This window comes from Dama dama, chromosome 4 (genome assembly GCF_033118175.1).
Source record: "Dama dama isolate Ldn47 chromosome 4, ASM3311817v1, whole genome shotgun sequence".
Taxonomy (NCBI): domain Eukaryota; kingdom Metazoa; phylum Chordata; class Mammalia; order Artiodactyla; family Cervidae; genus Dama; species Dama dama.
Genome location: NC_083684.1, coordinates 48,784,965 through 49,073,322, shown reverse-complemented (window position 1 = coordinate 49,073,322; position 288,358 = coordinate 48,784,965). Strand labels below are relative to the sequence as shown.

At 50.0% G+C, this 288,358-nt stretch overlaps 2 protein-coding genes across 7 annotated transcripts; both read right to left on the bottom strand.

Annotated features, from left to right (window-relative positions):
* Window positions 1–13,742: 13,742 nt before the first annotated feature.
* Window positions 13,743–30,018, bottom strand: KCTD15 (potassium channel tetramerization domain containing 15). 5 transcript variants are annotated; one of them, XM_061138968.1, is made up of 7 exons: window positions 29,682–30,018; window positions 27,596–27,691; window positions 25,949–26,041; window positions 25,125–25,300; window positions 20,148–20,292; window positions 17,526–17,831; window positions 13,743–16,420 (listed from the first exon to the last, which is right to left on the bottom strand). In XM_061138968.1, the coding sequence occupies exons 3-7, from the start codon at window positions 26,012–26,014 to the stop codon at window positions 16,262–16,264; spliced, it is 852 nt and encodes a 283-aa protein (XP_060994951.1). In that variant the 5' UTR covers window positions 26,015–26,041; window positions 27,596–27,691; window positions 29,682–30,018; the 3' UTR covers window positions 13,743–16,261. The 5 variants fall into 5 exon arrangements, with proteins under 5 accessions (XP_060994951.1, XP_060994948.1, XP_060994949.1 ...); XM_061138965.1 differs by lacking the exon at window positions 29,682–30,018 and adding an exon at window positions 29,365–29,493 and having other exon boundaries at window positions 27,596–27,694; XM_061138966.1 differs by lacking the exon at window positions 29,682–30,018 and adding an exon at window positions 29,365–29,493.
* Window positions 30,019–62,581: 32,563 nt separating this feature from the next.
* On the bottom strand, window positions 62,582–204,488 carry CHST8 (carbohydrate sulfotransferase 8). 2 transcript variants are annotated; one of them, XM_061135187.1, is made up of 4 exons: window positions 204,250–204,488; window positions 135,127–135,341; window positions 64,669–64,706; window positions 62,582–64,093 (listed from the first exon to the last, which is right to left on the bottom strand). In XM_061135187.1, exons 2-4 carry the CDS (start codon window positions 135,254–135,256, stop codon window positions 62,987–62,989), a joined length of 1,275 nt encoding a protein of 424 aa, XP_060991170.1. In that variant the 5' UTR covers window positions 135,257–135,341; window positions 204,250–204,488; the 3' UTR covers window positions 62,582–62,986. The 2 variants fall into 2 exon arrangements, with proteins under 2 accessions (XP_060991170.1, XP_060991178.1); XM_061135195.1 differs by lacking the exon at window positions 204,250–204,488 and adding an exon at window positions 139,052–139,180.
* Between the last annotated feature and the right edge of the window lie 83,870 nt (window positions 204,489–288,358).

Genomic DNA, 288,358 nt, shown 5'->3' with positions numbered 1-288,358 from the left:
GTTTGCTTATAGAATCCTTTCAGTGTGATTCTGGTCTTCTAGCTTCATTCTTCTAGTACTGCTGGTAGTACTGCTCAGTCTCTATTGATGTCATCTGTTGGTGCCATTCCCAAGGCTGCCTGGTATTGCTGCAACATCTTCAGCTGGAGGTTTAGGGATGGGGGACAAAAGCTGCTGGGCCTGGATCTTTTTATGCCTCTAGTTGCTGCTGCCCCTGCAGGTTGACCAATTCACCAACCTCCAGTCTGGTTGTTCAATTATTGCAGGTAGACCAGATCACCTGCCAGTGCCTCCATCACAGAGCAGGCACTGGGGCTCCCTGCTATGTCTGTTTGGGCCTTTTCTTTGTCCTTTGTCCAGAAAGAGCAGACCTTCCTTGTCTTTAAAAAAAAACAACAAACATTTATCAGTGGTTCTGAGTTGTAGGAATCTTTGACACCTACTCCTTGGCCTATGTGAGATAAAAAAGAAAACTGGGGAAATTCACTGTGTTGTTCCTCAAGTCCTGAAGCCCCTAGCTAGTCCACCTTCTGCTTTCTGACTTTAAGAGTCTTTTAACCGTTGTCTGTTAAATAATTTCCAAGATATTTAGTTATCATTAGAGGGCAGTGTTTTAACACCTTTTCTTTAGTCCACTGGTGAGGGAGGTCTTCTGGCCCTAGGTTTGTGGGGATGGTTGAATATAGAACTGCTGAGATGGGCAAATGAGATCCCCCGGTTTTTAATAGTCACATGTAGTCATAGCCTGAGGGAGGACACCACGTGCCATGTAAGGTCACATGGGGCTCGCACTTGGGAACAGAGTGAACAAACAGGGGCTGTAGGAGGCAGGCCACATAGTGTCAAGAAGATGGGGTGCCCCCTGGTTCCCCCAGGAGAATGTGATTAACTTGTTTGAATAAATCCATGGACTGATAGAGTACTGAAACTTGATACTCAGCATACAAAGGGACCTGGGTCCCTTTGATAAAGAGGTTGTTTGGCTAGGGGATCTTATCTGTGGGAGCAGAGTGAGGAGGGAACTTGTAGTTACGCCATTTGAGGGCCTCCTGATCTTACCAGATGTCAAGACAGCACACCGTATTGAGTCTTACTACATCAAAGCAGAAAAAAGTATCATCTTTTGCCAGAACTGGTACTCGAGTATTATTTTAAAAATTCCTAAGAATTGAAGTTTTATCAAATTGTTGTATTCTGATCCAGGTTTGTTTTGATATTAAACCTGCTTTTCTCCAGACCTTCTATTAAAATTGTGGGTATCTTCTTGGGCCATCAGCATGAATCCTGAGCACACCAAATACAGCTTGCAATGATTTGGGAAGTGTTATTTGGAACTTCCCTTCTGGTCCAGTGATCAAGACTCTGTTCTCCCAATGTAGAGGGCCCAGGTTCAATCCCTGGTCAGGGAACTAGAGCCCACATGCTGCAACTAGGAGTTTGCATGCTACGACTAAAGATCCCATGTGCCACAACTAACAGTCCTGTGTGCCAGCACAGCCAAATAAATAAGTGAATAAATATATATATAAAAGTAGCATAAACATATTATAAATAATTTGGGAAATATGGAAAAGGAAAAAACCTCTACAATCATATCGATTATCATTTTAGTGTAATTTCTACAGTCTTTTTTTCCACCCAAAATTTAAAACTGTTAATATAGACTGCATAGAGTTTGTTCATCTGCTTTTTATGCCTGGAATTTTATCAGAGTTCTTCTATCTCTTTTTCTTTCCTTAACAATTCAAGAAAACCTTTATTAGGTGGGGCTGAACAAGGGAGGAAGCTGAGGTCATCCAAGGTACATTTGCATCCTGACAGTTGAGCAGGACGTCTGCAGAGGAGAGTGTTTTGGTTCACGATGAGGGTGTCAGAACCCATGCTGGATGAGGAGAACATCTGTGCAAGGATGTGACCTAGCACAGGTGTCAGAGCTGAAGGGGGATCTTCAGGAAGGCATATGAGGATTTGGGAAGAGGACAGTGACTGGACACTTGAAGCCTCTGGGAGCTGTGTTTTCTCATAGTTGGAAAAGGGAGAATACTAGATTGGAATTATTGGTAAGCACTCATAATTTTCTATATATATAAAAGTATATGAAAGTGAAAGTGTTAGCCACTCAGTAGTGCCCGACTCTTTGCAACCCCATGGCCTGTAGCCTGCCAGGCTTCTCTATTCACGGAATTCTCCAGGCAAGAATACTGGAGTGGGTAGCCATTCCCTTCACCAGTGGATCTTCCTGACCCAGGAATCGAACCCAGGTCTCCTGCATTGCAGGTGGATTCTTTACCGTCTGAGCCACCAGGGAAGCCCATGGAAGTATATAAATATGTAAAAAAGCATGAGATGTACACACACACTTACATTCCCTGGCATTGTCCACTGAGAATGTCTGGGAGAAATGATACCCCAGTAGCAAAGAGTATGCTTAGCCCTATATCTTGGTTTCTAAATACTAGTCTCCATTGTAATGAACTAGAGTTCCTTGCAGGAAGGGCACTCTAGGATCAGAGCAGGAAAAATACAAGATGACCTTGTTATGCCAGGAAGCAAGGAGATATTAAAAATAATGAGGACATGTCAAAAGAATATGAGAGCATAAAGAATTTCCTACTGGACAAATTGGGGGTAATTGAAGCACCAAAGTAAATAAGGTAACAGATTATAAGCCAATGAACAGAATAGAAGTGGATGACTATGAAGTCACTGACATAAGCAGATAAACAAATAGATGGAAAATTCCACAAAGAACCCAGTATTACATAATTTCAGAGTACTATTCATTACAAAGAGGAAAGGAGTAACTTTAAGGAGGAGAAACCTGGTAGACACCACCTTAATCTGATGATCAAAGTGATCATCCTCAGTAATGGGACAAATAGAAATCATGTACAACCTGGTAGACTGCAATGAGCAAAACAAGAATACCCGTCTAGGATAGTCTGGTCAAAAATGCGTAACCTGAATCTTTTCTTTTTAAATTAAGGTAAAATTCAAGTAACATAAACATCACCATTTTAAAGCAAACAATCTGTGAAATTTAGTTCATTCGCAATGTTATGGAACTGCCACCTCCATCTAGTTCAAAAGTATGTTCATTAGTCAAAAAAAAAAAAAAAAAAACAACCCACAAAAAAACACCCTACTCATTAAGCAGTAACTCCCTATTACTACCTACCTCCAGCCCCTGGAAACCACTAACCTGCTTTCTGCCTCTATGGATTTACCTGTTCTGGATATTGCATATAAATGGACTCATATAATATGTGACCTTTTGTGTCTGCCTTCTTTCACCTTAGATAATACTTTTGAAATTCACCCATGTAGTATATATCAACACCTTTTCATGGCTGAATAGTATGCCATTGTATAGATATACCACCCTTTTATAAAAATTAACTTTTATTGAAGTATGGGCTTCCCTGATAGCTAAGTTGATAAAGAATCTGCCTGTAATGCAGGAGACCCTGGTTTGATTCCTGGGTCAGGAAGATCCCCTGGAGATGGGATAGGCTACCCACTCCAGTATTCTTGGGCTTCCCTGTGGTTCAGCTGGTAAGGAATCCACCTGCAACAGAGGAGACCTGAGTTTGATCCCTGGGTTGGGAGGATCTGGAGAAGGGAAAGGCTACCCACTCTAGTATTCTGGTCTGGAGAACTCCATGGCCTTTATAGCCCATGGGATTGCAAAGAGTCAGACACGACTGAGCCACTTTCACTTCACTTTATTAGAGTATAGTTGATTTACAATGTTGTGTTAGTTTCTGCTTTACAGATAAGTAAATCTGTTATACATACACATACCGACTCTTTTAAGAATTCCTTTCGCATATAGATCATTACAGAATATTGAGTAGAATTCCCTGTGCTATACAGTAGGTTGTTATTAGTTATCTATTTTATATATAGTAGTATGTATAGGTCAATCCCAATCTCCCAATTTATCCTTCTCCCTTTTCCCCGTTGGTAACCATAAGGTTTTTTTCTGTTTTGTGAATAGGTTCATTTACACCATTCTTCTTCACTTTCACCTTCTGTTTCACACCACGTTTTTAAGATTCCACATATATATACCAGGGCTTTTCAAGTGATGGTAGTGGTAAAGAACCCACCTGCCAATGAAGGAGGTGTAAAGAGATGTGGGCTCAATCCCTGGGTCAGGAAGATCCCCTGGAGGAGGGCATGGCAACCCACTCCAGTATTCTTGCCTGGAGAATCCCTTAGACAGAGGAGCCTGGCAGGTTACAGTCCATAGGGTCGCAAAGAGTCAGGCATGGGTGAAGCCCCTTAGCACTGCACACATATATACCATCTTTTGTTTGTCTCTTCAACCACTGCTGGACATTTGGGTTGTTTCTACTTGTCAGCTATTGTGAATGGTACTGTGCAAGTATTTATTTGGCCATCTGTTTGTAATTCTTTTGAGGATGTATCTAAGAGTAGAATTGCTGGATCATATATCCTGCTCTTGTCATGAGAATATATCTGTGAGCCAAAATTGAGGGACATTCTGTAAGATAACTGGCTTGTAATCAACAAAACTGTTAAGAATATGAAAGTTAGGAAAAGATAGGGGAAATTTCCCAGATGGAGGAACTAAAAACACATGGCCATGGCTGCTAAATGCAACACATGATCTGGACTGGTTACCTTGCTATTAAGAAAGCTGTCAGAAGAGGTGGTGACCCAGTGGGTCAGAGGAGTAGATGTTGATAACGTATCAGTGTACTTGCCTGATATTTGAGACTGTTTGGTGGCTATATGACAGAATGTCTCTGTTTGTGAAAAACACACATCAGTGTTTGGGGGTGATGGAACATCATGTCAATGAGTTACTATGAAATGGCTCATCAAAAAAAATTAATAATAATTGTTTTACATGGTGCTTGCAACTTCTCTGTGGACTTGGGATTGTTTCAAAGTGAAAAACAATTTAAAATATCTGATACATTTTCCTTCAAGATTGTCCATACTTGTTTCCAATTTTCTCCTGTTCTGTCTAGAATATTCTCCATTTAGATTCTTGCCTCCTCATTCCAGTTGATGGGGTGAGTATTGAAGTCATTGATGAGCTCCATGCTCCTGAATCCAGCAGCAAGCCCCGGGCTGGACCTCATACCTGCCTCATCAGTGGCTTCTGGCAGGTTGATCTCATCTTCCTCATTCAGCCTCCTGGCCTTCCTCCCGCTTTGCCAGCTGCTCCTTCTCAGATCCCTTCTTATCTCTCCTAATGTTTAGACCTTGGGTGCCAAGGCTCAGTCCTGGGGCCTCTTCCCTATCCTTTCTCCCCTCACTCCCTTGGAGACCTCATCCAGTCTTTATCTACTACCTCTCAACTGATGATCCTCCAACTTCTGCCTGCAGCTTGTCCTCCTCCCGAGTTCCCCACTTGTGTACCTGACCATCTGCCTGCTCACCATCTCCACTCATATGTCTAACAGGCATCTCAACTCAGCATGTCCGAACCTGAGTGCCCAACCTTCTGTATTTTACTCTCCCCCCAACAGTCTTCCTCATCTCAGTAAAATGCAACTCCATCCTTGCTTTGCTCAGGGCAAAAACTTGAAATCGCCCTAGACAGTTTAGTGTCTTTTATATCTCATATCCAAACAGACAGCAAATCACCTTGACTCTTTTCTTCAAAGTATATTCCAAAATCTTACCACATCCACTGCTTCTACCCTGCTCCAGGCCACCTTCACCACTCCTCCAGAATGTTACTGTAGCATCTAACCGGTCTCTCTTCCTCTCCCTTTGCCCGCTTCAGTCCATGTCATTCCTCTAATGACCATTCTGCAGTGAATGCTCATCTCAGTCTCTTAAAAGTCCAACTCCTAGTAATGGCCCACAGGCTACCTTAGATTAGGATGCTCTAGAGGCTGATGCTGAGACAAGAGTTTGAGTACAAGAGGTTCATTTGGGAGGTTCCCAGGAACAGAGAGAGAGAGAGAGAAATGGGAAAGTGAGACAGGAAAAGGAAGGATGCCAATACAAGGTGTGTTAATAAATGAGTTATTGCTGTTGGCACCAGAGCTCCATGCTTCTGGGGACCTCTGGGAGGCTGCCTAGGGCATGCCTCACAAGTGTTAAGGCATTTGGGTATTTATTCACCAACTCCACATTGTCTGAGAGCTACTTCCAAGGATAATAATTCCCTGACATGCCTTGCTGTATTCCTGTGGCCAGAAAAGGCCCTCAGACAGAGAGCTGCACGGGCAGTGGGATGCCGGAGGGTCTGCATGCATCAGTGGGCAGTGCTGAGGGGATACAGGTGGGGCACTGGTAGCACTTTTTTCAAAGGCCCTACATGATCTGACTTCTGTCCTATACCAAGTACCCCTGGGACCTCACCTCCTATCACTCCCTTACTTACTCCAGCCACACAAGCTTCCTTTTGGAAGCTCAAACACATCATGCATGATTTTACCTACCACAGGACCTTTGCACTTGCAGCCACCATTCCAACGTGCTCTTCCACCAGATATCTGCATGTCTCCCACCTTACCTTCTTTAGGGGTTTTATCTAAATATTATCAGCCCAGCAAGGCTTCCTGGGAAAAACAGATGGCACCCTCCAGTTAGAACAGGCTGAAGAGAGTTTAATAAAATACTATTACAAAAAGTGGACAGGGTTTGGGGAAACCAGAAATGGTGGTGAGTCACCCTGGGACGAATAAAGGCATCCATAGTTACCATCCCTAGGCTTGAAAGGGCAAGAAAAGGAAGATGTTCTTGGAGCTGGGTGGGCTGCATGAAAAGACTCCTAATAGGGGGGTGAGGCCTTTGGATGAGGGATGTTGACCTCAGTTGTATTCTGCCCTCCAGTCTCCTGAAGGTGTTTCTCATCAGCCATGACCAAAAGAAAGGCAGAGGGTAAGCGAACCATGCTGTTCACAGATGTTAGCCCGCCAGGAGCAGGGCGGGAATAGAGGGACAAATGGTAGATGTCCAGTACATTGGCTGAAATAGCAATACACACATAACTGCCTATCCCTTTCTCTGCTTAATATTTTCCCCTTAACTTAGCACCATCTAACCTATGATATGTTTTGCTTATTTATTTATTTATTTTTATTGTGCATCTCCCTCTACTGGAGCACAAACTCCACAAGGTCAGGGATTTGCCTTCTTCTTTCACTGTTGTATGTCAGCAGCACCTGCACCGGGCTTCCCAAGTGGTGCTGGTGGTAAAGAACCTGCCTGCAATACGGGAGACACAAGAGATGCAGATTTGGCCCCTGGGTTGGGAAGATCCCCTGGAGGAGGGCATCGGCAACCCACTCTAGTATTCTTGCCTGGAGAATTCCATGGACAGAGGAGGCTGGCGGGCTACAGTGCATAGGGTTTCACAGAGTTGGACATGACTAAAGCAACTTAGCACACATATGCACAGCACCTACACTAGTGCTAGGCATATAGTTGAAAGAAAGTGAAAATGTTAGTCGCTCAGTCATGTCTGACTCTTTGTGACCCCATGGACTAAGCCCTGGAGGTTCCTCTGTCCTTGGGATTCTCTAGACAAGAATACTGGAGTGGGCAGTCATTCCCTTCTGCAGGAGGGTCTTCCTGACCCAGGGATCAAACCTGGGTCTCCTGCATTGCAGTCAGATTCTTTGCCATCTGAGCCACCAGGGAAGCCCATAGGCATATAGTTAGTGCTCAATAAAAAGTTTCTGATGGGTTAAGGTTGCTACTTAGCTCTGGCAGACAGAATAATGCCCCCAAATATGTCCACATCCTAAACCTAGGAGTCTGTGAATGTATTAGGTGTTGTGGCAAAGAACAAGTAAGGTTGCAAATAGAATTAAGGTTAATCAGTTGATCTTGAAATAGTGAGATTATCTGGGTGAAAGTGAAAGTCACTCAGTTGTGTCTGGCACTTTGCTACCCCATGGACTATACAGTCCGTGGAATTCTCCAGGCCAGAATACTGGAGTGGGTAGCCATTCCCTTCTCCAGGGGATCTTTCCAACCCAGGGATTGAACCCGGGTCTTGCACATTGCAGGCAGATTCTTTACCAGCTGAGCCATAAAGGAAGCCCATATTATCTGGGTAGGCCCAATGTAATCATGAGTCCATAAGAGTCAGAGTCAGAGATATTTAAAGATATTACACTGCTGGCTTTGAAGATGGAGGGGGCCATGAGCCAAAGAATGTGGGCAGCCTCTAGAAACTGGATAAGTCAAGGAAAACATATTCTCCTCTAGAGCCACCAGTCAGCTCCACGGACACCTTGATTTTAGCCTGGCAAACCCATGTCAAAATTCTGATCTCTAGAACTGCATCACGATAAATTTATGTTTTAAAACACTAAGTTTGTGGTAATATGTCACAGCAGCAATATGAAGCTAACACAGTAGTTGCTGTTTTCAGTGGCAGGAGCGTGGACTCCGGGGCTGCTCCTCTGGTCCTCGTTAGCTGTGGGATCTCACACCTTTCCTTTTCTCTTAAATGAGACTTGATGGGTCCTTCATCCCAGGTGTGGTTGAAGGATTTGGTGAGTTAATGCGTGAAACACTCATGGTTCAGAGCCTGGCCTCCAGAAGCCCCTCCGCTTGAACCCAGGCCCTACAAGGGCCTGGCATCCTGGAGACAATAAGTATTTACAGGATAAATACATTTCATCAAATGATGTTCTATAATAGATGTCATCTTCTCTCTGTTTTTAGGACACAGTCCCCCATTTAAACACGTTTTTTATTGGAGTGTAGTTGCTTTACAAAGTTGTGTTTGTTTCTGCTGTATAGCAAAGTGAATCAGCCACACATACACATATGTCCCCTCCTTTGGGGATTTCGTCCCCATTTACATGACCATAGAGCATTGAGTAGAGTGCTCTGTGCTATACGGTAGGTTCTTATTAGTTATTTATTTTGTACATAGCATCAAGAGTGTATATATGCCAGTCCCAATCTCCCAATTCATCCCACCACCCCTCTTTCCCCCTTGGTATCCATACATTTGTTCTCTATATCTGTGTCTCTATTTCTGCTTTGTAAATAAGATCGTCTATGGCCATACTACCCTGAATGTGCCCTGTCTTGTCTGATCTCTGAACCCCTATTTTCATTTTTACTATTGTAAATAAAATTTGACTATCTTCGTGCACAGCTTTCCCCCCCCGAAATTTTAGCTTTCTACTTCTTCCAAACAAGAGTTCTAGTTGGCTGCAAGGCTGGTGCTCATCACACCAAGCGGGTGACTGCCTTCAGCGCAGAGTGGGCAGGTGGCCACCCCCCTCCCACCCCCCCGGGGACAGTGAGCCCCCACGTGGTCAGCCCAGCTGGAGATGGCAGGTGCGGAGGGGAGAGAAGGCAGACAAGAGGCTGTGTCTGAAGGCACTTTGACAAATTCCATCCCTGGGCTGGGCTTCCACTGGGCTCCTCCACCAGGGCATGGGAAGTATGGGAGGCCAAGGGACTGGAGAGCCCCGAGAGTGAGTGATGGTGCCACAGTCATCTGCGCCAAGGGAGCCTCTCCATGATGCAAGAGAAGAGTCAGGGGCCAATTCAGCAGCTCTAGGCGGTGCCGGCCAGGGTGAGCGCATCCAAGCCACCCTCCCTCCTGGTCCTCGTCCAGGACTGAGCTCTGAAGGCTGCACACCCACGCCTGTGAGGAGGTGGGAGTTTCTCCAGATGTCTGGGGTGGTGAGAGAGCCTGAGCTCTGAGAGCAGGGGACAGAGGGAGGGAGGTGCCAGCCTTCTGCAATGCCAGACCACTTTCCACCTGCCACCTCTGTGCGGCTGACAGTGCCCCCCCACAAAACCCTCAGAACCTGCGTCTGCAACCCAGAGAGGAGGAAAGGGTTGTGAAGTGAAGCCAGCAGGAGAACAAAGGAGGCTTTGCAGCAGAGGGAGGTACCTTCAACTGAGGCCTCCAGGGCCTGGGGAAGTGACTCACAGGGCCCCCGGGAGGGACCCACCCATGGGGGCTCTGTGAGCCTGAGAATGCAGCCCAGCTGCCCTCGGGCTGGGAAAGGGGGTGTCAGTCTTCTACTTTTGTTGGGTGGGGCCTCCCCCAGCGCTCCCCCTACTGCCCTCCCTCAGGATCTGGTATGCATCCAGCCTAGGGGCTTTGGGGGTGGCCCTGTGCTCCTTGGACACTGCCAGGCCTGACTGTCGCCACTGCTTCAGCTTCTGCTACCTTGGCTGCAGGCACGGGCCCCTCTGCCCAAGCTTCACTCCCATTGGCCCAGCAGGGACCTGGGCTCCCCACCTCTCGCCAGGGCCACAGTGCTCCCCTGACGGAGCGAGGCCATCAGTGCCACCGCAATGTTGGTGTCTGACTCTGTCCCAGGCTCTCTGGATCCCTGCGATGAGAACTTGGACAGCCCTGGCAGCGCACTCCGGCTCCTCGGGCAGTTGCACAACCTCCACCGCCGCCCCCCGCCCCCCAATTATGCTCCTTATATTGTGTGGCAACCGGGCGAGAATTCCAGGGCCTTGTGCGTACTCGTACAAATCTGCTTGGTGCTGTTTGGCTGCGGGGAGAGGCGTGTCCCGTGAGCCCCGGGAAATGGGGGTGTGTTCGCATCCAAGGGGGCGTGGCCCGCATCCGGAGTGGGAGCAGCCGCCCCGCCCTGCTGGTGCAGACTGTTCGGCCCAGACCGCAGCTTCCGCGGGAGCCCTGGCCAGAGTCCAGGACACAGAGGAGGAAGCTCTGGTGACATTCTAGACATGGGCTTCGGGCAGCAAGCTTGGCTCCGAGCCGCTCAAGCCCGTGGCAGGTGGCGCATCTCCCACCCCGTCCAGCCAGGGTTGTGGGGACCCGTGTTCTCCTGGGGGCTGGGCGGGCATCCTTCCAGGCGCTTGGCTTGGACGTCCTTGCGCTTCCTGGGCTCCGCCCCTGCTCTTTTAAGAATTTGTCGTGGTTTGTGATGGCTATGTGAGGAGGTCCTGGGAGTCAGGGCTGGGGTGACCCAGCTGTTGTCATCCTAGAGCCATGACTCTGGGTCAAGGAGGATGATTGTCCGGCTTGCTGTCAGGACTGGCTGTTGAGTGTAATGGAAACAAAGACGAAAATCCAAATGCAACTGACCTCCAGCCCTCTCCTTTGTGTTCCTCCTGGGGGGTGTGCTGGCTTCAGTCCCTGGATGTCTCATTAGAATTTCAAGGACGCCTCATTCACTATGGAGGTACCAGTCATTGGGGCTGGAGAGGTGGTTGACTCTACTTGCAAACCAAGGAATTTGGGGGTAATCTATGTTTGATGTTGTGACCAACTTGAAAACTGTCATATGGAAAGTTCTCTTCCAGATAAGCTTACAGAGCCTCTAACAATACTTGTGGATAAATAGACGTCTTCTCTTAGCCTTGTGGGCTGTCTTGTCCTCCAAGCATCTGCAGTGACTGGTACATGCTGACCTTCAGTCAATGGCACTCATCGGGTGACCAGGAAGATAAAGATCTTTGCAGTGAGGACCCATTTGCTGACTGAGGTCCAAAGCTGCTGCAGCCACCTTAGTCCACTGTTCAAGTCAAAGTTACATGATCCCAAAATAGAACAAATACTGTCCCAGGACAACCTTCCACTGGGGGTGGGAGGGAGAGATTGGAAACATAGAGGGCTTCTTCCCTGTGAATAAACAACTACTTATAGGTAGCAGTGCCTGGATACATATCCCAGAAGTGGCTCCCACTCTCCCTGAGACTCTGAGGTTTGAAGAGCTCCCTGTGGATCACTCAGGTGCCTTGTTTTTCCAACTCTGGGGCTTTGGAGCAGAGAGCTGTCATCTGGCGTTCCCAAACAAGTTCAGCCAGGGAGCAGGGGGTATGGTTGGGGGGTTTTCCCAGGGGCTGGGCTTTCCTTTCATTAAAAGCTCTCAGAGCGGTGCCACTGGACTTACAGAGGACGTGTGGCAGGGATGGGGGCAGGGGCTGTGAGGTCCTATTCTGACCCTCGAACCTCACTGGGGTTGGGTTCCCTCTGGGTCAATCTTCGGCTCCTGAGAGAATTTCACTGCTAGCCTGACCCCTGGCAGGAAGCTGCCCCTAGCTGCCACCCATTCCTTTTTCTTTACCTCGATCCACAAAGGGTTACCCCGTGAGCCTCTGTCTCCAGGTGGGGCAAGGTTTCTCTCTATATGGAGTTGCCCACTTTGGGTGGAGAGAGGGTGAACAGAAAGGGGGCCAGCCAGGTCCTTATCACATCTGAGACAAGACCAGCATTATGTGGCTGTCTTAAGTTTGTGGCTGAAAACATCTGCCCACCCACCTTGAAGTCAACCGACGTCAAACTACGGTTTGATGACCATCAGTCTGTGACATCACAGTTCTTACAACATCCCTTGTCAACCCAGATGTCAGGCTCAAACCCAGCACCTGTGCTCTCTGACCAACGGCTGGCCCTCGAGCTTGGTCTAGAACTGCCCAGTGGCTTAAGTCAAGTGCTCTGCCTCAAACTGAAGATTCTCTGGCAGCGCCTGCATCTGTATGTCCCACCTTGTCATCCCCTTAGGGGAAACTCTGATCTTATGGGTCCTACAGTGTCCTCCAGGGCCACTGCAGCTGACCTCTTGTGTCTGGGGAGTCAGGAGGGTAGGTAGGGCCCAGTGGGATGGGGCCATCTTAACAGACAGCATTCTCCAGAGATCACAGGACTGCCTCCTGGATGGGGAGCAGGATAGCCCCCAATCCTGTGCTCTAATTTAGGCTCAGCTAAATTGGTCTTCCCTTGGTCAGGAGCCATTTCTCACATCCTTGCTTCTCTCCCCATTTGTCAGCTGGTTTGGTTTGATTTGGTTTATATATGTGTGTGCATGCCTGCTCGTTGTGTCTGACTCTTTGCGACCCCATGAACTGCAGTCTGCCAGGCTCCTCTGTCCATGGGATTTTCCAGGCAAGAATACTGGAGTGGGTTGCCCTTTCCTCCTCCAGAGGATCTTCCTAACCTAGTGATCTAATCTGAGTCTCCATTGGCAAGTGGATTCTTTACCACTGAGCCACCTGGGAAGCCCCTGGTTTACATATGCTTACTAAGTCACTTCAGTTGTGTCCGACTCTTTGCAACCCTATGGACTATTGCCCGCCAAGCTCCTCTGTGTGTGGGATTTTCCAGGCAAGAACACTGGGGCGGGTTGCCATTTCCTCCCCTCAGGGGATCTTCCCATCGAACCTGTGTCTCCTGCATTGGCAGGTGGATTCTTTACCACTGGCTACCTGGGAAACCCCTGGTTGACATATACTCATGAGCAAAATGAATACAGTGTAAAAGGGCCCAACCCTCCACAGCAACTCTTTACCTAGACCAGGAAGGCTCAGTATGTGGGATTAGGGCTACTCAAGGTCCTTATTCAGTGGTCAAGCCAAGTCCCAAGTTTGGGGGTAGTGGCTCCAGAGTAATCTATGTCAGAGTACCTTTTTGTGGCTGCCTCAGTGGATCAGAAACAAAGCGATAGAGCTGGGTGTATAATTTATAAAATATCCTTTATTTATTCTGTGGAACACAGTCAAGTGGGAGCTCTGAAAAAAAAAAAAACCTTTAAGATAATAGTGTTGTGACCTGGTTTTGAGCCCTATTAATCAGGACAATGGCCAACATCTCCTGCAGTGGCTTTGACAAATTCTCTCCTGCACAAGCAGAGAGGTCTGGTGGGAAACAGGGAAGTGCTGGCACAGTCAGCTGTCCAGTTGCTTATAATCAAGAATAATTTATGAAGAGCAGAAGTAACATTTATACTGCTGGCCTGTGATCAAGAGACTACTTATAATATAGTGTATCCATTCCAGGAAGTATACACATGTTTTTACTTATTGTTCATGGGGACTATCTTAGAATTTTAGCATTACTTTGGGAACACAGTATTTACAAATTTAGAAATTCCCTAGATTATATAAAATCAAACTTCCTGGTTTGACTTAATTAGTAAGGAAATAATTAAGAGTAACATCCAGTAAGGTAGTTACTCTTTTTATTTTTTTATTTTTTATTTTTTTTAAGCACAATGGTTTAATCAAAGATTGTTTGCTTGAAAATGTTAGGGGATCTCCATCAACGGGCAACTATGCTAGCTATCATACCAGAAAAATCCATAAACGCACGCGCCACTGAGCTGTTTTCACCAGACTTCCTTTTTAATAAACACTTTCTCCTCCTCTCAGATGTGAACCTCAGAAGCCAAAATGCCCATGTGCCAACTGTAGGCATGTTGCTGAGCAAAGGCTGGCAAGTCTGTCCAGCAAATTCACTGTATGGTGGGATGGCAACAGCTTTGTGGCCTCTGAGCAGCGGGCTGCACATGCCCTCCAGGCAGGGCGAGGTTGGTGGCCCCTACCAGCAGGGGAAAAGGCCCTTGCTCAGTTAGAAAAGCAGGACTTGGAGGGAAAATACAAACAGGCTCATTAAAAGTGGACGTCTTGTGAAGACGTTCCAACTCCTCCCTGTCCCTCCCCCCCAACCCCGATCTAGGGGGACCTGCAGTACTCCCTGCTGTCGCCAGCTGCATGTCCCCAGGCTGACCTGGGCCAGGGACTGCCACCTTCTCCTTACCGCTCTGTGGTGCTCTAAAGAGGACGTCAACCCTCAACCAAAAAAACCAGAGGGAAAAATCACAAACACTGAAAACCGGGATCAAAAGCTCCTCCGGACATCTTTGGTCTGCCTTCCCCCAGCTTGCACCTGGTTAGGGGCTGTGAATCAGAATTCAGAAACTGTGCTGCCCAGAGGGGACAGGTACAGCCGTGAGGAAACACCCCAAAGCAATAAATAACGCCAGCTCGGGACCCTTGTCCCTGCCCCTCCCCCAACTACTGCCGCCGGTTTTCCCTCCCTGGAACCCAAGGAATCTCATCCCCAAACCTCCCTGCTGGGCACGGAATGCTGGAATCTGGCTGCCCGCTTCGGCACAGGACGGAGCCTCAGTCTTTCGCTTTATAGCATCATTTATGGCATGAACTAGAAACATAATGTGTTTGCACAAACACACGACAATTGTACATTAGCATCTTTACAATATTAAAGGAGTCATATACAAGTCTACGGGCATCGTACAAGGGGCGGGGCCGGCCGGGACGCCCCACCCGCCCAGCAGTTCTCTGCAGTCTCTCTACCCCCTGGGGAAGAGTCATCTGGGGAGGGGAGGGGAGGGGAAGTGTGACAGGACAGGGGGTATCCATCTTTGGGCCTGTCGTCTGGGAGGCAGCAGGTCTGCGAGGACTCTCGCGGGCAGTCCTCATTGGAATCTGGGGCCAAGAACCCAAGGTCTGACTGTCTGGGCCTTACTGGCAGACTAGTGTAACCACAGTTTAATTAAAAATTCAGTATGCAGGTGAGTGTGGGAAAATCAGAGTGGGGGACGGCTTCCTGAGCTGGGGACCCAGAGGATGTTGCTGACAGATGGGCTCCTTCACCGTGGGGCCCATTCCTGAGGTAAGGATGCAGTGTGGCCTCGGTGCTGATCCCGATGGGGAGTGACTTCTCTCGGAGCCCGTGTGGGCGCACACAGATGGGAACCAAAGCCCCCGGGCATGAGCAGGTCAAGTGACACTCAAGTGTAGCCTGTGCCCCAAGTGGCAGCAAAGACAGGGTCTCGAAAGGTCCCAGAGTGGTCCCTCCCCCATGCCCGTACCACCCTCCTCCCAGTGGGCCCACCCCGTGGGGGCCGTGTTTCAGCCCCGATAGCACTGCCTTGGGGGCCCTCCATCCCTAGAGCAGGGACCAGGGGTCTCCAAGCCCCGTTCTGCAGGAACCCGGGCAGAGGGTCCCGCAGCTCTGCCACCGCCCCCCACGTGGCCGTGCCGCCGCGTCCCATTGATCTGAGCACCAGATGAAGAAGCAGGGGTCCTTGTAGGCCTCTGTGACTTGTGCACTGACAGTTACTTCCGTCTTAAATACTGTAGAAAAATAAGCCATCTCTGACGCAAGGAGACCCACTGGAGTCTGCCGCGTGGAGAAAGACGGACCGCTCCTCTGGAGTGGACCGGGGCGGCCTCTGCTGACCCCGCCTCGGCACGTGCAGAGCCTCCAGGGTGCTGTACCAGGCTGGGAGCCGAGGGGCGCAGATGACTGGCGGCGGAGTTCCCACCTCGGCAACTTTGGGTCACATCCACGGTCCTCTGGTGGGCATGCCTCCAGCATCCCACGTTCTGTTGTCATGACGCCCCGGGCCTTGGGGCTCCCCAGGCGGGCTCTGGACCCTCCGGCCCCACCCTCAGTCTCATGCCCACCGCTAAGCAGGCGTAGGCAGAACTCCCCAGCGCTGTTCCCAGGTCCCTGGGGGTGTCCCTAGGGCCAAGGGGCCTCAGGTAGACACTGAGGCAGGGCCTAGTCCAGGGGCTCCTGCTTTATTCGGACAGCAGTGGGGGTGGGCTGTGGTCGCCGCTCCTCACGGCAAAGCACATACTCGCTGAACTGGGAGGAGTCCACGCCCCCCCCGCAGGATGCGGCCACGCTGAAACCCCTCTGGAAGAGCCTCTCCAGGACCTGCCGAGGAAGAAACAGGGGTCAGCAAAGCCCAGTCGCAAGAGTCTGCTGGGCAGGTGGGCACTTGCCAGGGTGAGTTACGTTCTCCTGTTAAGATCTCGCTGACAGGGGTCTGGGCACAACCACCAGCGGGGCAGCCACAGAAGGGCCAGGGCCCCTTAACAGACAAAACCTGGATGGGTGCCATCCCGCTACCCTCGGGGGTCCACAACCTTGACTGGGCCCCTCTCTCCCAGACACATGGTCCTGGGTCCCCCTCCCTCACTGAGGCCCCAGCAACAGAGACCCCGCCCCTGGCCTCGGGGCAGCCACCTGCTTCCCTGAGCTGGGAATCCCAGATGGTTTGAGGCCTGGGGCCTGATCAGCTCAAGGGAGCTCAAGATGGAGAGGAGTTCTCTCCCGTCTCTGCAGGTCTCCGTGTCCACGTGGGTCTATGGCTCTGTGAGAGGGAGGCCCAGTCACTGTGTCTGACACCTGTGTCCTGCAGCTAACTAGCAAGTTCTGAAGGACAGCGTACAGAGTTTTCCCTACCAAGTGCGCTCTGCTCCAACCAAGCCTGAAGCAGGAGTCTGCTCTTGGGTCTGGAAGAACGGGTGGAAAATAGGCCCCAACTCCATCTGGGGCTTCCAGTCTCTTGACCCATGAGGGGAAAACCAGTCTAGAAACGCTCTGGGAAGCTGTGCCATGGGTGCTGGTGGCCCCAGGTCAGCATGATGAGGAAGGGAGGGGGCTCCAAACCGCCCCCACTCTCAGCCTCTGACCTGCTGCTCCTACTGCCTGGGTTTAATTTGAATCCAAAGTCAGACTCTGGGTGTCAAATGAAGCACACTTTGTTGAAAATACTCTAGGCCATTTTTATAGAACATCCTTTTGGAAAAAAAAAAGCACAGATCAATTTTTTTAAGTCCATCCCCCAGGCGCCATCATTTAATTATGAGCGGGACATAAATTATGCATCGACACATTGTTGCCTTTTCTGTAAGATGGCACGGGAGGGCCGCGCCGTCCCAGGGACCTGCCCCCCCCCCCCCAATCTCCCTCTGCCGCCCGCCCCAGGGCTTCGGGGGGGCAGGCGGGGAAGAGGCCGCGGCGGGCCGGCCCTCACCTGCACCGAGTTGAGCCGGCAGTAGCCGTTGAGCGGGAAGCGGATGACGTGCGTGGGGTCCTGGTTCCAACCAGCGTTGACCGAGTTGCACATGACGTCCCCGGTCTCGGGGAAGACCTCCTCGATGAGGGCCTTCTCGCCGCTGAGCGCGATCCGCTCGCCCAGGTCCGGCGTGACGCGCACCACCAGGCAGTCGCAGGCCCGGCTGCGGCGCCGCTGCTCCTGCTCCTGCTGCCAGCGCTCCAGCTCGCGCACCATGGGCTGCAGCTGGTAGTAGCGCGCCTCCTCGTACAGTAGGCTGAAGTCCTGCGGGCATGCGCATACGGTGGGGTGGGTGGGGGTCCGCCCTTCTCGCTCCAGAGCTCCGCCCCCCCGCCCCCGCCCGCTCAAAGTCCAGGGGAATTGTGCCCCCACCCCCACTCCCACCGCAAAGTGATCTGGGATGGCTGTCCCCATTGTACAGATGGGGAAAGTGAGGCTTCGGTGACAGGGTGCCCCGCCCAAAACATCTGGCCTCTATCCAAGGGCAGTGGCTGGTGTGCACCTGACCCAGATCCCAGTAAGCCCTCCCATGGGGCCCAAGCCACCGGAGCTGCTTCATGGGAAGCAGAGAGAAATTTCTAGAAAGACCTGGAGGCCAGACTAGAGGAGCCTGAGGCTGTGAGGATGGTTGGGGACCTGCTGCCTTCTCTGAGAGGACAGGCTGGGGTGGGCACAGCGCAGCCCCATCCTCCCTCCCTGGAGATGCTCACTGTCTGCAGGGAGGTGACATGGACCTGCCTGGGTTGGATTTTCAGCAGCAGCAGCATCTACAAGACCTTTTCTGAGCCTCAGTTTCCTCGTCTATATAAAATGGATGTTATTACGCAGCTCAAAGAGTGGGTGAAGCTTAAAGGACAGCAAGGTTGGTCCCTGCCTTCGCCAGCAGTGTGAGGAGGTGTCTGGGGGGCGCCCACCTCTCACGAGCAGCTCAACCTCAGGCGGGCAGGCTCCCACCGACCTCCCCTCAAGGCCCTGACATTGGTCCCCTGCCCCCATCAAACACATGTCCACCAACACCCACCCCAGCCCTGAGTAGCTGATGACCCATGACCAGACAACTCAGCTCAAGTCCCGCTGGTGAGCCTGAGGACTCCTGGGGGCAGGCAAGGACGTCCAATCCCAAAAGCTGAGCCCACACCGCTGGCCCTAAGTCCTTCCGCCTGCTGACTGACCCTAGCCTTCGGAGTCACCCCAAGCCTGCCATCAGTCAAGAACCTATCCTGCTGAGAACCACAAGAGTTCATCACAGCTTCATGCAGGGCCCCTATTCTCATCCACTAGAGATTTTAAATGATACCTGCAAACCAGCAACCCCCACATCCTTCCTCAAATCCCAGAGTACCTCCCCCAGATGCCCCACCAGTTCTTCCACACAGGTGTGGGGTGCTTCAGCCTGTTCTACCCTGGGCCTCCACACATCCACTCAGGACTCAAGCTGCAGGTCAGGGGAACCCTCAAGAGCCCCCTGACCCCCACCGCCCACACCGTGGCTTTTTCTTCTTTTCCCCAAATGTGGATCTAAATCTACCACTTTGTTCCACTTTCGCTGCCTCCACCTTCCTCCTCCCTCCACATCCTTCACACAACAGATCTGAGGGTCCTGCCCCTACACACCCTCCCTCTGCATTCAGGGTAAAAGGCAGAGAGTGCAAGGACCGGACACAATCTGTAGCCTCTTCCTGCTCTTCCCCTCCCAGTTCATACAGCCCCAGGCTGCCACTATCTAGCTCCTTACCCTTGCTTATCCTCACCCCCAAGGCCCTCACACCCTTCTGCCTTGGTTCCTCCATCATCACCCGGAGAAACACCCTTCCCTCCAAACCCACCCAGGCCAGATTCCCCGTGGTTCCCTCTCACAGTACTTCCTGCTTCCCTGCCCCTGTGGAATTTAAGTGGTTTTCTGTTCAACATCTATCATCCCATAAACTATAACCACTGTGAGGACAGGACCTATGTCTGCCTTGTCCCACTGCATTTTTAGCCTGAGTTCAGTTGCTGGCACCCAGAAACTGAATTAAATGAAGGATAAAACAGCCCTAGGACCATTGGGTCCTCTGGGTGCCGGAAGGAAGGAGGGACATTTGCTGGTTGGAGCTGGGGTAGCCCCAGCCTGGATTTTTCCTGCCTCTGGGATACCTGAGCCACCGAGGAGCCCAACCCTGGAGGCAGGACTCTCAGAACCAGGTCGGCTACTGCAGACAGGATCATTCCAGGACGGGCAGGGGGGGACTTTTGTTTAAAGTTCTGTTTGGTTTGGATCAGGGTGTTCCCTCTGCCAAGTGCCAATAAGGACCAGCTTTGGGAACCTCTAACTCCTGTAACTCCAGTACATGACGGTCCTTCAGCATACAACTGGGGTAAGCGCTTGCTGTCGCTGCTTAATTGTTGTTACACCCTGATAAATAAGCTAAAAATGTGAGAAAACAAAATTAGTTTAGAAAAACTGATTTAGCCCTCGGCTTCATCGTTTAAGTTTTTATGGTTGCCATGACAACCGCGGGTCCGCTTCTTAAGTCACAGCGTCCCCTGTGTAATGCCACCGCACAGGCTGTGCCGGGGAGCCGCCGGCTGCGGACTTACCTTGAAGTCATCAGGAAGCAGCAGTTTGGACGTCCGCAGGAAGCTCAGGACGTAGCGGAAAATCTCCCCATCCCGGTCGATGAAATAGTGTTGCTTCAAACTGTCCAGGACAATCGGCTCGGTGCCATTGAAGAGGCGGCTTATTCTGGGAGAGATGGAAAGTGGGATGCGGGATGGAAGGGCTGGTCTGCTGCCCTGCCCCCTACTCCTTAGAGCCCACCCTGCTGGATGGGTGAGCAGCACTACGTGAGTGATTCTGGGACTACACCAGGCCTGAAAAGGACGTGTGCACACACCAGCGGCAGCCAGGACACCAGTGTGGCAACCAGCACACGCAAATGCCCCACCTACACTCACAAGCCATGGCCAGAGAGAGTCACACCCAGCTCCACACCCCTGCCTGCTGACACAGGTGACAGGCCTGGAAAACTACAAGGACACACAGACGCCTCGTCGCATGCACACGAACCCTTGCCAGACAGACCCGCCCAGAAAACCCCCACCAACCATCAGATACCCCAGCCCGCAGCCACACGCCTGGTGAACACGTGTAAACCAGCCAAGACACTCCTGGGTCACACGCCTCACCCAACCTGCATGAACAAGCATTGGACACAACACACCCAGCAACAGACACAGGGTCACACGGTCTCCTCCCTCGAAGCACATGGACCATAGGCAGAACCAGACACATCCTGGCGAGGGAGATATCGATAACACGGGTCCACCAGAGACAGCTACGGATGCTCAACAAACTTACAAACGAACCACCCACGGCTTCGGCTCAGGGAACCCTAGGGGATAACAGAGGCAGACCACAGGGACAGCACATGTGGGTGCTGTCACAGGGCACAGACACCCACCGTCCAGTGTGTGCACACATACCAGTGTGGATGCACACAGAACACACACACGCACAGAAGTGTGCACACCTGCTACAGCGTGTGCACACCACTGAGGGGGGGACTGGGAGGGAGGCAGCTCCCAGCACCCCAGCCTCTGAAGGGCGGTGGTTCTGACAGAAGCATAGGACCTGAAGGATGCTCTTGGGGAGCCCCATGCCTGGCCCCCTTCACTTCCGAGCGGAGGAACCAGGCCTCCCCACTGCCCAGGGCGGCAGGCTCTGGTTTGGCTCACGTCCCCTGCAGACCCCAGACCCCAGACCCCAGTGGGGAGGGTTAGGATCCCCTGAAGAGGGGTCAAGAGCTTGACTCGGGAATAGGAGGGAGGTCGGCAGGGTCTCCCCAGGGACATGACCTCGGCAGGCAGGCCGCTCACACGTCCCCAGCTGGACTCAGCACAGCCTGGGAGAAGGGTGGCTGGATCCCAGCCCCAGACTTTCCAGCTTAGTCTGTACAAGTCGAGGCTCAACCCCCTCACTCTCTACCTGCAGCGGCAAGGACCTCCAGGAAGGCTCCCGTCTCCCTCGGCAGCCTATCCCACCCTCCACTCCAAGTCACCGCTCTCAGGCTCTGTCCCAGCACCGCCACTGTGCATCAGGGCAACGAGCTGGGTAGACGCTGGGGGTCACAGCACTCACAGTCTCTCTAGGGGCTTCCCACCAACACTGTCTGCTCTGCTGGCCTGGCACATTCAGCGGCCAGGAGGGTGAGCGACTTACCCCTTTTCACTCTGGGGACATGGCCCAGTAGGGCCGTATGCAAGTCAAGGCTGCCTCATAGATGAGTGTGAGCGGGTCAGAACCCATGGGGAGGCGTGGAGCAGCCTGAATCTGTGAAACCAGTGCTGTGGTCACCCAGATACAACTCATCTCAGAGTTCCAAAAGCCATGGAGACCTCTTGACCTGCCCAGGCCTGGTGACAGCAACACTGGGGTACACTACCCTGCTGGCAAGCTCTGTGGGCTCCCTGCCTATTCTAAGCATTAAACACCCCCAGACCTAACCTCAGCAGAGCATGGGCAGCCAGATAGCAGAGTGAAGGCCACCCAGCATGCCTGGAGACAGAGGGGACGGAGTGCAGCTGTCAGGCGCCATGGACAGTCATCAGTAGACTGCAGAGGGCCCCCATGTGGCGCCAGCAGGAAGACGAAAGAGCCACACCTGCAGGTCAGCCTCCCCACGGAACTTTCTCCAGCCTTCCTGGTTGAGCTCAAGCGTTCTGTGCAGCAAGCAACATTTCCAGGCCCTCAGTGTTGCAAACCCCTCAGACCATCCTGGTGATCTAGAGGACTCCCAGTCCACCACATTCCAGGGCTGCCTGGGTTCTAGGTCGTCTTAAGGGTCCGAGGCTAGAAGGCTCTCAGTCTGTCTTATCTTGGGACTGGCTGGTTCTAGGTCTTTCCATGGTTCAGCGTCTCTTCCCAGCCTAAGGCCTCTCACACCCTCAGGGTCTGAAGCTATCAAAGAGGTGTGCGGCTTGAGGGAAGGTTAGGGCAGTCACCTCAAAGGCACCCACTGACACTTGTGAGGTCTTAAAGAGTCTGTTCCTACCCCGGGCCACCCTCCTAGGGAGGCTGTAAGTTTGGGATACTGACTTCAGAAGGTGTATAAGGAATAAGCTGGCCAGTTCTGACCCCAGCTGATAGGGGTCACCTTCTTATTCTTCTTTTGTTTTTTTTTACGTTTTGGCTCTATTTCCTGGATGTTTCGGGGGTTTTATTACTTCCTAGGTTCTTGGATATGGATGCCAGCACGGGGCTGTGATGCAGGAGCTAAGTGATGTCCAGCAAGCATGGAGGCAGACTCAGGAGTCCACTCCCAGTCCCAAGCAGCTAGGCTGGGTGGGTTCCAGGCAAGGACCGATGGCCATCCTGGGCTGACCAGCACCTATGGGAGCTCCCTGCTATGCAGTCGCCCTGACCAACCAAGAACGAGAGCCCAGGCCTAGCTCTGTGGACACAGGGTCCAAAGGGGTGAAGGCACAAGCCCCCTTATCTCACAGCATTGCCCAGGGTGAGACTTGATGTCCAGAATGAGCCCCCTCCCCTGATGACCTTAACACAATCCTCTATTTCCAGGTGACTTACACCTCAGTGACCCTGGGTGAGCCATTGATCATTCTTTCCAGAATTAGTGAAAAACTGTTTTGTTTTGCTTAAATTTTAATATTCACTCAAAGAAGGGAGAGAGAGATCTGAAGGGCTCCAGCCAGCACAGCTGCCCAATGCACATGTCAGGCCTGGCTTGACCCACTGTCCTGACTATCCTACAAGTCATACCACCTCCATGGCCTCTAGGCCAGAGCTTCCGTCTCAGGAGCAGCTCTCCTGCGAGCCTGGCCAGGCAGAACCATCCAGGCAGAGCAGCAGATTTATCCTGAGATCCAGCCCCGGGGGAAGAATGCAGACCACCACCCCCTCTGGGCCCATCCTGGTGGCCTGAGGGTCCCACAGGTCATGGGGCCACTGAGGCAGCCTGGCCAGGGGGCCTGCCCCAAAGCAGGATGCGGGGCGGGGTGGTGGGGTGAGGAGGAGGGCTGGGAGGGGAGGACGACCCCCGCCCGCCAAGCTCCAGGCAGCAGCCGGGAGGCAGAATGAGGAGGCTGGTCCTCCCAGGCCTGGGCCGTGATTACTCCAGAAAGGCAAGTGTCTAATTTCAAGAAACACTCTTCAGAGAGGTGGTGGGCAAGGGTTTTATGCATGTCACTCGCAAATGTCGTCAGCTGATTAAGGGATGGTCTATCTCAAACAACTCGTGGATGCCGCAGAAGGCAAAATTGAAATGAAATAAGCAGAATCCATCTCCCATCCTAGACAGGGCCCTGCCGGTGAGCGCCAGGCCAACACAGCCGACGTGGCCTCCTGGCTGCTGCCCCCATGGTCCCCAGGTTCACAAGTGCCCCAGGCCTAGCCTCTGTCTGTGAAGGGAGAGAGCTCCAACCACACCTGCACCCCACACCCCAAATTCTGAACCAGACGCTGCATCGGCCTCCAGCCGTCCGCCTCCAGGGCGCCCCCCTGGCCTCCAGTGTGCTCTATGCAGCCACCTCCACACGCTGTTAATCCTTCCTCCATAAGCAACCACACCAGCGACAAGGCGGCTAGATCAGAAAGCTTCCCAGAGACATCCCTCGGCGTCTGGGGGATTAATTAACTCCTCTTTTTATTTTAAATGTCTAAAACAGAGGTGATGCCCACAGGCGTGGCCCTCCTGCTGCCATCCCTTGGCAGTACCACCTTGCGGGACCCGGAGCAGACGGTCCCGGGCTCAGCCAGCAGCACACAGCATCACCTCCCGGAGCTGCTCAGAGACCCATCCCACCTCTGGTCAGCCCTGCTGTTACATGCCAACGGGGAAACCTAGGAGAGAAATGCCCAACAGGCAAGAGCAGGGCAGTCAGCAGTGCCCGGAGCTTCCCACAGGCTCAGGAGTTAGGGGCTCCAGGGAGCTGGGCAGAGGGTAAAGCTCCCTGGCCAGAGATTTCGTCTGCTGATGGCGGTATGTGGCTCATGCTTGTCCACAGCTGTGGATATCCCCCGACACCCTGGAATTCTTAGCCAGTCACTGCCACCCACCCCCTCCCAACTCCAAAGGAGCCTGCTGCTAGCCCTAAGGGTCCAGCAGTGGCCACTCAAACAAAGATGACAAATCGCAGCCATGCCCCGCCCCTATCCTTGCACTTACGCACTATCCCAGTCATTAAGACTTGGAAAGAGGATGAACTCCTTCTCCCCCAAATGACCCCAAGAAGTACACAGCATGGCTCACAACCCGTCTCCTGCAAAGGCCAGGCGTGAGTCGCACACAAGAGGAACCTGAAGGAACATGAGGTTTTCCAGCCAGCTGCTGGCCAGCTTCGGGTGGGGCTGGCTCTGAAAAGTGGCCTCTGCCAGTGGGTCAGGAGCTCCACCAGTGCCACCAGCTCAGGGTCACAAGTCCCTGTGCTGAGCAGCCGTGGGCAGGCGGGTCTGAGGGCAGGGGACCCTGGGGAGCCCTGCGTGTCGGCTGGCAGCAGGCTTCACATGCTGCCTACGGCCACTGCACGCCCCGGTGCCGTGGGGGGCTCGGCTCTTACCTGGAGTCTGGGTACTTGGTGAGTGTGGCCAGGCTGCTGGTGTACATGTGGCCGCCCACGTCGATGTGCACAGGCGCATTGGACTTCGTGAGCTGGGCTGGCAGCGGGATCCCCTGGGCGGCCAGGGGAGACACAGGCGACCGGGTAAGAGACAACCGAGACATGCTTCCTCCCTCCTGGAGATGGAAATAAGGCACAAGACAAGGGTTTCTCCACGACAGAGCTAGGCACTCCCTTGATTGCCAATGTGATCACAGATCTAATCAGATCACTTCTGCTTGTGCCTGATCACATATTCGCCTGACAAATTATGGCCACCACTGTAATTAAGTGTATTTGCATCATTTTCTTCAAAGTACCAGAGGGGGAAAAAAAAGAAAGATGCTTATTAGCAATAAGAAATCAAGAAAAAAAAAATTTTTTTTTCAAGGTGTCAGCCTCCAGGGGCATAAAACAAACTGCAAAATTCTAATTAAAGGTCGCAGGCTTATGTGTTAGATGTGAAATATCCCCTGACAAACGAATCACCAATTTGTGAATTGGGATTCAGGGGTTTTTGCAAGTTTGTCTCAGTAACGAGACACCTCTAAATTAGTGACTTCCTCAGCACCTAAGGCGTTGAGTTTTATACATGTAGTAAATTTCACATCAAATTAAGAGCATTTTTGTTTCGAGAAAATACATAATCATACAGCCAGTCAACAGCCATCTCTTGAGCACTACGGTTGTGGCTGCGGGGAAGGGCAGCCAGTGAGCAGGTGCTCAGGAAGAGGGCATAAAGGGGGCGACCAGCCCCTGACCCAGCCCACCCTGCCAGCTCTCACCGCCGTGCCGGTGCTGCCGTGGGCGTGAAGCGAGGACCCGCTCGGCCGCTCCTTGCGGTGAGGCATCTAGGCTTCCATCGCTGCCCAGAACATCTGTGGGGAGCACCGACACGACCAAACACGACTTACTCCTCAGTGGTCCTGGGTGCCGCGTCTCCCAGTCAAAGATGCTTATAATCATCCTCTCTGAACATGCTTCCAAAGACCCCATGCCCTACCACACAGACAGCAACTAGCCTGTCCCCACACCCCAAGGCAAGCCTCTGGGCCATAGGAGATTACTTATACACACATGCACACACACACATTCACTCACACACGTGTTCTCAGGGCAGCTCCATGTCTGCTAATTCAGCTAATGACAGTACTGAAACATGCTCACCATTATTGCCCCCAAAATGTTTCAGAACAAATCCGATTTGCTTGGTATTTTGGTTTCGAGCCACGTTACCAAGCGTGTCTCCTCTTGCTTCAGAGAGCACCCTTGGAACCACAGTTCAGAGAGGCTGGGGAATCCCACCACCTCTTTAAATACCGTCTCTGCAGTGTTAGCATGCAGTCTGAGACTGGCTGGACCCAGAGAAGCCTCTTCCAGCAGAAGCCAGGGAAGAGCAAGAGTCACCGAGGAAGCCACCGCTCCCCGTGTGGCTCCTTAGAGAGGAAAACTTGTCTTTGTTTGCCCAGCCTGCACCTCTGCAGCTTCTCCCCAGGCCCCCAGAAAGGTCTTGTCTGTGCCTAATATATTCCAGATCCCCTCGGGATCAAGCCCCAAGGCATTATAGAGATGGCCAGAAGGAGACAGCAGCTCAGCTAATGAACCCTCCTGCCTCTCCCCATAGTCACTCAGTGACTCTGCTCTGTGCCCCAGCCACCTGAAATGAGATTGTCCCACAGTCTCCAGAAGCTGCCTGAAGACACTCTGCAGACCCTACGCAGGAGGGCTGCAGAAGAGAGGTTTTAAGCAGACCTTCCACTGACCTGGGGCTGGGGAAGGTGGACACAGGGAATATCATCCCCTCCCTCCCCCACTGGCTTCCCCACACCTAAAGCTGTACTATCTCTTGCAGGTTTAACCCCATCCTCCCTCAAGGATTGACTTTGTGCCTTGAAATTCAATACCCAGTTTTCATACATAGACCAAGGTCGAATGAGAATCAAAGCCTGCAAATTTCAGTCAGGTCACTCTCCTAGGATTTGTTCTGCCCTCCTGTCCTGGCAAGTTCTCTGACAGGAAATGGGGGTGGGGGTTGCCATTAGCAGACAGTGGTGTTTAATTTACAGCAGTCCAGGGTCGGCTGCTTTTGGCATTCCTGAGTTCCCTCAAGTTTCAAAAAAGAAAACCAGGTCACTTATCTCAAGTTCTGAGAAACCAAAACACATCTCAGGAATGGGTTCTCTTGCCCTGGGAGGCTCTGCTGGGAGGAGGAGTCAGAAGGAAAGCCTCACTGAGGATAAACTGTGCTGGGAGGAATCCCAATGGAAATGCTATCAAAGTGGCCAGCACAACGTTTGCCCTACTACCAGGACACTGCTCGGAAGTGACATTTAACACCAAGTACCCATCAAAAAGCTGCTCCATCCTGTTCTCACCCGGCCTCTTCTCCATCGAAAGCACAACCTGATGTTCATGGCAAACCAGACACTCACCATTGGAAGCCCCAGGCTGTACGCCTTGACGCGAACCTCCACTGCTCCCTCCGACAAACGCATCTGTGCTGGACAAGGACCCTTTCCCCGACACCACTGCTGAGGTCAGAAGCACAAAGTGGGTGCAGGAAGAGACACAAGTTCATTCCGCCAGCACCCGCATCAAACCCACAACCCAGCCAGCCCCAGCGCGCCACGGCCCTCCCGAGGTCGGCCAAGACCGCCTGTTGCAGGGGCCTCGGCGGTACCGGGCTCCACGGCCCGGCCGGTTTCCAAACTGGAGGGGTATGGACCCGCTTCTCCGAGCAGAGGCGGGAGCCCCGGGTCCCACGCCCGCCCGCTGCCAAGCCCCGCCCGCCAGAGCAGAGGGAAGCGAGCAGAATGCCACGCTCATTTACACACAAAATGATTTTGTGCCCCATTGTGCTCGCAGTTGTTCAGCTCTCTGGGGGTGATTAAACTGGCTGAGCTGCGGCAGCTTGAGACGATTTCACTAAATCGCTTCTTCGTGAAGTCGCTTCTTTGCTAAGCTGTTATTTTAACCATAAAAGGTAAACAGAAGGCGCCTGAAGAACTCCCTTCAGCTCTGCGCCCAGGGCGCCAGCCCCGGGGCCAGAGAGCCGGGGGCCTGCCGAGTTGTCCAGGAGATGGGCCAGAAGGGAGGCAGGCGGGCCACCTGGCGCGCGCCTGCCCCGCCGCGGAGCCCGCCGGCCGGTGTGAACTTCGGGGCGGCCGGAGCCGGCTGGGCCCAGGCCGGCGGCGCCGCGGGGCTGGGGTGGCCGCGGAACCCAAACCGCCTGGCAGGACCGGGAGGGTGTGCAGCAGGGGCGGGGCGGAAGACGAAGTTAAATCAAGAGGCAGACACTTAGAGACCACAGATGGGAAGCTCGCCTAATTAAGGACGTAAAAGCGCTTTTGTTCTCAAAGTTTATTGTTGCCGGGATTTAAAAAAAAAATTAATTGAAACTAATGCTGTTATTCACTCGTGCAGTTAAATTCCTCCATGCACATTTGAGACACGGAGTGAAAACTTGAAGCTTATCTTTTTGCAGTCGGGGCTGGGGGGCAACAGGAGGACGGAAACGCGCTCCAGCTACGAGGGAGGGGGGAGGCATTTGCGAGTGTGAGCGGTGCCCGCGTCCAGGTCAGGGGCTACCGCCGGAGAGCTGGAATCCCGAAGCGGCGATCGCGTCTACGCGCGGCCCGCCTGGGGGCTCCAGACCCCGCGCGCTTGGAACGACCACCAGCGCGTCAGCCCCTCCCGCTCCGTTTCGGACTCGCGGGTGGGCGTCAGAGGACGCACGTCCGTCCCGTTGGAGACTTTTCCTCGCTCTGATTTGGACACCAAGCCGGGCCCAGTCAGCCCGAAGCCCCGGCTGCGTGAGCCGGGATCTGACCCCGGAAACTCGCCAGCCCTGCAGGGCGCTCGGCCCTGCACCGAGGCCCGAGTGCCGGGACCTGAGGAAACCCCCACCCCACGCCACCCAACCCGGCGCCACCCTACCCCGCGCGGCAGGAAGCTCGCTGACCGCCCGCGAGGGGAGGGTCCACCCGGGGCGAGGGCCGGCCCACGTGGGCAATCCCCCCCTCCCGCGCCAGGCCTTTGTGCTGGGTGCCCCCTCGCCGTCAGCCCCCGCCGCCCTGCACCCGGACAAAGCAGCCGCCCCCGCCCAGGTCCGAATCCCGGCCGGGCGACTTTCCGGGTATCACAATCACTTCGGGGACAGGGGTGCGCGTCGCTGAGCGGTGGCCGCCCGCGCGGTGCTTACCTCGGAGCCGGAGCGGCGGATCGGGCTCGGGCGCAGCCCCCGCCCCCCGCAGCCGCCGGTCTTGGGAGCCGGGCTCAGCCTCGCAGCCTGTGCTCGCTGCGCGGGTCGCTCCGGTCTCGTCCTGGAGTTACTTTCTCTCTCGCCCCCAACCCTCCCCCCACCCACCCCTCCCGCCCCGGCCCCCGCTTCGCGCGGCCCCTCGCGGCGCGGCGCGCCGGGGCCTCCCCTCCCCGCCCTCCCCTCGCCTCCTCCCCTTCTCGCGGCCGCCGCCGCCTTCTCTTCGCGCCGCTCTCCGGCTGCCCTCCCGCCGCTCCCACCTCGTTTCCTCCCTCCTCTCTTCTCCAGCGGCCTTCTCCGATTGCTGGCGAGAAAACCAGCCCCCCACCGTAGCCCGTAGCCCGCGCCCCGTCTCGGCCGAGCCCGGACGCAAAGGGCAGCGATCCGGCTCCAAATTAACCCGGCGCGGCGAGCGCGAGCGGGAGCGCGCGGCGACTCCTGGCTCGGGGCTCGGCTGTGCCGCGGGGCAGAGGATTAGAGTCGCAATTAGCTCCGCGCGCCCGCGCCTGCCGCGCTCGGCGACAAAAATGCGCCGTTTCCCTTCCTTCGGCCGGGCGAGCACCACCCGCCTCCCCCGGAGCCCGCGCCTTCCCGCCGGGGCCTCCGCCAGGACCCTCCCGGGAGCGGTGCGCCCAGCCCCCCGCCCCCCGCCGGCCAGCCACGCGGCGCCCAGGCCTCCTCCGGGCTCGGGAGGGGGCGGGGGAGAAGCTGATTTTAATCATTGTCATTTCATCTGATGTAATATTTCCCCGGGCGCTTTCAGCTGGGCATAAATTTTCGGCTCCCAAATAAGTAACACAGGGCACGTTTCTCACATTTCTTGACTCCTCGGTTACAAAGAGGAGAGCAGCCGCCGCCGCGGCGCCCGGGGGTAGGGGCGGGACTTGGGAAGAAAGTAGGCTGCGAGCCGGCCGGGGCAGGAGAGGAGCGGGGGGCCGGGGCCACCCCTCCCCCTCCCCGGCCGTCCTCCCCGGGTCCCGGCCCCGACTGCCCCTCTACCGGGGCGCCGCGCCGCGCGTGACGTCTGCGGACGCGCGGTCTGCCACCGCCGGGGAGGGGAGCACGGGGGCCGCCCGGCCGGCCGCCCGCGGCCAGACGCGCCATTTCCTTTCCGCGCGCGGCGCGATGGAGACGTCTACCGCCAAGACTCCTCGCGGCACCGAGGCCTGCGCTCCGGGCGTCCCCTCGGTCCCCGGGTCGGCTGCCCCTTCCTCCTTCTCTCCTACCTTCTCCTCCTCCCCTTCCTCTTTCTCCTGTTTCCCTTGCGCCCCGTCCGTCCCCCCCGCCCCCCCTTCTCCTCCTGGACCGTTTCCCGGCTCCTAGGAAACGGAGCGCGGAGCCTCCGGCGCAGTGCGCCCCGCCTGCACTGCGCCCCCGTCCGGCTCTCCCGGGACGCCCGGGCCAGAGCCAGGCTCGAGCTGGAGGACCGGTGCGCTCCGGCCGGGAGCGGCGCTGGGGCCCCCACCCCGAGCTCCAGCCGGATCTGGACGCCCTCTAGCGGCCTCACTCACTGGGGGCGCTCGGGGCGTCTCGGAACCCGGGCGGGGAAGGTGGTGGGAGGAGGACCCGGCCGGGGCCTGCTTGCGTTGACCAGGGGACCTCGCGCGTGGAAAGAGCCCCTGTAACTTCTCCACGAGGGAATATACAGAAACTTCCCTCCAAGGGAAGGTTTTATTTATTTATTTTAGAGCTCGAACTACAAGAGAAGGGGGAAATTTTCTCATTAAAGTTACATCCCTGCAGTTAGTTCAATTACTTGATATATGCAGAAGATGTTGTAAATTTATAGATTTAAATAGCTTACAAAGATGCCGCAGGCCCCATCAGTTAATTTCCTTAATTTATGGATTTTTAGCTGCTCCTAGAACAGAAAGGGGCCGTGGAAGTAGGTCAGGGATCTGCGCAGCGGCTGCAGCACGGCCCAGGGGCTGCCCACCCTGCTCCCCACGCCCTGGCGCCCTACAGACTTTTGGCTCCCAGCTCGGGCCTGACAGTACCACTCTCAGCTCTCTACATCCGGGCCAGGCCCTGCAGGTCTGCTTTGCTCCCTGGTGACTGCCCCAGTCTCTCCAGGGCTGCTTGAGGCTAAGGAGCAGCAAAGCTCCCATCTACACCCTTCCCTACCGGCACTGAGGGATGAACCCAAATAAGAAGTGAAGCAAGTATCCAAATACTTGGATTTCCACGGTCCTCACTTCAATGCTGGCTGGGATCACAAATGGAGAAGGGCATGTGTAGATAAAACAAACCTTTTCAGCCTTTGAGTGCTTAGGGGAAGGAGGAGGCATGAGGAAGAATGCTTCAGGCTCCCTTTTCAGGAGCACCTGGGTGCAGGCTCAGTCATGCCCCACTCATCGCGACCCTGTGGACTGTAGCCCGCCAGGCTCCTCTGTCCATGGGACTTTCCAGGCAAGAATACTGGAGTGAGTTGCCATTTCCTTCTCCAAGGGATGTTCCCCGCCCAGGGGTCGAACCCCAGCCTCCTGCATCTCCTGCGTTGCTGGAGGATTCTTTATGGCTGAGCCATCCCAGAAGGCCTGTTGAGGAACACAGACCCACTGAAAAACCTGCTTGTCATGGGGCCGTCCCTGTGGCTCCCATCACCCCTCACCACTCTCCCCTCACCCCCAGGTGCCTGCTAGAGCTTCTTTGTTTTGTGTTCAATATGGATGAATATATACATATAAATTAATACTTAGAAGATGGGTATAAACTAAACTGTTTTAGGAAGCCACATGGCGGTGTGATTAGTATTGGTATTCATGATTTAACATTTCTTTTCCCACTAGATGAAGTTTCTAAGATTTGCAAGGTACATGTCAAGGACGGGTGTATAAATGGATTTTTATTTATTCACAACTCCAAGACTAATTGCTTCTCTTTGCCTCAAGGCCACGAGATTGGTTTTAATATGACACTTCAAAAGTATTCATGGAACTACAGAGATAGTAAGTGTCATTGTTTAAGAGACAAATCTCACTGTGGTACTGGTGACCCTGCAAAGAGGAGGTTCCATTTCATTTTAAATTCCTCGATGTTTTTTTAAGAGTTTCACTTTATACCAACTATATTAAAAATGCACAATTTAATTGAAATAAGAACTGACCATTTTGGAAGACCTTTCTTTCCTTAATATTGCTGGGAACTTTGTTTTCATATTCCTGAATCCTTTTATTAAAGAGCTGAACTTTATACGTGTCATTAAGAAGAGTAAGTTTGGGCCATAATTTATTCTCAAGTGTTTTAAAAGTTCCCGGCTAAATGTCAACCATCTTTTACACTGCGAGACTTGGACATGGGCTGTGATAGGCATTTAATGATCTGTGGTGTATAATGTAATGGTGAGGGGTTTTTTTTTTAATTGAAGATGTATAATTAGAACTGAAAACATACTGAAACATCTTGTGAAATACATCTCGTTTCATTACTATAGTCCAAGAAATTGGATGTGAGTGATTGGATGAAATTGGATGTGAATCTAATCACAATGGAACTTGCTTTATCAGTAGATTTGACTAGCCCTTGAGCCCTTATGGTTTACATATTTTAAAAAGTGGGTTCAAACCTGAGCTTGCTTTAAAGTTGCTATCCATGAGTTCACACGAAGCTGATGCAGGTCGGGCCCTGCATCTAGGTGCTGTGGATAAGACAGTCTCTGGACATTTCAAAGTGGTTTCCAGTGTAAGTTTGTATTTTGTTGCTGCTGTTTGCAGACTATATTTTAAGATGAAGACCTAAATAAGAAAATGAGGTCCCAGAGTCTGCTGAACTCAACCTTTTCAGAAAATCTGTGACCAGATAGCAGATGAACAGGCTGTATGTAACACAGCTGCTGCTGTCTGAGAGGGGCGAGTGTGGGGTGGCGGGTATGGGGAGAAGCTGGGGTGTTGAGGCAAGGCTGTCTGCTTCCCCACCCCAGGCTCCCTGGGGTGAAAGCCAGACCCTGTAGGTCTGTGCCCACCTTCAGGCTAGAATGGAGCCAGCCTGTCCCAGAGATCCCAGTCTGACATCTACTTGACCTCTGCCTCCACACCAGGAATCCCCCAGTCTTCTCTCTAGGACCCCAGTGAATCTGGAGAATAAAGGGGGTAGTGAAATGATGGGGGGGCGGTTAGTGATGCCCCCTGCAAACAGAGCTCCTGACTGTCAGCCTGTTGACCTGGTGCCTGGAGAGTTGCAGTCCAAACATGACTGAGAGATGGGAGGTAATAAAACAGGACCACCCAGCTCTCAGGGAGTTCTGCCCAGCCCCCAACACCATGCTCTGAGGGGCTTCTGCTGCTTATGGAGCGAAAGTAGAGCCTATCTGCAGTGGCTACAGACCAACCCCTCCTTCCTGCCTTCTGCCTGCAGCCTGGGTATGCTGCTCAAAGCCAAGCACCTGCCCTCTCCAGGAGCCAGCATCAGGGTGACAGTGCGACAAGACAAGGAATCCTACAATGGTGGCAGCTTGTGGATGACCTCTGGGGAATCAAAACCCCCCGTTGATCAATATTCGGCATCTGAACCTTCTTCCCAAGAGAAGTTTCACCATGTTTACCAGATTCTCAGAGTCTCTGTGAATTTGTGTGCAAGTAACAAAACCCTCTTGGAAGAAAAGTTATGACAAACCTAGACAGCAAATTAAAAAGCAGAGACATCACTTAGCCGACAAAGGTCCATCTAGTCAAAGCTATGGTTTTTCCAGTAGTCCATGTTCTGGTATGACAGTTGGACCATAAAGAAGGCTGAGTGATGAAAATTGATGCTTTCCAACTGTGGTGCTGGAGAAGACTCTTGAGAGTCCCTTGGACTGCAAGGAGGTCAATCAGTCCTAAAGGAAATCAACCCTGAATATTCATTGGAAGGACTGATGCCGGAGCTGAAGCTCCAGTACTTTGGCCACCTGATGAGAAGAGCCAGCTCACTGGAAAAGACCCTGATGCTGGGAAAGATTGAGGGCAGGAGGAAAAGGGGGTGACAGAGGATGACATAGTTGGATGGCATCACTGACTCAGTGAACATGAGTTTAAGCAAACTCTAGGAGATGGTGAAGGACAGGGAAGCATGGCATGCTGCAGTCCATTAGATCGCAAAGAGTTGGACATGACTTAGTGGCTGAACAACAAAACCCTCACAATGGCTTCGTGATAAGGAAAGTAGATTTTTTTTTGTGTAATGGCCAGTGGAGGCAGAGTGGGCCTGGAGTCCATTCGGAGGCTCAGCAGAGTGTCCAAGGACCCAGGCTCCCTGCTCTGCAGACTCTCCTGTTCTTATGCCATGTCCTCCCTGGTTTCAGAATAATGTAGTTCAATAATGTAGACCCTGAGCACAGTCAGGATCTGCCTGGGGAAAGGAGGCAAGGATGGGTTTTGTGTTGGGGATCCCAAAGGTGAAGAGCTGTTGACCAGAACCCTGAACCCAGAACCCTGTAGTTCAAAGCTTCCTGCACAGAGAACAGGGAAGTGCTTCTGAAACCGTTTGGTGGTGTTTCAGGGGCTCCGAAGAGCTCTAGTACCATAGTCCTTTATGTCACATCCTGGGAACTTACTGAGCTACAGTTTTATAATCAAAGGAAAAGTGGGGAGGGAGAGAAGAATTTCTTTCCCTTTGAGTAGATATCATACCGCCACCATCAGCTCCTCCTCCAGGTTGAGCAGAGGAGTTTTCTTGTCCCTGTATGTACAAGGTAAAAGAAGTGAAGTCACTCAGTCGTGTCCAACTCTTTGCGATCCCTTGAACTGTAGCCTACCAGGCTCCTCTGTCCATGGAATTTTCCAGGCAAGAGTACTGGAGTGGGTTGCCATTTCCTTCTCTAGGGAATCTTCCCAACCCAGGGGTCGAACCTGGGTCTCCCACATTGCAGGCAGACGCTTTACCATCTGAGTCACCAGGGAAGCCTGGTGTACAAGCTAGGTCCACAAATTATCCCTTTTCATGTATGCAGAGAGCATGTCCTAGGGATCATTAACTTATTGAGCTCAGTGGGCAGGATGTGGGTCTCACGCCAACATTGTTGTATTGTTTTGGGGGCACATCTCATGCTTCTGTTGCCCGGTTTTGTTAAGCAAGCCTGGTTGGTTTTGTGGTTAAGTAAACCTGCTCTCCTGAGTAATCATTAACTTACAGGGGTCTCCGATATTTTTTCTGCTTAAAATCCCCTAATAGGATTGACTAATCTATTAATTAATCACCTATTTTGTCCCTTTACCCTGTCCCTATCAATCCAGTGGCCCTCACAGCTCTCTCTGGCACATCCCATTGGCCAATTTGCAAGCGAGTTCCAGGGAAAACATGAACCAATCAGGCTTAGTCCTGGCCTGCGGGGTCCTGGGGGTGCTGCATGGGGAGGAAGGTCGACCCTGAGCACAGTCAGGATCTGCCTGGGGAAAGGAGGCAAGGATGGGTTTTGTGCTGGGGACCCCAAAGGTGAAGAGCTGTTGACCAGAACCCTGAGCTGGAAGGAAGGGACAAGTGTTAGTCTCTCAGTTGTGTCCGACTCTTTATAACCCCATGGACTGTAACCTGCCAGACTCCTTTGTCCATGGAATTCTCCAGGCAAGAATACTGGAGTTGGTAGCCTTTCCCTTGCCTAGGCATCGAACCCAGGTCGCCAGCATTACAGGCAGATTCTTTTACCATCTGAGCCGCCAGGGCAGACCCACCTGGAAGGAAGGCAGAACCCCAAAGGGCTTCTGCAGAGAGGCTGCCACACAGATGATGCTCCAGATCCTTCTAGAGTCCCAGGAGACAGCTGACCTGCCAAAATATGGCTGCCCCCAGGCAACCAAGCCAGGCCACTGGCCCCAGGCCCTCTGCCCTCCTCACCTCTGGCTTCGTCTCAGGTCTCTTTCTCTGGAGCTACATCAGTGAAGTCACGAGGTCCTCCCAGCAACCCCTCAAGGTTTGAAGACGAGGCTATTCCTGTCAACAGCACCTGGTGTTCATCAGGGCCCTTGACATGTGTGGCTGTCCCCGTGACACACACAGAAAAGAATTCCAGAAATACGAGGCTATTGCAGGCACTGGGGGCCGGCGAGGCCCTCTCTAGGGTCCTGCAGGCCTCAGTCAGCATCAGGCTGGCCTGGACGCCTGGGAAACACCAAGTCCTGCCCCTAAAGGACTCTATGTGGTGCCACACGGGCTCCAGGCGACCACCGGAGTGGCCCTGGGTCACAGGACCCCGGGGCCCTGCCCAGAAATTGACACGGGCCTCAGGGAAAAGTAGAGTTGAGACAGGGACACAGCCTTTAATCAGTCAGCAACCTGCCCAGGGCTCCTTCCTCCGGCCAAAGCTCGGTACACTGACCATCTTCCTTGTCCCAGGCAATTCATTCTCCCGGGGCCTATTCTGTAGCAGCAGTCCCAACCTTTTTGACACCAGGAACTGGTTTTGTGGAAGATCATTTTACCCTGGACGGGGAGCAGGGGGATGGTTTCAGGGTGACTCAAGCATGTTCCGTTAATTGTGTACTTTAGTTCTATTATTACTACATCAGCTCCGCCTGGATCATCTAGCATCAGATCCCAAGGTTGGGGACTCCTGCTGCAGGGAGACAGTCTGTATATGGCAGGAACTTGGACTTCTGAGTGCAACTGGGTGACCTTCGGTCTCATCTCACGAAGTCCTGTGGCCGCCCCTGTAACGTGAGAGCAGTAATGATGCTGAGCTGCTGCCCTTGTTGGGAGATTTCAGCATGACAGCTGACATGGAGAACTGGGCTCAGCCCGGTGTAAGCACCCTTGGAAGGATCGTGGTTGCTTGCTCTTCCAACTGACCTTCCAGAACCTCTGGTGGGGCTGTAGTTACACCCCCGGCTCCTATTCCAAGCACTGTTGGCCCAACACCTACCTACAGGAGACACACAATCTGGGGAAGGTGAGGGAGAGGGAGGCCCCTTGACTGCAAGATTTAGGGGTTAAAACCTCGTGATTGTATAATTAAGATAAGCGTGTATGCATTAAAGGGGAGAATGTAAAGGTTGCCTAACATTTCAAGATAATACTTCAGAGAAATTTCATGCTTGCTTTGGGCCATGCCCTCGGGGTGGGGGTAGGAAGTGTCCTTAGGCTCCTCAGAGCTCAGGGTGCTTGGGGGTGGATGGAATCCCAGGTTGGGACCCAGGGGGCAAAGAGGAGCCCCGGAGGGCATCTAGGGTCTGCTGATAAATTCTTCCCATTTTTCAAACTGTGAAACTCTTTAGTGTCTTTTTACAAGTATTTTTAAATTTGAAGAAAGACTACATGATCATTGTAAAACAAAACAAAATAAAAAACCATACACACAGTGAAATGTACAAAGGAGAAACAAAAATTGGTTTCTTCTTCCCAGGGAGCAATGAGTCAGTGATCTGGTGTTTGTTCAGCCAGTGGCCTTCCTCTTCTTGTTCACACAGCGCAGATACACACACGCGCGCACACAGTCAAAGACACATGAGCGCAACTGTAGACACGTATAGTTGCACAGACACGTGCACATGGAGGTGGCAGACACAAAGGGAGATGCAGCGCACACACACGTGCACACACTTGTGCACACACAGTGTTGCGCAAGTGCAGACACATATGGAGTTGCACAGAATCAGAGACACGTGTGCACGTGCTTCTGAGCACCTAGGCACACGTGCACACGGGTACGTGGTGTTTAAGCTGTGGCATCAAGCTCTTCATGCTAGCCTGCAATCTGTCTTCCCCCTACTGTGCATTTCAGAATACAGAAAACCACCTCACAAATATCTACATACCCACCACCCAGACATGACAAATAGTCACAGCTCCAATATTTGCTTTAGATCCCTTTTTAAAAATCAAATGAAAAGATACAGCCCAGTTTAAACCCCTCCCTTCTTCCCCCACCCTGTAATTGCACCCCCAAAGTTGCTACATCCCTGAGCACATTTTTATACTTTTTGCAACACATGAATGTATTCATAAACAATGATGACATTTGTGTGTGTTTTGAACTTTCCCGCGGGTGCCCCCTCTTGCACTGTGTTTTGGCCACTTACCTCTTCTCACATTCCCAGTAGGTGCTCTCCCTTCTCACTCCTTTGATCTGCGGGGGGTTGGGGGGCTCTGCCTCCTGCCCTGGTCCCTCCCTCAGCCAGCACATCTGTGTGTTATGTGCCAGGGGTCCCCAAAGGCCTTTCCTGGTGGAACTGGGTCTTTGATGCTTTTGCTGAAAACTGTGGTTTCTGGCCACTATGGTGTCAGAGGGAAGGAACGGCCCCACCTCCCACCCCATCTCCCACCTCCCACCTCCACCTCCCAGCAGGCTGCTTTTGGAAGAGCTGTATGGGTGGGTGTGGTCCCCTCCTCCCCTGCTCCCTCCCTCCCTCTCCCTTCTTTCTGCCCTCTCCCTCCCCCATCCCTCATTCCCTTCCTTTCTGCCTCCTCTCCACCTTTCCCCCATCCTCCTCCTCCTTCTTTAGTCCCCCGCCCTTCTCCTCCCTCCCTCTCTCTCTCCACCTCTAGGCGATGCAAGCCTCTGGCTGGAAAGCTGGAAGGTCACCCAAGGAAGTGCAAAAAGAAAAGGCATCTTGCTATATCTCAAAATATTATCTCCCGACAAATTGTTACAGCTCTGTTTTTGCATTTAGGTCTCTTATCCTCCTAGAATTAACTTTTGTTTGTGGTTTGAGGTCAAGATCTAAAAAAGAATTTGTTTTTCAAAATGACTAGCCAGTCTTCCTGGTGAATCAAGTAGTAAAAATTTTATGTTAGGATTTTGACTGGGACTTGGGAGAATGAAGGTCTGATTTTTGCTTTCTTACAGAGGAATGTGGGATTACAGGTAAATTATAAAAAGAAGAAAAAAAATTGTTATTTTAGTAATTAGAGTTCCAAATTACGCCCCCCTCCAACACACACACCCACTACCACCGCCGCCATATCCACCCTTACAGTCTCATATTCCTCTTCCTAGAGAACCTCAGTGTGGTACATGATAGACTAAATTATTGATACTAGTTTTTCCCTGCCTTGCAGTGGCTTTCGACATCTATACCCTTACCAGGGCATCATGCTTGGCAGAATGTACTCCTCCAATCCCCCGTCCTGGGCTTCACTGAAGGGAAGTTAGCAGATGCTGCTTAGGGAGCAGAGGCCTGAAGCGTGTGAACTTGCCTCCTGATCGAACTTCTGCTGTTGCAGGAGGAAGAAAATGCCCCAGGCTGCTGCCGACCTTCCAGGCTGAGCCCCAGAATGAAACACGTGGGGTGGGGCTGCACAAGCAACCACCAACCCATGAGCAATAAATGCTTATTGTTGTATGCTGCTGAAATTGTATTTCTTTGTCACACAGCAAAAGCTGACTGATACAAACTATATCTGTGTGTGTGTGTGCACGCACACAATCCTAATCCAATTGGAGTGGGACTATATATATTATATATATATATGTGATACCTTTTATTCTATGATTTAAAATTATGTAATATATATTTATTGTGGATATATATGCAGTATAAATAATATATAAAGTAATATATATTTATGTGTATTTGTCTGTTTATTTATTACACATCTTGGCCCACCCTTAACATTGGCAGGGTTCAGAACGAGAGGATAAGAGGAGATCTACATAGTTTATGTCTCAATACTTGAAAGTGAAGGTCACTCAGTCGTGTCTGACTCTTTGCAATCCCATGGACTATACAGTCTATGGAATTCTCCAGGCCAGAATACTGGAGTGGGTAGCCTTTCCCTTCTCCAGGGGATCTTCCCAACCCAGCGATCAAACCCAGGTCTCCCCCATTGCAGGATTCTTTACCAGCTGAGCCACCAGGGAAGCCCAAGAATACTGGAATGGGTAGCCTATCCCTTCTCCCGAGGATCTTCCTGACCCAGGAATCGAACTGGGGTTTCCTGCATTGCAGGCAGATTCTTTACCAACTGAGCTATAAAGGAAGCTCACAGTTGTTACATCAAAATACATTACATCCTTCAATCTCAACAAATACACCTTTATAGTGATCTAGAAGGTGGGATTCTGTTTGGAATTCTCAGATTTCTTGGCGTGGTATGCTGGAATGTGGGGATGGGGGGTGAAGAGAACTGGTCCAGGCCAACCCTGTCCTCTCACTGCCCCTGTCTCCACCCCCCACAGTGGGGGGCTTCGTGTACACTGTATTCATACCCACCCTGCACATCCAGCTATCCACAAGGCCCACAGATGACTGCCACTTGCTCACCTCTCAGACCTTGGGGTGTACACACTTGTGGGTGCTGTTCACGGTCAGGACAGTGGACCCGAGGAAGAGGCCCTCTCAGGTCCTGGAGTGAGCTGAGGGCTGTTGGGGCAGGAAATTCCAGGGTTCCAGTTGCATCAGTACATACAGACCTTCTTCCCTGTTGACTATCCCATCTTTCTCTTGCACAGTTAATCTCTTCCTTTCAAAGGATGCTTTCCATTGGCCTTCACACACATTCATTATCGCCCATTAAGAAAAAGGAAACAAAACTGAACTGTTCCGGCATCCTCTCCCAGCCTCTTCCCTGCCTTGCTCCGCCTTCCTAGCTGATGGAATGGGAAGAGTGGTCTACACTTCCTGTCCCCTTCTTACCTTCCAGTCCCTCCCCAGTCAATTCCAGTCACCTTCTGGCATTGACTTATTTCTTTTTATTGGAGTATACTTGATGTACCATGTTGTGTTAATTTCAGGAGTACACCAAAGAGAATCAGTTATATGTATACATATATCCACTCTTTTGGGCTTCCCTGGTAGCTCAGCTGGTAAAGAATATACCTACAATGCAAGAGACCCCAGTTTGATTCCGGGGTTGGGAAGATCCCCTGGAGAAAGGATAGGCTACCCACTCCAGTATTCTTGGGCTTTCCTGATGGCTCAGATGGTAAAGAATCTGCCTGCAATGTGGGAGACCAGGGTTCCATCCCTGGGTTTGGAAAATCCCCTGGAGGAGGGCATGACTACCCACTCCAGTATTCTTGCCTAGAGAATCCCCATGAACAGAGGAGCCTGGTGGGTCACAAAGAGTCAGTCATGACTGAGAACCTAACACTTTCACTTTTACTTTTTTTCATTATGTGTATGCTAATCCTAAATCTTCCAATTTATTCTTCTCCTGCTTTCCCTCTTGGTAACCATACATTTGTTTTCTACATCTGTGACTCTATTTCTGTTTTGTAAATAAGTTTATTTGTACTATTTTTTTAAGGTTCCACATATAAGTGATGTCACATGATATTTGTCTTTCTCTGACTTCAATTAGTATGATCATCTCTAGGTTCATCCATGTTGCTGCGAATGGTGTTATTTCGTTCTTTTTTTATTGAGTAGTATTCCACTGTATGTTTGTACCACATCTTCTTTATCCTTTCCTCTGTTGAAGGACATTTAGGTTGCTTCCATGTCTTGGCTATCGTAAACAGTGCTGCAGTGAACTTTGGGCTGTGTGTATCCTTTTGGATTCTGCTTTTCTCTGGATGTAGGCCCAGGAGTGGGATCCTTCGGGCCTTTAATCCTTTAAGGCCACCACAGAGCTCTTTGTTAGGTCTCCAAGGACCCGCATCACCTCCATTTTTCAGTCCTCATGTCACTCTATCTCTCAGCAGCCTTTGGCTTGGCCAGCCACTTCTCTCCTGCTGATCTAGGCTTTCAATAGCTCCCAGCTCTCTTCCTCTGTGAACTCCCTCCCTGCCTCCTCTGAAGTTAGGTGAGGTCCTCAAAATGTGTGCCAAGCCTGAATCTGTCAGGGGAAAATAAGTCAGACCAAATAAGAAACAAGAATACCAAAGAAAACCAAAAAAAGAGTACCAAAGAATACCAAAAAAAAGAAAAAAAAATAAACCAAAGAAGTGGCAAAAGAAAGAGCCACTGGGGCCAGAAGCAGGACAAGAGATGGAATCCTAGGGGACCAGGGTAAATGGGGGGCAGGATCCAGGGCCTGGAGGTGATTCCTGGGTGTGGGAGGAAGGCAGCCACACTGTCTCCCCCTTCCCTCTTCCACCCCAGCTCCAACCCCGGCCTTTTCTTTTCATCCCTCTCCTCCAACACAGAAGCTGTGGCTCTGGTCACAAGATCGTGTTCCTGTGTCCCCTGCGTGTTCCCCATGCTTCACCCTCTTCTTTTGGGTGGACCCTATTACAATAAAATTTAAAGAAAAACAAAAACAGAAAAAAAAAAAAATCCCTCACACCCCTTCATGTGTGTGCCACATGGGCCACACGATGCCCCTTCCCTGCCCGGGCAGTTGTGGAGGCTGGTTTTGAGTTGGAGCTTCTATCAACCCAGTTCCCAAGTGACCTTGGTGAGCAGAGTCCCTGCTGACTCACAGTGGCCCCACAAAGTGAGGGAGAAATCAACGTTAGTCTTTTTTGGCCTTTGATTTTGTTAGGAAATGTTCGTTTCTGCAGCATAACCATCCCTGGACTGGCTGTTGCATTGACATCCGCAGAGCAAATTCTGCATGTGTTTCTTTCCCCTCTTACTCAGCCCACTGCTTTTCAGCTTTGTTTGCTGGCTCATCCACCCTATCTGGCCATTTCCCAGGCCTCCTTCTTCTCTCCTCTTACACTTTCTCCCTCTCTAATCTCACTCACAGCGGTTCTGCCTGACAATGACTCAGGCATTTATACCCCCTTCCACCTACAGGTCCTGTTGCCCACCTGACGCCTCCCCAGGGATGTCTCAGAGGTTCCTCAGGCTCAGCATATCCTGTCTCAGACTCATCTCCTTCGAACCTGGCCTCCTCCCACTGTCCCCATCTCACCCTGCCACTTATATGTGCAAGATAGAACCTGGGAGTCATCCAGGAATTTCCTTCTCCATGACCCTCTTCTCCATTTCTTTCTTTCTTTGGTAACTAGTAGACCAGGTCAGCTTAAAAAAAATAAATTATTTAATGAATTTATTTTTACTTTTGGATGTGTTGGGTTTTCGATGCTGTGCTCAGGCTTTCTCTAGTTGCGGTGACCGGGGGCTACTTTCTAGCTGTGGTGCCCGGACTCCTCATTGCCTCAGCCTCTCTCCTGGAGCATTGGTGCTGGGTGCGAGCTCTGTAGTTGCAGCACATGGGTTTAGTTGCCCCATGGCATGTGGAACCTTCCCAGACCAGGGACCAAACCAGTATCCCCTGCATTGCAAGGCCGATTCTTAACCACTGGCCCACCAGGGAAGCCCTCTTCTCCACTTCTCATCTCCAGTCATCTCCAGGGTCTGTCAAATTACTCTTCATACCCACCCACATTCCTTCCCTTTGCACCCCCCACCACTCTGGTCCAGCCACCTTCTCATCTCATCTGGATCTCTCATCTGGATGCTCGCAGGCCCATCCTTCTGGTCTCACAGCGTCAATCTCACCCTCACAATTTATTTTCCTCATCATAGCCAGAAGGGTCTTTTCAAAAAGATCCTGCAACTAACTTCTGGCTTAAACCTTGCCAAGTTCCCCTCACACCACCTCACTCTGATGATTTCTTACTTCCCTCTTTTACTTAGAGGGACACTGTCCCCACCCAGATAATTCAGGAAAATCTCCCCATCTCAAAATCATTAACCACACCTTCAAAGTCCATTTGGCTTAGTAAAGGGAACATATTCGGGTTCTGGGAATTAGGACAAAGATGTCTTTGTGGGGAATGGTTGTTATTCGGCCAATCACACATGGGTAGACTCATGTTGACCTGCAGATTTTTTAAAATTAATTTTTATTGGAATATAGTTGCTTTACAGTGTTGTTAGTTTCTGCTGTATGGCAAAGTGGGTCAGGTATCCATTTACATATACCCCTCTTGTCGGATTTCCTTCCCACTTAAGTCACTACCAAGCACTGGGTAGAGTTCCCTGTGCTATAGAGCAGGTTCTCATTAGTTACCTACCTTATACATAGTATCAATAATGTATATATGTCAATCCCAATCTCCCAGTTCATCCCACCCCCCCTTCCACCTTGGGATCCTTACATTTGTTCTTTACATCTGTGTCTTTTCCTGCTTTGCAGATAAGATCATCCATACCATTTTTCTAGATTGCACTTACATGCATTAATATACCATATTTATTTTTCTCTTTCTAACTTAACTCACCTGTACAATAGTCTCTAGGTTCATTTAGGTCTCTGCAAATGGCATAATTTTGTACCTTTTTATGGCTGAGAAATATTCCATTGTGGGGCATCCCCAGTGGCTCAGCGGTAAAGAATCTGCCTGCAATGCAGGAGACATGGGAGACGCCGATTTGATCCTTGGGTCAGGAAATCCCCTGGAGGAGGGCCTGGCAACCCGTGCCAGTATGCTTGCTGGAGAATCCCGTGGACGGAGGAACCTGGCAGGCTACAGTCCATGGGGTCGTAAAGAGTCAGACACGACTGACGCAACTGAACAAACACACACACACAATATTCCCTTGTAGATGTGAACCACGTCTTCTTCATCCAGTCCTCTGTTGATGGACATTTGATCTATTGTATTTTCTCCTGATAAAATGAATCACTGCTCCTTTCAGGATGAAAGAGATCCAATGTGGTCAACTTGGATTTCTAGTGTCCTCAAGAAAGGACACGGTGTCTAGGACTTAGCTTTGGGCTCTGTTGCTGGAAGAGTGAACATTAGCAGCAGCAGCAGCTGGAGCAGTCCTTCTGAGTGAGAGCCCATCCTCTTGACCTCTTCAGAGCTCCATCTCTGCCCCTGGTGCCAGCAGGGGAGGGGCCAGGAGCCGGTTGATGTCACTTGGCCAAGTCATTCTGTTGACTTGGTTTTGGTTGTCTAGTGCCTCCTCCTTGAAGGATGCTCTCCAGTGATACAGAAAGTGTCACACTTTCTGCCAGGTCCCATCCACGCGACAGCCCCAGACAGCCTAGCTTCTGTCTAGTCATTCTCCTTCTCGTCCCCCAACCACTTTTTATTTATTTTTTAATATTTGTGGTGAGGTACGCTGTCTATACCAGGGCCCACAGTATGCCAGGAACTGCTTTTCAAATGATTTATAATTTTCCGTATGACATGGCTTTGTGGCAGAACCTGAAGAGTCTGCATCACAATTCTCTCCATGGGGCTTGCCAAAAACCGTACACGGTCTCTTTCCCAGGGCTGACACCTCCAACACCACTTTAACTGTGCTTGCACAGGCTCTTCCATTGCTTTATCAGACTGGCAGATTTAGGGAGATACAGGAAGTGACCTGACCATTGCATCTTAAGATCACGTGTGGACCCTCACCCTTCCATTTGCTGACACCGAGAGGGACCCTCTCGGTGGTACAGCCCGAGTCTGCACTTCTTGTGTCAGAGCCTGGACCTGCTGCAAAGTCCTTTCCAACTCTGGGCTGAATCAAAGCTGGCAGCTTTTCAGGTCTCCCAGTACGTGGTTTGGAGTAGTGCTACATGTGGACAGCGCCTTCAGAACCCAAGGAATCCCACCAAGCATTACGCTTCCTTCTCTGAGGTGGAAGGTGCAAGATGCCACTATTTGTCCTTCACTTAAAAAAAAAATTATTTATTTGGCCGTGCTAGGTCTCAGTTGCGGCACTCGGGATCTTTGATCCTCACTGCAGCATGTGAACTCTTAGTTGTGGCATGAAGTGAGAGTGAAACCAAGTCGCTCAGTCACGTCCCACTCTCTGTGACCCCATGCACTATACAGTCCATGGAATTCTCCAGGCCAGAATACAGGTGTGGATAGCGGTTCCCTTCTCTAGGGGATCTTCCCAACCCAGGGATCCAACCCAGGTCTCCCACATTGCAGGCAGAGTCTTTACCAACTGAGCCACCAGTGAAGCCCAAGAATACTGGAGTGGGTAGACTATCCCTTCTCCAGGGGATCGTCCTGATCCAGGAATCAAACCTCCTGCATTGCAGGCGGATTCTTTACCTGCTGAGCTACCAGGGAAGCCCAGGCAAACTCTTACTTGCAGTATGTGGGATCTAGTTCCTTGACAGGAATCGAACCCAGGCCCCCTGCATTGAGAGCACAGAGTCTTAGCCACTGGACCGCCAGGGAAGTCCTATTTGTCCTTTGCTTTGGTTGCCCCAGCATGTTGCAGATCACTACAGCTCCTGAAAGCTGTACTGGTATGACAGGTCCCTGAAACTTCACTGGGCTTACCCGCTCACCCTTTGGAGTGGGTGGATCCACAACATACTAGCTACTTCTTGTTCATTCATTCTGATGAGCACGAGGTTATTGATACAGCAGATCAATGCAATATTTTGCAAGGTAAGAGACCAATTCAGATCTTTGGGGCCTATAATTGGACAGGGGCCTGAAGAGTGAATATAGTTCTGGGGTGAGACGGTGAAGGTATACTCCTAGCCATTCCAGCTGAACACAAACTATTTTTTAAAGATTTATTTTCGCTGCACTAGGTCTTAGCTGCAGCATGTGGGATCTAGTTCCCTGTCCAGAGATAGAACCCGGGCCTCCTGCATTGGGAGCATGGAGTCTTAGCCTCTGGACCAGTAGAGAAGTCCCTGCAAATTGTTTGTGATCTTCTTTTCTGTTAAGGATGGAACATAATACATTTGCCAGATCAATGGCCCAGTACTACGGACTGAGGCCGTGATAATTTGCACTGGCGAGACTATCACATTTGTCACAGCAGCTGTGATTCTGACTAGAACTTGACTGGATTTGCACTGTATCCTCCGAGATCTGTCTTGTTTTTGCAGGGGTCAAACTGGTCGGTTCAATGGAACTATAATGAGGACCATTACCCTTTGATCCTTGAGCTTTTAAAAGGGAGCTCCAATATCCAGTACCACCCTCCCCCTCCCCCACTTGGGATGAGATATTGTGTGCTTTTCAAAATATTTTTTAAAGTTTTTATTTATTTGTTCTTGGCTGTGCTGGGTCTTTCTTCCTGCCTGCAGGCTACTCTCTAGTTGAGGCGGGGGCGGGGGGGGGTTTCTCCTTGCGGTGGCTTCTCTGGTTTCAGAGCATGGGCTGTGGGGCACACGTCCTTCAGGAGTTGTGTGCAGGGGCTCAGTTGCCCCATGGCATCTGGGATCTTAGTTCCCGGACCAGGAATTGAACCCACGTACCCGGCCTTGTAAGGTAGATTCTTAACCACTGGACCAGCAGAGAAGTCCTAGAGATAGTATGTGTGTGTGTGTTTTTTTTTTTAATTTACTGTCTTGGAAGGGAAAAGAAGACAGTTTCAGAGGCTTCCTCTTTGCCTACCCCACCACAAAAACTCTCACCCTGCAGGCCAAGGAATCAAAATGGGGGTTGTGACAATTACTGCCTCTAATTACACTTTGGGGAGTGGGGAAATGACCACTGCATGAATCTGTGGGCCCACTGGATCCACTGTAAGCCAGTCCTGGCCCAGTATTCCATCCATCACCTGGGCTGTAGGGCCCCACTCTAATGGAGGGCCACCACGATACACCAGAGCTCCGTGTATCTTTATGAAGTCGGACTCTGTCTTATGTCCTAGATTTATTCAGGTGGCCTCTTTCTGCTGGACACATTTGGAGGAGGACTGAGGTATGATCACTAGATACACTTGCTTCGTGTTACCGGCTCATCGCGCGGGCTCAGTGTCTCCTTTAGTCAGTGGGTTCCGGATCTGAAAATTGACCTCCAGAAACTCGATGAGGAATCCTGACATTTTTGTTTCACTGGGAGGATTGCCCTTGGCCTCCTGACTGTCCTTCTTGATTTCTTTGATTGTACAGCTCGAGTAGGACGTTTGTTGGCTGCCCATCTATTTTGCCTCCAGGGAATACCTTGTTCTCGAGGACTTGCTATAGGCCTGGCCCCCTGGGGCCACTCTGACCCGACCACTCATTATAATGATTGCATCTACCTCTCTGCGGATGGGTCGGTATCACCACCAGACCTCGATTGTTTGGGGCTCCCTTGCCCTGACTGCTGTTAGTGATCCTTGTGCCATGAGAGCTGATCCCACCAGCGGCCGGGCCCACAGAGGCAAGCTGTCATCCACCATCTCAGTGATGCTGGGCTCCTCGTAAGCATACATTCCCTCTGCAAGGGGAAGCGGTGTGTCCACCAGACCTTCCAGACAAGTGTACTCCTCCACTGGTTTTCCCCGCCTTAGGGCTTTAGCACATCCACTCCAGCCCACCCATTTCGCAGAGCCCTTTAATTCCCCCTTCTACCACCTAACACAAAAATCCCGGCTTCCTAAACATACAGGCCCTGCCGTTTTCTGTGCTTCTTCTTTCAACTTTTTAAAGAATATTTATTTATTTATTTGGCTGCACTGGGTCTTAGTTGTGGCATGTGCACTCTTAATTGTGGCATGTGGGATCTAAGTTCCCTGACCAGGAACTGAACCCAGGTCCCCTGCATTGGGAGCTCAGAGTCTTAGCCACTGGCCCACCAGGGAAGTACCTTTCTGTGCTTCTAGCAGCATCTCTGTACCACCTCCATGGTCCTTGCTAGGGAATCTCGCATCCCAGGAAAGTGCTGTCACATCAATAAGATTTCCCATCAGTCCAGCCTTCTGTGTCTCTCCCACCATCTGACTTTGGATGATACACCTTCAAAATCCAGTCTCACTGGTGCTCTCCTGGCTCCTGCCAGTGCCCAGGGGCCATAGTTCCTTTCCTTCCTTATCAAGTCCAGCACCGCCTTGGACCAGTCATCATGTGACTTGACCCCCAATTACAGGTCTAGTGACTGGAAGAGGAGATAGAGGCAGATCCTGGAGGGGCTTCATAAAGTCACACAGAGCAGAGACCTCTGCATTTTTCCTCAAGGAATAGGGAAGTATTAACCCTTAATAGGGGCTTCCCAGGTGGTGCTACTGGTAAAGAACCTGCCTGCCAATGCAGGAGACATAAGAGACAAGACTTCAATTCCTGGGTCGGGAAGACCCCCTGGAGGAGGGTTTGGCAACCCACTCCAGTATTCTTGCTTGGAGAATCCCAAGGACAGAGTAGCCCTGTGGGCTACAGTCCATGGGGTTGCAAAGAGTTGGACACGACTCAAGTGATTTAGCAGCAGCAGTGGTAGCCCTTAATAGGAAAGAATGGGTTACTTCTGCAAAGCTCAAAGGGTTCAAGACAATCGAGGGATTTCAGATTTGGGGTGCATCAACTCAGACATCCCATCTGAAATGTCAAGGGGCCATCCTCTCCCCATCAGAGCATGGTCTTGACACAGAGCTAAGTTCAGTTCAGTTCAGTTCAGTCACTCAGTCGTGTCCGACTCTTTGTGACCCCATGAATCGCAGCACGCCAGGCCTCCCTGTCCATCACTAACTCCTGGAGTTTACTCAAACTCATGTCCATCGAGTCGGTGATGCTATCCATCTATCTCATCCTCTGTCATCCCCTTCTCCTCCTGCCTCCAATCCCTCCCAGCATCAGGGTCTTTTCCAATGAGTCAACTCTTTGCATGAAGTGGCCAAAGTATTGGAGTTTCAGCTTCAGCATCCATCCTTCCAATGAACACCCAGGACTGATCTCCTTTAGGATGAACTGGTTGGGTCTCCTTGCAGTCCAAGGGACTCTTAAGAGTCTTCTCCAACACCACAGTTCAAAAGCATCAATTCTTCTGCGCTCAGCTTTCTTCACAGTCCAACTCTCACATCCATACATGACCACTGGAAAAACCATAGCCTTGACTAGATGGACCTTTGTTGGCAAAGAAATGTCTCTGCTTTTTAATATGCTGTCTAGATTGGTCATAACTTTCCTTCCAAGGAGTAAGCATCTTTTAATTTCATGGCTGCAATCACCATCTGCAATGATTTGGGAGCCCCAAAAAATAAAGTCTGGCACTGTTTCCACTGTTTCCCCATCTATTTCCCAGGAAGTGATGGGACCAGATGCCATGAGCTTAGTTGTCTGAATGTTGAGCTTTAAGCCAACTTTTTCACTCTCCTCTTTCACTTTCATCAAGAGGCTCTTTAGTTCCTCTTCACTTTCTGCCATAAGGGTGGTGTCATCTGCATATCTGAGGTTATTGATATTTCTCCTGGCAATCTTGATTCCAGCTTGTGCTTCTCCCAGCCCAGAGTTTCTCATGATGTACTCTGCATATAAGTTAAATAAGCAGGGTGACAATATACAGCCTTGACGTACTCCTTTTCCTATTTGGAACATGTTGTTCCATGTCCAGTTCTAACTGTTGCTTCCTGACCTGAGCTAAGTTAGGTTGAGTTTAATCTTCTTTGGAACTTGGTTGCTCTGAGATCCTCCTCTGTCCGCTCTCCCACCGCAGGACTTGAGACCTCCTTTCACACTTAGCTCTTAATTACTCTCAGCTTTTGGTTATCTTTTTTTTTAAGTGCTAGTCAGGTTGAGCCATAGCCACCTAATTCCACTTATTTTGCTCTTTCTCAGGTATCCACCCAAATAGCTGCCCTCAGCATGGCATTTCACAGGTAAACTATCTCAATTCATCGAAGGTGAACGTTCTAACAATTGCATTGTCACCTTGTTGTAATCCACCTACTACTGTCGCCAGGCAGGAGATGGGTGAATCTGCTTCCAAATCCCACCCCATCACCTGCTTTCTCAGACTCCTCAGCCCTCGCTGCTGTAGGAGGGGTTCCCCAGCAAGTGGAACTTATTAGCACGCAAGAGGTTGATAAAGGAGAGTTCCCAGGATCCAGAAGTTGGGTTCCAATGCTGTGTCAGTTTCCTGTTGCTGTTATAACAAATTGCCGCAGAGAGGCTTAGAACAGCACAAGTTTATTACCCTGCAGTTCCGGAGTTCAGAAGTTGAGAATGGGTCTGCAGGGCTGTGTTCCGTCTGTAGGCTCCAGGAAGGAGGTGTTTCCTTGCCTTTTCCATTGTCTGGAGGCTTTCTGCCTTCCTTGGTTCATGGCGTCTTCCTTCCATCATTCTGACCTCGGCTTCCATTGTTTCCCCTTCCTCCCTGACTCTGACCCTTCTGCTTCCTTTAAATTCTTCTTTAATTAAAAAAAAAAACTATTTCTTTACTTATTTATTTGGCTGCAGTGGGTCTTAGTTGTGGCATGCAGGATCTTTAGTTGTGGCCTCTGAAGTCTTAGTGGCAGCATGTGGAATCTAGTTTCCAGATGAAGGATCGAACCTGGATTTCCTGCATTGGGAACTTGGAATCTTAGCCACTGGGCCACCAGGGAAGCCCCTGCCTCCCTTTGTAAGGGCACTCGTGATTACACTGTGCCCACCAGGATGAGCCAGCATCACCACCCCACCTCTTGATCCTTAATAATAGTGGAGAAAATCCTTTGGCCCTGTAAACTAGCATATTCGCAAGTTCTGGGGGTTAGGATGTGGACATCTTTGCGGGCCGTTGTTCAGACCAGGTAGGTGGAGCTTTGAGGCTGGATGGCCCTTCAGAATTGTTGTATTCGGCCCAGAATTGTGCTGGGCCTTTCTATTTCCGTGTCGATTAGATGCTGGCTGTGCTGTGACCTTAAGCAAGCATCTGTCTTTAGCCTACGTGTGTGCCCGCTAAGTCCCTTGGGTCGTGTCTGACTCTTTTTGACCCCTGGGGCTGTAGCCCGCCAGGCTCCTCTGTCCATGGGGTTCTCCAGGCAAGAGCACTGGAGTGGGTTGCCATTTCCTCCCCAGGGGATCTTCCTGACTCAGGAATCAAACCCATTTCTCTTGTGTCTCCTGCAGTGGCAGGCGGTGGGGGGGGGGGGGGGTCTTCACCACTAGCACCACCTGGGACGCCCCTGTCTTTAGTCTAGACGATCCCACAAGAGCACTGTCTGCCAGCAGCGCTGCTGACGCTGGAGGCTCTGCCCTCCCGAAGGGCATCTGGGTGGCTCACCGTGGCATCCACCACCGTCCCTTGTCCTCCTTCCCTCATTGGCCATGCAATCTTTTACCCCTGGACACTTGCACATGCTCTTTTCCTTTCTCTCCCTCTTGTCCTGATCTGGGTGCAATCACCGCTTCCTCCAGGAAGCCTTCCCTGACTTCCCTACCCAGGTCGTCTGCGCCGCAGGCCTCCGGAGCTCAGGAAGCTGCACCCGCAGTGTTAATACTTCGCTAGCATCAGACTCCCCAGGTACAGCGAGCTCTGTGAGTCAAGGATGCGGTTTGGTTTTGTTCACTACCGTGTCCCCTTCACTGAGCACCGTGTGCCTCCCACAAGTGCTCAGAAGGTATTTGTTGAATGAGGGGGAACTACTGCTTTCTTAATTAAGTGGATACATCAAAGTTGGCAGCAAGAGTGGATAGCACTTGTCTATTTCTCTACTGATGACTATTTAAGGTGTTTCCAGTGTTTTAATAGCTAGTTCACATCATGCTGCGGTGACCATTTCCTGCATATTCTTGTCTTCCTGCCTGGAGCTTCTGCAGGACAGATTTCTAGAGATGGAACTGCAGGGCCCATGAGAGTGTCCCTGGGATGGGGACTGGGTCCAGTCCCTCCCTGGGCAGCGGGCTCCCTGGCAAGTCCCCTGCCTGAGTTTCTACCGTGGGCACAGAAGGAGCAGGGGAAGTGGATGCATGATGGGACAGGGATGCAGGAAACAGCCTCCAGGGGAGCAGAGGTGAGCACGCTAGAGAGTCTTGGTGGCACTCCGGGTCCCAGGCTTGGGCCCTTGCAGCCCGGCTGTGTGTGTGTGTGTGTGTGTGTCTGTGTGTCTGTGTGTCTGTGTGTGTCTGTCTGTCCCCATCATCCTGGACCTCTCATCAGGTCCTCCTTCAACTGAAACTGCTGCCAACACATTTCTTATACTTGTTACCAAAAGGTCCTAGCTGTTGTAAGCTCCAATCACATCACTATTGTCTGAATATGTGACTTTTATATTTTACATGCCTTCCTTGGGAACTGAGGGGTGTGCAAGTGTGTGTGTGTGAGAGAGACAGACAGACAGAGACTCAGAGGGATCTGTGAAAACTTTTATTAAAAAATTTATTTATTTATGTTTATTTTTGGCTGCGCTGGGTCTTGGTTGTTGCACGGGCTTTTCTCTAGTTGTGACAAGCTGGGGGCTATTCTAGCTGTGGTGTGCTGGCTTCTCATTGCGGAGGCTTTCCTTGTTGCAGAGCACGGGTTCCAGGGCACACAGGCTTCAGTAGTTGCAGCGTGAGGGCTCAGTAGTTGCTGCTCCTGGGCTCTAAGGCACCGGCTTAGTTGCTCTGTCACGTGGGGTCTTCCTGGATTAGGGATCGAACCAGTGTCTCCTGCATTGGTAGGCAGATTCTTTACCACTGAGCCACCAGGGAAGCCCTCTGATAAACTTTTCTATATATCCCAGAGGCCTCTGAAAAGATGATGCATTCTCTGGGGGAAGTGGTGCAAAGTGACATTTATGCTATAAGCTTATCAGCATTTCCTGAGGTTTGTGACAGGGGCTGGAGGCAGGCTGTTCCGGGAGAGTCTTTAGTGCACCTGCCCCACTGGCTCAGACAGTAAAGAATCCACCCGCAGTGCGGGAGCCCTGGGTTCAGTCCCTGTGGTGGGAAGATCCCCTTGAGGAGGACATGGCAGCCCACTCCAGTATTCTTGCCTGGAGAATCCCCATGGACAGAGGAGCCTGGCAGGCTACAGTCTATGGGGTGGCAAAGAGTCGGACACGGCTGAGCGACGGTGTGCACACGTGCACACACCCACCCTCCCCATCGTGTTCCTATAAGGGCAGCAGAAGCTCTCTGACCCGACTGAGTGACTGAGGATCGATCCTCGTGGGGGATCCACAGCCCCGGTGTCATCCCACGTGCTGGGCTCTGGTTCTTAGCAGGAGCACACGGGAGCCGCCACCCTGTGTCCCCAGCCTAGCACAGTGCCTGGCACATGTGACGGCTCGGGAAACCTGGAGTGGATGAGTGCCCATGGCCTCTCCTCTTGTGGATCCTTCTTTCACTTTTTTTTTCTTTTTGGCCTCACTGTGAGGCACGTGGGAACCTAGTTCCCTGACCAGGGATTGAACCTGAGCCCCCTGCAGTGGAAGCACAAAGTCTTAACCACTGGGCCACCAGGTAAGTCCTTTTCTTAAAAAAAAAAAAAGAAAAACTTAATTATTATTTTACTTTTTGGCCATGCCCTGCAGAAAGTGGGATCTTAGTTCCCCAATCAGGGATCAAAACTGCAACCCCTGCATTGGAAGGTCAGAATCTTAATCACAGGGCCGCCAGGGAAGTCCCTTATGCATGTTTTTTTTTTTTTTTAAACGCGTCTTTTTTTGACATAGAAAAGCTGTCGCATCTCCAGGTCTCAAAGCCCTTCTGTGGCTTCCCGTTGTTTCTAGCACAAAGTCCAACCTCCTTATCACCACGAAGAGGCACTGCCCTCCCCACCCCGCACACAGGAGGCAAGCGCCCTGCGGGAACTCAAGCCTACTCTGCCTGAGGATGGGGGTGGGGGTGGGGATTCCTTGGAGGGGTGTCCTTGGAGGCAGCCCTATGGGATGACACCCCTCTCAGCCCTTGGGCTCCAGAGGCCGGTCACTCCCCGCCCCAGGTCAGGGCCCTCAGCCCCACCCTGGGCCCTGCGACCTCACAGACCCCATTAGGCTGGCAACCCTGGCTGCAGACCCACGGAGAGCCTGAGCCCTGAAAAGTGATGGCGAACCTGGCCCTTGTGCCATTCATTCTCCTGTGACCCAGACCTCCCCCAGGGTGGGTGCGGGGCTGGGGGCCAAGGGCACCTGCTTGGTGGGAGTTGCGGACGGTGTCTCCAAGTGAAATGCAAAGTGGAGATGAATGACTCTGAGTTGTGGGCACTGGGTGTGTGAGGCCTGGGTTGAGCCGGGCAGGGCCTGGGGGCTTGGACCCCCAGCCATTCCCCCCACCCCTTCAAGGGGCAGGGCTGCGGGTCCTTCACCTTCACCCAGGTGCCCAGGATTTCCCAGAAACAGTTGCCTCGGCTTCATGCCTGAAACCTCAAACACAAATAATTTTCAATTTGCCTGGGAGTTTCAATCGCACAATCCAATGTTAAATAATAGATTAGATGCCTCAGGGAGAGAAACAGGATTTAAGCAGAAGAAATAAATAAAAGGAAAAGTAAAATTCAGCACATGGGCTTGGAGAGTAAGAATCCAGCTTTCCTTCCTGACCTGCCTGCCTTCACTGCCCTGGTCCGTCCTGCCTGGCTGGGTCATCTTTCCCGAGTCGGCCCAAACTGCCCTTCGCCCACCTGGGCCTCCCCACCAGCAGGTCCCAGCCCCACTCCCAGGCTTTGTATCCCAAAGAGAGACCCGACTCGCAGCCCAGGTGACACCACGTAGCCCGCAGTCAGGCTGACCCACACACAGCGGTTCCAGACAGTCAGGCAGACACAGAACGTCCCAGGTGACAGCAGGTGACAGGAATGACATGATGGGGTTGAGTGCAGACACAGGTGTGGGATGAGGGTGTCCTTGGACCAAGAGGAGGCTGAAGACGGTCTGTCTATGAGACATGACTTGCTACAAGCTCTGTGCTCCCCGCCGCCCGCTCCCCTCCGCAGCCAGCTACAGTCGGTCCTTGTCATCACACGAAATCACACCATCTCCAAGGTCACAGATTCCCAGTGCCCACCTTACTTCCTCTACAGACCCTCCCACCTTCCCCCTGCCGTCAGCCCTTCCTGCCCTCACAGTCCTCCTTGTCAAGCCCAGATCCCTTGGGCCACTGGGTCTCTCTTCCTTCCCTTCTTTCCACCCCATGTGCCCAGGAGGAGTCTAGTTCTAACCTTTCTCTGCAGAAGCATGAGAACACGCTGGGGGATACCAGGGCCAGAATGCCAGGGTCTGCGTCTTGGAACATCCTCCCCATAGCTGTGTGAGCTTGGGCAAATTACGTAACCTCTCTGTGTCAGTTTCCTCTTCTGTAAAAACTGGGAGGATAAATGATTATACCCACCTTTCAGGGTTGTGGTGACAATTATATAAGGCAATATATATGAAATGCTTAGAGCCGTCTCCAGTATAGCAGTAAAGCCAGAATTCTTAACTTTGCTTCAGGGGCCAGCGAGGGAACGAAGCGGAATCCTGGTGGTCCAGTGGTTAAGATTCTATGCTTCCACTGCAGGGGACATGGATTCAATCCCTGGTTGAGGAATTAAGATCCCACATGGAAAAAAAGATGAAGGCTCTCGACAAGAAGAGAAGTGCACGGATTCAGGATACACTTAGGGGAACAGAAAGAATGACCTCCAGGGCCCATCGGGGATGGAAGGCTGATGAGAGGGCTGGGGAGGAAAGCTGGGAGAGGTGGGAGGTGCCCTGAGACAGCTGGCAGGGGTGCGGTCTGAGGTCTGAGGTCAGGGCTGGAGGTGCCGGTTTGGGAGTCCACCAGACAGCGGAGTGTGGCTGGCGAGTTGGTCCAGCGAACATGTAGATCGAGGGGTGTCTGTAGAATTCAGAACATGGGATAGTTAGAGACTCAGAAACAAGCCATTTCTGTGGGTGGGGGGACTGGCAGGCAGAACACAGTGGGTTCAAGAGCAAAAGGCTGGAGGGGGCGTGAGGCAGCGGGACAAGTTTTGCAGAGAAGGAGCAGGCAGAAATGGGGCCAGGGCTGGAGGGCTTCTTTGGTTTGGGGGCTAAGGCTTCTTTGGTTTTGAAGACGGGGCCCTGCTGAAGCCTAATGAACCAGCAGAGAGAGCGTGATGCCTTTGAGGAGGAGACAAGGGGCTGGGCTCCAAGAGTGATTGGAGGGTGGACCCTGGCAGGGCAGGGGGAGGGGGGCAACTGGGAGCACTTGGAGCATCAATTTGACAGGAGACGTGAGGTCCTCCCCTTTTCTTTCATTGCAGTGAGAGGCACACTGTCAGTTCTGCACATTTCTGTGTGTGTGTGTGCGCATGCATATGTGTGGGCCCATATAGGCATGTGTATGTGTGTGCGCGCCCACGTGAACATGTGTGTGTGGTGTGGCTGAGGTCGCAGAAGGCTCGGGTCACCCTCATGGACAGTGGAGGACGAATGCTTGCAGGCCGTTGGTGGCCCTGAGAGGTTTGTGATGCCGAATGTACAGAGAGCCCAGTGAGCCCTCTGCTCTTGCTGTTGAGGGGGCAGGCTGCAGGGTTGGCCGCTTTGGGGTTTGCCAGGGGCAGGAGACAGAAGGAACAATGGCCAAGGTGGGTCAGGGTGTGCCCCCAGTCTAAGCTTGCCAAAGAGGGGAGTGAAGCCAGCAGGACTGAAGGCAGCACCCCAGCTGACCCCTGACCCCTCTGTCCGTGTGGACCCGTCTGCTCTCTCCAGCGCTTCCTGAAAGCTTACCGCCCCATAGACCCATGAGGGGCGCTGGGGATGTTTGGGGTCCTCTGGAGCTGGTGGGTTTGAGACTGACCTCCACGGTCTGCCTGGAGAGAGAGTTGGGGAAGCAGGGTCCCCGTGACCCTAAGGCTGGGAGGGGCAGCGGGCAGAAGACCAACACCGTCTCCTCTGCATCTGGGGCATGCGCTGGCCCGCAAGAGCTACACACAACCGGGGCTTTGCTGCCACCTCGTGGACCGGCCGGAGATGCTCAGGCCGCGGCTCAGGAGTGAGGATTTAGCGCCCTCTGGTGGCCAAGTGCTGCCTCTACCTGAGAAGGCGTGCGCCCTGCCGCGCCCAGCCTTCCCCGCCCGCTCCTTGAGCTGCACGGACGCAGAGCGGGGCGGGGCGGTGAGCGTGCACAAAAGCGGGGGCGCCCAGTCCTCTGGGTGGGGTTCCAGCACAGGTGCGGTTGCTGTGCAGCTCTGGGCGGGACTCCCGGCGCCTCAGTCTTTTCATCTATAAGGTAGAGGCGTGGTCAGGGCTGCCAGGAGGGGTGTATCAAGCAGCGCGTGGGAGTGGCCAGCATCGCACCTGCCCATCAAGAGCGCTTGATTGATGCTGGCACATCCTCGGGCCCCACAGTTTGGAATTACTCGCTGTGACCTCTGACCCCGGACCCTTGTTCTGGGCTTCAGGTGCTCTCAGGAGCAGCCCTCCAGCCTACTCTCTCCCTTCCCCACGCCCCTCCTCTTTCGGAGGCCGACCCAGAGGTGAGGGAGGGGACCGAAGCTCCCACGTGGCCCCAGCTCCTGCAGACCCCTGGGCACTGTCTGCTGTCAGATCACAGCAGAGGCTCCTGTGCAAAGGGCCCTTCTGCGCAGCGTGAGAAGTCAGGGAGCAGCGCCGGCCTCACCGTCAGGCCCGACCATCCGGAGGAACCAAAGCTCAGGGCTCACAGGCCCTCTCCCTCGCCTGGGCCCCTGTAGACCCTGGGGGCCGCCCTCTCCAGCAAGAGGAGCCAAGGTTGACACACGCCGCCAGCTTCATCCAGGGTCATTGTACCCACCAGCATGGGGGCCCAGAGATGGGGCAGGATGATTTCAGCCCTGCTCAGCCCCAGACCATCCACCCCAGGCCCTGGAGACCACCCTGGTCCATTCCTGGGGCCCTGTGCTGAGTGCTTACTCGCTCGGTGGTGTCAGACTCTTTGCGACCCCAGGGACTATAGCCCACTAGGCACCTCTGTCCATGGGGATTCTCCAGGCAACAATATTGGAGTAGGTTGCCATGCCCTCCTCCAGGGGACCTTTCCAACCCAGGGATTGAACCCAGGTCTCCTGCATTGCAGGCTGATTCTTTACCGTCTGAGCCACCAGGGGTCCTGGGGCCATGGGTCAACACTAATCATCCTGTCCCAGCTCTGGTCCCCCAGCACTGGGTGAGGTGGGGGACATACCAGGAGGAAATTCCCTTGGTTAGCCATGGGTGCTCCCCAGAGAGGAGAGGGCTGAGAGGATGGTGGGAGAGAGAGGAGACCACTTCCTGCCCTCAGGTCTCTCCTGGGGCTCCCATCCCCCACCGAGGGGACTCAACCTGAGGATGAAATTGACAAGCCCTGCCTGGAAGGGGAGAGGATGCTGGACAACTGTCCCTCCATCCACTGCCTGCCCACCACTATCTGGATGGCCAGGGCCCATGGTGACAGCAGACAGGAGGGTTTTGTCACATCTGAGAGCCAGAAGTGCCACCTGGCTTGACCTGGCATCTCATCTCCCCAGGGACTGTGGGGCTCACAGGCCTCAGGGGGACCCTAGGTTTGGGGGACATCTATTCTCTTTAGCCAGCTTCCCAGGTGGCACTAGTGGTAAAGAACCAGCTTGCCAGTGCAGGAGATAGAAGAGATGTGGGTGCAATCCTTGGGTCAGGAAGATCCCCTGGAGGAGGGCATGACAACCCACTCCAGTATTCTCTCTTGTCTGGAGAATTCCACAGACAGAGGAGACTGGGGGGCTACAGCCATGGGGTCTCGAAGAGTCAGACATGACTGAAGTGACTTAGCATGCATGCATGCTCTTTAATACTCAGAGAGCTGGGCTCACGTCTGGGGAAGTCTTAGCCACTGTCAGGACAAAGGCCTGGCAGGGGCTTCAGTGTGGGCTGCCCCAGAAAGGGCCCATTTGGAGGACCAAGCCCGCAAAGGGTACTGGGGGTTCAGTGGTTATTTTTATAACGTGATGGACCTGCATGACCCCTGGGGGCAGCCTGTGGCCCCCTCTTGGGTCCCTGACCCAAACAGCCCCCTTCAGACTATACCCCACAAAGTGGTGAACAAAGGAGGACTGTCCACAGTACCCCCAACCCCTCAACGCATATACAGGCTCACATGCGTGTACACACACTCTCACCCCAGACACAGATGCCCCTAAGACAGATCCCTGCCACACCACTCACAAATATACACAAACACAGACTCGCATGCTCCCCTCCTCCCCCAGAAACACACACACACACACTTTCCTGTGTCAGCAGTTAAGTCCACTGTCTCCAAGCCCTAGGGCTAGGTGAGGCTGGCTTTGGGGCCTGGAGCTGGGTCCGGGACCACCTCGTGGATCCAGGGTGAGGTCTCGGGGCTGGGCTTCTGGAGCTTGTGCTGGGGGCCATCAAATGGTGATCACAATCATCGCCTGGACTGTGCCCCCTGCCACTGCCGCCAGAAGGAAAGACCCTCTCTGATGGATGGTTTGTGTGTGTGCATGCATGCTCAGTCACTTGGGTCGTGTCCGACTCTTCAGTCATGTCCATGGACTGTAGTCCTCCAGGCTCCTCTGTCCATGGGGATTCTCCAGGCAAGAATACTGGAGTGGGTTTCCATGCCCTCCTCCAGGGGATTTTCTCAACCCAGGGATGGAACCCCAGTCTCCTGCATCTCCTGCATTGGCAGGCAGGTTCTTTACCACTAGTGCATCTGGGAAGCCTGTGTGTGTACATCTGCCCAACCCAGGACTGGTTGTCTCTTGAGATGACACAAGGTATCTTTTCCTACTTTCCAACACATACACATACACACACACACACACACACACACACACACACACACACGCTCACACCATGGAAGGATGGCTCCTGGGGCAATCCTGATTGTCTCCAAGCAGCAGCACTGGGTGAAGCCGCCCTGTAGGCTGCCCCAGCCTGGCTTCTGGGTCTCTCTTTGTTGAGCAGACCAGTGACATTGCCATGTGAGTACGTACTAAGTCTGACTCTGTGCGACCCTATGGACTATAGCCTGTCAGGCTCCTCTGTCCATGGGATTCTCCAGGCAAGAATACTGGAGACACATTTGCCAAATGTGTCCTTGACCAGAGACACTGTTTCTACATGGTGAATTCTGCCTCACTTTGTGGGCAGCACAGCCCAGAAGAGGCGGTTTTTGGGTCATGGTGAGCCAGGCCCTCCCTGCCTCCTCTCACATTGACCTGGCCCTGGCCTGGGTGTGGGTCAGCCTCTCAGCCTCTTCCTGCCTTCCACACCTTCGAGTCCCCGGGACCCTGACCCCGGCCTCCTCCCTGCCCCTGTGAATTCCTTCCGTCCTATGGCCCAGGTCGCTCTCAGCTGCAACCCAAGAGAAGGCCTTGTGCTACTCGGCATTCTTGGATGCCTGTGGCCTGGAGCAGGCAGGGGGCAGCCTCAACCCCCTTGTTCTACTACTTTTAAACTTTCTAGAGCCCCAAAAGAAAGATGGAGTAGCTCATGCCAGTGTGAGCCTGGCTGGGATCCAGTAGCTTGTTTTACCCTGAGGACCAACAGCATCCTGTCAGGGTTTGGGAGCTTCCCCCTTAGTACGTGGGAACAGACAGAGCAATCTCCCGGGAGGGGTCCACAGACAGGCCACAGAAAGACCCAGGAGGGCATGCCGCAGACTGCTGGGGGACAGGCTGACAGAAAGATGAGACCCAAAGTGGCAGACAGACAGACAGGGCCCTAGAAACTGCTAGGTGGTTCAGATGGTAAAGCATCTGTCAGGCAGCACTTCCCATTAAAACAAGACCCCAAAACTGCCACGGTCATGCCCACACTCAGAGCTCCAACAGTTTCTCTGAGACCTTTCAGGAGTCACCCTGGTTTTTGACAATTTCAGAACCATTTCTGCATGTGACAGTGTAAGTTTTTGGAGGAGGTGGTTCCTCTACTGCTTCTCCCCTCCCTCCGCCAGTGCTGGTTCAAATAGAAGCAGGCAACCCTGGCAGCTCTGAGGGGGTTCTGTCAGGCGAATGAGGTCAGGGATCAAGGCCAGTGTTAGGGGGTCTGCAGATGACATCATTGGGCCAAAGCCCTGCTTATCCCAAGGTTCAGAAAGCCAGAGACAGGACTTCCCTGGTGGTCCAGTGGTTAATTATCAGCCGGCCAATGCAGGGAACATGGACTCAATCCACAGTCTAGGAAGATTCCACATGCCTCAGGGCACAACTTCTGAACCTGTGTCCTCTAGAGCCCGAGCTCCACAACAAGAGAAGTCACTGCAATGAGAAACCCTCCTACTGCAACTAGAGAAATCTCGTGTGCAGTAACAACGACGCAGCACAGCCAAAATAAAATAAAATAAAATAGAAAAGAAAGCCAGGGATGACATCATTCTCACCTGGAAATGCCACACCCCCTGAGACCCTTGTGCAGTGTAGCGTTGATCGCAAGGGCAACCCCAAAGGACAGCTGGTCTAGAGAGCTTGTCAGTGCTCTGGCAGTCCCCAGAAAGCCCCCACAAAGTGTACTGATAGAAGGACCTCCACGGGGACAGGTCTGTCTTCTTTCAGGATGAAGCGTGCCGGTACTGAGATCTCAGGACCTCGTTGGTGGCGTCCTGGCCTTGGGAGCCTGGGTGGAGACGCAACTGCGGGCCCTGAGCCGGCACTGCTGGGGCCTCTGCTTCTTCTGCGCATGCCCTGAGCGGGGCCTGCAGGCGCCTGGCTCCCACCGTCCTCCCGAGGGAGAAAGAGCCCCAGAAAGCCCCGGGGAAGGGTCCCTGTGCTCCCGCACCAACACATAAAGTATAGACGCCCCTGCTCTGGAAACCATGTGCTTTATTTCAAACCTCATTCCAAGGGAAACTCCCCCCTGGGTCGTAGAAAAGCTGCAAACCGTGCGGTTTGGTTCAAGGCAATGCTAAGGGAAATCCCTTACCGCTGGGGCCCTCGTCCGCTGGGCCTCAGACTTCCCTGGTCATCCCTGGTCATCCTGACTCTTGGCAGAGCTGGGTGTGGGCAGCCGGGACCCTGGAGTGTCCAGCTCACCGCCCCCACCCCCCAGCATCTTCCTTATTTGAGGAGTATGGAAGGGGGTTATGGGACAAGGGCCAGGGTCTGGTCCAAGGCCTGGGCCTCTGTCCCCCCCCAAAGGGCCTGCGCCACTCTCAGAGCCTCCTCAGAGCCCTGTTGCTCTGGGTACATCCCAGCTCCCAGGTGAGGACCCAAGGGGGAGTGGGATGCCCCTGCGGACCGGTGAGTGGGCGGAGCTGGCCCCGCCCCTCAGTACAGGTCTGCAAAGGGCTTGGAGTAGTTGAACATCAGGTAGTCCATGTAGTAGAAGTCGTAGGTGCGCTGCCGCTGCAGGGTAGAGAGCTGGGCGAAGTACTGGTGGGTGATGCGGGCTGTGGTCCGCGCCTCCTCCGAGTGCCGGTCCTTGAACCTGGGGAAGGTCAGGTTCCGCGGCGCGTGGATGAGGCTCAGGAAGAAGTTGGCATCGTCCTCCATGCTCTCGAACTTGCCCACAAAGTCATAATCGATGAGGCAGGTGCTGCAGAGCCGGCTGACATGGTCCCAGTGGATGTCCATGCCCACCGGCCGGTGCACGTCCAGCAGGTACTGCACGAACTCGGGGAACCGCACGCCGGAGCCCGTCCGCAGGGCCTCCCGAGAGGCGTTGGCCCGGTAGCGGGCCAGGATGGCCTTGCCGAAGACGGGGTGATAGTAGCTGTTGGGGTGCTCGAACTTGTCGCGGAAGGCGGAGACCAGCCTCTCGAAAGGCTCGCGCACGAAGAGCATCTTGGTGTAGGTGCTGAGGCGGTGGAGGATGCCCTGGCGGTCGAAGGTGTCCAGCCGCTTGAGGGCGCTGCCGTAGTGCACCGTGTTGTGTTGGATGTCGGCGGTGGACGAGGCCAGCCCGGCCAGCACCATGAGCACGCGCTTCCAGTTGGAGCAGCCTGCCTTGGGCACCTCGCAGTAAAGCACGCGGTGGCGGTCCTCCACGAAGATGCGGGACACGTGGCGGGGCGTGACCGCCCTGCGGCTGCTGCTGGCGCGGTACTTGGCGCACGCCTCCCGCATCACCCGCTTGCGCTCCCGCTGGGTCTCGCGCAGGCTGGCCCAGCGGCCGTCCAGGGCCCCGGGGGCCGGCCGGACCAACATGCCGGCCGAGCTGTTGGCGGGGAGGGCCGCCGCTGCCGGCATTTTCTTGATGAGCAGCCGTCGGCGGCGCTGCCGGGGTCGCAGACGGGCCCCCACGTTTAGCTGAGCTTGAGGGTCCTGGGGCACCCGCAGGCTCAGGCCCCGCGGGGCGCGGCTGGACAAGTCTCGGGTGACCCTCTCCGTGGCTGCCTTAAAGGGACCATCCCGGGAACTGCCTGGCGGGAGGTCCTGGGGCAAGAAGAGAGGTGGTTAGCAGCGCGGACAGATCAGCTGGGCACTAAGGCTCCCACGGGACCAGGCACTCGCCAAGGCCGGGGTCCCTGCCTCCTCTGTGGGCTGAGGTTTTTCTCAGATGAGGGCGAAGGCGACAGCCTGGCCCTGCAGGATGCGACCCCATTGGTCTGAGCCCGCATACAGCCCCCAGAGCCCCTTCTCCCCTCAAGGGCCGTGGTGTGTGTGTGGGGTCGGGGGTGGGGGGGGTGGGGGGGTGTTATTTTGGCCACTAGATGGCGCAGGTCTCCCAGGAACAACCTCCTGGCGAGGAGGCGAAGGGGGAGCTGGTGGCCTGAAGGAACCAGGCTCAGATTTAACGCTTCTATTAGCACAGGCGGGAGCCGCCATCCACGCGAAAGGGAAATTCATGGGTCCAAGGTCCCCGGCTTTGTTCCCAAGGCTCCTGGGAAAGGCAGGACACATTTTTCTTTCCAAGAATGGATTTAATGTGAGCTCTGAATTTCTTCCCTGGCCTCCCCAACCCTCCCCAAGCTGCCCATGCTGAGATTTATCACACTCTCAGAACTCACGTTGTGCGGCTGCTGTGGTCTGATGCTGAACTTTATTCCTAAAAAGCAAACAGAGAGGATAGTATTGGCAATGGAAGTACCACGTGGACTCCTGTAAGCAGTGGGAACTGCCTATAGGTTCCTGACTGTGGGTGCCTGGGCTGGAGGGCACTTGGTGTGAGCTCTGTGAAAAAACAGTTCAGGGGGCCAGGAGGGGAGGCAAGGCAGGGTGCGAGTGCCCCTCCACTTCCCTGACCCGCGTGGAGAGTGGGGGTGCAGCAAAGACTTGGTCCCCCCAGCTCCCACCTGATGTTAACTTCTGAGCATCCTACATCCTAGTGTGACCTGGAGAGTCCAAAAGGTGCCCCGCCCACATACCTGCTCAATGGAGCAGCTGGGAACCTCACACAGGCTGCCCCCACCTCACACTGTCATTAAGACACACAGAAAGGCCCTTCAGGAAGATCTGTCCATTTTCTCTCTACACCTTAGCTCTATGAATATGGCACACTTGTGTCTGTACTTGGCACACAGGTGTGGGAGTGGAACACACTCATTCCCCTCGGACTGGGGCCTCCCCACTGGCTTTGGAAAGTTTCTTCACCTCAGCATCTGCTTTGCAATTTGGGCCACTAGTTGGTCCTGGAGCTCTAGGGTGAGCTGATCTCATTCTGCCCACCCTGGTTTCCTCCAAAGCGCTGAGGAGAGCCCCACACAGTGACTGATTGCCCGGCAAGCCCTTGCTGGGGACTAGGGGGAGATGGAGAGAGATCAGCGCATCACTGGCCACACCCTGGATCATCCCCTCTGCCCCCACCAAGGAGGTGCTTTGTCTGCACTGGGGCTGGGATCACTCAGGAAAAGTAAGCTCTTGAGAGGCAAATCTTTGGCCAAGAAGAGAGGATTTGGCCCATTTGAAGGGAGGTCCTGGGAGGGTGAGAGGATTTCCTTCAAGGAGGCAGTGCTATTTAGGAGTCTTGGCTTCTTTCCCCATCCCTACCAGGCAACGGAGGCATTGGGCTCTTCCTGCCCTTGTGCCATGTGAGTGGACGTGGCTTCTCTGAGGTTTTGCCACAAGCCACAGTCACAATCAGAGCCAACGATCCTTTAAACACGCAGAGCGCTCTGACTCCCAGCTGGCACAATGGAGCACTGCGTCCACCACACCTGGCTGAGTTCTGGCTGCTGCTGAGGGGGGGAGGGGAGGGGTTGTTCTGGAGACACTTCCCCTGCTGTTTCTGTGTAGTCTGCAGAGGTCCAGTGTCTGGAGTCTAGCTGGCCGGGGGACATCCAGGCTCTCCGTCCCTGACTCAGGGACTCTGCTGATTCCTGGTGAGGTCCAGTTTTACAGGTTCAGCCCCTGCTATGACCCTGGCCTTATACTGCTCAGTCTGAGGATGGGCCCACAATTCTTCATTTATCAGCAAGTGAGGGTGAAAGGATGTGAGGTTACCTCTGGGTTGGGAAACTTAAATTCCCTGAGCCTTCCAGGACCTTTCCCAAGACCCCAAAGAGGTGGAAGTGAAGGCACAGCTTGTCACACTGCATCCTTCTTCTGCCGCAGCACTCTTCTTTGACCTCTTTGTCCAGGGGCTGACCCTTCCCTGGGAGAAGGGCAGAGGGTCTACACCTTTCTGGGCATCCCCCAGCTTATGAGCATTGTGTGTGCGTGTGTGCATGGGTCAGCTCTGAAACAGGCCTTCCCGACTCTTCCATGGAGAGGGGAAAGCTCCATGTAGAACTGACTGCACCCCTCAGGAGGGTGGGGTGTGAGCAGTGGGTGTTTGACCTTTAGGCAGAAGCTTCTAGAATTAAGCCCCTCACCAGGGTCCCCCTGTCAGCCCACAGTCTCCTTCCCTTGGCTAGCCACCTCCCACCCCCGCTGCACTTTCTCATCTCTTCATGCAGCCTGTCCCCAGCATGAGCTCCTTAAGCTCATTTCCAGCTGATACGTGCGGGTTTCCTCCTGCAGCCGATGATCACAGATCCCTCCACCAGAAAGGCCCCTCTGCACACTCAGTTTTGCTCCACACTGCCGGGTTTCCTTAATTATTTTCTTCTGGTGACGGCAGCTGGCTCTGTGAAATCACCTCTCCTCCTCAGAGTCTCGGATATGGGAATTTACTCTGCTTGTCAATCCTGTCAGCTTGTCAAGGTGTGATGGTGCTTATTTATATTCCTTTTCTGGAGCAAATGAGTCATGCCAGATTTGGCCCAGAGTGGGGCTGAGGAACCACTTACAGAAGGCATCTTGCCAGCAGGCAAAGTGAGACAAGGATGTGCTTACAGAGGTCACAGCCTCTACAGCCGTGACCTCCCATTGGCAGCATTCCCTCCGCCTGGAGGGTGGTGGACTGTGAGACCTGACCCATTTTTACCTGTGCAGACTTCACAAGAGGGCCCTGAGCCTAAGGGCTTTCCAAGGCTGGTCAGGCCAGAGCTCTGAGCGCAGGCTGGCGATAAAGTCCTTGCTGACAGAGCCCAGGGCTGGGTGAGCCTCCTGACCTCTTGGGCACTTTTCCCCAACAAAGCCAACCTGGCCGCAATTGCCCCCTTTGAAAAAAAGGATTATCTTGTGGAAAACCCAATAACGGATTTTATATGGAGCTTGAGTTTGCCAAAAGCTGAATGGTCATGACCCTTAAACTTATGGCAGCTTGTTTGCAAAGACTGTGAGCCCATCCAATTTGGCCACTTTGGAATAAAGAAACTTAACAATGGAATGTAACAGAAATGGCCTCACTGGCCAGAGGCTAAGTGTCCCTACTTTCTCCATCAAGGAAGTAGCTTTATATGCACTGCTCAGATAAAGGTTGAAGCAAAGACCACCTGCAGCTCTGAGATGTGACAGCCGGGAGATGTCTTGGGCATCTTGAGGCTTGCGGAGGGGCGGTGCGGTGCTCTGCGCATTCCCCAGAGGACTGTATTTCAGGACCCTGGACAGCTCTGGGGAGCAAGCCAGGGAAATGCCTCTACTACACAACCAGGAAAGTACTGCCACCAGGGGCCCTGGAACCCATGCCATGGGGAATCTAGAGTGGGGTTTGGCCTCGCTCTAAGACCACTTACCCCTGCCAAGCCTCCAAATAGGTGTACAACATAGATAAAAGCCACGGCCCCACCCTCTCTTCCATCCAATGTCACCAGGCTGCCTCTCATCTTCTGACCCCACCCTCACTCTGGGACAGGAACCCCCAGGGCCAGTCATGTATGTGCTCTCCTTTCAGTGTCTGAGTTTCCCATCCTCTTCCTTCAGCATAATATTAACAACCTTTAAGGGAGCCCTATCCCCGCATACAGTACGAAATAAACCACCACTTTCTCTGGACAGAGGACATTCGCAGAGTGGTTGAAACACATGCAGTACGAAAAGAGTGAGCATCCGTGAGAATAGACAAGGTGTGAGTTATTGAGGCTGCCAACTGTGCTCCACACTGTGAGCTCTTCATTGGCTGAAGGTTTTCTTCTGAGCGTCTGGCTGAAAAAGCTTTCTGGTTACCTGCCAAGAGGAGGCAGAGGCTGATGTGACAGTGTGTGAGGCCAGTTTCCTATAATTAGGCCGGGCAGCCTGGACCTGAGGCAGAGCTGGGAAGGGGAGGTTTCGAACATGTGGGGTGTTGGGGGGAGGGTCCCTTGCCCACCACTCTTCTCTGAATCACAAGAGGGAGACCTGCTGGGTTGCATTCAGAAGACTCAATCCTGGATGCCCAGGACCCACTGGGGGTAGGGGTTGGAAACCAGTCTTTCAGTCAGGTTGTGTAGACAGGCGACACTGATGTGGGTCCAAACAGGACCCAGGTACTTAGAAAGGGCTGCCTTATGAGCCCCAGACCCCTTAGCCCCAGGCGGGTCATTTGAGGAGAGTGATTGCTATTCTGGCTGCTCAGATTCTAGACCTGGGCCCTGATGGGCAGTGGGGAGAGGGTCCTGCCACTCTAAAAACACTGCAACCTTGGGGAAGGCATGGCCATCCCAAAGAAGTCAGACCCACAAAGTGGAGGCAGAGATGGGAGAGAACTGGAGAGGCCACAGGGCACAAGTGGAAGTTCAAAGAACCTGCCCTGTCGGGAGTTTCAGACTCGTGGTCCTTGGATTCCCCAGAGGTTTCTGCATTGAGCTGGGGTTCCTTGGCTCCTTTTCCACAGCCTGGCTCTTCTGATGGCTGAGCTTGCATGGTGGACATCCCCATACCCACACGTCCACTTACGCTGCCCATCAGGCCAGAAAACCCTAGGGGTTTCAGGCTGGAGAGAGCCAGAAGGGACATTGAAGGCAAACCCCCCACTGCAGTTTGGTTCCCTCATGTGCGAGACACAGCCTCCAGGCATCGGTCCCACCCCAGGTTCCCTGGCAGTTGCCTCTGGGGGGATGAGTGCTGTCACCTGCTCTGCTGTTTCCACATCCCACATAGAAAGAAGTAGACACCTACGGGTGTGCCAGGAGAAAGGCCTCCCTGCCCTGGGGCAGCTGCATAGCCGGCCAGTGTGCAGGACCTCACACAAGCAGTGATGAGCTACAAGTGTGAAACTGGGATGCTGGGAGGAGAAAAACACAGCCAGAGTGCATGTACTGCCTTCCCACTGGGGTCAGAGAAGAAACCCCGAGGGAGCTGCCAGACTCTACTCCACAGGAAATCTGAAAGGTTTCTGAATCAGGGTCCTCCAGAGAAACAACCAATAGAATATATATAAATTTGTATATCATATAGCAGGGGGATTATTTTCAGGAACTGGCTCTTGCAATTGTGGGGGCTGGGTGAAATCTGCAGGGCAGGCCAACAGGCTAGAGATCCACGGAAGAGCTGATGGTGCAGCTCAGGTCTGAGGGCCGTCTGGAGGCAGAATTCCTGCCTTCTTTCCTCCTAAGGCCTTCAACTGATTAGATGAGGCCCACCCACATGTGGAGGGTAATCTGCTTTACTTGAAGCCTATTTTTTTTTAATTCATGAGAAGGATTGGGGGGTGCGTGCTAGGACTCCGTTGCTGCACTCAGGCTTTCTCTAGTTGTGGTGAGCAGGGGTTACTCTTTGTACGGGCTTCTCATGGCAGTGGCTTCTCGTTGCAGAGCATGGGCTGTAGGTGCATGGGCTTCAGTGTTTGCAGCAAGCAGGCTCAGTAGCTGCTGCACGCGGGTCCTGGAGCACACGGACTTTAGTAACTGCAGTGTGTGGGCTCAGGAGTTACACTGCAGGCACTTAGTCACCCCATGGCATGTGGGATCTTCCCAGGCCAGGGATCAAATCTGTATCCCCTGCATTGGCAAGCAGACTCCTAACCCCTGGACCACTAGGGAAGTCCACTCAAGTCCATTGATCTAAAGGTAATCACATCTAAAAAATTCCCTCCCAGTAATATCTAGACTGGTGTCTGACCAACTATCTGGGCACCATAACCTAGTCAAGTTGACAAATAAACTTGATCCTCACAGGAGGTATATTAATTTCCTAGGGCTGTTCTAACAGAGTATCACAAGGCTAGCTGGTTTAAAAATAACAAAAATTTATTCTCTCACAGTTCTGGAGGCCAGATGTCTGAAATGAAGGTGTCAGCAGGGCCCTGCTTCTTCTGAATGCTCAAGGGGAGCATCCTTCCTTGCCTTGTCTAGTTATCTGGCTGCCCCAGACGTTCCTTGGCTGTGGCAATTTACATCCAATCTCTGCCTCCATCTTTTAAAGTCTTTATTGAATTTGTTACGATATTGCTTCTATGTTGTGGTCTTTTGGCCAGGAGGCATGTTGGATCTTATCTCTCCAACCAGGGATTGAACTCACATCCTCTGCATTGGAAGGCCAAGTCTTGACCACGGTACCACCAGGGATGGTAACTGTCTCCATCTTCACATTATTATTTTATGTACCTGTCTACTTGTCTCTTCTCCCTTGGTCATCCTGAATTTTTTGGTTGTTCAGTCATCATGTCCAACTCTGCGAGGCCTCCCTGTCCCTCACCATCTCCCAGTTTGCCCAAGTTCATGTCCATTGAATCAGTGATGCCATACAACCATCTCATCCTCTGTTGCCCTCTTCTCCTTTTGCCTTCAGTTTTTCCCAGCATCAGGGTCTTTTCCAACAAGTCAGCTGTTCGCATCAGGTGGCCAAAGTACTGGACATTCTGAGTTAGAGCCCACCCTAATGACGTCACCTTGATGACATCAGCAAAGACCCTATATATAATATGGTCACCTTCACAGGTGCTAGAGGTTGAGACTTCAGCCTATTTGGCAGGAAGTGGGGCACAATTCAAATTCATAATGCGGGAGGGGGGAGTGACTTCAGGGGGCTTTAAGAGCACTGGGCCAGAACAGCCTAGAGGAGGTGAGGAAACACTTTCGCTGCAGGATTGGGTGGCCCAATCAGTGACAAAGGATTGTGTTAGTCCTCTGTGTTCTTGGGACAAGGACTGTGTCAACATCTGGCACCAGGCCTGGCACACAGCAGGAGCTCAATAAATGCTTGTGGAAAAGCTGATGTTGCTTGAACTGAGAGCTGGCCCTGGAGTGGGGGATGGGTTTTGGGCTTCTCCAGGGTTCTGGCTGGAGTCCACCAACCCCCAGCTGGGCTTCTCCAGCTCAGCCCGGCAGCCTGGGAAGGGTCTGTGCGTCTGGTGGCAGCTGCCAGCCAAGTGGCTGGATGTAGACACATGCTGTCCTGGCTGAGGATCTGTCCACCCACCCAGGCTATGTGGGGTTTGGGGGTCTGGGTGGTCAGAGCAAGGACACACTCAGCTGGCTGCCTCCCACTGCCACCTGGGGGGCCCCTGGCTGGGCCTGCCTCTGGGCCCCCTTGGTGGCTATTCCTCCTCTGACTCTTCCTACCAGCTCAGGCTCTGCCCTTTTGAGGGGCAAGCCCTCCCAAACCCCCACTGGCCTCTGCCTGCCTACTTGTGAGCTGCTCTGTTCCTCTGGGCCGGTTGTTAATATATGCAGATTTGATGCAAAACGGAAGTTTAAACACTCTCAGCAATTAGAGGGCAGCTTGGACTCAGGGCACAGCATTCAGATGGAAGAAGCCTCACCAGAGGCCTTAAATTCTCACTTGTGTTCACTGGAACATTCAACTCATTAAATTCTCTGCTAGGGCCACAGCGCACAGCCCTGCCTCCTCTGCTGCCCCCAGGGCCCAGGGCATGGTAATGGGGCTCCAGGAGGCAGGAGGCCCCAGACAAAGGTACCGGCTGCTGCTGAAACCCAAAGACAGATGGCTCTGGGGTCAGAGCCTGAACCTTGGGGAAAGGTAGGAGTCAGGCCAAACATGCTCCCAGACAAGACACTGGGTGGCCCCGCAGGAAGCCAATGGGTGGGGGAGCTTCTTCAAGTTGTTCTGAGACAACCAAACTCACAGTGGGGCCCCACAGTGACCCCTGACCCTTGGCCCAGACTTGAGCAAGGGTTTCCTCTCCCTTAACCGAGAGACTGCACCCTGAGTCACAGCTTTTAACAAGGGGTCGGTATATTGGGCTTCCCCTGTGGCTCAGGGGGTAGAGAATCCACCTGTGATGCGGGAGACCTGGGTTCAATCCCTGGGTTGAGAAGTTCCCCTGGAGAAGGGAAAGGCTACCCACTCCAGTATTCTGGCCTGGAGAATTCCATGGACTACAGTCCATGCGGTTGCAAGAGTTGGACATGATTGAGCGACTTTCACGTTCAGTATATTTAAAGGGCTTCCCAGGTGGCTCAGTGGTAAAGAAACCTCCTGCCAAGGCAAGAGATATCGATTTGATCCCTGGAGGAGGAAATGGCAACCCACTCCAGTGTTCTTGCCTGGAAAATCCCATGGACAGAGGAGCCTGGCGGGCTGTACTCCATAGGGTCGCAGAGTCGGACATGACTGAGCATGCACACACGAGTCAGTATATGTAAAAAGAGGAAAAAAAGAAAATGAGAACACTGCTTGTGACCTTAACCTCCCTGAGCTTTAGTGTCCTCATCTGGAAAACGGGATGAAAATACCCATCCTGGGGGTCTGCAAATGTGAAAATGAAGTGATGCACGGTGCTGGGCACAGAGAGAGCTCAGAGGATGGAGGCCCCCAGCTCGTGTTTTCCCATCACCCGGGCACCTTGGCAGCACCTGGGTTTCCCTGAGCCCAGATCCTGCACCAGCGCAGGGGCTCTGGGACCTGCCTGGGGGGAAGGAAGCAGAAATCTTCCCATCCTGGGCAGACGGGCACCTGACGGCTCTGACTGCTCCTTGTCTTGTTTAGTGATTCCATCCCCTCACCTCTGTGATGAGGATCCACGATTCAGCTGAGTCGTTCCCTGCCAGCTCAGCCTTGGCTGTGAATTCCCTTGGAGCTGTCAGTGTGGCACATCGGAGCTGCCTGTCAGTCAACCAGCCAGCCAGTTAGCTGGTCTGCAAAGCCCACAGCTGTGCCGCTGCTCCACTCCCACACATCTGCGCATCACTTGGCTGCGGGAAGGGGTGTCCCTGAGCATCCTCTGTGTGCCTGCCTGTTCTCAGGGGAGGGGTCCTCAGCTCCCTCTTTGAGGCTCTCCTCTGTCAGAGCCTGGGGTGACTCCATCATGTCTGGGGTGTGCGTGTGGCCCCAGCGCACACACCACTGCACCGCTAAGTGTGCACGTTGCATAGAGCAGGACTTGGTAGGTCTTGCGCTGTGTTACACGAATGCACCAGTGGCCCGCGCTGGGTGGGGAGGGTGTGTTAACACCCATGCACAGTTTCTCAGAGCACGTGACACATGCTTTAGAGCAAGTCCTGCTTTTTTCTTCCTTTTACGTATTCAACACCCATGGGTCTGGAAGGATAAGCAAGAGTGAGTGACTGCTGCTGCAGATGAGAAAGAACCCAGTTCATGACACTCGCCAGCAAAGCCACAGCGGCCCCTGGCGGCCCCCGTCTCTGCCTCCCCCGCGGTATGAGACCTGGTGGCAGAACGCAGTCACACAGGCGGCCGCCATCTGTCCATCTGCTCCGCACCGAGCACTCATGTGCCAGGCAGTGTCTTAGGCACCGGTGGCAGTGTCTTGGCTGTGAACGAGATCGTCATGGCTCTGCCCTCATGGAGTCTAGCGAGGAGGTGAGGCACTGGACAGCAGTTTTCCATGTGTGATGGGGCAATTCAGGATGTGGCAGGCAGCACGTGGTGGGGGATGCCAGCAATCCCAGGGCATCAGGTGAGGTCTCCCTCAGGTAGTGACAATTAATTGGCACCTGGGCTTCCTCAATGGCCCAGTGGGTAAAGAATCTGCCTGCAGTGCAGGAGACACAGGGAATGCGGGTTCGATCCCTGGGTCGGGAAGATCCCCCTGAAGTAGGAAATGGCAACCCACTCCAGTATTCTTTCCTGGAGAATTCCATGGACAGAGGAGCCTGGTGGGCTACAGTCTGTGGGGTTGCAAAGAATTGGATGTGACTGAGTCAGTAAGTCCAAACGTGGGTAATGAGGGCATCCCTGGCAGACTTTGGTGACCTTGCACCATGACATCAGGGTTCATGGGAGGGTGTCAAGAAATGGCAGGTCCAAAGCTGCAGAGGCCTTATGGTCCTGGCAAAGCCAAAGGTCCTTCTTTTCTCTGCTAAGGCCTGAGGGGAAGCCTAGAAGGGGTTTAAGCTGAGAGTTATCTTGAATTTAAGGGTCATTCTGAGGTGAAGAGTTGAAGACGGGGCAGAAAGTCTGGTCAGCGAATGTTGCCATTGTCTGGGCGGAGATGTCTGAGGCCTGGACCCAGGTGAGGATGGCAGAATGTGGAGGAAAAGGGCCCTTACCCACTGCTGGTCCAGTGGGTAAGATCTCACCCTCAAATGCAAGGGGTGCAGATTCGATTCCTGGCTGGGGAGCTAAAATCCCATATGCCTCATATCCAAACCCCCCCCCCCAAACCCTAAAAAACATAAAACAGAAGCAGCATTGTAACATTCAATAAAGATGGTCCTTTTAAAAAAATCTTAAAGAAAGTGGAGAAAGATGTGAAGACTATTTCAGGAGGAACAGTCAGCGGTGGGCGTGCTGGTTAAGGTTTAATGGCTGGCTCCCGGGGTGGTGGAGTAGGGGTGGGGAGGAGCCTAATTGGTAGCGTTTGCTGATTTCCATGGTGTAAACACCCCTACCATGGCAGATTCCAAGCTACAGGTGTGAATGTGGAGTTGGGACCTCATGGGCTGGTACCAGCTGGCTCCCTGCATCAGCAGGACCCAGGGACTGACCGGGGGCAGAGTCAGGGATGCTGGCTTCTGACTCAAGCAGTGGGTGGATGCTGATGCCCCTTCCCGCGAAGGGAGCCAGATCCTCGCTGAGTCTGAGATGCCGATGGGTCTCCCAAGGGCAGACGTCCCGATCAGCATGATTGCCAATGCACAGCCATCTGGGGTGCCCTGCTAAGGACCAGCGCAGCCATCCCTGAGCCCCTGGGCAGCCCTTTGTAGGAACCTGACTCCCCCAGGGGGCCTGAGGTGCCTCCCTCACCGAGCGGCCCCTGTAGCAGGTGGGGGGACCACATCAAGGAAGCATCAGCTGGATGGATTTACAGCTGAAGGAGGGGGGAAAAGGGAGGACAGGGTTAGCAGGTGTATGAGTGGGGGCGCACTTGTGGCTCTCGGGGTGTCAGTGTGGGACCAGCACTTTCCGAGGACAGAGAGCAGGGCTGAGGCAGCCAGTTACCCAAAGCCCTGGCAGGGAGCCTGGCCTGAGTCCTGCCTTTGTCCTGAGCCTGCGGGGAGCCGCGGCTTCAGCTCTGAGTGGCCGTGGCCAGGTTAAATGCATGGAGGTAATGTTCTTCCTGTTTGGCTGTCAGGGCCCCTGGTGACTGCTCTCCAGCCAGCTCTGCAGGAAAGGGCCTAATTTGGTTTAAATATTGGTGAGTTTCCATCGGGGGTGACCAGAAAATAAAAATGAGGGAGTCATTCTGGAGCCCGAGGCTACAGTAGCGCCACCAAGGGGCTGCCTGTTTGCGGGAAGAATGCCAACCACACCGACTGGCCCAGGCCTGTGACAGACGCTTCTCCACTGGAGCCAAGTCAGGTCATCGGAGGCCGCCGACGGGGCAGCCTCATTACCGCGGTGGCCCGACCGCAAGATAATGATCGGTCTGGCTCTGGCCGGCTTTCTGGATGTGACGATCCGGCCGCCGCGTCAATTACTGAGCTGGTCTGTGACTGTCAGACCCATCACAGCTGTTGCCTGCGATACCCTGAAAAGCCACAAAGCAAATCCTTCTAGCTGATGCTTCCTTGAAGTGTCTCCAGCCCCCAACTGCTGCAGGGGCTGCTTGGTGAGGGAGGCGCCCCAGGCCTCCTGGGGGAGTCGGGTTCCTACAAAGGGCTGCCCAGGGGCTCCGGGATGGAAGCCCTGGTCCTCAGCAGGGCACCCCAGGTGGCCGTGCATGGCCACTGATCATGCCCAGAGGGGTCCCTGACCTTGATCCCAGCACCACCCAGGCCCATCCTGTCTCCAGGGCCTCCTCCAGCCCAACCGAGACCCTAAAGGGGCAGCCGCATTTCAGAGGTCATCCTCCGTGTCCCCGAGCAGAATGGAATTCCCGGTGACTCACAGATGGCAAAGGCAGGCAGGGGACCCTGGCAGTCAACCCAGGTGTTCTCTGCCATCGGTCTGGAGAGAGGCAGTTCACAGCTAACCCAAACGCCAAGGCAGGTTCTTGGAAGTGGAGTTGGTCCAGTCAAGGATCAGGCCACCAGCAGCTCAGGAAGTCTTTGACCTGAGAATTTGGTCAGCTTTTCTTCCCTGGTGGCTCAGATGGTAAAGAATCCACTTGCAATGCAGGAGACCCAGGTTTGATCCCTGGGTTGGGAAGATCTCCTAGAGAAGGGAATGGATACCCACTCCAGTATCCTTGCCTAGAGAATCCCATGGACAGCAGAGCCTGGTGGGCTACAGCCCATGGGGTTGCAATGAGTCAGATATGACTGAATGACTAACACTTTCACTCTTAGGGATCCCCTGGTGGCTCAGACAGTAAAGTATCTGCCTGTAATGCAGGAGACCCAGGTTCGATCCCTGGGTCGGGAAGATCCCCTGGAGAAGAAAATGGCAACCCACTCCAGTATTCTTGCCTGGAGAATTCCATGGACAGAGGAGACTGGTGGGCTATAGTCCATCGGGTTGCAGAGTCGGACACGACTGAGTGACTATCACTTTTTGAAGAGGTAAGGCATTAATCCTGACCTTGGTAATGCCTGGCTGTGGAGATGCCCCTTCCCTGGACACTTGGCTAAAACCTACTTCCTCTCCCTTCTGGCTGGCCAGCCCTTGGCTCCTCCCAGCTCAGCACCCAGATAAGGTCCAACCAGCAATGGACCACACTGGGCTGAGAACGGGCTGATCACAGCAGCCCTAGGCCATCCTGGGGAGCACAGACATCTGATCCTCCTAGCATTTGGGGGATGTCACCTTAACTCTGAGAGGCACCCTTTGCAGGGAACTCATGTCTGTGTTTGCCTGGGTGGGGCGGGGGCTGCCGGATTCCTGGCAGGCACTGTCTGAGGTCCTTGAACATTCCCTTCAAGGCTCAGTTCTCTTAGCCTTGGCCTGCGAATCAGCAGCAAAGCCCTGGAAATTAGACCTGCCCACTTTGCAAAGGGAACACGGTCCCCATGTAATAGCTGCTCGAAGGGTGGCGAGGGTCACTGTGAACAGAGAGCTGAAGAAGATGTTCTGAGCTGTTTTTCTGCTTCCTTTGAAGTCCAACCAGCAGCTGCTCTCGGGACGATGAGCACAGATCACAAGCACAGACTCAGCCCATCCTGGCTGTGTGCATTTCTTTCCGAATTAAGACTCCTGTCTGGCTTGCCGGGCACGTGTTTTGGGCACCACTTTGCAGTCGAGAATGTGCAATTCCACAAAACAAAAGCAGCCCAACTCAGGCCTCCATCCTTCCACATCTGTGTGCAGCAGCGAAGAGGGCCCACCCGTGTTAGTGTGTTTGCAGCCATCCTCTCTAGAATGAATGATTCGCTGGCTGGGTGAGAACGGCTCAGCCCACTGAGGCTTTTTCTGCAGGATTAAACGTCATTCCTTCTAATGACTTGATTTATGTCTGGAGGTTTACAGCTCCAAACAAAATATTGTGATGATGGCAATAAATCACACCAGGGATGCTTACAACGGTGACGAGCATGTTTTCTGTTTGTTAGGAAGGTGATTACAGAACGAGGGGCTGCTCTGTAACAGCACATGTGGGGCAGGGAGTGCCCGGAACACACAGGGCATCAGGCAGAGGGGCGCCTGGATAGGCGGGTATCAGGCTTTGAATGCCCAAGGCTTGCGTGAGAATCTGTGGCTGGAGTTGGCAGGGATTTTGGAAGAGCTGGAAACTCACAGGGAGGCACCACCATGCTGGGTACTGGGGGAGGCTCATGGTTGGTGGACAGCCTGAGAATATCATCTCCAGCTTTCAGCCACTGTCTGCCCTGCTGCACCCAGACTGAGACCAAGAGCCAGCTGAGGTCGGGGCCCAGGAATCCACCCTCTCCGATTGAGAAGATGAGCCAGCTGAGGTCAGGGCCCAGGAATCCATGTGTGCTTCTGGAGGCTACAGTGTTCCTCTGCGCACCAAACAGCATCCGGAACACACTGGGACCATTTTCCAGTCTACAGCCCTGTCTTGGCTAAAAAGAGGACCTGGTTGGGCCAGGCTAGGATCACTTTGCAGGGCAGGGTTCCTGGGTAGAATGAGGGCTGATTCCACTGCAGACAGGTGCCTGGCTGGCATCCCTCACTCACTATCTGCAGACAGGACCCCCTCCCACCCCCAGCCAACACACACTCTGGAGACCTCACCCTGCAGAAGAGAGCTCAAAGAGACTGAAGTCAACCTCAAGGCTTAGATAGGACCCCAGCCCGGGCTCAGGAAGAATTCCACAGCCCTGCTTCCCCAGCTCCCGTCCTCAGCTGAAGTCTTCTGTCAGAGACGCCATCCCCCATGCCCCTAGTGTCTGGGAATGGGGGCAGGGCAGAGGCTGGAGATGGCACACAGGAAGGGGAACACTCGAGCAGCCACAGAGCAACCTGGACCATTTCTAGCAGCCCAGCTGAAGCTCCCTTCTGGCCAGGAATCAGTGAGAGCACAAGCCTTTACGTTGGTAAAATGGATCCTGTCCCTGGCGTCAAACTGGGGGAAAGGTGATGGGAGGAGGCTGGACTGGGGTCAAGTTTCAGGGAGAGGTCTGCTCATCCCTCAGGCTTCCCTGGTGGTTCAGTGGTAAAGAATCCACCTGCCAATGCAAGAGATGCGGGTTTGATCCCTAGGTCAGGAAGATATCCTGGAAAAGGAAATGGCAACCCACTAACGGTATTCTTGCCTGGGAAATCCCATGGACAGAGAAGCCTGGCGGGCTACAATACATGGGGTTGCAAAAGAATCAGACATGACTTAGCAACTAAATAACAACTGCTCCTCATTGCAAGGGAACATAGCAGCTCTTCTGTCTATGCGCTCTCTTTCTAGGCAAAAAGATTGTTCTCAGAAGAGCCCAATGGCCTACAGTGCCACATCAAAGACTGTGTGCCATTGGAGGTCATGACAAGCGGCAACTCAGGGATGCTGAGCACTGGGGGAAAGTGATGTATGAACGGGTGCTGGCTCCAGCCGCTGCTCATGGCACATTTAACTGGGAGGTGTGGGTGGGGAAATCAGGGCGGGGGGAGGCTCATGTGGTACACACAGGATGTCTTCCACGTCAGACGTGATGCAGTACAGGTGACGGACAGGAGATGGCATGTGAGTGGCGCAAAGGATAGTGGTGGGATGAGCAGAGGATGGCATGTGGGTGGGGGTGGTGGATGGTGGGGAGATGGTTGGTGGATGGGGGACATGGATGGGACGCGGATAGTGGGTGAATGGGTTGAGGTCCAGGGAAGGGATTTTTTTTTTAAGAATTTATTAACTGGAGTATAGTTGATCCCCTGGAGAAGGGAATGGCTACCCACTTCAGTATTCTTGCCTGGAGAATTCCATGGACAGAGGAGCCCTATGGGCTACAATCCAAGGGTCGCAAAGAGTTGGACATGACTGAGTGACTAACACACACACAGCTGATTTACGATGTTGTGCTAGTTTCAGGTGTTTAGCAAAGTGAGTCAGCTATACACTATGTGTACTTGACGTTGAACCTCCAATGCTTTGGCCACCTGATGCGAAGAGACAGTTTATTGGAAAAGACCCTGATGCTGGGAAAAGTTGAAGGCAAAAGGAGAAGGGGCGGCAGAGAATGAGATGGTTGGATGGCCAGGCTGACTCAGTGGACATGAGTCTGAACAAGCTCTGGGAGATAGGGAAGGACAGGGTGTGCTGCAGTCCATGGGTCACAAGGAGTCAGACATGATTTAGCATCTGAACAACAGATACACATATCCACTCGTTTTTAGATTCTTTTCCCATACAGGTTATTACAGGGTGTTGAGCAGAGTTCCCTGTGATGCACAGGAGGTCCTCATTACTTACCTATTGGGTGTATAGCAGGGGGTACATGTCACTCAGGGAAAGGACTTGAGACGGAGGTTGGGCGAGGACTGGACAGGCAGGAAGCTGGAGGGGGGACGGAGGGATGAGGAAGCTACACAGACACAGGCAGGCTCCAGTCCAGCCCCACTGGCCAAAGACGCAGCCTGTGGCTGTGCCCTCCCCGTGGGCAAGATGGACAGCAAGCCCAGCCCCTGACCATTTTTGGCTTTCCTGATGCTCAGGAGGTGGCCAGGGTACGGCGGCAGTGGCAACCCAGGACCCCCTCTGACCCCCTTGGGCCCTGAGTGTACATCCTGGCTGCTTCAAAAGATGGCACGACCCTCTCCACCAAACGCTAAGAGCAATCTCCAGGATGTCGGGAGACAAAGCTTCTGTCCATCTTTGATGAAAACAAAGGCAAAAGAAAAAAAGTATTGTCTGTTTTATAAAGTGTGGCAAATTTTGATAATGAAAGCTTCAGAACATAGAAAACCAAAACCTTTCTAATTCCGGGCAACTAAGGGATAATGGTAACGTATTTCAACTTCAGAAGCAAGAAATAACCTTTTATCACCTAATTTAACAATGTTACTGGGAAAATATGTTAAGAGAATGCGAAAATGCTATTTAAATGATAAAATATGCTGTCTTGGATGGGAAGGATTCTAATTGCCATGCTCAGAGTCCAAACACACTTCCATGCCAGCTCCGACAGACACCGCTAATGACATGGTGTCCCTAACGAGGCACGGCAGAGGGGGTCAGAGTCTCTCCTGGGATCCGCCAAAATCCGACAGCTGTCTGGGCTCCGCGGCGCTCATCAAGAGCCCTGCCTTGTGAAGTATGAACTGGTTCGGTATTAATATTAATCGGCCAACACATTAATATTAATCAGTTAATATATACTTCCCATGACAACAAGAGATAAAGGAATCTTATTATGTGGGGGATCAGGGAACACGGAATTTCTAAGTGGATTTCTTTGGGATGCACGGCATGAAGGAGCCTAAGCCTCTTAGGCATGTCGTCTCCACAGAGAAAGGAACTGGGGCGCGCATGTGGAAATACATGAGCAGGAAGCACCCGGGGTGGGATGAATCCTCTCCAGGGCAGGGAGACGTCTCCTCTAGTTGGCGAGCAGGTTGGTGGGAACATGGTTGGGGGGAGGTGTGGGTGGCTCCCACAATCCCTTCTTCTCCGAGGAAGAACCGTTCTTGGGGGGAGCAGCCTGCATAGCCCACGAGGAGAGAATACAGTGACAGCCCTCGACCCCTAGTCCTCCTGGTCCTGATGAAAGGGGACCGGCGTGCTTTTGGAATTACTTACCTGGGACCCAGCAGGTGCTGAGGACACAAGCGTGTCTCATGCACTTCTGCAGGGGAGGTTGTGCTGTTTTGCTTGAGGGAATGAGTCTCAGGTTACCTGTGTTGCTGGCATCCACGCTGCTGGCCCTGTCTGTGGCAGAGCCAGGGGCCAGGCCAGACCTGTCCGACTCCATGCCTTTGTTCTAACCATGAAGCAACACTGCCTGCCAGTGTCTGGGGACAGTGGGCTGGCCAGGCAGGGGCTCACAGCAGGCCTCACAGAGTCATCACAACTGGCCTCACATGGATAGGATGAGTACTCGGGGTGCCCACTCTGGGGTTCCTGGGAAGACCAAGCTGTTGGGTGGTGGCAGAGCCCTCTCCCACCAAGGACCGCCTTCCTGCACATTCGCCTGCAGACAGCTTCCAGAGGCAAAGGCACATCTGAGCACAATTAACATTTTAAGCACTAATTATTTTCCTTGGGTGTCTAAGTCTGAGGATCCTTCAATCTCAGTTTAATTGGAGAAAAATGGTCATCAGTTATTGAACAGCAGGAGGGTGGCTCCACGCTTCCCCAATACCGAGCCAACCTGAGAATCATGCAAACAGATGAGTCCCTGTGGGCGGGCCACAGGCGAGGGTGCGGTGGGCGGGCCTCGGGCACCCTGCCCTGCCCTCCCAGACATCTGCCAGGAAGGCTTTGGGGCCGAGTCAATCACTCGCCTTTTTGTCTTTTCCATTTTGCTCCACTTTCTGCAACAGCATCTGTTGCAAGAAAACCAACTGCAAGAGGAAATGGGATTCATTATTAAAAGGAGAGCTTATAACGTTCCCTTCACTCCCCCTTGCACTTGATGATAATCTGAGCTCATAATGAAATCCTCAGGCCCTCCCTGGCGAGGCTGGGAGGGCTGGGGGGTCGGCAGAGGATGCCCTGGCCTGCAGCTGAGTGACACAGTGACACTGGCCCGAACAGACACTGGCTGTTCAGTCCAGTGCCCACAGCTGCCTCTCCCCTGCCCTGGGGGTGGGCACCTGGTGTCCAGGGTCTCATGGGAGAACCATGAGGTTTTCGCGCCCAGACTTGTGGAAAACTGAAAGGAACGTTTTATTTTGCTTTGCCTATTTTTTCCCCCTTTGATTCTCTCTGAGCAACCAATTAAAAGACTCATTAGTTCAGGAGCCCTGACAGGGAGCTGAGAAGGTGGCCCCCAGAAGCCTGGCAGCTGGTGAATCGGGAGTGAAAGCACTCTTCTAGCAGAACCTCTGCAGACGGGATGGCCTGGCCCAAGGCTGTGTGGGGGGTGGAGGGGGGCGGGTGTGGGACACAGTGGTGTGCTAAATCTGTGGCTTCTTGGGGGACAGGCCCTCAGGTTCAAGTAGCCCTGGGGGGAAATGCACAAGAGACTCTAAGGAGAAAGGGTCTGGCTCAGTGCATGCCCTTGCTGGGGACCAGAGCCCCGGGTGAGGGCATCTAATTGTGTGTGCAGCTGGGAAAGCTGAGTTCAGCTGTGGCCATCCGTGGTCATGTGACAGGCCCCTGACCAAGAGCACATACTCCTACCCGCCCCCCTATTCCACTGGGTAACCTCCCCTAGTCACGCCCTGTGACCCCACTCAGTAACGACCCCACGCTGACACCTTCCTGCTCAGAATACCCTTCTCCAGCCCCACGTCACTCTCAGCTTCCACATCCCTGGCCTCTCCTCCTTGGAAAGGGATCTGACACAGAGCAGCCTGATGCACTGATGCAGGGTCTGGGTCTTTCCTGGCCTGACCCTGCTGGCCTGCCTCTGGGTGCCATGGCCCCTCAATCACATCAGCTGCCTGGGATCACCCTTGACCCAGGCTCCGGCTTCACCGAGGCCCTTGGGCCTGCAGGACTCAGGCGATACAGCCTGTGGACAGAAAAACGGCAGGAGCCATCCGGAGATCTGAGCGCCTGATATGGCCCCTCCCCATCTGAGGTGGGGGCCTGCCGCATGTGCCCACTCTCTGCAGGGTGCCCCTGCCTCCCTTCCCTGGAGCTCTGATCCTAGAGGGGTGGGTCTCCCATCTCAGCAACTTCCCCACAGCACCCAGAGACCACCCTGGGGGCCACCCAGGGAAGACCTTGCTCTGCTCCCACACTGACCCCACTGTCCTGGTCAGTGAAGATATTTGGCGACTCCAGGTACCCTTGTAGAAGCTCTGGACCCTTACAGAAGCCCACTAGGTTGGTGTCATTTTGACCCAACTGGACTCACGAAGAGACGGAGATGCACACACACGAAGCCACCCAAGGATACACCGCTGGTCAGTGGCTGAGCCAGGATTTGAACCGAGTGGTCCTGGGCCCCCGGGTCAGCTCTCCTCCCCACCACTGCTTTCTCACGGAGTCGTTCCTGCCTGCAGTCAGGGTCCTGCTGAGTGCGGGACACAGGTTGCCTGGCTCCCTCTCCTCAGCACCTGGCCTCTCACCCGCACCCCACAGGGCCTCTCTTGGGGTCGACCCTGGGGCAGAGGAATTTTCCTTGCTAACCCCTCTCCAGCTTCAGCCCTGGCCTCATCCAAAACAGCGTCTGAACATCTCTGATGCCCGCAGGCATCTGTGTGCACCTGTGGGACGTGAGCTTCCCAACCTGACGTCTTTCTTTAGACTCCCCTTGGCTCTCTGCCTGCCGTCCTGGCTGCCTCCACCTGGGCTGTGGTCCCTCTTTTCCTGCGGCACCAGCATCCTGATGAATGAAGGTGGCCTGGCCCCGAAGGTCTGAGCTGTGAGAGTCCCCACCGAGCTGGGGAGCAGCACAGTTCACTGGCCTGCAGACTCAGTTTCACCATCTCTATAATGGGAGATCAGTGGCTTTGTGCGCACAGACAACTGTCTCCCAGAGGAAAGGGTGATGTGAACAATCTGGTGAGGGAGTGTGCAGACCGCTCCCCACCCACCCCCCAGCCGTATTCTGATGGTAGGAGCCCCTGGGTGCCCAGGTCTGGATCACAGCCTCCATCTTCCCCTCCCCAGCGGGGAGCACTGCCCAGGCTGCAAGCAGAAGTGAACCCCCAGGAAGGAAGGCTCTGGTGAAGGGAACCTGGGCTGCTGGAGGGGACAGTGCCATAAGCTGCTCAGAGGTGCTGGCACCGGAATGCATGGGGCACCGTGTGACTCTGGGAGCGAGCCCTCTTGCTGGAAGCTGTGGCTCCATCTTCTGCCTTGGCAGGTTCCAGATCTGCTTCAGTATTTCATCTCCTCTCTCGGAAAATGGCTTGATAACGGTTACTGCAGGGAGGGTGGCAGGAGCTCATCCATTGGAGATGAAAAGCAGAGTGCCCAGGCCTACGAAGTACCTGGGGCAAATTTAGATCCGAATGCTCAGTATCACAGGCTTCCCAGGTGGCGCTAGTGGTAAAGAACCCGTCTGCCAATGCAGGAGACGTAAGAGACGAAGGTTCGATCTCTGGGTTGGGAAGATCCCCTGGAGGAGGGCATGGCAACCCACTCTAGTATTCTTGCCTAGAGAATCCCTTGAACAGGGGAGCCTGGTGGGCTACAGTCCACAGTGTTGCAGAGTTGGACATGACTGAAGTGACTTAGCACGCACACTCAGTATCACACTGAGGGATGGCCCGGCTCTCACAGCCCCTCCAGGTCAAAAGAACTGTTTTGGGTGAGGTGGGAGCAGATCCAGCCTCAGGCCTGAGGGCAGCCTTCCCCTTGGTTCCTGATGAGAGGTGGATGCTGCACAGGGCAGTTCTGTCCCTTACTCATCTCCTCCTGCTGCCCATTCTGAGAGAAATGGGAATCTCCAGCCCCCGGACCACACTCAGAGCTTGTTAGGAGTGTAAAGTGTGCAACCGCACCCAGGGGGTGGCTGCAGGGGGAGTCAAGACCAGCCTTCAAGCTGCTTCTACTGGTCTCCACCAAAAAGCCATGCCCCACATGTGCAGGCGAAGACAAGTTCAAAGCTCAGAAGACATCTTTAGAATTGCTTTTGTCGTGAAACATTTCATTTACTCAAAAGAAAATGTGTAGCATATAATGTACATGGTATAAAGAAAAAGAACACAAACATCCAGGCATTCACCACCCAGCTTAAGAAATACAGCTTTATTAAATAGTATCTCTATCACCCAGATTTCCTTGGCCCCTCTCCAACATCCCCATCCTGCCCGGCCAAGGATGCCCACTACATTGAATTTTGTGTTTATCATTCCCTTGCCTTTTAAAGGTCGTTTTTCTTTTGCACGTGCTTATACTCCTAAGCGACTTGTTTATTTTTGCAAGGTAGCTTGGAACTGGCCACGGTGGGGGCAGTTACTCCATAGACGTTGGACAATGTGACAATGCTACACATCCGGGCCTGGTTGGTTTGTTCCCTGCCCCCAAAGCCCATTTACCAGTGTGTGCCTGGTTGTAGGCCACCTCCAGGAGGGAGACATCACCTTCTGGAAGAGGCTCCTGTCAGCTGAGGTCAAACCTCTGAATTAAGTGTGCAGCTGTGAGCCATTAGCAGTCCACACTCATGGTGGCAGGTGACGAGTGGGGAAAGCAGAGTTGGGCGGGACAGCCACAGCATCAACTGCAAAGAGTTATAGCAAGATCCAGATGAGATGTGACCTCACAAATCTGTCCCCCTCGTTTTTTATTCTGTGGCTCACAGTATTTACAGGCCACTCCCTGGAGTCAAGCACATGCTTACCAGAGCTCTTCCCAACCTGAAATTATTTATGACTTGGCATTCAGGGAGGAAAAGCAATTTTCTCGAAATGTCTGATGTCATGATATATAGTCCATTTGACACGCATGTGGCCCAAGCCCATTGCTCTGCGGGTCTGCCCCTCAATTACTATTACCCTGAATTAGTAAGGAAAATTAATATTGCTTGGCAGGATACTAACTCAAATAGCATCCAAACAAAACGCCTAGAGAATCTTCTAGAAAAATACATACCTTGGAAGAAATTACCAAATGCACCGGTTATTTGGCTAGAGCACCGTTTCCCAGGGCTCTTTGGTTAAGTGATGCTGGAGTGAGGTCTGGGGACACACTCTTTTACTGTAAACACTAAGAACCATGTGCATACATGCCAAGTTGTGTTAATCATGTCTGACTCTTTGCAACCCCATGGACTGTAGTCCTCCAGGTTCCTCTGTCCATGGGATTCTCCAGGCAAGAATACTGGAGTGGGTTGCCATGCCCTCCTCCAGGGGATCTTCCTGACCCAGGGATCGAACCCGTGTCTCTTGTTTCCTGCATTGGCAGGTGGTTTCTTTACCACTAGCACCACCTGCATGAATGGAGAAACAAATTGTGGCATATCCATACAATGGAATTTTACTGTCTGTAAAAAGAGACAAACTACACCATGGATGACGCTCACAGACCTCACGCTGAACAAAGGAAGCCTTTCTGTACGTACTGCAGGATCTCAGATGAAATTCTACAATAGGCAAAACTAATCTCTAGTGTCAGGATAAGATGGGTGGTTACCCGAGGGATGGGGTGGGGGGAGTTGAGTGAGCAGGCATATAAAAGAATGTTCTGGAGGTGAAGGTAATGCTGTATATCTTGATTGGGAAGATGGTATACATTTGTCAGAGCTAACTTACACAGTGTTTTCCTGTGTATAAATTATACTCCAATTAAACTGATAAAAAATTGTGTGAACACGTTTTAGAACTCTAAAGTGCCGTGTTAAAAAACACTATTTCCTCTTACAGATATCATGCTCATATCTCAGAAACCAAATGGCAATTCCTGGAAGGAAAAGGCTTTTATAAAACTGAAAAAGAAGAAGTGAATTCAATGACATTAGCAGGGACTTCCCTGGTAGTCCAGCGGCTAAGACTCCACGCTCCCAAAGCACAGGGCCCAGGTTTGCTCCCGCAGACTGCAACTAAAGATCCCACGTGCTACAACTAAGACCCGGCGCAGCCAAATAAACAAACAAAAGTAAGTATTAAAGTGTTTTTAAAAAAAAAAAAAAAAATCAGCCACAGTCACTTGTCAGTGATCCTTGAGTAAGCAAAACAATTTGGAAAAAACTGCTCTCATAAAGGAAGCCTTTAGGCACATACAGGAGGGAGGAGCCAGGAGAGTGGGGGCCGGAAGTGTAAGGAGGCTGGGATCAGGTAAGATTTGGGGGATGACTGGGTGCAGTGGCCACCAGGGAAGCCCAGTGACACAGCTCACAGCCCAGTTACCCTCCAGAGATTGCTCTCAGCTGGGCTGCAGAAAGTCACCTCACCCAAGGTTGCATCTTCCCTGGAGCTGTCTGCATCCAGTGACTGACTGATGCAGACTGTGAAGGCTGCAGCCCCTTGCATGAATTCCGGGCCATCCCAGCTCCAAAGCTCCATGTGGGGCTGGCTGACTAAATCACAGTCTGACTTCTCCCTCTGCCCACTCTTGCTTCCCTCCCTTCCTCCACAGGTGTTGATCCAAGAGAACACCCTCCCCACATACCTCCTGCACTTCCTCAGAGTCTGCTCTGCAGGAATCTGACCGTTGGTGCCAGAGATCTCAGAAAGTAGATGCTAAGGTGAGGGGCAATGGAGTTGGTTGGCTCTTGCCTCTGTGGCAGGGTATCGACAGACTCTCACCTTCTGCAGTAAGAGGACCAGTCCTAGGACTTCACAGTAGGAGGAGCAGAGCTGCGGAGAAGGTTAATTCTCAGCAATGTCAAGCACCCAATGCAGAAGGAATGGGAATGGGAGAAATGGGGTGGGGATATCTAGATGGATGGATGTAAAGAGGAAAGGGACTATACTCCTGAGAGAGGTGAAGGACCCAGAAATATACATAGAACTTCATTCTGAGGGTGTTAGGCGAGAAAGCAGAACATCAGGGTGAATAAGGAGGAACACTTTATAGGGGAGCACTCTCCTGGGATACAGGACTGAGGAGTATGGCAACAACCCCAGATGCTGCTGCTAACACACTGCTAGGACGGCTCTTAGAAACACAGGGAAGGCTATGGTCCACACAAATGAAGCAGACAAGATAAAACTGCTGTGGCAGACGGTGCAGGAAGAGATCAAGAGGCTCACAAAGGTGATCATGCCGGGGTGATGAATGAAAGGCTGGAGAACTCACCACATGACTGTGCTTTGTAGGAGGACCTGGAGGGTGCTCCCCTGTCTAAAGCAATAAAGAATGCACTGGTGAGAGGGACACCAGTATCAATGAGAAGCTCAGTAGTGTCTCCTATGTAGGACAGGACTGAATAAAGAGCCGTCATTAGAGATCAGGAGTCCCTGTTATCAAGGGGAGATGATAGGCTCGTGAAATAATATTACAAAACCCACATGGCAGTGCTCGGCCATCATAAACAAATTCTAATGAGCAGCAATGTCAGGGCATCAACCAAGAGGAGCTGACCTACAGAAAGCTATGAAGGTTAATAGAACATGGCATCACAAGGGCAAGAAAGATGGGCAGCCATCAAGGGTATTGATGGACAACCAGGAGACTGAAGGTAGCTGTTTCAATAAAATGGCATGATCTCTGGACCAGTTTTCAAATCCAGAACTCAATGACTGAAGAGAGGTTGAGTCCCCAAGAGGAAGAACCTTATATCATCATGGCAAATGTGCATAGCAGTCCTTTCTCAAAGTGACTGGCAACCCTTTATTTGGATAAGTGCATGCTGCAGAGGTTGGGGGAAACAACACCTAAATATGTCTAGATTTTTGTCTGAGTTGACATTTGTATCTAGGGACTTGGCTCTTGGGAACCTGACCTGTCATGTAGCCTTCCTGGTAGAGTGAGAGAATATAGGGACCAGGTAATATATTTGTCGACAAAGGTCCATATATTCAAAGCCATGGTTTTTCCAGTAGTCATGTATGGATGTGAGAGTTGGACCATAAAGAAGGCTGAGCACTAAAGAATTGATGCTTTCAAACCGTGGTGCTGGAGAAGACTCTTGAGAGTCCCTTGGACTGCAAGGAGATCCAACCAGTCAATCTTAAATGAAATCAACCTTGAATATTCATTGGAAAGACTGATGCTAAGGCTGAAGCTCCAATACTTTGGCCACCTGATGTGAAGAGCCGACTCACTGGAAAAGACCCTGATGCTGGCAAAGATTGAGGGCAAGAGGGGAAGGGGATGAAAGAGGATGAGATGGCTGGATGGCATCATTAACTCAATGGACATGAGTTTGAGAAACTCCAGGAGATAGTGAAGGACAGGGAAGCCTGGAGTGCTGCCATTCATGGGATCAAAAAAAAGTCAGACATGACTGAACAACTAAAGAACAACAATAAATGGCCCATATCTGCCTCAAGTCAGGTTCACAGACTCCCCCACTCCAATGGTCATTTTCCCCACCTCTGAATTTACAACGGAAATGAACACATGTGATAGCTGGCAGAGCCCCTCTGTCCTGACCCATGGGATGAGAGCTACCATAATAAGGAATGCCTAGGAAGCCTCTGGAATTTACTGTACCCCCTGAGCCAAGATATTAAGTCAAAGGTAATATTTAATTTTCCATTTTGCCATTCCTGGGGAAATGGCAGAGATTAGTGCTAACTTTAAAGACCTAAAAGATGTAGGAGTAGTGAAACCATCAAATTGCCATGTAATTCACTAGTCTAGTCCCTACAAATGACAAATGGATACTGGAGGATGACAGTAGATTACTGCAGACTCTCAAGCTGTAGCCCCAATTGTAACCACTGTGTCAGGTGTGGTATCTTTGCTAGATTTACGTGGCCTCGGGTACACGGTATATGACCATGGTTTGACAAATAGATTCTTTTCCATCCTTGTCAAAAAAGAGTATCAGAAACAGTTCACATTGACTTGGAATGGACAACAGTAGATGTTTAGTTTGCTCCAAAACTACTTTAACTCTCCTGTCCTCTGTCATAATATAGTCCCAATAAACTTCCTGCACATAAATCTCTGTCTCAGAGTCTGCTTTCCCAAGGAAGCAAGCATGCAAAAGCCTGAAATAGAAATACAGCTTTGCAATCAGAGGCCAAGCCCTGGTTCAGGGCCTGGCAAGACTGAAGCCCTGGCAGAAGCCCTGAGCAGAGCTGATTCAGACAGGATTATGTCCATAGCTGCAAGGACTAGTAACGTGACTAAAGCAAAAGGCCAGATTCTTTCTGAAATCTAAGCTGCACTAAGAAGCATAGCAACTAGCAATTAGGTGATTGAAACCAGGCTGAGACCAGGCACTAAGACATACCTGAAATGGGAACCTGTGGTGGCAACTCAGCTAACTGGAAGAAGGGAGGCTGTTTTCAGGACCACGGACAGCTCCCAATAGCATTCCCCCCCCCCCCCCCCCAACAAGACAAAAAACAACATTCCAGGTTTTGACCCCAGGTTGTGTTCTGATCTCCCATTCCAGGAGCCCTTGGAAATGCACAGTGTGAAGTCTATCATAAGACATCACTGTGGATAACAGGTGAAGTCCTGGCCATTAGCATGATCAAGTGAAACGATGGCAACCGAGTCTCAACATCATGAACTTTTCAGAAAGCTCAGAAGTCAAGATGTACATATGATACCAGTGCTGGGGGCTGATACAAAAATAAAGCATTTATCTCTAGAAGGGTTCAATGTCCAATGGGGAAGACAGGCAGGTGAATATGTAATGGCCTTTAGGGGTCCTTGAACCTCCGGAGATGGTAAGCTGGTAAACAGTATGTGTGTGTGTGTTGTGGGGTGTGTGTGGGGGGGTGGTGGGGGGGGGGTGAGAGAGACAGAGAGAACGGGAGAAGAGAGGAAAGGAGAGGAAGAGGAAGGCCCCCAAATGTTAGGATCCACTCCTCCAGTTGAAACTCCATGTTGTGCTTTAATCTCGAGAGTCTAAAAGTATGTCTTAGGCTGCCGGCTTAGGCCTGTTTCACAGTGACTCTCCTCTCCCGGGAAAGAGTGCTTCCACTAATTTTCTGAACTGACCTCATCCGGCAATGTCTCTGACCCAGACTCACTTTCAAACAGCCACACAGCCCACAGGCCACAGGGAAACCCCAAGTTTTCTTGCCTGATAGGTGCTCAGATGTTGAATTTTAGTGTGGCACTTGGTTTTCATGACAGCTCTGCAAACATACCCGCAGCCTTGGGCGTCACTGGGGCTGTCCCCTTGCCTTCAGGGACTGGGAATTTCTGCTAAGGAACCCCTCAACCCATAGTGAGACTTGTAGGGAAGCTGCGTGAGGTCTGCTTGATGACCTGGTTTGACTTTTCTCTACTTAGGACTAGCTGCATAGGTCCAGCACAGCCTCTTATTTGCATTTAATTCCAGGACAAATTGTAGGCATTTATTACAAACTGATTTAGAAAATATTCTAAAGCACAGATTTCTTTTAAAAATTAGTATGGAAGGATTGATAAGGAGTGTGACAAGGTCCCCATTCTTACTCCTGCTTCTTTCTGAGAGTTAACCTCCTCTAACTAGGCTGCACCTGACCCAAGCCTTGAGTGTGTGGCACCACTTGCCTGGATTTTAGGCTTGTCTGGTTCTCTATGTGTGTGTGTTAGTCACTCAGTCGTGTCTGATACTTTGAGACTCTAGAGAATCTAGTAGCCCTCCAGGCTCCTCTGTCCATGGGATTCCTCAAGCAAGAATACTGGAGTGCATAGCCATTGTTTTCTCCAGGGGATCTTCCCAACCCAGGGATTGAACCTTCGTCTCCTGTACTGCGGGCAGATTCTTTATCATCTGAGCCACCAGGGAATGTTTATCAGCCCAAACCCCATAAGATCCCTTGATCTTCTCTTTCTGAGAGATGCCCAGAGCCTGGATGTCAGAGAAGAGAGCTGTCATTTTCAAACTACTACCTGAGCATTCAGGGAATATTAGAAGAGACAAATGTGTTTTGGTTAAAAAAAAAAAAAAAAAGAAATACATAATGCCTGTGAATTCTTGGGAACAGTGTTTTTGGGGCTGGTGGAATAAGCCTTGAATTCCATTTAACACACAAGCAGACACACAATTTCACGCCCATGCATTCATAAATGTAAGTACTCCTCGAGTTTCATGCTGTGATTTGCAGCAAAAAGTAAATGAATGACTTAATTCCTATTTATTAACTAGCCCTGAGCACACAGGATAAAACAACAGTGTTATCTGGGATGAATAAGTCCAAACACTGTGTGAAGTGTCTGAGGATAATCAGAGCCTCAGGGGAGGAAGACAACTGGTCACCCAGTTCTGAGGAAGGGGAGGAAGGAAGGAGGGAAGGTTTTCTGCTTCTGTGACTTCTGGGGGAATGGGTGAAGTTGGGGTGAGGGCAACCTTTCTCTGCTTGTTATCATTCTGTCTCGTGGGAGTGGGAGAAGCGTCAGCTTGGGCTGGTTAACAGCCATGGCTGAGAGTGGGTTGAGGAACAGATTAGATGTTTGGAATACCTAAAAGGAGAGTCACCTAAAAGGAGACTCCTTCTAAAATCTCTATGAACTTACATTTCACTTTCTCCCTTTCTCTCTGCAGGTAGAAATGGAAAGAGGAAGGTCAAGACATGTCCTGTGACTTTAAGCGATAAATGAATTTCTGAAGGAGGCAGGCCTGGGTAGGGAACTGTGTCTTGAATTTGGACACAGCCCACAGCAGGGAGTTCAGCTGGAAGGGCGGGAAGGCAAGATTCTCACAGCCTTAATTAATCCTGGCAATTTCCTCTCCTCCCACTGTCCCCACCTCTGGCCTGGCAAGCATGTGTGCCCTTGTTAAAGAACTTGAGCCCCATCTTTCCAGATGTCCAAGAGAACTAATATTGACATCAGAATAAAAGCACACGGGTCTGTATTGGCTTTCTGACTCATTGGGTATCCATGACTCCCTGCATCTGACAGAACTGAAGTTTTGCAGTAATATGGGAAAGTGTTTCGTAAATTCCACTCGGCGACAGCCTCCCTGGGTTGTGGCATTTTGCCAAAAACCCAGGGATGGAGACCTCGGAATGGCCACAGAGTCTTTACAAAGGTTGGCACAGGTCCTCCTGCCTCTGCAATCACGCCATCTCCCCAATTAATTTTAATGACTCAGGGAAGGGCAGAGATCAAATGTTGCCCACATTTTCCAAACACACATTTTCAAGGCCATTTGAAGTGGCCAGTCCGTGACCCCCATCCTCTCACACTGGCAGAGGGTGGCCAGGGAGGATGGGAGACAGAGAGTCCCCAGATCAGCCCTGGGATGTTATGAGCAGGCTGAGATTATGATATATTTATCTAGCAGAATGTTCTCTGGCTACATGTCATATCCTCATCAAGAATGGGAAAAGGGTAATTGGATTTAAATGTCAAGATGTTCCCAGTGTAGGGTGGAAGGCACATATCTATTTTCTCAGCTACGCTGGTTTTTTTTGGTCTTATGATAATGAAAACTGCAACCACTTGTTGCTGAGGGTGACAGGAGAAAATTCTCCAGGATTCGGAGCTAAATGCTGAGTCACAGCCCAGGGGCCAGGTGGGTGACTATCATATACAGGAGTCATGCGACAGGTGGTCAGGGAGAGAGGGGAGAACCCAGCACCAGGCACGGGGACAGGGTGGGCAGAGGACAAGCTGGAGAAGGCCCCGGGGGAGCCCCAGGGGAAGCAATGGCTGCAACACCCATTCTGGGAGGAGGGTGTGACAAGCCCAGACACTCCCTGAGGATGACTCCTTCTAGGAGTTCTGTTTTGTGGCCTTTGCCTTGATTTTGTGAAGCTGACAGTAAGGACCTGACAGCAAGGGGAAGTGAACTGTCTCAGCTCTAATCCAGGCCACCCTTATCCCTGGTCACCAGGCAGTTGATTTCTCCTGTAGGGGACAGTTCTGAATATATGTCCCACTGGCTCTGCACTTGGATGGAGAAGGACAGTGACACACCACACATTCTTCCTTTCCTGTATGTTGGGGACAGGGCTGTGGGCTGTATCCTACAAGGCCACAGACCTCCAACTTCTGTGATGGAGGGAGGTGGGGGAGTGGGGTAGTGTGTCCACTGGTGCCAGACCATCTCTTCAGGAACAGGAGGGGAGTCTGGCCAGGACACTTCCCCAGCCCCAAGGACCTCGGACCTCTGCAGTGTCCCAGGCCCCCAAACTGCGCCCCCCCCCCCCCCCGACACTATCTGCCAAGTAGGTGGTTGCCCGGGTTGTCCTGGCAGACACGGACTGTGCATCTAACCTGAGCTGAAGCAGGGCTCCCTAGGTGCCTCACAGGGGTCCTCAGGGATATCGATTCAGTTGTGTCTGATTCTTTGCAACCCTATGGACTATAGCCCACCAGGCTCCTCTGTCCAGGAATCTCCAGGCAAGAATACTGGAGTGGGTTGCCATACCCTCCTCCAGGGGATCTTCCCAACCCAGGGATGGAGCCCCTGTGTCCTGTATTGGCAGGTGGATTCTTTACCTACTGAGTCACCCGGGAAGTGCCCTCCAGAGATGCAGTGCCTGGCTAAAGAAACAGCCAGGTGGGAGGGGAACTGGGTTAGCCCAGGGTGAGGTGGGGAGCCTTTTTATGTGCCAGCAGGAAGTACCACCCACCCCTTCTCTGGGAGGGCCCCTTGCGATCCTGCCTGCATCCAGGGTTGAGCCCCGGGTTAGACTATAACGCCTCCTCCCCTGACAACATCCAGGCTCCTAGTTGACGAAGAGAGGCAGTGTACCCAGGAGTTGGGAGTGGAGTCCTGGAGGGCCCCCAGGGGTGGCAGGCAGGACCCCAGGGCAGTACTGAGTCTGGCTTAATCAGTTCCTGGCCAGTGCTTCACTGCCAGTTCCCCCAGAGGCACCTGGACTTTGAAGTTCTCTCTAATCCACCCTCCAGCCTCCTTTCCTGCCCTTCCGGGCCCAATTCTCAGTTCAGGAAGCATGACTGATAGGAATAGGAATGGGTGCAAGTCATTCAGCCTGAGGGCAGAGTTTGAACTGTTGCTAGGAACTTGGGGGCTTCCCTGCTGGCTCAGGGGTAAAGAATCTGCCTGCCAGTGCAGAGACATGGGTTCGATCCCTGAGTCGAGAAGATCCCCTGGAGAAGGACACGGCAACCCACTGTAGTATTCTTGCTTGAACAGTCCCAAGGACAGAGGAGCCTGGGGTGCTATGATCCATGGGCCCACAAAGAGTCGGACACCACTGAGTGACTAAACAACAACAACAATAGAACTCCGAGGCGCATGGGCTTAGGAAGAGATTCCAGAGACTGCCTCCAGCCAGAAGGCCTCCAGGGCCATCTCCAGGCTGAGAGTCCATGCAGGGGAGCAAGGCTAGAGGCCCTTCCAGGAGAAGGCTGGGGCTTGGGTGTCTGTCTGGTTACCATAAGTTCTTGGCTTGGTTCCTCAACAGGGAGCTGTCCTCCTTGTCAATGGTGGGATGACACCTTTGAAAAATGCCCTTGGTGGCTCAGATGGTGAAGAATCCGCCTGTAATGCAGGAGAGACCCAGGCTTGATCCCTGGGTCAGAAGATCCCCTGGAGAAGGGAATGGCTACCCACTCCAGTATTCTTGCCTGGAGAATCCCACGGACAGAGGAGCCTGGCAGGCTACAGTCCATGGGGTTGCAAAGAGTCGGACACGGCTGAGTGGCTAACACACAAGGACGTGGAGGAGATATTTGATTCCATTCACAGGTGTGAGTGATCCTACTGGTGGAAGGCAGAGTCTGATTTTCTGTGGCCAATGTAGAGAGAACTGTGTGTGTGTGTGTATGTGTGTGTGTGACAGAGAGAGAGTGAGGGAGAAAAGACAGACTAGGGCGGACCCCCCGGCTGTCTGTGGGCTGGGAATCAGGAGACGGGTCAGCGCTCAGCTGGAGGTTGGCACTACCCCCTCTTCCATCCACGTTCTCACGCTGCCAGGGGCGTATTCGGTGTCTTTCCCCATCAATCTGTGCGTTCTCTTTTCCAACCCACTCCCGCTTACTCCGCGTGTGAAGTGTTTGAAGCCTTGTCTGGAGGTGCCCCCCTCACCTCCTGCTGAGAAGCAAGGTGGCTTCTGTGGGAGGATGAGGGGGTGAGGGAGGGAACCTGAAGCTGACCCCGCCTCTCCTCTCTTCCATCTCTCCCCAGCCAGGCTGTGTCCAGGGATTGTCTTTGTTTCTGCCAATAGCTGGGATTTTTCTAACAGAAAGCCAGGTCTGACACTGCTCCCTGCCAGCAAGCACATGCCTTTGAAGGTTGCCTCCTCCCAGCCCGGGGCCACTGGCCTCTCCACCCGAAATTGACTATAGCCTCTAGCTTCTCTTGACTGAGGCACAGAGGACCCTGGGACAGAGACCCTGTTCACCCTCTGCTCAACTTGATGCAGGGAGCGGGGATCTTTGCTTTGGGGACCAACTGGGGGTGGGGGATTGATGGTCGCCACTGGGGCCTCACCCCCAACTGTCTGTGCACAATCTTTACTCCCCCGTCCCCTGGGTAGGAAAGGTACTCAGGGTAAGTCAGAGCGCCCAGAGAGGGGTGCTAGGCCTGATGGGAGGGGCAGCTCCGGGGGCAGGAAGCTGGGTCCCCACTCCCAGTGGGCTCTGGAGCTGCCTCTCCTGCCTGGCACAGGTGCCCTCCCACCTCCTCTCTGCACTGAGCTCCTGTAACGAGTGACACAGGAAGTGCATACCCCTTGGAGGTAGGAGCCTGGGGTCTGGCCTGGCCAGCCACCACCTCCTCCCCTTCTTCCCCACCCGACCCGAAGGCTGCAGCACCCCAAGACATGTCATGGGGGCACACCCCAGCAGACACACCCCAGTGCTGTCTGCTCACAGAGAAAGGAGCCTGAACTTGGAGAACCCACAGACGGTCAACTGAAGTCTCTGCAGCAGGCTTGGATGTGCAGGGGGGCCCTGCTGCTAGATGTCAGGAGTGACACACACAGGAAGCCGCCACTCTGAGGTCACATGTTCTCTGGGAGCTGAAGCTAGAACCAGGGCTGATCTATCAAGCATACGCCATCTCGTGCAGAGAGGGTTGAGGATGGCATACAAGATACGACAGCATAAATTAAAAGAGGGACTGACAAAGGAAAAACAAGTGAGGGGCTATAAATGGATCCTGAAGCAAAGCTGAAAGTTGCATTTCACAATGACATATTCACTTGGGGAAAAGCTGTGATATAATAAAGAATATAACTGGTCTTTGTCCTCAGGTTATTGGCAGAGAGCTTATAAAAACCCTTGGAATTTCCTGAGTGGTAGAGGTCTTTGTTATGCTAACGAGGGGACTTTGCTGGCCCTCCTGAGAGCTTCAGGATGGGAGCTGGTCACCAGAAGAAGGGTCAACCGTCTGCTTAGAGGACAGGAACTTTTCAGCCCCTGATGGAAGAGGGGTGGGGCCCTGGAGACTGAGTTTCACCCTTTGGTCAATGATTAACTCATCCTGCCTCCATTCAGAAACCTCAATAAAAACACTGGACACTGAGGATCAGGGGAGCTCCTGGTTAAACACAGTGACGTGCCGGGAGGGTGAGATGCCGTGACTCCACGGGGAAGGACATGGAAGCTCTGGGTTCGGGGCCTTCCCGTACGTGCTCTACGAGCACCCTTTATAATGAAACTGCAACTGTAAATATCCCACTTCCCTGGGTTCCGTGAGGCGTTCTAACTAGTTATCAAACTTGAGGGGATTGTGGGACCTCTGAATTTGAGCAGGGTGGGTAGCCTGGGGACCCCACTTGTGGCTGGAGTCTGCAAGAAGCTCAGCTGTGTGGAGGACTGTGGCCTCCGCTTGTGAGGTCTGATGCCAGCTCTTGAATGTTACAACCACACTGTAGTACCCACCCCACTCCTAGCTGCAGGAGAAACAGAACATGGGCATGAGCTTCCTAACTACCAATGTGGAATCAGGATTCTTGTCAACCTCATCCTTAGATTAAGGGCAGTCATGAGCTTCAGGGAGCTGTTTTCCAGACCCTCCAAAGAAAGAGACAGCATCACAGGGAACACATCCAGCTCTCGGCTGGGCTCACAGCCCAAAGCTCAGCGTGGTGGCAGACCTGGCCGGGCTCCAGGGTGTGGATGAAAGGCCCCCACACCTGCATCCCAATCTCTGCCACGTGATCAAGGTGCTGAAATGTCTCTCCTGTTTCCCCCGAGGCTATGAAAGGCTTCAGGGGGAAATGGGGTCTGAGGCAGCCAGCAAGGAAAACAGAACAACCTCACACCTCTCCTCTGCCCAGGGTCTTCTTGGGCAAACCAGAGAACTGGGCCACACTCGGCCACACAGGGCCCAGGGCTCCACGGGAAGAACTGAACTTGTCTCCAATCATTGTGTGCAGACATCCAGATACATAAAGACACATCCCATGAGCTGAAGGTCATGAGCCGAGTCCCCCTGAAACTGAGTTCCCCTGCAAGTTTAGGATTAACCTCTCTATCCAAAACTTTATTCTTTTTCCTGTCCTGTGCCTGTTTCCCTCAGGATTAAGGTGCAGCAAAGAAAAGGGGGATCAAAGCTGAGCAAGACCCTGCAGGGCCCTCCTGGGTACAGAGGCTTTTCTGTGTCCCCTGTTTATGGTTCATAGAAAAAGGCTTCAGTCTCCACGGGCTTCCCAAAGAGCAGATTCCAGCAGTTACTATTTAGGGAAATGAGGGAAGGCAGAAACAAAGGAAGAACAGTCAAGAGACAACAGTTCAGCAACAAAACAGTCCTAGTTCTTCCTCAGAGGATATGTGGTTGTTTTGCAGGAACTAAGACCCCCCACCCAGGTGGAGGGTGGTGACAATGTGCTGAGGACAGGTGTGTAGACCCCAGACTGGCTGGAGCCAGAGGTTGATGACTGGGATTCCTGAAACACTACTAACCAATCAGAAGAAAGTCATTCCCCCTGCAGCCCTCATCCCAAATGTTACCTTTAAAAACCTTATGGCCTGGGGCTTCCCTGAAAGTCCAGGGTTAAGACTCGGAGCTCCCAATGCAGGGGGCATGAATTCAATCCCTAGTCGGGGAACTAAGAACCCACATGCCACATGTTGCAGCCCCCCAAATAAATAAACAAATGCATGCTAAGTCACTCCAGTCCTGTCTGACTCTTTGTGACCCCCATGGACTGTAGCCCACCAGTCCCCTCTGTCCATGGGATTTCCCAGGCAAGAAGACCGGATTGGGTTGCCATTTGCTCCTCCAGGGGATCTTCCCAACCTAGGGATCGAACCAGCACCTCTTTAAGTCTCTTGCATTGGCAGGTGGGTTCTTTACCACTAGTACCACCTGGGAAGCCCAAATAAACAAATAAATAAAGTTAAAAAAAAAACCCAAAAAACACCTTATCATGCTCCAGCCAGCCAGGAGGATGGGTTTGAGACAAGCCTATGTCTCACATCTCGGCTGGTGCTCACTCAATTAAGAAACACTCTGTGCTCCAGACTCTGATGGCTTGGTTTGTTTGGCTTCACTGTGTCAGATACACAAACCTGGGTTTGACAGCAAATGCCAGACCCTGGGAGGGGCGGCGGCAACAATGCTTTCGAATGAAGAAGAGGACAGGACAGCATAGCCCCAGGCTGAGCTTCATCCCCATATTATCTCACTTAATTCTCCTAATGACCTTGTGAGGAAGGCTCTATGACTAGTCCTATGCCCAATTTACAAATAGGGAAACTAGTCGAAGCAAATGGCCACCCACTCCAGTATTCTTGCCTGGAGAATCCCATGGATGGAGGAGCCTGGTGGGTTACATTAGTCCATGGGGTCGCCACAAAGAGTCGGACACGACTGAGCAACTTCACTTTTCACTTTCAGTCTCAGAGAAGTGAAGTCTCCCTGCTTCATCCTTGCCCTACCCCAGCTGTTCCTCCGCACAGCGCCAGAGTGATCTTTTACAATGTGAATCAGAACATGTTATTTCCTTGTGAAAGCGTCTCAATCACATCCCACCTGTGGCCAGCCACCCCCGAGCTGGTACCCAAGGACAGCCCTGCCTGGTAACTTGCCCTGTGATCCCGCTCCCTGCATGTGGGAGACCAGCCCCTAATCCACAACACGCAGGAGCCAGCTAATGTGATGCATGCCGGTTCTGAGGGTAAATTATAGAGACACTGAGATGCCCCATCTGGTCTGTCCTGACCTGCTTCCTTGCCCTGAAAGAAGCCAGCTCCCAGGTTGTGAGTCATCCTATGGAGACGCCCATGCAGCAAGGAACTGAGGGAGTTCTTCGGCCTGGGAGGAACAACTCCTCCCCAAAGCCATTTGGTTGAGCTTAGAAACAGATCTGAGTGAGTGAGTGAAGTCGCTCGGTCGTGTCCGACTCTTTGCGACCCCGTGGACTGTGGCCTACCAAGCTCTTTCGTCCATGGAATTTTCCAGGCAAGAGTATTGCCCTCAGTCAAACCTTCCGATGAACCTACCGCCCTGGCTACACCTTGACTGTGGCCCATTTCCCTCTGAGCTCCCACTGGATTTCCCTCCAGGTTCCATCGGTGACTAAGGCCTGTAGCTCTTGGGATGCCCAAAAGGCAGGGCATTCTGGTACAAAACAAGGGTGGACCCATCTCATCTGCGTCTCACCCCTGCTAGACGCCAGCAGAGCAGTTCCCTGCGTTTTGTCAGCACCTGGTCAGATGCTCTTCCTGCCTCTTCCCAGCCCCTCCCACAGGACAAGATCTGGTCCACAGAGGGTGGGTTGAAAGTTGGACTAGAGCAGTCGGCACCATGGATGGAGCTTGCCTCCATCCTGAGGCCCACAGCTCCCTCAAGGGGTAAGCCTGCCTTAGGATGCATTCTTAGCCTGGGAAGCCCCAGCCCCTCTGGGCCCCAGCTCACAGTCTCCCAGGAGCTGGAAGGGGTGGGGCCTACCTCCCTCACTCCCCTGCTCCAGGCTTCCTCATAACTCTCTTCCCTGGGTTGTGAGTCTCTTGAGGAAAGGTCGGTTCAGTTCAGTTCAGTCGCTCAGTCATGTCTGACTCTTTGCGACCCCACGGACTGCAACACATCAGGCTTCCCTGTTTATCACCAACTCCTGGAGCTTGCTCAAACTCATGTCCATCGAGCTGATGATGCCTTCCAACCATCTCATCCTCTGTCGTCCCCTTCTTCTGCCTTCAAACTTCCCAGCATCAGGGTCTTTTCCAAAGAGTCAGTTTTTCACATCAGGTGGCCAAAGTATTGGAGCTTGAGCTTCAGCTTCAGCATCAGTCCTTCCAACGAACATTCAGGACTGATTTCCTTTAGGATGGACTGGTTTGATCTCCTTGCAGTCCAAGGCACTCTCAAGAATCTTTTCCAACACCACAGCTCAAAAGCATCAATTGACGCCTTTGAGGACAGGTGCACACCTTGATACCTGCAGCCAGCCCCAGCAAGGCCAGAGGACAGACCTGGATGAACCAAACCCAAGTATCGGGACATGCTGGAATCTCTCACCTAAGACTGCTGAAGCCCCTGGGACACGGTTACATGAAGCCCAGCCTGAACATGCCCCTTCTTCACCTGGCACCTGGTACTACTTCTCCATCCCCCTTCTTTGGATCTAGCAGCTACCCTGAAGCACATCCATCATTGAGGGCTGTGCTGTGAAGTCCTGGGAAAAGCCAGGGGAAGAAGCAGATGCTACCCGGGAAGCTGAGGGTACCACTACCCCTGCATAGGAGCCATCCCAGAGCAGCAGCTGCATACGACCAGATGGAGGACACAGACACCACCCCTCGCCCAGGCTGGAGTGGGGAGAGGATTCTGAACCAGATGGGACTGCTTATTATCCTGAATTTGTCCAAGAAACCATGGGTTGGGCAGAATATACCTGAAAGAGTAGCTAAGCAATCAGGCACAAAGTGGACAGGAGTGGGTGGTCTAGAAATAAATAACTGAAATCTATTCTGGAAATAAAGTTCTGCCAGAATTTTTGTGGACTGCCACAAAGGTGGGGCTATGAACCTGCCATGTGGCTCAGGATGGCTGGAGGCCCCAGGCGCTGCTCATGGCAGGCCCACACTGGTGCCCACAGTCCTGCCCTTGACCCTCTGGGGACCACCCATCCATGACCCACCACCGGTGGTAGAGCCTGGCTAGGTTCCGGGCTCAGGCAGGCAGTGGGACCAGGGCAGCAGGACCCTGGAAGGGAAGCAAAAGGGAGGCACAGAGGTTTTTGCAAACAGCACACAGAAGCTGGCCTGGAATGCAGCCATCAGTCCGCTACAGCAGGAGACGTCCCCAGGGAGCAGATTCACTTGGCACCTGGTCACAGTAATTACTGCTGAACTTTAAAACCTAACGCAGCAAAACCGCAAATATTTAACATGTGGTGCTCCTCCCGGGGGGCATGCAGGAAACAGGAGCAAATGGCCAGCTTCACAACATGAACTCAGAGTCTGCTCACACAACCGATTAATAAAGAAGCCAGCTGAGACAAGGGACCCCCCAGCAAACAGCAGCCAGCCCCCCACTCCCAGTGCTACCCCTCGGGCTGGGAGCAGGAGCCTGGCTGGTTGCAGACTCTCGGCTCCCCTGAGGGCCACATGTCACACACGTGCACAGACACTCGTGTGCATGGATGCACCTGCCCACAGGCTGCAGCCCCCTCCCCCTGCCCTGTCCTCGGGGGTCCCAGAGCCAGCACTCCTGTGGTGATGCTGAGAGCGGCTGCGAGAGCCTCCTGGGTTAGCACGAGACTGTGGTCCAGGCCTGTCTTTCCATCCTGAGCTCTGCAGATGGAGGACCTCCAGGAGGGGATGCCCACAGTGCCGGGGCTCCCTGCTGGCAGGAACCCAGGTTCAGCCTTGGAGCCAGAACACACATGATTGTGAAGACAGCCGTGTGTCCGGCACCATGACCTGGGCACACCTGGGGAGGCGGACACACAGCTGTTGGCTCCCGTGTGATTCCGGACAAAGCGCAGCATCCCATCAGGCGCATGTACTGGGAGGGGGGCCCTTCGGGTCGGGAGCAGTGGGGGAGTGCGGCCAGGCCCGTGGGGGCTGTGGGGAGGGAACAGCGCTGAGGCTGGGCACACGGGAAGCCCCAACGTCACCTTTTCCTCTGGCTCCCTTGGCTCACAATCCTCAGCCCACGGCTCTCTTGCCCCTTGCCAGGGAAGCCCCTCCTTCATGGCGTGGTGGTTGTGATGAAGATGCAAAACCACAGCCACCTTTGCTAAGTGTGGGGCTGGGCACTTTGTGAGGGGCAAAGAGTTGGTGGGTCTCTCCGCTCCCAGGAAAGGGACCCAGCTCCATCCTATTTGCCACCTAGCAGGGAGGTCCAGGGCCCAAGACCTTGGGCCGCCCCTAGGCTGATGAGTCACATTTAAGTGGCCCAATGCCCAGGGTGGCCAGGCCTGTGTGACCCGGCTCTGTCCCCTGCCCTACCCAGAGCCCCACCTTGCACTTCCAGGGCACAGCATGGCTATCTCAAAAGAGCAGTGGCCCAAAGACCCTCTGCCCAGGTGCATGAAGGTCTCAGGGCAGAGCCAGGTCAATTCCAGTCCCCCGCTGACCACCCTCTTCCTGGTCCAGCGTGCCCACACCCCCATGAGTAAGGACGCTCCTGCCCCATCCTGGCTGCTCCTGGGGCAGGCGAGAGCCCCGAGGGGCCCCATTCCAAGCATCCCAAGTGGCAAATCCAGCTGAGCTCAGGCCCCCACCCAGTCCACCTGACCCGAGCCTCCCCAAAGGGTCGACCATGACCAGACGAGGGGACACAAGGGGACACTGGGCCCCAGGGTGAAGGGTCACTTGTGGCTGGATGCCCCAGCCTGGGTCTCCCTGCCCTCCCTCCCATCTGATCCCATCCCTACTCACGCCTTTCTAAGACCTCCCAGAGTCCCAGGTGAGGACCAGGTGGGAGGTGGGGGGTAGGGGGGAAGAAAGACCCACAGAAGAAACCCGACCTCCCACTTGGGTGGCATTCAGAACAAAGGAGGAAGGGAAGGAGGGAGGAGTCAGCCCCTTCCTATGCCAGGAGAGGGGAGGGTTCAGAGCAGGGCATGCGCTGCCTCCAAGACAGCCCCCGGGGGCCAGCGGGGAGCCCGGGCTGCTGCAGTGACCAAGGAATGTGGCTGCTGGTTTTTAATTTTCACCTTTCACGAATTTCATTACCGAAAATTTCAGGTTTGAAGGGAAGGGTTGGGACTTCAGGCTCAGCTCTCAGAATGAGGGTCTGGAGGAGCCTGACAGCGGCCAGAGGATGCGCTCTGGGACGGGATGGCCCTGCGGTGCCTCTGGGACTATGGGGGGGGGGGGGTCAGCCTGGAGCCAAAGGGAGATACCCTTCCAAGCTTGGGACCCCCCCAGCCCTGATCAAGGCTCTGTGACATGCAGAGCCACAGACCCGGAGACCCAGGTGTGACCCCTCAACCACTCAGCTCCCGACACATCCACACAGTATGATACACTTGCACACACACGCTCATGGCCCTTGTGACTTCCGTCCCCACCCTCAGCATGTCACATGCACAGACGGCTCCCCAGAGCTGGGACACTCACTACCCACCCCCTCTCTCTATCACCTGCTGGGTCCCTCTGCCAGGGAAGTGCCTTGGAGCAGCTCCAGCCTGGCCCCTAGCTGGGATCAGCCCAGCTGTGGCCTCTCTCTCTCTGGGCCCCCTGTAACAGCTCCAGGAGGAGGAGCTGATGGGGATGGCCCAGGTCCCTCTCTGGCCCCCGCCCCAAAGCAGCCTCTGTGTGCAACCTGGTCCTTCCTGCTTTGCCATGCCTGCCTTGGACAACAGGTCCTCAGCAGACCCTCTGCCGCCCTGAGAGCTCCAAGGAGGGGAGGGGGGGAAGGAGACTGGCATGGGGTGGGGGACGGGCAGGCTCAGAAGGGCAGGCTGGGCCATCCCTGGCAGACAGGGCTCACCCAGCTGCACCGCAGGTCTGGGCCTGCTTCTGCACGCAGTGGGGGAGGGGCGTCCTCCAGGCTGCAGACGCACACGTTAAGGTGTCTTCAATTATTCATGGGCACTTGGAAGAGCTGCCTGCCTGCTTCCAGCAAGCTGGCGGCTTCACGCAGAGAGCTGCTTGTGGCCCCTCTGGCGACCCCAGAGGGGCCCTGGGTGACTCCATCCAGGAAAGAAGGATCACTTGGGAGGGCCAAGACCCCACAGCTGTACCTGACTCCGCGGGGCAAGGGGGAGAGGGGCCGGCCCAGCACCTCTACCTTCTTCTGAGAGGCTGCAAGGGGTTAGGAGCCCCACACCAGGGCGCAGATACCACTTGTGGGTCAGGGTTCATCAGGAAGGGGGCAGGCGACAGAGCAGAAGATGGCCAGGGCCTGCCCAGGGAGTCTGGGGTCGGGTTTGGGTTTCATGGGGAGGAGCCTCCGGGCCTGGGTGGCTGGTAACCAGTGGAGCCTGGTCAAGGACACGTGGCTGGAGGCCATGGTCGTGGAAAGCCTGAAACCAGAGCAGCTGCCCTCACCCAGGGCCTGCAGAGTGGCTGCCGTTGAGCCCCCTCAAAGGGCTGGGGCACTGAGGGTATCCTTTAGGCTGTACCCGTTTCTGCCTGGGACATGAGACCTACACCAGGGAGAGCACACACCCTGCTCCTCCCACCCAACCTCCCCGTTCCCATCCCACCGGCACCCGCCGCAACCCCTCCCCACCCTCAGTCCCTGTAGTTGGGACAGACCGACGCACACACGTCAAGCGGGACCTGTGATCCAGCTGCACCAACACGCTTAGTCCATCCTAGCCACAGGCATTGGCCCAGGAAGGTTCAGGTGACGACAAAGCCAGGGTGACGGTGGAGGCCTGGAGATGCCATGGCCACCCCTTGGGGAGAGACTGCCTGGGAGGAAAGCCCTTAAAGGGAAACACAGGTGAAGAAGGGAGAAGCTGGGCACTTATGACTAGGCTAGCACCTGAATACAGCCCTACCTGATGCCGTCCTTTCAACTGAGCAGTTCCCGTCAGCCCAGGCCCCTTCTCCCTACAAAATCCCCTCCGCTCCCTAGCACCTGCTTCCCCCAGCAGCAAAGGGGCAATGGGTAAGCACAGAGTTCCAGCCACCACTTCCCCCTTCCAGGCACCAGCTAAGGGGGCAGTGACCGTGAGACGGCCCAGAGAAGCACGCCCTTCAGGCACCCTCTTCCAGAGGAGGACTCAGGGGACCTCAGGGGGCTGCAGCCTCTGGCGTGTACAGCAGCACCCTGAAGATGTACACAGGGCCTGACACATGCACACACACTCACAGACACCAGTGCGTGCACACACACACTCAGATATGCACGCAGACACACTCACACAGACAGGTACACACATTCTCAAAGATGTTCACAGTCCTACGCACACCCCAAAGGCCAGGCACTTACTCTCCAGGCTGCTCACATGCACAGATCTGTTCACACACACAGGCACAGGTGTGCTCATGAGCCCAGGGCGTGCTCACATTCCCACTAAGCCACACGATCGGTGGGACTGCATGTTGGGAGTGGAAACGTGACCTGGGTGAGTGCCCTCAGCCTGCGGGGGAGGTGGGCAGAGTCTGACACCGCCTCCTGGTCTCCAGCAGGTCTCGGAGCAGAGCCGTGGATCTGGGGAAGGGTGAACACCAGGTGAAAAATGATTAGCTGTCACTCGGCACTTGACTGATGCCGCTTGCTCTTGGCAAAGGGCTGACACGTTATTGATCCACTTAGTGTACTCATACCAGCAGCCCACAGCCCGAGCCAGGGCCAGCCAAAGAACGTGAGGAGCAGGGGAGACAAGGGCTGCGTAGGCGTGAGGGGCGGGGTGCTGGGCCAGTGGTTTACACTGGGTGGGAAATGGTTGTTTCTCTCCAGGAGCCTCATCTCCGCAGTCATGCCTCTTCAGGTTTGCGTCCCAGTCATGAATATCCAGCCCAGATTGGAGAGAGGAAGGGGTGGACCCCCAGAGATCAGAGGGAAACTTCATGACAAGACTACAGGAACCACTGAATTTGAGGAAATATCAGCATTTGCACCTTGTTCCTAAAGAAGTTGGAAAACAAGCTTCCTCTGTTTCCTGAATTTAGTCCACGGAAAGGACTATAGCTTCAGTTGATCAATTAGCCTTTACTGCCCTCCCTCTGACTTCCTTATTATAGTACATTTACTTGTCCATCCCTCCATCAGTCTGTCTGCCCATCCATCCATTTATCCACCCATCAACCTACCAACCCACCCATCCATCCAACAGTTGATATGTCCATCTGTCTATCCAGTTGCTTGTCCACCCACCCACCACCTGTCCAACTATCCTTAAGTGCTTCCTTCTTTCCTTCCTTTCATCTGTCCATTCAACAGACAGCTTATGAAGCACCTAGCTTGTGCTAAGATCAGCTCCCACTGTGGTGATGAGAGGTGAGAAGGTGGCTGGAGGTGGACTGAGGCCTGAGGTGGAGGTGACTGAGTCCATCTGAGGACTGAGAACAGACCTGGGCCCTGTCCTGAGGGTGCCCAGTCTCTGCAGACAGAGGGCAGCGGACAGAGGGGAGACTAGACGGCCGTGAGCTGACTCAGGGCGCCCTCTGCTGGTGGAAAGGCAAATGCACACCTCGAAAGCCAACATGGGCTCTAGGGACCTTGGAACTGGACTTCAGCGTGGGTCACAGGGCTCCCAGAAAGGGTCCCAGGGGCCTGTCAATCTTCTTGTTGGGCCCTATCACCTCCCACAAGGTTTTCACTTGTGTGTATGTGGACTTTGGGTTCCTGTTGCTACCCACCCGCCACATCTGGGACAAATGGCTTTGAGCCTGGGGATGGCCACAGGCACAGGCCGAGGACAGACAGACCGTGTCTGGTCAGACCAGCTTCCGCCACCCTGGCTTGGGCTGGGTCCAAGCACTACTACTGCCTGTGTCCAGGCTGAGCCAGAATACGGCAACAACGGGCAGGGCCATCCGTGTTGGGGGCTCCCCCATCCCTGGCCCAGCTCTCGGGCGAGGCTGACCCCGCAGGGGGAGAGGAACGGAGGGGTGGCCTTTAGGACGGGAAGGTGGGCTCCTGCCCCTGGAAGCTCGTGCACTGCACACCTCTGCCTGCCCAGCTCCCTGCCCGCTGCACCCTCACTGCTTTGGAGTGAAGGAGTCACCCAGCTCTCATCACGACGTGTGCTGTAGTAACCGTGGGAGCCCCAGAAGGCTAAACGGGGGGAAGGGGCGGCCACCCTGCAGCAGGCAAACGCCAGGTGTGGCAGCAGAGCTTCAGCTGTGCACGACTCTGCCTGGTGAAGAGCAGCTGATGGGATGGAGTGTGGTGTGTGCGTGTGTGCGTGTTATGTGATCTGTGATATGGTCTGTGTGTGTGTGTGTATGTGTCATATAGTCTGTGACATGGACTCTGTGTGCGTGCACATGTGGATGTGTGTGGACCACACAGGGCCCATGCAGCTCCTCCGTGGCTCTCCCGAGGTACGGGGAACCTTGGGTCCTTTCCCTCCTCTGCCAGGGTGGTCCTCTGCCAGGAAGGTCTGTCTGGGAGTCTTCACTGCTCAGAGAGGTAACTCCCAGCCTCTGTAGAAGACAGCCACTAAGACAGACAGCAAGGCTGCCCCACGTCCCAAATGCTACCCGTGGATTAATCAGTGCTGAAGCTCCCAAGGCGGGGAAGCTGGAGCCCAAGCGTCTCCGTGTGGCCACCCGCCCTGTCATCCAGTGGCTGACACCCTGAGTGTCCAGGGGCACTGTCACGACGGCCGGCGGCCTCCCTGGCTGGTTTGCAGGAGACGGTCATAAGCCATGTGAAGCCCGGCTTGCTGTGAATGGTTCTGGCCCCACCGCACAAGTTTCTTTATTTCTTGTAACCAAAGTAAATTGCTCCAGGGACTTTCCTGGTGGCCCAGTAGTTAAGAATCTGCCTTGCAATACAGGGGACAAGTGTTCAATCTCTGGATGGGAAACGTAAGATCTCATATACCACAGGAAAACAAAGCCCAAGTGCCACAATTAGACAGTCCGTGCGCTGCAATGAAAGATCCTGCATGAGGCCACGAAGATCCCGCATGCGGAACTAAGACCCAAAACAGTCAAATAGATGATAAATAAATAATGTGAAAATAATAAAGTAAATTGCTCCAGCTGCATTCTGCTGAGGGAAGGCTCAGGCCCAGCCATTTTTGGCCCCCTCTCTTCCTTGGAGGGTCTTGAGAAGCCCCCAGGCTTAGACAGTCTGTGGTATCCAGGAAGGCCCTCTGTCTTTTGGTTCTGCTTGACCACTGCAGGTAGGTGAAGGAACAACCCTCAGACTCTGTCCAGTCTCCCCAGATGTCCCTACAGCCCATCTCCCCAGATGTCCTTACAGATCCTGAATGCTGCAACTAAAGCGTAAATAAAGAAAAAAAATTTAACTAAAAATAAAAGACACCACCCCTCCCATCCCTTTTCCCGAGAACAGTTCCTCCATGAGCTCAGGCTTTCCAAAAGAAACACCAGAAGTCGGAGGGTGTCTCCTGAGATATAGACACACTGCCCCCAAAGGACACACACAGACCTTGGAAGGAAAAATTCAAACCAGGACTAAACACAGATGACTCTCACCAGGGATTATCTAGCAACTCAGCACCGCCTCTTCCTGCCTGCCCTGCACGTCGCCCTCCCTCACAGACACAGCTCCCCACCGCCCCCACCCCACCCCAAGCCTGGGTCTCCCTGCAGGTCTGTCCTTACGCCCTGGGGACCGTCCTCGCTCTGATTCAGCTTCTCCAGTCTTAGGCCCCTGCCTCCCGACCCATGCCCAGTCGACAGAAGGTATTTGCCTTCTATCAAAGAAGTGTAAACGGTTTTAAAAAAACATTTTAGCAGCTTCAGCAACAGTTTGGAAAACATGTATTATTTTGGAGGTGTCAGACGCCCGCCCTGTCTCTGGCTGTAGAGTGTCACACCTGTGACATCACCAGGGGAAGAAAGGGCTGGCAGGCAAGGCGGTTCCAGGCTGTGGGAACCGAGCCTTGTGGTTCAGAGACCCCCTCATGTGGAGCAAGACCTGGAAACCTCCTTCCCTCTCTCGAGTAGCAACAGGGATTCAGGGTTTAAAGGGCAGCTCCACAGGCCCCACTCGCAGCCTCAGTCCTACACCACCCCCAAACCTCAGGTGTCTGTGTTCGGGAAACCACTGACCAAAACCGCCCACCCTGGCCAGGTACCGCAGTAACCATCTGCATGAGTCATTTTACAACAGGAGGTCCTGGTAAGGAACATGGAACTAACAAGCCACCACCAACCAGAAGAATTTGGGAAAGGTCAGGAGACAGGAGACACCAGTGCATATGTCCTACCAACCTCCAAGAATCCTTCTCACTGGCATCCATCTTGGCTGAGCAATGCGTGCGCCACCAGGAAGGACCCTGAGTCAGAATGATTGGCCAGAAAGAACCCGGAAACTAACCCCATCTCCGTAAAATGCGGGACTTTGAGCCACGTGGCAGAGCAGTCCTCCCGGGGCCCCTTACCCTCCTGGTCTCTGCCCTGGGAGCCCCTTCCCAATAAAGTCTCTTGCTTTGTCAACACCTGAGTCTCTTGTCTAACACTTCATTTCTGAATGTTAGACAAGAGCCCACTCTTGGGCCCTGGAAGGGGTCCCCCTTCCTGCAACAGCTGTAGCCCCCCCCTCCCCAAGTCAAACAGGGCCTGAGAGCTGAGTCTACGCTGCTTCTGGGCCTCCCCACCCCCGATCCCTGCAGGCCAGGAGGCTTCTGGGTGGACACAGTGGGTCGAACATACACATTCATCTCATCATCCTCCCAAGATTCTACAGTAATGACAGCCAAGGAATGAAACAGATAGAGGCCCCATGGGAGCAGAGACCTGCAGGGGGGACAGCAGCAGATGACAGATTCCGACACGTATTTGGAACTTGGAGAGTAGGATGGAGGGGTATAACAGATTCTTCAGGGTGACAGAGAGGCATAGCCAAGCTTATGGAAGTGCGTGTGGAGGGTTGATCTGCTTCCCAGAACCTGGAGAGGCTCAGGACTCAGGGCAGCTCAGCTGCCAGGGCTGGTGTGTGGGCTTGAAAGCCCAGCAGCCAGGCAGACTGTCTCCTAAGCACCACCTGCATCCCGACCCTATCGAGCAGGAGATGGAAAATTTCCGCTCTGATGAAACTGCAAAGGGTCTGAGGGCTCCGGATTGGGAGGGGAGCAGGACAGCTCGGAAATAAGAGGACTGATGGGCACATACCAGGGGTCTCCCCCTCAGATTGGAGACTGTAGATCTGTTACTGGTTTAGTTGTGTCCTCCCCAAATTCAGAGGTTGAAGCGCTGACCCTCAGGACTGCAGAATGTGACTGAAGACAGGGTCTTAAAAGAGGCAGTGAAGTTAAAAGGAGGTCATGTGGGTGGGTTCTAATCCAGTGTGGTTGGTGTCCTTCATAAGAATTCAGACATAAAGAAATATCCCTGATCAGGGAACTAGATCCCACACGCTGCAACTAAGAGTTTGCATGCTGCAACTAAGGATTCACACGCCCCCACTAAAAGATTCCCTCTGCCTCAGTGAAGACCCAGCATAGCCAGGTCTTATAAATAAATAAACAATAATGTTTTTTTGAAAGACACACAGAGAAGACAGCTATCTGTAAGCCAAGGAGACAGGCCTCAGAAGAAGGTTGGTAGCAACGCTACCAACACCTTGGTCTTGGACTTCTAGCCACCAGGACTGTGACTGCACACACTTCTGTTGCTCAAGCCCCTTAGTCTGTGGTGGACCTGGCATATAACACACACTTCCTTGGAAGACTCCAGTTAGATGGCCGACTCCTCCCCACATCTCATGTAGTAAAGCTCTGTCCCCAACCTTACATCAAATAATCAGGTGCTTGGCAACTTACTCTCAACTATGAACTGACATCTAAGGGTCATCAAGCATTTGAGAATAGCGTCCAACATGACAGAGACCAAAAGAAGCAAACAGGTAAAGATGACCCCAGAGGAAACAGAAATAATTCACAAACTAGCCAGAAAACTGCAAACACCTTAAACATAAATCAGTAGGGAGCTGGTTAAATAAACCAATGGTACATCTTCACAATGAATATCTTAAGGCCATTAAAAAGCGTGAAAAGAATCTTTACATGTCTATATGGAAAAAGGTCCATCACATAGCATTGCATGCGTGCATGCTAAGTTGATCCAGTCGTATCCAACTCTTTGCATCACTATGTACCTACCAGGATCCTTTGTCCATGGGGATTCTTTAGGCAAGAATACTGGAGTGGGTTGCCATGCCTTCCTCCAGGGCATCTTCCCAAACCAGGGATGGAACCCGAGTCTCTTATGTCTCTGCACTGGCAAGCAGGTTCATTACCACTAGTGACACCTGGGAAGCCCCCATGTAGCATCAGATGAAAGAAAACAGATTACAGTGTGAAGAATGTGATTGTGTTTATGCAAATTACATGTATATAAGCAGAGCCTGGCAGAGGGTGGTAGGCAGGCTTGCAGTGTATATGTGTTGAGAATATCTTCTAAACAGACTCACATATGCGCTGATAAAAAAAAAAAAATATGGCTTTCTTGACCTCCAGGCTTGTCCAGTTATCTTTGGACCCACAGAGGCATTCCTGTTTGATCTAGAGGGCTGGAAACTCATATACCTGCCTAAAGAGGCCAACACGAAGCCAGGCACTGCTTACTGAATAAACGGATGGATGGGAGGATGGGTGGCTGATTGGACATGATCACAGGATCTTGCAGGTAGCTAGATGACAAGCAAGGTCAGCAAATCCAGCAAACAGGTAAGGAACGTCTTGGGCGCTGAGCTATCTGCCTGCTGAAGACCTGCACACCACCAGGACTCCTGTCACCTCCCGCCTGAGCAGACAGCGATGCCCGGAAAAGGGGTTGAAACTGTTGAGTTGCCAAGGCAACCAGAAGCATGCTGGGATGCAGAGCTGACAGTCCCAGCAAGTCTTATCTTCCATTTTCTAAATCACAGCCCTATCGGCACTACCTTAAGGTCCGTCTCTATTAGTTCCCAAGCCAGTCCTCTGGGTCTGCCTTCCCTCCCTGCCCCCAGTTCCAGGAGAAGCTGCAAGACTGAGGCCAAAACCTCTTGAGTTCCCCACCCCTGGGAATGGGAGTCCTAGCTCCCGAAGGGGCTCAGATCATGCAGAAGACAAGTCAGGAGATGGGCCAGCCAGACAGTGGATTGGGAACGGCGGGCCACTCATAGCACACCCATGACTTGGACCAAACAGCAGTCCAGGGAGAGCCGGGAAAGGGAGGGCCAAGGGTGTAGGGTGAGCTAGTGACTTGTTTGAAGGCAGAGCTGGAGTTCTTTACTGGCGGGAGCAGAGGGGCAGCTCAGATGGCAACAGGGCAAACATGAAAACAGCAGAGCAAGCATCCCGGACAAGCCCTCTAGAGGGAAGTGGATAGGTGGGAGAAGGTGGCAGCCAGTGGCTTTGGTGCTGGGGTCAGGGGCCTGTGGAGGGTGGGGCTGACTGGCTCTGCAGGGAGGGTGCAGTGGGAGCCTGTGTTGGAGTGAGTGCTGTGTGTCAGCAGGCAGTGCTCTCCCCCAATGGGCAAGGCTTCTCCGTGAAGCTGCAGCCAAAGTCTCAAGGCTTCAGGCAGCGTGAGCAGGCCCGGTGTCAGGATCTCACACCAGGCAGGATGGGGAAGAAGGGGCTGAAGGACGGGGCATGGGGAGAGCAAAGGGCGGGCCATATTCAGCTGGGTCAGGCCCCAGAGGAGGAGAGTGAGAGGACGAAAGGGCTGTCAGGATTCTGGAAGGACCCAAGCCTGGGCTCTGTCATCTGATGACAAAGAGACATTTGCCTGTGACCCCTGATGAGGACCGGAAGCAGAGAGGTCTGTCCCTCTCTCTAAGGCTCGCTGGGCCACTGGTGTGCATGCTAAGTCACTGCAGTCATGTCTGACTCTCTGTGACCCTATGGACTATAGCCCGCCAGGCTCCTCTCTCCATGGGATTCTCCAGGCAAGAGTACTGGAGTGGGTTGCCATGCCCTTCTCCAGGGGATCTTCCCCAGCCAGGGACTGAACCTATCTCATATCTCCTGCACTGGCAGGCAGCTTCTTTACCACTAGTGCCACCTGGGAAGCCCTCGCTGGGCCATTAAAGTCTCCTAAACCGGCATGTCTCAACCCCTAAGTACATTCAAGCCACCTGGGAAACTTATCAACATGCAGATTCTAATTCAGTAGATCTGGCAGCAGGCCCAAGAGTCTGCATTTTTAGGAAGCTCCCAGCATCTTTAGGAAGCTCCCAAGCTTTGTGGATGTTGCCGGTTCACAGCCACGCTTTCAGTCACATGATTCCAGTTATGAACGCTTGCTGTCAGCCATGCAGAATCCTGGGCACCATCTAGACCTACAGAATCAGAATCTGCATTTCGACAGGTTGTCCAAGTGACCTGCAGTTATGTTAAGGTCTGAGAAACACTATTCTGAATCCAGTGGCTTTCAAAATTGTTTGCATAGTGGAGTTGCCTGGGGAGCTTGGAAAACTGCTGCTGCCCGGGTCCCTTTCCCCCAGGAGATTTGGATTTGATTGGTCTTGGATGGGAAGGCTGGGGGTTGATGGGGGCAGCTTGGACATCTGATTTTTAACACTTCTACAGAGTTTCCCAGGTAGTGCTAGTGGTAAGGAACCTTCCTGCCAATGCAGGAGACATGAGACTCGAATTCAATCCCTGGGTCAGGAAAATTGCCAGAGGAGGGCATGGCAACCCACTCCAGTGTTCTTGCCTGGAGAAGCCCATGGACAGAGGAGCCTGGCGGGCTGCAGTCCATGGAGTTGCAAAGAGTCGGACACGAGTGAGTGAGCACACAGGTGACTCTAACACGCAGCCCAGGCTGAGAACCTTTATTCTAAGTTGCAGCTGCCCCTTCAGGTGCCAGGTATGGAAGCTGGCATGGAGGCTGCTCTCACCCAGCCTTGCACTCCTCAGACAGGCTCTGTCTAGAATCCATGGCTCAAAACACCTGGCAGATTCAAAACCCCAGTCCCAGCCTCTCCAGCAATAACAACTCGAAATGCTCGGGTTTTGCCTGGTAGCTACATGCCTCAAAGAATGGAGACCGTGGGAAGGGAAAGAGGGTGGGGAGGCAACTGCCTCACCAGCACAACTGCCTACACCCTGGTGGCCTTTGAGACGGTGCCTCAAAGGGCTGAGGTGGGAGCCTGCTGCTTCTTTACTTCTGCAATGGTACCTGCCGGGGGCGGGGGGGGGGGGCAATCCCCGATCTTCTGCTTTGAGAGAAGATGCTGGAAGATGTGGCACTTTTCATAAAGCCCTGTGGACTGGGAGAAGCCACAAGTGGCAAGTGGAACCTCATTTCAACCACCCGCTGAACTCCACTGGTTCCTGAAATGGCAGTGAGCATGGCCCAGGCTCCAGACCCCCTGCGTGTATCAGGGATGAAGGGGTCTGTGTCAGGTGATGCTGGGCTACCGGTGGCAGGTAGGGGGAGTGAGTACCAGAAACCCCAGTGCTGGGCACAGGGCCTCCTTGTTGGATCCTGGCTGCAGTCCACAGGGTGAGGGCCACACGGGTTAGCCAGTCTCCCTCTATATAATCCTTTCTTCCTCTTTTTAGAAATATCTGTATGTTTATTTATCTGGCTGCCCTGGGTCTTAGCTGCGGCCTGAGGGATCTCCAGTCTTTGCTGCGGTGTGTGGGACCTTCAGTTGCAGCATGTGGGATCTAGTTCCCCGACCAGGGATCCAACCTGGGCTCTCAGCATTGGGAGCACAGAGCCTGAGCCACTGAACCGCTCAGCAAGTCCCTACATCGCTTCCGAAGGAGTCACAAACGAGGCCTGGAGGCTATGGGTTTTTACAGTACGTGCCTATAAAATGGACGTGAGGATGGACAGATGGTGGAGAGAGATGGATGTACAGACAGGCAGGGTAGAAAGGCAGAGGGTAATGAGCAGGAACCAAGGAAGGTCCCAGCATCCTAGCCGGGTTGGGGGGAATTCTGAGACTAGGGCAAGGAGCCCCTTTTCCAGACCTTGGCTCAGGGCTGCCCCCACTCAGGATGAGGTTATCTCTACTCTTAGGCTCTTATGGGACAGTCTGCTGCTGAAGGGTAAGGCCTAAAATTAAGGCTCAATGCCATGTGCTGCCTGGTGAAACTGGGAGGGCCTCCAGTGACCCAAGGCAAGCCCGCTCCCCACTCTGTTCCTGCAGAGAGGGTCCTCTAGCCAAAAAAAAAAAAAAAACAAAACACCCACCTATCAAGGGGACCAGACAGTTTCTGCTTACCCCTGGTAGCAGGTTTCCGTGCCCTGCCAGCCCGTGGCATTATCCAAACAAGCTGGGGACATCCTCCCGTGAGAACTAGGGGCCACCTCACCCTCTCGATACTACTAGCCTGCCTCCCACGGCCCCTTCTAGTTCTTTCTCCCTGTGACCAGAGGCGTGTGGCACGTGGGGTCCTCCTCCCCCAGGCTGTGACTAGTCCATGGCTGTTGAGCTCATCTGTCTAGTGTTGAGGGTTCACCATCCCCATAACCATAGGCTGGGAATCCCCTTTTACTAAAGAGGTGAACAGGTGCTCGGCTCTAGGAGTGGGGCTACCCTGAGGGGGCCAGGGCAGAGACTCAGAAGATATGCATTATGCTTCCAGGACGGAGCTACACTGAAAAGTAAAGTCCAAAGTTTACTACCATCTCTATTTTGCTTTGTAACAAGATAAAGATCTCAGAACTTCCAAATCCAATTACTGGCCCCCATGCAAGCTTCCACGTCACTGCGGTTCCTAAACCCCTGCAAGATGAGTGTTTATTTTTACTATTATATTTTATTCTTTGGCTGCGCTGGGTCTTTGTTGCTGCGCACAGGCTTTCTCTGGTTGTGGCAAGGGTGGGGGTCTGCTCTCTAGTTGCAATGTTCAGGCTTCTCATCGTGGTGGCTTCTCTTGTGGAGAACAGGCTCTAGATGTTCGGGCTTCAGTAGTTGTGGCTTGTGGGCTAAAGAATGTGGACCCAGTAATTGTGGTACATGGGCATGTGGGATCTTCCTGGACCAGGGACCGAAGCTGGCAGGCGGATTCTTAACCACTGGACCACCAGGGAAGTCCAAGTTTTTATTATCTTTTAAAGTAAATATTTATATTCAACTACATCACACACATGCTCAATTGCTCAGTCATGTCTGACTCTCATGACCCCAGGGACTGTAGCCCCCCAGGCTCTTCTGTCCATTGGATTCTCTAGGCAAGAATACTGGAGTGGGTTGCCATTTCCTACTCCAGGGGATATTCCTGACCCAGGGATCAAACACGCATCTCCCGCATTGCAGGCAGGTTCTTTACCACTGAGCCACCAGGGAAGGATCAACAAATAGATCAGTGGAAAAGAATTAAGACACCAGAAACAAATCCTTACGTTTAAAGCCAATTTATTTTGACCAAAGCAGCAAGGCAATTCAATGGGGGTAGGGAGGGGCAAGATAGCTTTCAATAAGCAGTGCTAGGACAACTGGATATCCACCTGCAAAAGATTGCTGTGTGTTAGTCACTGAGTCTTATCTGCCTCTTTGCGACCCTATGGGCTGTCAGACTCCTCTGTCCATGGGATTTTCCAGGCAAGAATACTGGAATGGGTTGCCAGTTCCTTATCTAGGGGATCTTCCCGACCCAGGGATGGAACCCGCATCTCTTGCATCTCCCACATTGCAGGCAGGTTCTTTACCATCTGAACCATCAGGGGGGTAAAAGACCATAACCTCACATAAAACACAAAAATTAACTCAAGATGTATCATAGACATAGAAGAGCTGAAACCAGGAAACTTTAAAAGGAAAGCCTAGGTGGAAAATCTTTATGATTTTAAGCTAGGCAAAGATTTCTTACATACAACACCAAAAGAATGATCCATAAAAGAAAAAAAAAAAAAAAGAGAGAGAAATGTACTTCTTCAAATTTAAAAACTTTTTGTACTTCAAAAGACACCATTAAGAAAATGAAAACACAAACCACAGATGGGAGAAATTATTTGCAAATCTAATAAGTACTTGTATCTACAAAACAAAATAACAACTCCATAAGACAAATAACTCAATTTAAAAGATGGCAAAAGATCTGAATAGATATTTCACCAAAGAATATATTCAAATGACTGATAAGCACATGAGAATATGCTCAATAGCATTAGTCATTAGAGAAGGCAAATTAAACTTACAATGAGATACCCTCACACTCACTAGAATGCCTATAATGAAAAAGACAGATAATAACAAGTGTTGATGAGAATGTGGAGAAATTAGAAGCCTCATACATTATTGGCAGGAATGTAAACAGTGTAGCCATTTTGGCAACAGTTTCTTTGAAAATTCAACATAAAGCTACTAAACAATCTAGCAATTCTACTCCTGAGTATCTACCCAAGAGAAAGGAAAACATATGTTCACAGGAAGACTTGCATGTGAATGCTGATAGTGACATTATTCGTAACAGATAAAAAGTATAAACATTTCAGGTGTCCATCGACTGGTGAGTGGATAAACCAAGAATCCATGGAACAGAATACTGCTGAACGATAAAGAGGGATAACTATTTGATGCAGGCTATGTGATGACAAGTGATCACAAACATGATGCCAAGTGAAACGAGCCAGATGTAAAAGACTACATATTGTATGATTACATTTATGAGCAAATCTATAAAGACAGAAAGTAGATTAGTAGTTGCCTGAGGCAACGGGGAGTGACTGCAAATGGCCTGAAAGAGCTGGGGAGGGGGCGGCAGCAATGAAAATACCCTAAAATTGGATTGTGGCGATTACAGAGCTCTGTAAATTTATTAAAAAATCACTGAAGTGTGCACTTAAAACAGGTGAATTTTATGGCATGTAAATCATACCTGAATAAAGCTGTTTTGTGCAAAAGGCTCTAGCCTCAGGCCTGGTGGCAGGTGTCCCCTGGTGCTTGCTGCTTCTCGCTAATCCTTCTCACTTTCTGGTCCTGGGATTTCACTTTCCTTCTGGAGTTTTAAGGAAGTTGTAGGTTCTGTTTTACCCAGGGTGGGTGGGTGCATCAGTTCTGACAGCCGCACTACCGATCTTTGCTTTCTTGGGATTCTGGCATTTTCTGCTCCCTGAGGAGGGCTGTGTGTTAATCTCAGGGAAGCAAAAGGAAGAAACAAAAAACTGGCTTGGGGGAGGGATGGTCCAGCCTGGGTGTGAGCTCCATCTGACTCCTGCTGTCAGATCTGGTTCCCTCATCCCCGCTCGAGGACACAGGACAGGTCAGGTGGGGATCACGCCATGACAGTGCCCTTCCTTCCTCTTTCTCTGATGAGCAGGGAGCCCCAGCATGGTCTCAGCCTCAGACCCTAATCTGGGGCCCTAAAGTGGAAGGAAGAGGCAGTTCTAGACATCACAGGACTCCTGGGACCAGTCTGCTTTGGAAAGAGGTGGGTGGACACCAGGAATTCCCCATCACCCTACCTTCTGGGGCTTACCAGGTGGCTCAGTGGAAAAGAATCCCCCTACCAGGAGTTTCAAGAGACTCGAGTTTGATCCCTGGATTGGGCAGATGCCCTGGAGTAGGAAATGGCAACCCACTCCAGTAGTCTTTCCTGGAAAATTCCACGGACAGAGAAGCCTTGTGGGCTACAGTCCATGGGGCTTTCAAAGGGTCGGACATGACTGAGCATGTGCATACCCACTACTTACTGTTGAGTTCCATGAACACAGGGACCTCAAGGTCCTATTCCCTGCAGATTCCCAATGTCTGGCCATGCTGGGACTCAATAAATATTTCTAACATAAATGAACAAAAGTGGAAAAGCACCTCCTGCAGTAAGAAATCACCTCCTTCTGATCGGTGGCCTTCCTGCCCTCACTGACTGTCATCCCATTCCCGGGCAGGTCCAGGCCGCCGGCACACATTTTGCAAGCCCTGTATATTGTACGTGCCTGATGAGCAGACTTGGTTGAGCCCAGAAAATCCTTTAATTACTGCCGCTACTTCTGGCTGGGTTCTGGGAAGGAACTAATTCGAGCAGCAATCACTCAACCTGAAATATTATGAATGTAATTTCATTATTTGGTCTGCTCCGGTCGCAGGCAGGGGGTTACAATAACTGGTTTGCCGAGTTCCTGCTGGAATGGTAATTAATTTCTCACCCACTTCTGTGGTGACAACCTGCAGACAACTCCTGCCCTGGTGCCCCAGTGACTTGCCCCAGCCCGGGCCCTGGTCGTGTGTGTCCCACGCTGCTTGTGGCAGGTGTGACTGTCAGTGTGCACAACGAGCAGTCAGCCCCAAACTTCCGTGGGAAATGTCCCCTTTGTGAGCTGCGAGCCCAAGGCACACACACACATACCTCGAGGTTGTGCAAATATACACTCCTGCACAAGATTGTGAACAGAGTCAGACACACACACCCATGCACAGAGGTCTCCGTCCTTCACCAGCAGGTCTGTGAACAAACCAGAATATGTCTGCAATGCACAGAAAGAAGTGTGCCCCACTCATCAGCATGGCAGTATCTGCAGGCACCGAGGCTGGCCCTCCAACACCGTGCGTCTCAGCTCTGAGTGGCGGTCAGTTGTTGTTCAGTCGCTAAGTCGTGTCCAACTCTTTGTGATCCCATAACTGCAGCACACTAGGCTTCCCTGTCCTTCACTATCTCCCGGAGTTTGCTCAGATTCATGCCCATTGAATCAGTGATGCCATCCAACCATCATCCTCTGCCGCCCCCTTCTCTTCTTGCCCTCAGTCTTTCCCAGCATCAGGGTCTTTTCCAATGAGTCGGGTCTTTGCATCCAAAGTATTGGAGCTTCAGCTTCAGCATCAGTCCTTCCAATGAATACTCAGGGTTGATTTCCTTTAAGATTGACTGGTTTGATCTGTGTCTTTGAGACCCAAACACCCAGGTTCTAGTTTAGGTACTATTAGTTCCTCGTTGTGTGAAAGTGAAGTCGTGTCCGACTCTGAGACCCCGTGGACTGTAGCCCACCAAGCTCCTCTGTCCATGGGATTTTCCTGGAAAGAATACTGGAGTGGGTTGCCATTTCCTTCTCCAGAGGATCTTCCTGACCTGATCAAACCCGGGTCTTCTGCATTGCAGGCAGACACTTTACCGTCTGAGCCACCAGGGAAGTCTCCTTGTTGTGAAAACTTGTGCAACTGACTCTGTCTCTCTGGGCCTCAGTTTCCCTCACTGTTGTGAGGCTTCAGAGTAAGAATATTTATAAAGCAGGTCAGGTGCAGTGCCTGGCACACAGCAGGCACCCAGCACCCATACCAACACACTGCTCACAGCACACTCCCAGGTGCCACCTCCCTGGGTGCTACTGGGACTCTCAGGGGCCACTCACAGCCCCAAGGCCACTGCCCCTGACGTGGAGCCACTCCCTGACCCTTGACTCCCTGACACTTCTGCAGATCAATTGTCTCTGGGCGTCCCACCCCAGGTGCCATGCCTGAATGGTGAAGAGTGATCTGGTGAGGTACCTGCTCCCTAAGCTGGGTAGGGGCCCCTTGGGCTCCGGGGGGCCACCACTGATCAGCAGACGCCTGGAAAAGTTCTGTTTGGGACTGGCTTGAAGGGAATCTTGCCAAGGCTGGAAAGAGTTAATGAGATCCTTGTCCGCCAAGGAGACCTACCACCTCTCTGTCCTGGGGGTGACGGTGGGGGTGGGTAGCACAGGGAAGGTGGGAGGGGGCAGGTCTCAGCCCCGAGGAGGTTGGGGTGGTGGACAGCCCCTATCCTTCCAGCCCATCTGACCAAGAGGAGGTGCCAAGTGTGACCAACTAACTCTGAAAACACTTTCTAAGATTTGAGCAGCCACTTATAAATCAGAAGAAATGACATAACTATATGTTACAGATGTCTTGCTTCCTTGAAAGAATAAAAAGGAAGATCTGGCTACCCTGGGCCCACATCCCACACAGAACTCTTGGCTGGAGCTGAGCAGCAGCCCTGCCTAAGGAGCCAGGAGCCATCTGCCCCCCTTCTCCCCCAACACCACTCCCCGTGGTCTCCCTGGCAGCTCTGTGCGGGTACATTTTCTGATGGGCCTGGTGACCTCACACTATTTTTTACTGACATCCTCATCCCTTCCTCTTCCTTATCTCCCTCTGTCCCAGGCATGCCCAGACCCCGAGGGCAAGGGGTGGAAAGCATTCACAGATACTTTAGCCTTTGGGGAGTTGGGCTAGGGATCCCAGACTCTTCCCGGGCTGCCTTTTCTTCCCAGGACCTATGCACATTGAGACATACAAGCAAAATGCCGTGAGGGGTTCACAGATGACCCCCTGGGTCCAACCCAGGTTGGGAACTGCCTGGGCTGAGAGTCACTGGATGGGGACTGGACCCTTGACCTGTTTTAAAGAAAGAAAAATAGCGCTAAGTTGTGTCTGACTCCTGTGACCCTATGGACTGTAGCCTGCCAGGCTCCTCTGTCCACAGGATTCTCCAGGCAAGAATACTGGAGTGGGTAGCCATTTCCTTCTCCAGGGGATCTTCCTGACCCAGGAATAGAACCCAGGTCTCCAGCATTGCAGGCAGATTCTTAACCAACTGAGCTACGTGGGACCTTCTTTGGGGCACCCAAGCTGGGGTGAGCGGGGAGCTTGGATGGGGCCAGCCTACTCTGTAGGTGGTCAGTCTTCAGGACTTTTGAGGAGGGCTGGGAAACACTGTGGCCAGGCTGTAGGGCTCGGGGAGAGGCAGCCCCCAGTCTCCTGTCTGCACCCCAGACCAGGAGCATGGGAAGATCCCCCAGGGCGCCTCACCTTTCTGTTGGGAGCCAATCAGCTGTGCAGGGGCATCGGAGCAGCAGCTGTTGAGGGCAATGGAACCCATTTAAGTTCGGCTGTGTTCCCCCATATAAATAGAAAATTTGAAATGGGAGAATTGTCCACCAAGTTTTACCATGATCCAAGTTAAAACTGTCGGTTTCCCTGGTGGGTCAGATGGTAAAGAATCCACTTGCAATGTGGGAGACCCAAGTTTGATCCCTGGGTCAGGAAGATCCCCTGGTGAAGGAATGGCAACCCACTCCAGTATTCTTGCCTGGGAAATTCCATGGACAGAGGAACCTGGTGGACTACAGCGTTGGACATGACTGAGTAAATTTTCAAGTTAAAACTGTAGAGCCACAAATCCTGAGGGATAAGCTTTATAATGGAAACATCAGCAGATACATAACAATGAGCTTCTGACTCAGATGAGATCTGCCTGAGTCCCCAGCTTCCTCCAAAGATTTTGGGAAGGACACCCATAGTGACCCTAAAGCCACATGAAATATGTCACCATAAATGGAAAGGCAGTTTATGTATACAGCCACCTGGCAGGCAGTTGGGGTTCAGGAGAGAGCCCCCACAGAGCCTGGGCCGAGGTACTCAGGTCTCAGCCCACACACAGAGCATCCCTGATGGGCCCGCTGCACCATGGACCCACAGAGGCTTCCAGAACCGTCCTCTAGCACTTCCGTTGTCATAACTACCACCGTGACCTTTTCCGGGTTGAAAAAAAACAAAGAAACACAAGAGCCACCCGGTGTCATGGAGAAAGGCGACGATCATAGCAACAGCCCTTGTCCTTGGATCAGGTTCCAGCACAGAACCACCTCTGTGTTGCCCACGTTAGCAACCCAGGGCTTCTGGAAGGTCAGTGGGACCTGGACAAGCATGTGCGAGGACCTGACCGGACCCTTCCCCATGCTGGCAGCAAAAGTCACTGTGTCCTGAGCCCCTCTCCCCACACCCCCTCCCACCGCCCTGAGACTGCAGACCAAGTGGGGCTGAGCAGGGAAACAAGCCAGGCACGAGGCCTCCCCTGGAGCCCTCTGCCTCGGGGACTGAGGTCTTGCCCTGCCCTCCTGCTCTTCCTGGCAGAGCTCTTGGGCTGAGCTGGCAGGGGGTGGGGGTGAAGGTTGACTCTGATGGCAAGTCAGGTGACCCCACTGCCACTGAAGATGCCTGGCTGGTGAATGGGCACAGAGTGGGGGACGTGTGGGGTGCATGCCCCACTGCTGCCTGCCCAGGTGAGCTCACCGTGGCAACCCAGACCAAGTGTACTTCTGGGGCATCTCACACACAGATCTGGAGCCCCCCTCCTCCTCCCTGGGTCCCTCCTATTTATTCTGGGCGGGGCAGATGGGAAAGGGGTCAACCCGCACCTGATCCCCGCTCTGGGCCCACGGAATAGTGACTCACACTGCCAGGGAATAGAGCCTGATTCACCTCCCAGGTGGGAGCCTGGGGGCCGCGGAACAATCAGCTGCTGTGGAGACACAACCTGAAACCCGGGCTTCCGGGGGAGGCTTGAGCCTCGGAACCTCCAGTCCAGCTCAGGTCGCTCAGCCCCGTCCAGCTCCACCTGGACTGGGACACAAAGGGAGACCCAGTTTCCCAGCTGCACTGTAATTTCAGAAGGGGTCTTTGTGTGGGCTCTGTTAACCAAGAAGCCAGAGAAGCCCTGGGGTTTGGGCAGGGAGTCAGGCTGCCAAAGAAATCTGCTGCGTGTCGGCAAGAAATGCCCTTTGAGAAGATGGCAGAAAGACATCAGAAAGTGTAACAACTGCTGACTGTGCCATTAACGAGCGGCAACGGGCGAGGAGTACAAAGTGAGCCTAGGAAGGCCTTTGCAAGCAGGCAAAGCTGAGTTTGAATCTGGGTTCTGCCACTCTAGCTGTGGGACTTTGGGCAACTGACCTTACCTCTCTGAATCTAAGTTCAGGACAATGATGCCTGCATCTCACTGGGTGAAGAGAGATAAAGCAAAGGCACCCGAGACAGTGCCTGGCGCCAATAAACGATAACTATTACTAGGTTTCAGGCACACTGAAGCTTAATTACATTGTCTCATTTAAAAAATTATCATCGTACATGAATGTAGAGCTCTGTGGTTTTCAAAGCCATCTTTGTCCATTACTTCATTAGAGGCTCACAGTGATCCTGTATTCTATTTTTAGCATTTTACTTTAGTTCCTTTAAAACATAAGTCTTGCTCTTATTGGATACGATTGCCCCAATTTTCCGTTCCGCTCTCCTTCTTAATTTCCCCACCCCGAGGAACCTTTAGCATAACAATGCTGGGACCATTTTCTATTAATATCAATTTTCAGATTACAGTGATAAGATGTCTGTTTCCTAATTTAATTAGGTGATTCCTGTATTTAGTTCCTACACACTCATTATTTTTCATTTAGCGTATTCTAAATGCACCAAAGAAAAAGTGAGGCTCTGGCTGGTAGACCTCCAGGGTGTCTTCTGCAGTGGGGAGGGAGGAACCCAGGAAACGGGGCCACATCAGAGAGGCAGATGCCAGGGGGCTGGGGGCTGGGGCGGTGTCTCAGGAGAGGGGATGTGCCGGGGCAGAGAAAGTCCTACTGCAGAGGGGGTCATGGTGGGCACCCCTGAGGGAGGGCTAGGGTCTTTCACAAAGCTCCCCCCAAAAACAGACTTCAAAGAAGTCTCCAAAACCGGCACCCCCAGGGCCCACCAGATCCTCTGGGCTCCTGTGCCAACACTTGAAGGCCATGTGATCTTCTTTTAAAAGAAAAAAATTTATTTATTTGGCTGTGTTGGGTCTTAGTTTCAGCATGAGGGATCTTGGTTGCGTCACGCAAGATCTTTTGTTACACAGCACGGACTCTATAGTTGACTCCTCCGTGCTCTAGAGCACTCGGGCTCAGTAGCTGTGGCTCGGCCTCAGTGGCTCCATGGCATGTGAGATCAGTTCCCTGACCAGGGACTGAACCGTGTCCCCTGCATTGCAAGGCAGAGTCTTAACCACTGGACCACCAGCGAAGTCCCTTGAGGGCTATGTGTTCGGACTTGTCCCCCTCCCTTCTCTGGCTCTCACTGTCTGATTGCTATGGAGGTCCCATGTCTGCCCCTCCATCAGTACTATTCTCTGCACAACTCCAGGGGGCGCCCTTCACACCATAGTTTAAATCAACTCTACCCTGGAATCAGCAGAGTCCAGTGTGAGTGGCGCCCCCAAAGTGTGCAGGCCCTGTCTCAATGCTCCCACTCCATCAAGGCGGGGCTCAGCCATCATGCCGTGGGCTCTGTTCACCCCTGGTCCCCAACCCTCCAACGATCCACACTGACCCCACCAGTTTTCTTCCCTCTGCCAGCACAGTGATAGCTGGGCTGACCTTGCTCATCGCCCGACCTGTGGCACCAGAAGGAACCCCCACTAAAGCCACTCGAGTTGAGCAAAGGGGAACAGGAAGCCCCAGGAAGGAGCTTGGAAGGAGTACTGCTACAAGCATCCTGGCCCACAGTCCTGACTTTGAGAACCCAGTGCATTCTCTGTCACGGGGCAGGCCCTCCAGAGAACTGAAAACTCAGTTACCCAGCATTAATTTTTCTTTTGGTTTTGCGTGTAATGCGTGCTAAGTCACTTCAATTGCATCTGACTCTGTGCAACCTTATGGACTGTAGCCTGCCAGGCTCCTCTGTCCATGGGATTTTCCAGGCAAGATTTCATTTCCTCCTGCAGGAGGTCTTCCCAACCCAGGGATTGAACCCACGTCTCTGACGTCTCCTGCAGTGGCAGGCAGGTTCTTTACCACTAGTGCCACCTGCGAAGCCCTTCTTTTTGTTTTTACCTAGAAATAATTTCTCTTCGCTGTGGTCACAGAAAGGCGAGGCAAGATATGGCGGGTGAGGCAGCCTTCGTGAATCCTGGGCAGCATTTGGTGAAGAGAGTTTGAACATACATGCTTGCAGGTGCGTTGTTTAGAAACACTGGGTTCTGAGAGTCCCAGCCGTGCTGCTTTTGCAATGATATATTGCCAGCTACTTAACAGGATGGATCACTGCAATTACATGTCACTTCTGATATTCACAGTCACAACAAGGAGGTGTCAGCTTTGCAAGGGTTGTAGGAAATATATATGATGTTCCGCAATGCCGTTAGGAAAGGGTTTTAGGAGACAGACTCAAGAGGATTCCAATAAAACCCACCTGCCTGGGCAAAGCAGATGGCACCATGGAAACTGGAGGGGCTGGTTCCCCTGGCCGGGGAAAGAGTGTGGGCACAGGCACCCAGGCTCCAGAGGCTGCCCATCCTCCGGCAGTGGAGAGGGGGCAGGACGGCCACACCACTTCTGGTTATTCCATCACCCTCACATGGGTGAGCTGTTGAGAGCGACTCAGCAGTTACTCCTATGGCCTTTGGCCTGGTGGCGTCTCAGGGTTCAAAGGGTCACAACGGAACAAAGGCAGTCGCTGTAGGAACAGGACAAGCCCTCTGAGATTGTTCTGTAGCCTTCAGAGTTGGCATGGGCAGTAACCATGGAACCAACAGTGAGAGCCACACTTTCCCTGGCCAACAGAGTCCTGCTCCAGGGAACCAAAGGAAAAGTTGTGTCAATTTCTGAGCCAATTCTGGCTCTGTCAGTTTCTATGAGATATAGGGCACCATACTTAGCATCTATCAATCCTAAAGGAAATCAACCCTGAAAACTCATTGGGAGGACTGATGCTGAAGCTGAAGCTCCAATACTTTGGCCACCTGATGTGAAGAGCTGACTCCTTGGAAAAGACCCTGATGCTGGGAAAGACTGGGGGTAGGAGGAGAAGGGGGTGATAGAGGATAAGACGGTTGGATGGCATCACTGACTCAATGGACATGAATTTGAGCAAGCTCAGGGAGATACTGAAGGAGAGAGAAGCCTGGTGTGCTGAAGTTCATGGGGTTGCAAAAAGTTGGACATGAGTGAGCGACTGAACAACAACAATTAACGTGAACTGTGGAGAGACACCCTGGGTGCTGAGTCTCACCGAAGTCCACTTCACTGCTGATGCTGGAGCTCAGCGTCTTGTCACCTCTTGTGCCCTGGAGAAGGCAATCAAGCAAGCCACAGCTCCCCTCCTCCAGGAAGCCCTCCTGACTCCACTGGTCAGGACTCTGCCCTCGGGTGTGTGACAGCGAAGGAGTGAGTGTGTGACCTGTGTGAAAGGAGACGGAGTGGAGGAGTGGGGCAGAGTGGGAGCGTCTCTCGCCTTTTCCTGTGAGTCTGCAACCCTGGGTGGAGGAGACACAGGGCAACTCCACACACTCTGCCTAGCATCTCAGAGGCCATCTGCCCAAAATAGAACACGTGGTCTCTACTCCCTTCCCCCAACCACTCCCTGTCTGGAGTGCCTCCCTTGATGGGTGGCACCCCAACTCCCCTCTACCAATGCCAGAAACCCTGAGCCAGGGTCACCTTGAAACCCTGACACTGCCCTCCTCAGCCTCCCATCCACATGGTTGCCAACTCTGCTCCGACCCTATGATGCCCCTGAACCACCCTCTCCTATCCCTGCTTGCCTGCCCCAGGCCTCACCCTCTCTTCTGTCCCCACTCCACCCCTCCCAGCCACTCTCCGTGCGCCTGAGGTCTCTTCCTCTGCTCCTGTCCACAGCTTCAGGACATGCAGTCACTGGAGGGGGCTCTCTGACGGCTGCTGCACCCTCAGACTCCCCAGGGCTCCCCAACTGAGCCTGCAGCAAAGGCTTGCGCCCCTGTAACACTCCAAGGGCTCACGGGAACCGGGGCCTGCCTGAGTCTTCAGCTGTGAGTCTGGGTCTTTAGGTCTCACGCCAGCCCCTGATGGAGCTCTTCCCGTGCATATTTTCTCATGTGTCCTTGATCCACACTCTGCTCTGGGCCCAGACAGGTCGGACCAAGTGAGCATCACTGGTGTTGAGAAGGCAGGAGGTGCTTCGGGCAACAGTTGGCTCCCTACAGATGAATCCCAGCAGGGCTCGTAACCTCTCTTACCTTAGGAGTCTTGTCTCTCATATGGTGTAATGGTATTTAACTCAAGGGGTTCCAAAGGTATTAAATGGGCACTAAATACATGTCAAATGTGTGTCTTAGTGCTGGGCACACAGTGGGCAACTGGGAGCATTAGCCCCCATCAATGTTGTCTGTGTCCACTCTGTAAGTCTTGGGACCTCATTTATTGTAAGAATTACATGCACTACAAGCTGAAGCTCCAATCCTTTGGCCATCTGATACAAAGAGCCAACTCATTGGAAAAGACTCTGATACTGGGGAAGACTGAAGGCAAAAGGAGAAGCGGGCAGCAGAGGATGAGATGGTTGGATGGTTGGATCACTGACTCAATGGACGTGAATTTGAGCAAACTCCAAAAGATAGTAAAGGATAGGGAAACCTGGTGTGCTGCAGTCCATGGGGTGGCAAAGAGTCGTACAGGACTTAGTGACTGAACACACACACAAACATGTAAAGGGGAACTTCCCTGGTGGTCCAGTGGTTAAGACTCCACACTCCCAGGGGGCATGGGTTCGATCCCTGACCAGGTCAGGGAACTAAGATCCTGCATGCTGGGTGGCACAGCCAAAGAGGAAAAATAAAACCACATAAAGGGCTTTGCACAAGACCTGGCATGTGGTAAACTTTTGTTATTATCTATTATTATCCCATCCCTGGATGCCCTGGAAGTAATACCCTGGGGCTGGTTATGGACTGAGTCATCAGAGACTGTCTGCACTCGGCCCCCTGGGCCATCCCTGTGGCTGCCTTTCTCCCTGAGCATCCCAGCACTGCCCTCAGTCCCCGGCATCCCCACCCACAGTTCCATGGCTTTGGGAAAGCAAACAGCCACTTCACTAAAACATGGGGGTGGCCTGCTTTAATAAAAATCCACTCTACAAAAACCAAGCATTAAAAAAAATAATAATCCACTCTACAAAAACCAAGCATTAAAAAAAATAATAATCCATTCTACAAAAACCAAGCATTAAAAAAAAAAAAAAACTATCTCTAGTGTGCTAGCAATAGAATCTGTATCATAAGGTCACATTTTTGAAAACATATCAACAAATAAGCCAATCCATGCACTGTTCACTTTGGCTTCACGGGTCACTAACAATGTCTCACCTCACCCCATTAAAACAAAATCCATCCCACTTAAAAGAATGAAGAAGAAATGGTACAATTAGAACATCACAGGGGAGGGAGTTGGGGGAGAGATGAAGCTGGAGGCTGGGGTTAGCAGATGTAAGCTTTTACAGGCAGAATGGATAAACAATGAGGTCCTACTGCATAGTACAGAGAACTATATTCAGAATCCTATGACAAACCGTAATGGAAAAGAATATGAAACAAAAGAAGGTATATGTATATATAACTGAATCATTTGCAGTAATTAATATAACATGGCAAATCAACTATACTTCAATTTAAAAAATAAATTAAAAAGAGAACATTGACGTGTGCAGCCTCGATTGGATGGTTTAGACCAGGGGGGCTCCAACCTCTGGGCCACTGATCAGTTTCAGTCTGTGGCCTGTTAGGAACCAGAACGTACGGCAGGAGGTAAGGGGCGGGAGACTGAGCAAAACTGCATCTGTATTTACAGCTGCTTCTCATTGCTGACATTACTGCCTGAGCTCCGCCTCCTGTCAGATCAGCGGGGCCTGAAGCATCGCGAAACCATGCCCCTGCCGCTGTCTGTGGAAACATTGTCTTCTGTGAAACTGGTCACTGATGCCACTGCGTAGGCTAGAGCGCGTGCATGCTGAGTCACTCAGTCGTGTCTGACTCTTTGCGATCCCATGGGCTGTGGCCCGCCAGGCTCCTCTGTCCGTGGAATTTTCCAGGAAAGAATACTGGAGTGGGGCGCCATTTCCTACTCTGGGAAATCTTCCAGATCCAGGAATCGAACCTGCGTCTCTTGAGTCTCTGGCATTAGCAGGTGAATTCTTTACCACTGAGCCACTTAGGAAGCCACAGGGTCAGTGGCTAACCAATAGCTCAAAGCTGGGCAGATGTACTCCTCCCCACAGAAGAACACAGGGCCACATATGAATTCTTGCCAAAAAAGGGAAAACAAACCTACCTCTGATCAACTGCTACATATACTTAATTTACAGGGAGTACAAGTGGCGGAAGGCTGTGTTGCGCTATACCAAACAGGCACAATCAGCAAAAACCCCAACTGTGGGAGACTTACAGGACCTGTGACCTAGTTTCCTCTAATGAATAGCAAGGGGGAAATAAAGGCAAGCAGGACATCTTAGAGACTGAGAGGGGCTTAAACGACTCGCCCACTAGTTGTAACGAGTGAGCCTTATCCAGATCCTGACAAAACAAACGGGAAATAAAGGTATTTATCACATTTGCGGGATGACTAGAAATGTGAACACTGGACATTTGATGAGATTAAACAATTGTTGAATGTTAAAAAAAAGAGTTCTTATCTTTTAAACTAGGAAATACATTGAAATATATATGGCTTTATGGTTATGCAGGGAAGCGGGGTGGGGATAAATTGGGATTGACATATACACACTGCTATACATAAAACAGATAATTAATAAGGACCTACTGTGTAGCACAGGAAACTCTACTCAGTACTCTGTGATAACTTACATGGGAAAAGAATCTAAGAAGGAGTGGATGTAGCTATATGTATAACTCATTCACTTGCTGTCCAGTAGAAACTAACATAACACTGTAAATCAACTATATGCCAATAAAAAAATTTTTTAAAAAGAAATATTTAGGGGACGTCCCTGGTGGTACAATGGATAAGAACCCCCCTGCCAATGGAGGGGACACAGGATCCCTGGTCCAGATGATCCCACATGCCGTGGAGCAACCAAGCCTGACAGTCAAAACTACTGAAGCCCATGGTCCTACAACACGTGCTCTGCAACAAGAGAAGCCACAGCAGGAAGAAGTCCTCACACCACAACTGGAAAAAGCCTGCAAACAGCAACAAAGACCCAGTGCAGCCAAACTAAACCAGGACATCTTTTAAGAAAGAAATATTTATGACTGAACTGATTGGCCCTAGTATATATACTTTGAAACGAGAGAAGTGTATGGGGCTGTGGATGGGGCCCTGTTGAGGCTGTTGGGTGCCCGGGACATGGGGTTCACTGCACTATTCTAATCTACTTCTCTACGTGTCCGAAGCTCTCCATAATACAAAGTTCTGCTTTGTATTAAGACATGTATATAAAGACAGGCCACTCATAACACACATGTGGAGAGTGCCCTCTGCACCTCCAGAGCCAGCATGTTGGGATGTGTTATTCCCAGTTCTGATTGGCTCTCTTCCACTTTGGGAAGGGGCAAGAGTAGTCTGGGTCAAGACGTGAGTTTCCGGTGGCCTAAGGGCCTGGCAATATTGGAGATATAAAAACAGTAGGATAGGCAGATTCTCTGATACCAAAGAACACCTAATCTTAGAACGAAGGTAGGTTAACCAGCAGTGATTTATGTTCCAAAAGGTTTGACCTAAAATATAGCAAACATTTTGGAAAATATCGCTTGGTTTACAAAAGTTGGCAATCCCACAGGATTGCATCTAATGCACAAAGCAGGTGAGATTTGCTGACCGGTCTCTGAGAAGTTCAGGTGCTTTTAAGAGCTGGTAACTGCATGGGAGAAATCTGAAGGACAGGCCAACCCCAATGGACCACAAGCAGCTAATGACTGTCTGCCTTTTCAAGCTTGTTTCTGCATCTTCACCCGACCACCCTCCCCCTCCCACCTTGGCCAACGCCACCAACAGCGGATCCCAGACACTCCATTCCCAGGAAAGTTTCTGCTGCTGGAAAAAACCCCAGAAGAGCCTGTGGGGAATGTCCTCCGTAGATGCCCCCACCGCCTTGCCCAATCTGGATGGCAGGGCAGCCTCCCACATCTACATCTCCCAGGACTGAAATTCTGACTTGTCCAGGACTCTTGGGGCCAAACCACCCATGCAGCTGGATACATAGACTTTGTAAGCACTGGTTTCCAACAGATAAATGTAATCAAGGTTTATGTGCACAGAGAAGACAACAGGATGGGATTGTTTCACTTGAAAGATCAGAAGAAAATTGTAACTAATGTTGTGGAAAATTACTTTGATATTGCTTTCTTGGTACCGAATCACAATTAGGCTGCCGTGAGAAGTACAGGGGAAGAATAAATGAATAGTAACAAATCAACACAAACAGCCTGTGTCAGGAACACTTTGCTCAGGGAGAGTAACGTAAGCATTACTTAAAGTTTTATGACTGTGTTTGAGGTGATTTACGTAGAACGTACAGGTTCTACATCCAGGTGGTCCGGCTCCATTTACAGCCAGAAGAAGGGAGCTCAAAACCCAAGCGTGCTCCTCACCTGGGTCTGCCAGGTCCCCGGCTACAGCGGGAGGCTCGCCTCTGCTTCCTGCCATCCAGTCTGCCAGTCTACCCACCCCAGAAACCCTCACTGTCCGCTGGGTCCCCACTCCACCAGTAATTGAGGTAATCCACACGTGTGTGCACCGCAATAGCTGTGCAAGGCCATGCCAGCTGGCAGGGACAGGAATCCACGACACAAGAGCCAAGGTCTCTGGGTTGTCAGCTGCTGCGGCATGGCAGGGCATGTGTCGCGGTCACCAGGCAGCGACCCCACTCAGGACTATCGCACCGGTCCCCAGAAGACACCACGGATGGGCACGCGGCCCCATCCACACCACAGACACACTCGGGTCTTCTCTCCCAGGCTTGTCCCACAGAAAGCAGACACAGAACACGAGGACCCTCTGCCCACGTGTGCCCCAAGCGCGCACACACACAGCAAGACGTGCAGAGAACGCACAGCGCCGTGATCCCCAAGCCGCGTCCGAGAGGCCTCTGTCGGGAGCTCGCTCCCGCTCAAACAACACACAACTGCGGAGAACAACTCTGAGTGCTCTGGGCGGCGCGGCCCGTGCAGCTAGGCGCCGCTCACACACGCCGGCCACGCTGGGGCCCACGTGAGGCTGCAGAGTCTCCACAGAGGGACCGGCTCAGTCACGGGTCTCTGCTTCCGCAGCTGGGAAGCAGCCAGACTCATCTTCGACAGCCACCTCCGTGGAGGGTCCGGCCCAAGCGTGAGTCAGCACCAGTGACTCACCGCCGGCTCCAGGGGGTCCGCCCGGCACTGGGCTGCCTCTCGCTGACGCTTAGGGATGAGCAGAGCGACTCTCCAGCCTCTCCCGCCAGGGCCTCCAACAGCAGCTGCCAGGCCCAGCTCTGGCCTCCTGCTCCTTCCGCCTTTCCACGTGGCACCTACGGGCCCCCAGCCCGAGCTCAGTGTGGATGCAGGCTGCCCTGAGCATGTGAGCCGAGGCGGGCCCTGGGCCCTCCCCACTCAGGGCCAGGGACCCCCTAACACTGTGTCCCACACTCCTGGGCTGTGGGCTGTAGGCAGAGATGGTGCGGGGGATCCCTCTGCCTAAACCTCCAGCCTCCACGCCCCTTTCCTTCTGTCCATGTCCGGGAGCCCAGGGGTGTCCAGCCATCAAGGACCCTCCCCTAACAAGGCCTCTGGGACCTCTGTTGTAAACACAGGTGCTTGGCCTGGCAACCTCACGTGATGCCAACGATTCCTGGCCTTGGCCCTCCAGGTCGGCCGTGCTCTCTGGGGCGCGGCCACCTCCCAGTCAGAGGGGCCTTGCCTGAGCGTCCCTCTCCACCTTCTGTCCACCCTGAGGCTTCAGGACCATCCTTCCTGCTCTCCCCTCACTGCCATCCCCACCTCTGCGAGTCCAGTGGGCTGGGAGGCAGCAGGTGGGGAGGCCAGCAGGAGGCTCTTCAGCTTTACAAAACCGGGAGGCACCGAGGCACCCTAACTTCCTCGCCCAGGCTGGAGAGGCTGAATCCGAGAGGTCCCCAGCGCTGGGCAGAGAATCAGAGTCCCATTGGGGAGGCCTGTGCTCAGAGAGAAGTCACTTGTCCTCTGATATCCCAGACCATGTGGGAGAGGACCCAAGAGGTGGTGAGACCCTGAAATCGGAGTTTCACCAGAGGCAACGATCAGATGAGAGAGGGGCAGCCTGGCCATCCTTCCCAAGAGGAGTGCACCGGCCAGAGGTCAGAGGTCAGAGGCCAGAACCCTGTGGCTGGTGGCCTAACTGCAGATATAGTGCTCCCACACTGCGGCTGGTGACTGGAACCCCTGCCTTGGCCCTGGGGCAGCACGGAGGCCTGCACCTCGGGCGGGAGAGCCGGGTCAGGCAGGCAGTGGGGCCGAGCGCGAGGGCTCACCTGGCGCCTGGTGGGGGGCGAGCTCCGTGGGGTCCTGCAGGCTGATGAAGAGGAGGAGTCCTGCAGCTCCGAACAGCAGGATGGACGAGAACATGCAAGCCAGTCGCATCGTTCCTGCTCGCGGGGACATCCGGGGCTCGCTCCGGGGTCACCTCTTGGGTGCGGGAGGCGCGTTCTTCCCTCATTGTCCACACCGGGCGTCCATCAGGCCAGGTCTACGGAGCAGTGGGGGAGAAAGACGGCCCATCACTGAGGCCCAGGGTCCTGGCCACTGCTCGTGACCAAGCGGAGTCCCTGGACCACTCCACCCTTACTCACACTTGGGCTTCTCAAGCCCAAGGAGGTAAAGGCTGGTCACCACCTGTGGCCGAGACACCAGCTTCCTGCCAGGGTCTCCTGTATCTGGACCTTTAGAAAAGCCACGGAGAGTGATACTCCCTAGCTCCCGCCCAGGGGGGACCCTGGTGGGGACCCCTATCACCCACAGCCAGAAGACAGCGGCCACCCCCTGCACTGTTCAGGCAGAAATCTTGGTCCCTGTGGCCCACAACTGGCCCAGCAGAAACAGAAGCTCTTGGGTCTGTCTCTGCCTTTGCTCCCGTCTACAGGATGCTGGGGACAAGGGTCTCCAGAGAACCAGCAGCTTTGAGAAGGCCCAGGCCCAGAGATGTCAGGGACTGAGTGACTCACCACTGTTCCAGCCAGACCTGTCCCTGCCCCTGACAGATGGAAGGATGAGCTGGGTAGAATCAAAGCCCTGCTGGATAGTCGCACCAATAGGGGCTGAAGTTCCAGCCAGGTCATGGTCATCCTAGCTCTCAAAGCGATCTGGAGCTGAGATGGCGTGGCCAGACCCAGATCTGACAGATCCCAGGCTCAGAGGCTGTGTCCCGGCAGATGGACATCTGCTGCTCCGGCCACTCCAGACCCAGGCCATGCCCATGTTGCTTGCCCCCACCCTCATTCCCCTTGAAGTAGAAGAAATGCCTGCCAAATATCCCGATACCAACTAGTGACATCAGTTAGATCAGGCTATGGGTCAAGACGGGGGTACCCTGGGACTTCCCTGGTGGTCCAGTGGTTAGGATTTCGATCATCCACAGTAGGGGGCATGGGTTCAGTCCCTGGTCAGGAAAACTAGGATCCCGTATGCCATGTGGCTGAAAGAAAAAGATGACAGCCCCCCAAGGCCATCTGCCTAAAGGAAAGATGTAAGTTCCTGCAGTGTGGGTAGGCTGGGGGTGGGCTGGGGATGTGGCAGGGTGGTTCAAGCAAGCTATCACTTTTTCCCCTTATCTTCACCCGATCCTACCTACCTGGGTCCAGGGACACCATCCTCTTTCCACCTAAGGAGTCCTTTGGGAACATGCCCCTGCCTGGCACAGGGCAGTGCCCGAGGAAGGCTGAGGCCAGGTGGGCAGTCCCCAGTAACCCCTGAGACACAGCAGGGTGCTGATCAGGTCCCAGACCAGATGTGCCACTCAGCACAAGGATGGTCCCTGCTTGGAGTCTCCTTGGCTTGACATTCTGGACAGAGAACCCATCTCTGACCCGGCACCTAGGCTCTGGGGGAGGAAACCCCAGCTTTAGTCCCTCTGTATCCAACCTGAAGGTGGGGCACGAGGCAGGAAGTGATACCCAGAGAAACCCCACCCTCCCTTGCCCAAACACACATGCCCAAGGACTAGACAGTTCTCAGCAAGGCTCTGAGGCTGAGAGTTAAATTGCAGGTTTGGGTTTCTCCCCTCCGCAGTCTCTGTAATTATTTTTTCACTCAGTTAACTTTAATTAACCTGCCCCAGGCCTCCATGCACGGGAACGCGCCTGAATGCCAGGCTCTCTGGGCTGTGTGAGCAGGAGGTTCCCACGACCTCCCAGCTTTCACGTTTCGGAAGCAGTGCTGACCGGGCGCTGTTTGCCTCTGGCATTGGCTCCAGGGTTCCAGCCGGCCCTGACCTCCCTGCAACAGCCCCTCCCGCACCCCCACCAACACCCGCTGCAGAGAAAGGCAGCTGCTTCCTGCCAAACAGGGATACCCTGCCTCCAGCTTGCGGTGGGTGAAAATGGGCAACATGTCCCCAAAGGCTCAGACCCTGAAGCCCCTCAGGGTCTGCAGCCTCCTTCTCCATGGTGGCCCCAGATGGGACCATCCTGGGGACCTGGCTCATCATTCCGAAAAGACACAGGTGCAGGCGTGCAGGCCCCAGGCTCCAGGGAAGGACAAAGCCCACAGCACGCCCGATGGCCTGCGGTCTCCCAGGCCCCTCCCTCAGTGATGACAGGCCCTCTGTGCGGGACCCACAGGTTGATCCTATAAGTAAGGCCATGGTTATAAGGACACCCAGTTCATGCTGGCCAAGGTGTTGACATACTGCCTGCAGACACACCAGCCTTCAGAGTGAGACACGAGGTCAGGAAACCAATCTGATCTAGGGTGAACCCCCAAATTAGGACATTTCTTAAGGTGGGGGAGAAGAAAGAAGAGAGAAGGAAGGGAAGAAATGATTGCAAGTCGATGGCCAGCAGACACAGTGGCCTGGTAAAGCAGCTAATAATGTATTGCCCAATCTTGACCCAAAGACTATTTGATGAGAAAAAGGGACTCAAGGCACATGTGATCATTACTGCATTGTTTGTATGGTGGCTGGCACTGCAGAAGTGACTACAGAAGAGCTGGTCAGTTTCCTCTTCTTTCTAATCTGTCACACGGCCACCATTCAAGCCGGTACAGATTTCCCTCCTCCTCCAGCCACGACCTGTCCTCACTTGTTTCTGAACCAGCCCAAACCAAGCCCACCAACTGGAGCCAGGCTCCCAGCAGCCCATGTGCCTGGAGCCAGGCTGAAGACCACATCCCTGACCCCAAATCTGGGGAGAAGAGAACACAGCCCCAGAACCTGCACTTTCATGGTGGCAGGAGCATCAACCATTCAAGCATCTCAGTTTAGAGACTCTCCCCTTGTTAGCCCCCAAGAGAATATAAGCACTCTCTCTACACCCAGAGCCATGCGTGGCTTCCCCTGCCCAGACTTAGCTTCTAAGCCTCAGACCCCAGCATCCACCCCTGCACTGGGCCTTTCTCCCAGGGTTGGCTCTCACTGGAGACCATCTGATTAGCTAACTCCCTGCTTCGTGCAAACAGGAATCAAAGGTTAGCCTGCCTCCTCTCCCGGTGGAATGGTTTGCAGCCTGACTGAGTCTTCAAGGCCCCAGGAGGGAAAGAACAACATCACAGAATCTGTAGGAAACTCCTCTTTAAAGAGAGCCAGGTGAGATATCACCAGCAGACCATCAGACACTCCATACAGAGGGCACATCTGATCCCCTACAGTCCCCACGACAGTCCTAGTCTTCAAAGTCACCTGTTATTTTCAAGGCCACAGGGAGATGCTGTCCAAAGGTTGTCTCCCTCTCCTGCAAGTTGAGCTGCTGCCTGGGGAGGGGACACCACAGTCAAGGCTGGGGGTGGGCTGCCCAGGACCCCACAAACACATTCACAAGCCCCCACTCTCAGTGGGACGGGTATAGGCTCAGCACGCCCTGCATCACACTCTGATAACAAGTGAAGAACCTTCTCCTACTTCCCTTCTAAGATCAGCAGACAGGAAGAAAATTCAAATGATGGAATGGAAGGGGGAGGGGGGAGGCAAGAAAAATAAACAGCCCATTGAGATTTCAGAAGGTCCTGCCCTCCTCACAGTTCCTAGCGCTCCCGGCGGCTTCTCTCCCTGAGGCCCCGAATGGCGTCACCAATTTTTACAGGAAGAAAGAGAAATCCAATTAATCTTGTAAACACCTCCTGGGACACAGGGCAGGGCCAAGGATTTCTCCTATTTCCTTATTTATCTGATTTAAAATTTTGTCTCTAGAAAATTCACTTCAGGGCACAAGCAAGGACTTGGGAATTCAGCCAAAACGCACGCACCTCCAGTGGCGAAGGGCCGGCAGGCAGACGGACGGACGGCTCCAAGGACACACTTGGCTGCGGATGCTCCAAGGCCCGGATACTCCCCCAAGTCACCCAGAGGACCCCCTCAGGCTGTGGAGACCCACCTCTGTGCCCCACTGGAGGCAGCAGGAGGCGTCCAGCCTCGCGCCAGTGGGTGCACCCACTGGGTGTGCGGGCCCCGGGCCCGGGAAAGTTCTCCGTCCAGTCGTTTCCTCCTCGAACCGGCAGGAGTGAACAATGACGTCCCTCCTGGCTGAGGGCTCCAAGAGAAGCTGCTCATCGGGAGAGAGGCTGCTATGGCAACTTGAGGAGAATGGAGCCAGGCATTGCCGTCACCTTGAATCCGGCACCGAGCATTCCGCTACGGCAGCAGAGGGGGCCACGCTTCCAGCTCTGCCCCCACTGAGGCCGGCGCTGGGGCTGACCCACCGGCTTCCCTCCTCAGCCTCCTGGCCTCGGTAACTCATTTGCTCTTTGCTGAAACAAAGCGCACAGCCTAGTCCCCTGAGAACACCACCTCCATCTGTTTTGTCAGAGTTCTTTCCTGTGTTCGGCTCCTGCTTACTTCTGAGATGGGGTTCTTCTCGAATTCAGCTCATTAAAATCCTGCAGCTAATTAAAACCTCTCTAACGGCAGCGGCGGCAGCAGCCGCAAACTCTGGGACGAGTCCCTCCAGTTTTTATGCACAGGCATAAAGTTGCAATGCTCTGTGAGGATGACGGATGCCTGCAAAGGGCTCAAGACTCTGAGGCGGGGCTGCAGACTCCTGCCTCACCGCTGACACAGCGGAGCGCTGACCTGGGTCCTGAAATGGGCAGGGCCCAGCCTCGGCACACCCGGGCAGGCACGACCGCACCCCATTCCTGGGGGAAGCAATTTACTTGATAACCACTCTCTTGTTACAAGGCAGGGATTCCCTCCAATCTCCCACGCTGTCTGCAGGGAGAGAGAAAGGCGACCCTGAGGCGAAGGCCAAGGTACAAATCAGGTTCAAACAGCCCCAAACCTTGTCTCCACAGCCCCACTAGGAACACCACAGCCCAGTTTCCCATCACTGCTCATACAAAGAGGATGAAGGAAGCCTGAAAACACACAGCCACGGCAGGAGGGTCCCGAGAGCCCGGCCAAGATGTCACGGGCTGCGGTGTTATCTTCGCTATTAGGAATAAGCCACACTACGGGTATGATCTCCGTCCAGAACTTATATTTTTAGGGTACTTTATTACAGTGGAACAGGGTATGGAAAAATAAACCTACAGGTAAAAAAACTAACTCCCTCCTCACCAGCTTGCAAGCAGTATCCTCAATCTTGTGAGCCCGGGGATCTCGGTTGTATACAGCCCTTCCTCCCCTATGTGGACAGCATTCTCATGCCTGTTTTGGACTCTTTGCTCATCTTTGTATTCCCAGCACTTAGCACAGTGCCTGGCACAGGTGATCAATAACCTCTGCCACATGTTGAATGAGTGTGAGTTAATAGAGGTGATTGGACCATCTGGAGAGAGGCACTCCATGAACCTGGAATTTTAAAAAGGTCATTTCTGTTTCACGGAGCTGAGGGTCTGTTTTGATCAGGTCTGAGCTGGAATCAGGTTCGACGAGTAGTCTAATCCTATGACTGAAGAACAGACAAGGAACTGAGCTCTACCAGGGAACCCGATGGAAACTGACAGCTCCCAAACAACCCAGGCACACTCACCACCAGGATGCCACTTTTGGATCTTCATGTTTGTAGGGCAGATTTCAAAACATGGGGCTTGAAGACTAATACATTTGTAGAGGTAAATGATGACTCTATTTCTATATGTTTGAGTATATTAGAACACACAACACAAACAAATATCTGTCATTTAGATACTGTAAAATGGATGATTCTCAAACCTTTAAAATACAGTATGATGCTAGGGACCTCCCAAACAACACTATAGTTTGCATTGGTCAGTCAGTTCAGTCACTCATTTGTATCCAACTCTTTGTGACTCCATGGACTGCAGCATGCCAGGCTTCCCTGTCCGTGACTAGCTCCTGGAGCTTGCTCAGACTCATGCCCACGAGTTGGTGATGTCATCCAGACATTTCATCTTCTGTTGCCCCCTTCTCCTCCTGTCTTCAATCTTTCCAAGCATCAGGGTCTTTCTAAGGAGTCAGTTCTTTGCATCAGATGGCCAAAGTATTGGAGTTTCACCTTCAACATCAGTCCTTCCAATGAATATTCAGGATTGATTTCCTTTATGACTGACTGGTTTGATCTCCTTGCAGTCCAAGGGACTCTCAAGAGTCTTCTCCAACACCATAGTTCAAAAGCATCAATTCTTCAGCACTCAGCTTTCTTTATGGTCCAATTCTCACATCCATACATGACTACTGGAAAAACCATAGCTTTGACTAGACGGACTTTTGTTGGCAAAGTAATATCTCTGCTTTTTAATATGCTGTCTAGGTTGGTCATAGCTTTTCTTCCAAGGAGCAAGCATCTTTTAATTTCATGGCTGCAATCACCATCTGCAGTGATTTTGGAGCCCAAGAAAATAAAGTTTCTCACTGTTTCCATTATTTCCCCATCTATCTGCCATGAAGTGATGGGACCAGAAACCATGATCTTATTTTTCTGAATGTTGAGCTTTAGGCCAGCCTTTTCACTCTCCTCTTTCACTTTCATCAAGAGGCTCTTTAGTTTCTCTTCACTTTCTGCCATAAGGGTGCTGTTATCTGCATATCTGAGGTTATTGATATTTCTTCCAGCAATCTTGATTTCAGTATGTGCATTTTGAATGATGTACTCTGCATATAAGTTAAATAAGCATGGGGACAATATACAGCCTTGATGGACTCCTTTCCCTATTTGGAACCAGTCCATTGTTCCATGTCCAGTTCTAACTGTTGCTTCCTGACCTGCATACAGATTTCTCAGGAGGCAGGTAAGGTGGTCTGGTATTCCCATCTCTTTCAGATTTTTCCACAGTCAAAGGCTTTGGCATAGTCAGTAAAGCAGAAGTAGACGTTTTTCTGTAATTCTCTTGCTTTTTCTATGATCCAACACATGTTGGCAATTTGATCTCTGGTTCCTCTGTCTTTTCCAAAACCAGCTTGAACATCTGGAAGTTCTTGGTTCACGTACTATTGAAACCTAGCTTGGAGAATTTTGAGCATTACTTTACTAGCATGTGAAATGAGTGCAATTGTGCAGTAGTTTGAGCATTCTTTGGCATTGCCTTTCTTTGGGATTGGAACGAAAACTGACCTTTTCCAGTCCTGTGGCCACTACTGAGGTTTCCAAATTTGCTGGCATATTGAGTGCAGCACTTTCACAGCATCATCTTTTAGGACTTGAAATAGCTCAGCTGGAATTCCATCATCTCCACTAGCTTTGTTCATAGTAATGCTTCCTAAGGCCCACTTGACTTTGCATTCCAGGATGTCTGGCTTAGGTGAGTGATCACACCATCGTGGTTATCTGGGTCATGAAGATCTTTTTTGTATAGTTTTTCTGTGCATCCTTTTTTTTTTTTTTTTTTTTTTTACATGAGAACCCCATGAACAGTAGTTTGCATGGGTTGATCAAAAACCAGTGAAAGCAATTCATGGCAAAACATGAATGAACCTTGAAGACATTATGCTATGTGAAAGGAGCCAGTCATAGTAGGCTCACATGTATGATTCCATGTAGACAAACTCAGAGACAGGAAGTAGAATAGCAGTTACCAGGGACTGCAGGGGAGGTGGGAATGGGGAATTATTACTTAATGGGGACAGATTTTCAGTTGAGGAAGATGAAAAAAGTTCTGGAGGAGTGTAGTAGTGATGACGGCACAACAATGTGAACGTACTTAATGCCTTTGGACTTAAAAATGGCTAACGTGGTTTACATTATGTATATAAATAACAACAACAATATTAATTTTACTTCAATCAAAAATCAATGAAAGCAAACTGAGCAGAAATCACTATCTTATCGTTTCACTCATCCCACAGGTGCAGGCCCAGGAGCTAAGAAGGACCAGAACTGTCAAGTTCATGCCTGTGTGAAACATGACCAGAATATAGAGGAAATGGGTTTACAAACCCAGGCAGCCCCCTCCCCCACAAGTGGCCAGATGTCATGGGATGCAAGCAAGGTTCAGAGCAGGGAGCCCAGGTTCTGGGCCTGGCTGTCCCTCCAATTTAACTGTTGACCCTCAGGACTTGATTTGCCTAATCTTGGAATCAAGCTGCATCCAAAATATGCACTGTAGATGAGTTTCCAAGTTCCTTGCAGCTCTAGGGTGTGACTAACACATCTTGGAGCACAGAAAGACATCTTGTGAATTTTATGTGCATGAGCCACTTCCAGCCAGAGCGGGTGGCATCTGGCGAGGTGTCCCTCACCCATACCTGCTGACTGTCCCTTGCCACAAATCTGGGTCAATGCTGAGTCTCTATGGACCAAAGCTGCCAAACTGTTTCCCTTCAAGATAATCTTATCCTTATTGTAAAGGACAAAGGACCCTCATGCAAGTGTCAAACTGGAAAATATGTTCTCAGGTTCTTTCTGTCCACAGTCATGCTTCCCTGAGGCTTGCCTGGTTGAGGCAAGTCTCTCCTGGGTCCACTCTACTTAGGTGACCACTGCTCTACATCAAGTCCAGCTGGGACAGTGCCTCATTTAATGATAAAAATCATTTTAAGGCAGAAGTCTAAAAGTCTAAACAGGGCTAATGATTTAAGTCCCACCATATTCATGGTCACCGTTGTCATTTAAAAATCTTTAATTTTTAAAGAATGTAAAAGGGCAACATGAGGCATCCTTGTGGTGATAGAAACGCCCTCTATTTTGACTGTATCTATGTCAACATTCTTACTGGGATTCTACGCTGTAGTTTTACAAGACATTATTATTGGGGGAAAAAGGATAAAGGGTACACAGTATTTTCTCTGTATTACTTCTTACAACCATATGTTAATCTATAATTATTTCAAAATATGAGGTGTAATTTAAAAAATCAAGGACTTGAAAGTTACTGGCCTTTCAGCTCATGCATAATGGAAGCCAAATTCTAATGTTGTGCATGTAAATAATAGATAACATTTTCATGGATCAGCGCCATCCTCTGTTGTACAAGAAACACTTTAAAGGTAAGGGAATATGCCTTTAACAGGAAAATTTGATGTGTTAGCAACTACTGGTTGATCTTTGTGCATTTTTCAATTGCAAATTGCACTTTAAAATGCAAACAATTATTAATATTGATTTGGACTAAAACAATATTGAATTTCAATATATTTCCAGCTCTTTTATGAATTACCCTGTGGATATGTGGTGATTATGATAAAAGAGTATTTGCATGCTCAATTTCTTTTCAGTGAGGAACCTTGAAGAGGGCTGATGTGATCCATGGATAATGAACTTCACAGGGACAAGGCTGGCTCCAGAGTCCTCTGCCAGGTCCTCAAACTTAGCAGCTTGAAGGAACTTTCAGGGCCACTTCCCCCTCTGGACTTTATCCAAAACAGTATTACAGAGCACAGACTATGAACAACTGCTTTGCAAGGCCTGGAATGGGACTTGGCATCTTTTTTTTTTTTTTTTTTTTTAGTTTTAAAAAATTTATTTATGTTTAATTGAAGGATAATTGCTTTACAGTATTGTGTTGGTTTCTGCCAAACATCAACATGAATCAGCCATAGGTATACCTATGTCCCCTCCTTCTTGAATCTCCCTACCCATCCACTCCTCTAGGTTGTTACAGAGCCCTGGTTTGAGTTCCCTGAGTCATAGAGCAAATTTCCATTGCTATCTATTTTATCCCAGCGGGGCCTGTCCTCAGCCTGTTGGGGCTTCCCTGGTAGCTCAGATGGTGAAGAATCTGCCTGCTAACGCAGGAGGCCCAGGTTCAATTCCTGGGTCGGGAAGATCCCTTGGAGAACGGATAGGCTATCCACTCCAGTATTCTTGGGCTTCCCTGGTAACTCAGATGGTAAAGAATCTGCCTGTGATGCAGGAGACCTGGGTTTGATCCCTGGGTCAGGAAGGTCCCCTGGAGGAGGGCATGACAACCCACTCTAGTATTCTTGCCTGGAGAACCCCCATGGACAGAGGTGCTTGGTGGGCTACAGTCCATGGGGTTGCAAAGAGTCAGACACGACTGAGAGATTAAGCACATCTATTTTACATACAGTAACATGTTTCCCTGTTACCCTCTTCATACAGCCCACCCTCTCCTTGCCACCCCACCTCCCGTGTCCGTAAGTCTGTTTTCTATGTCTGTGTCTCCATTGCTGCACTGCAAACAAGTTCATCAGTACTGTCTTTCTAGATTCCATATACGCTTTAGTATAAGATATTCATTCTTCTCTTTCTGGGTGTCACAGCTTTTAAGAGAAAAGGAAAAGGCATTTGTCATGCTCTGTTAATGTTCCAGGCATTATGCTGGGTACTACATAAACATCCCATTTAGCTTTCGCACAATAACCTCTCGAAGTGGAAATCTTTATCCCTGTTTGTCACAGGATTGGTTTTCTGTAAGGAGAGGCTGAGATAGAGTTTGGGGTGCAAGATGTTATCAAGGATCAATATCTATGAAGAGAAAGGGGAGGAAGGGGAAGTGGAGTAGAAGGAGAAGTCGGTCAGGGACGCAGGTCCGACAAAGCCTGGGTGGGAGCTCAGGAGTGGCTGTCGCCTGTCAGAGTGCCCAGCAGCTGGCAGAAATGGCTGTGCCTGTATGCTTCCACCTGATTCGGTAGCTGGATACAGGGTGCCCGGGGAAGGGCATGACGTGGGATGAGGCAGTTTCCTGCAGATCCTTAGGGAGCTTACAGCTGACCCCTCTGTCCCGTGGGTGGCCAGAAAGTCCTTCCTGGAAGGGGCTCGAGGAGGCATATCTCCAAGTCCTCTGCTCTGTTTTACAAATGATAAAATTAAGACCCAGAGAGACTAAACACTGTCAAGGTTACTCAGTAAATAAACCACCCTGGATCTCTTTGACTCGTTTCTTCCAAACAAAAGTGTAGATCAGACTGTCCTAACCTTCAGTTATGAGACATGAGGGTTTGAAAGTCTCCTGAGGAACATGCAGAAAGTTTGACTGCGTAAGCAGATACCTTCGTTTCACCTCTACTAACATCACTGCAACACACACACACGTGCCTGTGTGCACACACACGCTTACTTTTTGGCAATTATCTCATTGCTAATGGGAGGCGGGGACGGGGATTATTTGGGTTAAAAGTTCCCCTGACAGTACAGCCTGGAGAGCGTCTCCCCTCCCAGCAGAGCTGTCGGATCTTGCCAAGAGCAGCAGACGATGTATGAAGCTACGCGGCCTCCTTTTACTTTCAGAAAGCACTGAGCTGTTCACATTTTCCAGCTGCTCTGACATCCAACAGCCACAGCAGGGAAAATTACAGGGAGGAAAAAATTGCATATTTACTTCTCAGAATTGAGAGTTGGGGTATAATAGGGACAGAAAGGAGTGTATGAGTAAACCCAGAATGCCCTGGCCCCTGGCAGGGTGCAGCCGCTGCCAAGTTGCAAATGGCAATCCACAAACTCCAGAGGAGGAGAGAATGGCAAGGAGGGCTGGCTTCCTTCCAGGGAATCCCTCTCCCTGTGCTGCCCCCAGAGGACTTGCCTTTGTGTTCCCAGCTGCCAAAAGTGCCTGGCACAGAGGACGTATTTGGGCAACGTGTGGCGAGTGATGAAAGGTTAGGAAGAGGTGGGAGGAAGAGAAGGAATGCTTGTACACTAGGGCCAGCTGAGTCCTTTTGAAGTTGAGGTCATGTGGAGCCTGGCAGGTGTGCCCTGGGTGTCCTGTGGGACCAGGCTGGCTTTTCTGAGCTGGCTCCAGAGCTGACCACCACATTCTTGATTTTTATTAATCTAGTATGACTGTCCCCGGATTTCTCAGAACAGGCTGGCTCCTTCCAACCTGAGGGCTCAAAGACTAAGAATATGGCAGAACAATCAAGTCTATTGGCTCTGTCCTGATTGTTGTGTGGAGAAACGGGTCTCTCTCTCAGGTTCTCAGGAAGGGGCCAAGACTGTGAGTGACCTGGAAGTTCTAATGAGTGGCTATGCATGAGGTAGGGGCCTGCCTTTCTTCATGAGTTTCTTTCTGCCTCACTTCTCCCTCCACTTGACTTCCCGTATTTCAAGTCTCCTCCCCCTCATCCAGCAGCATCGCAGACTGATGGAAAACCATAAAATTAGGACCAACCTCCACTCCTTTCCTTTCCCCCCTACATCCAACTGTAGACTTGGTCCCCTGCACCTGTCCTATGTTTTCCAGCCACTTGGGGTGGCTGATTCAGCACTGGGGTCATGGACAGCTCCCTATCTCCACCCGAGTCCCTGTATTGCATTTGCTGTTCTTCCCTGTTTAAAAACCATCTGAGCGTCCCCAGTTCCCCCGTGGTCCAAGTATAAATGTCTCAGCATGTCCCACAAGGCCTGTGAGTACCGAGTCTCATATCTTACCATTTCCTGACAGCCCCCAGGCCAGGCAAGGCATCTGCCTTGTATGTTTTAAAGAGGCCCCGGGCTTTCCTCCAACACAAGTTAACAGTGTGAAGTTAGTGTAGAGAAAAGATCACTGGACTCCTAAGTGTCTGCTACTTAACATTAAATTTTCTCCCTGGGAGACTTTGGGCATCATCATTTTACATTTCTGAGCTTCAGTTTTCTCAACCAGGAAGTCAGTCTCTGGGAGACTGACAGCATAAGCCTCTTTGTGAAGATTCCTGCTGTGACAGATGCTGTTCTGGGGTGGAGGAAAGAGGCCCAGGGCACGTGGAGTGGGCTGCTGGGTCCCTGTCCTTTCCCTGTGGGGCAGATGGTCCCCCATGGTTGACCCTGCCCCTCTCTCCAAATGGTTCTGCTGATTTTTTTGCTTACCTTGGACAACCTACAAGGCAAGGGTGGGGGGTGGGGATGGGTCTGGCTTTTCCCTCCCTAAGCCTGTAACCTCTTTTCTGAAGTCTTGAGTCATGGACGTCCTCATCTTTCAGTCTCAAGGACACAGGCAGGAAAGGGTTAAACCTTTACAACTCTGGACATGACATGCTTGCCAGGCTGGAATGGTGGGTAACACCCAGTGAACTGGGAATATCTGAAAGCACAATGGTATCTGCACAGGCCCCATGTTTTGCCCTGTACCAGTCTGCACGTGAAAAGGCATTTGAGCCCTGACTCTGTACAGGTCGCTAAAAACAGGAAGACACAGGTGCAAATACATATTTTTATGATATGAAACTCAGACTGGCCAATCGATGGTCTTCAGTGAAGCTTTGCTTAAAGCAGCCCATTTCCTAAAATAGGCTTTCCTGATGGCTCAGATAGTAAAGAGTCTGCCTGTAATGCAGGAGAACCAGGTTCTATCCCTGGGTTGGGAAGATCCCCTGAAGGGAGGTATGGCAACTCACTCCAGCATTCTTGCCTAGAGAGTCCCATGGACAGAGAAGCCTGGTCAGCTACAGTCCATAGGGTCAAATAATCATATGAAATTTCCATATGAAAATTCTTTTTTAAATGACCATTGGCAGTGGATCAAGTCTTCAGATTTTCCTGTTTGTAAACTTGGGATTTTTAACTTGAAATTTCCTGATTCTTCAATTGGCAAGCAATGTACAATTTAAAAATAGACTTGAGCCAATAAAAAACCCATATTCAAGTTGGATTTGGCCTGGGCTCCACTACTGCTGCCCATGCCTTGAAAAGCAAAGCCTGGATTAAAGAAAAGCACCTGATCACTGGGATAAAAATGATGCCTAACAGTTCAAGGAATTTTGTGCAAGATCAGCTAAGGGGAGAAAAAGCTTATGAGTCAGTCACATTGGAGCGAAGCTGCAGCAGCCCCACTGGTCAGGAGTGGCTTCCTACAGCTCTGTAACTGGATGGCACTCAGGCAGAAACAGGGGCTTCCAGCTCAGGGCATCTATCTCTGCCTGGAGGACAGTCACTGTGCTGGCACAGGGGAGTCATGACCCAGGATCCCCGCCGAGTAGCGGCACACACAGACTCACATTCGAATGTGTCTGTTCTGTATTGAACGGTGTCCCTCCCCCCCAATTCACAGGTTGAAGTCCTAATCCCCAGTACCTCAAAATATGACCTTATTTGAAAAGAAGGTCATTGCAAAGGTAATGAATTAGAAAGAGGTCACACTGGAGGAGGGGGCACCTCTAATCTAACAGGACTGATGTTCCTTAAAAAGGGGAAATATGGACACAGACATGCACATGAAGAGATACACTGAGAGGATAAAGGCAGAGATTCACAAGCCAAGGGGATGCAAAAGACTGCAGGCAATCCCCCAGAGGCCTGGAACAGACTCCTCCTCACCATCCTCAAAGGGAACCACTTTGATCTCAGATGTCTGGACTCCAGAACTGAGAGAGCATGTTGGGTTGTTTAAGCACCCCCAGCCCATGGTATTCTGTTATGGCAACCTCAGCAAAGGAATATGCCCCTGTGGCAGAAAGCTCAGCCCTCACCTACAGGGCAGCATCCTCGGTGGGAGAGGGAGGAGCTGGGGTGTTGCCAGGAGACCGGCTCTTGCCTGGTTCAGCAGTTGCCATCAATTGTGTGCAGTGTCAGGCTCAGCATTTGCCATGATCCCTGTGACAACCAGCACATGTTTGGAGGTGAATAATAGAAAACCCCAGCTTGGTGGCAATCTCAAAGTTTCACGGTGTCACCAGGACTCGGGTCCTTCCTGGGGCTCTACTCCTCTACAAGCGCTGTAAGCGTCCCTGAGACACAGGTTTTATCCTCGGATGTCTCCTTCACGGTTGTATGATGGCTGAACCACGGTCCAGCTTGCAGCCATCCTCACTACAACAGGACAGAGAGAGTCCCACCCCCAGCTGAACCCTGAGCTGATGACACCTCTGGGGCCGGGGGAATGCCCTCTGCAGGTGGATGCAGGCCTGGGCTTCCTGGAACCAGTGGAGGTGGAACTGCCCTCCCAGGAGGTGAGGGTGGGTTGAGTCCCTCCCAAACTCAAAGACTAGGGAACAAGAGGTGGGGGGAGGGGTGACCTGGAACTGGCCACTGAGTTCACTGCACAGGTATCTCCTCTGCTCCATACAAAAGCTGTGTGAACAACTATACCCCCATTTTAATGACGAGGAAACAGAGAGGCTGAGTAACTTACCCAAGGCCACACTGCTAGGAACTGGTGGTCAGATTTGAATTCAGGGCTAAGTTCAAAGGACATGCTCTCCACCATTCCTCCTGCTGACCCTGGAATCAACCCTGCCTGTGACCAAGGAAGGCACATTCCAGACACACACCAGCACAGAGCTGTATCAGTTGGGGGCGGGGGCAGAGGAAGGGGGGTGATCGGGGCTGCTCTGCTGCTCTCAGGAGCCCTCCGTAAGCCACACCCTGCCTGCAACACTGGCCCACTGGCTCCGAAGCAGACATCTGACACACAGTGAGAGCTTGAGGGACCACAAGAGTGAGGAAGAGGGCCCTCGCTCATGCACGGATGCTTCTGTGACTACATGTGTGCCCACACATGTGTGAACAGGCAGATCTGTCTCTGTGACTCTGGCCTATGGATGGAATGGGTGAAGGCTCATGTACGTGTGCCTGGATGAATGTGTGCCTGAGTAGACACATGCGTGGATGTGTGTGCATGTGTGTGCCAATGTGTGTGGGATCCAGAACCTCTCACCTCCCTGCCCTCTGGTCACCAGCTGGGAGCAGTCCAGCTGCAGCCTAGGCCGTTCCCAGCACCTGGACAATGACAGCAGCAGCCCTCACTCCCAGCTCAGCGGTGCTCCCCCACCCGGACCGCTGCCCGGGGTCAGGCGCCCTCCCTGGCAGAGGAGGACAAGGCTCCCTTTTCTGCAGGGTCCGGAGGGAAAGCGGTGAGAGGCTGGGCTCGGGGGGGTGGGGGTGGGGAGCACTCAGGGGTGGCAGCCCAGCAGGACCATCTGCCATCTGTGGGGTGCCTCCCTCTCCCCACTCCATCCTCCTTCCGCCTCAGGGTGCATCACTCTGGCGACCCCTGGGAATTGGAAGCTAATTTTCCACGATCATTAGCAATGGAAAGACCTCAGGTTCTGCCTTTAATTAAAGTCAAACGTGGGGTTGAGGAGACGCGCTGCATGCAGGCGTCCTCGTCTCACTTGTAAAAGCCATATGCAAATAATTAAGCCAGGCACGGAAGCCATAATTAAAAATTTCACAAACCCCCTCTTTAGCTGAGCAGCCTGCATAGAGGAGTGGAACTGAGTCCCTCCCCCATGTCAGTGGCAGCTCCAACAGATGGTTAATTGGGGCTGGGGGGGAGAGGAGGGCTGCACCTAGGTGACCGTGCACCTGGCCAACGAGCTGACAGGGCTGCTGACCTCCCAGACCAGCAGTGATGACCTCTCACCTCTGTCAAGGAAGCTTCCAGGACCAGGGCTCCCAGAGTGATGTGGGTGAATCCAAACATCCATCCACCTATCCCAGGGCGAAGAGGACCACGACACAGGACCCTGGTTCCCAAATCTCACAGCCACTCTGGTTCGAGTCCTCGCGTGTGCAGCTAGAGACTAGAGATCGCTCCAGCTAGATCTCATCGAAATCCCTCCCCTCAGCGTGTCCAAGAGGGTGGCGGGACCCTTGGATGGAGGCAGGCTCAGCAGACCACTTCTCTCTCCCAGCAACTGCATGTGCAATGGCCCTTAATCCCCCTCCATGCACTCAGATGTCCCCAGGCCTGGGGACCACTGTGCAGTGAATGATCTGTCTGAAGACAGAGGCCTCAGATAGGATACCCGCCCCCACCCCCACAACATCCCAGAAGCACTCCATCAGCCCCAGTTTCAGCCAGCATCCGGAGAGCTGTGAGTGGAGTGACATGGCAACCTCAAGGTCCCAGTCATCCTCTGGCTCTCTCTCCCCCTCCAACCACTGAGCCTCAGCCCCTGTAGACATCTGGTCCACCTTGTGTCCTGAATTGACCCTGCCCAGCCGGTCACCGCAGGCATAATCTCCACGTGTTCTCTCACACTGCCAAATGAATATTCACTCGTCACGATCGCCACCACTTGTTTTCCGCCCTGCCTGATCAATGGCGCTCCTCTGAAGGAACTGTACTTTCCAGAGGCATTGGTCAACACCTGGGAAGCTGCCCATGGAGTGTGAGGACAGGATCTGTCCTCCTGGCTGTGGCCAGCCCTCCTCACCTGTAGACCACCGGCCGTGGCCGTCAGAGTGTCTACACAGTTGGCTCTCAGAGACTGGCTCTCCTTTTGTGGATTTGGGGATCTTATGGGACCACAGGAAGTCACAGAGCCAAGATCTGAGTTCTGTCCCACTCAGGTCAATCTCAACCCAGAGGAGCCCCCATCCGAGCTTTTCACCAGGTGCCTGAACTCAGCCCTTTCCACCTTCCCGGTGGCTCAGGAAACATCATTCCTCTTTCCGTCACTCCTCTGGAGAACAGAGGGGACTCGAGTCCTTCTGCCAAGGGCCATCAGACACATCCCTTACCCCCTCAGCATCCTGCTTCTGGAAGCTGGCCCAGTTCAGCCTTACTCTTGTTTCTCAGCTGTCCCCAACATGCTTTGATGGGCAGCTCTGCAAGTCAGCTCAGGGTCCCTTCAATTCGCCCGCCCTCCAAGTCGAGCTACCCTGATGGTCAGAATCCGTGCCCCACCTTCTCCTTCTGTCCCTCTGTTACCGACCAGGGTTCTTGGCTTTCCTCAATCAATAGAAACTGATAAGACCAGACAAGAAATTCGCACAAGGCTTTTCTGGGGCCCCTGCTGCAGTGAGGGAGAGCGAGCTGTTTCCTTATACGGGGTGAGGGTAGGGGTGGGCTCAGGGGTCAGGCCAGAGGGGTGGCTTAGGTGGTTTGCCCACTCCTTTGGTGATGTTGTGTGCAGGGGCATGCACAGTACCCTGCTTTTGCTCCTGGATCTTCAGAGTGGCAGTTGGGTTTTTTGGTCTTCTAGTATCTTGCTGTTCATAATTTGCCCCAACTTCACAAGTACACAATTAGTTTTAGTCACTTATCGTTTCCTTGAATTTTGTTGCTCCGGGAGATATTTGGCCAGGTGCAACCACTGTAAGGGTCCCAGATCTCAGGTCCCAGCCTGTCTCACCTCCACATCCCCCAGTTACAAATGCATCTCCCTAAGAAGCTGAAGTTGAAGCTCCAACACTTTGGCCACCTGATACAAAGAGCCTGGTGCTCATTAGAAAAGACCCTGATGCTGGGAAAGAGTGAAGGAGGGAGGAGAAGGGGACGACAGAGGACGAGATGGTTGGATGGCATCACCAACTCAATGGACAGGACTTGGAACACGCTCTGGGAGATGGTGAAGGACAGGGAAACGAGGCATGCTACAGTCCACGGGGTCAGAGTCAGACACAACTTAGTCACTGAACAACAACAAGAACCTGAACTTCTAGCCACTGACACAGGATGGTACACAGAAGTAACTCACTTGGATGGGGAAGGGGACTAGCCCACTAGTACAAACCATATATAAATCTTACTTTTTGACCCAGTTTGATTTTTGAAAATTCATTGTGAAACATTTCACAAATGTTTATTAAATATTATTAAATATACTAAAATAATAGAAAGAACAACCAGTATACTTACCCTCAACTTAAAGAATAATACAATTACCAATGTTTGGAGCCTCTTTTGTATTCCTTCCCACTACTTAACCCCTCCCTTCCCTCTAGAGGTAACCACATATGTAATAAATACTTAATGAGCACCTACTATGTGCTTGGCACTGTTCTAGGCAACAGGGATCTACTGGTGAATAAAACAGACAAAGATCCTGCCCTTGTAGAATCACATTCCAGTCAGGGCTTCCCTGGTAGCTCAGATGGTAAAGAATCTGCCTGCAATGCAGGAGACCTGGGTTCGATCTCTGGGTAGGGAAGATCGCCTGGAGAAGGAAATGGCAACCCACTCCAGTATTCTTGACTGGAAAATCCCACGGACAGGGGAGCCTGGTGGGATATAGTCCATGGGGTCTTAGAAGAGTCGGAGATGACTGAGTGACTAACACACACAGACACACACACACACACAAACACACACACACACACACACACAGGAAAGAGATATTGCTACCAAAATAATAAATTAGTAAATTACAAATAATACGAGAGCGTGATAAATGCTATGGAGAAAAGTAAAATAGCAGGGTGAAGGGAATAGGAGGGTTGGAGGCTAGAGGTAGTCTCAAGACCTAAGCATGTGAGTGGAGGTTTCATTGAGAAGCGACATTTGAACCATGTGGATATCTAGGGAACAGCCTGTGCAAAGGCCCTGGGGTGGGAGCATTCCTGACACCCAGTGTGTTGGGAAAAGGGAACATAACAAAGGTGAAATGAGATAAGGTAAAAGAAGTAATAAAGGGCCAATCATGGACCATTGAGGGCTTCCCAGGTGGCACTAGTGGTAAAGAACCTGCTTGCCAGTGCAGGAGACATAAGAGACACAGGTTCAATCCCTGGGTCAGGAAGATCCCCTGGAGGAGGGTATGGCAACCCACTCCAGTATTTTTATCTGGAGAATCCCATGGACAGAGGACCCTGGCAGGCTATGGTCCACAGAGTCGCAAAGAGTCAGACACGACTGAAGCGACTTAGCACACATGGACCACTGAAAGGATGCTGGCCTTGACTCAATGAGCTGGGGAGAGAAGAAAGACATTATCTGACTTGATTTCAGCAGGACCCCTCTGGCCATGTAGGTAGGTAGGCAAGGGCAGAAACAAGCAACAGGCAATCATTAAGAATCCAGGTGAGAAATTTCAGCTGCAACATGAAAATCCATGTCTGCCATTCTCAGGAGAATTGGCACTTTTGGAAGACAGCTTTATTAGGATGTTGAAAATTACACACTTTTACTTTGATGCTCAGATATCACTGTGTGTCTCAGGTCCACTTGCTGAGCTTTTCTCATGTGAGTATTCTGGATCCTGAAAAAAACTGTAAGTTACTCTTCACCTCAAGCCTGGCCCTCCCGGCTGGTTTTCATACGCAGAAGTGCAGGAAACTCAGCTGCCTGGTATATGTGAGCAAAATGGAAATGAGATAAAGAGATGTACAGTGATGACTGAGCAGGCCCAGAGTGGCCAGGTTGCTTGGGTCCAAATCCCAGCTCCATTACTCATCAATTCTGTAGCCCCTGAGCAAGTGACTTAAGTTCCCCATGCCTCAGTTTTCTCATCTGCAAAATGGGGGAAATAATGGTTGCCTCCCCAAATTGTTATAAGGACTAAATGGACAATAAAGGTGATGCTCTTAGAGAAGGGCCTGGCACACAGAGAGTGCTCCGTCACATTAGTGGCTGCTTTGGGGAAGACAAACAGAGATCCCCAAAAGTGCTTCTTGCCAGGCAAATCCATCAACCTGGACCCAAAGAAACAACTCCTTCTAGCAAAGCCTGAATATCAGCAAGAAATGGGAGCTGTGAAAGCTTCCAGCAGGGGTCTCTGAGAAATGTCTCAGGGACTAAGGCTATAGGCAGACCTACAGAAAAATGTGGCGTTTCTGGAAAGGGCTTCCATGAAACTGGCCCTCGAGCACTTCATCAAGAAGGGAAAATGAGCAGCCATTCCGAGCACTACGCCTCTGCAGCCTGTGCTGGCCTTGGGCTACCTCTGCTAGCACGTGTCACGACGAGCAATGGGGTTGATATTTATTCTGAAGTTCTGTGTTTGCAAAACTATTTCAATCATGGCTGCTGACTGTGCCGAAAACTTCAGAATGATCAATTTCGTAAGTTCAATGCAGTTGGTCTTTTCCCTGATGATTAAGAATATAACACGCTCAGTCGTTCAGTCTTGTCCGACTCTTTGCAACCCTCTGGACTGTAGCCTGCAAGGCTCCTCTGTCCATGGGATTTTCCAGGCAAGGATACTGGAGTGGGTTGCCACCTCCTCCTCCAGGGGATCTTCCCGACACAGGGATAGAACCCAGGTTTCCTGCATCGACCGGCAGATTCTTTAGCACTGAGTCACTTGGAAAGCCCCCAAATATGGTAACGTCTACCTTCAGCCCATTTATTCACCAAGCGCTTTTGACAATTTCAGTTCAGACCTAGAAAACCCAGTGGGCAATCCAAATTCTTTGACATGCAAATTTCCACAGAATTAAGGAAACAGCAGGGCATCCAGGGCATTGGGTGGGTGTTTCTGGGTGTTGTGAGGTGTTTTATTTTTTTTTTTTTTACAAAATTAATTATTTTGCTAGCAAGGTTGAAGTCTTCTTTAAAAATTGGCAAACGCTGAAACTTGGCAGAGAATGATGGAGTATATTCTGAAAATATTTATGAGGCTTTCCCTTGTATACACACACACACACACACACACACACACACACACACACACACACACAGTCCTTTGCTTGAATTTGGCATTGCAAGAACACCCCTAATGGAAGTCTAATATTATTTTCCAACTCGGCTCATTTACTTCGAAGAAATTTGACTCCAGTTCAGAGACATCATCAATTCTATTGGTAGTCCCCAAGGCTTAGAAGAACAGCATTTCCTCTCAGATTGGCCCCCGAGCCATGGATCACACACACCTAGGTAGCTATGAATGGTTTCCTTTATCACCCATTCATCACAACTAATAGCCAAATAATAGATCTGACCTTTTGCAAAACTTTTAGCCTGCCACCCTTGTAATGGATTTCCTCCAGGCTATGTTTTCAGCTTCTTCACTAAGGCGAGGTCTGGCTGCCCTCAATGTAGATTTCATGGGAGTTTCTAAAAGGCGAGAATCTGTATCCTTGAAGTGTGCAAGAGTTTTGCGCAGGTTGGTGACAAGATCCTGATAATGCTAGTTTCTTTCATGTGAAGCAGAGAATGACGTTTTGCAGGGAAAAATTAGACCCACAGGCTTTAGAATAAATTTCATGTGATCTTGGCCCAATATTTTAAGCTATGAGGGTGGTTTGGCATCACTGCCCAGAATTTGCCAATGCCTCAAGGAAGGTGCACCTCATCTTTGCACGACAGATAAATCTACCCGTGATATAAACCTCATGCATCATTATCATTAGCTCTGCCCCAGAGAGAGCCAAAGAAAGCAAAACCTGACGCTCAATTTGATTTGCAGATGGCAGTGTGACCTCCAGGGTCAGCAGGCAGAGGGTGGGGGGGCAGGCCAGGCACCCATCCACACACAGGCCCCAAGAAGCAGGAATGCGGCTGTGGGTTTGTTTTGCATAAAAAATAAAAAAAATCACCACAGTGCACTGTGGTGATGGAAATGATTTTACTTTGACTTCCAGCTTGTGTAGTGTTAGGACCAATTTCAAGTCTTGGAAAGGATAGAACTGAAGATGTAACAACCTCACAGTCCCTTTTTTCTGCTGCTCTTTAGTAAAAACAAAAATCAAACTTTTCCCCAAAGCATATCCTCACTGTAAAACAGAAAGTGCATATGTTTATGATGTGTAATGGGAACTACAGTACACATGGGCAACATAAACACACAATAACAGCCAATAATATACATAACACAAGTGTCAGAGAGCAAAAGCTCAGAATCTCTCTCACTCAAAATTCCAGAGTCCCACCTGCCAGGAGAATTGAGAGAAGCTTTCCTTTCTATGGCTTGATTATGAAAACCTAATTTTATACTTTGAACCATCTCCACAAAACACCTCTCCAATGACAAAACATTCTTTTTCAAGCCTTTCAAATCCTCCTCTCCCTCCCCAGATACTGATACACCTGCTGGAGCTTCATCTGCATATCCCTCTTCCTCCTATCTCCCTGGAGAATTACTACTGTCGACCCTCTGGGGAAGGTGGTGAAACAATACCACTTGTTTTTCCAAACCCTAATTGCTCAGAGACCTTCTTTCCCTCCCCCACAAAGCCACAGTGTCTCTACCCATCTTGGTCAGGACCAAGCCCCACATCCATCGTGCTGGAGGGTGGAGTTCCCCAAGGCTGTGTGTTCTCTCAGCCAGCAAAGGCTCTCACAAGGAAGGCAGCAGCAACCACCAAGGACCTACTGCATGGCACTAGCAACTCTGCTCAGGATTACATAACAACCTAAATGGGAAAGACCCTTGAGAGTCCTTTGGACTGCAAGGAGATCAAACCAGTCAATTCTAAAGGAAATTGATCCTGAATATTCATTGGAAGGGCTCATGCTGAAGCGGAAGCTCCAATACTTTGGCCACCTGATGCGAAGAGCCAACTCACTGGAAAAGACCTTGATGCTGAGAAAGACTGAAGGCAAAAGGACAAGGGGGCGACAGAGAATGCGACGGTTGGATGGCATCACCAACTCAATGGACATGAATTTGAGGAAACTCTGGGAGATACTGGAGGACAGAAGATCCTGGCGTGTTGCAGTCCACGGGGTTGCAAAGAGTCAGAAATGACTTACTGACTGAACATCAACAACAAGTGGGGAAAGAATTGGAAAAAGAATAGATATATGTATATGTATAATTGAATCACTTTGTTGTACACCTGAAACTATCACAACATTGTTAATCAACTCTACTCCAAAATAAAATGAAAAGTTTTTTTAAAAAGGGAGGCAGAGGCTTAAGCAGTATGCCTAGTATGGAAAACCAAGGGTCCCCAAGCTCTAAGCCTCTATCCCCTGGCAACAATCACTCAGACGCAATTTAGTTAATTCCCTTCCACATCTCAGCACTCATGGCAGCCTTCCCACATACAATAGCAGAGGGGGCAGAGTCAGGGGCATGGAGGGACCTCAGAATCATCCTTTCTCAAGCCGAGACAATTAAAAACCAAGTGTCAGATTTGCTCTCTGACACGTGCAGGGTTATGGCCACTCTTGTTCTTCCCCTCAGGCCCTGTTGTTTTAAGATGATATGAGGTGACTCTAAAAATGGCCACTATTTCTCCGCCAACACAAAGGCATAAATCACTACATCTTTGGTGCTTTCTTCGTGGTATTGATTCTTCTGAGAACGAAGGCAGATGGTTCCGATATGGCACCATCTCATATTCTCCCAGCCTGATTTATAGATTTCCTTGTGCATTACCTGAACATAAACCAGCCTTGCATTATTTCTCGCACGCTTGTCAAATTAAGGTAAGATATTCTTGTTGACCTTTAAACCTTAAAAAAAAAAAATGTTAAACATGCCTGAGACATTTTCCGGCAAGCATAAAAATGAGCTGGGTCTTCAGATGCCAATTAAGAGGATGTAATTATGAAGGGGATCGTTGTCTGTGCTTTGGGTAATGATTTAATTTTAGTTTTAATGTGCTCACTCAATGGAGGAAAAGAAAATAAGCTGGTTACGAATAGTTTCGTGAAAGAGACGAGAACAATTTGGCACCATTTGTCCCTTAATTTACCAAAATGGGAAGGCGCTGGGGGAGCTTGGCACCCCAGCCTTCCAGAAGGAAAGGAACGCTTCTTTAAAGGTGCAGAGAGAAGCAGCAGTGGCAAGAACCAAAATAGAGACAAGGCGGCCGTTTGCTGTGATGTTATCAAACAGAGCCGGCACCAGCCTTCAGGCTGTGCGAGGGTGTGAATTGGATCTAACTTTCAGCAGGGGAGGAAATTCCGTTTGGGCGCTGCGTTAAGGCTTTCTCCGACGTTGTTTCTCCCTCTGCCCTTCCCACAATCAAGCCCAGAACCAGGAAGAGAGTCTCTGGGCAACATCCACACAAGGCTGGCTGTTGTCTGCCGGGACACAGACACAATGAATGCACCATTCACTCTTCTTCTACAAACTCCACTCTTCAAGGCTAAGTGATGTTGGCTGCACCTATGTGGTCTAGCCTTGGTATGTACAAACCTAGGAGTGCACACATGTGTAGCCCATGAGGCTGACTTTGGCATGTTTGAGGTCCCTTTCAGAAAAACACCCACTCAATGAACTTGAGTCATTTATGAAACTAGTATGGAGGTTAAAAGACAAAAGTAGTAAAAACAACTGTGATTACAACAATTAGTTAAGGGATACACCAGATAAAAAGATGTAAAATGTGACATCAGAACCATAAAACATGAGGAATGGGGGAGGAATAATGTTAAGCTTTGCAGTGGGATCAAACTTAAGTTGTTATCAACTTAAAATAGACCATTACAGCTATACGTTGTTATGTGTAAGCCTCATGGTACACACAAAGCAAAAACTTATAGTAAATACGTAAAAGATAAAGAGAAAGGAATATGAGCATACCTCTAAAGAAAGTCATCAAATCACAAAGAAGGCAAGAGAAGATAGGGGCAGAGAAGCACTATAAAACAGCCAGAAAACAAAGAATAAGCACATAACTATCGATGATTACTTTAAATGTACATGAACTAACTTCTCCAATTGAAAGACATAGAGGGAATTCTCTGGTGGTCCAGAGGTTAAGACTCTGTGCTTCCAATGCAGGGGGTGAGGGTTTGATCCTTGGTCGGGAACTAAGATCCCACATAACATGTGGTGTGGCCAAAAAAAAAAAAAGACATAGAAAGGAGATAGATACAAGAACAGACTCATCTATATGCTGCCTACAAGAGACTCACTTTGGATGTAGGAATACATGTAGATTGAAAGTGTAGGGTGGGAAAAGATAATCCATGCAAATGGAAACCAAAAGAAAGCTTGAATACATCACACAAAACAGACTTTAAAACAAGGGCTGTAATAAGAGACAAAGAAAGGTACTACAGATAAAGGGGTGAATCAAATAAGAAGATATAACATTTGTAAACATTAATGCACCCAACATAGGAGCAGCTAAATATATAAAGCAAATATTATCAGACCCGAAGAAAGAGATAGCAATACAATAATAGTAGAAGACTTTAATACCCCATTTTTATCAATGAATAGATCATTCAGACAGAAAATTGATAAGGAAACATTGGCCTTAAAAGACATATTAGATAATACAGACTTTGTTAAGTATGTTTACAGAACATTTCATCCAAAAGTAACAGGTTACAAACTGTTCTCAAGTGCTTATGAAACATTTTCCAAGATAGATTATATGTCAGCCACAAAATAAGTCTTAATAAAGTTAAGAGGATTAAAACCATATCAAGCATCTTTTCTCACCATCATGTTATGAAAATAGAAATCAATTACATGAAGGAAACTGGAAAACTCACAAATATGTGGAGATTAAACAACATGCCACTGAACAACCAGAGGGTCAAAAAAAATCAAAAAAGAATTTTAAAAATACTTGAAACAAATGGAAATGGGGCATATCAAAATTTATGGGATTCCCAGAAGCAGTTCATGGCAATAAATGCCTACTCAAAAAGAAAGAAAAATCTCAAATAAACAACCTAACTTCATACCTCAAGGAAATAGAGAAAGTACAAATGAAACCCAAAGTTAGTAGCAGGAAGGAAATAGAAAAGATTAGAGAAGAAATGAATGAAATATGGGACGTCCCTGGAGGTCGGGAGGTTAAGAATTCACCTTCAAATGCAGGCGACATGGGTTCAATTCCTGGTCATGAAACTAAGTTCCCACATGCCACAGGGCAACTAAGTCCATGCTCCATAACTAGAGAGAAGCCTGCATATGGCAACTACTGAGCTCATGTACTCTGAAGCCCTCAAGCTGCAATGAAAGATGCTCCATGCCACAACTAAGACCAGATGAATACACAAAATAAACAAATATATTTTTAAATTAATGAAACAGAGATTAAAAAGACAGTAGAAAAGATCAAGGAAACTAAAAACTGGTTCTTTGGAAAGATAAACAAAATGGACAACCTTTAGCTAGATCTACCAAAAAAAAAAAAAAAAACAGAGATGACTCAAATAAATAAAATCAGAAATGAAAGCGAAAACAATACAACTGATACCATAGAAATACAAAAGATCAGAAGAGACTACTATGAACAATTACACATCAACACATTTGAGGACCTAGAAAAAAACTGGTAAATTTCTAGAAATATACAACTTGTCAAGACTTAATCATGATGAAAGAGAAAATCTGAACAGATCTTCCCTGGTGGTTACGAACCCACCTGCCAATTCAGGGCACATGGGTTCGATTCCTGCTCTGGGAAGATTCTACACGCAGAGGGGCAACTGAGCCTGTGGGCCACAACTACTGAGCCAGTGCTCCAGTGCCCACATGCCACAACTACTGACGCCCGCTCACTCTAAAGCTCATGCTCTGCAACAAAAGAAGCCACCACAACAAGAAACCCACACACCGCAACTAGAGAGTGGCCCCCGCTTGTCACAACTGGAGGAAGCCCATGGGCGGCAGTGAAGACTCAGCACAGCCAAAAATTAAATTTATTAGTTAATTAAAGGAAAATCTGAACGACTAATTATTAGTAAGAACATCGAGTCAGTAACCAAAACCCTCCTAACAAACAAGAGTCTAGGACAAGACAACACCCCTTCTGGTGAATTCTACCAAACATTCAAACAAGAATTAACACCAATCCTTCTGAAACTCTTCCAAAAGACAAAAGAGGAAGGAACTCTTCCAAATTCAAGGCTAACATTGCTCTGATACAAAAACCAGACAAAGATGCCACAGGAAAAGAAAACTACAGACCCATAGCTCTGGTGAACACAGATGCAAAATTCCTCAATGAAACATTACCATACCGAATTCCACAATACGTTAAAAGAATCATATATCATGATCAAATAGAATTTATTCCAAGAATGCAAGGATGGTTCAATGCCTGCAAATCAGTGTAATAAACCACATTAAAAAATGGAAGATAAAAATAATTTGCTCATCTCAATAGACAAGTAAAAAGCATTTGACAAAATTCAACATCTATTTATTATTAAAAACTCTCAACAAAATGACTATAGAGAGAACGTACCTCAACATAATAAAGGCCATATATGACAAGCTCACAGCTAACATCATACTTTGTGGTGAAAATCTGAAAGTTTTTCCTCCAAGATCAGGAAAAAGGCAAGGATGCCTACTCTCACTACTTTTATTCAACATAGTATTAGAAGTCCTAGCCACAAAGAATAGGCAAAAAAAAAAAAAAAAAAATGAATAAATAAAAGGCATGCAAATTGGGAAGGAATAAGTAAAACAGTCACTATCTACAGATGACATGTTATATATAGAAAACCCTAAAGACTCATCAAAAGCTGTCAGAACTAATAAACAGATCTAGTAAAGTTGCAGGGTACAAAATTAATACATAAAAATCTGTTGCATTTCTATATACTAAAAAGGGGCTATTAGAAAGAGAAATTAGGAAAAACAGTTCTATATAGTTACATCAAAAATAGAATAAGTTAGTTTAACCAAACAGGTGAAAGACCTGTATACTGAAAACTTTTACAGGTAAACATAAGAAATTTAAAAAGACACGAATAAATGGAAAGATATTCCATGTCAAGGACTGAAAGAATTAATATTGTTAAAATACTACCCAAAGCAATCTACAGACTGAAGGCAATCCCTATCAAAATTTCAATGGCATTTTTCACAGAAATAGCAAAATAATGCTAAAATTTATATAACACCATAAAAGATAACAAATAGCCAAAGCAATCCTAAGAACTGGAGTAACAATCTTAAGATACCTGGAGTAACAGGCAAATTTGGCCCTGGAGTATAAAATGAAGCAGGCCAAAGGCTAACAGAGTTTTGCCAAGAGAACTCACTGATCAAAGCAAACACCCTCTTCCAACAACACAAGAGACAACTCTACACATGGAAATCACCAGACGGTCAATACTGAAATCAGACTGATTACATTTTTTGCAGCCAAAGATGGAGATGCTCTATACAGTCAGCAAAAACAAGACCCGGAGCTGACTGTGGCTCAGATCATGAATTCCTTATTGCAAAATTCAGACTTAAATGGAGGAAAGTAGGGAAAACCACTAGACCATTCAGGTATGAGCTAAATTAAATACCTTACGATTATACAGTGGGAGTAACAAATAGATTCAAGGGATTAGATCTGATAGACAGAGTGTCTGAAGAACTACGGATGGAGGTTTGTGACACTGTACAGGAGACAAGGATCAAGACCATCACCAAGAAAAAGAAACGGCAAAATGGTTGTCTGAGGAGGCCTTACAAAGAGCTGAGAAAAGAAGAGAAGCTAAAGGCAAAGGAGAAAAGAAAAATATACCCATTTGAATGCAGAGTTCCAAAGAATAGCAAGGAGAGATAAGAAAGCCTTCCTCAGTGATCAATGCAAAGAAATAGAGGAAAACAACAGAATGGAAAGACTAGAGATCTTTTTCAGAAAATCAGAGATACCAAGGGAACATTTCATGCAAAGATGGGCTCAATAAAGGAGAGAAATGGCATGGACCTAACAGAAGCAGAAGATATTAAGATGAGGTGGCAAGAATACAAAGAAGAACTATACAAAAAAGATCCTTATGATCCAGATAACCACGATGGTGTGATCACTCACCTAGAGCCAGACATCCTGGAACGTGAAGTCAAGTGGGCCTAAGGAAGCATCACTATGAACAAAGCTAGTGGAGGTGATGGAATTCCAGCTGAGTTATTTCAAATCCTAAGAGACACTGCTGCTAAAGTGCTGCACTCAATATGCCAGCAAATTTGGAAAACTCAGCAGTGGCCACAGGACTGGAAAAGGTCAGTTTTCATCCCAATCCCAAAGAAAGACAATGTCAAAGAATGTTCAAACTACCGTACAATTGCACTCATCTCACAAGCTAGGAAAGTAATGCTCAAAATTCTCCAAGTCAGGCTTCAACAGTATGTGAACCGTGAACTTCCAGATGTTCAAGCTGGATTTAGAAAAGCCAGAGGAACCAGAGATCAAATTGCCAACATGTGTTGGATCATAGAAAAAGCGAGGTAATTCTAGGAAACCATCTGCTTCTCCTTTATTGACTACTCCAAGCCTTTGACTGTGTGGATCACAATAAACTGTGGAAAATTCTGAAAGAGATGGGAATACCAGACCACCTGACTTACCTCCTGAGAAATCTGTATGCAGGTTGAGAAGCAACAATTAGAACTGGCCATGGAACAACAGACTGGTTCCAAATTGGGAAGGGAGTGTGTCAAGGCTTATATTCTCACCCTGCTTATTAAACACTTATGCAGAGTACATCATGAGAAACGCTGGCCTGGAAGAAGCACAAGCTGGAATCAAGATTGTCAGGAGAAATATCAATAATCTCAGATATGCAGATGACACCATCCTTAAAAGCAAAGAAGAATTAAAGAGCCTCTTGATGAAAGTGAAAGAGGAGAGTGAAAAAGTTGGTTTGAAACTCAACATTCATGGCTAACAAACACATGAAAAGATGCTCAACATTGCTTATTATTAGAGAAATACAAATCAAAACTACAATGAGATATCACCTCACACCAGTTAGAATGGCCCCCATCAAAAAGTCTACAAACAGTAAATGTTGGAGAGGGTGTGGAGAAAAGGGAACACTCTTGCACTACTGGTGCGAATGTACATTGATACAGGCACTATGGAAGATGGTATGGAGATCCCTTAAAAAAACTAGGAATAAAACCACCATATGACCCAGCAATCTCACTCCTAGGCATATACCCTGAGGAAACCAAAACTGAAAGAGAAACATGTATCACATTGTTTATTGCAGCACTATTTACAATAGCTAGAACATGGAAGCAACCTAGATGTCCATTGGCAGAAGTTGTGGTATATATACACAATGGAATATTACTCAGCCATAAAAAGGATACATTTGAGTCAGTTCTAATAAGGTAGATGAACCTAGAACCTATTATAGAGAGTGAAGTGGGTCAGAAAAAGAAAGATAAATACTGTATTCTAACACATATATACGGAATCTAGAAAAATGGCACTAAAGAACTTATTTACAGGGCAACAATGGAGAAACAGACATAGAGAACAGACTTATGGACATGGGGAGAGGGGAGGAGAGGGTGAGATGTACAGAAAGAGTAACATGGAAACTTACATTACCGCATGTAAAATAGAGAGCCAAGGGGAATTTGCTGTAAGGCTCAGGAAACTCAAACAGGGGCTCTGTATCAGCCTAGAGGGGTGGGATGGGGAGGGAGATGGGGGGAGGTTCAAAACAGAGGGGATATATGTACACCTATGGCTGATTCATGCTGAGGTTTGACAGAAAACAGCAAAATTCTGTAAAGCAATTATCCTTCAATTAAAAATAAATTAATTAAAAAAAAAAACCTCAACATTCAGAAAACTAAGATCATGGCATCCAGTCCCATCACTTCATGGCAATAGATGGGGAAACAATGAAAACAGTGAGAGACTTTATTTTGGGGGGCTCCAAAATCACTGTATATGGTGACTGCAGCCATGAAATTAAAAGATGCTTGCTCCTTGGAAGAAAAGCTATGACCAACCCAGAGAGCATATTAAAAAGCAAAGACATTACTTTGTCAACAAAGGTCCATCTAGTCAAAGCTATGGTTTTTCCAGTAGTCATGTGTGGATGTGAGAGTTGGACTATAAAGAAAGCTGAGCACCAAAGAATTGATGCTTTTGAACTGTGGTGTTGGAGAAGACTCTTGAGAGTCCCTTGGACTGCAGGGAGATCAAACTAGTCAGTCATAAAGGAAATCAGTCTTGAATATTCATTGGAAGGACTGATGCTGAAGCTAAAACTCCAATAGTTCGGCCACCTGATGTGAAGAACTGACTCACTGGAAAAGACCCTGATGCTGGGAAAGATTGAAGGTGGGAAGAGAAGGGGACGACAGAGGATGAGATGGTTGGATGGCATCACCAATTCAATGGACATGAGTTTGAGCAAGCTCCAGGAGTTGGTAATGGATGGGAAACCTGGCATGCCCTAGTCACTGAGGTTGCAAAGAGACATGACTGAGAGACTGAACTGAACTGAATCCTAAGAAAGAACAAAGCTGGAAGCATCATGATCTCTGATTTCAAGTTATATTACAAAGCTATGGCATTTAAAACAGTATTGTGTTGGCATAGAAACAGACACATGGATCAATTGAACAGAATAGAGATACCAGAAATAAACCCATGCATACCTGGTCAATTAATTTATGACAAATGAGCTAAGGATATATAATGTGGAAAAAAAACAGTCTTATCAATAAATGCTGTAGAGAAAACCAGATATCACACATAAAAAAATGAAACTGAACCACTATCTTACACCAAACACAAAAATTAACTCAAAATGGATTAAAGACTATAAGAGCTAAAATCATAAAACTAGAAGAAAACATAGTTTGTAAGCTCCTCCACATAGGCTTGGCAATGATACTTTGAATCTGACACCAAATGCCAAAGTAACAAAAACAAGTTCGTAGATAAAAGTAACGGACTTGGTGGTTGTTGGAGGTAGGGGGTGGGGGATAGGAGAAATAGTGAATTCTTCTGGGGGAAGTTATAAACTAATAAATTATTTAAACTAAAAGAGATGGAATTTTTTAAATACCAACTTAACAATCAACCTCGAATTAAATCTACCCCCAAAGCTCAGTAAGATAACAAAAGGATCCCACTGATAATGCCCAGCTGCCTATTGGAGCCCTGTCCCCATCCTGTCTCCATATCTTGCATGAATGCACAGCAGCTGTCTCCACCCCTCTCCCCCGAAGGCCGAAATGCTCTAAACCCCTTCTCTCCTTGCATCAGGCTCTGAGTTCCATGGCCTGCCCAGCCACTCTCACCTTCCACTCCCTTCTTTTCTCTGCTGTGATAATTCTGCACTTTCCTGGGTAACCCTGTTCCCTCTTTCTTCAGGGCTTCCCTTGTGGCTCAGCTGGTAAAGAATCTGCCTGCAATGCAGGAGACCTGGGTTCGATCCCAGGGTTGGGAAGATACCTTGGAGAAGGGAAAGGCTACCCCCTCCAGTATTCTGGCCTGGAGAATTCCATGGACTATACAGTCCATGGGGTCACAAACAGTTGGACATGACTGTGTGACTTTCACTTTCTCTTCCTTCCAGGACCAATGTCTTCTGTCTTTCTTCCTCTCATGACCTTGATTACCTTAACTACACAAAGGCCTGGGAAACACCAGGCAGACAGAACTCTCCTTATGAGGCCGGGAGGAGGGGATGCTGGGGTGTCCGCCTGTCTGAGATTGCTTCCCAGACACGTTTATCTGCAGGCATCTGTATGTGTATGTGCATACACACGCGCGCGCACACACACACACACACACACACACACACACACATTCATGAGTTCTCATTCAGTGTGAAAGGGAACACATACTTCCTAGTGGTTCCTTGTTCCCCCTGGTCACACGGGGCATGAAGTGCTCAGTTCCAGACACAAGTGCTCCATCTCAAGCCATGTGTCTAATTCACATGGCCCACATAACTGAGCACTAATGCATCTTTCCTGTCCTGCAGCCCATGGTGCTCAACCTCAGCCCTGTGACCCAGGAGAAAACAGGGTAAGACAAAGGGGTTCCGATGCCCCAGTCAGAGGGCTGAGGCTGGTCCCAGGAGAGGCCTGGTTTTCAGCAACCAGCTTCATGGAAGCCACTTGTCTCTTCCCAAACCTGACAATGTCACTCACCTGCCTCAATTTGACCCTGTCCACCACCTCCCCAGGGCTGGGCAGGCCACTCAGAGCCCTGTTCAGGCAAACAAAGCTTACAGAGTGCAACTGTGTGCAAGCTCAGGCCACTCCCAGAGTGGCAGAGGGTTGGGGAGCACCTCTCAGAAAGCTTGCTTCCCCAGAGGAGAAGTCCTCACACTCCTTCCTGGGGCCTGGCAGCCAAGCCTCCCCTGGTCGAGCTGAAAGAAGCTGCAGGACAGTGCTTAAGAAAAACAATGGTTTTTCTTTTCCCTTTGGCTTTGCAGATCCTCATTTGTTTTTCAGTAAGATAGTTTTGACTGGATTTCTAAAATATTTCCATTTGCCTTTTCTCCCTACTTTCACACCCACCTGTGTCTTAAGGATCGATTAAACCCTGCTATGTGCTACATGCTAAGCCACTTCAGTCATGTCCGACTCTTCAGGACCCTATGGACTGTACCCACCCAGCTCCTCTGTCCATGGGATTCTCCAGGCAAGAATACTGGAGTGGGTTGCCATGCCTCCTCCAGGGGATCTTCCCGACTCAGGGATCAAACCTGCATTTCCTGCGGCTCCTGCACTGCAGGTGGATTCTTTACTGCTGAACTACAGGGAAGCCCAATTAAACCCCTAGGAGTCAGCCAACTATGGCCCACAGGTCAAAACCCACCAGCAATCTGTTTCTTTAAATAAAGTTTTATTGGGACACAGCAATACTCATTCACTTTCGTATCATCTATGGCTACTTCATGTCCTGACTGCAGAGTTGAGTAGTTTCAGCAGAGACCTTTTGGCTCACAGAGCCTAAGATATTTGCTACCTGGCCTTTTAAGAAAAGGTTTGCTGACCTCTGACCTGAACTACACATATAATTCACTTATAAGTCATCAATCAAGTAACCTTTTGAGATATCCAATAATATTCTTGCCTGGAAAATTCCAAGTACAGAGGAGCCTGGCAAAGGGCTGCAAAGAATCAGACACAACTGAGCATGCATGCACACAACACACCACACCACACACGCACGCACACACACACAAGCCATTCAATACCATCACTCAAAGAAATGAAAATCCCAGAAGCTCAAGGTAAACCATATAGAATCCCACTTCTAAATCCATACATCTCTTAAAATGACACACATACACAGGAATATATTCTCATAGGAAAAAAACTTCAAACAATACAATTAAAGACCATTTTGAAAGCTCCCCAATCCTGGGATAATTGGGCACAATTCCTTCCAGACTTCTTTCTAGCTATGTATTTTTAATTATGTAAATACAGAATATACAGTTTAGGCTCTTTTGCATGCATATATTTTTTAGCCGTAAATGTACATAAGTACATACTGTTCACAGTCTGCTTTTTAACTTAACAATACGTTTTGGACATTTTTCCCAGACAGTACATACATGCTTTTTAACCATCTAGAAAATTTGAAGATTGGGTGTTGCAGATTCTAATCTTAATGCACAGAAACATCTGGAGTGGCCACTGAACTTAGCATAACCAGCTCTCCTTCTTCCCAAGAAAGAGGAGCCAGTGTCCACAGGTCGCGTCAGAAAGCAACCTTTCAGTTGATGCACTGCAGGGCCCTGGCACACACACACACCGCATCTATTTGAAGGCAACTCCCCACCCCTGAAAGCCCTGCTCCTCCTCTACAACTTGTGCCCCGTCGAGGAGTCTTTGCATGACCCTCAGCCCCTCCTGGCAGAGTCCCTAAGATCCATGACTCCAAAAACACCATTCAAAGGAGCTATTTGAAAGGAGAATCACTGTGAATTTAAATGACTTTCTCAGAAGCTTGACTTTTAAAAAAGGAAGATGAATCTGGCCCTTGCAAATAAAAAACAGATTGAGAAGCTGAGCTTCGTGGAGTGACTTAAACAGGCATTCAGAGCTGGCACCCACTGGGAACAGTGCGGCAAAGGCGGGAGTCAGGAACACGCAGAGCCTGGAACTTGGCTCATGAGCACCTACCTCCTCCCACCTTTGAATCTCCTCTTCATTGCCCCCCGCCTTTATTATCACCCCTACCTTCACCTCTTCCCTTTATTCCACAAACCCTCACTGAGCATTGCACTCGCTATGTGCCAGCTTGTATATACTGCCCTTGAAGAGTTCCCAGCGATTCCAAGACAGTCCCGATGCCAAGACAGTCCCAAAGCAAGGGGCCAAGGCGTGTGGCTCTGGTCTGGGAAAAGGAAGAGCCCTGTGCCTAGGACATCAAGGTGAGAACTGAAGGAGGAGTGGGGCAAGTGAGGATGCTTGAGGGGCATGAACCTCTCCCAACAGATGCATGTGATTTTCCCTTTAAAAAAGATCCATTCTGGAGACTTCCCTGGTGGTTCAATGACTAGGACTACATGCAGGGGGTCTGGGTTCAATCCCTGGTCAGGGAACGAGATCCCACATGCCACAACTAAGACCCAGCATGGCCAAATAAGCAAATATATATTAAAAAGAGATCCACTCCTGCTGACAGTGAACAGATCTGGGAGGGAGCTGCTCCGCTCATCTGCTCCATCTACCCAGGGGAAGCATGAGTGGTGCCGGGTAAACAATGGCCATAGGCACTGGGGACCCCCACACACTGGGCAGGGGATATACAGACTGCAGAGAAGAGCATGGCTGGGAGGTGGGCACTGCCTCTCTCCTGAAGCTCCAGCCATGATGGTCCCGCCATGGACACACACGGGGCTCAACCTCACACACACATGGAGCTCATCCTCAGGTTGGGTCCCTCTTCATTCATTGATTGGAATCAAGACCAGTCTGCCAGCTCCACACAGCTTCTGTGCCCTTGCGTGGGGGCTGGTGGTGCTAGAAAACTTCCTGCCATGAATGCGTGTATAGACGGACATCATTCACCTCGGGAGTCTGGGGCTAAGCAAGGAGGTCAAGCTAAGTAACGAAAGAACATTCATGCCTGGAAAAGCAGTTGTTGGAAGGAAAAGGACTTCTGTGTTAAGGATGACAACAAACACCATTTGTCTAACTTCTTTCCTTCCAAACTTCCATTGAAAGGATCAAATAAATTTAGAAACGGGCAGGGTGGGAGTTTGAGCCTGTGTCCATGAAGGAAATTTGGCCAGGGCACAGGGCACGAAAACAGACACGGACAGGAATTCCAGCCAGCCCAGTGCAGTGGGCAGCCTCTGGGAGGTCAGGGTGCCTGGAAGAGTCCAAGGACCACAAAGGAGGTCCAGGAAAGCTTCAGGGGGACGCCAAGGGTCAGCCCCATGGAGTGATCTCCACAGATGGGTACTAATACATCTCACAACATAGCTTCAGGGTCTATAAAGCAAATGATCAGGGAAAAGGAGACTTGACATTTCCCCAGTCGTAAAGGTTTTTAACACTTTTTAAATGATAAATTATGCAAACAAAATTAAGTGAGAATATTAAAGGCTTGACTAATAAAATCTGGCACTTCCTCTCACACCTTTGTGCTCCGCGAACAGAATGCAATTTTCTCAATCTCTCAGAATATTTAGAAATATGGGCTTATATTAGACTACAGAAAAAAATCTCAATAGAAGTCATTATTTTACCATGATGCAATAAAAATAGAATCTAACAAAAAAGAGAGAGGAAAAAATGTTGGCTACAGCATTGCTTTTAATAGAAAAAAGTTCAAAAAATATAAATTTCCACTAGTAGAAGAATGTTTAATTAAACTTTGGTCCACCAAAACTCTGGAATCCTATGCAACTGCTGAAAAGAATCAACTCGTTCATCTAATAGAGCTCCAGAAGAAGAGAATGGGGTGCTAGTAGAAAAAGCAATAAATTGAGGGAATATGACTGAGAATGTTTCAGATCAGAAGAAATGCGACTGTTTTTTTGTCCTGAAAATGTACATGCAATGCTAAAAAATCTGGGTAAAAATTTTAAAAATTCACCCATCTTGGTAAAGCTCTAGAAAACCAGAAAGGAAAATCTTAAACTTTGCCAGAAAGAAAAGACAGATCATCTGCCAACATTTAGACCACAGCAGACACCTTAGGGGCTTCCCAGGTGGTGCTAGTGATAAAGAACCTGCCGATGTAGGAGACGTAAGAGATTCGAGTCTGATCCCCGGGTTGGGAAGATCCCCTGGCGGAGGGCATGGCAACCCATTTAGTATTCTTGCCTGGAAAATCCTATGGACACAGGAGCCTGACGGGCTATGATCCATAGGGCCGCAAAGAGTTAAACACCACTGAAGTGACTTGGCACAGACATCTTAGCATCAAGAGATGCTTAGAAGACAGCAGAGGAATATAATTTTTTGTAGGTGTCATAGAGAAATAAAGGTCATTCTATTCAATTATTCAAGAATAAGGGCAAAATAAAGACATTTTCAGACACCCAAAGCTACAGGTGTGCCAGCTAAAATAAAGAATTCTTTTTTTTTTTTTAAGAATTCTTAAAGGATACATTTCTTTAAGAAAAATGAACTCAGAATGAATAGGATTTAAAAAACAGGAACATGATAAAATACATTAGCAAATTTAACTATCAACTCTACATATTAAAAATACTATTTCTGTATTAAGGTAGCAAAAAATTCTCAACTATAACGAGGAAGATGGAAGGAGAAAATGTTTGGTATGCAGTCCCTATGTGCAAAGATGCTTGATTGTTTTGGAGGATGACAGAGATAATAACTTTAGACTTGCTAAAAAAATTTATAGTTAAATATGTATGCTAACGTTTTGAGGGTACTCAATTAAATGATAGGAAAAAATCTATAGTTTTCAAATCAATAGAGAAAAAAAGAAAGGAAAAAGAAAATTGTATTGACTGGACAAGAAGTAAAAAGGAACATAACAGAAGCCACAAATAAGGTGATAGAAATAAATCCAAAATATTAGTGATAACAATAAATATTAAGATTACATGTTAATTTGTTCTGTTATGTCCAACTCCTTGCGGCCCCATGGACTACTGTAACCCACCAGGCTCCTCTGTCCATGGAATTTTTCAGGCAAGAATACTGGAGCAGGTTTTGCCATTTCCTACTCCAGGGGATCTTCCCGAACCAGGGATTGAACCCACGTCTCTTGCTTCTCCTGCACTGGCAGGCAGATTCTTTGTCACTAGTGCCACCTGGAAAGCCCTTAAGAGATTAAGCCCATCTAATATTTGGCGATGCTCACTATATGCCAAACTGTGGTATAAGCATTTTACATATACGGGCTTATTTAATCCTACAAACAAGCGCATGAGCTAGGGACATTATAATCACATTTTGCAGATGGGGTAACTGAAGCTGCAGGAGGTTAAAGAATGTGTACAAGTGCCCGCTGCCAGTAGAGAGCAGAGCCAGGACACAGACTTGCACATGCAGAATTCCCAGCCCATACACTCCCTTACACACTCTGCCTTCAGAAACAATGCTTATATACACACAGGGCCTACTGCCAGCCAAAGAAAACCATGAATTTTGGTGGTAAAATCTTTTTAAAAGCAACACAGAAAGGCTGGAAGTAGCTGGAAAGTGGAACGCCAGGAAGTACTAACCAAAGGAAAGATGACATGACATCTTATTTATTAAGTGAATTCAAGGCAGAAAAAAGAATTAATAGGGGTAAAGAGAGGCACAACACAAGTAGAAAAAGAACAATCTGAAAAAGAAGGTATAACAATTAGGAACTTGCAGGCATCTAACAACAGAACCTCAAAATACATAAAACAGAAAGTGGCAATCACAGGGAAAATGAACAAATCCTCCATCAGAGTGGGAGATTTTAACTGGTCTCACTCAGAAATGGAAAGATCAAACCAACAGAAAAAATTAGCACGTGTGTAGAAAATTTCAAAAGCACAGTTGCAAAATGGACTTTATATGTGTATGTGTATATGTGCATATGTGAAACATGCACATATAAACATATGTGTGTATTCTTATAGCCAGCAAATAGAGAAGATACATTATGTTCAAGAACACGTAAACATTTATAAAAACTGACTGCATACTGAATACCAGATTACAATGTATTTTGAGGAACTAACATACTACAGATCACACTCTCTGACCACAATGTACTTATATTTATTTTTTAATAATTAAGAAGTTTATTAATGTGTTTATTTTTGGCTGAGCTGGGTCTTTGTTACTGCATGTGGGCTTTCTCTAGGTGTAGCAAGTGGGGGCTACTCCTCATTGTGGTGAGTGGGCTGCTCACTGTGGAGGCTTCTCATTGCGAGTGTGGTGGGCTCAGTAGTTGTGACTCACGGGCTCTAGAGCACTGGCTCGGTCATTGTGGCGCATGGGCTTCGGTGCTCCACGGCATGTGGGATCTTCCCCGACCAGGGATCAAACGTGCGTCCCCTGCATTGGGAGGCGAATTCTTAACCACTGGACCACCAGGGAAGTCCCCGTACTTAAATTTAAAAATTAATGATAAACTACATACTTGAAGCATTCTAAGATTTACGTTTCCATATCATCTCTGAAACTATGATACATCTGACTATAGAGGGGATGTTAGAATTTAAATAGCAGTGATTTTTTTTCTTTCTTATTCTCCTATAAAATAATGGTGTACATTACAGTCAGCATCAGTTGAAATTTCACATAAACACAGTAGTTTTTAAAAATGTATGAGATATAGTATTATCTAACTAGAAATTAATAACAAAAAATAAAGAGTTTTAAAATACTCTCCTGAATACCTCTCTTATATCAAAGAGAAAAATAACAACTTCAGACTATGAAAAATTATGATAATGACAATTTACGCACATCAAAACTTATGGAATGTAGCCAGAACAGTACTCAGAGGAAATCTTTTATCACTTTATATGTTTTATTCTTAAAGAAAAAAGGTAATAAGTGACCTGGACATTCAACTTAAAATTAGAAAATGAACAAGATAATAAACCTTAAAAGAGGATTAAAGATGAAAGAAGAAACTACAGATCTTTCAGAGTTCAATAGCAGGATGAAAAAATTCAATAACTGTTTCTTAGAAAAGGTCAATAAAATACATAAATCTCTGGTAAGTCTAATCAAAAAAGAAAGAGAGAAAAACATTAATGAGAAAGAGATATAACCAGAGATGGAAAAAAAAGCCTATTAAAATATAAGAATACCAAGTGGAATTCCATGCTAATAAATTTTAAAATCTTGATTAAATGTATGATAGTCTAGGGAAGCAGAAGTTACACACTCTGATTTAAGAAGTAGAAAAGCTGAATAGAAAATAAGTGCTGAAAACAATCATTCCCACCCCCAGAGGCGTTGTCCTCAGACAGATTTCACTGGAAAATTTCAAACCTTCAAGGAACAGAAATTTTCTATGCTATTTAAAATGTTCCGGAGGATAAAGAAAGGAGAGAAACTTCCTAATTAATTTTATGAATAACACATAACCCTGGCACCAAAACCTGCCAAAGATGAAACAAAAATAAAATCGTAGACTAATCTTGCTTGTCACTCTAGATGTAAAAATCCTAAATAAAAGATCATGGCAGACACACAGCCCCCACCATCACCACCCCCAGTTCCAAATGCATGAAAGTGCTGGATAAAATATAATATCAAATAATTAAATACCTAATCGGGCTTAAAGGAAAAAGGGAAATCTTTGGAGGCAAAAAAATGAAGAGATGTGAAAACTGGAGCGAAAAGCCATCAGCTGGTGCCCAGAGGCCCGGAACGGCAGATGGCAGACCCCAGAGGCCAGAGCTATGGTGCTAGTGTCCACAGGGGCAGGAGATCCAGCCTGGCTCTCATCTCTCAATAAGAGGGGCTGCAACTGAGCTCCTGCTCTAGAGGGGATCTCGCCTCAGTGAAATGGGGGCTGGAACACTCAATCTCTGTCTGGGGAAATACAAAAGATCTTAGAGAGAAGCAGTTTCCAGAGAGAAAGGCAATCCCAACCCTGTACTATGGCCATGAAGTCCAAATTTACACCATATGTGTGATGCTGGAGTCCCAGCATGCAGAAGTAATGGGGAAAATGAGTCCCAACTGATGCATTCATGGAGCTCTCAGCAGAAACAATTTTGAAATGTCCTAAAGCAATGCTTTTACAACCCAGGAGCCACAAAGCTACCATTAAAAAAAAAGAAAAGAAAAGAAATCACCCATCTTAAATTAGCTTGGATAATTTTTTGCTTCCCTAGAATATCATACAGAAATTATAATCTGCTCAAGGAAATGACTCACCATGAGGGAAAATCAGCAGATAAACAAACAGAAGGACTAGCACACCATGAACACAATAAGAAGAAACCCAAAAAGATAATATGTTTGAAATTATTAAGTGAGCAAAAGAAAGACTAAAAATAATGAAAGAACAAAAACTACAAAAACAAGCATGCAGACTTAAAAGGTCTCCAGAGAATTTCTAGAAATAAAAAAAAAATGATTGAAATTAAAAACACAGTACAAGAGTTTAATAACAGATTAATTAGTAAACCAGACGATGTAGTGGTCCAAGATATAAATCTGACATTATCACCCAAAATGCATGCATAGGAAGGACAAGACTGAGGTTACAAGCAAGCGAACAGATGAAACAGTCCCAGATAATACCAACAATCATGGCGACTCTGGCAAAAATGCATCCCCAGGGACTGAAACAAACTCAGATCCTTCTAGAAAACTTACAGGAATGATCTTGAGACAAACACATTAGTGTCAGTGCAGGGTCTCTGAAGCGTTTCAGGGAACTCTAATAACTAAGACTTACATAGAAACGACCATCTTCCAGGAGCTATTTTAAGTACTTTATATGTAAAAACTCATTTATTATCGCAAGAACCTAAGAGTTTGGCAGTGAGAAAACCGATAAAGAGTTTATGTAATTCTCCTCCACTATAACGCCCTGAAGTAGAGTCAGACCCATGTAGCTATCTGCAGAGTCCATGTTCTTAACCAACATGCTATACTGTTCCTGTGTATGAGGTAGCATTTCAAAGGCTGACATCAAGAATAAAGGAAAAAAACTATTGGAAGAGATGATGTCTGAAAATGTTTCAGAACTTAAGAAAGTCATCAGATTGAATAAATGTTTCAACTTCCCAGCAGGAGAAATAAAATTATCTACCTAGATATATCTGAATGAAGCTGAGGAAAATCAAAACAAAGAGAAAAATCACAAAAACAATTAGAGATAAAGACATTATCCACAAAGGACTGACAGAATAACTCCCAGCTTCTATGAGGAATAGTGGAGACCAAAAAGCAATAGATTAAGTCTTCAAAGATCTTTACAACCCAGATAACTACAATGATGTGATAACTCACCTAGAGCTAGACATCCTGGAATGTGAAGCAAGTGGGCCTTAGGAAGCATCACTACGAACAAAGCTAGTGGAGGTGATGGAATTCCAGTTGAGCTATTTCAAATACTAAAAGATGATGCTGTGAAAGTGCTGCACTCAGAATGCCAGCAAATTTGGAAAACTCAGCAGTGGTTACAGAACTGGAAAAGGTCAGTTTTCATTCCAATCCCAAAGAAAGACAATGCCAAAGCATGTTTAAACTACCGCACAATTGTACTCATCTCACACGAAATTCTCCAAGCCAGGCTTCAACAGTATGTGAACCGTGAACTTCAAGATGTTCAATCTGGTTTTAGAAAGGTCAGAGGGACCAGAGATCAAATTGCCAATATCTGCTGGATCGTCGAAAAAGCAAGAGAGTTCCAGAAAAACATCTATTTCGGCTTTATTGTCTATGCCAAAGACTTTGACTGTGTGAATCACAACAAACTGTGGAAAATTCTGAAAGAGATGGCAATATCAGACCACCTGACCTACCTCTTGAGAAATCTGTATGCAGGTCAGGAGGCAACAGTTAGAACTGGACATGGAACAACAGACTGGTTCCAAACAGGAAAAGGAGTACGTCAAGGCTGTATATTCTCACCCTGCTTATTTAACTTATATGCAGAGTACATCATGAGAAACGCTGGGCTGGAAGAAGCACAAGCTGGAATCAAGATTGCTGGGAGAAGTATCAATAATCTCAGATATGCAGATGACACCACCCTTATGGAATAAAGTGAAGAACTAAACAGCCTCTTGATGAAAGTGAAAGAGGAGAGTGAAAAAGTTGGCTTAAAGCTCAACATTCAGAAAACTAAGATCATGGCATCTGGTCCCATCACTTCATGGCAAATAGATGGGGAAACAGTGGAAACAGTGGCAGATTTTATTTTGGGGGGCTCCAAAATCACTGCAGATGGTGACTGCAGCCATGAAATTAAAAGATGCTTACTCCTTGGAAGAAAAGTTATGACCAACCTGAAGTGAAGTGAAGTGAAGTCGCTCAGTCGTGTCCGACTCTTTGCGACCCCATGGACTGTAGCCCACCAAGCTCCTCCATCCATGGAATTTTCCAGGCAAGAGTACTGGAGTGGGTTGCCATTTCCTTCTCCAGGGGATCTTCCTGACCCAGGGATCGAACCCGGGTCTCCCGCACTGCAGGCAGATGCTTTACCGTCTGAGCCACAAGGGAAGCCCATGACCAACCTAGACATATTAAAAAGCAGAGACATTACTTGGCCAGCAAAGGTTTGTCTAGTCAAGGCTATGATTTTTCCTTCCAGTCAAGGCTATGGTTTTCCCAGTTGTCATGTATGGATGTGAGAGTTGGACTATAAAGAAAGCTGAGCACAGAAGAATGGATGCTTTTGAACTGTGGTGTTGGAGAAGATTCTTGAGAGTCCCCTGGACTGCAAGGAGATCTAACCAGTCCATTCTAAAGGAGATCAGTCCTGGGTGTTCATTGGAAGGACTGATGTTGAAGCTAAAACTGCAATACTTAGGCCACCTGATGCGAAGAGCTGACTCATTTGAAAAGACCCTGATGCTGGGAAAGATTGAAGGCAGGAGGAGACGGGGATGACAGAGGATGAGATGGTTGGATGGCATCACCAACTCAGTGGACATGAGTTTGGGTAAACTCTGGGAGTTGGTGATGGACAAGGAGACGTGGTGTGCTGCGGTCCATGGAGTCACAAAGAGTCGGACATGACTGAGCAACTGAATTGAACTGAACTGAACAGTCTTCAAAGAGCTAAAGGAATATAACTATCATCCCAGAATTGTATACCCTGATTAACCCTTAAGGGCAAGATCATATTCAAATGAACAAAGCCCCAGAGAGTCTTTGGTCTTCCACACAGGTCTTTCCTGAGAGGACTACTAAAGAGTTATGAGGTTAGAAACGGAAGCTGGGACTTTCCTGGCTCTCCAGTGGTTAAGCCTTTGCCTTCCAATGCAGTGTGATCCCTGGTCAGGGAACTAAGATTCACATGCTGCGTGGCCAAGAAAACCACAAAAACATAGACTAGAAGCAGTATTGTAACACATTCAATAAAGAATTTAAAGATGGTCCACATCAAAAAAAATCTTAAAAAAAAGAGAGAGAGAGAGAGAAAGAAATGGACCCAGAGAGAAGGAATAGATGGAATAAGCAAAGGTGAGCAAAAAGTTGGTGAACATTTGTAAATTCAGATAATCACTAACTGTAAATAATAACAACAATAGCAATGATTTTAAAATTGGGGAGTTTATTAACAATATAGTGCTAACTAGACAAAAGGTATGGGATGAGAAAATAATCAAAATTAAAGTGTTCTACAATCATCGTACTGCTTTGGAAAAAAGAAGAAATTTTTATTTAATTCATACTCTATTAAGCCAAGTATTCAAACTGAAAAATTGAAGGTCATCATTGAAAGAATAAAAAATAGAATATATAACTTTAAATCAGTAAAGGAAGCAAAAAATAAAATATGATTTATCTTTTAGAAAGCAGAGAAGATTTTTTAAAAAGAAACAATGAAAAAGCAAGGAATGTAGAAAACACAAAATAAAACAGAAAAAAGAATGCAAATACACCAGTAACCACACACACACGCACACACACACACACACACACACACAGATTAATCTTGCTATGAGAAACTCTTCCAAAACACGATTCAGAAATGTTAAAAATAAAGAGAAATTACAAAGCTACACCATCTAAAAGATAACAAAAATTGTCATTTAGCCATAAAATTAAAAGACACTTACTCCTTGGAAGGAAAGTTATGATGAACCTAGACAGCATATTAAAAAGCAAAGACATTACTTTGTCAACAAAGGTCCGTCTAGTCAAGGCTATGGTTTTTCCAGTAGTCATGTATGGATGTGAGAGTTGGACTATAAAGAAAGCTGAGTGCCGAAGAATTGATGCTTTTGAACTGTGGTGTTGGAGAAGACTCTTGAGAGTCCCCTGGACTGCAAGGAGATCAACCAGTTCATCCTAAAGGAGATCAGTCCTGGGTGTTCATTGGAAGGACTGATGTTGAAGCTGAAACTCCAACACTTAGGCCACCTGATGCGAAAAGCTGACTCATTTTAAAGACCCTGATGCTGGGAAAGATTGAGGGCAGGAGGAGACGGGGACAACAGAGGATGAGATGGTTGGATGGCATCATCGACTCAATGGAGATGGGTTTGGGTGGACTCCGGGAGTTGGTGATGGACAGGGAGGCCTGGCGTGCTGTGGTTCATGGGGTCGCAAAGAGTTGGACATGACTGAGTGACTGAACTGAACAATATTAATACAAGGTAAAATAAAATCTAAGGCAAAAAAGCTTCAATGGGGATTTTAAAAGTTCTTATGTAGAGAAAACAGGAATAATTCACTAGGAAGATATAACAATCTTGAACCCGTATGCCCCTAATAATAATAATATAGTTTTCTTTTAAATATAGAGTAAAAATTGCTAAGATTACAAAGAAAAATCAAGAAATTGATAACCATAATAGGAGATTTTAATACATCTCATCCTGAAATTGATAAATTAAGCAACCAAAAACTTAAAGATACAGGAGATACAAACAATACAATCAACAAAACTGAGCTAAAGAATTGTGTATATAGATAGATAGATAGATAGATAGATAAAGGAATTCTGCACCTAACAGAGGGTGTATATTATTTCAAACATAATAGAACAAGAAATGACCATATACTAAGAAACAAAGCAATTCTCAACTAAAATTAAAGAATCAATAACATGCAAACCACTATCTCTGGCTATAATGCAGCAAAATTGGAAAGCAGGAAAGAAAAATATGCTCTTGAAATGCTTAAGAGTCTAAATAATTCATGAGTCAAAGAAACACAAAGGAAATTATAAAACTTCTGGCTACTGAACAAGGAGTATAATAAAATAATTATGTACCCCCAATAAATTAAGATTAATCCAAAAATGCATTATAGAGTGGCTCAAAATTAGAATATCTATTAATATAATTTATTTATTTTTCCTCCCAGTTAGGTTGCCCTCTGAGATTTGAAAACTTCCCCCAGACCCGCTAGTGAGAGGGTTTCCTGGTGTTTAGAAACTTCCTCTATTACGGCTCCCTTCCCAGGACGGCCCTCCATCCCTAGCTCTTTTGTCTCTCTTTTTATCTTTTATATGTTGTCCTACCTCCTTTCAAAGACAATGGGCCGCTTTTCTGGGTGCCTGATGTCCTCTGCTAGTGATGAGAAGTTGTTTTGTGCAGTTTGCTCAGCATTCAAATGTTCTTTCGATGAATTTGTAGGGGAGAAAGTGGTCTCCCCGTCCCAGTCCTCTGCCATCTTAGCTCCTCCCCCAGCTATTAATATAATTTATTGCATCACTAGGTCAAAGGATAAAAATCATGTTTATCTACATAGATTAAATACATTTGCAGGGGAGGAGGAAAAAGATTACATATGTTGTTTTCAGTCACTAAGTTGTGTCTGACTCTCTGTGACCCCATGGGCTGCAGCATGCCAGGCTCCCCTGTCCTTCACTATCTCCCAGAGTTTGCTCAAACTCATGTCTGTCGAGTCACATATAAACACCAGAAAGATAGGGTACTTTGTTTCTTTAAGTTATGACATTCTTATCCCATAGACAGCATCATGATTAACAATGAAACATTAAAGTCAGGAGTAGAACCAGGGAAGCCAGCTATTATTTAATATTGTCCTGAGAAGACTTGCCAATTTAATTACAAAGGAAAATTAAATTAAAAATATATACAAATAAAAACTAAAAAGGAGCAAATCTTCATGACCTTGAGTTAGGCAAGGCATTTTTAAATACAATACCAAAGCACAGCAAAAAAAGAAAAAAATTTTAAAAACTGGACTTCATAAAAGTTAAAAACTTTTGTGCTAAAAATGACACTATCAAGAAACTGATAACCCAACAGAATGGGATAAAATATTTGCAAATTATATATCTGATAAGGAACTTGTATCCAGAATATATTAACACAAAGAAATCTTACAATTTGATAGTTAGAAAATTAATTTATAGACAAAGGATCTGAATAGACATTTTCTGAGCACATGCTGAGTTGCTTCAGTCCAACTCTGTGCAACTCTGTGCTATCCTATGGACAGCAGCCTGCCGGGCTCCTCTGTCCATGGGATTCTCCAGGCAAGAATACTGGAGTGGGTTGCCATGCCCTCCTCCAGGGGATCTTCCTGATCCAGGGATCGAAACTGTGTCTCTTATGCCTCCTGCATTGGCAGGCAGGTTCTTTATTACTAGCACCACCTGGAAGTCCAGACATTTTCCAAGGATGTACAAATGACCAATGATCATGTAAAAAGATGCTCAAAATCATTAATCATAACAGAAATGCAAACAAAAACTACAATGAAATCAAATACTAAATGCAAATCAAATACTACTTCACACTCACTAGGATGACTAAAATCTAAAGGACAGATGATAACAAATATGCAAGAAAGTGGAAAAATGAGAATACCCATACATAGCTGGTGGGAACATGAAATGGTACAGCCATTTTGGAAAGCAGTCTGGCAGTTTCTCAAAAGGTTAAGCATACAGTTACCTAAGGACCCAGGATTTCCACTCCTCTGCATATGCCCCAAAGAGATGAAAACACACACAATCACACACACACACACACACACACACAAAGAAATTTGTCCCATAATGTGTACACAGCAACTTTATTAATCGTAGCCAAAAGGTAGAAACAACCCCAATTCCATCAACTAATAAAAGGATAAAATAATATATGCAGTACATACATCACAATGGAACATTATTCAGCCATAAAAAGAATGAAGTGCCACAATATGAATGAACCTTTAAGTGATTATGTTAAGTGAAAAAAGAAAAAGACCACATATTATACGACTCAATTTCTATGTCCAGAATAGGCAAACTTATAGAGACAGAGAAACCTATATGCAGGTCAGGAAGCAACCGTTAGAACTGGACATGGAACAACAGACTGGTTCCAAATAGGAAAAGGAGTACGTCAAGGCTGTATATTCTCACCATGCTTATTTAACTTATATGCAGAGTACATCATGAGAAACTCTGGGCTGGGAGAAGCACAAGCTGGAATCAAGATTGCTGGGAGAAATACCAATAACCTCAGATATGCAGATGACACCACCCCTATGGCAGAAAGTGAAGAGGAACTAAAAAGCCTCTTGATGAAAGTGAAAGAGGAGAGTGAAAAAGTTGGCTTAAAGCTCAACATTCAGAAAACTAAGATCATGGCATCTGGTCCCATCACTTCATGGCAAATAGATGGGGAGACAGTGGAAACAGTGTCAGACTTTATTTTTTTGGGCTCCAAAATCACTGCAGATGGTGACTGCAGCCATGAAATTAAAAGACGCTTGCTCCTTGGAAGGAAAGTTATGACCAACCTAGACAGCATATTAAAAAGCAGAGACATTACATTGCCAACAAAGGTCCATCTAGTCAAGGCTATGGTTTTTCCAGTAGTCATGTATGGATGTGAGAGTTGGACGATAAAGAAAGCTGAGCACAGAAGAATTGATGCTTTTGAACTGTGGTGTTGGAGAAGACTTTTGAGAGTCCCTTGGACTGCAAGAAGATCCAATCAGTCCATCCTAAAGGAGATCAATCCTGGGTGTTCATTGGAAGGACTGATGTGGAAGCTGAAACTCCAATACTTTGGCCACCTGATGTGAAGAGCTGACTCATTTGAAAAGACCCTGATGCTGGGGAAGATTGAGGGCAGGAGGCAAAGCAGATGACAGAGGATGAGATGGTTGGATGGCATCACCGACTCGATGGAGATGGGTCTGGGTGGACTGCAGGAGTTGGTGACACACAGGGAGGCCTGGCATGCTACGATTCATGGGGTTGCAAAGAGTCGGACATGACTGAGCGACTGAACTGAACTGATAGAGACAGAAAGTAGATTAGTGATTGCATAGGACTGGGGAGGTATAAATAAGGAGTGACTCCTCATATATACAGAATTTCTTTTGGGGGTGATGAAAATGTTACTGATGGTTGTACAACGATGTGGACATCCTGAAAACTATTAAATTGTACACTTTAAATGGGTGAATAGTATGGTATGTAATTATATATCAATAAAGTTGTGTGTGGGGGATGGAGAGAGGGCAAGACAGGGAAGGAGACAGAGAACCTCCAGATTTCAATCACCATATCGGCACCCGCTCTTCTGTCTTCTCAGCCTTCTCTATGCTTCGCCAGAGTTTAAGTGTCTCTGCTCTGAGGATCAACGCCTCCACTTTCAGCAACTTCAATGCTCTCTTACGTTCTCAGCAACTTCACATCAGCAGCTCTCCCCTCTCCCACCTGCATCTTATTGGATCATTCCCATCGACATAATAATATCCTGTTATTTCTCCCAAAGAAATACCAAACAACAACAAAAAAACCTCTTCTCTTTCCCCTTTCCATTTCTTCACTCTCTTTCACAGCAAAACCTGAGTGCCATGTTCACAATCTCATCTCCTGCCATTGTTTCATAGACCCACGTAAATCAGAATGTTGTTTCCCCCACTTCACTGAAGCCACTCTTGCCAAGGCACATAGTAGATCCACCAGTCAATCCTTGGTCCTCATCTTACCTGACCTGCCGCCAACATCTGACACAGGTACCACATGCTCCTCCATGAAGTACCTTCTTTACTTGGCTCCTAGGACATGATGAAGGTGAAAGAGGACAATGAAAAAGCTGGGTTAAAACTCAACATTCAAAAAACTAAGATCATGGCATCTGGTCCCATCACTTCATGGCAAATAGATGGGGAAATAATGGAAACAGTGATAGACTTTTAATTTCCCAGGGCTTCAAAATCACAGCAGATGGTGACTGCAGCCATGAAATTAAAAGATGTTTGCTCCTTGGAAGAAAAGCTATGACCAACCTAGATAGCATATTAAAAAGCAGACACATTACTTGGCCAACAAAGGTCCATCTAGTCCAAGCTATGGTTTTTCCAGTGGTCATGTATGGATGTGAGAGTTGGACCATAAAGAAAACTGAGTGCCAAAGAATTGATGCTTTTGAACTAGAGAAGACTCTTGAGGGTCCCTTGGACTGCAGGGAGATCAAATCAGTCAATCGTAAAGGAAATCAGTCCTAAATATTCATTGGAAGGACTGATGCTGAAGCTGAAGACCCAATACTTTGGCCACCTGATGTGAAGAGTCGACTCATTAGAAAAGACCCTGATGCTGAGAAAGAGTGAAGGCAGGAGGAGAAGGGGGCGACAGAGGATGAGATGGTTGGATGGCATCACCGACTCAATGGCCATGAGTTTGAGCAAGCTCTGAGAGATGGTGAAGAACAGTGAAGCCTGGCATGCTACAGTCCATGGGATAGCAAAGAGTTGGACACGACTGAGCAACTGAACCACAACAAGGACACGGCACTCTCCTGCATTCTTCCTACATCACCAGTCACTTCCTGGTCTCTTCGGTTTGTCCCTTCTCACTTCCCTGACTTCTTCATGTTTGAATATTCTTGGTCTCAGTCTTTGGTCCTCTTTTCTTTTCGATCTGCACTCACTCTTTTGCTGACCTCAGTCGGTCTTATGGCTTCAAAAGGCACATGCTGATGACTGCCAAATTTATATGGCAAGCTCCCACCACTCTCTGTAACTCCAGACTCATAACTAACCAAATATTCAACATCTGCAGTGGGATGTGTGTTGGACATCTCAAATACCGTGTGTCCTTAACTGAATCCCCTCCAACACCAGTTCTGCCCTCTACCTTTCCCATCTCAACTGTGGGTAACTCCATCTTTCAAGTTGCTCAGACAAAAACTTTTCCTCACACCCCATCTATTAATAATCCTTAAGGAAATCCTGTAAGCTGTCTTCAAAATCTCTGGAATCTGACCCATTCTCTCCATGTCAGGCTACTATCTTGGCCCAGACCACTACCTCTCACTGCAACAGCCTGCCAGCTCTCTTTGCCCTTCATCTTGCAGCAAGAAAAGAATGATCCTCTCAAAACATAACTTGATCATGGTACACTTCCCTGTTCAAAATTCCACAATTGCTCCCACCTCACATGGAGTAAAGTCGGATTCCTTTATCCTGCCCTGTGCAACCCAAATCATCAACCGCCTCCCCATCCACCCTCCTTCCTGTGGCCTCATTCCCAGCTGCCCGCCCCTCCGTCTCTCCACCTCTTTGCTGTTCCTCACTCCTGCCTAAAGACCTTTCACTAAGTGCCCCTCTGCCTAGAAAATCTTTGCCTGGATCAGGGTTACTCAGTCTCAGCACCAACAACACTTGGGGCCAGACAGTTCTTTGTTATGGGGGCTGCTCTGTGCCTTGTAGGATGTGAAACAGGATCTCTCGCCTGTACCCACTAGATACCAATAGCACCTCCCAAGATGCTGCCAAATTCCCCAGGGGGAGTGCAATCGCCCCAGGTTAAGAACCACTGTCCTGGATCACCTGCCTGGCCTATGTCCTCCTTTCCCCCAAATCTCACCTTTGAGGCCTACTCTGACCCACCCATTCCCTCCTCCCCCACCCCCAGCTCCAATCCACTTTACCCTGCCTGGCTCTTCAAAGCAACTCTCATCATGGCTTCATGGGGGACTGGGATCTTCCTGTCTTTTGTTTTCTGATGGGTCCCCAGTGCCTGACACACAATTGGTTTCAATATATATTTGTTGAGTAACTGAGTAATTGTTGAGTAATTGTTCAATTTAATTTGTTGAGTAAATGAATCAGAAGACTCAATATGGTAAAACATAACAAATAAAGTAAAAGGTCAATTTATCTGCAACCTTCTCCTAAATTTATCTATAAGTGAAACACAGTCCAAATACAAATTTCTATTGGATAGTATTTGAAATTTGACCCAATATTTCTAAGAGTGTACCAAAATGAATAAAAATGTGATACCACACAAGCACAAGAGGAGACTTGCCCTCTAAGGTATTACAAGTGCATTTCTAAGCTACAATCATTAAAATAGTGGATTCTGGCTCTAGAATAGACAGACAAAAACAGAAGAGTCTCAAAACAGCCCGGTAAATACAAGAATTAACCAAATGATGAAGCTGGCATTTTAAAAAAGCAAGCAAGGAGTGAGTGCTCAATAAATAATGCTGAGATGGTTGGCTGGCCATTTTGCACCTGCAGTACATGCATGTGATGTGGAAATAAATATAGAAGTAGTAATACACGCCAGGGAAATAGCTCAAAGAGTCCTAGGGAGTTGCCTCTGGGGAGCAGGGCTGGGAGAGGTGGGGAGGGATGAAGCAGGAGACTGCTGGATATATTATACACCTTTTATTCTTATGCTTTTAAAATGACACATACATATTACCTTGATGTAAATACAAGTTATTTCAAAAAAACAATAGGCATGCCCCTCTTTAACCTGTCAAATTGACAAAGATTTTAAAAAATAAAGATTTGCTGGTATGAAAAAAGGCACACTCATGCACCGCTGAGTCTTTCTGTAAGGTGATCTGTCAGGAAGTATTAAAAGTCTTAAAAGTGGGCATACCCTTTGAGCCAACAATTCCACTTCTAGAAATTTATCCTGAAATGACACAAAGGAATACTAGCAAGAACATTCACATCAACGTTCTTTAAAACTGAAAGACAAAAATGAAAACCCCCCAATATGTCCAACTGGGAATGGTTTATATAAATTATGATAAATTCATAGGAAGGAACCCCGTGCGGGTGTCAAAAGCAGGATGAAAAGAGATCCATTACCAGGGAAAGCCATTCATGATGTATAAAGTGATTAAACAGGTTATGTGCAGTGGGCATAAAAATTATTGCATTTTTTAGAAAATGAGTATGACTTATGAGTTTATGTACATAAAGTGATTTAAATAGAAGATTCTCCCACTCTGTGACGATGGATGGGAACCCCAGATACAGAGGGTAGTTTGGGCAATGAGACTTTTCTTCTTTTTTGCTCTTCAGGCATTTCTGCAGGGAATTGCTAAGATTTGTGAAGGTGAAGACAGAAAGGTTCAGGTGAGGTCCCTCAGATATGGGGTGGAGGGATCTGCCCAGGTCTCTCTGCTACCCATTCATCCACCAAACCCTACGCTGAGTGGTCCAATTGGCCAGGCTGGACTTGCCAGGATCCAGCTGCTCTTGGGGTCCAGCCACCAGCTTGATGCTTGCAGCCCCAGCAGTGTTGACCCCCTTCCAGCAGACTGTGGGTGGGAGATGTTCCAGGACAGAAGCCACATCTGGGCAGGTCACAGCTGCCTGCAGCCCAACAGTTCTTCAGCATGGCCTGCAGTGTTGGCAGTGACTGTCCCTTTCCAGGGCTGTGGCCCTTACTCTCCAGGGGGAGAATTGATCACCTTGTCAATGAAGCTCTGGGCTCCAAATTCCTCCAGCCCAGAAGCCAAATGCAGCTTGTGGGCATATTGTTCGGGCATGTAAGACTTTGATTTTTAAATTCTGAATTAGTCTCCAGATCTTTGAAAGGGAAAGATTTCATGTAAAAAGCTACCCATTGTTGAATATTCAAATATCTGGCTACCCTGAACCAGTTACCGCGATGGCAGCTGGATCTGAGCTCCCCTCCACTCTTCCGAAGAGACAAGTGTCCCCAGGCACTTCAAACTGCACCACCTCCTTTCCAGGAGGCCCGGCTGCACTGGGGGGCTGAATTTTCCACCCAGCTGGAAAATTCCATGTCTGGGCTACGTCATGCTCTCTCCCCACTTTACCAGGCCCTCTTTCCTCTTACCATTGGTTGTGGGAACCAGTGCCCACATCCCAGGGCCCTCAGCCCCTGCTCTGATCTGCTCCTTTGGGACAGTGGGGGTTTTGTTGCAGAAAATCTCTCCAAGTTTGCCCCCTATCCAAAGCAGCTCAGATCCGGGGGAGTCCTTTGACCCTGCTGCTGCTCAAACCCTCCTCAAGGAGACCTGAACTAAGGTCAAGGCCTGGTCCCTGCCTCACCCTGGCCCTGGGCTTAAGAAGGGAACACAGCAGAAAGAAGGATGCTGATCCTTCGGGACTCTGATGCCAGCAGAACAGACTCACCGGGCAGACAGTTGGTTTAGGAAAACCAAAATCCCCAAGAGCTTAGTTTCCTGGAAACTCTGAGGTCTATTGGGAAGGGCTCTTGGTAGAGGCCCCTGTGAGGAAATGAGGAGGGCAGAAGTGGGCAGATGGAGAAACAGACCTCAATGCCTCACAACTCAGGCCTGAACCGGCCCCACAGGGCGTTCTGGAGTGGGGATGGATGGACACAGCCAGTCATCGGATGCAGATGGGGTGTAACCTTGGGTGATTTTTTAAAAATATTTATTTATTTGGCTGTGCCAGGTCTTAGTTGCGGCGCTAGATCATTAGTTGTGGCATGCAGAATCCGGTTGCTTGACCAGGGAGTGAACCTGGGCCCCCTGCATTGAGAGCGTGAAGTCCTAGCCACTGGGCCACCAGGGAAGTCTTGTGAGGGCAATTATTTGGTGAGGAGGGATGCTGCCGGGAGCATCAGCTGCAGATAGTCCCAGCATCCCCCACGGTAGCGTCTGGCAGAGCATCACTTGGGAATGGTCAGGGAAGCGTCCTGGAGGGGAACTGCCAGCCTGAGCGCTAGAGGCAGCCTCTCTGGAAGGGGCGGGAGTTGGGGGGGGGGGGTGGGGGCTGCTCTGAGAGAGACTCCTCTCTCTCAGGCAAGGCCTTCCATGGCGAGCTAGAGACACAAGAAGAGAGTGCACTGAAAATTCAGTCACATCCCGGCATTTATTTGAAACACAACATTAATTCTGACTGTCATTAGAGTCTATTTCAATTTTGTAATAACATAAAAAGTTAAGAGTCTAATTTATTCATACAAATCTTGTTAGCATCCAATTTCCACATAATGTAACATATTCCTTAAAAAGCTGACAAAGCAGGAGAAATTAAAAACGAGGGGGAAAAAAAGACATCCATGGGCGCTCGCTGTCACAAAGCCAAAGGTGAGGGAGAGAGCAGAATGGCTCCAGAAAGGGCTGGAAGAATTGGAACAGGAACCAGTGGGCCATGGAGGGGCAGCTGTGCTGCCTGAAGGATCTAGGGTCATCACATCCCAGGCTGCCCCCCAGATGCTGTGGAGGGGGCGGGGGGCTCATCTTCACTACCTGCACGGCCCCCCATCCCAGCAAGCCTCCCTGCCCTTCCAGCTCCACAGACAGCTCCCTAGCACTTTCCTCAGCAAATCCACCCTCCCGAGAGCCCGTAGCTCCTCTTAATTACACGTCTGCAGTGTTTGCATTAGATAGCTGTCACCCTGTAATTTACCCATACATGGATTTTAATTGTACATTAATCTTTCCTACACGCCACTCCTTTGCTAGAATCTGTAACAGCAGCACTTTGGGCCATTTTGTTTATTCCTTAACCAAAAATAGCTGATGAATGTAATTGCAGACTGTCCCTCTTCTTATTTTCCAGGATTACCTGCTGTGTGCTGGGGAGAGACTCCTGTCACCTGCAGGCTGCCTTTACACACAATATTGGACTGTTTCGCGGCTGACATAAATCTCAGAGGAAAGGTCAGCAGCAACAAGCAATCTTCCAATCACCTGCCACACGCTCCTGAGAGCCTCAGCTCCGACTCAATGGGTGCTGAGACCGCTCGCTTGGCTTAGGGACATTGTCTCAAGAAAAGATGACAAGAGAGGGCAACGTGTCAACCTAAGGAATCCGCAGCTCAGAGGTTCCAAGGTCACTCGGAGAACCAGGTCAGAGAACTATAACTTACAAAGCCCTGGATGGCTGCCAGGGCCCCAGGAAGCTACATTTAGCGTAGATTCTCCCAGCAGCAGGAGGAAGGTTTAACTCCCTTTCCAATGAGATCTGAATGGAATTTGTTATAGGAACATTGTGATTGAAATATCACCAATTGGTTTTTCATGACAACTCTACAGTAGATTGCAATTGTGATGGTTTTGTGTGTGTGTGTGCGTATGTGTGTATGTGGCAGGGTGGGGGGGTGGCTGTTGTATTCTCCAGCTGGCCGAGGTGGCAGGAAGAGAGCCCCATACAATATTTATGAAATCCAGATGAAGCCCTACACTGGCAGTGAGCTGATATCATAACACAGATTTCAAAACTGCCTTGACATTTGCCCAAGATCAAATCTCTCCTTTTGAAGCCCCATGAGGCTCTGTGCCAACAGTGTATGCCCACTTGCCCCCTCCAGAAACCTTCTCCATTTACGCCCTGTAATTAACACTAGATGGGAGGAATCGAGGGATTGGAGGGGTACAGACTAGACTAATATCAATGGAAGTCCAATTTTCCTTTGGGAAAACAGATGCTGTGGTTTTCAGCAATGAAAGACAGGAGTTTTGATAAATTTTATTATTAAACACTTCTCGACATGCAAAACAAAGCACCAAACTGCGATGATCTCCTTACTGAAGAGGCTGTGACAGCATATTTGCGTGAAGAGAGATGGGCAGAGAGGATTCATCACACATCAGTCCAGGAAACAAAAACGAAAGCGTGAAATGTATTTTCCTCAGGGCCACAGATCTCGTTTGGTGGCTCAGTGGTAAAGAATTCACCTGCCAATGAAGGAGACGCAGGTTCGATCCCTCGGTTGGGAAGATCCCCTGGAGAAGGGAATGACAACCCACACCAGTATTCTTGCCTGGGAAATCCCATGGACCAAGGAGTCTGGAAGGCTACAGTCCATGCGGTCACAAAGAGTTGGACACAATTGAGTGATTAAAACAACAACAACACAGATCTCATTTAATTGCAACCTTTGATTTGTTTCAGGAGACCCCCTTAGGAAGAATGTCACCAGCCTTCCCAGGACCTGAGTAATAAGTCATTTCCAAAGTGGTTCCTCAGGGCATCCTCCACCCAAAGGGCTCCCTCTTCTATCACCACCCAGTACCTGTGGCTTTTACAGACAAGGTTCCCCATGTACCAGGACCGGGGAGTGGTGAAATACTGCATGCAATGCTGCATGGGAAACACTGCTTGAAATATTGTATGAGATTCAGGCCTAAAGTCCTCAGAGATTGTTTACGAGTAAAATGGGAGGGCGATTTAGTCGGGTTTTGATAAACACTTCATATAGCACATCCTAAGAGAAGCAGAATCCTTGTCAAGCATGCATCTTTATGAGCTGTCCGCCTATAAACCTTGCACGAAAGGTCCATGCTTAATGTTGGTTTGGCAGTAAATTGGCGCGATGCATGGGTCTGCTGCATCAAATTAGCATCAACCCATAAAACGTTACTGAACGATTCCTCAAATCTGCCAAGTCTTCAAATCAATTTGGAGAAAGCGTCAAAGGTTTTTTTTTTTTTAACTTTGATAAACTTTTCATATTAGTTATCACAGAAGAGCATAAACCTTTCTAATCTGTCTTTTCACAAAAAAAAGGTGTTGTTTTTCCCAAACTGCTTTTAGCTCTTCCATCTTTGCACACCCGCCTCCACATCGCATAAACAATATGTGTCATGGATTCCTTGTTGCCCTATTTTAAAGCGATTGGTATTTAGCTCACACTGTCCCTGCCCCACAATCCTGGAGAAAATTTCTTCTGGCACCAGGATAAAGTTCTCACCCCTGGCCTTTGACATGCAGTCCCACGTCTCCTCCGGGAAGCCTTCTATAATTCTCCAGTGAGCTCTGATCATTGCTCTATGAGGGTCATGTCAATTAGACCAGAGTTTCCTGGGAGCTCAACACACTTCTTTCCCTGAGGCCATCACGTTTTGGACCCTCAGGGGTGGGGCTCACAGTGGGTGATCCTTGAGGAGTCATCCCCTCCTCCCCATCTCTGAGGGCCAGTCTACGTCCCCCCCTCCTATAGAGCCCCTTCTGGCAGATGCTCTGGCTAGAAGCCCTTGCCCTCACTCCCCAGCCCCAGAGATCTCGACCCCCCAGTCACCTCCCCATGGGTTGCATTAGAGTTGTATGTGAATCTCTCTCTGGAGGCAATGGATGGGTCCCCAAACCAAACAAGAACAGAACCTGGATTTGAACCTGGGTCCGACTCAGAGCTCTCATCCCCCACTGGCCGTGCTGCTCTCCAAATAAAATGATGTCACACTTGAGGAGAAAAGGACCAAGCCACCCCCAAAGAAAGGAGGCTTTATCATGGTCCCCATCAAAATGTGATGGGGCAGGAGCAGATGAGGTGATAACAGACATGGCGCTTTCACCTTCACTTCACTGGAAGGCATGTCCTCTGCGCCCTTTTCGTGTCATCTGTGAGAAGCTGGTGTTGAAAAGCTGATGAGGCAGCTTGGAGGGGGGATGGAGTCTTGCTTTCTACAGAGGGACCCAATGACAGATAAGCCCATCAGGGACGAGGAGCCCAGAGGTGCTTCTAAATAACCAGTGCCTGGAGCCCTGGGGGTGAGCACGGTTGCTGGAGGGGGTCTTTGAGAGCAGCGGTCACCAACTTTTCTGGCACCAGGGGCCAATTTTCTGGAAGACAATTTTTCCATGGACTGGGTGATGGGGGAGGGTGGGAATGGTTCAGGTGGCAATGTGGGTGATGGGGAGAGATGGGGAGCAGCAGATGAAGCTTCCCTTGCCCGCCACTCAACTCCTGTGGGAGGCCTGGCTCCTAAAAGGCCATGGACCAATACAGGTTGGGTACCCCAGAGTTAAGAGGATTGGAGCACCAGGATGGGACACCCTCCAGGGTTGGAGAACTCACCTTCCAGAGCCCTCCCCATAGCAGCCCAGGCTTCCAACAAGCCCTGTCCAGTCATCTGGGGCGGGAGAGGACAGAAGCCAATGGGCCACGCTCTGTTGCCCGGCCCTTCATTCAGGGGGTGTTCACGGGTCCCTCTCTGCACTGGGACTGTCCTAGGCACTGAGACACATCTGTGCACACACCACGCGGGGTGGTCTCAATGCTCCTGGGATTTGTGAAGGGAAAGAAAGACAAGCCCCAGAGAGTGTGACAGACCCTGGGAATTCATCCAGTGATTCTGGGACAGGTGCCCAGGTCCCCAGCTTCATCCAGAGAAACACCTGTCTACCTGTTGCCTAACAATGTGGCGGATTTACACCTGCTTGGCAGAGGGAATCACCAGCACCCTAGATATTTAAGACACTTCATGTTTTAGAGGTGGAAATGAATTTTCAAATCTGTTCAAGAATGTTTTCAACTTCAATGCATCTCTGGCCAAAAAAAACAAAAACAAAAACAAAAAAAAACCTGTATTAGTCGTCTGGGGAATAAAATGAAAACCACAGTGTGATACCTCCACGTACTCATAGAAGAGCTAAAATGAAAGAAACTGACAACAGAAAGTGTGGGAAAGGAAGTGGAATAGCTGCTACTCTCATATGCGCCTGGTATGCGTCGGGGGAATTAGTACAACCACTGTAGAAAACTGTTGGCCATCACCTACAGAATGAACATGGGCATATTCTGAGACTCAGCAATTCTCTTCCAGGTACATGCTTATTAAAATGTGTACCTACGCCCAAGAGATACATGCAAGAAGGTCCACACCATAAGCCCCAAACTCTGAACAACCCGAATGTCAATCAACAGGAGAATCAATAAAGAAACTGGGATGTCTTCACACAATGGGATCCTATACAGTAACAAGAACAAACAAACCGGGACTCTCCTGGTGGTCCAGTGGTTAGGATTCCACCTTCCAATGCAGGGACACAGGCTTGATCCCTGGTCAGGGAACTAAGATCCAACATGCCACAGGGCAACTAAGCCCAAGTGCCATAACTAGAGAGTCCACGCACTACAGAGAAGAGCCCGTGCTCCACGACAAAGACCCAGAGTGGCCAGAAAGAAAAGGAAAATAGAAAAGAACAAGCTACAACTATTTACAGCAACGTGGGGAACTCTCACAAACATAATGGTAAGCCAGACACAAAGGTACGCAGACTTACGACTCCACTTCTGTCAAGTTTAAAAACAAAGAAAACTAACCTAAGCTGTCATGAGTAAGAAGAGTAGTCACCCGTGCTGGAGGGGAAGCGTCTGGAAGGGGTCACGGGGATGCTGCCCTGTTCTGATCCCCACTCTGGTGCAGGGCACACAGGCCTGTTTTGTTTGCAGATATTCATTGCATCATATACCACAATCTGTGCGCATTTCAGAGTGCGTACTGTATTTAGAACAAAAAGTTTTCAGAAGGGATCCCACCTACACTGCCGGTGGGAATGTAAATTGGTGCTACCATTATGGAAAACAGTACGGAGGTTCGTCAAAAAACTAAAAATAGAGTTGCCATACGATCCAGCAGTCCCACTCCCAGGCATATATCCGGAGAAAACTCTAATTCAAAGAGATACATGCACCCCCACATTCATAGCAAAACTATTCACAATAGCCAAGACATGGAAATAACATAACATCCATCAACAAATGAATGGATAAGAAGATGTGGTGCATACATACAATGGAATATTACTCAGCCACAAAAAAGAATGAAATAATGCCATTTGCAGCAACATGGATGGACCTGGAGATCATCGTACTAAGCAAAGTAAATCACAAAGAGAAAAACAAATACCATATGATATCACTGCCATGTGGAATCTAAAACATGATGCAAATGAACTTATCTACGAAACAGAAACAGACTCAAAGATACAGAGACCAGACTAATGGCTGCCAAGAGGGGTCTGGGGGAGGGAAGGACTGGGAGTGTGGGGTTAACAGATGCAAACTATTATATGTAAGATAGATAAACAACAAGATACTACTCTACAGCACAGGAAACTATATTCAATATTCTGGGATAAACTGTATTGGAAAATAATACGAAAAAGAATATACATTAATATTTACATGTATAACTGAATCACTGCTCTACTGATGAAATTGACACAACATGGAAATCAACAAAACTTCAATAAATTCTTTTTTTTTAGAAGATTTCAAATGTCCTGAATGCAGGATAAGGAAGAGGCATCCATAGGGGACTGCTGAGAAAGGGGACATCAGTCAGTAGGGCCACATGCGACCCTAAGCCTTTGTCACATCACTAGACAAGGCCTTTGATCGCCAGGTTTCCTTGCTCCTGAGATGGAGAAGGACTGAACCTTGGCTAAAAGACCAAACACAGGAGTTTATGAAGATGACGAAGTAACAGGAGTTGCCGTTTACTGTGGGTGGGTTCTCTGATAGGCACAACAGCTCTAGGAGGTGTATTCTATTGTCATCTCCATTTCACAGGTGAGGAAACGGAGTCCCCAGTCCACAGAGCGACCACGTGGTGAGGCTGGGCCTCGAACCCAGGCAGTCTGACTCCAGGTGCTGGCTTCAGTCACAACCCTAAGCCGGAAGCAGTGGGGTGGGGCCGGGGGAGCGAGGGGGTGGAGCTGGTTGCCATGGCTGTCCATTGACACTTTAATTCATGGCAGAGGGAATTGAGAAGCATTAAATAATAGGCATAGATTGTGTTTTCCCAGGGATGAATGGTCATGAAATTAAATTTGCAGACGTGCCAACCCTCAGGAGGTGAAATGACATCAGGGGAGACAGAGGCCCGGAATTTAAGCAGGAGATGGCAAGATGGACCCAGCCTGAAGCAATGTGGTTCACCACGCACACCGAGGCAGTGTTGCTGTTCAGTTGTTGAGTCGTTTCCGACTCTTAGTGACCCCATGAACTCAGCAGGCCAGGCTTCCCTGTTCTTCACCATCTCCCGGAGTTTGCTTAAACTCACGTCCATTGAGTCGATGATGCCATCCAGCTATCTCGTCCTCTGTCACCCCCTTCTCCTCCTGCCTTTAATCTTTCTCAGCATCTCCAGGCCAACATGACTCGGGAGTGACTGCTGAGTGGGATGTCGAGGTGGCCGTGCCCACGGACAGCAGGTGGCCCATGCACTGTGCCAGCAGCAGGCTCAGTCCCAAAGCACAGTGACAGGAGAGGGGCACCCGGCTGAGAGCACCATATGGCAGCGGGTCACCATGTCCCATGTGCCCACCACCCCCAGTCCAGCGCCAGCCTCCACCAAAGAGATCCAAGTAAGACATGGGAGACTGAGGGAGTCATTGAGAAAAGCCCCTTGGAAGGAAGGCTCAAATTGGACTTAGATGTATATGAGGGAGGGCTTCCCAGGTGGTGCTAGTGGTAAAGAACTCGCTTGCCAGTGCAGGAGACATAAGGGACGCGGGTTCAATCCCTGGGTCAAGAAGATCCCCTGGAGGAGGGCATGGCAACCTACTCTAGTATTCTTACCTGGAGAATCCCATGGGCAGAGGAGCCTGGCGGGCTACAGTCCTTTGGGTCACAAAGAGTCAGACACGACTGAAGTGATTTAGCAAGAATGCATGTATATAAGGGAAAGGATAAAAAAGAATATTCCTGGTGAACGGGGCAGAAGGAATCCCCCAAAGGCTGGCTGCATCACCCACTGTTTCCACCTGCGTAGACAAATGGCTTACATCATGAACTGGGTTCAACCAGTATAGACAGACTGTGTTGTACCTTGGGCTTAACCACCCCAGCTCTGGGAGATGGAGCCTAACGGTCAGGGCCTTGTCGGAGGGGAAGCTGGGCTGAGCTGAGCTCAGCCACAGGGAAGCCCCTGAAGCCAGAGAGAGTTTCCGAGTTTGTACAAAGACTCCACAGAAAGTAGGGCAGGCATGGACTAAATGGAAGATTCCAGGGCTCATGCCCTTGACTCAACCAGTATAGGCAGACTGCCTGCACCACGCACCGGCTCAGCTGGTGTAGACAGAGTATCTGCAGCACACAAGGGTTCCACCAGTGTAGACAGACATCAGGGTTAGGCTCACTCTGCCCGCCATCACTGACCACCTTCTCCATGCCGAGCTCGTCTCAGCCAAGACACCAGGGAGACCAGGATTTACACCAAGCCCTGCTGCGTTCGCTCGGCTTCCCCCAGACCTGGCAGGAGGTGCGGCACGGGGCAGGACCACCGTCAGTGTTCGCTAGGGGCCTGGATGCTCCCTGCGGGGCAGGAGAAGCAGAGCCCCCACATCTCAGGGCTGGAGGAGGGTCCCGGTGCCCACAGGCTGGGACAGACGGGACTTGTCCAGGGAGATGAGTCAGCCCCCCAAGAAGAGGCAGCCTCGGAAGTGGGGACGACCAGTCTGCCAAGTATGAGTCAACGTGAGCCCCGGCTAGGGTCTGCTGGTGGGCACGCTCTCCTGGGTCGCCTTTCCACTCACGAGACTGATATGCACAAGGGCATGACCTGTGGTCCGCGGAGGCAAGGCAGGGGGGAGGGGGGGTGGCAGCCAGAATAGAAAGGAAGGCTGATCTGATGAGGCTGCACTCCAGGCAAAGAGCCCAAAGGCTGGAGGAATCAGACCCAGAGAGGCCTGGGGCCCGTGGAGTAGACCTGTGCCTCCGAGCATCCTCTCCTGGGCTCTCACTGCCCCCATCCCAGAGTCCGGCCCGCCAGGGAGGAGCTGGCTCAGGGCCAGGCAGAGTGAGGACAAGGTGACTGCGACCCGGGCTGCTGCCTGCAGCTCAGCATGGCCGCTCGGCTCAGGGCCCGAAGCCAGCAGCGTGGGAACAACGGGAAGCGGGGTGACTCACAGACCTGCTCCCCCCACCCGCGTTCTGGAAGACAGAGCTGGGGGGACCCAGCCGAGGTCTGCAGGGAAGCCAGGGGCCTGAGCCGAGCTCAGCCAGCCACGGGGAGCTCACTGACATTGGAGGGGGTTCAGGAGCTTGAGGCCATGGGCAGAGCCCCTCGCAGAGGGTGGGGGCAGGCAAGGAAAGGAGAGAGAACCGAGGGAGGGCCCAGGAGAGGAGCTCTTTCTAGGGCAGGTGCCCACCAGCTACTGGCCAGACTCGAGAGGGTGGCAGCTTCAGGACCTACCAAGGATGAAACCTCTGGCCAGCAGGGGGCCGTGAAGGAGGGTGTCCGATCAACTGTCCTCATGAGAGCACTGTCCCTGCGCTGTCACCTGTTGTGCGCCCACCACGAGCCAGGCCTAAGTGGTGAACACCTGGGGGAAGGCAGCAGAAGACCCATGGGCTCAGGGGTTGGCTTGGGGCGGGGGTTGGGGGGAGGTGAGACAGGTGGGCAGGGGCTCAGAGGCAGGGCCACACAAGTGGCAGCCTGACCTGCCGGCCCTGGGGGATCAAACCCAATGACAGTGGAGGAGCACTTGGAACATTTTGGTCCGAGGGGCCCTGCCTCAGGGTGCTGACATCTTCCAGTCGTGGTCCTGACCCTCTCAAGTCCCCTTGTCTTCTCTGCTCTGCACTGAACCAGGCCCCAGCAGATTCAGGTCCACCGTCCCGCTGGAGGACCACAGCTGTCTCCCTCTAGGATTACTGCGGCCCCCTCCTCGCTGGGCTCCCTGCTCTGCAGCAGTCCCAGGTCCCTCCCTGGCCTTGGAGGCTCTTTACAGTCAGGACTCTGCCTGTGTCTCCAGCCCCATCTCCCCCTCTTTCACCCTGCTGGCCACTTGGGCCTTCCCACAGCTCCTGGTCAGGGCTCCATCTCTCTCACTCATTCACATTCTGAACTGGAAAGCTCCCTCCATGCTTAGTTCCAGCTCTTCTTTCAGAGCTCAGTGGGAGAGTCACCTCCTCCAGGAAGTCCTCCAGGGCCCTCGGTCTATGTCAGATACTCTATCGCAAATCTCTGTCTTGCAACCACACAGACATTTCCTCTACATATTCATCAGGGCCTAGAATCACACATGCGTTGGTAACCTGTTTAGTAATGGAGCTGTCTGGCATAGCATGAATCGGTGCATGATGAGCAGATCGTGACAGAGTTTCTGTCCCACCAGATGACAAAACCTGCAAGAGGAGGGACCACTCTTGGTTTGGCCTTCCCCAGAGCCTGATCCAACAACAGACACCAAATACACGCCCTCCTCACTGAATGGAGGGCGACAAGGAGTCTGATGCTGGGAGTATGGGATAGAGCATTCTTTAGCTTTAGGTTTCAATGTTAACAGTTCTAATTTAGGTCAAATAAATGTCACTGACCAGGCCCAGCTCTGGCCTTGGGTTGGCAGGGACAGGGTGTCTTGCTCTCAGTCACCAATAGCAAGAAGTACCGATTCCCCAGAAATGCGTGACCTTCAAGGTGGGGAGTGGAAATGCTGGGACCCAGGCCCCGCTGCCTGCAGACACTCTCTTGACTTTCCCAAAGGTGGCTTTCATGATGGAATTTTGCTTCTTGCTGTCAACCCACCCGGATGCACGCAGGCTGCTTCATCCTGCCAGTGGCTGAGGATGCATCTGTGGCCAGCAGGTGCAGGCTAGAGCACCAGATCACAAATGACAGGTAGTTTTGTACAGGGTAAAAGTCACAACTTTTTCCCACGGCCAATTTGTAAGTCTCATCTTCTGCCGCCGTGATTTACTGACCGCGGGGTCACACATCCTCCAGCCGGAAGGAAATGAGAAGGCGTCTCCTGTGTCCTCTGCTACCTGAGCTAATGCGGCTCTGTCCTCCGGCTGCCTGAACTCAAGGGTTTCCTCTGCCTTTGGGCAGCCTTTTCCCAGGAGGGAGGGAGCACAGCTGCTCTGGCGTCAGACGAGCTTTGGCGGTGGCTCCAAAGACAGTGCCAGGGAGCCTATAGTCACCACACTGTTAGCACGCTGTCGCCTGCCCCCAGCAAACATCCCCAGGCTCCCAGATACTGTGGCCACATACACGTCCAGACAGTCGTTCTTGATTGCTTTTTTATGTCTCGTCCCGTGTCACAGTCACATTGATCTCCTTGGGCCAGCACTACATAAATCTCCTGTTTATAACTCATTACCTTCTGATTAACTGAAAGGCTGGGTACTTGTTTCACAGTGTTTACTGACTCTAATTACCATAGTTATTCATGAAAGAGCTACCATAATCCTTTATCCACTTTCTTGCCCATATGCTCCCTCCAAGTTCCATGTTTCTCCCACATGGTTGCCACACATGGGTAAACCAGAGAGGTGTGGCAGGTATGGCTAAGACAGCTGTCTGAGACTCGAGGCCAGGCAGCAGGCAAGAGATTGGGCACCACACCTTCCCCCATCATCCCCCCAAAGACCCCAGTGCCTATTGCGTGTGCCTTCAATCAGATGCATCAGCTAGCAATGAATAAAACTCCCATCTCTTCAATCGGCACAACCACAAATAGCCTATCCGGCCACAACTGACACCAACCAGAGTGATGAGCAGAGAAGCAGCCTGCACGGCATTTCCAATCAGGAGAATCTGATGTTCCTCCTTCAGAAGGTAAATTCTGAGATGAGCCCACCAGGCATATTTTCCCAACAACCATATGGCCAAAAAAAAAAAAAAAAAAAGTAGTTACTGAACTTTCTCAGACTTATTAGCTTTCATAAATAGAGATTTGAATAAATGTTTAAAAAATGAAATTCCCTTGATACTCTGTAATCAGTAAATGTTCATTATGGAAACACAGAAAATATGCATGAAATTTCCCAAGTGATATTCTGGCTACAAGATTAAAAAGGCATCTCCAACTGCAGGCTGAGTTACAGAGCATACTCCTCCGGTCACCATTCAGGACAACTCTGCGAAGCCCAAGAGGTCAGACAAGGCTGTTTCTTTCCTAGCGGAAGCAGGGAAAATCAGAAGATGCTCTCTTTTGCCTGCTCAGGCAATTTGGAAGTGAGCCCCTCCCCCCACTGATTGATTGATGTCTCTCTATAAATAATTAATCCTTGACCTTGCTTTAAGAAAGCCTTGACTTTTTAATTTGGGGTCTTTTTAAAAATCAATACTGGGGGAACATAATTCACTCTCGCAGAGTCTGATTCCAGGTAAATAAATAAATATGCTGTGCCTTCCCTCTGTCCCAGGGTGAATGGGGCAGGCAATGGATGGGGTCAGGCTTTGCGGGGGCTTTTTTTCTATTCAACTGCTACTGGAGTATCGATCATCCTATGAGGCTCAATTCTCTTCAGAGTCTGAATGTTATTCCTCCTTTGGGTCACTTCACAGAGGCAAGTCTGACCAAGTCTTTGGAATGTGCTTCATGCTGGCCAAGGGCACCCCACAACATGTCCTGCCATATGCAGTGGGCTGTCTGGATTAAAACAGGGCCTCCTCCAGGGACCAGAATGTCACCCTTCCTGGTGGCCTGTCTGCCGTGCTTTTGGGACAGGAGCAGAGGGTGGCTAGGAGAGGCTATGGCAGCTGGGAAATTTTAAAGAGGGCTCTGCCACTCTTGCCTGGAGGCTGCACTGTTCTAGGGCTGGACTTCGGGAAAGTTCTCCACCCCATGGGCAAGGGTCAAGGTGATCTCAGATCTGAGAGATCAGCGGAAGGAAGGGGTCTTGGTAGGGCAGCTTGTAAGCAGCCCAGGGATGGGAAAGGGGCTTGTCTGCCCCTAACCCCTCCTGCAACCACCACTCCTCCCACACTGGTCCCTTCACGCACGGCCTCTCCTTCAGGCTCTGCTGCCAGGCCAGATCGCGGCCAAGCAGAAACAGGGGGCCCAGCCCGCTTCACTTAGCAGAGCCAATCACGGCCCATGCTCCAGCTGGGAGCGGGCCCAAGGACCAGGGTCCACCACACTATCGGAGACCGCTAAGGGACAAGGAATCCTAGGGTTGGCCCCTACTTTTCAGCTAGGACAGACAGCCGGGCAGCGAGTGCCCACAGCCCAGGGCGCTGCGTGGTTGCTGCCAGCTCCAGGTCGGGGTCGCAGGGCCTGGAGCCCTAAATGTACCGCCAAAGTTAGGGGAAGAGGCAGGGGTCACCTGCGACACAAGCGCCAGCACTGGCACAACTAAATCCCGCGAACGCGCCTTGGCCGGGCGGGGACGGCCTCGGGCGAGGCCAGAACTAGAAGCCAGCAGCTGGAGCTGCAGCCGCCGCCGGAGCTCGGCTGGGTCCCGCGGCAAAGCGGATCCTTTCACCGCCCACTCCCGGGCTCCTGCACTACTGCACTCCTGGACACGCGCACGCACACACCTTCACAGGATCACTGACGCACACACACTCTCCCTGAGTACAAAACAGGCTGGTGCCCCGGAGAGTCGCGGGGTGAGAATGCGCGCAAATGGAACGCGGGGGCACCTTCCGCCATAGCGTAGGAAGCCAAGAAGGTAGCCTCTAACTCCTCCCTCGGGCCTCCCCGTCACAACCTGTCCCCGAGTCCCCGTCCCCAGCGCGCGGGAAAGCTCGGCGCGCCCCCGGGCTCCCGCACGGCTCTCTTCGGGGCCGACGCTGCCTCCCCGCGCCCAGCATCCAGGGCGAAGAAGAGGAGCGGAGGATCCGCAGGGACCGAGTTGAGCCCGCGGGGTGACAGTTCACAGACGCGCGGCGACAAGCAAAATCCAAGGAGCAAAAGTCTAATTAAAGTTCCCGCTACTGGAGCCAATCCCCAAAGTGCGGCCAGACTGGAACCCCGCGCGCTCTATCCCCGCCCGCGGCTTGGAACTCTTACCGCGTCGTTTCTCCGGGCTTCTCGGGGCTGGGGCGCAGTGCAGTCCCGGGGGACCCTTCGGGGCGCCGCTCCCGGCGGGAGTCGGCACAGGGCGGGGATGGGGTGGGGCACTTACCTAGCGCAGCCGGCGATTTCGGGGCCGCGGGAGGCTCCAGCCCCGGCGCGGTCCTCCACTGCGAATCCTCCGTTCCGGGGCGCCCGGGCTACAGGACCTCCGCCCCGGCTCGGGCCCGGCGTCTCCTCCTGCTCCGAGCGAAGCCCCGTGCGGTCGGCGAGGCGACAGGCGCGGGGCCGGCCACCGGAGCGCGCAGAAGAGGGAGAGGGCACGGCGGCGTGTTCCTCCTCGGTCCCCGGCTCCGGTCCGCCCCCCTGCCGCCTCCCGCCGCCGTCGTCTCCTCTCCTCACAGCGCCGCTGGATCCGGTTCTCGCGCCAGGAAGGCTCCCAGCGAAGTGCGAGCGGAGCCTCCGGCGAGGCTGGAAATAGCGCCGCGCCCGCCCGGCGCCCCGCCCCCGGCCTGGGCCCCGCCCCGCGGTGGTGGCGGCCGCGGCGGTGGCCGGGTCGGGAGGGGAGCACACCTCAATCGCCTCTTCCCTCCCGGGAGCTCACGGGCGCCGCGCCCACGCGCGCTCTCCGACTCCCGCGGCCCCACGGGCGGCGAAGCTGGGAGGGAAACGCCGCTGGGCGCGGTCCGGCGGCCCCGGGGGTGGGGGTGGGGGTGGGGATGCCCCGGGCGGCGCCGGTCTCCCAGCTTCCCCCTGAGCCGGACTCTGGGCGGCCACTTGGCTCCAGACCGCGGCCGGAGCGCTGCCTCTGCTCGCTGGGTCGCACGCCGGCGCGGACCCGGGAAGAGGACAAGGCGTCACCAGAGCGGGCCGTGACCGCAGCTGGGCAGGAGGGCGCGCCTAGGACCCGACGTTGCGGGGGCGCCGGGCCGGCGGAACGCAGAGGCTAGGTCCGAGGATAGTGAGAGGTTTCTGGGCTACAACCTCGGTGGGTTTCAGTCGAGGTCTTGGGCAGCCTCGAGCGCTGTGTCCGCATGGATCCCCAAATTCCTGGGGCTCTGGATTCAGCTGAAAGTGCCCCAGGCTTTCCCTTGAAGGCTATCTCCTTGACGTCCCTGTTGTGTCAGGGCGTAGGGGTCAGCCCGGGTCCACCAACGCCTCTGCCTACACACCCTACAATAACAAGTGGACATGTGACATATCCATAGCCACACAACCCCGGCGCAGAGCAGGGAGGCAGAGGGAGTTGGTGGGGCCTCTGATTCTTGTCCTTGTTCTTTAGGAGAAGCGGCAGCCCCCACCTGCAGGGGGCAAGCAGGTGCCAGGAAGGAAAGCAGGCTGGCTTTCACAGAAACGGTATGAAACTGTAAATCAGTCACCTCTTCATCTTGAAGGGATGCCCAGTATTTTCAGAAACCTTTAGGAAAATAAAGTGAAGGATGTTCACCCTCCTCTCATGTTATCTGCTGATAGGCTACCTTGATCTCCCTTAGTTCCTGCAACAACAAAGCAGGCATTATTATTCCCGTTTTATAGAGGAGGAAACTGAGGTACAAGTTTGGCCCCAATGTCAGGGAGAGCAAGGCCGTTCAGTCGCTCAGTCATGTCTGACTCTTTGCAACCCGGTAGACTACAGCACACCAGGCCTGCCTGTCCATCACCAACTCCTGTAGCTTGCTCAAACTCATGTCCATCAGGGTCTTTTCCAATGAGTCAATTCTTCGCATCAGATGGCCAAAGTATTGGAGCTTCAGCTTCAGCATCAGTCCTTCCAGTGAATAGTCAGGACTGATTTCCTTTAGGATTGACTGGTTTGATCTCTTTGCAGTCCAAGGAGAGCAGGACAGTGGTGTTTTTATCCATCCCGTGAGCAAAAGCTCTCAGAACAGAGTAGGAGGGAAGATGGCAAGGAGGAGGGCTGTGGTTGTTGGTGAAGTGAGCAGAAAGCTACTTGCCCGAGGAGGAGCCCAGAGTGCACTGCCCCATCCCAGCCCCCGTGCCCTTCCTACCTATACCTCCAGTCGCCTCTCACCACCTGGGGTCCTGGCTGTGCAGCTGGGCTGGTTGCTGAAGAAGCTGGTGGTCAAGGGAACCTTTTCAGTACCATGCACACTCACTCACACACACACACACACACTGGGCAGTGGGGAAAGGATACGGAGAGGAGTTTCTGTCCCCTGACCCCAGCCCTGCAGCCAGGAAGAGGCTCTGGACCACAAGTGTTTCCACTGGATGAGTCTACACAAGCTCTGCCTCCACAGGACATGTCTGCGCAGAGTTTTCCCTGGGCCAGGCCAGGCGTGAGTGTGGCTGGTCAGGCTGTCTCAGCTGCCCTGTGCATCTATGCACAGTGATCCAACTGGGAAGGACAGTTTTTCCATTAGCTTTTCCCACTGTACTTATTAGCACTTATTTGCATCTAATATTCAGGCAGACCCGCCAAGAATCAACAATGCTGCATTCCTTTGATATATGCTACACGTTCAGTTTTGCACTCAGACTTCTTTCTGGTTTCTAGAGGCCCTCAGGAAAATCCCCAAAGGGGGTCTGCCATCCCTGGCACCAATGTACACTGAGTTATCCTCCTCGGGATTTGCCCTGGGCTGCATGCCCTTTTTTGAAAGTCAGGCTCAGCCTCTGCAGCAAGGAAGGTGGAGAGATGCTGCAAAGCCGGCATTGAGCCCTGTGCGCGCTTACGGTTCTTGATATGTGTGTCTCCGCTGAAAGATCAGTGGCAAACTGGTCCCTTTGCATCTCAACTAAGGGAAAAGGACATATGCACTAGATGGCCTCCTGAGTTCACATCCCAGGCCCCAGGAGAGCAAACAAAGGCTCGGGAGGTCCTCTGTTGCCACCAAAGGTGTGGGTGCAGGAGGGGGCCTGTGCAGGTTTGGCTGAGTGCAGCGGGCAAATCACCTTTTCCCTGCTGGGCCCCAGACCATTCCCTGGAGCAGCAGAGATCCTTGCGGCCTTGGGGCGGGGAGCTGCAGGCAGCACAGTGGGCGATGCACTTTGTGTTTGATGCAGGGCATGCAAGCCCACTGGTAAGACTGAATCCTTAGTCCTAAATTCATTCTGTTGCAATGAGAATCAACAGGGCACCGTTCTTGGGAGGCAGAGGGAAGCCATCTGGAATGGCAGGTCTGGGAGTACCCGTCTCCGTTATCCTGTGGGAGAAAGACGAGAATAATGGGATGGACTGGTGGCCTGTCTCAGCTCTCCAATGGCTGGCTGGGTGGCCTTGAGTGCATCTCCTAGCCCTTCCCTGAAGCTCTGATACTTTTGGCCAGCTGCTGCAAAGAGCCGACTCATTGGGAAAGACTGAGAAAGATGAGAGAGGGAGGAGAAGGGGGCGACAGAGGATAAGAAGGTTGGATGGCATCACCGACTCAGTGGACATGAGTGTGAGCAAACTCGTGGAGATAGTGAAGGACAGGGTAGCCTGGGGCACTGCAGTCCATGGGGTCTCAAAGAGTCAGACATGACTTATCGACTGAACAGCAACAACCCTTCCCAGTCTGTTTCTTCATTAGCAAAATAAACAATAGACGCCACCCTGCTGTAGGGCAGCAGGGTTTCACAGATGAGGTGAAGGGTGGGAAAGCATTTTGGAAAATGGAATCCATGGCTGGCCTGCTCTGAATCACACTCAGAGCAGCTACCTTAGGGCTTCGGTGTCCAGCATCTGGCCCTAATGTTGTTGTTGGTGGTGGTTTATTGCCAAGTCATGTCTGACACTTTTGCAACCCCATGGACTATAGCCCACCAGGTTCCTCTGTCCATGGGATTTCCCAGGCAAGAATACTAGAGTGGGTTGCTATTTTCTTCTCCAGGGATCTTCCCGACCCAGGGATGGATCCAGTGTCTCCTACATTGGCAGATGGATTCTTTACCACTGAGCCACCAGGGAAGCCCTCCCCTAGCCTCTAAAATATCTGACCCCAGCGTTTCCCAAAGTCAGCTCAAAACACCTCTGACATGCTGATTTGAGCACCATTTAGATGGGAGACTCTCTCTTGGGGAACTCACTGATTCCCAGCGGCTCTGAGATGGTGTCCAAGCCTCCCCCCAACCTCACCACCCCATTTGAACAGTGAGGGGAGTGCAGCTCAGGCTCTTGAGACCCCTCCAGGCCCAAGCTGTGATTCCACAGATTCCTCCCTTCCTCACCTGGAAGGGAGACTCAGAGATTCCTTTGGCCACCTGGGACCTTGTCAGATGAATGTCCCTTCCCTGCCCTTTTCCTCCACTTCCCATGAGCTTTCTCCTTTTCTGTCCCCTCTTTGGTTTCTGAAGAGCTGGAAGAAATGGGTTGCTCTGTTTCCTTCTATGTTGAATGGCCTGAAATTCCCTGAATGTCAGAGTGCCTGTGTGAAAGTGGGCTGCATTAGCAATGTTGTTGGGGTTCCAGGCACCCACACATCCCAGATACCTGCTATAATTTCTCAAAACTCACCATCATAAGAAGAGTTTCTTTGTAAGATTTTTGTGTCTTTTTGGCTGCACTGAGTCTTAGGTGCCCGATGTGGGATCTTAGTTGCAAGTTGCAGGATCTAATTCCCTGCCCAGGGATCGAACACAGACTCCTCTGCATTGGGAGCTTGGAGACTTAACGGCTGGACCACCAGGGAAGTAACATACAGTTCCTTTTTGAAGAGCAAATTTCTGGGTCAGACTAATGTGACACCAGAGTTTGTCGCTAACACAATGAGAGTGGGGGAACAGAAAAGGTGTGCTGAGTACAACACAGCAGAAACTGACTGTGGTTAACTTAAGTAACAAAGGAGGGCTTCTTGAAAGGACATTGGGGAACTCAGAGCAGCGGCAGAGCCTGGCATCTGGGAAGGAGGAGGGCAGCTACCAGGGCAGAGGGTTAGAGGACCCTTGGGGTCTCCAGGGAGGGATACCCGGCTTTCCATCTAATATCCACGCATCCACAGATAGATTTTTGTTGACTCCAGAGTCCAAGAAGGAGCCAGATCCAAGTCCACGTCCAGCCCATCCGTGCAAATGGGGCTCAGAGCCAGCCTGGTTTCTCTCTTGAGGTCTTGCCAATTTCAAGTTCATTCTGGTGCTTCTTAATTAAAAAAAAAAAAAAAAAAAAACCACTAAGGAGCTAGTCTGCTGCTGGTCACTCCTTGAGTTCCCACGAATCTTTAAGCCCCACCATCCTCTGATGGTCCGCGTATGGTGGAGAGGGGACATCGTTGAAGAGGGTGATTAACTGCAGGAGAGGATCCAATAGACTGAATATAAATGGTGGAGATTTTTCTTCATACTTTGAGGTGAAAAGTATAAAATTCTAGACTATTTATGTGTCATAACTCATAAATGCGATTTAATTTGGACCAAACAAATTCAGCCTTCACATCATGTGGGCTGAGCTGAAGTTTACTTGTTTGGTGTCAAAGTCAACGGGAATGGGGTGGTAGGGGGCACGTCTCCCCTACCTTGGAAGATAAACGGGCCTTGACTTTTCTTGCCGCTGCAGTGTTTCTGTGCATCTATCTGTATCCAGATATAAATGAGCTCATTATGAGAAGTTCTCCCTACTCAATCAAGGTCACTTGGCTGACCTTCTTTTTGGGGGCTATGCGCTGTTAGTCATTAACTGAGGTGACTATTAAAATGAGGAATTACTGCATGACATAAATAAATGGCACTTCTTTTTAAACACTCACTGACTGGGAGAGCTTGCTGATACTCTTGGACTCCTGGCTTCGCCCAGACTGGCACGACTCAACTTCCTTTCTTGTGCCTACCGGTGGCTTCCTGGAGTAGAGTGGCTGTAGGTTACTCAGCTCATGCAGGGCTCTGTGGGATCTGAGAGAGGCAGTGGGGTCTCTGAGGGCAGAATTTCATCTCTAGCATCATCAGCCTCTGTGCCCTTACCACAAAAGTCATGGATCACTTCATCTCTTTCCATTATGTGGTAAGGAAGTGGGGCTTAAGTATTATCTGAGTTCCTGAGATAGCTAAAGGCGTTTTTTTTAAAAAAGGATGCAAACTTGAATGCTATTCTAAAATTTAATGCTTAGTATTAAGAACTGGGTTTGGAGATTTTTGAAAAGAAAGGATCGCTTTGAACTGAACAAAATATTTCCACGGGAACACTCTAGAAATATTTATCAGATGCCACTGGGAGCATGCTGTTGGGAAAGGAGGTACACCCTGAGACTTCCCTGATTTGGGGAGGAGGGGGATTATCATAAGATGAGCTTAGAAATGTGACACAAAGAGGACACTCAAGTGGTGATTTCTTAGCCAGACTAAAAAAACTACCTTCTAGAAGAGCCATAGGTCTGAGCCCGCAGGGCTGGAAGGCAAGATGGTCACTAAGCTCTGTTACAATGTGTACTTGTCTGAGGACAGGCACTCTCAGAATCTCCCAGATGCAGTGCCTTAGTCTCAAGGTTTTCTCAGGCCCTTCTGGCAAAGGCCACGTGTGCCTGAAACCATGTGGGTGGCCACAGCAGAGATGGAAGAACAGCAGCAGGTCCTGCCTTTCTTCTCCAGGCAGTCCTGAGCAAGTGGCATTTTTGAGTGTACCAGGAGTCCGCATAGCACCTGGCAGAATGCATCTCTCCACCGGGACTGAAAACAAAAGCCTGGTGAATGATGCATCCGAGGAAACAGATCAGAAGTCCATCAGTCAGGCACCACGCCCTGCCCCCTCCCAGAGCAACCTCCGGGGCAGCAGATCAGAAATGCCTGTCCCTACACCAGCACCCAACCCTGCAGTCTCTGCCATCCACACCTCTGTACAAAGATGCTGCCACAGGAAACAGCTAAGTTAACGTTGGTGGGAATCACCTGAACCTTTCTCCTGCAGGTGAAGGAGAAACGGAAAAGCCTGAGAAAGTTTGATTCCTGAGCCCCTCCAAAGATTTTTCAAGCCTGGCATGTCATGGAGAGCCAGCCAGCCACCCAGGAAACTCCCCTCCCAGCCTTGTGAAGCCATCCCCCAGAGCAGAGAGCATGCCAAGGTCACCAAGCTTTGGCAGCAGATGACCTGCTGAAGGTTTATGGGGGAAAGGATGTCTTCAGCCTCCCAGGACTCCTGGGTGCAGAGGTGTTCTGCAGTGGAACCCTTTTGGGCACCTCATGAAATTAAACCCTGTCACTGACAATAGAAGGCAGTTGTGGCAGAAACTGAGAAAAGGAACTGCCATTTCATCGCCAAGTTCTCCCAGAGCCGAGGAGACTCCATCCTGCAGGCAGAGCCCGAGATACTCTGGAGTTCAGAGCGCTGCCCAGTGGCGTCCTGTCAGTAGCTATGGAAACAGCGAGCTGGATGCCTCCCTATCGGCTTTTGTGCCAGAGACATCTTGCTGTCAGTAGTGTTTCAAGTTGGCTTTAGAAAAACAAGACAACCCAAATATCCTCTTTTGACACCACGCAAAGGGCCCTGTGGCATGGAGGCAGTCCTGCAGGTCCCAGCATGGTGCCTGTCACACTCTGTCCCTCATCCCTGTCCTCAGACAGAGCTTCCTGGCTGCCTGTTCTTAGCAGTGATGTCTTAGGATCAAATAAGTCCACCTTTTGTGCTTGTTCCAGCCTTGGTGTCTTGGTCCCAAGATTTAGGGCAGAGGGGTGGGGGCAGGTGGGACATAACCCTGGTTAGAGGTGTGCTGAGATGATGCACCAGCTGGAGGCAAGCCCAAGGGTGAAGCCCAGCCCCTACTATGGTTTCTAGCCTCCTGCCTTTGGGCACAGACTGCCCAACCCCACCTTCTTTGGGAACTGCTAGGGGCAGGATGGGGGAGGCAAAGAGAAGAGCAGCTCACAGTCAAGCAGGAAGGCAGATGAATGGACTGGAATTCAAGGCAGATCATGATGGAGACGTGAGACAGATGGTTGAGTCATCTTTCCGGGGCATCAGGGAAGGACTAAGTGGAGGAGGTGGCATTTGACCTGATCTAATCTCATCTGGCCTGTTCTTACTCATAAGACTTACAGCCACAGAGAATTAGGGGGACTATAATTCAATGTATATTAATATTTTGTTAAACATGAAGAATACCAGAACAAATAGAGACAGCTAATGGCAAGTTGCTCTATAATATGGGGAGCTCAACCTGGTCCTCTGTGATAACCTAGAGGGGTGGGATGGGGTGGGAGATGTGAGGGAGATTCAAGAGGTAGGGAACATATGTATACCTATGGCTGATTCATGTTGATGCATGGCAGAAAACAACACAATATTGTAAACCAATTATCCTCCAATTAAACATAAATAAAAAAGAATACCCTGGCATCGACAGATAAAGGACTCTCATTTCCATGCCCAGAAAAAGGGTAGACTCTACAATTAGAAGGTAGGATTGCTGAATTCTGGAAAACACGGGTAACACTTAGAAATGACAATGTCTAGGGGAAACAATCAGAGCCTTTTGAGGGAGTAAAGAGGGTATAGACAAGGCAAGACAAGCATTTTATTTGTGCAGAATAAAAGATGTCTCATCAAAGGCGATTAAAAAATATGAAGCCTACATCATTCCATTTTCTAAAATCATAAGCAGGTTGTACCACATGAGGGATGTTTGAAACAGGGAAGGTCACTGAGGCACAGTTTAGTCTCTGTCTTGGGTTATGGTCCCCCAAAGGCAGACCCAGACAAGTATTTGGGTTCAGGAAATTTATTTGAGTGTGACCTCAGGAAGCTTAAGGCAGACCAACAACCTTTGATGGCACCAGGGAAAGCTCTAGAGAGAGAAGAGAGATACAGGAGCTTAAGGTTGAAAATATCTCCTGGATTGAACTCAGATGGGCTGAGGGGATCAATAGGGTTTGCTACAATGTCATTATCAACACAAGACACTCTACACAAATTACTGTTTACATAGCTTTTCTCCTCTGGTTTGGTTGTGATAAAGCATGCCTTGGTGGTGTTAAAGTGCCAATATTAAAAGTTCTCCCTGTGGTATTTTTGAGAAGATGGCAGCAGTATAATTTTGAATCCCCTAATGTGAAAACAGCAAGGGCTTCCCAGGTGGCTCAGTGGTAAAGAATCCGCCTGCCAATGCAGGAGACGCAAGTTTGATCCGTCCATTGGGATGATCCCCTGGAGAAGAAAATGGCAACCCACTCCAGTATTCTTGCCTGAGAAATCCCATGGACAAAGGAGCCTGGTGGGCTACACAGTCCACAGAGTGGCAAATGAGTCTGACACAACTTAGCAACTAAACAGCAACAGTGAAAACAGACAGACCAACTAGATAGTCAGACTGAAAACCAGTGGGAAAGGATCTCAATAAAACTAGGGGGCAATGGGACTTCCCTGGAGGTCCAGTGGTTAGGACTCTGTGCTGCCACTTGAGTGTGGGGTTCCATCCTTTCCGGGGAAACTAAAGAGCCTGCAAGTCATGCAGCATGGATAAACAAACCAAAAACCTAGTGAGCAGTGTATCCCCACAAACATTAGAATAACTAGCAAAAGGAAGAAAGAGGGTGCTTGTCATGCTTGAGAGCAGGAGAATCTCCACCTGAAACACCCAGCAGGTATTCACTGGGAAGCATAGGGATCCAGTTTTAGAACAGTAGCTGAAGCTGGGAGGGGTTCTGTCCCCTCCAACATCAGGTAAAGTGCAAAAGGCATGAGATAAGATGATTTAAAGGGGATGGAGCATCCTGAAATTGGCCAGCCAGGTCTTCCTTCCAGGAGGAGACACTGCTGAAAGAGGAATCAGAACTGAATAGAGCAGGGACAAAAGAGGGGCAGGAAACAGAAGATCCAGATAAAAGTGGAGACATGTTTATAAGAGCAAAGAATGCTGGAAATCAAAATGCAGGATCTTTTAACTGCATGAAATGCAAGAGGGAGCTTTGTGAAGTTAGAAAAGCTATCTTGAACTAAACTAAACTTAGCATTCTTCCTAAATGCTAAGAAAAATTAATTTCATCTTTATAGAAATGAGCACAAGAGAAGAAACAAGGTCATACTCCACACAAAGTTGAAAAAAAAAGAGAATAAGGAATAGAATATCATCCCTTCAGACAATTAAAAGCATACAGAAAGACATACCTACAAAACAAATAGGAAGCTATAACCTACTATTTCCAAAAATAAAAGCTGTAAGAAATTAAGGAAATGGTATAACAAACAACATAAATCAGAAATTTAAAAAACTCAGAAATGAAATGACAAACTCAGGAAGGAATTTGACTTAAAAAACATTTCAGAAATTAAGACTAAACTAGAAAACACACTGGAGTAAATAAACATGACAGATATTGCACTAGAAGAAATAAGAGATTGGGAAAATGGAAAATATTAAAAATCCAAAAGAAATGAACATGATACAAAGGAGTCAAGGGAAAGTGACAAATATTGAAGCTAGATAAAGATGACTTAATGTACAGAGAATAGAAGTCCCTGAAGAAAAAACAAAAGTAGAGATCAGAACAAATATTAAAAGAGATAATTCAAGGAAAACTTTCAGGGAAAAGTAAGGGTTGCCATATGACCCAGCAATCCCACTACTGGGCATATACGCTGAGAAAACCATAATTCAAAAAGACACATGTACCCCAATGTTCACTGCAGCACAATTTACATTAGCTGGGACATGGAAGCAACTTAGATGTCCAATGACAGATGGATAGATAAAGAAGATGAGGTACATATGTATGATGGAATATTACTCAGACATGAAAAGGAACCAAACTGGGTCATTTGTAGAGATGTGGATGGACTAGAACCTATCACAGAATGAAGTAAGTCAGAAGGAGAAAAGCAAATATCGTATATTGATGCATATGTGTGGAATCTAAAAAAAAAAAAAATGGTACAGATGAACCTATTTGCCGGGCAGGAATAGAGATGCAGACATAAGAGAATGGACATGTAGACACAGGCTTTGGGGAAGGGGAGGGTGGGGTGAATTTAGAGATGAGGATCGACAATATACACTATCATGTGTAAAATAAATAGCTAGTGGGAAACTGCTGTATATCTCAGGGGGCTCATCTTGGTGCTCTGAGATGACCCAGATGGCTGGGATGGGGGTGGGGATGGGAGGGAGACCCAAGAGGGAGGGGATATCTGTATATATATATAGATGATTCACTTAGTTGTAAAGCAGAAACCAATACAAAATTGTAAGGCAACTATACTCCAATTTAAAAAAAAGGAAATAAGAAAGGTTTGAAACTACACATTGAAGGCTCATATCACGCTCTTCAGAATATCAACCCAGAATGACCAATGTCAGGGTATCATTTTTAGTAAAATAATGAAGCTTTGAAGAAAAATAAAATTCCTTTGAGTAAGCAAAAATAGCAAATGACTTGTAAGGGGCAGAAAATTGGCTTATTGTCAACTTTTTGACTGTAACACGTGTCACAAGAAAATAGAGGACTTTACTGAAGACATTCAAGAAAATAAATTGTGAACCAAGGATCTAGGGAAACTGACTTTCAAGTATAAAGGGTACAAACTCTTACCAGGGTGCAAAAATTCAGGGACTATTGGCCCCTTCCTGGGGAACCTACCAGAGAACCATCCGGACTAGAGAAACATCAACATAAAGAGGTGAACATTAGCACTAACCATTTGATTTTTTATGGAATTAACTAAACAAGGATTAAAAATGAAAGTGTATAGTATATGTAATGGCTATACATTATGATAATATAGACATATAACAGCTATTTATTGGGCTTCCCAGGTGGCATAGTGGTTAAAAAAAAAAAATGCACCTGCCAATGAAGGAGACACAGGAGACATGGATCGATCCCTGGGTTGGGAGGATCTCCTGGAGGAGGAAATGGCAACTTATTCCAGCGTTCTTGCCTGAAAAATCCCATGGAGAGAAGCCTAGTGGGCTATAGTCCATGGGGTCACAAGGAGTCACACGCAGCTGAGAGCACACACACGCAGCTATTTATTAATGGGGGGAATAAGAGAATGGGGAAAGAATATGGAAACCACTTTTAAAATATTTTAAATTCGTAATAATTTTATTGTACTTAGGCTTAATAGAAGTCAAATAAGATCTTGTTGTATCTGTTACAAATTTGCCAGCAAAAATATAACTCGGTGTGATAAAATTCTTTTATGCTTAATTGAGATATAGTTAATTTACAGTGTTGTTTTAGTTTCAAGTGTAGAGCAAAGTGATTCAGTTACACATATAATATATGTAGAAATATGTATATATATATTCTTTTTCAGATTGTTCTCCATTATAAGTTATTGCAAGATATTGAATAGAGTTCCCTATGCTATACAGTAGGTCCTTGTTGTTTACCAAGTTTTAATGTAGTAGTGTGTATATCTTAATCCCAAACTCGGAATTTATCCTTCCTCCCCCAGATTTCCTCCTGGTAACTGTAAGATTGATTTCTATGTCCATGAGTCCATTTCTGTTTTGTAAATAAGTTCTTTTGCATCATTTTTAAAATTCCACATGTAAATGATATCATATGGTATTTGTCTTTCTCTGTCTGACTATGTCACTTAATATGATAATTTTTAGGTCCATCTAGGTTGCTGCAAATGGCAATACTCCATTCTTTTTATGGCTGAGTAATATTCCGTTGTCCATATGCACCACATCTTCTTTCCCCAGGCATCTACTGATAGACATTTAGGTTGCTTCTATGTGTTGGCTAATGTAAACAGTGCTCCTGTGAACATTAGGGTCCATGTATCATTTCACATTAGAGTTTTCTCCAGATATATGCCCAGGAGTGAGATTACAGGATCACATGGTCACTCTATTTTTAGTATTTTTTAAGGAATCCCTATACTGCTTTCCATAGTGGCTGCACCAATTTACATTCCCACCAACGGTGTAGGCAAGTTCCTTTTTCTTCACACCCTCTCTAGCATTCATCACTTGTAGACTTTTTAATGATGGCCATTCTGACTGGTGTGAAGTGATGCTTCATTGGATCATGAATAATTTTTAATAATGATGTTGATTGAGGTAGTATTAGTGTTTTACACTGAGACTTTTGTGCATGTCATATGAGACAAAGCAAATAAGTAATAGTTGGATGTTCCAAGTCTGTCATCTCCTGTGCTCTTGAGAATTATGATTCTTGGGTGAGAGAAAGGAATTCAGGTATAAGAAAAAAGAGTTTGACTAAATACTCAAGAATTCTCAAATTAAATTGGAAGAATCAGTACACGCTTGTGAGGCATTGTAATCTTTTTTTTTTTTAATTAATAGAATCAGTTTTTAAGAACTGTTTTAGGTTCACAGAAAAATTGACTAGAAGGTACATAGAGTTCCCCTCTACCTGCTCCCATTGCAGAATACAGCCTGCCTTGCCATCAGCCTTCAGTGTCAGCATGGTGTCTTTATAACAATCAGCCAACATTGACCAACCGCAACCAAAGTCCACTGTTTACATTGGGGTTCAGTCTTTGTATGGTATGTTCTGTGGATTTTGACAAATGTACAGTGACATGTATCCACCATTATATCAATAGTATCATAGAATATTTTCACTACCCTAAAAATCAGAATCATATAGATGTAGACTTTTGAAATTGGCTTCCCTCATTTAACAATATGTGTTTAAGTTTCTCTCATGCCTCTTTGTGGCTTGATAGCTCATTCTTTTTATTTCTTTGTATACTTTGGATAACAATCCTCTATCAGATTTTACAATATTTTCTCCCAGCCTATGGTTTATCTTTCATTTTCTCGACATTTTATGTTTTTATTAAAAAGATAGATAGATAGAATTCCATATCTAGAGATAACATGGAGACTTGCAGTATTAAAAGATCATGTCAAAAGGACATGGAAACCATCTGCAAGAGGCTCCCAGGGGCCAAATATGGAACCATATGAGCTTCAATAAAGATTATAATTGTAATGAATTGAAATCCATCAAATGTATTTAAACCTTTAATGCATAAAGCTACTTAAAACATAGTCACCTTCAGAAGAGAAAGAACAAATTTATTTTCTCAAAAACTGATAAATAAAGGGCAAGAATCAAACATTTATCCTGCCTTTAATATGTAAACTGTACCACTGCGTAGCCAAACAGTGCATGAGTGGAAGCACTCAGGTTAATATATGAAAGAGAAAGGATAGAATTAGTAACACCACCATTTAAAGCCCCAGTGAATGAGCAGAGCTAGGTATTGTGCAGCAACAGCTGTTAGCCACACAGAAGGAGAGGCAAACTGACATTATGTGTCTCCTGATGAAATAACACACCACCACCTATGGTCTCGCCAAAAGAACTGAACTGAGTCTGGTCCAACCTCTGGATTCAGCTGCCAATTTGCAGGAAATACAGAGGAACACCTTGAACTCCACCAAGACTATCAATCAGCAGAATCCAGGCAGTGGGCAACTGTGGGTCAAAAGGCCAGATTCTTCAACAGATAAATTGTAAAGAACAGAAAGGGATGGAGGAGGAAACCCTGTCAATTAAAAGAGACTCAAAAGAGAGATGGGATTTTGAAAGATGGCAAGACTACAGCACCCGTGTAGGAAGGCACTTGGGTGATAAAACTGTCAAGAAAGACAAGAGACCAGATTCCTATCAGAGTACGGAGGGGGGTCACTTCTATAGAGAGGACGGTAGCTGAGATTGAAAGCAGGGACATGACAGGCATCTGTGAACATTCCGGTGAAGTTCTATTTCTTGATCTGGGTGGTGGTTGTTATAATAAATCTTCGAGGTATACATTTGTTGGGCTTATTTTCCTGTTTTATTTTACAATGAAAATACTTCTTTTAAAAAGTCCTCCTCATCCCCAGTTTCATCCTCAAGGCTGTGACTGTGACTGGTTTCCTAATATGATGTCTTAGGGCTTTGGTTCCAGAGTAAGGATGCTGGGTGTCTAATTAGAAGGACCCGACAACCCACCAGAATATAAACTCCAGAAGGCCAGAGAGCATGCCTGTCGTGTTCACTGCCATAGTCCCAGCTGCACCTGATATGTAGAAGGTGCTCAATAAACATGCATTGAATTAATATATGACAGAAGCTGGACTCAGAGGTTTCACTTTGTTGGGATGAAATATCTAATGTAATTGGCCATAGAAAAGATAACTGTGACACCACCACGAAAAGGCCTGTCTCTTCTTGTTTCTGAGTCGGTCTATCCACATCTCTGAGGTCAGGTTCTGGCCCACCATTGGATACCAACCACCCTGGTCACTCAGATGGTAAAGACTCCACCAGCAATGCAGGAGACTCAGGTTTCATCCCTGAGTTGGAAAGATCCCTTGGAGAAGGGACTGGCAACCCACTCCAGTAGTCTTGCCTGGAGAATCCCATGGACAGATGAACTTGGTGGGTTACAGTCCATGGGGTTGCAGAGTCAGAAACAACTGAGAGACTGAACAACAATGATGGTGACCTGGGCAGAGATGGTACCACTCATGATGGCATCTACCGTACTTGGCTTTGGAAAAGATGAGCAGGTGGTTTGTGGGGCAGAAGGGAGTTTCCTCTCACCTGGAGTTTGTTTGCAGTTCTCTTCCCAGAGCACGAATACTATCTGCCCTTCCGCACACACCTCCGCCCTCCTCCCAGCTTTCCAAGAGATGCGTTCTAGAAATCTCAGGGACTCTGATTCCCTACAGTCAGATCTCCGGGTCACCTATTCCAGAGAGTCACTGGCTGAGACATCCCAGTGTAGGGAGCTGATGATTCCTTCCACGTCGTCATCCTTGGAAGCATCAGGCTCAGAGTGAATAAGACAAGCCTGGACCTCCCCTCACAGAGCTTATCACTTGGCTAGCAGACATTAAGACCTCCATGCCTCGAAATTTCCAGGAGAGGATATAGGTTCCCTTGCCTAATAAAAAGCAGAAGAAAAATAGATTAAATCATATTTCTCTCAGATAACCCTCTTCTCCACCAGTTAAGTACAGTAAACCTATTTTAAGAGCATCACTCAGGAGGCATAAACTTTATTTCACTGCATCGTATAATCCCCTGTAATAGAAAACCAGTAATGAGGATGCCAGCGGCAGGTGCAAGAGGCAGTTTTACATCAATAGAAAATTCAATTCTAATTAATCTCTTCACAGCCAACATAATTGAGTCTTCACGGGGACCACCTAGACTCACCCCACCCCACTCCCACTGTTCCCTTCCACGGGCCTGTCTCGCCCACTGCTGTGCTGGAATTTGCCTGGAAACAAAGGGAGAAACAAAGCTGATACCATCTCCGGCGATGTGGGTTTGCAGAGCAGTCTCTTTATTTCCATCACCGAGTTATTACTGACATCCAAGGCTCCAAGCAGTCTCAGAGGTCTTCCCCGGGTATGTAAATAGCATCCTGCTTTGTTATTTATTTCTTAGCTCTCTTCTTCCCTCCCCTGCCCCCAGGGTTGTTTTCCGGTTCTTTTTTTTTTTTTTCCCAAAGACCTCACAAGGGTCACATCTCTCTCTGCTATCACAGTGCTCTCCACTTTTGCAGCACAAGAAAGAATTATGAGCGGATGAGTGCCTGTGTCCTACGCACGGGTGTATGTCTTGTCGGCCTCCCCGTCCTCCCTGGTTGAGGCCATAATTTGTGCATGGGTGACAGCCAGTTTAAAAGCCATTCCTGTGAAGCCATAAGAAAATGCACAGGATTCATAAACTCCCGATATTGCCTCATCTGATCTATCTCCTTCATTGCTTTCTTCTCCCGATGTTAAACTGTGATCGGCCTTGGCATGGAGCGAAGTTGCATCAGCCTCATGTTTCAGACCAGCTCTGTTAATTAAAATGCTCCCTCTATGCCCATTTCCAATAGGCTCTCCTCCCAGGAAATGTGAGCGCACAGAAAAAGCCCAGATCAGACTTGGATTGGATCTTCACGCCCACTGTGAGCAACAAGCCAAGCAGAGATGGGTGGGGGCACTGCTCGAAAGCTACGGTCTGGCACGGAAAGAGGCTGCTGCAACTTCAGAGCCCTCCTTCTTTTAAAAAAAGATTTATTTCTTTGGATGTGTTGGCATGTGGAATCTTTCTTTGCTGCCGCAGGCTTCTCTCTAGTTGAGCTTCTCTCTAGTTGAGCTTCTATCTAGTTGCGGCATGGCATGCGAGCTCAATAGTGCCATGCAGGCACAACTTAGTTGCCCTGTGGCATGTGGGATCTTAGTTCCCCACCCAAGAATCAAACCTGCGTGCCCTGCACTAGAAGGGGTATTCTTAACCAATAGACTACCAGGGAAGTCCCTCAGAGCCTGAAGAACCCTTGAAGCAGGGTTCATGGTCCCTGAAATCAGAACAGGCAGCTTGCCAGGGTGAGTGATCTCCCACCTTATCTGGAGTCTGGGGTTTGCTTTGGATACCTTGGAAAACTCTGTACCCTCTGTTGCTAAAGGTAGATCTGTGTTTCTGCCTCACCCAAGTGAAGTGTTGGCCCTGCCAGATGAGGTTGTGAACATCATCGGGTGTGGGTGGAGTGGTCCTGCCCACCCAGGAACCCATCACCTTCATCACCACCTGATGCCCATTTGCCAATGACCAAAGTCCCCAGCCAGGAATCCAGGGCTAGGCTTGGGCAGAAAATCAGGGTCCATCTCCTGCTGCCCATCATCCTTGTACCTTAGGGTCCCAGAAGCTAGGGACACGCACTGCTTTCATGCTTGTGCCAATAAAGACAGTGAGGGCAACAAAAAGCCCAGAGGACCAGAGCAAGGCTTGGGAATGGGGTCCAGACAGACTTCTCAGCACTAGGCTTCAGGCTCTGTGGTACAGTTTGAGGTCAAAGGACCAGAGGGCTCTCTGTCAAGACTCCCCCTGTATTGATTTCCCTTGAGGACTTTGAGGTGCCCTGCTTTCCCTAGATAAACACCCATTTTTAAACACACACTCACTTCCCAAACTCCTCACAGGGCCAGCCTCCATTCATCTGCTTCCCTCCCTGTCCCCCAGGGGTCATCTCTCCTCCCTTACCTGCTTGCTGCCCACCTGTTCCTTATTGCCCTGCTGCTGTGGGCACTGAGCTGGCTTCTTCCCTCTAGTCTCCAGGTCTGAGATCATCCTCTGGCTGCTTCTTGCTCTTCTTCTGCTCTGATGGCTGGATAGAGAAGATAGGAAAGAGGTCTGAATGACCACCCTGGGGATGCTGGGAGGAGTGGGGAGGTGTGGCCCCACAGTGAGTCACCATCTCCCAGGCCTGCTCCCCATTCTCATATCACACCCTTGAGGTCCAGCCATCCCCATTAACCTAGAAATGCTCACTGAAGCCCCAGACTGTTATGGGGCTGAACTAATCAAGGTCAGATAATGGAGGAGGTGGGTGGGGAAGCCTTGACCATGAGGGGAAAGTTACCACCACTTTCTGATGTTTTAGATATTACGCTGAAGCCTGAGGTCAAAACCCTTTGAGGCCTGAAATCTTGAGTTTCTATGGATTGCTATTTAGGTGACATTCAACAACAAAAACAAAGCCCACAAAATTCTGTCTCCACGTGGAAGTATAACTGAGGGTGATACTTCTGGAGGGTGAGGCAGGGAGGGCACAGAGCCTGCCTTTAGGGAGGGCCATCAGCTTGGTCCTGCCACACTCGAACCTCTTCAGGAGAAAGTGCAAACCTCCCCATGCTGCACAGGGCCCCGTGGCTTTAGGACCTAATGCTAATCTCAGCGGAAGACTAGATGTCGTTCTTTACAGGGGGCTCCAGCTGACACTCCTACACGGCCCCTACCCTCACCACCCCTCCTCTGATGACTCATGAGGTCTTAACTGGTCACCGTTTCTGAGCCTCACATCTCTATGGTCCTTCCTCCACTAGGCTTCTAAAATACAATCTGGTTGTGCCAGTCTGATGTCCCCCACTTGTCAAGTCAAATCCACAGTCTCTACCCTGGGAATTTAAGACCAACTTCTCCTTGCTTTGCACCTTACTCTAAATATGTCACTGCTTTCCTCTTGCCTGAGATGATTGGATGGCATCACTGACTCGATAGACATGAGTTTGAGCAAGCTCCGGGAGCTGGTGATGGACAGGGAAGCCTGGCATGCTGCAGTCCATGGGGTTGCAAACAGTCAGATACCACTGAGTGACTGAACCTGAACTGATATTCCTATTCATACTGTTCATACTGGAATGCCTGCCCTGCTACCCACTGCCACCTTGTACCCTCTTGTGCCTGCTACTGCCTCTTATTCAATATTGTTCTGAGAGTCTTAGCCTGTGCAATAAGTCAAGAAAAAATATAGATATGTATAACAATGCAAAAAAGAAGGTAACTACTTGAAGATTCTGTGTTTTTCAAAAAAAAAATGAAAAAACTGTAAGAACATCAACAACAAAAAAAGAACTGAGATCCATAGTTTCCCTATACACAAATAGTAACTTGTTAAATATAGTGAAAAAGTCCCATTTACCATGGCAACAAAATATATGAAATATCCAGGGATAAACCAAAAAAAAATGCAATAACTATACCAGAAAAATCTATAAAACTGTTCTGTGAGATATAAAATAAGAGCTTAATAAATGAAGAGCCATGTTATGGCATAGGAAGACTTTGTAATAAAAATATTTCAGTTTTCCCTAAATTAATCTATAAATGTAACTTCAATAAAAAATCCCAGCAGGACTTAAGGAGAAGAACATGATAAAATTCAATTGGAAGAATTCCAAATGACCAGGAAGACCTAAGACCTGTTTTTTAAAGAGAAACAATGAAGGAAAACTTGGCTTATTGGCTATTGAAACAGAATATGAAGGGATGCGCCTTAAAAATAGAAATAGACAAAACAACAGGACAAAGAAGGGGATCCCCCAAAGGGATCCTCACATATGCAGACATTTGGGATTACTAAGAATAAAAGCAGATACTTAATGAATACTTCCCTTGTGCTGGGCCCTGTTCTAGGTACTTTACACGTGTTGATTCATTTAATCCTGACAACGGCTCTCTCAGGTTGGTTCCTGTTACTATCCCAAATTACAGATGAGGAAACCAAAACAAAAGAGGTTGAATACCTTGCCCAAGGGCATGCACCATTACGTGGTCAGAGTGACAGACAAAGTTGTTGTAAAAAGCATAGTCTATAAATACATGTCAATGGGATAAAAGGAAGAAAATGAAATTAGATTCCTACCTCAAACCAGGTACAAAATTGGATTCCAGATATGGGAAAGATTTCAGTGTAGGAAGAATCAAGGGTACTAGATGCTCATAGCATCACTAGTCACAATCTCCAAAAGGTGGAGACAACCCAAATGTTCACCAGCTGATGAATGATGAATAAAATGTGGCATGACCATGCCGTGGTATATTATTCATCCATGGAAAGGAATGAAGGATTAATACATGCTACAATGTTAAGGAAACCTTGAAAACAGTACCCTGAGTGAAAGAAGCCAGGCACAAAAGGCTACATGTTGAGTGATTTCATTTAAATGAAACATCTGGAACAGGTAAGTCTGCATGGGGAATTCTACTCAATACTCCTTAATGACCTATGGTGCTTGTGCTCAGTCATGTCCGACTCTCTGCATCCACACGGACAGTGGCCCGCAGGCTCCCGTGTCCATGGAATTTCTCAGGCAAGAATACCGGAGCCGATTGCCATTTCCTACTCCAGGGGATCTTCCTGACACAGGGACTGAACCCTTGTCTCTTATGTCTCCTGCATTGGTAGGCAGATTCTTTACCACCAGTGCCACCTGGGAAGCTTGTAATGACCTTTATGGGAAAAGAATCTAAAAAAGAGTGGGTATACGCATACGTATAACTGATTCATTTTGCTGTACAACAGAAACCAATACAACATTGTAGATCAACAATACTCCAATAAAAATCAATTAAAACACACATAAAGATAAATCAGAATAGGTAAATCTAGAGACAGAAAGCAGTAGTTTCCAGGGGCTGAGAGTAAGTTAGGGGAGATTTGGGAGTGACTACTCAATGAGTATGTGTTTTTCTTTTAGGGTGATGAAAATGCCTTGTAACTAGATGGAGGTGGTTTCCCAACATTGTGAATATACTAAGTGCCATTGAACTGTAGACTTTAAAATGATTGATGATTGATGGTTGATTTTTATCTTAGGTGAATTTTACCTTAAAATAGCCCAAGAACACACTGTAGAAGAGTGAGTTTAACACCTTGCAGTCAAGCGTTACTATACTGGCCTCCACTGAATCACATCTTCCTCTGTCCCTTTGCAGTGTGATTTTGGTGTTCCTTCCATCAAGTGTTAATCACTCAGTCATGTCCGACTCTTTGCGACCCTATGGACTGTAGCCCGCCAGACTCCTCTGTCCATGGAATTCTCCAGGCAGGAATATTGGAGAGGGTTGCCATTTCCTTCTCCAGGGGATCTTCCCAACCCAGGGATCAAACCCAGGTCTCCTGCATTACAGGCAGATTCTTTATGGTTTAAGCCACCAGGGAAGCCCTATTTCATCAGGAGGTGGAACCTATCTCCCTACCTCTTGAAGCTTAGGCTGGCCTCGTAACTTTCAATATAATGTGGGGAGATGACACTGGGACAAGTCTGGATCCTCTGCTGTAAGAGATGTTACAGTTTCTGCTTTACCCTCTCATGCCACGAAGAAGGCCAGGCTAGCTTCTTAGAGCAGGAGACGGTGTGTGTTGGAGAAATGAAAGCGCCCTAACCAAAAGCAGAAACCAACTGCAGCTTTAGCCATGTGAGTGATCTCAGGTGAGATCAGCAGAAAAACCACCCAAATGCCATCAAGAGAATCATAAGAAAATGGTTAATGTTTTAAACCCCTATGCTTTGGACTAGAGTGTTGAGCAGCAATAGATAACTGATACATTTGGATGAAGGAAGGCTTTGTTCTTTTATATAGAGGTGAAAGAAAAGATAGTGACGAAATTAAAAATTCACATTTTTAGGCAAGACAGGAAAAATTTAAACATAAAGCCTTTCCTCTGCCCTTTAGCCTCCTCCCTCCTTTCCAGTGTACTTTGTGCACATGCATTATGTGTTAACCAGACCTCCCCAACGGCAGAAATACCTGCTCAATCTTAAAGATCAGTGTTTCTCCTTCTGTCACCAGTCATGTAATTCCTTAGAAGATAACATTCCAAAAAAAAAAAGAAGATAACATTCCTTGTCAATCCTATAAGGGGTCGCGATGACCCACCACTCATCTTGTATGTGCAGGCAGCTTTGGTGAACTTTATGTACAGTGCCAAGATATCATTTCCCTTAAAGATAGAGATTGTGTAGAACAGACTAGTCAGAGGATCTGGAGAGATATTGGGTCACACCTAATGAAAGTCCTTAGCTGAAATATTTAATTATGGCCTTATTAATGCTACTAGCTATGTATTTGCCTTCCTCTAATTATACAACATTTCTTGCATTACCAAATAGTGTGACTGAGCCTCAGATAAAATTAATGATGACTAGGTGACTTGATTGGTCAAAAATATATTGTTGGGACTTCCCTGGTGGTCCAGTGGTTAAGAATTTGCCTTGCAATGCAGGGGATGTGCACTCGATCCCTGGTTGAGGAACTAAGATCCCACATGCTATGGAGCAGCTAGGCCTGTGAGTCACAACTACTGAGCCCACACAGACAGCACAACTAGAGAGTCTGTGTCCTGCAGCGAAAGATCTCATGTGATACAACGAAGATCTGATGCAGTCAAGTTAAAAAACGTTTTAAAAATATATTGTATTTTGATCAGTGGTTCTAGGATGTTCCCTGGTGGCTTAATGGTTAGGATTCCAGGCTTTCAACTGCCATGGCCCAGGATTCAATTCCTGGTCAAGGAACAGAGATCCCACAAACTGCATGGCATGGCCAAAAAACAAAACAAGCAAATGTATACATATAGTTCTATAAGATCATTGATTGTAATAGTACAAATTCTACATATGGGAAGGAGCAACAAGAGGGAGCCATTTCCAGGACCCTAACAGACTAGTAAGACAGGTGGTCCAGAGGCCTTTGGTTACTGTTAACAGGGCCTAGTCCAGTAATAGCACATTGAGTGGTTCCATCAACAAAATCCTCACCTGACCTAAGAATGAGCATTCCTACATGCTCCATGGGACAAATTGGCCACACAACACCTCCCAAACTTTGGTTGTAATTAAAACCAAAAAGGGACTGTAACATAAAGAATATTGCCCACCAGCCAATTCCACACGAATCAAGTCATTAGCCACTGCAGTCGCTGACCTAAAATACACCCAGAAAGGAATTCAGAATAAAGATCAGGATGAGACACCGGGAACCTCTGGAAAATGGATGGAAATGGCCCTGGGATATTTTCAGGAGAAGATTGTGTGAACCTAATTTCTGGCATCTTTCCATACTTAGAAAAGCACTAAAACCATTAACTAAGGTGTCTGTTCTGCATTTCTAGTAGCAACCTTCTATGAAGATGTGCGCTTAATGGCATGTACTCCTTTACCAAAATCACATATACACTGGCCTCCCCCTTGACCTCTTTGAAACATTTCTCAGAACTCTCTGAGAGACTGTCTCCCAGGTTATAATCCTCAGACTGGCATGAGTAAAGTTTTTAATTTTTTTCTTAGATTGACTATTTATTAATTTTTTATGGACAAGAGAAATAGGACAAATTTGACTGGGTAGAAAATGTAAAACTTCCATACAGCAAAGTGCAGACAAAACACCGCTAAAAACTGGTGCTTATCCTGAGGGTATATCAAAGTCACCTGGGGAATTTCTCAGTGTGCACATGTCAGTCACATTCCAAGGAAACAGCACAGACTCTCCAGGGTTTAGACTGCATACATGTGGCATTAGGTCATGGTTAGAGCAAGGACCCTGTAGATAGGCAATGGCTTGAATCCTACTGGCTGGTTCTGTGCCCTTGGACAAAATGTATCTCCACCTATAAAATTGGTACAATAATAGTACGTGCCTCGTAGGGTTACTGTTGTATGGGTTACAAGTTCACACGTGTGAATCAATTAGAACAGCGCCTGTCACATGTGTTAGTGTTAGTCACTCAGTTGTGTCTGATTCTTTGCGATCCCAAGGACTGTGGCCCACCAGGTTCCTCTGTTCATGAAATTCTCCAGGCGAGAATACTGGAATAGGTTTCTCCAAGGGAGCTTACGGACCCAGGAATCAAACCCAGGTTTTCCTCACTGTGGGCAGATTACCTTCTGAGCCGCCCGGGAAGCCCTGCCTATCATATAGAAAACACTTAATAAATGTAGTTAGCATGTGAATACTGAAAAATTTTCCAAGTGATTCCCATGTATCCACTCACCAAACCAGAAAACAAAATTTGACTGGAGTATGTGTATGTGGGCAGAGATTTGCAACATATTATGATGGGCAAAGGGCTTCCCTGGTGGCTCAGATGGTAAAGAGTCTGCCTGCAATGCAGGAGACCTGGGTTCAATCCCTGGGTTGGGAAGATTCCTTGGAGGAGAACATGGCAACCCACTTCAGTATTCTTGCTTGGAGAATCCCTATGGACAGAGGAGCCTGGCGGGCTACAGTCCCTGGGGTCGCAAAGAGTCAGACACGACTGAGTGACTAAGCATACAGCATGATGGGCCAAAGGTCATTGTCCTCAACCTACAGAGAGCTCTGAATAATCAGTAAGAGAAACATGTAAAAACAGATACAGTCAGTGCCAAAAGAAATGTAAATACGTGACAAACATTAAAAGACATTCAACTTTAATGGTCATCAGAAATCTACATGAACACAATATGTTTCTGGACTTTCATATTTGCAAAATGAAAAAAGATAATTACCAGTATCAATGAGAATGGGGGAAAACAGGAACTTTTATACTCTGTTAGGCAGATTCTGAATTGTTACCATCTTTCTGAGACCAACATAGCAGGAATGGATGCACAATTGTAATGTGATCCATTTCTTGGTTTATCATAAGGAAATCATCAAATGGAGATTCATAAAACAAAGATACAAAGCTATTTTCAGAGCAAAGTGAATATGGCAGGACCTAGGACCTACTTTTGTAGATGGGCTCCCTTGCTGGCTCAGATGGCAAAGAATCTGCCTGCAGAAGACCCTGGTTCGATCCCTGGGTTGGGAAGATCCCATGGAGAAGGGAATGGCTACCCACTCCAGCATTCTAACCTGGGGATTTACATGGACAGAGAAGCCTGGCAGGTTACTGTCCATGGGGTCACAAAGAGTTGGACATAGCTGAGAGTCTAACACTTTCAGTTTTGTAGATACATACATAGAGGCTGTCACTAACCACGTCCTGGCTGTTGGGTAGGGGGTTGGTGGTGGGTTTAATATTAGAAAGCCCAGCAGGGACTGCAGATCCTAGGGAATTCATATCAGCCTCATTATACCCAAAGCTGATGATATCATCTCCATCTGTCTGATTACTGAATTTTATTTTTCAGTTGGTTCGAAACCTGATAGGAAGAGAAAGGTATTGTTTATTGCTCACCTCAAATGCCAGCAAACCCTTCATCTTCTCTCATTTTTTCACAATAGGCCTGATTTGATGAGCCATTAAGCCCATCATTTAGCAACCAAAACTTGGTTGCCCTTTCTTTCCTCAAGGACAGGAAGGGCTTAATATGCAAACCTTCCTGCAGGAGAGATGAAACATTTGCATTCTGTCTTTCCAATGCAACAAAAAGAGAAAAAAGATCAAAGAACTTGGCTTCTTTAATAAAGCAGGCTGAGCATGCAGAGTCTGCTACCACATATATGTAAAATTTATTATAAATAACTGAGAAAAAAGACTGGAGGGATGTGTATCCAAGTGGAAGTGGGGCAGGAGAGCTGAACAAGTTAATTGGATAGATGAAATCAAGGATGTTTCCTGTTTTCTTAAATTCAGTGATTTTTCTGTAATTATCATATATTTCTCTTGAAATAGAGAAGCAGTCTTTCAGAACTTTCCTTGTGGTCCAGTGGCTGACTGTGCTCCCAATGAAGGGAGCTTGGGCTCCATCCTTGATGAGGAAACTAGATCCCACATGCCACAACCAAGACTTGGAGCAGTCAAATAAATTAAAAAATATTTAAAGAAACAACCTTTTTATGCTATTGTATTTTTGTCTACCTTTCAGAGATGTCTCTCCAATGCAAAACCACCTCTAGTCCCAGCCTCTTATTTTGACAGTGTTGGTGGGTATCTAGCAGCTGTTTTGAGTAATGTACTTAAATGCTCTCAACTTCCAACCCTGCCTCCATTCTGGATGGAGGGCTGAAGCAAGGGTGGATAGTGTGGACAGGGAATGTTCCCTGCCATCCAAGTAAACTATGTTGCCCATCATTCCAGTTCTACAAGGGTCAAAACATTAGTCACTACAGCTGCTGTGCCTCATAGTACATCCTGAGGGGGTTCAAGATGAGGAAAAACAGGGTACAGTCCCTACATAGTTAAGATGTTGTGTTGTTCAGCTGCTAAGTCATGTCCAACTCTTTGCAACCCCATGAACTGCAGCACAACAGGCTTCCTTGTCCTTCACTACCTCCAGGAGTTTGCTCAAATTCATGTTCACTGTAACCATCTCCTCCTCTGCTGCCCTCTTCTTTTACCTTCAGTCTTTTCCAGCATCAGGATCCTTTCCAATAAGTTGGTTCTTTGCATCAGGTGGTCAAAGTATTGGAGCTTCAGCTTCAGCATCAGTCCTTCCAATGAATATTCAGGGTTGATTTCCTTTAGGATGGACTGGTTTGATCTCCTTGCAGTTCAAGGGACTCTCAAGAGTCTTCTCTAGCACTACAATTCGAAAGCATCAATTCTTGGGCTCTCAGCCTTCTTTATGGTCCAGCTCTCACATCTGTACATGACTAATGGAGAAACCATAGCCTTGACTCAGACCTTTGTCAGCAAAGTGATGTCTTAGCTTTTAAATGCGCTGTCTAGGTTTGTCTGAGATTTTCTTCCAAGGAGCAAACGTCTTTTAATTTCATGGCTGCAGTCACCATTTGCAGTGATTTTGGAGCCCAAGAATATAAAATCTGTTTCTGCTTCTACTTTTCCCTTCTATTTGCCATGAAGTGATGGGACCAGATGCCATGATCTTAGATTTTTGAATGTTAAGATGTACATCTAAGGAATAATTTCAATGAGCCCAGGCTCTTGCATTTTCCAATAAATAGACAATCATTAACCTGAGATGCTTGTTTTCTGCGCTTTCCAGAAATCTTTTGATGTTTGATTACTTTTTTTTTTCCCAGCCAAAAAACTCCTATACATCCTGGCTCCTCCCTTACCTCTCGAAAGCAGTTCCTCAGAGCTCTCTGAGAAGCTGTCTCTGGGGCTATAGTCCTCAGTAAGTTCCCCAAATAAAGCATAACTCACAATTTTTACATTATGCATTTTTGTTCAGCTGACAGCAGTTACCAAGTGGGGCGAGTCGAGATCTTCTGATCAGGAATTTGAAATCAGGCTGAGAAAGTCAGTCCCTCCAGGTGGCTAAACCTGTAAACTACACAACCAGGCATGCTGGCGGCCATGTTGTTATCCATTCCAGGCTCTGCGTGGTGGACCTTCATGAGGTACCTATTCAGAGGTTCTACAGCCTTAAAAAACCCATGTTTTTAAAGCTTATTTATTAAGGAGTAGTTGCTTTACAATGTTGTGTTTATGCCGTACAATGAAGTGAATCAGCAGTATGTATGCATATATCCCCTCCCTCTTGGATTCCCACCCCCTGGCCCACACACCTAGGTCATCACAGATCACAGAGCACCAAACTGAGATCCCTGCATTTTACCGCAGGTTCCCACTAGCTATCTTACACATGGTGAAGGTGAAAGTCACTCAAAGTCCAACTCTTTGCAAACCCATGGACTGTATAGTCCATGGAATTCTTCAGGTCAGAACACTGGAGTGGGTAGCCTTTCCCTTCTCCAGGGGATCTTCCCATCCAAGGGATCAAACCCAGGTCTCCCACGTCACAGGCAGATTCTTTACCAGCTGAGCTATAAGGGCAGCCCAAGAATACTGGAATGAGCAGCCTCTCCCTTCTCCAGCAGATCTTCCTGACTCGGGAATTGAACCAGGGTCTCCTGCCTTGCAGGCGGATTCTTTACCAACTGAGCTATAGTGTATATATTGTCAATCCCAGTCTCCCAGCTCATCTTCCCCTTCCCTTCCTCTGTGTCTGCAGGTCCATTTTCTACATCTGCCTATCTATAAAAATGAATAAATAAAGTAAGCTGTGTGTTAGTCACTCAGTCATGTCTGACTGTTTGTGATCCTATGGATTGTAGCCCACCAGGCTCTTCTGTCCATGGAATTCTCCAGGCAAAAATACTGGAGTGAGTAGCCATTTCCTTCTCCAGGGGATCTTCCCTACCCAGGAATCAAACCCTCATCTCCTTCATTGCGGGCAGATTGTTTATCATCTGAGTCACCAGGGAAGAATAGTTTGTAAAACAGTAAAATTTATTCATTTATTAATTTTATTGCTATGTTATTTAATATATTTTATTGATTTTTAGTTCTAGTAAGTCTCACCCCTTGAGTCCATCTTTTAATAGTCTGTGTGACAAACTAGGAGCGTCACATAAAACCAACTGTAAGCAAAATATGATGTCATCTCGATTAAAGAAAAGTAAACAAACAGGTTTTTCTATTTCTATACCAACCAACCTATTCTAGTTGGATGGTATAATCCGCAGAGTATTAACAGACATCGAGCTTGGTACCAGAAGTGGAGTTACAAGAAGACAGTCCTTGAAAGGCAATGAGCTGTCTGAGGCAGGATGGGAGAGAGGAAGACCACAGTGAGGCATCCCATCCAACACTGAGAAACCTCTCAGCTGAGACAAATGCTGGAGAAGCAACTGCGATGCTTGTTGGCTCTGGTTCCCAGGATTAAGGGCTACAGAGGACCCTCCACAGCTAGATGGCTTAAGTTTTCACAGGAGACGTATTTCCAGGAGGAAAAAAAAAATGTCTGGCCAACAGGGACTTGGGATTCTTAGTCCCTCGAGAAATTCACAATTCTGAGCTCAGGCTCTAGCTGGGGGTAAGCCGTCAAGGTGGTCAGCCCCTGCGGGAATCTTCCCCAGGGCTCCTCCCTGGAAGGTCCCCACAGAACACTGACCTGGGAATTCCCCTCATCACCAGCAGACCCTGGGGTGGCTGATGGCCAGGGAAGCAAGTCACTGAAGAAGTGTGGAACATAAGAATCCACAGATTCCTTCTGGGCAGGAAGAAATGGTGTCTGTTGTGGAATGGCAAGACATCTCTGTTCAGAAGGTTCTTAACATATTCCAATCCTATAAATGAAACTCACCACAGTTCATAGGATGTGTTTTTACTCGGCCTTGGGTGGTACAACACACAGATGCAGTCGTCAAGTGACCTGCCCCTGTAAAAAAAAGATGAGCTCTGGAGAAGAGGAGCCTCATGACTGCCTGGGGTGGGGGTCAGGGGACAGGGGCAGGTGGGTTTTAGGCCCCCTGCCTTTGGGAGGAAGTCCTCTGATCTAGGATGGGGACAGAGGGGCAGGGAGGAGAGACTGTTCTGTTAGCTTTACATTCCTAGATCCAGGCCTCTCAACACTGGCTGACCTCCTGGCCTTGGGTTCCATGGGTAACTACTGCATCCTTCAAAATATGTGTCCCCTTATGGGCTTCCTCGGTGGCCCAGGTGATAAGGAATCTGCCTGCAATGCAGGAGACCCAGGTTCAACCCCTGGGCTGGGAAGATCCCCTGGAGAAGGGAATGGCAACCCACTCTAGTGTTCTTGCCTGGAGAATTCCATGGACAGAGGAGCCTGGTAGGCTACAGACCATGGGGTCGCAAAGAGTCGGTCATGACTGAGTGACTAAGGCTTTCACTTTGCTTTCACATGCTCAAGTTAGCTTCAGTTGTGTTTTGTTACCTGCAACTGATAGCCTTGAATTTTTTAAATTAATTTGTTTTTTACTAAAAAGACCATAACTGAACATGCTAAAAATTCATATGGGTCAAAGGGTAGTCAATTAAAAAAGTAGGTCTCCCTTCCACTCCAGACCCCTATCCTTTTTTCTGGAGGCAATAAACATTAACAATTTACAGAAAGAGTTTCTATAAACCCTTTCAGGAACTGTTCATGCATACAGAAGCACTTGTATATAGTTCTTTAAACAAATAAGAGTTTAATGTATACACTCTTCTGAACTTTGATTTTTGTTCTTTTATTTTTTAACTTAATGATATCTTGTAGATCATTTCATACACTAACTCATTTTTTTTTAAATTTTACTCATTAGTTTTTAATTTAAAAATCACCTAAATTACTAAGTAGTGTGATGATAGTTAACCCTTTATGAAAAGTATTAAATTAGTTTCCTTCTGTATGCATGCGTGCATGCTAAGTCGCTTAGTCGTGAAACCCTATGGACTGTGGCCCACCAGGCTCCTCTGTCCATGGGATTCTCAAGGCAAGAACACTGGAGTGGGTTGCCCTGCCTTCCTCCAGGGGATCTTCCTGAAACATGGATTGAGCCCACATCTCTTATGTCTCCTGCATTGGCAAGCAGGTTCTTTACAAGTAGCGCCACCTGGGAAGCTTCTTCCTTCTGTATACCATGCACCAAAATTAATTCCAAGTGGATTAAAGATCTAATTATAACAATTGGAACTCTAAAAAGTAACAGAAGGAAACGTGGGTGGGTGATCTTCACATGGTGGATCTTTTTTTTTTTTTCCCCCCTTTCCCATGGTGGATCTTGAGTAGGAAAAAGTCCTCCCGGGTCTGATGTGGAAACTACAAAATCCAAGGCCCAAAGACTCAAGTGAGCCTGTGGGTTCTCCCTAGACTCTTTTTCTCCTATAAGGAAAGAGTGTCTGGAAAGGGCTCCCCAAAAGCAGACCCCATGATGAACACCCACGTGGTTTACTAAGGAGTCGGCTTTCCTACTGCAGCTGTCAGTCACTGATTAACAGCTGCCCGAGGGGTACCACCTCCCTGTGCCTCTGGGCAGAGCAGCTCCCGTAACCCAGGGAGGTCCCGAGAAGTTGCAAGCACAGCTCATAGAATCAGGGCACATATGCCCCGGTGTAGGGATCCAAGAAGCTGAAGGAGAAGCATCAGCCATGTCCACTGCAGAGGGGGGCTTTCACAGAGATGGGAGCTGGGGGAGGCGTTCAGGGGTCAATTCAATGCCGCGGTCAGCTGGAGGCCAAGGTGTGAAGTTACAACTCTGAGCTTGTGGTGAGAATCCCAAGAGGATGGGAGCCCGGGGCCCTCATACCCACGACCAGCTGGCCCCAAGCCCAAAGGCATCTTTGGGGCAGGAGGTTTATGCTGTGGGTTTCCCTGTAAGGATGTGAGAAGTGCAGGAGTAGACAGAGAGGGAAGCTGACCACAGTGGAGTTACAGCCAAGGCCCAGGCCAGTACCACGAGAGCTCTAGAGCCGGAGCAGCCCTTCCAAGTTGCCTCCTAATTGAGGCAAAGACCAGGCCCTGACATCATTGGAGGCAGGATCACCCTGGGGAGGCATAACCTTGGGAGAGGTGCTAACTGGCTGCCAAGGTCATTCCTATTGAAAGACACAGTGAAATTCCCAGCAGCCGAGGGGTGGCAGCCCCAGTCCTGGAGGGGGGCCTGGGTGGTATCCCACAGAGTCCTCTCCACCTGAAGACGGGGAAGTCTCCTCTCCTGGAGGCTCCCAGCTGCTGTGACACTCCAAGGAGCCAGGCTGAGGACGAGACCAGGGCGCTGCAGATCCGAGGCCATCAGGATGGACTCACCCTCAGGGAGATCCCCTGGGTGAAGCCCCGGGTGGTGTGGGAAGTGGGTTGGGGGAGCTTGTGTTCCCTAGCAGAGTTGCCACTGGGAGAGATCTCAGAGAACATGTTCTCAAAAACCTGGTGAGAGGGAACACTAAGGGTCAAGGGTGAAACGCTGACATGGGGGCTGCTCCAGCTTGGCGTCCATTCCCCCCAAGCTTTGCTGTAGGAAGGGGCATGGTCTGATGGAGTGGTCAGCGGGCCAGAGCAAGGCGGACTTCAGTGAATTCCCTGCCCCTCTCTAGGCAGAGAGGCCGTGGGCAGCTTTACCTTCATGAAAAGGTCTCCCATGGGCTTCCTAGGTGGCGCTAGTGGTAAAGAACCCACCTGCCAATGCAGGAGACGTAAGAGACTCAGGTTCGATCCCTGGATCGGGAAGATTCCCTGGAGGAGTGCAGGCAACCCACTCCATTATACTTGCCTGGAGAATCCCATGGACAGAGGAGCCTGGCTGGCTACAGTCCATGGGGCCACAAGGATTCGGACATGAATGAAATGACTGAGCGTGAAGGGCTCCCACGGAGGGTGGCGGTGTTGCAGGTATGACGTGGCTGGGAGCCTACTACTTTGCTTTCCAGCTGCTGGATCAGAAACACCGAGCTAAGTGCCAGGAATGATTGGGCCTGGCCTGGCTTGGAAAGAAGGGCTGCCTTGAGGCTGGGAGGTGTGTTTTGGGCCCCACCCTCCCATCCCAGTCACCTCAACTGCTGTTGCTTTTAAACAGATTATCCTGAGAAGGAGAAGCAGAAGAGGGGTGTGGGCAGCAAGGTAGCCAAGGGCCATGGGCAGGAGCTGGACAAACGATATCCCCTTTGCAGATGAGGTTACAGCCAAGGGCAGTTCCTGGGAGCCCAGAGAAGTGGTGATGGAAAAAGGCAGGCCGGGACAGGGCAGGGTGTGGTCACCCAGGGAGGGTGTGGACCCCTGCACAGCTCGGGTTCAGCCGAGGGTGGGGTGGGCCCTGAGGGCAGCCTGGACTGCTGCCATTCCCGGTGCTGCCCAGTGCTGGGCGGGAGTCAGGGTCTCAGGAGGATTTGGCTTTGGGTATGGTTGCCAGGATACAGCACAGCCCTGCCTAAGCATCCCTGGAAAGCTTGTTTCCCTGAAACACCCCCGACCAGGGCCGGAGCAGAAGGGCTGAGCCTCATTACTGGCTGAACAGACGGTTCTCAGCAAATTGTCCTCAGCAGACAGGGACGTGTGGGCAGCTCAGTCCCACAGGGAGGTCTGGGGAAGTTCCAGGCACTTGGCGCTGAGAGGAGAGGGGTTCGTGCGCCCCCACACCGGGGGCAGCCAGGCTCTTAGCTGGAGGGACTGTCAGCCAGCTCAACCCCGGTGCCCCCGCCCTGACCGGATGCCCCACTCCTTGGCAGCCCCCCCCGCCCCCGCCCCACTCCAGAGCTTGTGAGGGGCCAGGCACCAGGAGCCAAACATTATGGATTATGCCCCAAACCAGTTAGGACAACTAACAACTCAGGCCAGAGCTTGCTCACACTGGTATTGATCGAGGCCCTGCAGTGGTGCGGAGGCCAGCGAGAACCAGGCTCACTTGTGCAAGATTTTCTGCCTCGCAGACACTGAAGGTTTTCATCAGCCCAGTACATCTCAGGACAGTGTGTTTCACGCCTCCCCCGCCCACCCCCGCCCCACCGCCCTGTACTTGGGGGAATGCAGAAGTGGCACCTCAGGCAGTAGGAGCTGGTACATTTGGGGTGCAAGCCCAGGTCCCAAGCCAAACGGTTCCCTGGACTTAGGAGCTGGGGCAGGGGGCTTTCTGAGAAATGGAAGGAAACAGCCTCATTGCAACCAGCTCAGGAGAGCATTAGTGACCCTGCTCAGGGCACGCCCAATGGAAAGACAGGGAGGGCAAAACACCAGCCCATATGCCCCAGGTTTCTGATGATGGCTGCAAGACAGACTTGCTCCAGGGAGAATGTTCAAGGTGTGGATGAGACAGTACTTCAACATTTCATCCTCAGTGGCTCCCAGCCCCCATTTGGAATGTGGTTCCTGGCGGCTGGGTTTTCTGGAAGCAGACCCTGGTGAGGAGGGGATGGGTGTGGGGTTGGTGGGGCAAAGATTCTTCCTAAATAGAAGACTGTTTCTGGTGTCCTTCAGGGCCTCGTTTAGGGAAGTCTGGACAAGTGGAGCAGGCTGTGTCCACTCAGCACTCAGCTGGGGTGTGGGTTTGGTGGGGCAAAGATTCTTCCTAAATAGAAGACTGTTTCTGGTGTCCTTCAGGGCCTCGTTTAGGGAAGTCTGGACAAGTGGAGCAGGCTGTGTCCACTCAGCACTCAGCTGGTGGGTGGGAGAGGTGGGGAGATAGGGCAGGCAGATCCTAAAGGAGCCAAGAGCCCTGAGATGTGGCTTCCAGAGGATGGGTCCCAGGAACATGATGCTCATGGAGGTGGGTGAACATCTGGGGGAATGCAGGCCCATCAAGCCCAAGAAAGGGCTCTAGCAGTCCAGGACGTGCTGGCCTCTGTCCCCTTCTATGGTCCTGGACCTCATCGTCTGGAATCCAAAGGGAAGGGCTGGAGGGGAGGCCGATGTGGCCAGGCCAGCAGTCACTGAAGTGGCCTCTATGCACACTCTATCTGGGATGCTCCAGCACTGGAAGTTTGTCCTTGTCCTGGTAGCTGGACGTGTCCCTTGCATCCGCCACTGCCCTCTTCATGCAGCCCCCCAGAGCAGAGTGGAGAGGACCATTTAAATATGGGTCACGTGAGTGTACTCTTGCTTGGAAAACCCCATGGATGGAGGAAGCTGGTAGGCCGCAGTCCATGGGGTCGCTAAGAGTGGGACACGATTTAGCGTCCTCACTTTCAATTTTCACTTTCATGCATTGGAGAAGGAAATGGCAACCCACTCCAGTGTTCTTGCCTGGAGAGTCCCAGGGACAGGGGAACCTGGGGGGCGGCCGTCCATGGGGTCGCACAGAGTCAGACACGACTGAAGTGACTCAGCAGCAGCAGCAGCAGCCTAGTCCTCAGGAGCCCTACTAGCTCCCCCTGCAGGAGAAGCGGGACCTGCAGCTTCACTGGTGGGCCAGCCCCCTTGGAGGGCCAGAGGGCTGCCAGCCAGGCAGCACCTCTCTGAACCTCTGTATAGACCATGTCCTCGGGGAGCCCAGGGGTCCTGGCCATCGTACAAAGAGGGACTGGACTCGAGGTGCCCATCCAGGGCTGCCAGGGAGATGGAGAAAAATGCAGATGAACCGCCTTCCACAAGCTTAGAACTCTGCTTCAGGGAGACAGAGGAAGCTTCTTCAAACTGGGGTCCTAGGCCCAATGTGCGAAGGAGACCCTCTCTACAGGAGCAGCAGAGGGATCCAGAATCCTGACTCAGCTGTTCTGGGTGAGTGAGGCACCAGCCCTTACACTCAAACACTTGACCACGGGCTTCCCACCAGAAGCCTACAGAGTGAGCTATTTGGGATCACCAGAACTGAAATCTGCGCATCAGTACATTCATTATTCATCTCAGTGTTCTGCTAAGGTACACGGTGGCCAGACCACATGGCACATCTCCCCGCACACAGGCACACAGGCTGTGTGCCTTGCCGGCTGTCAGGAAAGAGCTTCGTTACCATCACATCCACAGACCACTGTGAGTCGGTCATACCCACAACTGCTGTTTTTCTTCACTTATCAAGGTGGGAGGTGGATATCATGTGCCTTGGAGGGAAAAATCGCTACTTGAAATCTGTGCTCTCTTCCGGGAAGAAGGAGCCTAGGGAGGGAAAGGCGATCATCCCAGGGCCTCCACTGTTCTTCTCAGAGGGTCTGCTCTTTGTTCTGCCCAAGTGACCCTGGGGTGTGTGTGTGTACACTTATGCACAGCCATGGTGGGCCAGGAGCCAGCTGCAGGAAGAAGAGCTGGGAATCCTGGGAACAGCCACCCCTGGGATGGAGGCGAGAGTCAGGGACCGGAAGCCAGGAGCCCAGGCCTGAGATGGACACAGGGTGTGTCTAACGAGCAGCGCCTCCTCCCAGGTCCACAAGCTTGCAGACCTCAGCTTGCCTTCTTAGTTGATTTGGAGAGGTTGGGGAAGGTGGGCCGTGATGACTGAATCCCAGCGGCATAATCGAGAGCAGAGGATAAGAGTTCAGCAGAAGCGGCAGCTGGAGCCAGAAGCAACATGAGAATATAATTCACCCCCACTCTCAGGCTCAGCTTTGCAGAGAAATCTCAGGAGAATTCTTAGACTTCCTGTCGCATGTGAAATATTATTTAGATCATAAGGGGTATCTGGGTTTATATTTGTTGGGTTTTAAATATTGTTTTGGTTAATTTTTTCATGTTGTTATTAAAGCAATACAGGCACATAGTTCAAAAAGTCAAATATGACCAGAAGATTTATATAAGGAAAAATACTTCCTTATCTCCCAATCTTGTTCCCAGAGTCAACACTTTTACCTTCTGGACCTGCTCCCTCAGATATTCCCCTTCATGTTTCCAGTCCTCATTCACAACCACAGCCCCCTCTTCATTCAGTGGCTTCTGTTGTTCTGCTTTGATCTCCTGCCCGGGGAACGAGCCCCTACTTTCCTAGGGCATCCTCCCCCTACTTCTCCTCCACCATCCCCTATCACACTTCTGGTTACAGTTACGGGCAGTGTTTATGTTATTATGACCATGCAGATATTGCCTATCGTCTTTTTTAATTTTTCAAAATGTACCTGGCTGTGGCAGGTCTTAGTTGCATCACATGGTATCTTTTAGTTGTGTCATGTGAACTCTTAGTTGCGACAAGTAGGATCTAGTTCCCCGGCCAGAGATGGAACCTGGGTCCCCCGAACTGGGAGCTCGGAGTCTTAGCCACTGGGCTGCTAGAGAAGTCCCTTGTCTATTGTTGAGTCAAGAATATATCATCAACTTATCTCCCTTCTTATCCAACCTTGTTTATTTTTCCCCTCTAGAGTTGTTAATTGCTTCTTTTTATTTGCCTGGTTATCAACATATATATATCATTAATTTTTTTCCTGTGTTTTGAAATCTCTGTGACAGTCTATTATAATAATTTTTGATACATAAAAAGTGAAAGTGAAAGTCACTCAGTCGTGTCCGACTCTTTGTGACCCCACCAAGCTCCTCTGTCCATGGAACTCTCCAGGCCAGAATACTGGAGTGGGTAGCTGTTCCCTTCTCCAGGGGATCTTCCCAACCCAGGGACTGAACCAGGTTTCCTGCATTGCAGGCAGATTCTTCTGAGCCACCAAGGAAGCCCTGGTGATAGTAGAGTTTCCCTGGTGGGAAATAGTATTTTGATAGTAGCATTTTGATACATGCTATTATCACAATTCCTGAAGGACATACCAGGACATTGCATGAACATACAAAAGGCCCAAGGAATATCCTAAATTTCTGAGAGAAATACACTGATAGTCAACATTTGTTAGCTGTCACAACCTACCAGCATAAGGCAGTTTACTGTTTAAATGTTACTGTGAACTACATTTCTTCAACTGATGTCACATTTTTGCAAAGCTGGGTTTTCAGCATTTACTGTGATAATATGCAAGTACTGGATAACTATCAATGTGAAGCAGAAAATGAGGGTGGAGGTGTATAATCAAATTCAAAAGTTTGAGCAGCTACGCAGTGTTCAACAGGTACACACATCTCATTAGGAAGTACTTGTTATTATTAAAGAATGAAAGTCAAATATTTTCATTTCAATTTATGTGTACTTGTTTTTCAAAAGGATACTAGGTTGTTAAGACATGAATATTGATCAAGTTGTTCAGATCTAACTATTTAATAGGCAGAACAGTTAGGTATCTCTTTTAAACTAGGAGTATCAAGAAAAATTTACCAAGACAAGGACACCATTAACCAAAAAAAATCTAGGAACCTCTGCTCTAACACATTCTGTCTCACTCCTGAGGATGCGTTTCATGAAATTTTCTCCTTCTTTTTCCAATCTGCTGTAAAGCAATCACTCTAGAAGCAGCTTTCACTCTTTTCCCAATCAAACCTAGATTCCTTAAAATCTAGGAATAGAACTACCATATGACCCAACAAGGGCTTCCGAGGTGGCACTAGTGGTAAAGATCCTGCCTGCCAATGCAAGAGAGGTAAGAGATGCAGGTTTGATCCCTGGGTCGGGAAGATCCCCTGGAGGATGGCATGGCAATCCACTCCAGTATTCTTGCCTGGAGAATCCCATGGACAGAGGAGCCCGGTGGGCTACAGTCCATAGGGTTGCACACTCATGCATGCATGACCCAACAATCCCACTACTGGGTATAAACCCTGAGAAAACCGTAATTGAAAGAAATGCATGTATCCCAGTGTTCATTGTTGCAGCACTTTTTATAATAGCTAGGACATGGAAGCAACCTAGATGTCCACCAACAGACGAATGGAGAAGGCAACAGCAACCCACTCCAGTACTCTTGCCTGGAAAATCCCATGGACGGAGGAGCCTGGTTGGCTGCAGTCCATGGGGTCGCTACGAGTTGGACACGACTTCGCGACTTCGCTTTCACTTTTCACTTTCATGTCTTGGAGAAGGAAACGGCAACGCATACCAGTGTTCTTGCCTGGAGAATCCCAGGGACAGGGGAGCCTGGTGGGCTGCCGTCTATGGGGTCGCACAGAGTCGGGCATGACTAAAGCGACTTAGCAGCAGCAGCAGCTTGTATGTGACCAGTTGGTTCTCTCTTATTGCTTTCAAAAATTCTCTCTTTATCTTTGGTTTCAGCAATTTGTATATAAATTGGTATAGCTCTCTTTGAGTTTATCCTACGTGGAGTTAGTTAAACTTTCTGGATGTTTGTATGATGTCTTTCATCACATTTGGGACATTTTCACCATTATTTATTCAAATATTTTATTACCTCTCTCTCTCTCTTCTTCTGTATTTCTTATGATGCACATATTCTTATATTGATGGTATTCCATAGGTTCCTCAGTCTGTTCATTTTCCTTCATTCTTTTTTCTTTCTGCTCCTCAGAGTGAATAATTTCAATCGTCTTATCTTCAAGTTTGCGGATCCTTTCTTCTGCCTATTCAAATCTTCTGTTGAACCCCTCCTGTGAGATTTTATTTCAGAATTACTGTATTTTCAGCTTGAAATTTTCTATTTGATTCCTATTTATAGCCTCTCTTTATTGAAATTCTTATTTTTAAGACATGATTTTCCATATTTCCTTTAGTTCTTTGTTCATGGTTTCCTTTAGTTCATTTGAATATATTAAAGACAGTTGACTTTATGTCTTTGACTAATAATTCCTATGTTTGATCTTCTTCAGGGATAGTTTCTATCAAACTCTTTTTTATCCTGTGAATAGGCATCACTTCCCTGTTTATTTTGTTAATTTTGTTGTAGCTGTTGAGAACCAGACATTCTGAATATTATGTTGTGGTAATTCTGGTATTCAGATTCTCCCACTCTTCAGGAATTGCTGACTTTTGCATATTAAGGGCTGGGACCATCTAATTTTTAAATTTTTTTCTAAACTATTTATGCAAAGTGTATATTCTTTACTGTGTGTGATCACTGAAATTTCTATTCCATAGTCTCTGTGATTATTCAGTGACTCGACAAAGATTCTCTTAAATGTCTGGGAGAGGGAGTGCTGGATTCTTTAAATTCCCTCATGGTGGGGAGGCTGCTTTAGTTCATGGGGCTTCAGACAATGACTGGCCTCTGTGCCAGCCCCTCAGTGACTGAAAACAGTGTTCAGCAATCAAAATACATGACTTTGTTTTTGGAGGAAAAGGTTCTGATTGTCCACTCCGACACCGGCAAGTCATAATAGGGGCTGCCATCCCCATGACTGCCCACCAAGGAGCTGGTGGCTGGAGAATGGTCAGTACTCTGTAAAATGTGAGAATTTATCAAAATTGAGGATTTCCAGATGTACAAGCTGGATTTAGAAAAGGCAGAGGAAACAGAGATCAAATTGCCAACATCAGTTGGGTCATAGAAAAAGCAAGAGAATTTCAGAAAAACATATGCTTCTGCTTCACTGACTATACTAAAGCCTTTGACTGTGTGGATCACAACAAACTGTGGAAAATTCTTAAAGAGATGGGAATACCAGACCACCTGACCTGCCTCCTGAGAAACCTGTATACAGGTCAAGAAGCAACAGTTAGAACTGGACATGGAACAACAGACTGGCTCCAAATTGGGAAAGGAGTACATCAAGGCTGTATATTGTCACCCTGCTTATTTAACTTATATGTAGAGTACATCAGGCGAAATGCCAGTTGGATGCAGCATAAGCTGGAATCAAGATTGCCGGGAGAAATAGCAGAAATCTCAGATATGCAGATGATACCAACCGAATGATAGAAAGTAAAGAGGAACTAAAGAGCCTCTTGATGAAGGTGAAAGAGGAGAGTGAAAAAGCTGGCTTAAAGCTCAACATTCAGAAAACTAAGATCATGGCATCTGGTCCCATCACTTCATAGAAATAGATGGGGAAACAATGGAAACAGTAATAGACTTTATTTTGGGGGGCTCCAAAATCACTGTAGACCATGATTGCAGCCATGAAATTAAGACATTTGCTTCTTGGAAATAAATCTATGACAAACCTAGACAGCGTATTAAAAAGCAGAGACATTCTTTGCTGACAAAGGTACATCTAGTCAAAGTTATGGTTTTTCCAGTAGTCATATGCAGATGTGAGAGTTGGACCATAAAGAAGGCTGAGTGCTGTAGAATTGGTGCTTTAGAACTATGGTGCTGGAGAAAACTGTTGAGTTGAGAATCCTTGGACTGTAGCAAGATCAAACCAGTCAATCCAAAAGGCAATCAGCCCTAAGTATTCATTGGAAGGACTGATGCTGAAGCTGAAGCTCTAATACTTTGGCCACTGGATGTGAAGAGCCAAGTCTTTGGAAAAGACCCTGATGCTGGGAAAGATTGACAGTAGGAGGAGAAGGGGGCGACAGAGGATGAGATGGTTGGATGGCATCTCTGACTCAATGGACATGAGTTTGAATAAACTCCAGGTGATAGTGAAGGTCAAGGAAGCCTGGTGTGCTGCGGTCCATGCGGTTACAAAGAGTCAGACACAACTAAGCAAGTGAACAATAACAACCACCACCAAAATTTACCAGACTCTTCATCAAGCTCTCCCCTGGAAACTGCATGTTCAATCAGATTTCAGAGTTCCAAAATGATTACTTCAGACCACTCCAACTGACTCAACAGTTGTTTGGATGGAGGAACAGATTCCTGTAGCTTTCTACCCTACCATCTTCAATGACACTACCCACCCCTCCCTGTTTTTAATCACCTTAACCTCCCAGCCCCAGCTTCTAGAACTCACCCCTCCACTATTATGCCTGGGCATTCTATGGCTAATGGGCTCATGCTCACCAATGCCCTGCTCCAGTGTACCTCCAGTGATATTACTTGCTCTGCTCAATCAGAATGCACTCCTTCCTCTACTTTCTGCCCTCCAAAGTTTATTGAAACCCCGTCACTGCTACTCTTCCCTCGTTTGTCTTTGTCCTTGTTGGTTCGTATCTTTTAAAATTGCTTTACTTTCATGGTGGCAGAGTTGGGACGGGGAAGAGAAGATGCCTGAGGTCAAGCCACTGTTTTATGTTTGGTTTTTTTTTTTAATTTTATTTATTTAGGTGACTGCATCAGGTTTCAGCTGTGGCACATGGGCTCTTTCATTGCAGTGCACAGGCCTCGCTCTAGTTGTGGCATGTGGGCTCCAGACTGCTTGGGCTCAGTAGTTGCAACACATGGACTCTCTAGTTGTGATGCATGGGCTCAAGAGCTCGGGAATTCAGTAGTTGTGGCGCTACTGCATGTGGGATCTCAGTTCCCCAACCAGGGATCTAACCCTCATCTCCTGCATTGGAAAGCAGCTGCTTAACCCCTGGACCACTAGGGAAGTCCCAAGCCGCTGGTTTTTAATAGGAACTCACTCCAGGTTTGGCTACTGCTAAGCCCCTTGTTCCAGTGCAAGGAAGTACTGTTACTATTTGACTGCCATTGTGTCCGTTTGTGTATTGACTATCATGGTCGGAAGAAATGGTGGAACAGGAAGTTTGCAAGGGTTTGTCTGCCAAGTAATGGCAAGATAGTCAACCCTGGGTTGCATTTAGGGAAAGATGGGTCAAAGTGGGGATTCCTGGGAATATTACAGGAGGGGATGCTGAATCTTAAGCATGCCATTATACAGTCTTGCTGAATTCCAAAGCAGCCTGCTACTGTGCCTTTGTTCTGAGTCTAATCTGCCCTTGAACTGAATGCATGAATAACAGGCACCTCTGATGCTATTCATATATCTATAAATATGTAGTTGAGAAAAAAACTCAGTTTGAACATACCTACCAAATTTGTTCATAAACATCCACCAGCAAAAGTTCATTCAAGTAGAATAAGCAGGTCTTTCCTGGTGGTTCAGATGGTAAAGAATCTGCCCGCAATGTGGGAGACCTGGGTTCGATCCCTGGCTACCCACCCTAGTATTCTTGCCTGGAGAAGTCCATGGGCGGAGGAGCCTGGTGGGCTATGTGTAGTCCACAGGATCACACAGAGTTGTACACGACTGAGTGAACAATAACACTTTCACTTTCACTGATGCTAGGAGGGTGCCTGAGTCTTCACGGTTTAAGAGGAGTAAGAGGCCTCTCTGATCAGGGCTCAGGCCCCACACACTTGCCCATATCTAACTGCAAACAGATAGCAATATCCTTACAGGCTAAGAGAAGACACCTCCTTTTTCTGTTCTTTGGTGTTTAATATTGAGTTTCAGCCCCGCTCATGATCACAGCTGCTGTCAGAGGACCTACAGGAAAATCCGTTTTTATTGAAGCTGAAAAGGTCAATTTTCTTGGACGTCTCCATGGTGAAACTAATAAATGCAGCACGTTCAGACCCTGTGTGATATTTAGGCTCTCCAGCTGGAAAGACCATTGGGAACAAACACCTGAGATTTTGATTATGTTTCTCATCTTTCTGGGCAACAGTTGTTGCAGAGGAGACCAGTTGGTTTCTACCTGGGTCACAGGGTAGGTGTGCGGTCAGGAACTTGGCAGCCCTGCTAGGTGTCATTCAGCTTGGCCTGGACATGTTCTCAGTGGGCCTTCCTGGCTCAGGAAAGCAGGATACCCATTCAGCCTAAAATGTGGCCCAATACTTATGTGGCTTCTGCTTCAGTTCAGTTCAGTTCAGTCGCTCAGTTGTGCCCGACTCTGCGATTTCATGGATGGCAGCATACCAGGCCTCCCTGTCCATCACCAACTCCTGCAGTCCACCCAAACCCATGTCCATCGAGTCGGTGATGCCATCCAACCATCTCATCCTCTGTTGTCCCCTTCTCCTCCCGCCTTCGAACTTTCCCAGCATCAGGGTTTTTTCAAATGAGTCAGTTCTTCGCATCGGGTGGCTGAAGTATTGGAGTTTCAACTTCAACGTCAGCCCTTCCAGTGAACACCCAGGACTGATCTCCTTTAGGATGGACTGGTCCTTGCAGTCCAAGGGACTCTCAAGAGTCTTCTCCAACACCACAGTTCAAAAGCATCAATTCTTTGGTGCTCAGCTTTCTTTATAGTCCAACTCTCACATCCATACCTGACTACTGGAAAAACCATAGCCTTGACTAGATGGACCTTTGTTGGCAAAGTAATGTCTATGCTTTTTAATATACTGTCTAGGTTGGTCATAGCTTTTCTTCCAAGGAGTAAGTGTCTTTTAATTTCATGGCTGCAGTCACCATCTGCACTGATTTTGGAGCCACCCAAAATAAAGTCTGCCACTGTTTCCCCTGTTTCCCCATCTATTTGCCATGATGTAATGGGACCAGATGCCATGATCTTAGTTTTCTGAATGTTGAGCTTTAAGCCAAGTTTTTCACTCTCCTCTTTCACTTTCATCAAGAGGCTCTTTAGTTCTTCTTCACTTTCTACCATAAGGGTGGTGTCATCTGCATATCTAAGGTTATTGATATTTCTCCCGGCAATCTTGATTCTAGTTTGTGCTTCCTCCAGCCCAGCGATTCTCCTGATGTACTCTGCATTAAATAAGCAGGGTGACAATATACAGCCTTGACTGTACTCCTTTTCCTGTTTGGAACCAGTCTGTTGTTCCATGTCCAGTTCTAACTGTTGCTTCCTGACCTGCATACAGATTTCTCAAGAGGCAGGTGAGGTGCTCTGGTATTCCCATCTCTTTCAGAATTTTCCACAATTTATTGTGATCCATACAGTCAAAGGCTTTGGCATAGTCAATAAAGCAGAAATAGATGTTTTTCTGGAACTCTCTTGCTTTTTTGATGACCCAGCGGATGTTGGCAATTTGATCTCTCGTTCCTCTGCCTTTTCTAAAACTAGCTTGAACATCTGGTAGTTCGTGGTTCATGTATTGTTGAAGCCTGGCTTGGAGAATTTTGAGCATTACTTTACTAGCGTGTGAGATGAGTGCAATTGTGCAGTAGTTTGAGCATTCTTTGGTATTGCCTTTCTTTGGGATAGGAATGGAAACTGACCTTTTCCAGTCCTGTGGCCACTGCTGAGTTTTTCAAATTTGCTGGCATATTGAGTGCAGCACTTTCACAGTATCATCTTTTAGCTTCTGCTGATTGGGGCTTATCTTACTGATTGGCCTGAATTTGCAAGCAGATAGGTCTCTCCCCTCTGTCTATTTCAACCCCACTTGAAGATAGGAACCACCCTTCTGGGAAAACTTGTGGGCATTGCCAGCCTCTGATTCCCTAAGGACCCTCCTACTCTCTGGGGCAGCTGAGCAGCCTAAGAACAGGGACACTGAGACGCCACAGACTGTAGCCCGCCAGGCTCCTCTGTCCGTGGAAGTCTCCAGGCAAGTGTACTGGAGTGGGTTGCCATTCCCTTCTCCAGGAAATCTTCCTGTTCCAGGGACTGAACCTGGGTCTCCTGCATTGCAGGTGGATTCTTCACTGTCTGAGCCACCAGGAAAGCCCTAGTATATCTCACCTGGGATTAATGAGATGATGGACCCAGAGCAGGGGCAGGGAGGGGTCATCCAGAAAGCAGGCAAAGAGACTGAAAGTTCAAGATAAGGCTCCACTCAAGAAGGCCATGGTGGTAGGGGTGGAGGGAGAAAATTTATGGCCAGATCGGTGTTGGTGTCTTTGTGGGTACTCTTCGTGAATCCAGGAGATTAGATCATTTCTCCAGCTCTCGTTCTTTCTTTAAGATATTAATTTTCTTCTTTGGCTGTGTCGGGTCCTAGTTGCAGCACACAGGACCTTTCACTGTGCCACACTGACTCTCTAGTTGTGGTGTATGGGCTCTGGAGTGCAGGGCTCATTAGCTGCGCCGCGTGGGCTTCATTGCTCTGCAACATGTGGGATCTTAGTTCCCGGAACAGGGATTGAACTTCTGTACCCTGCATTGCAAGGCAGAGTCTTAATCACTAGACCACCAGGGAAGTCCCACCAGCTCTCTTTTGATGCTCATTTGCTTTGCTTGGTATGAAGTGAACCATTTCAACCTACAGATCTACATCTGTGCATCTTCAGATCAGCAAGCTTTCCCTCTATTTAATGTTGGTATGTTTTTTCTTTTCTGCTCACTGTGTTCTGTGTTTCATCAAATCCCTTATTCTTTCTGGATTTTCAATACCCTGTCTTCAAAGGTGTTGTCTTCTCTGATTACCTCCAACTTCACTTGTTCTTTTTCTCCCCTACATCCTGAAAAAGCCTCTCAAACTCGCCGTGTTACTGAGTTAATCGTCCACAGGGTCTCTCCTGACTTTTCCTGTCTCTGATGCCTTTTAAAAGTCTGCTGCAGGAACTGATAGCCAATTATATAGAGTGAAGTAAGTCAGAAAGAGAACAAAAATAGCCTATGTTAATGCATGTATATGGAATCTAGGGGCTTTCCAGGCGGCTCTAGTAATAAAGAACCCATCTGCCAGCGCAGGAGACATACGAGATGTGGGTTCCATCCCTGGGTCAGGAAGATCTCCTGGAGGAAGGCATGGCAACCTCCTGGAGAATCCCATGGACAGAGGGGCCCGGAGGGCTACTGTCCATAGGGTTGCAAAGAGTTGGACACAGTTGAGGCAACTTAGCATGCATGCAGACGTGAAATCTAGGAAGATGGTACCGATGAACCTATCTGCAGGGCAGCAACGGAGACACAGATATAGAGAACAAACTTATGGACCTGGCAGATGGGGGGAAGGAGAGGGTGGGAAAGACTGAGAGAGTAGCATGGAAACAGATACACTACCATAAATAAAGTGATAAAGTGATAGCCAGTGGGAATTTGTTGTTTGGCTTAGGGAACTCAAACCAGGGCTCTGTAACAACCTAGAGGGGTGGGGTGGGGAGGGAGGTGGGAGGGAGGTCAAGAGGGAGGGGGCATATGGGTACCTATGGCTGATTCATGTTGATGTATGGCAGAAACCAACACAATATTGTAAAGCAATTATCCTTCAGTTAAAAATTAATTAATTAAATAAAATTTAAAAGACAAAAAAGTCTGCTGCTGTGCTGTTTGTGTCCTTTGATAGTTTGCCCAACTTTCAGCCCCATTTTGATTATAGTTTGTTATCATTCTTTCTCTATCTCTTGGTTTTCAGAGTCAGTATTTTCATTTTGAAAAAAAAAAAATCTTCATCTGTTTCTCATAATAAGTATCTTTAAAATTCGTGTTTTTTAATCTTCCTTGATAGTATGAAAAATATGATTTTCTGTTCTGTTCACCTTTTCTTCAGGTGCTTGCTGTACGGTTGAGTTCACTCTCACACCTGGATTTCTACCTGCCAATTTGGGCGTGCTCCATCTTGTGAGTGTGGTGTATCCCTCATGCTCAGGGCAGGGTCCCTGAGGGCCGACTGAGCCCACTGCAGGGGTGACGGGACAGGTGGAGAAGAGCCTTGACCACAGAGTTCTGCCTGGTGTGAAGACTCAGGCTTTCTAGGCTCAGCACAGTCTCCTCTTGGCTGGTGGTCCCTGGGACAAAAAGGGCTCGTGGCTCTTGTGTACCCCTCCAAGTTAGAGGGTTCAGGAAGGAGTTCTCCCACACTCGTGGATGGCTGGGTCAGAGAAACCTTTGAGCACCCCAGGGTTGCTTCTTCGTGCAATCTGGACCATGCTCATGGCCCTGAGGCTGGGGCCTCTGAAGGCCTTTGAGACATGGTGGGCATGGGCCCCCACTGCACCCATGAGTGTGCTCGTGGCATGCCTCACCTGGAGAGGAAAGAATGTGTGTGATGCTTCATCATCATCTCCATTACTTACTTTCCTGACACAGCACTTTTTTAAAATGGATTTTTAAAAAGATTTTTTGATATGGACCATTTTTAGTCTTCATTGAATTTGTTACAATATTGTTTCTGTTCTATATTTTGGTTTTTTGGCTGCGAGGCATGTGGGATCTCAGTTCCCCAAGAAGGGATCGAACCTGCATGCCCTGCATTGGAAGACCAAGTCTTAACCACTGGACCACCAGGGAAGTCCCAACACCACACTTCTTTTCGCTTCCTACCATACCCAGGAAAGAGGGCTGTGGGTCTACATCAAACCACCACCTCACCCTGGCCTCAGCTGCCCAGCCCCTGGTAGAAACTCCCTGAAGACTGTAAAATGTGGCTGCTGCTTTCCTTGAGTTTCAGCAGGACTTTCCTAACTTTTCCTGATTTTTGTTCTCTCTTTTGCATGTTTTCATTTCAGGGAGGGAATGCTGAAGCCATTCCCTTACTTGCCCTTCACACATCTCATGCCGAAGATGTGGTCTAGATGCTTTTTAACCACACATGTCAATGGCTAAAGAGTTTAATGAATCATCATTACTGCAGTGAAACTTTCCTAAGGGACAAAGAAATTTGTTTTGTAATGAGGTGGATGGTATGTCTCTGGGAAAAGGTGGAGATAGAGAAAGCTCCGCTTCTTTATCTGAAGACAGGAAAATAACAGCAACCTACCTCTGGTTCTATGACTTGAATTAATTAAGACAATCAATATCTGTGAAGCACTTAGAAGAGGGCCTGGCATGTGGAGGTGATCAATAAGTGGTGCTTAGGCCTTATTTATTATAATCAAAATCGTCACTCTGACTCCTGTTCCAACACAACCTCCTTGGGTTAAATCACTATGTTATGCCGAAATCACATTCTGTGTTTACGTGATGTGTGGTGTGTGTCTTCAGAATACAGATGGCCTGAGGTTGGGATTATCTTCTTACCTCAAATTCAAGCTTTTACTAAAGAACATCAGTGGATAAGTATACCTGTTTCAAAGGGAAATAAAAGACCACTGTGCTGTTTAAGTTTATTTCATAATCTTGTCCCAGACTCATCTAGGGATAATAAATTATATACACACACACCCACATTATACACACACCTGGATAAACACACATATACATGTGTATGTATTTTTATATATATATGAAAAATATGTGTATATATACAAAAATATATATGCATATGCACATGCATACATTATATTAAAATATATGTAGGTATATATTAATTTGTTATACATGCACATATGCACATGCAAGCATGTGTGCTAAGTCGCTTCAGTTCTGTCCAACTCTCTGCGACTCTATGGATTGCAGCCCACCAGGCTCCTCTGTCCAAGGGATTCTCCAGGTAAGAATAATGGAGTGGGTCGCCCTGCCCTCCTCCAGGGGATCTTCGGACCCAGAGATCGAAACTGTGTCTCTTATGTCTCCTGCATTGGCAGATGGGTTCTTTACTACTAGCATCACCTGGGAAGCCCTCAGTGGTCCATGATCGGCCCATATGCACGTACACACACAATAATGACTTTGAGGGACTAATTTATACCTAATTTTGTAGCCCTTTACAACCATATTGAATGTAATTTAGGCTCTTCTTTGGGGCCCAGAGTTAGGCCCTTCTTCCCTCAGAGCCTCTGAATCCTGGAATGCAAGCCCAGAGTTCCACCCTTTTCCTGAGATTCAAAATAAAGGATTTTTCTTTCTTCCTCTCAGAGCAAAATTAACAAATGCAGACAACCCTGCCAACAAGGATGTGTGGCCTGGGCCTGAGATCAAAGAAAAACCTTGTGCATGAGCTGATACCACAGCCACTGCCCCGGGATATTTCCCCATCTCTGGACCTTGAGATGGAAGGTCTCAGGACCCTGAGGTCTTGGTCCCGCCCTGCTGTCTGGCTGGAGTGGCAGGAGAGGAGGACTGCATGGAGGAGGTGATGTTGTGGGCTCAGCTAACCTCGGTGCGGGTCACAGGCAGCTACATAACCTCCCTGAGCTTTGGTTTCCTGGTCCAGGAGCTAAGCTCACAGCACCCATCATGCGTAAAGAGGGCACCTGTGGGGAGAAGTGCTCTGCAGATGGACCCCCTCTGTTAGTCCTGCCCAGGCACTTACCTCCCCCTTTGCCTCTGGCCCAGCTGCCTGACGAGCTGTCACACTTGTGTCTCTCTGACTCCCCTCCCAAATACCGCCTGCCCCACTAGGCTGCTGCGTCACAGCCTGACTGTTGCCACCAAAGTGGCAGATTCCACGCAATCACCAAATCCCTTACACCCTCCAGTTCCCAGCCCCTCCCCCACCTTCAGCTTGAAGGAAGGAAGTAAAACAGGGCCACCCAAGGGAGAGTCCTTAAACCTGGTGATGACCCTGAACCTGGAGGCTCTACCATCAGCTAATCGCCAATAAGACTTTAAGAAGAGAACAGGCCTCTAGGGCAGGCAGTGAGTTCCCATCCCACTGCAACCTGGGGGTGGGGTGCTGGGGGACGCCTTGCACCCCACCGGCTGGGCAGGCTCTCCAGCACTTAGCTCAGTCTGTTCCCTACACAGCACTGAGGCTGGTGGGTCAGAGGGCCAGCATGGGGGTGGGGGGGGGGGAAGACATGTACCCCGTCCCTCCCCCACCCCCACCCTCCTTGGATGCAACTTTGGGTAACTCCGTGATCAACAAAGGGGCTTCCCTGCTGGCTCAAACAGTAAAGAATCTGCCTGCAATGCAGGAGACCTGGGTTCTATCCCTGGGTCAGAAAGATTCCTTGAGAAGGGAATGGCAACCCACTCCAGTTTCTTGCCTGGAGAATACCAGGGACAGAGGAGGGCTGGAGGGCTGACAGGGACTGGCGGGCTACAATCCAAGGGCTGGAGGGCTACAGTCCAAGGGCTCTCAAAGAGTTGGGCATGACAGACCAGAGTCCCTGGATCAGGAAACAGATTGTGAGCACACACAAATACAGGCACCAATATGCTTATCTATGTGCACATGCACTTGTGCGTACACACCCTGCACACACACACCAGGACCACACACACCCGTGTGCACATACACAAACACACAGGCATCTGGGTACCTTTCCTGTCCATGGGGCCACTGAGGCTGCCCCTGGGCACCTGTCTTTAGACGCTCTCTCACCCCTCCACTGCCTCCCAAGCCTGGCCTAAGCAGTCCCAGGAGGCCGTGCTGCTATTTCATTTTCCATTTTCTTCTTCTCACCAAGGAGGCTTCAGCAACATGAGCTGCCCAAAGGTATGAGCAGTGTGCAGAGCCACACGAGATTCATTGGAGAAGCTCCAGCGGTGGTGGTGGTGTCAGACTGTGTCAAATCCACGGTGTCAGAATTTATTTAAAAAAAAAACAAACAACTGTCTGGTCTAGACATGGATCCTCTGATGGACACTCGTGCACACATGCACACACACACATTTACACACACAAATCCTCAATGGTACACATGAGCACACTCAGAAGCTCGCATGCTCACATGTGAGAGATTCACACACCAACACATGTGCATGGGCTTACACAGATGCAAGCACCCCATACACATTTACACTCATGCACCCTGCACGGCACAGACACGTGCACACACATACACGTCGAGTGACAAGCACACAGATACGCACCTGCACATGAACCAGGCTGCTTGCACACACGTGCCGGCTCTGGTTTGGGATTCCTTCCCTGTCTTCCTCTGCCCTCTCATTCCAGGATGGGATCCTTGGCTGAGACGACAGTATACACACTAACCCAGCTGACCTCCAAAAGAAGGTGTTAGTTGCTCCGTTGTGTCTGACTCTCTGCAAGCCCATGGACTGTAACCTGTAGCCCTCTAGGCTCCGCTGTCTGTGGGATTCTCCAGGCAAGAATACTGGAGTGGGTAGCCATTCCCTTCTCCAGGGGATCTTCCTGATCCAGGGATCAGACTCGGGTCTCCTGCATTGCAGGTGGATTCTTTACTGTCTGAGACACCAGGGAACACTTGACCTCCAAGAGAAGGGAACAGAAAACACTGGTTCTGCCTGCTAACTACGTTTCACACACACTCTGTTAGGGAAATTAAAATGGAGGCAGTCTTGTTCAGGCTTCAGAGCAGAAGAGCAAGCCTCTGACCTGCTTCTGACCCACCTGGACACTGCCTGGACTCCGTGCCTGCCTACAAGCACAAGAATTGTTACTAGCAAGTTAGGTGGCACTTTAGATGAGAAAGGAAGTGGGTCTTAGAATTCTTGAGCCATTGGAGGTCTGGCCAACCCCAAGGGGTCTAAGAAGTTCACTCACAAGGTGAAACAAACAGCATTGTAAAAGTCAAAGAGAAAGCAGGCTGCAGTTTTGCATTCAAACTGATGGTGATATCTGTTTGCCGCCTGGGATTTTAAGAGGGAGCCCCCAAAACTGCAATTTGAAGTCTTGTCTGTAGGGTAGACGCACTGCCTGGGACCCTTTCCCAATTTGGGCTCCACATAGCTGTTATTGTGGGACTTCCTAGTGCTGTTCAAGTCTGGATGTAGGTGTTGGCTCAATTTGGTGATGTATACACTGTTACTTCTACGGTTTCTTTTCTTTTAATGACCCTATAATTGAAACTAAGTCAAATCATCTTCCATAAAAAAAATTGAAATTGACTATTTGTGTGTAACAAGTAGATTCTTTTGTTAACCAATCCTTCTCACCTAAAACAAAAGTTTACTTTTGGCAAAACACCCTCTCTCCAGGATCCCTAACTCCCCACCCCCTCCCCCATTGGAGCCATCTCCAGGTCAGTCTGAACCCCAGCTCTGAGCCGCAGAAGTGCTCCCAGGAACAAGCCCAGGCACCTTAGCCTGATGCCTGCCTCACCCCAAATTGCCCCTTTCATGGACACCCTCCACTCCCCAACTCCCATCCTCCAGGGACTCCATGTCCTCCTCCCTCCGCAGATCTCAAGGCAGTGAGTGGGTGCCTGCTTCAGATTCTGATGTACCCCTCCAGGCTGCCTTGGATGGCCCATTTTCTGATGCCCCCTGCCCCCACCCGGCAGAGCCAGGCCCCTGTCCTCTGCTGTCCCTAAGCTGGGCATCCATATCTCCATGACTGTCCTGCTCACACTGTCATGGAGCTCGGCTCCGTGCCCTCTGCCATACCTGAGGAATCCCTTTTGGAAGCGCGGGCTCCATCTTCCTCGTCTGAATGTGCCAAGAGCCTGGCTGATGGCAAATCCTCAATAAATATATGTTGGCAGAATGAAGCAACAAATAAAGGCACCAAGGATGCAAAGTTGAAGTCAGTTCTGCTCTGTGTGAGACAGGGACCTGGGCCAGCTGCAGAACCCTCCCTCTCTGCTCTACTGTTGGGAGTTCAGCTGTGTGCCCAGGGGGGAGGATCTGCAAGGAAAACTCAGCGAGGGAAGTGCCATGTCCCAGGTTAATCCATCTCTAAATGCCCGCCTTCCCCAGGAAACTCCATTCTCTAAGTGAAAGGGGAAGTAGAATCAGATGGTCTGTGTTCAAACCTGTATGAATCCAGATCCTTGACCCAGAACTTTGTATTATCACCCAGCTGTGGCTCAGATGAGATTTCTAGTCACAAAGAGCACAGATACATCGATCACCCTGAAGGGAAATGTTCCTCCACAGCAGAGGACAGATATTCCCTGGTGGTGGCTCCAACGGAAGGAGGTCAGTCTGTCCCCACTTCCATAGGCTGAACCTGTGCCCAGCGGACACCTTTCAAATGACTAACTTCTGTCAGAGCCCAACGTCCGGACGTCATCTTCTTCTTTGTTCTTTGGCTGCCCCCTGCCTCATGTGGAATCTTAGTTCCCTGACCAGGGATCAAAACTACATCCCTTGCATTACAAGTATGGATTTTTAACCACTGGACCACAAGGGAAGTCCCATAACATCTTCTTATCCTCACATGCCCCGGTGAAGTCAAGCTCCCTTTCCTTCATGTGCTCCCCTGCTGCTTCTGCTAAATCATTCAGTCGTGTCCAACTCTTAGTGATCCTATGGACTGTATCCCGCCAGGCTTCTCTGTCCATGAGATTTTCTAGGCAAGAATACTGGAGTGGGTTGCCATTTCCTCCTCCAGGGGCTTTTTCCGACGCAGGGATTGAACCTGCATTTCCTGCATTGCATGCGGATTCTTTTCCTCTGAGCCACTAGGTAAGCCCCCCCACTCTCCCCTAAGTAAGGTCACCTCACCCTCATCTTAGCTGAGGTTTTTGCCTTTTAAAGACACTACAGATATTTTGGTTCTTGAGTTTCCACATTTATCATTAAAACAATTATCAGCTAAAAATGCCCTGTTCCCCAAAACAATGCAATCAGACAGCAGGAGCAGTATTTGAAGTTATAAATAACATCCTTTCTCCCTGCTACTTGTTTGCGGCGCTATATAAATCTTTAGGTGTGCGAGTTTCATCATTACTAATGTTCTTTAAAATGTAATAAAACTTTTCTCATTAAAAAAGCCAGCCAATCAAAACAGGCACCTCACAGACCAACGCTGCAGTATTTGCATTGCAGAACAACTGTAATTTTATTCATGGGTTGGCATAGCCGCAGCCCATCAGTAATTAAACATGGAACAGCTGTCACTCTGCGGCATCCAAGGCAGACAGGATGGGATAATGAGCCCCTGTCCCTGGGCTCCGCACAGGGGACAGACATGGGAGGAGAGGGCTGTGCAGCGAGGGGCTGGTGTGGGCAGGGGCTGGGGTGTGCTGGATCGCTGGGTTGGGCTCAGGGCTTTCCCCGAGCTCACCCATTCCAGGCTCCCCTCCTTGACTCTGCAGGAAGAAGGGCTTAGAGAGACAGTTGAGGGCATGCTTGCATTTGCACAGACCTTGGGGCTCCTGGTGGAGATGGGCTGGGGTGGGAGACACTTCTAGCTTCTACCCTATAACTTCTGTGCTGTTTGAAATAGGTGAATAGGCCAGCAGGGGATGACTTTTGTGATTGACAGAGGTGATTTTTAAAAAGGTGCTAAGTGGTGAGAGCATAGGAAGGCAGGGGACTCTGGATTTCCCAGAGGCTTGGAGGGCTGGGGCCCAAGGCTCTAGGCATCCAAGCCAGAAAGGGCATCTGCAACCTTCTGACCCCATGCCCCCATTTTGCAGATAAGGACAACTGAGGGGTGGAAAGGCACAGAAGTTTGGGGCACCTCAAGTCACTGGTAGAGCCCAGTGCAGGACTAGGGGTCTGCAGGCCTGGGTTCTAGACACCCACAGTGGAACCCAGAGCAGCTCTGCCTCCCTCTGGGTCTCCATTTCCTCCTCTGAACAAGGAGTGGAATGTGAGGATGGGCTTTAGGGCTGTCAGCAAAGATATCCTGGGAGCAGAGTCTGCCTGGGGCCCTTTTTGGGATGGACTTATTCATTTCTCATGGGGGCCAAAAAGGGGAGCCAGGGGTGGTAGTACAGTTTGCTGTCTGTCTGTCCCTCTAGGAGCCCCACCCTTATACTTCTTCAACTAGTAGTCTGCACCCTGGCTTCTCTGAAGGTCTCCCTTCCCCCCTCTCTCTTCCAGGGACTTCCAGGCTGTGTGTGTCACCCACCCTCAGTCGCAGGGGACATGGATGATGTCTGCCAGAGCCCCCTGAGTAGCTCACATCAGGGGTCTAAAAGCGGGACCCACACTCCTGCAGACCGAGCTCCTTCTCACCACCAGATGCCTGCTGACCATCCTGACCCAGGCCTCCTGCTGCTCTGGAGGCCAAAGGAAGAGGGCCTTCCTCCATGAGGGGTTCTTGGCCTGTCCAGTCCCCAGGGCACGCTTGTCTTTCTTGATCATCACCCCACTGGAGTCCGGGAAGCACTGAGAAGATTAACTGGCTAGACTGTGGCAGGAGACACAAGGCAATCCCTTCCAAAGTCTAGCCCACCACCCTGGCTGCACTGGGGTGGAGAGGAGAGGTCTTCTGGGAGTGGGCGGGCAGGTGCTGACTGTGGTCTGAGATCAGACATATTCTTGCCCCGTATCCACAGTGACAAGAGTGGGCAGAAAGGACCCTACTCAGTACCTTGGGTGGGGCATTATCTGTCGTGGGTGTGCAGACAGTGATGGGAAGTGTCTGTGGGTCCACCTGCCTGGACGATGGCTTGTGGCAGCTGGTGGGGTGTGATCCGGAGGGAAGGGAAGGTGGCTGGGAATCCCTTAGGCCACCACTGTAGGGGGATAATTGCCAGGTCATTGTTGGGGGAGAGAGGAGTGTACCCATTGCCTGGCTGTGCCTTCTAGAACCCAAAGAAGGGGAGGCCTACAACCCAGACCCAGGGGCAGAAGGTGCCTCCATCAGACTCACACTGAGTCCTGGAGGCATGTCTGGGCACTGCCCTGTGGCTGCAAAGATTTTAGGTCCTGCTGGGCCTGGTGTCAGCTGTACTTTCATGTCTGGGCCTGTGACGGTGGCTGGATTTTCATACCCATCTGAACCACCTGAGGGCTGATGACAGAAAAGAATGTTTGAAGTCAGGGACCTCTGGTGAGGCTCCTGGGGGTGGGTGGAGAGAATGCCCCACTGGGTGGGTGGGGCCGATGTTCACAAGGACCAGTGAGTGCTGGATGCTACCTACCCTTGAGGCCAGAGACCCTGAGGACTAGGAGGACATGGTCTGGTCATCCAGGAGGAGGGGGTCTCCTGGGCTGATATCCCACATACCTGAGGTTTTTGGCTACTGCAGAGGTGCACAGAGAGGCCCCTGCCCAGCCTCTGGTATAGACAGAAAAAGCAAGTGGAAAAGAACTGAAAACGGGCTCACACAGATATCTATACACCAGTGTTTACAGCAGTATTCTTCACAATAGCCAACAGGTGGAAATAGCCCACATGCCCATCAACAGGTAAATGGATAAAGAAAATATGGTATATGCATATAATGGAATATTATTCAGCCATAAATAGGAATGAAGTACTGACACATATTACAACATGGATGGACCTTGAAAACAGTATACTAAGTGAAATAAGCTAGACACAAAAGAACAAATATTGTACAATTGCACTTATATGAGGTTCCTAGGATAGACAAATTGGAGAAGGCAATGGCACCCCACTCCAGTACTCTTGCCTGGAAAATCCCATGGACGGAGGAGCCTGTTAGGCTGCAGTCCATCAGTTCGCTACGAGTCAGACATGACTGAGCGACTTCACTTTCACTTTTCGCTTTCACACATTGGAGAAGGAAATGGCAACCCACTCCAGTGTTCTTGCTTTGAGAATCCCAGGGACGGGGAGCCTGGTGGGCTGCCGTCTATGGGGTCGCACAGGGTCGGACACAACTGAAGTGACTTAGCAGCAGCAGCAGGATAGACAAATTAGTAGAAACAAAATAGAATAGTGGTTACCAGGTGCTGGTGGAAAGGAGATGGGGAGCTGTTATATAATGTAGAGTTTCCACTTGGGATGATGAGACTGTTCTGAAAACAAATAGCGGTGATGGTGGCACAACATGGTGAATGTAACACTGAGTGCCACTGAATCGTATCCTTAAAAATGGTTAAAATGGGGAAAATGGTTAAAATGACACATTTTATGTTATGTGTGAAAGTGAAACTGTCACAATATGAAGTGAGAAAGGGAAAGTGTTAGTCGCTTAGTCGTGTCTGACTCTTTGGGACCCTATGGACTGTAGCCCACCAGGCTCCTCTCTCTATGGAGTTCTCCAGGCCAGAATACTGGAGTGGGTAGCTGTGCCCTTCTCCAGGAGGTCTTTTCAACCCAGGGATCAGAGACCCAGATCTCCTACACTGCAAGTGGATTCTTTAACATCTGAGCCACCAGGGAATTTTACTGCAATTAAATCAGTCAGAAACTGTATCTAGAAGGAAAAAAAAAAAGGAAAAGCAAGGGCTCTGAGGCATGTGAGAGTATATGTGTGTGCAGTATTGTGTACCGGTGTGAGTGTGTGTCCACTGAACCAGGCAATCTGGAGAGCCAGGAGCCCCAGGAGTCAGCTGGATGTTCTGGCCCCAGTATCTCTCTTGGTCCTTCCTTTCTGAGCAGTGGACCCATCAGATAAGCTCTGGGAATGGAGAGTATCGCATCTCCCAACCCACCCCAGGTAGACACTGAGGCATTCCCTGCAGCTCGCACTGCCATTTAGGACCAAGACAGGGCCTGAATCCAGCAAGGAGAGAAGGCTTCCTTGGGGCAGGGTGGTTAGGTCCCCACTGCCTGTTAGCAACTTGGGCAGATATGGCTTCCTGGGGCAGAAGGATGCTTTAGGAGAGAACACTTGCTCAGAGCAGGTGGGAGGGGTTCACTCCTACTTTTGGCCAGAGTGGCTGATGGTGTTGTGGGGCTGGTGGGCACTCAGACTTGCTGGGTTCTCAACGCAGGGCCTGCAGGCTTTGCGATGTGGAGGGAATGCTGAGGTCCATCCGCTCAGCTGAGACTCGGAAGATGCTGAGGAGGAATGGGGAGAGGTTGCCTAGCAGGTGCCTCCTGTGACCCAGCACCCCAGGATGAGCTCCACCAGTTGTGTTAGACGCCCCCAGAAGGGGCCCTGATGGAGAAGGGGAGTGTGCCCTCCTCACCAGGAGAAAGCTGCTCCTACCACCCATGAGCTTCCCAGTAACACCCCAGGCCCCTCCTGGGCTGCAAAGTCTTCTCCTAGACCCTCCCTGCTCTGTCTTCTCACATAAGTTATTTTCTATTTTTTTTTCCCCATCTATGAACAGGCATGTTGTATTCTGTAACATAGCTTGAGTCTTCCTGATTACTGATGTGAGGCGAGCAGAAGTAATGCCATGGCAGGCAGCTTAGATTAGGAGTAGGCCTTCCTACTCCTGGGTGGTAAGATTATCAGGCCACCTGGATCAGCTTTCACTTAACACTGACTGCTGTTTGCTAATTAGGAACGGGGCGGAAACCCCCGGGAAAGTCCCGAGCGCACGAAAGTTTTGACCAATGAAATTGCTTTATCCGCTTAAACCAAATACCAACGGCATATGCTCACCCTATAAATTTGTGTAACAGCTTGGGCTCGGGGCTCTCTGACCCCGCACCACTGCGTTGGATGCAGCAGGAGCCCTGACTCGAGTCAGCAATAAACTTCCCTTTTTGCGAGTTGCATTGTCTTGGAGGCCTTCTCGCTTCCCGCTCGGGGATTCGGACATAGGGCATAACACTGATTGCCTATTTATCAATGGCAACGATTTACTGGTTGACAATGGGAAATAATGATATTCACCTGACCAGTGTTCTCTTAAAGTCATCTCTGGGACAATAATGGGGCCCAATTACATTTTTTTCTTTAAGTTACTTCTGATAGATAACATATTGGAAGAAACAAAAATACCTGAAATATATATCAAAAAATTGGTAAACAAGCAAGCATCTCCTGACAACAGCCACAGCCACTGATCAGGGGGGCGCTGTGGTTGGTGCTGTGTAAGCTTTTCCTTCTGTGTCCTTGCAACACACCCGAGAGATGGGTGCTACTGCCCTCCGAATTCATAGAAGTCACATCAGCTATAATTCTTTAGATCATAGTGACTAAAGCCTGGCCCAAACAGGCTTAAACAAAAGTGGGATGTGCTGGCTCCTGCCTCCTAATGACTGGGAACAGCCCTAGCTCTAGGGCTCTGAATGGACACATGCTTGGCCCTGAACCAACCCCAGTGGCTGGGGAGTGTGACACTCTGACTGGTCACTCCAGAGTTGGCATCACCGTTTCAATGGACATGAACTTGGGCAAACTCCAGGAGATGGTGAGGGAAGCCTGGCGTGCTGCAGTCCATGGGGTCATGAAGAGTTAGATGCAACTTGGCAACTGAACAACAATAAGAGTTGGTGGGGGCCATCAGCTGATCCAGAAACAGGACAATGAAGGGTGGGGAGTCCCCAGAGAAGAATGAGTGACCAGAAGGCAGATGACTGGCTGGGTGGCAAAGCCCACCACGAAAGCCAGAGGTGAACTAAGGTTTGGACAGCTCCAGAAAGCCCCACTTCTCCAATTTCCTAAGGTGTTCTGGGGTCACTGGGCTGGCATTTGTTGTTGTTGCCGTCTAACTGCTAAGTCATACCTGACTCTTTTGTGACTGCATGGACTGTAGCTGACCAGGCTTGTCTCTCTATGGGGATTCTCCAGGCAAGAATACTGGAGTGGGTTGCCATGCCCTCCTCCAGGGGATCTTCCCAACCCAGGGATCAAACCCACGTGTCCTGCATTGGCAGGAGGATTCTTTACCACTGAGCCACCAGGGAAGCCCCTAGATCTTTACTATTTGGTCCCTGACTGTGACCCAGGCCTTGGGGACCTGTTTCTGTCAGCGTCTCTTCTGCGCTCTATTCTGGGAGGTGCAGGATGCTGGGGCGGGACAGCGTCATCCAGCACAGGCTGTCCAAGCCAAGGCCCTGGGGAGTCCCATAGAACTGTCACTGCAGTTACATAACTTAAGTATATGAGATGTCATTATTTTTTTAAATATACCAATAAAATTGTCTCTGATTATTTTAGTCACAATACAAATAGCCTCAATTAGAGCAGAAATAGGGCGCGGGTTTATGGTTCCCATGAATCTGAGAGCAACCTCAGTTCTGAGACAAGAAAGCCATAAGTTCCTGCCTGCCCGTGCCATGAATCCTGCGGCAAAATGTTCCCAATTCCAGCGTGGGCTCTGCAAGCCGGGAGGAGTTGGGATGGAGGGTACCTGGGTCACTTGTTCAAGGTCCGGACTCCCACTGCTGGACCGAGACAGGGAAGGTCTTCAGCCCTCCAGGAAGGCTGCATGCCAGGGAGAGGACACTGGTCTATTTACGGGTCCACACCCCCACCCGGCAGCCAGATTGTCTGTCCCTCTGTTACAGCCTGAGACCTGCAGGGCCTGGACTAGCCCCACTCTGGACCTCACTCCCAGGCTCTCCTAGGCCTTCAGCTCTGGTCTGGCCCTCCCAGCCCTCCCAGCCAGTCTGACTCCCAGCTTCCCTTTTACAAGAGAGCAATTTCCGCCTGCTGCCTCCAAAGGCAGCCCTATTGGAGAGGCCCAGGCCCTGAGATCCAGCCAACCCCTCTGCACCCCCACCCCTCCACACACACATCACAGATGGAGAAACTGAGACATCAAGGGGAAGAATGGTCCAGGGTCACACAGCAAAAGAAGCGGCTGACCAGGGAGCCTCAACGCTCTGCCCCCGTCCCGGGAGCCACAGCAGAGGCCAGGGTAGAGGTGGGCAGCCAGCCCTTGGCCCAAAGCCTCACGGTCCTCCCCACCCTGTTCTCCTCTGTCCCTCTCCTCTGAGAATCGGAACGACCATGAGACCCTGGAAAGCCCAACCCAGCCCCTTCTACCCAGTCAAGATGGAGGAGACCTCATCACACAGCCATTGTCATAGACGGAGACTGTGAGCTGGGCTCAGCCATGGAGCCCCAGCCCTGGGCGCACTGCCTCTCCCCTCAGGAGACTCTCACCCGCATATTGCAGATTCAGTGCATACAGCGGGAGACCCCATCTGACTGGAGCCACCCACCCAGGGAACAGCACCAAGGCCTGCGGACACAGAACTGGCGCATTCCCGTCCCACGGCAACACTGGTGTGTGTGGCGGTGCGGCTTCTGCTGGGCCGCAGCAGGGAAGGGGTGTCTGATGCGTGGGGAGAGCCAAGCCCCTCAGCCCCGCCCTGCCTGCTCTATCTGATGAACTTGAACCTCTTCCTCTCAAATGTCCGTGAAAATGTGTTGGGGATTTTTAAAATTGGAAATCGTAGTAGGAACACAGATGAATCTGGGGAGAACTGAGATCGTCACAAAGCGGGTTTTCCCATCCCAGAAAGGATCAAGGATCATTGCTCTCTAACCAGGCGTGTCTGTTGTCTGTCCTTTTAGTGTTTCAGGATTTTCATCATCTGGGCCTTGTGTGTTTCCTGTTCAGTTTATATACTTTGTGGCTTTATTGATGTTGTGAATGAGGCTCTTGTTTTCCCCCCCCTCCCATTTCATTTCCCAGGCAGCTATTCCCTGGTACTGGGAAACCTATGGTTTTCCTCCATGTACCCTCCCTCAGTCCACTTTTCCAGGCTTTCTCCGTGGATCAAATTGTTGTGCAATTAACATTCTTGGATCTTTTCAGTAAACATAAACATATTGTCTGCCAATAATGAGAATATTGTCTTCCTTTCTAATTTGGGGGTTTTGTTTTCTTTCCGTTTTCAATTTTATTGTGTTGGCGAAATACCCTTGTTTATATACACTACTGTGAATAAAATGGATAACTAATGAGAACCAACTCTATAGCACAGGGAACTCTACCCAGTGCTCTGTGGTAACCTCAATGGGCAGGAAATACCAAAAAGAGGGAATATATGTAAACATATAGCTGGTGGCTCCGATGATAAAGAGTCTGCTTGCAATGTGGGAGACTCAGGATCAGTCCCTGGGTCGGGAAGATCCCTTGCAGAAGGGCTTGGCAATCCATTCCAATGTTCTTGCCTGGAGAATCCCATGGACAGAGGAGCCTGGCAGGCTGCAGGCTATGGAGTCTCAAAGAGTTGGAGATAACCGAGCAACTAACACTTACGCTTTCTTCATTTTCATAGCTGATTCACTTTGCTGTGTACACCAGAAACTAACACAACGTCATGAAGCGGCTGTGCTACACTCACTGCCCCCCAAAAACCTCATGGATAAAAGGCTAGCCCCCAGCTCCTCGGTGAGGCCCTGGAGATGAACCCTCGAGAGCCCTGTCAGCGTTGCCTGGGGCTACCCCTCTTAGCACATCAACAGTTTCAAATGCCTTCCCTTCCCCCAGGCTGTCCCTTTCTTCTCGGGGTTCTCCAGGATCAGGCTGGGAGTGTGTGTGTGTGTTAGTCACTCAGTCATGTCTGACTCTTTGCGGTTCTGTGGACTGTAGCCTGCCAGGCTCCTCCATCCATGAAATCCTCCAGGCAAGAATACCGGAGTGGGTTGCCATGCCCTCCTCCAGGGGATCTTCCTGAGCTAGGGATCAAACTCCAGTCTCCTGCATTGCAGGCAGATTCTTTACCCTCTGAGCCACCAGGGAAGCCCCAGGCTGGGGGTGGAGGTGGCCAATCCTTCCAGCCCCTTGTGCTGGAGACTCCAAGAGAGAATTTCCTGGCTGGTCCCTACGTGTGCCTCTTCTTGAGGACCCGTGGCCCCTGGGCACCACGGTGCTGACCACAGGGATGAACGTCTTTCCTGACTTAAGACCAATCTGTGTATCTCCTAACAGGAGCTGGCAGGCCAGGGGGCTTCATCATCCTAGCCACAGAACCATGGTCCCTCCTCCCAACTGTGCTGTCTGATCCTCCATCCAACACGTATTAGTGGGCACTCATTGCTGGCCACACCCAGCACTGTGACTAGTGGTCCAGGGGAGACCAGATAAGGATGGGGGAGGAGGCTGGCCCACCACATAATGAGATTGGCTGGGTACATGGTTCAAGAATGGTGGGGGAAAAAAAAAAAGAATGGTGGGGGAAGCTGTTGGGCTCGAAGGTGAGAGCAGCCCCTCCTGCTGCTGGCCTGTAGGCTCAATAGTTGCAGTTTCTGGGCTCTAGAGCTCTGCAGCGTGTGGGATCTTCCCGGATCAGGGATTGAACCTGTGTCTCCTGCATTGAAAGGTAGATTCTTTACTACTGAGCCACCAGGGAAGCCCCAAAGGCATTTTGATTTGACCAGCTAGAAATCTGAGACAAAGTCAGGTGGTTTGGTTCCCACCACACTAAGGGAAGGGAAACAATGACAACCCCAGCTTTGGCTTAGCTCTGGCCTCCAGAGGTCAGGGGAGGATACACCACAAGGGCAGTTGTCTGCTCAGATAAACCTTCATCATGGAATTGCATCGTATACTAGTGATATTAAAAGGAAAAGTGTGCAAATATTGATTAGGGTAAGAAAAGTTGAGGTGACCCAGATTGCAATAGTAGCAGCATCCACATTTTAGCAGCTGCTGGCAGGACGTCTCTCCTCTCTCAAAGTCCTGCACTTTCTCTAGGAAGTCCTTGGTACTCAGCCAGCCATGCCCTGGCAACCATGCCCTGGCCTCAGGCCTGGCCAAGTGGATCTTCTTTCCTGGGAAACAGAGGTGGTAAAGCTGAATGCCCTGTTCACAACCAGCCCCAGGGGAGGAGGAGCCTAGAACTCAGGCCTTTGGGCCACCCTGATTTTGCTCTGCCCCCTCTTTGATCCGAGGACCACCTTCATGGTATTGGTGTGGGGCTGTCCAGCACCCATTCCCTCCTCTAGGGGTCTTGATTCCTCCTGTGTTCTCAGCCTGAATGGCTGGAGCTGTGCCCTACATGGGACCAGGTTGTGACCCAGGACCCAAACCCATCAGAATGCTATTCCTCTGTGTTGTGTCCCGTGCTGTGCGTGTGACTCTGGCCACATGGTCAGACACCATTAGAACTAACCCTGGGGTTTTCGTCTGAGCCCCTGGAATGCAGTGCCTACCATATAGCAATGGATCTACACCCGGACGGATGTGAGAAACTACCTGACCACCACCCGGAGCCCATGGATGTCCTCAGTGGGGTCAACCAGAGCCCAGAATCTATATTCCGGTGATAGTGGCTGAATCCAGCCCTGCCTGAGGCTACTCTGCCCAGGACAGGGTCTGCTCAGCTCATAATGGACTGGGTGTCCTGCCCCTTGCCACCCCAAGAGACCTCCCCATGCCCAGCATCCTTCCAGCAACCCCTTCCTCCACTTCTCTGGCTTAAGTTAGCCCAAAGGGGTTTCAGCTGCTGGGCAGAGAACCCAGCCCCAGAGGACAGCTTTGTTCAAGTTTACAAGAATGGGGAGACCCTAGGACCTCCCTGTGGTCCAGTATCTAAGACTCCATGCTCCCAATGCAGGGGGCCAGAGTTCAGTCCCTGGTCAGGGAACTGGATTTCTCATGCCTTAGCTAAGAGTCCACATGCCTCTACTAAGACCTGGTGCAGTCAAATAAGTAAATGAATAAAAATATTAAAAAAAAAAAAAAAAAAAGAATGGGGAGACCTAGCTCTAGGAAGGCCCTCGAGCTGGCCCCAGTACTGGGACAGATAAACCCAGTGTTGTCTTTTGAGGAAATTCCTCCTAAGACAGACCCTGGGATGGGCCTCAAAATCACCTGGGGTACAAGATACCCTGGGGCAAAGTGGCTTGAGCTGGACCTTGGTGGCACTTGGAATGTGGGCGAGCATGCTGGTGTGGGACACCCAGGGGCCAAGGACCCGAGGCAAGACTAAGTGAGGAGGCCTGGGTCCTGAGGCCTGGGCTGTGTGGAGGTGGGTGCAGTCTGGCAAGCAGACCAGAGAGTCTGGGTTTGACACCCAGGAAATAGGACATCATGGCGGTATGATTTACTCCAAATGGGTGATCATTGATTTAGGACTCCTGACAGGTGTGCTATTCTGAAACTTGACAGAGAGAAACATTAAGTCCAGGAGTCCCCATTCTGCATGGAGCAATCCCATTTCTCTACGCCTGGTCAATTCTACAGCCAAAGCATTTTTGTCCCCTGGAGGGAGTCAGGATGGATTTGAATTAACTGGGAAGTTCTTTGACTGCTATTTTAAAACTTCTCTCTGCTACCTGGCCTGACATAATAATTACCTGCCTGTGATTTATCTCCGGCAGATTATGAGTGATGATAGGGTTTGGGGTGATAATTGAGTGTGTCCAACACCTCACCTCCTCCCTCGTCATTCAAGCTGAAACAGCACTGGTTTTCTCTCTGGGCTGCTGGTGTTCGCTACCACCTTGCCGAGAGTGGGTTACAGAAGGAGGTGGGCATTTTGCAGTGAGTCTTGTCAGCTCATATAGCACCCTGCTGTGCTCACTCAGACTCAGTGGGGGTCTGTCCATCTTGATCTTGGGCCAGCATCTTTTAAGTCACCCCTTAGCTGGAGACCCACAGCCCAGATGCTAAGCCACATCTCTGCTCTCACCTTCTCCCAATATTACCTGGGTTCCTACTGTGTGTCTGACACTGTTCTGGGGACACCTCAGTGAACCAAATGGAAAGATCCCTGACCTCAGGGAGTGGGAGGGAGCATGAGGGGCAGGGCCACACAGTAATCAATCAACAGGAAGGGAACTTCAGAGATAGACGTGCTAAAGAGGAAATGCAACAGGACTCAGGAGGGCCCTGAAAGGCAGTATTGGAAGTGGGAGTCCAAGGATCCAGCCAGGAAAAGGCTGAGAGGAACAGATCAAGCAAAGGGAACAGGGAAGGGTTGAGGAGGATGGGAAGGAGGTGGGGGGTGGGGATGAGGGGAAAGTGGAGGGTGTGAGCTCAGAGAGGTTGATGGGGGCTGAGAGCAGTCCCCTGAAGCTGGGGGTGAGGTTGCCCCAGAAGGGAAGCCCCCATCCTCCCCTAGAGGAAGTCTTGGGGAAGGGGTCGCAGTGCGGCCAATAGGAAACCCAGGATGGAGTTCTGGAGAGTCTGCAACCAGCACCACCAGCGGCTCCTGGAGGCAGGGCAGCTACATAATTGCAGGGCCTGGTAGGGAATGAAAACGCTGGGCGCCTTGTTCAAAGAGCATGGAAGAACCTTTCCCACTCTTCCACAATCTCTCTAGCCACCTGTCATGGGGTTTTAAAATTTGCTACTTAATGCTGCTGTCCCTTGGGCATGGGGAAACTTGTGGGGTGAATGCAGATCCTTATGGGCGCCGAGCATCCCACCCTGAAATTCAGAGCTTAATCTGGCCTCCTGCCTATGCTCAGACCCCCAGGAGTGGAGGGTGACAGCAGTCGCCAGGTGGGGCACAGATTAGGTGGTTGGGATGTGGAAGGTGGTGGAAGGAGGTGACTCTGAGCCCCAAAACATTTCCATTATCCCTTTGAACTTCACTTTACAAAGCACAAGTTTAAAGATAAAAATTATTAAGAATCTCAGGAGTAGGGGCTTCCCTGGTGATCCAGTGGTTAAGAATCCTCCTTCCAAGGCAGGGACACTGGTTCCATCCCTGGTTAGGGAATTAAGATCCCACATGCCTTGGGGCCACTAGAGAAGCCTCCTGGCTGCAACTAATGAACCCATTCACTCTAGAGTCTGTGCACCCATGCTCCACAACTACAGAAGCCCCCCAATACCACAATGAAAAGCCTGTGCACCTTGACAAAAAAAAAAAAAAAAAAAAAAGAATCTCTAAAGTGGGAAGTTCAAACAATTTGGTATAAGAAAGATGTTTTCACTGCTGTCTCAGCAGTGGCCAGCAGGTCTCTGTCCACACGGGAGGCTTGCCTCCACCCCTCCCGTGCTGAGGATGCTTGCTACCCCTAAGCCCTGGACCCTGGACCCTGGCTGGCTGCAGCAGGGGAGTTGGATGAGGGTGCCTGGCTTGTTGGTGCTGGTGGTCTGCTGGGCACAGGGCCATAAACCATGGGGTGGTCCCACAGTGGGTATATTTCCTAAAAGGTCTCAGACCTAGGCTCTGCCTTGGTTCTGCCATCAGCTTCATATGAGTCCTTAGGAGAGACATCATAATTCATCTTGGCCTCAGTGTATTTATCCATGAAATGGGCAAAGTGCCTTCTTCATTCCAGGGTTCTGAGAGCTATGGTGAGGGTTGTGAAGGACCTAGGGGTCAAGCAGCTGCTTGGCTGAAGCTGGACTGCTGGGTCGCTGGGCTTAGTAGCCACATGCATTTAGTTTCCATTGGCCCATGGGGAAGGGAGAGAAAAGAACTTATAATAATAATAATCTGTAACTTTCTGGCTCTAAGGACAGGGTAGTTGCTGGGTATCCCATTTATCAGAATGGGGAACTGTAGGTTAGAGCGGGCAAAATCCAGAGTCCAGGTTGGGGCATTCTAGAGACTGGCGCAGCATTGGTTTCTAGAGGTTTGCTCGGCACTCTTCCTTCTGCGTCTTCTTCTGATGACACAGCCTGTCCTTGATGGGCTCTGGAGTGGGGTGAGGCTGACTCCTGGCCCTGGCTTGAGGGGGTGGGACCTGACCTAGACCTGGCCAATGAGAGTACCTCATTCCCTAGGCCACTCTGATTGGCTCAGTGATGGGCATGTGACCCAAGTCAGCCAACCAGAGTCTTCCTTGGGACTTCGTTGGCTGAAGCTTTCTCTGTCATCAGAAGCTGGGATGTGGAAGTGATTTTGAAAACACTTGTGGTTCTGTTGGCTGCCAAAGGGGGTTAGCATGCCTGAGAATGAAACTGATAACACAAGGAAGCAGAGCCAAAAGAGGGAGAGTAGACACCTGATGAGTTTGCTAGAACCTCCAGATCCTGCTATACCTGAGGCAAGGCACCCCTTGGGACTTCTCAGTTGTACAAGTCAGTCAGTTCCTTTTTTCACAGAACAATACGTGAGCACTTAGTAAATGTACAGGACTGTACTGGGCACTGTGGAAAGAATGTGAATGCCAACAGACGTGGCTGAGCTCCTCAGAAGCTCACAGGTTGATCTAGAGAGTGTTTCTCCCAGCTATGCTTCTAACCAAGTTTGTCAATTGAATCTTTGAGACAGTTGTCAACAGCAGAGCATAGTGTCCGTGAAGAGCAGGCTTACGAAAATGCGAGAAGCTAAGGGAATGATATAAGGTGTAGTTTAAAAACAGCTCTGTGTGAAGGCAGAGAAACACAGTGCTGGTGTGCAACTTTCCAGGGCCTAGAGAATCTGTGAGTGGTTGGCTTGTCCTCTGCGCCAGCTCTTCTGAATGAGGATTATCCTATAAAGATAATAGAAGCATACTAACAAACATTTGGAATGCAGAAAAATATCCCTTTCAAGCCCACAGTCCTAACACAGCTGTAGTTAAAAGTATTATTTGGAGAATATAATGGTAGAGACTTTGGTGTGGTTGATGAGCCAGTGTGATGTATTCATTTTCCTATTCTTGGCTCACTCTGGGCCCCAGGCCTGGCCTCAGAGGTGAGGGCAGGGTAGTAGAGTGACTCTGAAGTCAGACCCACTGGGTTTGAGTCCTGCCCTCTCTGTCTCCAATGCTGGAGATTTGGGTTAGATCCCTGGGTCGGGAAGATCCCCTGGAGGAGGGCATGGCAACCCACTCCAGTATTCTTGCTTGGAAAATCCCACGGACAGAGGAGCCTGGAGGGTGGGCAGCAGTCCGTGATGTCTCAAAAAGTCGGACACGACTGAGTTACTAACACTTTCACTTTTTATTTGCTTAAGAACTGTGTGATCTGGGCAAGTTGCTTAGCCTCTGAGCCTCGGTTTCTTCATCTAGAAAATGGGGATAATAATGGTACCTATTTCATCAATATAGTAGGAGACTGAAATGAGATGGAACTGAGAAATACTGGTCCTCTCCTTGCCCCCCTGGCTTGGCCATTGCGTGTGCATGGCCATACACCTCTGGTCCTAGCTCTGCACCATATCCTGAGTCCTCCAGCAAGAGCCACTGATGGGGTATCGGGGGGATGTCACCTCCATAAGGAAAGGCTGCCTATCTTATGTAGGGATGCGGTGGACAGGTGTGCGCTCTCTCGTTCTCTCTGCACACTTTAGGATGGGTCTGGGGTCAAAGCAAACATCAGGGATGAATCTCCTGTTTGCTCCTGGGTCCCTGCTGCCCTACAGGCTCCTTTGAAGGCAGGTCCCCTGATGTACTGATATGGACAGCATCTCCCATGTGTGGCTTTTCAGGAGACCCAGGTATGAGGGCTTGCAGTCCCACCCTTGTTACTAGAGAAACTGAACTCCTCATGGTGCCTGGCTGACTGCATCTTGCTCTGCACCTGGTCACCATGTGTCAGCCTTCACTGTCTACAGGGAACTCAACTGATGCTGGGAGAAACTATTTACACACAGCCACCATGGGGACACTGATTTAGGAAGCTCAGGGGCTTCACAAAGCCTGGTGCATGCCCAATTCAGGCATGTACCACCCCCAAGCACACAGAGCCACTCATTCAATACCTTCCTAGGCTGGGGTCTGTGCAGGATGCCAGGCTCTCTGAGATGTAAACAGGAGATGCTGTGGTCCCGGAACCCAGGCTACAAGAGGGGCTGGAGCATTTTCTCTGCCCAGAGAGGGGACTTGCTAGCCAGAGATCACACAGCAAGTCGAGGGGCAGAGCCAGGCCTTGAATCCAGGCCTCCTGACTCTGAGCCAAGTGCTTATTTTGGGGGAGGAGTTGACAAAGACGAGGGTGTGTTGGCCTGAATTGGGAGGGGGTTCTCAGGTTCCTTCCACTCTCCTGAGACTTCCTTGGATGGCCCTCTTCCCCGTGATCTGTCTTATTATCCTGGAAATGACAGCATGAGTGCCAGGGAAAAAGGTGGGTACCTGTTGAGCACAGAGCTAGTGGTGGTTCCCCCAGAGATATGTCCACCTGGAATCTTGGCGTGTGACCTGATTTGGAATAATGATCTTTGTGGATGTTGTTTAAGATCTCAAGATGAGATCATAAACCCAATGATGAATGACCTTATGAGGACAGAAAAAGAGAAGACACAGAGCCAGAGGGAGAAGGCTGCGGAAAACTAAGGGATGCCAAGGCCTTCCAGCTAGGAGAGAGGCAGGGGACAATCCCCTCTCAGAGACTATGGAAGGAACCAGCCCTGCAGACAGCTCAGTGTTGAACTTCTAGCTTCCAAACCATGAAAGAATAAATTTCTGTTGTTCTAAGCTACCTAGTGTGTGGTAATATGTTACAGCAGACCTAGCAAGTCAGTACATCTGGGGAGTCCAGCTGAGGGCAGGGTCTCAGCCAGCCCAGGTCCTCCTGTGTGGGCTTGGTCAACGGCAGGAGCTTCATTCTGATAGAGGTGGGGATGAGCTTGCTCACATCCTGCCTGCCTTCCACTCAAGCGTGAGTTCTAGAGGATGTCCAAGAAATGCAAAGCCAGACAGTAGATAAAGGCAGTAAAGCCAGATCTTCAGGAACTACTGCAGTAGGAGAAAGGGACTCCAGTGTAAAATTGAGCTTGCATCCTCCATGTAGAGGCCACAGGGTGTTTTAGAGGGAGGATGAAGGGGTAGGGAGGGCTTCCCAGGTGGCGCTAGTGGTAAAGAACCCGCCTACCAATGCAAGAGAGGTAAGAAACATGGGTTAGATCCCTGGGTCAGGAAGATTCCTTGGAGGAAGACATGGCAATCCACTCCAGTATTCCTGTCCAGACAATCCCATGGACAGAGGAGGCTGGTGGGCTACGGTCTATAGTGTTGCAAAGAGTCGGACACAACAGAAGCAACTTAACATGCAGGCACGTACACATGAGGTAGTAGGAAAGGGGAGCTAGCAGGGGCGGGGGAAGAATCAGGGAAGTGAAAAACTGCAAAAAAACAGGCGGGAGCTGGCCAGTGTGATTAGGCCCCTGGGTTTGCTCACTGGAGCTTATGGAGGTGTGCTCTTATCCTCCCCCAGAGACCAGGAGACACGGGCACCATCTTCACCATCGGCTGGAACAGGCAGTAAATTTATTTGGCAGTCTTGAGCTTTCTTTCTCAGGCAGGAACTTGAGGAGGGGCTGGGCTGTTCCAGGGATACAGCCTTGAGTTGGTTTTTTCTCATCCTCTCCCATTGGAGTGGGAAGTACATGAAATTGTTAATGCTAAGAAGTCACATTCCTTACAGGCCAAGGTGGACAAGAGGGCTCAGAGGAGGCTGAGTTTGGTCAAAGAGAGAATCTTTGTCAAGGAGGTAGCAGTAGATGTGAGTCCCATTCTCCCAGCATGGAGGGAAAACAAACAAGTCAACAGGCCTCTGGAGAGAGTGGGGTGGGTTAGAAGGAAGGACATCTGAGCAGACAGAGGGCAGAGCTGTCAGGGAAGGAACGAAAGTCCAGACTGGACCTGAAGATGGTGAAGGAAGAACTGGCAGGGAAGGTGGCTGGGGAGCAGCATATGTGATGCATGAGACTTGGAAGTAGAGGAGCCAGTGAATCAGGAATGTGGAATTAGGAGAGGTGAGTGGAGACCTTGAAAGATGGGGCCTGGGCCAACCACAGGGGACAGGTGGAGTAGTACCAACATGCAGGGTCCCAGGCCTGGAGGTGGGATCAGAGAGCATCATTAAACCCTCTCCAGGTGATGCTAAGATGTAGCCCTGCTTGAGACCTGACTGCTTTATCCTAAGGGGAATGTGCCCCCATGAACAGCTGTGAGCATCCAGGAGGGTTGAGATCAGATCTCTTTTATTTAGAGGATCCCTGGGCAGAAGCTGGGAGAGTCTCATTGAAGGTTCTAGCAATGACCCAGAGAAAGAAGAGGAAGCCTGGTCACTGCTTCCCAAGAGGAACCTGCCCACTCCAGGGCAGTGGGCGTGGGAGCGGGGAGGGATTCCAGTGGTACTTGGAGGCAGCATTTGATGACTTGGGATGTGCCTGTGAAGATGAGGTTGAGGCAGGAGGTAGATGCCCCTCCCCACACCTCTGCCCAGAGTAAAGCGATTGGAGGTGCATTCCCTGTGGACTGAAACTCTAAAATATCAATAGCAGGACAATTGAGAGAGGAGACTGGGCCCTGCCCAGATAGAAGATCACTATGTCTCATTCTCAAAGTCAGGAGACCTTCCAGACTACACATGCGCAGAAAGGCTCCTTGGAGGTCAAAAGAAGAGTGTTGCTAAGAGACGCTCTACCCATAGCCCTCTTCGGTAGAATTCATCTTGGCTAAGAGATGCGTATGCACACATGGGAGGATCCTGAGATATACCAGATATGAACCTTGAACCAGGCAGATCAAAATTATTGGCCAAAGGCGATCTGGAAGGAATGCCCCATAAAAGGAATTCAAACTTCCACAGTCGTGCAGTTCAGGCACTCTCCCTCTGAGTCTGCCCATGTATGTATCCACATGTATTGTATTCTTTTTTTCCTTCTACAGAATACTTTACTTGTTTCACTACTTTCCATCTTTGTGGGCATTCTTTTTCTGCAAAGCTGAAGGGCCAAAGCCTTGTCACTGACCACTGGTGCTCAGTGGTGCTCTCACCACTGAGACCCGACCTCAGTCTCTGGCCAGGAACTGAAGCCCAGCTTCAAGCTGCTGCAGGCTGAGGTCACTCAGGATCAAAGTGACACCAGATTTTTTTGTGGACAGCTAGCTGCATGGCTACTGAGATAGGGAATCACGATGGGCAGAGAGGCCATCAAATAGTGACTGTGTGAGGGTGTTTGTCTTGTCTACATAAGTGGTGTTGGGAGATACAGAAATAGAGCCAAAGGTAGTCTGACCTGGGAAGAAGCTGCAATAGTTGCCAGCACGTGGGCAGCAGTTAGAGATGGAGGACCTGCAATAGCATCCTGGGGGGTTTCATTTTTTGAGGAATGGCTTGAGTCTCAGCAGTTGGAGAAGGGCCAAAGAGAGGCAGAAGGAAATCAGGAGAAGGTGGGCAGCTGGGAGACAAAGCAAGAGAGAGTTTCAAGAAGTAGAGAGTCATCTTCAGCTCCCTAAGACGCCAAGAAGCCGGGTAGGATGAGGCTTAAAGATACCCAGTGGATCTGGAGGGACAAAGAGCCTGGGCTGGGCCGGGTTGGGCTGACTCTCCTCCTGTCTCCTTCTCCTGGTCCCGAGGCTGAGGCTTGCCCTCTACTTGGAGCTCCAGGCAGCCCAGGTGTCAGGGGAGAAGGCAGTTTGGGGGGCTCACAGGGAGAGAGTTCCAGCAGGTCATAAATGCTCAGCTGGTTTTTAAAACAGGAACTTCAGAGGTTAGGTTTCTTCTCCTTTCTTGCCTTAGGAAGAGGGAATATAATTTCCCCCCTCATCTTCATGTCCTCTTCTAGGGCAGCCTGATTAATTATAGCAAACTTTCATTCAAGTATCATGTACAGACTGAAAAATGAACACTTCCTAAATGTGCAGCTCTGTGCAATTTCACAAAATGAATGTGCCCATGGAGCCACCCGGATGAGTCCAACCTACCTCTACAGCCTCAGAAGTCTCTCCAGGCCACAGGTTACCATGATTTTGACTTCCAACAATTTATATGCATTTTTCCAGTTTTCTTTTTAACTTTTTTTCTTTTTTTGCTGATTTTGTTTTTATATTTTCTTATGAACAGGTAACACATTCCTCCCTAAGTTCTCTGAAAAAAGAAAAATTCTACCAAGTATATTTGGAGATCTAACTGGCTTAATTCAATGAAATATGGATTGTGCCGCATCCCATCCAGCAGATAAAAAGGAGCTCCGAGGAGCTGCACAAAATGGAAGACTTTTACAGGCAGAAGGAGGCAGGCAAGGAAGCTATTCTAGCAAAGGGCAAGTTAATTCTAGGCAAGGTCACCATCCTCCTGTTGGGGAGGGGACCCCAATCTCAGGAGTGCTGACCAAGTAATTCCGGATTGACTAGACAAAGGTCACCTTCCTGGGAGAGGCTGAAATTGCAATTAGGTTAGGCATTGTCTTAGTTTGTTGATGCTGGGGCTTAGCACAAGTGACTCCATTTTGGCCTTAAAAAAAAAAAGGTGCAAAACCCAAAGTGATACAAAAGAGTATGTCTACTGAAAATTCTGGCTTCTATCCCTGTTCTTTTCCATTCCCCCTACCTTACAGACCACGAGTTGGCAAACTTTTTCTGAAAAGGGCCAAAGAATCAATATTTTAGGCTTGCAGTCCCCGCGTGCTCTGTTGCAATGACTCAGTTCTGCCGTTGTCATGGAAAAGCAGCCAAAGAATCACACAGCACGTGCTCTTCTGTCAGGCTGATCTCATTCACCATCATGTTTCTGAGATTCATCCTCCCCGTGGCATAGATTCCACTGCATGAGAATACCACTCTATTTATCCAAGCCACCAATGATGAGTGTTTGGGTAGTCCTAGTTCGGGGCTTTTCTGGACTGGGCAGCTATGAGCAGTCTTGCCTAGGTCTGCCAATTGACAGATGCTCATGTTTCTGCTGGACGAACACCCAGAAATGGAGTTGCTGGGTCAGAGGTGGGCACTCCATTTTAAGGTTTCAGATGAACAGCTTCCTAAGTCATCCAAGGTGAATGTGAAGATGGAGACAGAATTTGCAATGAGTGGTGGAGGGACAAAGAGGATGAGAGAGCAGGGCCCATGGGCAGCCTTCAGGAGACAGGAGCAGAGTGGATGGGTGGGGAGTCAGTGGAGAACTGGTATGAAGTTGGTTGGGAGACAGAAGATCTTGCCTGGGAACCACCCTTGCCTTCCCTCTTGTGGGACCCCACTGTCCCTGCCAACAGTGCTGGGGAAGTTTCCTTGATCCTGGCTGCCAGGAAAATCAACAAAGAGATTTTCAAAAATCCCAAATGTTCTACCTCCATTCCTGGAAATTCTGATTCAGTTGTGTAGTAGAGTGCAGACCCTAGCAGCTTCTAAAGATTGTCTGGGAGATTCCAGGGAAGCCAGAAAAGAGGACCACCGGGCCTCATGTAGTAGTGGTCCCTAAGATCACAGATAGTCCCGAAGAATCTACCTGCCCACTGAAGACCACCCACCCACTGGCAAACTTTGTATTGGGCAGAGCTCCCAGATAGAAACAACAAAACTGGACTTAAGCAAGTGTATGCTGAAAGGATGTCCTTGGGAGGGTGTGAGGCTGTTCTCAGAACCTCCTGGGGCCTGGGCTGGGGAGGAACCCATGGTGGGCTGCCTTGGGAACTGCTCCCTCCCCAGCCTGCCCAGCTGCCTGCTCTGGCCCTGACGGCGGCTCTCCTGCAGCCTCTGTGAAACTTCTCTGCCTGAGCTGCACCCTGGACAGGACAGTGGCCAGGCTGTGCTTGGGGCCTGCACACCCAGCAGCCCTCGAAAGAGTGTGGAGGCACAGGGCAGCCCCAGTGACAGTGCCCAGGGGCCCTGGCAGGGTCGGGGAGGGGTGGAGAATGCTTTGCCTGTTCCGGAAGGGGCTAAACTGGGCAGGATGGACACTCCCTGGTGGATGATGATGGTCACTGTGGAACTGTCTCGCCCTCTCTCCAGTGGCCTGGATTCAGCAGCAGCACCAAAGCCCTGGACACACAGGACCCAAGTGAACTCGCCTGGGCCCCTGGGTCCAACAGAACAGAGACGGAACAGCGGTGTCCTTGGCCCCTTCCCTAAACTATCCTGCTCTTCTCACCAACAGCACGACCTTTACCAGCCAGTTTGCGTGGTATCCCCTCTTGCTTGCTCACTGCTGGCATTTGCTGGCTGAGGGTGACAGTCCCTCCGTGAGCTGGCTTTGAGATCAGTCAGGGTAGAGCATGTTTCCCCCTGGGACCACCCAGGAGGATGAAATATGTCAGGTCCCCAGGGAGTCCCAGAAAGCCCTCTGGAAGCCCACTGCCCCTCCAACCTCTGAGGTCTCTGGGGAAAAGGGGGGGCTGGCAGGGGGACCTGTGGAGCAGCTCCAAACCCCCACCCTCCATGGACTGGGCCACTTGCCTCACTTCCCTCCCTCTCACTGTGGGCTCAGGTGCTAGGAGCCATCTCTGAATCCATGGAAACCACACAGGAGACAGAAATCAGAAGGGAGGAGGGGGCTGAACACTGTCTTGCAAATCCTGGGGAGGAAGAAGGGAAACAGTCCTTTCCTCATTAGTTAAAGCCTGAAACACCACATTTTTCTCCCTGGCAGTCACCCCATCAAGGATGGACTGGCTCCCATTTCTCACCAGGCCATAGAAGGGGCAACAGGGGGATTGCTGCTCTGGGAAGAGCCAGTAGGTCAGGGGTGGGGAGATGGGTCAGGGGAAGGGAGGAGGGCCTGGGGAGCAGGTGTTGGGGGGGCTGTGGATTAGGCCGTGGTGGGTGTGTAGAGGTGGGGGTCAGGGCTCAGGGCTCTAGGGCTGGCAAGTTGGGAAACGGGGTTCAGGAGTGGGGAGAGGCAGAGCTGCAGAGATAGGGATGGGAGTTGGGACATCAGGGGGTGGAGACATGAGGTTGGTCTTACAGGTTCTGGGCTCCCGTAAGCCAGGGTCGTCCCCCTGTCCAATAGCCCCAACTTTCCAGCTGTCCTCTGGCACTGCTCTGGAGTGCTATCTGTGATCCTCATCAATAATATTAATAACCAGGCCTCTTCCTTCAAAACACAAACCAACCACTGACCTCCCCTCCCAGACAGAGTCTGACTGTGCGACTGGGGCCCCAGGAACTGGGAGGTGGGGTTGGACCAGGGTAGGAGCTACAAGGGTGTTGGGGGCAGCTCCAACAGAACCCGTGGCCCGACCTAAAAACAAGCTCCCTAATTTTCAAAGGAACTCCACAGAGTACAACTAAGATAGAGATTTTCTTTTTTAAAGTGATGTTATTTATTTATTTGAATTTTTAAAATGTGGACCCCTTTTTTGAAAGGTTTTATTGAATTTGTGACAATATTGCTTCTGTTTTATGTTTTGGTTTTCTGGCTGCGAAGTATGTGGGATCCCAGCTCCCCAACCAGGGATCAAACCTGGACCCCCTGTATTGGAAGGCAAAGTCTTAACCACTGGACCTCCAGGGAAGTCCCTACTACTTTTTAATGACACAAATGGCTGAATATATTCTCCTTAAAAAAAAAATTTGGCCATTGGATAGAGGCACAGCCCCTCCACGTCGCCTCACAGCCCCTTCAGCCATCCCCGAAGACAGCACCAGTTTATCTTATTGCAGACTTCTTAAACACTTTTACAACATAAACACATGTCTGCAGTGAATTCGTAGAACTGTCTATTGTTTTACAGGCTTGTAAACATAATGGTATAACACAGGATGCACTGTTCTTCAACTTTTCACTCAACAAAATGCAGTTGAGATTTCGCCAAGTCGATACCTGTAGATCTAGGACATTCCTCTTAACGCATCTCAAACGTGAGAGCAGGAGAGGGTTCACGTGTGGATGAATGTGCCAGACGGATTCTAGTTTTTCGCTATCACAAATAATCCTTCAGCGAGCTTGCTGGCTTATGGCTTCTCTCCCTTTGATGAGGCAGAATTTCTTTAGGGTAGATAATGAGAATTGTGACTATAGGTCAGAAGGCTTTGTTTTATTTATTTTTAAAATTTTATTTGTTTATTTTTGACCGTATTGCATCTTTGTTGCTGCATGGGCTTTTCCCTAGTTGCAGAGAGCGGGGGCTACTCTTGGGTGCAGTTCATGGGCTCCTCGTTGCGGTGGCTTCTCTAGTTGTGGAGCATGGGCTGTAGGCCATGAGGGCTTCAGTGGTTGTGGTTCCTGGGCTCTAGAGCACAGGCTCAGTAGGTGTGCTCGACGGCACGTGGGGTCTTCCTGGATTAACGATCTAACCTGTGTCTCCTGAATTGGCAGGGAGATTCTTTACCACTGAGCCACCAGGGAAGCCCAGAAGGCTTTGTTTTAAATTGAGGGGGGGTGGCAGGGAGGGGCAGGTTATAGCTATTTGCAAGGGGCTTCCCTGGTAGCTCAGCTGGTAAAGAATCTGCTTGCAGTGTGGGAGACCTGGGTTCGATCCCTGGGTTGGGAAGATGCCCTGGAGGAGGGCGTGGCAACCCACTCCAGTATTTTTACCTGGAGAATCCCCATGGATAGAGTCTGGCATGCTATAGTCCACGGGGTCTTAAAGAATCAACACGACTGACTGACTAAACACAGCACACAGCACCGAAGTAGATGTGCCCATTTATTTTCCCACAGCCTTAGAACACTTGATGGGTTACAGGTTCTTTAGGCAACAAGAACAGGGCATCCATGGGCACCAAGGGTCCCTTGGCCAGTCCAGTGTGCTTTTCTGACTGGGCCATGGGAGGGCAGGAGCGGGGGGCCTCATGGGAAAGTGAGGCGTGAAAGGGCCCTCACCAAGGGGAAGAGAGGAAATAAATGTGTGGATGATGGAGGTGATGAGCTCAGGACCAATGCCCAGTGCCCATGCCTCATCCCTGGAGAGGCAGTGAACAGGCCCGGCATAGGAGTGCATGTGACCTGAGGGCACAAGAGAGGCTGAGCAGCCTTGGGTCGCCATCCACACAATAAGCCCCAAGTTGGCCACAAACCACCAGTGGTTGGAGTGCTGATTAAAAGTCCATGTGCCTGGGCCACACCTCAGGCAACCAAATCCAGATCTCTGAGGGGTGGGCTGCTTGTCTGCCCCTCCCTTCATCACCCCAACAACCACACTGAGAGAGCTTAGAGCCTGTCCTGTTTTGGATGGGCCTTCCCCAGGGGACTTGGACCCCTTTAGAAGGGGGTTGTCTTAGTCTTCAGACAGCTAGTGCCCTTGGTGGTAGAAGGGACAGACTCTGCTGTCGGTTCCAGACCCAAAACTAAAACTGGTTCTCCCTACAGCCAGTTCCGCAGATGGGCTCAAAGGGCATCCGGAAAGATTCTGGGAGCTCTTCTCAGTCCAGTTTGGGCCTCCCTCATGGCTCAGATGGTAAAGAATTCACCTGCAATGCAAGAGACCTGGGTTCAAACCCTGGGTTGGGAAGATTCCCTGGAGAAGGAAATGGACTACCCACTCCAGTATTCTTGTCTGGAGAATTCCATGGACAGAGGAACCTTGTGGGCTACAGTCCACGGAGTCACAGAGTCAGACAGGACTGAGCAATTAACACTTTCACTTTCTCCTCCAAGCAGAGGTGGTGTCCTGGGTAGATGCTAGGTCGTTTCTCCTCTCAGCCCCCCTTAAAGAAGGCCTGGCTGCCCACCCCTGACCAGCCCTGCTGCCCTGGTCATCGCCCAGTCTCCCTGGGCGGGTAGCTGGCCCTCCGGGTGGATTCACGGTCTGGGAGAGGCCGCATGCGCAGAAGCTCCTGCCTCCAGCGTTTCCACTGTGAGATGATTTTCAGTAAATTCTCCCTCAAGTCCTAAATATTGATCTCCAAACTCTGGAAATAAAATTGTAATTTTCCCAAAGATAGTTTGAACAGAACGTCCAGGCAGGATGAGAAAGCGAGTGAGACCCCTGCCGGCTCCTGAAGCTGCCGGTGAACTTGACATCGGCTATGCACCGTCTGAGACTGCGAATACAGTGGAAGCAACATCTTGGGTATCTGTTAGTCTCTTTTTTTAAAATGTTATTTATTTATTTGGCTGTGCCAGGTCTTAGTTGAGGCACTTGAGATCTTAGTTGCAGCATGTGGGATCTAGTTCCTGGACCAGGGATTGAACCCAGGGCCCCTTGCATTGAGAGTGCAGAATCTTAGCCACTAGACCACTAGGGAAGTCCCTCCATTAATCTTTTCAACTGATACTCTGGACAGAATGACCAGCACTTGGAAGTGGGGCAGGTGTTCAGCTTGGACCGTCCGAGCCTTGGATGCAGGCAGGCATCTCTGCAGCAGGAGGCTGGTTTTCATCCACGTGAGAAGGTGCTTTGCTTTGGAAAGAGCAGAGCTCGCCTCATGTCCTCTGGTTGGCCTCCCTAGAGGTTTGGGTCTGTCTGAGCAAGGGTAGCCTGGGGCTTCCCAGGTGGTGCTAGTGGTAAAGAACCCGCCTGCCAATGCAGGAGACATAAAAGACGCGGGTTTGATGCCTGGGTTAGGAAGATCCCCTGGAGGAGGGCACAGCAACACACTTCAGTACTCTTGCCTGGAGAATCCCTTGGACAGAGGAGCCTGGTGGGCTGCAGATTACAGTCCACAGGGTTCCAAAGAGTCAGACGTGACTGAAGCAACTTTGCATGCACACGCGAACAAGGCTAACCTAGGGGTGAACTCCCCACTGACTGTCACCTCTCAGCTACCACTTCAGGCTACCCAGCTACAACCCCAGGCTGTATGTGCCCCACACTGGCCTTGCTTTGGGGTGTGACAGTGCAGGCCAAGTTCGCAGGCTGGGCTCACTGGTTTTTGGCTCACAAGAAGTTCCATCAACTCAATCATTTGGATGTAATTGGTTTCAGTACCATCTCTATGACAGAAGCCCTCCAACTCCCTTAAAAGTCTCTTTTAGGCATTCCTGGGGGGTCCTCAGAGAGAGTCTTACAGAAACTCAGAGACCTCCCACTTCCTGTGCTTTAAGTCGGTTGCCCAGGAAGCCCCACTGGGGTCCCCATGTCTGCACCACCACTGCCCAGGCTGCCTCGTGCAGCCACAGGGCCATGTGGGGGTGCAGCCATGTGGTGCTGGGCGACCACCTCTGCGTGCCGAGGTCCCTGCAGCCAGACAATGCTCCAGGTAGAGCTGAGGCGATGGTCACACTCTCTCCCCAGGGCCCCACTGTGGGTACTGCTGGGACCCTGCACTTCCCAGAGCTCTGTGTGGAAACAGCCCCTCCAGCAGCTGTCCCCAGCCTCCCCCTGGGGTGTGAGTCCCAGGCTCCCCTCCCTCTGCCCTGTGTGATAACCCAGCATAACAAACCACCCAGTGCAAAGGCTCCAAACAGCCAGTCAGATTCTGGATTCAGGGGCCGGCTCAGCAGGTTTCTGTTGGACTCACTCATGGGTCTACAGTCAGTTCTCAGGTTGGCCAGAAGCTGATAATCCAAGCCAGCCTCGCCTGTGAGTCTGCTGGTCAGCAGGCTGTCCAACGGGCATCTTACATTCTGGCAGGCTGACCAGGGCATTGTCACCCAGTGGCGGGGCTCCCAAGAGCGGCAAGAGGATTCGGCTCCAGTGGATGAGCCCCATCTGAGGCCCCGGCTTTTGTGGATGTCTTATTATCTAAAGTAAGTCACATGGCCACTCCAGATTCAAGGGCTGGTGAAATAGACTCTACTTCTGGATGGGAGGGGCTAAGCATCACTAAGCAAGGATGAGGACACAGCGAGGAGAATTTGAGACCGATTTTGCAATCTATTGTGTGTTTCTAACCCCTCTCACAAACCTCCTTGCCGACTCTCTTCCCTACATGCAAATCCAGGCCTACAGGCAGAGCCCTGCTTGCTTTATAGGCAGGACCAAAAACCCAGGTCCGGCCAGGGATGCTCTCTCTACAGCCTTCCTTGCTTATCTATTTCCCTGCATCTCTTAAGCATCTCTGTGTTTGGCTGGACTGCCAGCTCACATACAGGGAGCAAGACTGGCTCACCATGGCCAGGCAGCCCCAGGACCCAGCCAGTCCTCTGGAAGGGGGTAAGCACATACCACCTCGGCTTGCAGATATGGACTCAGCCATTTGTGTCCAAGTTCCTCTGTAGGTGGGCAGGGCTGACAGTGATCTCATAGGGCATCTCGCCCACCTTCACACCTTAAGGATCAGGGTCCCGGTGCTTTCCTGTTGCCCCTACTTCTCACATGACCACTGAAATAAGGTCGACAGCCATCCTGAGTTGAGGACTGTGCTGAGTGTCTCATAGAATCACCCAACTAATCTCTTCAACAGTCCGCTGAGCTGAGACCCATCACCCACAATTTACCAAGGAGGCTCAGAGAGGTTGGGTAACTTGCCCAGTGCCACACAGTGAATCAAGTTTAAAAAAGCCAGGAATGGAACCTAGACTTCTGCATCCACATTCCCAATCTCTGTGTACATGCTGTTGGATAATAAGCACCATAAAAAGTTTCATAAGTGACCCCTGCCATATTTGTTTAGTCTAAACTGTCCCCCAGGCTTCCCTGATAGCTCAGCTGGTAAAGAATCTGCCTGCAATGCAGGAGACCCTGGTTCGGTTCCTGGGTTGGGAAGAACCCCCGGAGAAGGGCATGGCAATCCAATCCAGTGTTCTTGCCTGGAGAATCCCCATGGGCAGAGGAGCCTGATGGGCTACAGTCCATGGGGTCGCAAAGAGTTGGACACGACTGAATGACTAAGCACAATAGAGCAAACAGTCCTCCAAGGGCCCCAGAGTTCATGGCCTCCTCTGCCTCTTGGAACTGCCTTGTTAAGCAAAAGCACCTTTTTGTCTCAAAATGGGGAAGTCAGGGGCCCACATGTGCTTCTTTTTTTTTCTTCACTGCACGATTTCTAACGGGCTTTTCTTGCTTGGGGATATTTGCTTGACAATGTTACAGAGGCAGGACCAGGTAAGGCCTTTAGAGTTGAAGAAATGAAAAAAATGATGTATCCTCTCATGTAAACTGGAAAAAAACAAACAAACAAACCATGAAACAAGAAACTCACTGTTGTGTTGAAATGAAAATTGCTGCCTTCTAGACTTTAAAACTGCAACATTCAGGACTAGTCTATCCAAGTTGAACTTTTCAAGATACTATTTAGCGGCAGTTGCTGGCCCATTGGGACCTGCAAAAATGTGTGTCGCAGGGACTTGTGTACATCTCCCAGCATCTTAACCATCACCTGTTTGGAGAATGGGACTCAGTGAGATGCCAGGCACTCAACCCTTCCCTCCTCATTGCAGAAATCCAGAGGGACAAGATAGCCAGAGTGTAGGCATGAGTCTTGGGCTCAACCAGTGGCCGCATTGCCTTCCAAGAGCTTTGGTTGTGCAAAGTGAAGCCAGGATCCTGTGACAGTCCAGGGTGATGTCCAAGAATAGGGGGTAGTGGCAACAATTTGGGGCAGCAATGTGTGGTGTGGCCTAGCTGTGCACTTAGCTACCAGCCTACCTGGTCTCCTTCTGTTTTCTGAACCTGCCTCTCCTCCATATTGTCTCCTGACATCCCCCTGACACATCCTCCTCTATTTGAGGTTGGCCAGACTCAGGGACTCTTGGCTACAAGGAATCCTGATGAGCATGGGGCTTAAAAAGGGAAGAGACTGCGAAGAGGTAGGCAGCCAGCCAGCCTGGGAGACTTGGCAGTCACATGAGGGGAGTGGGAAGGGGCTGCCAGAAGGGAGAGGTGGGAGGGATGGGGGGAGACAAGGCACTGAGGAGGAAGGAAAGACAGGTGTGAGGTCAGGAGAGTGAGCAGTCACAGGTCACTCCAGTCTTGCAGGAGGCACAGACAGGCTAGGTGGCTGCTGGGGACATGGTCTGTAGGTGATTTCATGAAGGGCTGAAATCAACTCCCTTAAAATGACACCCTGACAGTAACCCATGAGACAGGCAGCTGTGAATGTCAGCAGGAACGTCAGAGATGTTCAGTACCTTGCAGCTGGGTAGAGGGAGAACCCATCCCCCTAGGAGATTTCTCTCCAGGACACAAGCCAGCGAAACCAATTTCCCTGCGCTGGGACACAACACTCCTACTTCTGAATTTTGTTCATTTTATCAAGATTTTGAAATGTGGTAAATAAAGTTACACCAATGAACAGCCTCGTGCAACATGGCAAATGCAATAAAGGTGAAAGCAATAAAAGGTGGAGAGACCAGCCACTAGGCACCGATACGACTCCTAAGAAATAAAAGTAATTATCACCTGCACAACCTGGCCAGCCCATTCCTCATGCGCGAAAGAAAACCATTTCAGAACTTTATTTCCTATATTGAATGTTGATAATTGGATGTATTTATAAGTCTCTCTGGAAGAAAACAGCTTGTGATTTCAAGATGAGAAAACAGTCTTCCAAACAGTGAAAAACAATATATTCCCCATTTTCACACACACACACACACACACACACACACACACACACACACACACACGAGCTTGTTTCCTCCGCTGTTTTTAAGGTGCTGTTGGAATGATTTGCCTTTCCAAAGGCATCGTTCCATTTCTCATCTTGAATTGCCTCGTAGACCCTGGCAGAGCAGTCAGAGGGGACCACTTCATCTGAGCTAGTGACGGGGCTTCCTAGGGAAGGCCCCGGGGCTGCTGCCCACCTGTTTTCTGCAGGAAGATGGATGCCCAGGTGGGCCGGGCAGGGCCAGCGAGGGCAAGAGGAGTGTGAGGTGGCATGGGGGCTCCTCTGGGGGGCTGAGGGATGGCGGTGACAGTTGTGGTGTGGCCTGGAGGAGGCAGCCAGCTAGGCTGGCCCCAGGAGTCAGAGAGTGACGGCTGCAGCTGCTGCTGATGTTGCAAAGGCTGAGGGCTGAGAGCTGCCAGAACCGTGATGGAGAGGCGGCCTCCTGGGCATTTCATTTCCATCACGCGCCTTCTTTCCCCACTCGGGAAGAGGTTGGGTTAGACTATACCACCCCCGCCTCCTCTCTTCTTTCTGTTCGGTCGGTTTCCTGAGCCCCGTCTTCCATTGTCAGAAAAAGCAAAGAGTCACAGAAATCTCACATGCCACCCCCTGTGGGGTGTCACCCTCTGAGGCTGGTGCCCCCATACAGTTGGCACAGAGCCTCTTGCCAGCTCCTCCCGCCCCAGACATGGACTCGGACCCCACTGCTCTTCTGCTCAGAAGCCCTCAGTAACCCCCTAACTCATCACACATCCCTGCTTTAGGCCCCCCCAGATGGTGGGCTCCTTGGGGATGATGCTGGGGGCCCCCTCTTCCTCCTCTGCTCCCAGATCTCCAGGATCTGCATGTGGCACAGCTTGATAGCAGGGGCAGAGCCAGCATCCAATGCGGTGACACAGAGCCTTCCGGCAGACCAGCGTCCTCAGTATGTCGTAGAAGATGGAAGGTGCCCAGGCCCTCCAGGTCTTCCAGGGACGCTCCTGTGAGGCCCCGAGTCAGAGTCTGGCTGGCGGCCGCCTCCGGGCCAACCATCTCCGGGCAGCCAGCTGTCAGTCGTGTCCATGGAGCTGCAGGGGCATGCTGCCTGGGTCAGGCAGGGTGGGCAGAGCGGGGAGACCTGGCAGGACATGTTCTCACAGAGACAAAGGGAGCCCT

What these genes read in the sequence shown, in the direction of transcription:
- KCTD15 (XM_061138968.1), bottom strand. Translation starts at nt 26,014, where the DNA reads ATGCCTCACCGCAAGGAGCGGCCGAGCGGGTCCTCGCTTCACGCCCAC. An exon ending in ACCAAGTACCCAGACTCCAG is followed by an intron (nt 20,293 to 25,124) that starts GTAAGAGCCGAG and finishes CATCTCTCCCAG; the next exon opens with AATAAGCCGCCTCTTCAATG. An exon ending in TGCTTCCTGATGACTTCAAG is followed by an intron (nt 17,832 to 20,147) that starts GTAAGTCCGCAG and finishes GCATGCCCGCAG; the next exon opens with GACTTCAGCCTACTGTACGA.
- CHST8 (XM_061135187.1), bottom strand. Translation starts at nt 135,256, where the DNA reads ATGTCCCCGCGAGCAGGAACGATGCGACTGGCTTGCATGTTCTCGTCC. An exon ending in CGCCCCCCACCAGGCGCCAG is followed by an intron (nt 64,707 to 135,126) that starts GTGAGCCCTCGC and finishes TTTGCTTTTTAG; the next exon opens with GAATAAAGTTCAGCATCAGA. An exon ending in GACCACAGCAGCCGCACAAC is followed by an intron (nt 64,094 to 64,668) that starts GTGAGTTCTGAG and finishes TTCTTGCCCCAG; the next exon opens with GACCTCCCGCCAGGCAGTTC.